This window comes from Chlamydotis macqueenii, chromosome Z (genome assembly GCF_036417535.1).
Source record: "Chlamydotis macqueenii isolate bChlMac1 chromosome Z, bChlMac1.mat, whole genome shotgun sequence".
Lineage (NCBI taxonomy): Eukaryota > Metazoa > Chordata > Aves > Otidiformes > Otididae > Chlamydotis > Chlamydotis macqueenii.
In genome coordinates this window covers 35,869,315-36,101,850 of record NC_141593.1, presented here as the reverse complement: position 1 = coordinate 36,101,850, position 232,536 = coordinate 35,869,315, and the positions used below count along the sequence as shown (strand labels likewise).

At 39.7% G+C, this 232,536-nt stretch overlaps 4 protein-coding genes across 8 annotated transcripts; all 4 read left to right on the top strand.

The window, feature by feature from the left end:
• Nucleotides 1-8,925: 8,925 nt before the first annotated feature.
• Nucleotides 8,926-118,496, top strand: PIP5K1B (phosphatidylinositol-4-phosphate 5-kinase type 1 beta). 2 transcript variants are annotated; one of them, XM_086770991.1, is made up of 15 exons: nucleotides 8,926-9,010; nucleotides 44,792-44,873; nucleotides 45,504-45,572; nucleotides 62,407-62,537; nucleotides 71,557-71,674; nucleotides 73,628-73,780; nucleotides 75,498-75,797; nucleotides 87,810-88,021; nucleotides 90,005-90,088; nucleotides 90,190-90,238; nucleotides 90,796-90,880; nucleotides 93,916-94,071; nucleotides 94,810-94,954; nucleotides 109,192-109,309; nucleotides 117,761-118,496. In XM_086770991.1, the coding sequence occupies exons 3-15, from the start codon at nucleotides 45,504-45,506 to the stop codon at nucleotides 117,761-117,763; spliced, it is 1,623 nt and encodes a 540-aa protein (XP_086627117.1). In that variant the 5' UTR covers nucleotides 8,926-9,010; nucleotides 44,792-44,873; the 3' UTR covers nucleotides 117,764-118,496. The 2 variants fall into 2 exon arrangements, with proteins under 2 accessions (XP_086627117.1, XP_086627118.1); XM_086770992.1 differs by lacking the exon at nucleotides 62,407-62,537 and having other exon boundaries at nucleotides 8,927-9,010.
• A 4,619-nt stretch (nucleotides 118,497-123,115) lies between these two features.
• Nucleotides 123,116-134,892, top strand: FXN (frataxin). Its single transcript, XM_086769871.1, has 5 exons — nucleotides 123,116-123,409; nucleotides 126,595-126,686; nucleotides 128,047-128,167; nucleotides 131,228-131,325; nucleotides 134,589-134,892. The coding sequence occupies exons 1-5, from the start codon at nucleotides 123,281-123,283 to the stop codon at nucleotides 134,740-134,742; spliced, it is 594 nt and encodes a 197-aa protein (XP_086625997.1). The 5' UTR covers nucleotides 123,116-123,280; the 3' UTR covers nucleotides 134,743-134,892.
• A 4,758-nt stretch (nucleotides 134,893-139,650) lies between these two features.
• TJP2 (tight junction protein 2) lies at nucleotides 139,651-213,790 on the top strand. Of its 4 annotated transcripts, none has more exons than XM_086769868.1 (24): nucleotides 139,651-139,720; nucleotides 153,123-153,243; nucleotides 188,931-188,984; nucleotides 192,067-192,191; nucleotides 194,634-194,736; nucleotides 195,412-195,991; nucleotides 197,373-197,476; nucleotides 197,630-197,783; nucleotides 198,819-198,927; nucleotides 199,027-199,166; nucleotides 199,656-199,722; nucleotides 201,813-201,963; nucleotides 202,685-202,793; nucleotides 203,486-203,696; nucleotides 204,953-205,140; nucleotides 206,228-206,323; nucleotides 206,431-206,510; nucleotides 207,586-207,796; nucleotides 208,218-208,318; nucleotides 208,702-208,914; nucleotides 209,273-209,383; nucleotides 210,347-210,685; nucleotides 211,115-211,200; nucleotides 212,861-213,790. In XM_086769868.1, exons 3-24 carry the CDS (start codon nucleotides 188,940-188,942, stop codon nucleotides 213,027-213,029), a joined length of 3,492 nt encoding a protein of 1,163 aa, XP_086625994.1. In that variant the 5' UTR covers nucleotides 139,651-139,720; nucleotides 153,123-153,243; nucleotides 188,931-188,939; the 3' UTR covers nucleotides 213,030-213,790. The 4 variants fall into 4 exon arrangements, with proteins under 4 accessions (XP_086625994.1, XP_086625993.1, XP_086625995.1 ...); XM_086769867.1 differs by lacking the exon at nucleotides 139,651-139,720 and adding an exon at nucleotides 140,547-140,797; XM_086769869.1 differs by lacking the exon at nucleotides 139,651-139,720 and adding an exon at nucleotides 140,741-140,801 and having other exon boundaries at nucleotides 153,127-153,243.
• An 11,374-nt stretch (nucleotides 213,791-225,164) lies between these two features.
• LOC104478818 (interferon epsilon) lies at nucleotides 225,165-225,719 on the top strand. The gene has a single exon (XM_010119294.1). The coding sequence runs from the start codon at nucleotides 225,165-225,167 to the stop codon at nucleotides 225,717-225,719; it is 555 nt and encodes a 184-aa protein (XP_010117596.1).
• The last annotated feature ends 6,817 nt before the right edge of the window (nucleotides 225,720-232,536 follow it).

Genomic DNA, 232,536 nt, shown 5'->3' with positions numbered 1-232,536 from the left:
GGAAAACATCTATTGTTAAACATGCTAACTGCTCTGTCTAATGTTTTTAATTATTTCAAGGTTAAGCAAGCCAAAATTTCTCTACAGCTCTGGGAACACAATCAACAATGCTGAAGAACCTAACCCAAAAGGTTAAATGTTTAGTGTGGATTAACTGTCCCATTTGAATGAACACCAAACCAGAGCAAGATGATGATCTGTAACCCAAACAAAAAAAAAATAATTGTGAGATAATTTTAAATATATATAATACTACAAATTTAGCAACCTTGTGTATGGAAAGCTGCACCTTGTTGAACTTCAGGCCATGATGTTTCAAGTAATAAGCACTACAGGTTCTCTTTGCCTTTGGGAAGAACAGGTGTGCTGCATCATTGCAACTTGACTTCACAACTGTCTGTGCAAGGAAGTTCTCTATTTGCATAAATTCCAGCTTTTATACAGTGCCTGGCACTTAGCAGCAGGAATTTTAGGATAAATTTTGTATGTCTTTTCTTAAGTGGAAGCTGGCAAACTCTTTTTAATAGTAAAAGTAATAAGCACTTTGGCTTCTGATTATTAATCTCAGTTTAAGTGAGAAAGGGAATTACTGACAGGAAGTGTTTCTAAGTGTAACATTCAAAGAAGGGAGTCACTATGAAAAAGTCCCAGGCTAGTTCCTATTTTGCTGTTGGTCACTGCTCCACCCAGAAAGCCAACATGGTTTATGAAGTTTAAGTAGAATAAATAAGCTTGCACACCTTTATCCTACTAGAGAACAGAATACATGTGCTTCATAGAATATCAGGCAAAAGTTGCAGGAATCTACAATACCTAGCTCTGAGAGACTGTATTTCCACAAATCAAAACAAAATCTGAAATACGTGGTAACTATTTAAAAATAGTTTAAAATAGCATGCAAGGAAAAATTGAGGAGAATATAGGAATTAACGGAAAAAAAATATTGAACACTACGGATAGAAAAAAGCATAAAAATAGAAAGAATTGCAAAAACTGAAATATTGATAATAAATATGAAAAAAAACCCCAGTGATGCAAGTTTTTCAAGGTTTTACGTACTTCTTTTGGAGTATTTCTACTGAGACTTAATTCTTCAGCACTCTGTATGTGGCAGTGGGGTTGTGGTTTTATTTCAAAGACTCATCTCCCATTTGCAACAACTACAAAGATTAATCAATTTTCTGTTTCATAAAAGCTGTTACAATTCAAGAGAGAAAGTTCAAAAGTCTATAGGCACATATGATGAGAAGCTCAACATTATTTCAGACTCACTGAACACAGGAAATATATTCACTGTTGTTTATCCAAGCCAATGATACAGCTATGAGACCTGTACTGAGATACCAGCTGGAAATCAAGTGTGATTCTTCCCCTGCCTGTCCACTGTAGGAAACTGACCCGTGTACAAAAGCTTTTGCAAATTCAGGCTTTAGCAATGTAGTAGCAGCTCAGTAGCAAAGTTTGGATTGATCTTGATTGTGCAAGGTTGCTATAATTAATAATATTGGCTATTTGCTCACAATGACAATCATATTCCTTCTGGACAACTATAAATACTGTCTGAAATATTCCTGCAGTCCCATGCATCAGGTTAGAGCCTGTCTCTCTGTAAGAAGCCCACAGCAAGTTAGTGGGGCTGTACAAATAGATGGGAAATCAACCATACAGATGAACACCGAAGGCCATATGTCAGTATGAAGCAGAAGACAGCCCTTTCATTGCTAACAGAAACAAAGTTAGTCACTTTGTTAGGAGACAATTTCTGGAGCAAAATAACCTTGCCCTGATGTATGTATGGACACCTCAATTCTCATTTGGCTGATCCTATACAGGTACATGCAGGAAATGCTGAGTAGAAAGGAGACAACCTTACCAAAAAGACATGAACTACTATAACCAAGCCAGTAGCAAGTAAGAGAGCTCTGTTATTTTAGTTCTGAGTAACCTAAGAAAGTCAGACACCTTGAAGATACATATAAGTGAAAGAAACAGATTTTGTATTCGTTACAGATTTTCTTGAAAATTACTTTTCTCCCACTGGTCTGGTGGCTCTTCTCTCCTGCTGGTATAATTCACATCAAATGAAGACAGCTTTTATTTCAATGCATAAAGAAGAACTCTAATGAAATTTAGAAAGCAAGAGCACTAACAAGAATGTGATCCTATCATATTTTTCCTCTCCCATCTCTACAATAGATGGAGTAGATAGTGGTTCCTTAATAGCAAAGTATTTTTAGGTGAAGGGCATCCAGCTTTGACAGACATGAGACCTATTCCCTATCAGATTTTCCTAGCCTCATCGTCAAATTCATCTTCAATTTTAGGCTACAAACAGATGAATTGTAGTCATGAATGTAATAAATACCTATGAAGGGAAACAAGATTGGAACCTTTCTCCACACTGCCAACCCAAACTATTCTATGATTCTATGATTACAATGCAATAAAAAAACAGCTACTTGTTTTCTTGCTTAAACTTGTTCCTAAGTAACATTTACATACCAATATACAGTGATAACACAGAGAAGCTCAGCAGAAATGTTGATTCAGAAATGACATCATTATCTACAGCAAAACTAGTGGGTTAAAGAAAAAAATCTCTTCTAACATAATCCTATATAGCAGTGTTTGCAGAAGATAGCCCAATCAGAAGTATGAGAAATACTAGCAATTATGTCATGTGCAACTCAGGAACACACAGGCAAAACTTTATCTACAGTTCTTTGATGACCTCTGCATAGAGACAGTGTCTCCTTACCTTTGATAATTTTCTGTTCAAACATCAAGATCTCGATGCAGAGAGCTCACTGAGGGACAGAATACTTGCAAAAACTTTTGAAGCATCATGATAGATGTGTTGTTTCTCTGTTACTAAAGGTTTTCTAGATACCCATTTTCACTGGATGGAGTCACAAGAAGATTCAGATACTACAAAAGAAATTCTCCTGAATATGTTGAACTTTGAAAGTGGAGGAGAAGGAATTCTGAACGTCTTACAAGCTTCTGTTTTGTGTGCTCCTGCTTTTGTTTGTTCTCTGTTACGCTTATTATTTTGTTCTTTCTTTTGTGACTGGAAACAATTACTAAAGCTTTTTAGCATTTTCCACTAATAGAAAACTCACAGTAGTGCATGCTTACTCATCTCAGACTTAGAAGCAGCAGCTTAACTACAGAACATTTGCTTGATTGCTCACATAGCGTAATGCAGAATCTCATGCAGTGTTAGAAAGTCTCAGTCTGCCTAATTATCACCATTTAGAGACAGTGCTGGAAAGACATAGCTTTTGGAGCCCTAGCTGTTTAACTATGTCAGTATCACCCTTTGTCTGGGCGATTAAGTTGCTAATGCAACTCTATTGTATTTGGTACCAGAGTTCCTCCCTTCGGTGTACTTGCATAGCACTGCACTGTGCAGTACAGACAGTCCGTAGGAGCTAGCCTTAGCACAAGAATAGTACATACCACGTTTGCTTTTCTGTATGATGATGTGATACTGTAATAGAAAGAGAAATACATTGGAACTTGGCTTCTGTGCAGTTATGAAGGAATGTGCCTGGAAAAAACAAATGGAGTTGGTCTCCACCTCCACCCAGCAGAGGTTTCTCAGGGTTTAGAGCTCCTGTTTAGCTAGGGAATAAAACAATATTTTCTTAACCTGTTACTAACTCCTCATGACCCACACTTTGAAAACATTTCTGAAATGAGTTCAATAAGACTTGCGTGTAACTGTCTGCACATGTGAAAGCCAGATGCAATCTATTGTTTTGAAATACTGAGATATCACACTGATACACGAGTAATGCACTTCTGAACACTCTCAGAAAACAAATTTTCTCCTCCCCAGTGATATAGACAAGCACAGGTCTACACCCATGTGCACGGCATCTCAAGAGCAGGATTTTATTGGCAAAAATGGCACCAAAACCCACTGAAAATGTACTGCACCTCACGGTTAAATTCCTTGACATGAATTTTGAGTACATTTTTCTCTAAAGATGAGAGATATTGTTAGAAAGGAAAACCATAAAACAGCACTGAAAGACTTAAGAACAAATGGTTCACTATTAAAGGGGGCAGAATCCCAAGCAGGAGAGAAGGCATCTCTCTGCATAGAAGATGGTGCAATGGCATTATCTTTCCCTGAAAGACAAGCTTGCTCTGCCAGACAATGAACAGTGAGTTTTATACTCTGTTGTCAGAGAAACCTGAGGCATGCACTCACACCAGATTGTACTTTGATTCAGTATCTCAAAGAGAAGACATAGCTTTGAGAAGGAGAAAGCTACAAAAGCCAGCAGAAATCTGCAGGCTGCATTTTTGTGTAACTATTGTTTTTGCAGAAGTTAAAGATGCAAACATTTATACTAGTTTGTGTTCAAATGGAATTTTCATTTTCCAGGTTGCTTCAGATATGAAGCAGAATTCACATACTCCAATAATACAGCTTATTGTAAATTAATGAGTGTATCATTAGTGAACATGTAAAATCTACATAAATGCAATCTCACTTTAAATCTGATGCTTCTTTAAAAGCATGAGTTCAAATCATCCGTTTATCTAAAATGACATTTCTACAGTTACTGCAATGTTATTTTAAAAAGCATGAAACTACGAGTCTAGTTAATAAAAACATTCAGACAACATTTACTCTAACATTTTACTAATTTCTTCCCCCCTGAAGATTTTGCACCAGTTTGCATCTATGCTCTTTATGCAGTAAAATCAACCAGAAAATAAAATACTGTTTTAGAATTTCTCCACAACTGTTCTTCTTAGGAATTAGATCAGTTACACGTCCTAACTGGGAAACAGACTCAGTATCATCTAGTTTTTGACAGCTGGGAGAGCTCAAGACTGCTCAGTTTTCAAGTGAATGTGTAGCAAAACTTAATTTAATTAATTAACTGCCAGAACTTTGCATGCTTTCTGTGTGGCATTTTAACTCATCCCGATGCTTCTCCCTCTTTCACTTTTAGAAAAGTTTTTGCAAGCTCGTTTCTCTTACATGCAATTTCCCTTGTGGACCTGGCTTAGATTATGTAATTGTCTTCAAAAGCCAGTAAATATTGGCAACACTCAGACTGGAAGTCCTGTCTACATGTTGTTTCCGCTGTGTATGCATGTTCTGCAGCCCCACAGTTACAAGATCAACCAAAGAAACTCATCTTATCGCAGAACTGTTCACTAACTAGGACAAATGCAAGGATACGTGGGTGGCTAAGAGGACTTACTCAAGGATGAGGAATTCAGAAAGACTGAATTTGTTGGTAAATTTGGCTGGACTGAATAAAGTGATTCAGCTAGGAGACAGTTTCCCGTATTTCATTGGTTCCAGAAAAGCGCACCTGTTCTGTTCAGAATAATGATACCAACGATACAAGGTCTGCAGTTCTGTTCTAAGGAAGGGATCAAGATGACTAATTTGCCAACTTGTAGACAAATGTTGTCTGAATTACCATAGCTCATGTGAGTATCTGTATGAAGAGCTCTCTGGTTTCTAAGTATAGCTAAGTTACTAGTTCTGCTCAGTTATCTCTGTTGTTTGTGGAGCAGCAAAAAAAAAGAAAGGGGGGAAATGAATCAGTTCTTAGATACCAAAGACGTATGCTCTTCTGAAAGCAGTCATCAGAAATCCAGGCAATACCTATTGAAAACTATTGAAAGGAGAAATTGCCCTTGAATACTCTGACAAATGTAAGAGACCAGTAAATTATAATTTCCTCTAACGTTAACCCTTAATAAGCATGTTTGATTTTATTTTAATATATTTCATTTTTTATTATTTTCATACGGTGATCAAAACAGTAGAACTGGAAAACAGTTTGGTTTTTTTAATATAACCTTGCATACTCATGGAACATAAGAGAGGGAAGAAAATTGCCCATTTTAATTAAGAAATAGAAATCTTTGTAGTTCTATAGATTTCTAGGAAAAAAAAAGCCCTTCCAAATTAACATATCACAGAACTGTCCGGAAACAGCATGTTAAGTTTTAACTCCTGTATAAGTCATGATCTAGAGAATGGCTTTTGATGCAAAAGGCTTTGTTACCCATTGCTACTCAGAAGGCTCTAAGTTGCCCTTTGCTGCATTTTTAGATTTCTAGAAATCCTTTATTAGATTTTTTTTTTTCTGAATGCTGCGGAAAGTAGATTTTCCTATGCGTAACTTTCCCTCAAAAATTTGTCCATGGTTAGGACAAACCATGGATAGGAAAACCAAAGCAAATGTACAAATAAGAATACTAATGTGAGCTTAAGATACTATTTGTGCATGGTGCTGGACTCTGTATGCTAAACTTACACAGTTAGTAGCTCAGATCAGCACTGGCTCATGAATTTCAAGACAAAAATAAATTTACTGTGATCATCTGATCTCACTCCTCTGCTAAAGACAACTGGAACTTACGTAAGTATCCTGCAGTGACTGAGCACTCTATGCTGCCATCCTCAGGCAAATGCATTGACAATGTGAAGATACAATAAACATGTTAAAAGTTCTGCATTGGCAAAATGCAACTACTGATCGTTCCAGCACAATTTGTCCTGGACCTGTGCACCACTGCCTCACCCAGCAGCAGAAACTTGTTCTGGGTCATGCACAGCACACAATTACACTTCTCCCCACACAGTCAAGAATGTAAGCTGTTGAGGGAGAAAAAGTAAAAAAACTAATCAGCACAAAGCTAATTCATATAAACTGTCTGAAGGAATCTGAACCAGAAAAGTGAGTTTATACCAGATCATCACTCTGCCACAGTGCTTTTGATCTAGAATTATGAGTCTTAAAACTTACTTTAGTGTATCATCAATACATGTCTTCAGTCATCCATTTATAAAACTAAATAATAGTATTTCTGTCATCTCAGATATTTTGTGGAAAAAATACCTAGGCTGTGAGATGTTTTAATATTTTGAAGCCAGAACATAAACTTCCTCTACATAAACATCACCATCAATCTCATCAAAGAGTGATTATATGAATAATAGCAATGTGTCAGACTACCACTTATGGCTCCAAAATTTTTGCAGTTACCTTTGCTAGCTCATATGATGTAAGCAGCACAAAGTCTTAGCATGGAATCCAGTGCAGGGCAATCTAGCAAAATGATAAGTGCAGAAGATTAGATTGTAAGGAGTAATCTACGACCGCAGCTAGTAGGAATTCTTATCAGGCTAGTTTTCGTGTATCAGTGCAGGATGCTGCTGTCAGACCCCAGGGCACTTAGCTACCACTCTGGCAGTGCAAGGAGAAGAAAATGGTCATTGAGATCCGTAACTTGTCATTTACTGACAGTTTTCTTACATCATATAGCACTGTTACTGAGCGCATGCGTGACTGGAAAAAACATTCAGGTACACGTTTGATTCACCACAATGAAGAAGGAAGAAACTCTCTTCTGCTTTAGAATGCCTTTTGCAGGAAGAGCTGTGAGGTGTTCTGTCTGCTCTTGTTTGTGGGCCTGGGACTTGGTGTTCACCACATATAACCAGTGTCACTACTATCTGCAGTTCTTAAAACTTCCTTTGCAAGAGGTCTGCAAGACTGAACTGTCTTGCCAGTTGAGGTGAAATGTCATGTGAAGCAGTGCACCTTATCTGAAAGGAAATTTTGAGAAGCCTTGACGGTATTAGATTATTCTCCGTCGTCTTCAAAACACTCATATTACCACGAGCTAGCTAATGCTGCAGATTCTGAATACATTAAGAAAGTGTCATCCACTCTAAAGATTCAGAGCTGAGCCAGATGGCACATCTGACTGCGGTGTATATGAGCCACTGTACTACTATTGGTGTGAAAAGCAGAAATTGAAGCACAGGGGGATGAGACCAGAAGCTAGTTTACCAGGGATATCTCTTGCAGCTCTGACGTAGGGAAGTCATCACTTAAGTGGTGTGACTACTGCACATCGATTTGAGTAAACACAAGGTGTAGTTGCTTTCCTATCATTTGTTATAAATAGCATGGCAGATAAAAACCAGAGTGAAGTAAGGACCTTGAACAAAATGTAACAAAATGGAAGTAGCACGTTGAAATGCTATGTAATTTCTTTTCTTTGACACACGCACACATACAATAGTTCCTTCTGCACTTGGGATTTAATGTGCATGAGTCAGCATATCCGATATCGGTAATTGCAGCTATAAATGCATAGCTATTACGCACTCATCTTGTGTAGCTTGGGAGTAGTCTGTTCAACCAGGAATAGAAAGGTCCTGAGCAGATGCTAAGGGTTTGTAACCATTCTCCAGGAGCGAGCAGGCACAGCCACCCGTGCAGCCTTGGTTTGCGCAGCAGGGGTACGGCCTTGCCACTCTGCTCCCTGAGAAGAGCTCAGGCGTCTGGAGAAGAGATGTTCCTGTGAATGCAGCCGTGTTGCAGATGAGGTTCTCCCAACTCCTCATTTTTTTCCAGCAGGAAATCTTTGCACTTTTGTTCTCCTATCTTCCTTTCCACATTCATTCATACAGTCCTGGAGAAAGGAGACGAAAGGCGAAGGAGCGAGCCAGCACGCACCAGATGGTGACCCTTCAGTCCACGCTGCGGCCCTCCTGCCAAAACCAGGCCAACAGGTACGAGCACACGCCGGTGCACTACCGCGGCCTGGCACATCCGAGCAGCCCTCAGCCCTTCCCGACCCTTGGCAACTGTGTCTCCTGGGGGGACCCGAGAGCCTCAACCATCAGCCGCTGCTGGCCCGCCCTGGGCCCCCACGCTGCCCCAAACCAACCTCCTGCGCCCACATCGCCCGCAAACCCAGGGCAAGCGGCAACAAGACAGCGAGCGGAGGCAGCCAGGGCCCCGTGGGGTGGGGGGCGGGCGCCGGGGACGACACGCAGGGCGCGCACCGGGCCGCCCCCGCCGTCTCGGCTCCCGGGGCGGGCGGGAGGAGCCGGCCCGCGGGCGGGGCCTGGGCCGCGGCCCTCCGCGCCGCCCCGCCTCACGCCGCTATACACCGGCGCTGGAGGTGAGAGGCGGCAGTGCTGTCCGGCCGGGGCCGGGGGCGGCAGGTCGGTGGCACCGTTCGGGCCTCGGGGGTCTCGGCGTGGCTCTGGAGGCGGGAGGGACGGGGGGCGCCTGGCTGGAGTCCCTCACAAGCTGGCTGCGGGCATCCGCCGGGCGAGGCGGGTACATCCGTGCGTGCCATGCCTGTGTTTTAGCTCGCCTTGGTTTTTTTTCCTCGCTGTGGCATGGGCGGTCTCCAGCTTTTTTTTTTTTCTGATTTTATTTTTTAGGGCTGTTTCCTTCCCCCTCGCGCCCCCCACCCGAGGGAGGAGGGCTGTGGGGGAAGCCGGGCGGCGCGGGGCTGAGAGCCGGGGTCCGGGGTGGGCGGGGGCTGGTGGGCGCCCCGAGCGGGGCTGGGGCAGGTGCTGGTCCCGGTGCCGGTGCCGGTGCCGGTCCCTACCGGGGAGCCCCGCCTGCATCCCAGGCCCTGCCGGCTGCAGCCTGAGGGACTGGTAGGGAACGCGTCTCATCTCTGGGCTTTTTATGTTTGTTTGGTTTTGGGGGAATTTTTCTGTCAACTTCCACGGACTTCTGAGTCACTTAATTGTGGGACTGTAGCTTTTTAAGGAAAAAAAAAAAAAAAAAACCAACAAAAATAAACAAAGAACCAACCAGCAACCCAGCAGCGTGTGAGGGGTAGGTTCTAGCACGCCTTAGGCGCTGGCTGTTCCAAGATTAAACTGCTGGGACGGAACGAGCTTGTTTGGGGGTGGGGGGCAGCCCATCCCCGGGGGGCCCGTCTGGGCACCGCTCTCTGGGAGAGCTGGGCCGGGCTCAGGCGTTTCTGCCCGAGATGCTGATTTTGCTGAATAGCGTCCGACAGCAGGGAACTCTTTAGCCTTACCTCCTGGTACCGTAAAGTGGCTTTCCTAAAGTTGCAGTGTTTCCAGTATGCTGCTTAGGTGATCAGAAGTTGGGTTCCTCCCCACCCTCCCCCCCGCCCCCCCCCTTTTTTTTTTTTTTTAATGCTGCTGCTTTAAAACGCAGCTCTGGTACGTGCTGTTGCTTTAGGAAAACTTTGTGCGGATGTTATGTTAGCTCTCCCAAAGGAAATGTAAATATGCTTGTTTCATGTTGTTCATGTTGCTGCTAAAACGATATTGCTTAAGATGAAGAAACAGTGGGCTTGTTCCTTCAGTTTCGTTACAGAGTTGTGTATTTATGTAAGTGTTTTGAGATAACATTTGGATAATGTAAGGTAGAGGAGGGCTCAGATCAAAATTAAAACCACAGAAACTCTTCTTAAAATGAACCTAACATAGGGAGCATTGGCAGTTTGGGAATTAGTGAATGTGTATTGTGGCACCTACTGGGGTTTTTATGTCTCAGTATAAATTTATAGGATGTTTATCCCATGGTTTATTATGGTAGACATGCTTTTTAATAACATTCATTGAATAGTTTCTCAAAATTCTTTGATCTTCAAAGCAGAGAATACCTAGTCTGATGAATGCCTGATGTAGTTGTTACTCTGACTCTTCCAAAACCTGAAAAACATAAATCATTCTTTATTTGTCGCATCTCTTCCTCCACCCAGATACTTTCTCCCATCTTTAATGTACTTTTTTGCCTTAAAGCCATCTCAGAATTGATTCATGAAAACCAAAATTGAACACAAGTATTTAAATCTGTTTTCTTTTTAAAGGTCAGTTTCTAGTAATTACTATATTGAGGAAAAGATAAAACATTGTGAAACTGTTCCTGTTCACTCTTTTTATTTTACTGTAGTTCATCTCTTTCCTGGATTCTTCTCCTCTCTCAATTAGAAAAAACAAAATTGTGCTCTAAGTTTAGGAACTGATCCTTAAACCGTTGAAAACAGCAGGGAGTTTCTTTCACTGAGTTCAATTAGTGCTAGTTTAGGGCTGTTTATAATCTTTAGTTATGTATTTAGGTCTTCTTGAAATTGAAACACGTGCCTAAAAATAAGCATATGCTTGCATGGCTTGCTGTGATAGTGTGTGGTTGTGGGATAGTGTTGATTTTTCTTCCAGTTTAGTTTGTTATCTAGCCTGAAGGTAGCTAAGAGATTTCTTTTTTTTTTTACTTTTGACACCAGCAGAATGGGCTAGAAACTATAAAAAGTCCTTGCTCTGTGGCTCACATAATGTGGTCTAGATAATGTTGAAAATGTGCTTACCAATTCCTGCAGCCCCATGTGTACAGTGTGCTCTCTGTGTTTATGGTCTGTGTAACCAAGGCACGGTAAGTGTGTTGGCTGCCTCAGCTGCTGTAGGATAGAAGCTGGCAACAACCTTTCCCTAGAACCTGGGCAGCTGTTTGTAAGGCACTGCCTCCCCTTTTTCCTCCCAGCTCCTGTTTGGCTCCAAGAGGAGATAAGAGCTGGCGCAGCTTCTGTGCAGTTTTCAGCACCCTGCAGGATACGGTGCTCTGCTAACAGTTGCTGAGAGCCTGCCTAAGCATTTGTCTTACACAACGATTGCAGAATGTATGCTTGTTGATGTTGCAGTGTGGCTGCTTTGGTTACTGATGGTTGTTAGATGATACAGTTGATATGTTAGGTATAGTTGAAATTTATATACTGTGGAAGCTAAAAAGCAAACCACTAATCAGGCAAAATAAAATGTGCACTTAGAAACACATAGATGAGCAGTTTGGTGTATGTTGTAATGCTGTAATGTTCAAAACCCCATATTGCTTAGAACTGAATAACAAACTCTGCACAAATTAAATGCAATTACATGTCTTTCTAAATAAAATCTCACTGACAGTGCCAGGCAGTGATTGGGAAGAGGGTCTTCATGCCTTCTCTGCCTTCCAGTGTTAGGTACATCTTCTAGGTGTAATGTGTGTTTGAATCCGTTTTGTACTGTACCTGCTTGTTGTGGACCCACACCACTGATATTTTGAATTTTATTTTCCCTAAATAGATCAAGTGATTTGTCATCACAGATTCCTGCTGTAGTTATGAGGTCATGCATCTTGTCTTATTCTTCATGTTTGTACAGTCCAGAAAGAGCTTTTTCTCCTTCTATGTGAGAAAGAAACTTCAAGTCTTCTCTCAGTGAACTGGAAATCCTGTATTTTACCTTCCCTCTTCATTCTCCAGTTGTGAACTAGAAAACCGTATCAGCCTGTTGTGAGGTACAATATCTACCATTTTACTGTCGTTTCCTCCTTGCTGTAAAAGTAACTGTTTTTTTTTCTTGTGATGAGCGAAGTAGAGGGAAGTTGTAGGTGTTGCAGGTGCCTTGTATATTTTCACCATTGTCCAGATGTGCTTGTGTTTGGTATTTTGAAATATGAAATTTTTAAAAACTGGAAGTAGTAGTAAGCTAGCATCAGTTTCTTCAGTATGTCATGGTTATGATCTGCATCATAGTCGAAAAGTAAGTTGTAAAACTTTGTGTAGTGCTGTGTTACATGCCTAGTCTTAGGATGCTTCTGTCTAGTAAAGCAGGTGCTGGATTGATGGCCTGTTAACTGCTCATTTTTATTGCTAGCTCTTTTAGCTTGAGATTAATGTCTTGTGTGACTGCATGCCACCTGGCCAGGCCCCTGTGTTTGGTACCCTTTGTTTTTTCTGTGATCCTTGTTCCTACAGTATTTCAAATTCTATAGATAGTGATATACCTTTTAAAATGTCTCTTTGAGGCTGGCAAGCACCTGTATTACACACCCTGGAGCTGAGACACAGGGGCTGAGAAATTCTTCCAAGCGCGCATCTGCAGGTTATGGCCCAGTGTTAGTAAGATGATTTTTATCCTCTCTTAGTGGAGACCCATTGACTGTGAATCATAAAACTCATCTATGGAAAAAGTACCAGTGATCTGGAATCAGGTTCTACTTGGCTCACTTTGTCTCTGAATGAACTTATCAAGTTGCAGTTTTCTGGCATGTGAAGATATAAATTGCAAGTCTTGTCTCGGTGTCCTTTGACTAGAGCTGCTGGTTTAGGATCAGAATTATATTAAGTATAATGCACACAAATATAAAGATTGTTTGGTTGCACAAATACTTAAAAAACTGAATACCATTCAACAGCAGAAATATTGCTGTAATTTACAGATGCAGTTATTAGATCTTCTTCACAACTCCAAAACATAGCTGTGCCATGTGAACTGAAGGAAACTGCTAGCATTTAAGTTTATAGCTTGATGAGCAGTGCAGTTTAATGGGATGTTGCCTTCAGCACCAAAGCTGACTTAAAAATACTACAACTTGTTATGGCAGCCTGCCACCTTTTGACTGTGGTTGCACAACTGTTGTTGAAGCTTTGTGATAATATCAAATCACTGAACTGATCTGGGTTAAAAATAAGTTCACAAGAACAAAAGAAATTGGTGTGGAGGGCAGCTATTTTTCAACCGACTGCTTAACTGGTGCAATTTGCTGGTACGACTGTTTGTGGGGTTATGCTGTGGGGGCGTGTAAACAGCAGCGGAGAGGCGGAAGAGCAGTGTAATTAGTAGAGTGAGACCTATTAGCTTTTTTTTTTTTTTTGCTCCTGAGAAAATAGTTTGTGAGATTGCTGTCGGCATTCCTGTAATCTAGTCAAGAGAGAAACTTGTTGCTTGGTTGGACTCGATCTCGAAGGTCTTTCCAACCTAAATGATTCTATGAACTGTTGTTGCCTCCACCACATCCCCAGTCTGCATCATAGTCTAAATCTCACTTTGGGTGGCCACCAGGCCTTTTTCTCTTGTTGCCATCTGCTGTAGCATACCAAAGCCTGTGGGCAGACCTGTGTTAGCAAAGGGAGTGAACGGGCTGGATTCTCCTGGGGCTGTTTTGTACCCAGAACTTCCCGTCCCTCTCTATCTGGGGAAGTAATTTGCTTTTTTCTCCTGCTGAGTTTGTTTTCATGAGAAGTTCTTGGCCTGGGTACCACTGTGAGTCAACTAAATGCCAGAGGATACATCCGTGCTAAGTGTTGGCTTACTTGTAGCAGAGGTATGCCTGTCACTCTCCAGGTCTCAGCATAGCTAGTCGCAGTAGCAGCAGCTGGGGGAGCAGGGAGGTACCAAGGGTGGGAAGCTGATGAGAGCCCCAGGTCTGTACTGGTGCTAGTAGCCTGTGCTGGCCTCTGTTCTGTGTTATTTGCTGCTCTTGCTGACTGGCGTGTGTAGAAAGGTTTCCCAGTGCTGGAATGGCACTCCCATTTAGTTATGTAAGCTCTTGTTGAAGTCTCCTGCCACTAGCCACAAGGCCGTGAGAGCCCGTAAGCATTTCCTCTTGGATTCATTACAAACTGTTGTTTCTTCCCCAAATCTAAGATTGACTTTTTTTTCCAGTTCCTGAAGAGGATTAACTGTAGGAGATAGCATGTCTCAAACTGTGGTTTGCTCATTAGTAATGATTTTTGAGGCAACAGTAGTGTCATAGGCTATGTATCAGGATGGTCTTAATTTTTTTTTAGCTTACTAAAGGTTTCTCTTGGTCTCTGGGGTGATTTGGAGGACAGTTTGTAATCTGTTGGCTTACAAAATTTGGGAAATGTGTTTTCTTTGTTTGCTCTTTTTCCCCTCAGCAAACTCAGTTGTTGGTAAACCACCCTAAGCACTCAAGAGCCAGAGAAATGGGAAGCAGCCAAGTTTTTATTTAGGTAATGTAAAAATCCATTGCAGCCACCACTGCTGCCTATCACCAATTAGAATATTAATGAAAATAATTTCTTTTGGGTCAAGATAGCAGTCTTCATGATTGCATACCTTTTCTAACCCAAACTTTAAAGTTGTAGGATTATTGAAAAGGAGTTCAGAAATTCATAGGCTTATAGCTACAGGTATATATGAAAATCTTCAGAGGATGATTGAACAGAGGATGATTGAAAGATTCTGGGATTCCCTGGGTTCTGCTAAGGTAACTTTCTACCTTGAAACGTTCTGCAGGTGTTCTTCCCCTTTGTACCTAATTAAAGTCTTGGTCTTAATGTGTCATGAGTCAAGGCATTTTGCCTGAGAATAATGCAATGTTTGTGTGAGACCATGCCCAGGTTTACAGTGTGGCAGTTAGGACTACACAGCTTGTTGGTGCTTCCTTCCTACTGGGAAGGTGTGCGTGTGCAGTGGTATGCGGTTGGCTTGTCTGCCGATCATTGATAACAGTAGGACAGTGACTTTTTTAACCTCTGGAAAATAACCAGAATTGTCTCGGGTAACAACACTGGGCTTTATTTTCAGTAGTACTGAGTTAAAAGTTTTGTATTACTTCAGTGTCAAGTTTGACATTCAGAGCTCCAGTAAGGGATGTGTCAGATGTGTCAGAGACTTTTGTCTGTAGTGTGTGTTTCTTGTGTTCCAATGTTTTACAAATTTGAGAAGGCTCGTGTACTGATTTGTTTCAATATACAAATATTTTTGTATGTGTAATTCTAAAAAAAAAAAATACTGCTAAGGCAATAAATAATCCTGTTCAGCCTTTTTTTTTTCTCCAGTGTTTCTGCTGACCACATTAGGAGACGTTTATCTGAGGATGAAGGGGTGAAAAGTTACCTTCTTGTCTGATGGAGAGGTTGCCATGCAGTGTAGTCTTTTGGCTTATGATTCAAGGTGAGAATTACTGCACCTTTAGCCTCTTCATGGTGCAAAGCATAATCAGCAGATCCACACCTGCAGGTGCTGGTTAGGATCGCCTCTGTTTTTCTTTTCCATATGTTTTATGTGAGTCTGCTCAGAGAGTAGAGGGGGTGGTCCTGATTTGTGTGTTGTGGAGATGGCATCTTCTACAGCCCGCCCAGTTCCTGGTCACCAGGCTGCAGAGTGATAAAATGGTATTTGTGCAGACTACTCTGGATAAGTAGTTTGGAAAGAAAAAGGCATGTGTGGCTTACCATGCGTGGAGGATCACACCCTTAAGTCAAACTTGAGTACTCAGATTCTGCCAAAACGAGTGTCTTTGATTTTGAGTCGTGTGGAAGTCACTATGGATAATTGTGTAAGCTATATCACAGTGCATGAAGGCAAGCACACACGAAAGCCTGTGAGGGACTGGTAGTTCAATCCTTTATTCCCCACTCAACCTTAAACATATTTTGAGGAAAATAAGCTTTTGCGTTCAGAGTGGTAGTGGAAGGACTTGGGAGGGAAGAGAGATGTCCTACCAGGTTCGGTCACTTTGTTCAACACAGAAACAAAAGAAGTATTATGAAGAGGTTTTTGGCTAGAAAACAGAAAATGTTTTCATGGGAGTCGACAGCTTCTGGTTTTGTTTTTAATACAAACATGATGATGTAACAAGTCATCTCATTAAATAATGATACTTGCACATTTCACGCTAGCAGGTTTTGTTTACACTGTAAACCTTTTGCCAGCTATTCACAGATCATTCTAGTAGGACACTGAAGTATTGCAAATGGGAACAACATTATTATGTATTTCTGAGTAGCAGTAGAAATCTACATTGTAACCTTACTTTGCTTTGGGGGTTTGCCAGTCTTTATACTAGAAATTGTTTGAAACTACTGGGAATGTGGATGAGTAAGAATCATCATCTTCCATGATAATTTTTTCTCTGGTTGTTAGACTTCTGATGAAATGTGTGTTGGTGATCCCATACAGAGATGTGATGCTGCTGGGACTCCTTTTATCTTCAGTCACCTCAACATGGTGATTCTGAGCATATACAGAAGGCAGTTTGACATCCGATTTCTAGGCAGAAAAACACACATAGAGTATTGTTGCCTGCTGTGCAAATAATGGAATTCAAGTACGAGATATTAAAAGTACCTAAAATTAAACCACAAATACCTATATAATTTTAAGATACCTTTTAAAATTCTGTTATAACTAGATGAAACAATGAATTTAGGAAAAGTTTTAGTGGTACTGATTGTGGGAAGGAAGAGTTTGAGGCCTCTTCTGTAAAATAACTCATAGTAATTCGGAACCACCTCTTAAACGGCAATGTAGATGGCAAATTGCTTTTGTTCCATTTATGTAGGAATATCTGCTAAAACATTCACTGTTAAATTAGCATTTTGTTTGTTTGTTTTAAAATATAGTTTTTCAGAACCAGGACTAAAGAATGAGTAGCTTGTAACTATGAATACTTAGGTTAAGATGGTTTGTGTACTGCTTCACATCTGAAAGGTATTCTTAAGGATGTTTTATTCAAAGTCTTATGCTTCGGCGTTTGAAAAAAGAAACAACAGCAGTAGGAGCGTCCTACTTGTTAGCCCTCAAAACTTTAATTAAGTCTTGGAGTATTGTAAACTGTCATCTTTGCTCAGTCCCAAGCTCTCTGTCTGGAATTATGTAGAACATGGGCAACTAATTTTGACCTGTCTGTGGAGAAATATTTTAATTGTTTTGCATATGTTAAACAGCAGATTCAGTGTACAGTGGTGTTTCCATGCAAAATAGCCAAGAAACATACCAATGCCTAGCTAGACTGGATATTTTGTAAGGCTGTCCCATGCCTTTGTTTAAGGTTTACACGGTTGCTTCTCTTTCTTTAGATTACTGTTGTGCTAGACAACATAACCAAGTTTTGTTGTGTGTTGGTGTATACCTGGGTGTGACTTTAGTCATGTGCTTTGCATACATTTACATTGGATTCTGAAGTGTTAATGCGGACAGACAGACAGACCCCACCTAGGACTGTCTGTGTTATTTGACTAGCTGTTTGTAACAGAGTAGCAAAACCAGAGGTTTTGGGCAGCAACTGAATACAGACTATACAGCCTGCAATTAAGGCAGTATTTCTCTCATTTATGTCTCCTTACCTCAGCAGATGAGGTTGATGTTTTTGTGTGAGCACAGGCCTTCCTGTTGTGTGTAGTTAGCCAAGAATGAGCCTACAAAGCGTCAGGATAAAAGAAGAAACACATTTGGAACCACTCTTCAGAGTTACTGGTTCTCAAATTGAGATTATTGCCTTCGTTATCAGCTGAACTGATCAATTAACTTCCTCTTTGCAAGAGCAATCTAGTAAGTCATTAAACTAATTAGTCAATTTCTAATTATACCCTCACTTTTCTCCTTTTCTGTATAGACTTGGTTGTGAAGGGAAGTGGTCTTAACATGCACTTGTCTCACTCTTCATTTTAAATGATATTGTCCTTGCTGTGAGAAGGCTGATTGTGTTGTAAGATGAATGTACCTTGCAATACCAAGAAGGGAAATTTAGCCCTGTGTTTCAGCAATATTCATTAAAAATATTTTCTTACTATATGAATAGTTAGAAATGTTATTCAGAAAATAAAAAAGAGCCATGGTCTGCTCTGTCTCTGAGGGCTCCAGTTTCTAGATTTAGCTGGGTGTCTTTGGGATCTGAACTCCGTTTTACTAAAGCCCAAATGTGGCATATCTTTCATGTTACTGACCTCTAAGTTTATTTTGACAAGTCATTTCACTGATTGAACCTATCCGACTTCTTTCTGCTTCACATGCTTTATGTCACAGAGGTGACAGGAACTCTACAGGCTGGAAAATGCATCTGAAGATTGACATGTCAAGCTGACTGTCAGGGAGCAGTACCCTCTTTAGTTTCTCCAGAGGAAAAGTTGTGTAAGGATCCCTACAGTAGTTGTGTACTGCAGAACTCGCCCTTGAACCTGCTCAAGAAAGATCACTATAGTTTAAGTGCATTTGTGATCAGACTCTGACTTCCCAGCCCCAAAGCAGTTGCGCATTGTAGGCGTATCCTACCTCATATTTTAGTGCTTGAATTTCTTTACCTGTGATGTAAGAATGATAATATTTTGACAGCTGTTTGACCTTATGTGGAGATAAATCATTAACTAGTAAGTAGCCATGAACATCTGCGCAATTACTACGTACAGTTACCTTTAGCACTTGCTTTGACTCCTCCCAGTTAGTGCGTACATGTTGCAGAGGCTACCTGTCATTCAGAATTGCCCTTTGCATCTCACCACTTGAATTGTGGCTCCAAGTTTGATATGAGGTGACAATCTGCAACCACAGAATGTTGAAAGCTAATCAAGACCTTTTCGTGTGGTCCCACTCTTTGTGTTCCCTTTGTTAGTTTGCTGTGTAGGCTTCTCATCCACAGCCTCTCCCTCTAACACATGTAGGAGCTGAAATGGTGAGAATCCAGGTCTGGATATTATTTGGGTGAGCAAGGGAGACCTCTGCTAGAGGTAGATGTGTCCCCTGATGCAAAGATTGCAATGGGGCTTCTACCTGACCGCAGCTTTTCTGTACTTGCCAACATTTATTTTATGTGGGAAAAGAACCCTCTGGCCCTTACTAGCAGCCTTCCCAATGGCAGTCTTGCCGGTGCCCTAAATCAGCTTGTGGCACAGTGGTCTGGGCAGATGTGCCACAGGACACAGCTGGCAGAGGGGAGACATCAATGCAGTGTTGATGCAGATGACTGGTAGCGAGGATATGTGCATCTGAGGTCCATGTAATATATTACCATAAAGAACTGATGCATGTACATAATCTCTGGCTGGTTTGGGTCTATGTTTAACTTACAAATGAATTGTGAAAGTCATCTGTGTTTGAAGGACTGCCTGACCTCTTTGGTCGTGATGCGGTATTATACAACAGGGTGTAGCTTTGCATATTTCATTCTTCTCACATCAGATTGTGCTTGAGTCATTAAAATTTCTGTTTTAAAAAAAAAAGGCTAATGAACAAACATCTTTTTATGAAACTAAGGCATTTAGTGAAAATTGCAGTAATAAAAGAAAGCATCTATACTAATTGTGTGTTGTAAGCTAAGTCACTTAATTTTATTATTTTAAATACTAACATATATTGCCAGATCATAATCTAACTTTGACTGCACATTTGCCTTTCAAAAGGGAGATATTGCAGACTGATATATTTATTTTTCTTTTCCTTGCTCTGAGGCAGGCTAGCAAAACCCTGGAGTGGTTTATTTCAGAAATATACACTACAGCAAATATGATAAAATCTCTTTTAAACTTTTCTGTCTATGGTATTATTGCAGCTCTTACTTGAGCTGAATCTTACCTACTTATGACTGCATCCTTGTGCCAGGCTGACTTGGTGACCAGAGGGGCCTTGGAAGTCAGTGGGAGACAGTAGTGTCAAGCAGTTTGTAGCTTTTTGCAAAACTCAAGTGGATTTCCCCTTGGTTGGAAGGGGCTCAAGAAAGCTGAAATGTAAAATCGTCACGTTCAGTTTATTGATGGACATGATTTTCAATAGGCCAAATAGACCAGTAATTATCTGGCCTATTCGTATGTTGTTCATACAGATATTATAGAGCTTTGAGTTGAATTTGTGCAGCTAACAAATACAATCTGAAATTCCCTCAGTCTTCTGATCTATTTGCCCATGCAAGCCTAATCTATCCTTTTCATGTCCACTACGTGTCTGATTTAATGTGCAATATCAGGATAGTTTCATTAGCTGTAGCAAATGTGAAAGCACACGAGTACGTTGTCTGTTTGGAATGGTTAAACTGGAGGTTAAAATGCCAGTGGCAATTTCAGCTGCCTTCAGCTGAAGCTAGATGTGTAATAACAGGCTGTGGTAGGAAGTAATTTATGTTTGCTTGGTTTGGTTGGATGGTTTTTTTTTTTGTTTTTTTTTTTTTTGTGTGTCACAGCATGACATTAGTAGAAGAATTTAGTTTTACTTTGCTACACCTGCTAATGATGATAAAGTGCATGATGACAAGTGTGGCTCATAAAAGTAGAGTTAAAAACAAAAGATGCCTTAGGATATTTTTGTTGGCTGCTGTTGAGCAGTGTCCTGATTTTTATGTAGACCTTCAAAGCAGAAGGAAACTTCAGGTCTAATTACAGGGACTGTAAGTTTCTTTCAGGGTTCTAACTTGTTTGTTGAAATGTAAACATTTTTCTCAGTGTTTGCAGCACTGTAATATAGTGCTAAAGCATCACAGATTATATGAAAACTGCTAGAAATCCATGTTTTTAGGAAGTAATTTGAGGGGTTAAGTAAGTAGGCATAGTGAAAAATGAGACTTAATTTTTCCATTTGCAATAATCTTTAGGGGTATTAGTGATGAACCTCTGACTGGAATTTAGTTGCTGCTTGGGTTGAAAGTTTGTTGCAGTAGCAACCACATTAAATACTTTGATATTTGCTTGCTTAATTAGTGTTATTTAGTATTGTTTATCTTATGTTTTTATGCAGAATATGTTTGAAACAGTGGAGGCTATTATATTTAGAGGCAGCAAAGCTGAGACTGAAAAGATTGACAGCAAACAACTTTTTACTTAGGTGTTTTGCTGGTATTTCTGCTAATTGAAACAAGAAGCAACTGTTGACACAGGGAGATGGAGGGTTGGAATATTTCTGTGGGACCTTAGAAATACTCAGTATAAACATGGATTCTGTGAATTTGTTGCTTCCACCTGTTAACTGTAAATAATATCTAGAAAGTGCTTTGCAAACTCTGAGAAATACTATGTAGTGTGAATGATAGTATGGTGGTAATATAATGGAGAGTGGGATTTGCAGGATCATCCCCAAACTTGGAAGGGGGAGAAATAATAACGTATTGGAATATATTCTGCTCTGCCATGCGTGTTTTGTTGACCTACCACATCGTATGCATGTAACTGAGAATCAGTCCTGGCATTCACTGAATAATTAGCAAAGCCGGCAGTGATGTTGGGAAATTACAAGGTCATTCTTGACCCTTCTATCTGTTCACTTACTTACCTTCAAGAGAGTAGGGCTCCCTGCAGTAAAAGCAAACATTTCAGTGAACTAAACCCTCAGAGGGGGAACTATAATTTCAGATGTGTGCAATGGCAATTAAATGTAAAGGGGAAAAAAATAATAGTATTTGTTGCAGTTTTAACTTTGTTGTGCTGATAGCAGCTAACAAAGGCAGGTGACAACAGTAGCAAAAGCCAACTTGCAAGGAATCTTACTCTAGGTAGCTTAGGGATTGTATGTGTGAGATAGAGTAATCTTCACTGTGTTGCATTCTGCTGAGTTAGCACCAAAGATGATTAATAAGGTCGTCTTTAAAAATATGTGTACAGGGGCAAACGGTATCCTTAGGTATCTGGGTTTCACTGGGAAAAGACGTTCCCACTCCTACTCAGCCAGAATTGGGTTGATTTGGATGTAGTCCATGAAACATGGTTGGCACTGCAGCTCCTGTACCTCCTACTGACAAGGATTTTTTTTCTTTTTGTGTTGCAATATGGCCTAAGAATGCCAGTAATCAACAGCAAGTGCAGCTAAACAAGGACTTAAATACAGCACAAAATAATATGTCTGGTTAGTTGCTGTGATAAAGACGCAGATTTGAAAGCCAGAAGTCAGATCTAATACTATATTGCAGTGCCAAACAGTAAAATTGTAAATGTTTTTGAATACAGTGTAAAACTAAGTTAAAACCAATTCCTTTTTATGAAAAGTCACAAACTTCCAACATCAGCTATAGTGTTGGAGAGGCGACGTGTTATTCACTGGTTCGTAATTCGTATTATGCAATGATTTTAATAAATATAGTCAAATATTTTCTTTGATATTCTTTTTATTTCAGCTATTGTTAAGAACTTATCTTCTCATATATAGGAATGTATCTTCATTATGTAGTAAAACAATGTTTCCTAACATTTTAGATAATACTTTTCAGTAAAAATCTGTATGTTTTTAGTATAAAAGAGTTATATGGGAACAAATTACTTCTCCATTTCACAGTTCTGATGTTACGTTCTGTTAAGTATATTTTGCAATTTGTCACTGCATGTTAGCAACAAGTTGTTTGTATTTTATAACCCTTTGTATAATATGTAATATATATATACCTATTATATATACTGCCTACATTATGTATATGAATTGTATATGCATGTATAAAAACATTCTTCAGCTTACTTCTCAAGGGCCTTTCTGGACTTGGGTAGAGTTTACTTTTTGTGTGTTTCCCTTCAGACTCATATAACTACTTATGGTTTAAATATGTGCTTTTACAGAGATGAAAAGCATATGCTCTTTTCCTATGTTTTCAAAAGTCTGCTCTAAATTCTTAAAATTATTTTTTTTTCTAGTAAAATGGAAGTGATGCCAGTTAAGTTTGTAACACTTACGGTATAGTTTTTCCTGTCTTGAATTACGTTGTGGAGGGGGAAAAGGGCTTCTGAGGGGGAAAAGGGCTCTTAAGGAGGTCGTTTTAAGCCACATTTTCTTTGAAAATGTAGGAATGATTAAGGATTCTTTTTCCCTCCCCGTAGTCTTTTTTTTTGACCCTGTAAGAACATGCAGCTTGCATGATTTCATAGTTTCGAAGGTAGAAACTTCATAGGTTGCTTAGGCTATATGTGTCTGTACTGTCATCCACATGGATGACTGTCTCTTGCTAATTGCCCCACTGCTACAAGGAAATCTAGAGGATGCTCTACAAGGTGCATAGGGCCTCCTTGAAGTTGTAGCTCAAGAGAGATTCTTGTAAACAGCTAGCAAATTTGAATTCTTATGTACTTCTTGTGCAACTCAGACACTGCAATTGAAAAATATTGCGAGTCACACTGTTGAAGCGTTATTAGAGCTTTCCTCTGCAAACCAATAAGAATTCTCTTTTGGGATGTTCTTAGCTATCAAGCAAAGTGAGCAAAGCTGTACCCCAGGGGCTTGCAAACACTGAAGTTTAAGCCTTGAGTTGCTTGGCCAAAAGAGTTCATGCCAGGGGAAAAAGAATTAAGATAGAAAGTGTTTCCAGGTCTCTTGCCAGATAAGTGTCAGAAAGCTTAGTGTACCCCTTTATACATTTGAAAATGTGCAGGATTATGCTTCCTGCAACATTTAGTCAGTGGCCAGGAGAATGGCTAGAAATCAAAACCTGTAGGAGTTTGTTTCCTGCTGGCTGATGTTTAGTGAAAAATTGTGTTTCGTAACAGAAAGGGGAAGGCTGAATCTTGTCGGTGAGTTCAGTGTGGTCTCCTTTTTGGATGGTGAAAATTCACAAGGTGCTTACATCCTGCATCAAATCCAGCTTGCTTTACAGTCCACAACTTTTCTGAGTGTTACACTTCTAGTTCATGAATTGAAGTAAAGATACTTGTGAGGGTGAGTGTTGGGGTGTTTTTATGGTCTTCTTGCCTGTCTCTGTCCTTCCAGCAAAGGAGCTGAACAGGTGATATGTTTGCCTGTTGCTTTGCTGGCTGGTCTGCAAATTGTATTGCCAGTTGGAGAAAACTGACAGATTATCCTTGCCACCTGTGAAGTTAGGCAATATGTCAGTTTACTGAAAAACTGAAGCAAACTGTAAGGAAGAGGAGAACAATGACCTAGACTAACAATCTGGTTTATTTTCAGTAAAGCCTGCTTTCATCTCACTTCTCTTGAACCTTCTGCCTCCTCTTCCAATCCCCAGTGCAGACTGACCACAATCAGATATTTATCTGGTAATGTGTAGGATTCTGACAGTGAGCTGTGACCAAGAAAATCGGGGAAAAGGAAGATTCATGTTTCTTCATGGTGGTTTAGGAAGCATGTTCAGTTGCTGAAATCATTGGAATAAGTGCAGTTAAAGCTCCAAAATACACTGTGTTCATACAGGATTGTAAGAAACTGAGCTGCTTTCATCAGTTTAAATACGATTCCTGTGTGCTTATTGCTGGCCTCTCTTGTAAAAAGTGATATGGGTTAGTCCTGTCTGGACCTACAGCATACTGCAGATAACAGCCTCCAGGACTCTTTTTTTTTTTTTTTTTTTTTTTTTTTTTTTTTTTTAGTGGTTCAAAGCCATATTTCTTAGCTCCAGGACTTTCTTTTGAGTCCGTGCTACAGGCAGCTTCAAAACTACTATTTCAACAAAAAGTAATTTTGAAAAGTGTTTTCATGTGAGGTAGCTCCGGTTTTCTTTCTCAAGATGTTTCCTTAAATACTATTAATCAGAGATGAAGTGCCTGTTGTAGGGCTGTGCACTGCTAGTAACTCATGCAAATCATTTGGCAGTTAACAGTTTTAGCAATGCAGTGTCTTAGAGGAGAGAGAGACTCAGATTGAGGATGGTGGATGAGAAGAGCTTTGTTTTTCTAGGCTGTTGCAGGACCACGCTTTTTTTTTCTCTGACTCTTCTGCACTTTCGCAAGATGCATCCATAAGTCGCTTAGCTGCTCTTTATCTAGCAAGGTAATCTTCTGGAGTGATGGACCTACCTACCGCACACCTCTTCGTGTTTTCCATAGTCTCTTGAGAGTTGCATAACATACTTGTTTGGGATGACATATACAGAGATCTCTGTAGCCTGGCTCCTGTCTTAGATGTGAGGTACGTTAGGCTTTCACTGTTTGTGCCCTAAACTGGGGAGAAGAGAGGCACTATATATCTGAGAATAAATGCTACTTTTATTATGTATATGTAAGTATCTAATAAAAGTAACTTTTACAAAGAATAACAAGGTCTGAATTTTGTCAGACTAGAAGACACCGAACTGATATTACTTTATTGTGCTCTTAATAACTGATGAAACAAAACTAAAATGTGCATTTACCAATGAAGTGATGTGTTACAGAGTGAAAAATAACAGAAGCCTGTCGAAAGTTCACAACTTCAAACTTGACATCTTTCTTTCCTTTTAATGGGCATCTTTATGAAATGTAAGTATTCTATTGTTGTTCTAGGCAGCCTATAATTAGCTACTACCTGGTATTGTAACAGTGCTTTTTGTTATAAAGGAAACTCAATAAGTACTTTCTCTTCATATTTAGGGCCAGTTCTCTGAGAACACTTCTAATCCTGTCAGTGCCCCTCTTCTCTTACGCCTTTTTCTGAATGTAAACATTTTTTTGGTGCCATAAGCTTACTGTAACCATTGTTTCTTCCTGACTGGATCAAAAGTTTCGGGTGATTACAGCCCATCCCAACTTCTAAATGAATCTTAAATAAATCCAAATTAATTTTAAGATTACCTTTTTAAGCATGACTGATAACCTATTCCCCAAGATACACAGTTACTTTGATATAACTATATTCAAATAAAATCAGATTAAGTATACATGTTTAGCAAAATGTGTTCTGAAATACAATTGGAGTGTCATGATCTCTCTGGAGACAACAGGGACATAACAGCAACTCCTAAAATTTTAGTTGCTGATGCTTATGCTCCATCAAATGGATGTTAGAAACAAGGATGTCAATGGAACAGTGAAGCAATCTTTAACTACCTATCTCACTTTTTTTGATTGATTTTTAAGTTCATGTTGTAGTTCAGCCCCAATCAGGACCAGACTACGCAGTCTCTCTCTCACTCTCCTCACCCTTCGAGAGAACAGGGAGAGAAAATACAAGGAAAAACGGCTCGAGGTTTGAGATAAGGAGAGGGAGAAAATCCTTAAAGTTACTGTTACAAGCAAAACAGACTGGCCTTGGGGAAAACTATTCATTTATTACTACAAACAGCAGGATAATGAGACAGAAAACAACATAACCTCCCCCCACCCCTCCCTCTTCCCGGGCTTAACATTATCTCTACTACCTTCCCCTCCCGAGCGGCATGCGGGGGAAGAGGGAATGGGGGTCACGGTCAGTTCATCACGCACTGTTTTACACCGCTGCTTCATGGTCGGGGGAAGAACTCCTCACATTCCTCCCCGGCTCCGTTGTGGGGTCCCACCCATATGCCACAGTCCTTCGTGGAACTGCTCTGGCGTGGGTCATCTCTTCCACGGAGTTCAGTCTCTCCAGAACAGCTGCCCCAGCAGGCCCTCCATGGGCCACAGACTCCTTCAGGCATCCACCTCCCCTGGTGTGGGGTCCTTCACGGGCTCCAGGTGGATCTCTGCTCCTCCATGGACCTCCATGGTCTGCAGGGGGACAACCTGCTCCACCATGGTTGTCACCACAGGCTGCAGGGGAATCTTGGCCAGGAGCCGCATTACTCCTCCCCCTCCTTCTTCACTGACCTTGGCGTCTGCAGCCGTTCCTCACAACAGGCTGGTAGATGTCTCTCAGGATCTTTTTTACATCTTATTCACTTCTCATCTCCTCTCCACTTCTTGCAGCCAGGCTAGACTGAGTCCGGCCCAGTCGGCCGCCTGGCAGGAGGCCAGAGGGTAAGGCCTGCAAGGCCTATGAGGCCTGCGCCTCCCCCTATGCACCTCTGCCCCCACTCAGCTGCTTCACATCTTCTCTTCTCTCTTTTTTTTTCCTGTTTTCCCCTTCTTAAATATGTTATCGCAGAGGCGTTATCACGGAACATTCTGCTACCAGTTGGCTTGGCCTTGGCCAGCAGCGGGTCCACCCTAGGCCTGGCCGAGTCCACTGAACAAAGGGGAGCAACTTCTAGCAGTTTCCTTCAGAAGCTATCACCTTAGGCCCCCCCTCACTAAACAAAACCACAACAGTTCATGACTGTTACAAAACTCTTTGAAATGGAAAAACAGATAAATTGCACCCTGTATATACATCAAGACTTTTCCACTTAGAAAAAAATAATACATTAGTATGTGTTAGGTCTTTTACTGGCCATTAGCCCTTAATATAAATAGGCAAATAAGATCTCTTCTGCAGCGTTTACCTGAAACTCTGTAACTTGAAAGGTAGTGTGCTGCTCTCTTTGTTACTGCTCTCATCTATGGTGAGATAAGTGCTGACCCAGCTGAAGATCATGTCTTGAGAATTGATGAGGGAGAAATGGCTATCTGAAAAATCAGAATAGGAGGGTGAAACTGGTATGGCAGTTGTTCTCAAACGTACTGACAGTTAACAAATACATATACAGTGAGGGACAGGGGGAACCGTTTCTGATGCAATTTTTGAATCCATTCCAAGTGTTCAGAAGAGTATGAAGGAGTGAAACCACAATTCTGCTAAAAGGCTTGGTGCAGAACAGGGTGGTTAAATCAGCTGCACTTTGTGAATTCAGTGATTCTGGGTTGTTCAAAATGCATTCTAATTATAAGAGTACAATTTCTTCCAAAGCAAAGTAAAAACAAGCAATAGCGACAATAATGGCACTTTTAAAATACAGCTGATCATTGCAATAATGTGATTTGTATGTAACTTTTGGTTTTTTGTAAGTGAGGAATAAGAAAAGTGGCAGGAGTGTTATTATATGCTTCTGCAAAGGAAATAAGGATGTCAGACTCTGTACTTACATGATTAGACATATCTTTTTGTCCTGTGGTCTCCAGGTTCTTGGCTATCTAACTAAAATACAGACTCTCTTCCCATAAGAGATGGACCTATTCCTTATTTGAAGATGCAGTTGTTGATGGTATAGTATTTGAGAATTTCTCATTAAAGGGAAGTTTTGTGTGCAAGCCTGTCTTTATACTTAAAACTAATAAAAGCATTCAATTAGTTTCCCTTTTGGACAGCTCTAAACTGTGGAATTTCAGGAGGGGATGGTTTCCTATTCGTTATTTCCCTAGTATTGGTTTTACTGTTCCTCTTCTATGTGGATGCTTCTGCAACTATTGCAGTAAAGGTGAGGGGTTTGTTCAGTTGGTACTTCCACTTGTTTTATTTATTTATTTATTTTTTTAAACAGGGTCTGGTTCTGCAAGCAGTTAAGCATCAGAGTAATTTTACTAAGGCCATCATGATGAAGGAAGTAGGGAAGACACACTTCTTTAGAACCGATATTTCTTCTCATATTTTTGAGCCACCTCTTCGAATGCTCAAACTTGTTCCTAATTATTTTATGAATGTTGTTCAGAAAAACCTGAAGGGAGTAGATGTGGACTGTTCATCATTCATTTAGTCAGTCTTGGCATTATCGTTGCATTTTTGCAAATATTAGACCCATGGAAATAATGATGCATGGTCCCCAGTGACAGGAGAAACTATATTGGGAAAAGTGTTCAGTGACAAAGTTGGAGTGTGAGAATGTAGTGGTGAAGCTTGCTTATACAGGATCACACATATTGCAGCATACAGTCAAAATGACGTTGATTTAATGAGCTGCAAAGGCAGGTTTTAGACTCATATCTCAAATTTAACACTGATAAAATGGTGTGTTCTGCGGAAAGCCTACCCAGGATGTATTTATGGACTGTCTTCATGTCCAAAAATATTAACAAATTTCATTTCACACAGTGTTGGGGTGGGGGAAAAATAATGCTGTATTTTTTTCTCTTATTGTCAAATACATGTTTTCCTAGTAAGAATTATATAAGAAGCTGCAAAATGGGAAAACTGAACATATTTCAAGTTATCCTGAGAGCATTAGTGGAGTTTAGTAGTGGAATTTAGAGATTAAGCTAGAAATTGCCCAGCAGGAGTGTGGATCACTTGAAATGACAAGATAGCCCAGATGTTGAATAGGAAGTAGTACTCTGAAAAATCACAATTTAACAATTTCAGTGACCACATGAAGGAACAAACTTGATCAGTGATGTATTTGTAGCTAGGAATTGTGTCATTATGTCCAGGATGAGGCACTGTTAGAAAAATCTAGGCTTCTTCTGTGGGACAAGGGGCAAAGGCCTCATGCACTTCATGTTGAGTGCCGTGCTTCATCTTTAGGGCCTTGCAAAAGACAGTGTGTGACTGAGGTCTGTGCAAAAATGCAAGAGGTGGGCTCCTTCTATGGTTATGAACTGCTGTACTAAAATTCACACATGAATGCTATCTGTTGAATTTGTGGCCATGAGATGTAAATGCAGGTAAGTCACAATAGTCATACCCTGTATTTCTTTCTCAGGGCCTATAGTTAAACTTGTATGTGACTTAGAAGACAAAAAATACTATGCATGCAACCTTTACATTCTCTGTGCTCTTTAATCTTTCATCTATTTTTGCATGGTATAATGACAGTGGAAAATAAATGGTGCATGAGGCCTAGATGTCCATGGCAAAGGCTCTCTGTTATCGAAAAACATGTTACGGAAGTAACTTCACTCATTTGACCCTTTTCTGGCTTATTGTAATTGTGCTTCTCATCCCTGTGATGCTGATTTTGGCCTCTGGTTACAGTGGTGGGAAAGGAGCTGAAATGCATGTCGTTGTTCAGCTTGCAAGAATAGCGTAACAGAGAACTTCTGCAAAATAAGTACAGGTTCACATCTTGCTCCTTTGACTACTTCCCTTAGCTCAAAGGTTCCTTTTGTAACCATCAAATTATCCCACAAAGAGAATATGAAGCAAAAACTCTTCTCTGCATGCAAATATTCTGCTACAGAACATTGTGCACTTAGACTTCCAATTCTATCTGTTTTGCATGGTAAAACACTATTTGGAGGGTCCTCACAAATGTAGGCAGTACTGCAATCTTAATAGCTTGACAAGGTTTTAAAATATGCTTTACCAGCATCAGCTACTAAAGGTCAATACATTTAAAATAACCGTGCAGGAGAGAGTTTCCCAATATTGACACCAAGTACTGCAAAAAATAAAGTAGTGTTTAGTATCTTGCTGAGTTCTTCAGTATGTTTGCTTTTGTAAAGGTTTAATCTGGTTATTAAGTTACAGAACTGAAGCGTTCTCTTCTTTTGATCTGGTTTCCTGGAACTAGAATTCTTTATAAGATTGCTTTTGGTTTAGCCAAAATTATGCTGATGTGTAATAGTTTAGATTGATCCATCTGCAAATATTGCTGTACTTGATGTATTCCTTATAGAGCTACATCAAACTACATTGGCTAAAAGAGCAAGAGAGAGAGGTTGGCTAGTGGTTTTTTTTTTTTGTCTTAATTAAAGAAATTACAGTAGAAAAGGATATAAAGTGGTTGTCTTCAAGCCAGTGATACTCAGCTGCTTACTGAAAGATTAGGAGGCTTGATAGTTAGTAGAGCTGTGAAGAGTTAATAAAGACTCCAGATATTTAGAGAGAGGTAAGTAGGACTGTAATTTTTCTCTGTTTTGGCTATGTAACCAAAACTCCTGTTTAGGAGTTTGGGATCACAGTGTTATGCACTGAGGTGCACAGTTACAGGTAATAAAACTTGGATCTCACACAGGTATACCAGCTGCAGGTTAGTACCAAGTAATAGAGGAAAATACTAAAAATGTGTGTGTATGGGTGTATGTGTGTACATATATATAAAATTTTTCACTTAATGTGAAAGCTAAATTTCTATCTGTGGTTTGTGGTCCACATCATAATAATAATGGTAAATATCTGGAAGTGTTGAAGCCAAGGCAGGCTAATCCTTTCATTTCGCGGTAGCTTGATATAAGCAAATGTGATTTGCTCTAGCAAGCTCCTTGGGTCTGCTGACCCGTAACAGGCTTCTGCACAAGCCCCCTCTGATGGTCCTTTGCAGATAAATCTCTTCAAGCTTTTCTGCAGCACAGGAGCAAGTTGCTATAGTTTCCTCTGCAGCTAAGCTCTCCTGATTGGCTGGTTGATTTGTTTTGATTTGTATCCTTGATCTTGACCATGGATTGAAGCCATTTTATGTAGGCACTAGTCACCTGACAACAGGCAAACAGGGCAGGACTGAATATCTCAAGCCCTTTCTGGGAGGTAAATGTATATATCTGTGCTTCACAGTGAACTGAGCTTTCTGTGGGACAAAATAAGCGTTTTGTCCTGGGGATAAAAATCTAGTTTGTTTTCTTTGCTCTCTTCCCTACGATATAACTTTGCAATATCAACTGTTTATTGACTTTTTTTATTTTTTTTTTCTCTTCCCCGAATGTCTTTTTGACTATCCAAAGTTGCTGGCACTGAGTGCCTGTTTGTAACAGACCAAAGCAGAAAGCCGTTCCCATCCAAGTGTTTCCTATTAACATGTATTTCCCTTCTACTTTGACTCACTTGGTCTTCATCCACAATTGCTTCCTATTCCTCCTTTCCTCCCAGATCAACTGTGTACAATCCCTTGCTGAGTCTCTCCCTCCCTTTCTTGCCTATTTTTCTCTTTTTCCTTTGTTCCCCATCCAAAATTGCTCACTGTGTTCACTGGTATCCTTCCTGTCTGTTCTATGCGTGAAAGTCTTCAAAGTGAAATAAACTGTGCTTTTCAGCTAGTTTTAGTTTTCTTCCTGCTGTGGGGACATAAACACAAAAAAGAAAATGAATGAAGTGGAGGCTAGCCCAGAGAGATGGAGTTTCAATAGCCTTCCTTGGCTGCTTTTTGAGCAAAGAAGGGTGCACACCCTCAGAGATACATGCCATCTGGGTATGAAATATCCCTATAGATTCCTCTTCCATCTGCCCACTCTGGTATATGTGAGCTCTTGGAAGCTGTGTTTGTTATGCAGAATGCCTGTGATACCTTGAACTCAGTGGTATGGAAGGAGATCCTCCCAAACCTGTGCAGAGTCCATTCTGGCTGAGTTTGGGACCTGCCGAGCCCGTTGATGCAAGATGTTGTTCAGAAACAGGTGTATCAATACAAGCAAATTGTTTGGTAGAGCAAGAAATGAAAGGTTATTTAATTAGGAAACCCCATTATTACTTTCATGATTTGGAGAAACTCCTAAGTGAAATGTCTGCCAAGAAGCATTGCAGGACTTCGGCTTTACCCTTGTAAGAGCAGAGTGGTTTGCCATCAGCTGCTGAGTTAAGGCAGTGTGGGTTAAGGCAATTTTCTATAAATACATGTAAACAGTCTTTGTCCATCATAGCCTCACTTAGCATCACCCTAGCAACTCCTTCATCCTGTTAAGCAAAGATGCCGGCTTAGACCTCTATCTCCAAACCAGTGCTTTTTGCTGAAAGCCATTTGCTTTGAAGGCAGCTATGGATAGTGTCCAGTTTTTCTGGCTTTTATGCGCAAGCAGTGTCAATCACTGCTAGTTAACAGTTTTTTAATGTGGTACAGCCCATTCAGTCTGACCTTGTGAGGCATCTTAGTGTCTAGCCTTCCTCTCTGTCACTCTCACATGTGCATACATTAACTTGCACACACACACAAACACACCAGCCAGAGCACCTCAGTAAAGATTTTTAGCTGATCTTCTAATCCGCTTCTTAATCTGATGACTTCTCTTACAAGCATTTGGATAATACAGTGCTCGGCCAGAAAATCACACCACCATTGCCATTTTTGTGACCTTCTGCTGTACCTGCTCCTGCAGCGAAGGGGCAGTCTGCCTGTCCTGTGGCCATCCTTGCTGCTGGAACGATGAGGGAAGGGTAAGGACACAGGGTAGTCTGGCTGACTCTTATTTGTCTCACTATTTTCTTGCCCTTTATTTGGTGGCCCATAGCGATGAGTGCAGGGCTGCAGTTCAGTGCTATTCTAATGGTATCGTATCGTAAGCAAAGCTGAAAACCAGTCCCTTGATTTGGTATAAAGTAAAAGCATAGCTAGCTAGTCCAACATGTTAATGCGTATCCCGTTTCTCTTACCTAGCTAACCGTCAGGCTGCTTACTCCTGGGAACAAGACACAAAACTGAGAGATGCAGGGGGTAGTTAGTGCACACTGTTACCAGCAGCTATTGGAAGGTAATTTTCTATAAATACATTTAAACATATGTGCTGTTCAGCATACTAATTTATGTCAGCTCAGAATAAAAAAATAACCCAATAACTGGTAAAATCATAGGCTGAAAAAGATATTTAATTTGTTTAATCAGACTTTCCAGCTGATTAAACCCAGGTAAAGCATATTAGAAAGTGACGTATCACATTGTATAATTAAATTATAAGAACACTCTGTTCCTCTGAAAGTGTATTGATTTAATTGGTTTTTTTTTTTTTTACTTATGCAAACTATATAGTGTTTGAAACCAGTGATTATATTTTATCTTGTTGGAATTTTATTCTCTTCCTACTTAGTGATTCATAAAACAGTATGCATTAGGCAAAAAGTGAATGTCTTTTTTTTTTCTTTCTTTCTTTCTAAATGCTGAAAGCTGTATTTTTACCTTTTGAAAACCATAGTGCGGGCCATTAACTGACTTACAGATAATACTGTATGCCTCTTCTAACATAGTCATAATGATGCTTCTAACCAGTTATAATGATGCATTGAGAGATGTAGATTGTGTTTCAGAGGGCTTCTGTGTGAAGCAAGAAGATTTTTATACGGGCCTCTCAAGAATTCAGAGACCTCTTTCATTTGTGGGAAAACTTGCACTCATTTTCCTTGGAAGAGCTGACACATTCTTGTCTGTTCTCTTTAAAAGTGTCAGGGTATGTATGGTTCTGCTACAAAGTACTCACCCACTGCTTATTCTAACTGTTGGTGGAGAACTATCTCCTTTTTGTGTTAAATCCCATTCTCATTGTGTTCACGATTTTTTTTTTTTTTTAATTGAAAAGCTATTTTGTGTGCAGATGTATCCTTTGCTTATAGTGATAGCTTAAGGTTTTTAATTTTGCCGTAGTATTTTCAGCTGGTTTATTTAAAAAAAAACCAGCTAGCCATTTGCAGAGAGCTTCCTGGAAAAGAAGACTGTGGTGGTGCTTATATATTGTTTATGAACCTGCATTTTTTAAATACAAAAATATTCATATTGGTACAATTAATGTGGAGTATAAACCACATCTAAAAATAATGGAGTGTTTCAGAAATTGAAAAAGTATTTAGTAACGACTTAATTTTACTTTCTTGCTGCCAAAAATGTTCAGGGACAGGTTATTCAGTTTAGTTTGGCAAGAGAAATACTGTTGGACAACAATTCGCTTATATCATTTGGCTGTAAATAAGGACTTAAAAATGTTTGTATTGCCATTTGAAAATTCTGTGACTAGGTTTCCATACCTTAAAACAGCTGTGTGTATTTCTTCCCAAGAATGACATTTTAAAAAATACTGGCAGTTATTCCGGTGCACTTAGTGGTGCAGTTTTACTTCAGCGTCTGTGGAATGGCCGTCTCAGTTTAATGACGACTAGACAGCAGCTATGATAAATAGCAGCTATTCCCTTACATGCTGAGCAGTTCTTTCCTTACTTGGTTTCAGAATTTGATTTTACTGTATTACTCTTGTTCTTTGAATTACTCTTGTCTGACGTGGCTTCTGAAATTATGTTTTGCTCCCTTGAAGCTTTCTCTGTAGTGTAAAAAGAAACACATTAGAAAGCTCATTTAAACCAAGAAGACTTCAGCTTTTGTTCTTTATAGGGCATTTCTTACAATAGGATAATGGTCTTCCTTTCTGTAGCTTTCCAAGTGATTTGGGAAGGGATTCTGAGGAACTTTTGCTCTATAGGAAATCAGGAGCTCTTAAGCTAGTCAGAAGAATTTTGGTGATGTAGGAGTTGTACTGTGCTGAGAATAGTACAAGAGGTTTTTTTATGAAATAATTTTGAAGAATAAAGTGACCTTTTTGTTAAATTCTAACTAAAATTAAGTTGGAGAGGTCCAAGGAAAACCTCTACTAATTTCAGTTTTAACTTCTCTGAAGGAAAAGAAGGGAGGAGAGGTTAACTAGTCATAGTGGATTTTATTGTTCCATACAGTAACTTAAAGTATCTCTCATCTGAATATAGACATAACTTTTGAATCTGGTGCTTACATCAGTCTTCTACATCCATTCTTGAGTGACCTTGTTTTTCACACAAGCTAGGCACCTGGGGAAAACTACTTACTGTTTAAATACATGTTTGGTAACCTAACCATAGCCATATGTTACTGCAGATATCTCCGCCAGGCTAAAGTTCTGGTGCTGTTGCCCAGCCCACTGGGCACTGCTGCTGACACTTCTTTGCGTCTGCCTCTGTCTTGCTTCCTGGTTTTATCACCAGTGGACTTGAAACTCAGAGGTTACGCAAAACTATGTGAGTGATTGAAACAGCTGAGACAATTGATCTCTCATTCAACATGGGCCAAAGGTCTGACATGTTGCATCACCTTCCTCATCTGCTTCCAAGTTCTTGATTTCAGGGAGTCCACATAAAAGCAGTGCTTGCTGTTGTATGGAGTTCCATTATGATTATTGTTCTTTGGTAGGTTACTTTTTTGTTAGTTCAGTTTCTAGGTGAATTTTCCTGCGGCCTGGGGAGCACTGGTGTCATGATAAAGATGCTAGCAAATGCATGTTTGGAAGATGGGACCATAGCAGCACCAGCTTAGATCAACTCAAATTGCTGCAGATACACAGCCTGAGTGTTACATGATTATACTGTGTAAACTAGGAGGAATCTTGACAGGGTATCCAGACCTTTCCTTTAAGACAGTACAAACTACATTTAAAAGAGTTGTCTAATCTGTCAAAAAATCTCCATTACCTATCACATCCTCCAAGATAGTCTGTTCCACTCTTCAGCTGTCTTTTTGCAGCTGTGTAGAAGTGCCCTCAAATGGAGACAAAAATGAAATTTTGAAGACTTGAATTTTGTAGCTAATTTGGCTGCTGAAAATCTTAACTTAGCTAGCATTCGGTAAAAGCTGTATGTACAAAAGTTACTGCAGGATCCAGGATAAAATAGCTAGAGAATTTGAAGATCATGATAATCCACTCTAGCATTGAGCTCAGTGTTTCCGCAGCTTATCCTTCTGCAAACTTTGTTGTGATTGATTATATCCTAATATGCTAATGGCCTGAGTAATTCCCAGAGGTGTTTCGCTTACAAGTTGCCTGTGGAGAACTGATGAACAAGTTACGCCATCTGTTTTAGCGCATGTGAATTATTTTAACAACAGCTTTTATGTGTGGTTCACTCAACAATCTTTTTTGGAATGTTATTTTAAGGAAATTATTTCTGTTATCTTTCTTCATTACATGCTTCTGTTGCACAGTTATCTTTGCATAGCAATTTTGAGTTGGTGATGAAAATTATAGTATGGCTGACCTTTTGTTGAGGTGGAAAAAGATGGATAAGTAGAGATATCTCAAAATAGACCATTACAACTGTTGTGAAGTTCTTGTGGTTTCATATACATTTCTCGTCATAGTAATTTGTTCTGTGCTGTATGGTCACTCTATGCTTTTTATACTTAGCCTTATCCATTTGACCTATTTGTCTTTTTCCTTTAGAAAACACGTAACGCTTCCACTGACCTCCTTTCCCCCTTGTATGAGACTTCATTCCCCTTGGATCTCACCTACCAATTATGTGAGTGATGCGACTTGCCTTGCTCTCCTTCCAAAAATCATGACCAGTTATGTGATCCCTGTCATTCAATTTTGTGTGTACTGTCAAGGGCAAATGTCAAAGGCAATATTCCCTCTGTGCTTTTTGCTTTCTTAATCAACCATTTGTCCCAACATACTGAAGCGTATTGTTGGACAGCATGCGTTATGGGGTGGTGTTATCTCAAAGTGCAATACCTGGTATGCATTAGTAACATTAGGATCATTGCCGTATCGAAGTTGCTGAAGTAATGGAGCAGAGCTCTGATTCTGAACTCTGCAATGTCTTCTACCTGTGCCCTTCACTGTGATACCACTGTAACATCTATTTTCTTCTATTGCATACAATTGTATGTAGTGTGCAAACATTTCCTTCTTTCACTTGTTTCAAAGAACACCCCCTCTTGACAATTTTTATTCATCTGCAACTCCAGTTGGCTTTATAGAAAGATTGCTAGTCTTCTAAAAGCTACCGTTGTTGGCACATGGAAGCTCAGTTATGAAAATTTAAGTAGGAATTGTGGGAAGTCTTCTTTGGCTATGTACAAATATGCCTTTCTACTTGGTATGCTTTCAGTCTGTTACAAAACAATGAGAAATTAATAAGTCTGTTTCACTTTGTAAAAGGAGGGCCTGTTACCAGTTTCTGCAAAGTACACAATGTGATGTCAATTATGTCAGAGATCAAATGTTTGTTCTTTCTGATGGCTGATCTGGGATCAGTGATTTGGAAAAGTCTCCTCGTTCTTAGTACATGAACACCATCTACTATGCAGTAGAAAGTTTTATTTACTTTTACAGCTGGTGTTTGGAAAGACATAAGGGATCCTTCCGTGCTTCTGGGAAGAACAGAAGACGTGGCGGTTGACAGTAGAGGTTAAGTAGGCTAATGGGCAGTAGAGGAGTAAACGGAGTAAAAATTGGTACTCCTATTACCACTTAAAAAAAAAAATCAAATACTGTGCTATATTCCTGGAAATAGGGAGTCACTGTAGAAATCAAACAGTGTTAGAATCTGAACATTTTACTCAAGTTAGTTGTTGAGAGCCTAAAAGATCTGTCAGGGCACTGAAACTAATTTGTATTATTAAGCTGAGTAAATAAAGGTGGTGCGAACAGCTGACATGACTTAGGCTAAATGGCTAACCGTCTGAGTGGCAGTTTTCTGGTGCTTTTTGCTTGCTGCTGTAGCCTTTGTGCTGTCCTGATGTTATCATGAAGACCATGAGAAGGAGGAGGAGCTCTTTTTTCTGTTTTACTTTAGATGTGAATTTTATCACTTTGCATACGACTTGTGATCTGCATCGCCCTCTTATTTTTGGGGCAAAATAAAAAAAAAGTAATTAGACTTACAGCCTAATTGGGGCTTCAAACTGGACAACATGAGCAGGGTTGTCTTAGGAATAATTCTTTTCTTTTCTTTTTTTTTTTTTTTTTTTTTTGCTGGGCATAACAGGCTATGTAATTTCTTATCTGCCTTTTTTAGCTCGGTGCAGCTGTTCACTCCGAAATTGTTCATCCTAGCATTAATAAGCAAAACCAGCCTCTTCTGGTTTTCACTAATGCAGCAACTATTATCATAAATTTTACCCAGAAGGTTTGATTTTCAATCACTCTTAAAATGTCCACAACCAGTTGAGGGAGTGGGGAGCTTGCCAGGGTAACAGACCTAACCATTCTTTTTTTTTCCTTTATTCTTTTCCCCCCTCTCCTTTACAATTCATATATATTTTTTTCTGCCAGACTTTTTTTTTTTTTTTTTTTTTTTAAGCAGGATAAATTAGTGGCATCTATGATGCAGTAAAAAGTTTTGCTCTGCTTTCACAGTTGATGTCTGGAAAGATGGAAGGATGCTTCAGTGCTTCTGGGAAGAGCAGAAGTCACAGCAGTTGACAGTAGCAGTTAAATAGGCTAACAGGCATTAGAGGAATGAGCTAGATTAAAGACTCGCAGATTGAAGTTCTGAATTAAAAAACTCACGGAGGAAAAAAGGTTTTTCGTGTTTGAAGCCTTTTCAGAATTTCTAATGACTGTATAGTCCATTGCAATATGGAAGCATTTACTTCATTCTCAGGATATATTGTTTTAAAAATATATACTACCTTTTACTCCTTGGATGTTTCAGATATGGGAACATACAGGTATGTTTGATCTTAGATGCCTTCATGATTTCTGCTACAAAGAAGTGAATCCATTCCACAGACTAGTGTCTGCGATATTATTTAGGGAAAAAAAAAAAGAGGAGAAAAAAAATACATAGCTGAACTGTATATGTATTTTCTTATAACTGAGTGGCCACATACAATACCTCAATTTTTACTTCAGAGCTATGTAACTGTCCAGACGCTTATGTACAAAAAACATTCACTGACATTAAAAGACACAAGGTTTTTGGAGAAGGGGTTAACTTGCAATGACTGTTGAGAGAATTGTAGGATGTTTCATGTAGTGCCCCTCTTTTTACTCTGTGCACTACACCAAATTGTGCTTCCTTTCACTTGTTCACATCTGCTTATTGGCACACTGCCTAGGAATGCTCGAAGGTTCTTAAACACCACTCTGCATTCTCTGGTCACCTCAGAATGAAGACAATTAAATAATGAAAATTATAGTCAGTGTTGTTTTAAGGCATTAAGAAAAGCTCCGTAAAGAAGCTATAATGTAATAAAAACAATTTAGGTTGCACTTTTCCTCAGATGTTAGCAATTCAACGGCCTCCTGAGCATTCTGAAAATAGTGATAGTGGAACACAAAAAAACCACTGAGGTCCCATCTTCAGTTCCTTCTCCCAGGGACATCCAGAAATATGCTGGTATTTTTAACTTGATTTCCGATGGAAACAAGATGTATCTATGCAATTTGTATGTATGTTGGAGGATATTTTGTGTGCCCTGAGCCACTTCCTTTGCAAATGATCTTATAAATAATTCTCCTGTTCAAATTCAACTAGAGAGGGAAGAGGAAAGCTATTGTCAGTTTTGGTTGACCTAAATTTGTCAACTAAATTTGACAATGGTCCAGAGTACCAGCAAGTTTCGTGGAAAAATAAACAAGATGAGATGATACCTAATTGGGAAAACTGGTGCTGATGTACGTATCGTATTAGGTGGCAGAGAATCCAGATGGGAGGCAGACTTTATAAATGCATCTTCTGCAAGGTAAGTTTTTTCAATGCGAAAGAAGGTGTGGGTACCAGTCTTGATCATCCCAAAGAAGCAGGGGACTTAATATTGATAGTGCCTTTTGATCCTGGAGTTACTCTCCTGTAGCTCCAAGCATACTGTGAATGGTTTTGGGGCCCTCATGGTGGGAGGGGGGAATCACAAGAGGACAGGAATATGTGATAGATTTCTTCTATTATGGACCATTTTTGATTTAGAAATTTTTCCCCTTCCCTCACCACTGTGTAACAAAGTTTTGCAGTTTCACACTGGAGCTGAAATCTGGCAGTATATATGACTCTGTCTCCCAAATGGTTGCATGGAAGCATGTTACCATGTAGATCTGCAAATCCTTTTAGTGAATTGAAAAACTGACTTGTCAAGCTTCTTTCACAACTGTCACAAGGAAAAGTATAACTGGGCAAATCTTACCAGTGTGAGTGAGTTTTGCAGTGAATAAGGTGGCTGTGATTTTCATAGTTGTAGTAAAAGATGCAGCTTTAAAGTCATAACAGAGGAGTGACAAGGGCTACCATGGAATTTAACTTGATGATTCTTTTTAACGGAATACACTATAAATGCTATTTATAGAATTAGGAATGCCTGGCAACATCTTTACATGTGCTGACACACTACTATCATCAAGAATGCAGTCTTGTGTTGAAAACTTCCAGTTACTTAGGACAGATAAAATGATTATTCTGACCATCTCAATTTTTTGTCTGGTGCTGACTTAATGTCCTTAGTATTAATTCAGTGAGAGATTTTATATGCTTTTCTGAGGAGTCAGCTGCACCATTCTGGGGGATTTGTGTCTTGCTGGAGGAAGAGAACTGTTTAAGGATTAGAAAGTGGCTGTCTCTAATTAATAGATTATCTGAAAAGCATGGAAGTATGAGAACCAAATTTCTGGATTAATTCCAAAATTGTGTACTCCATCCCAATGGAGGAAAAAAAAGTTTCCTGAAAATCCAGGTATGTGTTTCAGACTCTTAAAGATGAAAAATGTGCACCAGTCTATTTTGCTTGTATATTATTAGTCTTAAGTTTAATTACTTCTTATATTCTTTAACTTCTAGTATTCTCCCTGTGCTCACTCGAAAATTTTAAGTGTCATTTTGTTTTGCTTTTTGTTTGTTTTTTACTCCTCGTATTTTAAATGATAGATTATGCCAGGTGGAAAGATAGCAATGGTTTCAAGCTGCGCCAGGGGAGATTCAGGCTGGACATTAGGAAATATTACTTCTTGGAAAGGGTAGTCAGGCACTGGAATGCACTGCCCAGGGAGGTGGTGGAGTCACCGACCATGGGGGTGTTCAAGAAACGTTTGGATGTTGTGTTGAGGGATATGATTTAGCTGAGAAGTATTGGTGATGGTTGGACTGGATGATCTTTTAGGTCTTTTCCAATCTTGATAATAATTCTGTAATTCTGTAAATTTTCTTTCAAATTAAGTTTCTCTTTTTGAATGTGCTAGCCACTGTAGAAGCCTCCCGGCAGTACACTTGTGGAGTGTATTCTCACAAAAGCTAGGAAAGAAAATAAAAAAAAAAAAGTAAATTTTGACTATCAGTCAGGACAAGGTGGCAGTTGTAGTGAGAAGCTACACGGCTTGTATTTGCAATGTGATTCCTAAATAGCATGTCTTGTCAGTGCCTTTAAAAAACATTTAAGAAAATGATCTAAAGATGCTAAGAAATATGTTATTCAAATGAATATTATTTTCTTGGTAATGGAAAGAAGGCAGAACTAATCTTTGGTTAGATGAATTAATACATGAGGCCTGTAGGAACCTAACAACAGCATTTGTCATGGATGTTGGCTTGCACTGAAATTGGTGGCATTTCTAAAGTCCACTTGAAATTGAGCTGAAAGGCCATTCAGTTGTTAGTACTAGTTCCTGTGAGCTGGGCCTAAGCAATTAAGGTTGTGTAAAAACAGGTAGTTACTAATAACCTGGCAAAATGAATGCCTTTTACTGTCAGTAAAAGGTGAAATTCTGCTATATAGGGAAAATGCAATTAAAAATTCAAGAAGAAAAATGAGAAACTGGGTAGGAAGCATACATTTGCTGTCAGTCTCCTCATTTTTCAAAATTCGGGCCGCATGTTGGGCAGGGTGGTGCTGACATAGCGGGCTTCAGGCTAGGCAGAGAAATTAAAAAGGCACCTCTGTTGTTTTAGAGTAAAATGCATATGGCACTTTTTTTCCGAGAATGATGGAAATTGCAGTTTGTGTTAGTTAACAAGTGTACGATTCAACAACTCCAGTGTGAGAAACTGAACAGTGAAACATAATTGTTTGTTTGTTTAAAGGCTGAAGCATGTATTGAGTAGATGTTATTCCTTTAAGTAAGGACAAGCAGATACTCTTGAGTAGAAAGTTGGAATAGAAGGCTGTAGACTTATGTCTCAGGATCTGAACAGGCTGTGCTAAGTTTTTGCTGTGAATAAGACTCATGACCAAAATGTTGACTCTTCAACAGCATTTGGGAAAAATACTCTTTGAATTTCTACTGGAGTTTAATATTTCTCTTTTTTGTTATGAGGTAGGATGTGTGGCATTTAAGAAGCTAAACAGGAGATCTTTATAGGCAAGTGTTTCACCGAATATCTACAATATTTTTGAAACTGAATGTTTTCCTCCTCTACCCCCCTGCCCGCCCCCCAGTCTTACTGTGAGCCTGCCCTTTGTTAGACACATGCAGAGATCCAATGCTTTAGTTATGGTAGTTTCCTGCAGTTGTAATAAATAAATGAATAGCTTTGCCTAGAAGTGGGTCCAAACTGTAACTGTTGTTACCCTTCTTTGCACTCTTAAACCTCAGCAGAAGAGAGAAAGTAGCTCTTGCTGTGCACAATGTAAATGAAGCATGTGAGAAGGGACCCTGTACCATTTCAGTAGCTGCAGAGCAGGGAGAAAATACATGAAGTAATACTTGCTTTGCAAAAAATTATTAGCATGGAATAGAAGATGGTTGTCACAGTGAAGATCTTGAAAGATGTTTAACAGAACCCCAGTTAAATTAGAGCTGTGTGTTCTTGTTTCTCAGAAGATTTGGAACCAAAGTAATTCTATTTTAGATGCCTGTAGAAATGAAATAAACTGGCATCGATAGGAAGAAAAGTTACCTTCTTCATGGTGTATGAGTTTTTGTGTTTGGTAGTTACTGAACTTGGGACCTCATTGTTTTCCAGTCCTTGGCAGTATTGCAGTGGTACATTTTCACACGAATCAAGTGCTCTTGAATAATTTGTCTGACTATGCTGGGAACATACAGGCCTTTCTTCCATGTCTGGCATGAGTGCTTTCTTCAGCTAACCCCTTACTGAAAGAAAGTTCCCATGTTGCGTTTATACTTGGCTTTTGCTGAGTATGTGTGATCGTATTTTAGGGCATTTTGGGAGTAGTAGAACATCTTATTATATTAACAGTCTTGGAGGTGTGTAGAGAGCAATAATTTGGAGAGTTTTGGTGGTTTTACCCAAGGATCAGTTGATTAACCAGTCTTCCTCCTACTGGAGGTTAAAATGACATTTCTTTTCCTACAAAAGCCATTTTAAGAGAAGTTCTTGATGTCTGTGTTTGTGTACTGATAGAGTTATGAGCATGGATTAGTATTAATATGAAATGTGTGAATATGGGTAAGCTAGATAAACTACACTTAGCTTTAAATGCTATCAGAAGTAAATTATTTCCTTTAAGGAGGAGTTTGATGTGTAGGATAATGCTACTGCACATCCAAGTAAAGGAATTATTGATTAAGATACGTTAATTGCATGAAGGCTACAGCGAAGAATGTGGTTAGCTGCAGTAGGAAAATACTACTGTGTGATGTTAGACAAGTTTTTGCTTTTTCCTAAGGAGGCATTTCTCTTTGTTACTTTTTTTTTTTAATCTCAGGTGCAATTAATAGTGTGCTCCTCTGAAGAGGAGGAAAATACTGTTTTGAAGCCTTTTATGGAAAGGTTTCTTAGTGGTGTTATATACACTTTTCAGATTACTGGAAAATTAAGTTCAGCAAATGAGGCCTGGGAATATATTTTTTTAAATCAATTTTTAGTTATGTGCAAGATGCTATTTGTGCTGATAAAAAACAAATTAGGTTGTGTGTTTTTTTTTTTTTTTTTCTTCTGGTGTGGTTGAGAATTTAAATTGAAGAATAGCTTTACTGATGTGGCTTGAAACAGGTGTGGAAAATGGGACGGAGAGCTGATTCCAGAGAGGTATCAAATAATATCTGATTGTGTAATGTTTTCTCATATGTTTGGTCAAACCATTTAAAAAATGAAATAGGTCACCTCCACAAGATTACTAGGAGAAATTACACTGATGGTAACCACCATTATGGAAAACTTATGAAGTTAGTTTGTTATCTATGACTATTCAGTGTGCAGTCCTTCAAACTGTCACTCCTATTGCTAATCTTTTTGTCTTTAGTGGAATTAAAACAGAGGCTATCCCAAGTGAGTGGGGCTTATAAGATTTATTATTTAATTTTTGAAGTCCTCATGGAAGAGAGCGTGTATCACTACTGCTCTACATAAATGTTTTATTGTAGTGTTACTTGTGCCACAGCAGTGAAACAGCTGGGGTAAAGGAAAATTAGACAGCACTGATTTTATCCTCTGTAATACTGCTAGTTTCTAAGTACATTAAATTACTCATTAGTAATAAATTTATTTGAGGTAATTCTTGAAAAGCATTACTCATAGCTGGATTCTTGCTTGCACTGAAGAATAATAGAAAAAAGGAAACCTAAAGCTATTCTGCGAGAGATAAATTTGTGATGGCATACTGGTAACAGATTTTTCTTTTAATAGGTTCTGGAAAACATTAACACCACCAAAGAATGGCTTAATCCTCGCTCTCAGCTCCAGATGACTTGTCCTGTTGTTTGTAAGGGTATGCATACTTCCATTGTGAAAATATTGGAAAAATCTAGAATGATTTTAAAACACATCCTTGTAGCTTTTTGTTTTATTCACTTTAGTAGCCACCCTTAAAGTGTCTGACCCAAGGGATCTTAGTGGTTTATTTTTGATCTAGTATTGCTTGACAGCCACGATAAGGTGCAATATCAAATATCTCCTTGCTCCTTTGAGGGGATACAGCATGTCAGTGCAGCCAAAGGCCTTGAACCTCTGAGATGTGCTACTAAATATCTGGCTCACAAGCTTCGTAGTTCTGCCCATCGTTGTACCTTTCAAGATCATCTCATGCATTCTGCTTGAGAAGCAAGATTTCACTGCATGTCTTCCTGCAAACCCTGCATACCGCTATGGGGAAAAAGAAGTAGAGGGTCATCGTGTAGGATCAGTCATACGCTGAACATACTGCTAGGGCACTGCTGTCCTTCTAGTCTGCCTGGAAAATCCTTCTAGGAATATCCTAGATATGTCATTGATTTTGGTGACTTACTGTCCTCTAGAAGTTTGAATTTAGCAAAAAAGGGATAAAAATTGTATGATATTTTCTGTACACTTACTTTTTTAAAGCAACCACTTTGTTTATAACTTAAGCTTCTGTTGTTAGATGTCGTCTGTTACTGAAAATGGAGATGTAACTGCTGGAAAGCCAAATGAAGAGAAAACATATAAAAAGGTAAACGAGTCTTACAACCTTTTCATTGCATGTTTTTCCCTTCGTATTGGTAATTCAGACCTACTGTAAGGGAAATATGTTTCAGAACTGACTGAATGCAAGAACAAACAAAACATGTTCCATGCATTTTTTTTTTTAAGTACTTTATTCCTGCTGTGAAATCATAAGACATTTCTACCCACTGCAGAGCTGATTGTTTGGAAGCTTGGTCAGTACAGCTTTAAAGTATACACTGTTGCTAGACTGGTGGAAATTCTTTGCTCTTGGGAACAGGTACACCTCTGAACATAAACACAATTATCAAAAATTTAGTACGGTAAGTTCTCAAAGGCTTTGAATGTTTATACAATGTGTCTTGGGTACAAACCTACCTTACCACCTGCTCAATACTTTGCCAAACAGTACACTTTTTGTTTGCTTTGTTTTTTAAAAAAAGAAATGTTGTTTGAAAGGACATATTTAATATCGGAGCATGCATCAACAGGAGCAGCATAAGGCTATTTAGATGTTGTAACAGTAGCTGATACTGATTTTGATTTTGTTGTTCTGTCACTGATTGTCTTGGACTAGCATTGTTTAGGTCCAGCTAGCACTGTTGATAACTATAAGGGGAGATATGTATAGAAAAATGTGCATTTGTATGTACGCCACCAAATTGTTAGCTGCTGGATTGTATCATTTTCTGACAGATTACCTCAGAGAAGTGGTGATTTATTTTTTCTTAATTTCTGTAACCTAGCACAAGAGATCCACATGCTCCTACAGTATATATCACGGGTTTTTCATTTCTGACTGTGGCCTACAGCACTACTGGTAAAGTCAAGAAGAATAATAAGCTGCTATTTCTTTTCTTGTCCCTTTTGTTGGCAGCTACATTTTCAGTATCTGGGTGGCCTTAACATTACAGGTAATTTTCCCAGAAATGAAAGGAAATAATGTTTGAGAATTTTTTTTTTTTCCTTTTTAGACATAGGTTATGTTCAGACTCCCAGCTTATGACTTTAAAATATTGAAGTATAAACTTGTCTTGACATTTAGTATAAGAAAGTAAGAAAAGTTCAGTGTCTGAGGTGGACACTCTTGCAGTTTTAAATAGCTAGACTAGACAAGACAGATCCTGGTAGTCCCACCACAGGTGAGTTCCATTCACCCCCGTCATACTACATACTCTTTTCTGTTCCAGTTCAACTCTAAATTCACACTATTCCAAAGGAAGCCCTGTGAAGAGCTGTTACCATGACATAAATTCTTTTGTGTATTTACTGGAAATACATCTCTGACAAAACCTAGGATTCACAACCACACACATTGTGTCAAACACAGTGACTAGCCTCTCCAAATTCTGCCATTTCCCCTGAACCACCAGTTGTCTGTACGTCTGTCTTAGGCCATGTTAATTCCTTTACTTATACTTAAACCCTCAGTTGTTCTGTGTTCAAGATCCTGTGTTCCATATGCCCCATAGTTTAGTTTTATCACCAAATATTATGATTATGCTCCTGCTTTTTGGGATAATAAAATTTAGTAAATTTTGACCCCGCAATTTATTCATGCAGACCTTCCTAGTAGCATGTCTTTGCCTGATGTTTTTGCTTTAAACAGTGTATCTCTCCTGTTAAGCCAAATTCCTTACAAATCTTACACATTCTCTTAATTCTCACCTTCTTCAGATACTCAGTGTAACATTGTTTCATAATTTTTACAGAAATCCAGACGAATCAAGTGCATATATCTAGAAAGGTGGTTACAGCATGAGCCTGGCAGGACCTGTGTTTGACGGAAGCATTTTATGCCATTTCCCATTTAATTCTGTATTTTTAAGTAGCTTTCACAAGGAGATCTTGCTCTGTTGAAGTCTTGTTTACAGTTAAGACCCACGTATCTTTTATTGCCCACATCACTTTTCTTCACTTTTCTATACAGGTATTGAATTTACATTTCTCCAGTCATGCATTGTTGCACTTGGTTTGTTCAGCTGGAAAATACTTGCAGTTCTGTCCTGTGACTTCCTATGCCACTTCCTCCAGAGATCTGGGCTGAGGAAGAGTTTGTTTCCTCAGCTGGTGCTTTTTCAGATACTTGGGCAGTTCCTGTTCCCATCTACCACCACCCTTGATTGCAGTGGAAACACTGAGGCAAGATACTCACATAGTTCTGAAGTCAGACTGTGCTTGCTAACTCATTCTCATTGCTCAGAGGCTTCACTTCCACTTTTTTTTTTTTTCTTTAGAAACCATGATACAGGTGAAGAAGCTTGTGCTGCTTAGCTTGGAAAAGCAAAGAACAGTACCTTGGCTTGAATTGTGTCAATTCTGATTTTTGCTCTGCTCTGCTTTGACCTCTAATGTATAGCACAAGGGCAGCTGTTAAGATGGGACTGAGTAAGTTTGTGAAGGATTGTATGGCATAGGACTTGTGATACTGGTGTGTATGTTTGACCTGGAATATTCTTACTAGTGGTGTGCTCCCCTGAAAAGGTCTTGTATCCAAAGAAATTGTGTTGTGAGATTTGGGCATGGAGGGTTTCAAGGGAGCAGTAGTATAGCTGGAAGCAGAATGAGTAACTAGCACATAGTTCAGACACACAAACGTTAGAAAAGTTTTGTAATGTCAGGTTTTATGTGGGTAATTCAAGGGATTTCTAGTGATGATTCTGAGAAATAATCATCCTGAAACGTGGTAACAGTTTTAGTCTGAACTCCACCCCAGGCAAAAGATCACCTTTGCAAAGCAGAGAGTTTAGTGAAGGAAGAGTTAATGTCATCTTGCCATCGTTTCCTGCTGTGGGACTCACTGGTTCTACATGTGAACTCGGTAACAGTAACTCTGTCATGAGCTGTGTGTTTTGGTCTTAACTTTACGATCTGCCTTGGGCGCTTTATCTTCTCACAGAACAAAATGCCACTGTGCCTCTTTATCATCTTACAGCAATTGCAAAGGGACTTGCTGATTCAGATCTGCAGTCATTTTGTGGGAAAAAGTACACGATACTAAGATGCATGCTGGAATGTCTACAATGCCCAAAATAAAATGAAATCTCTAGGGATGAGGGATACACTGATACTGCCCTGCTGAAAGGTTACATTTTCCTTGCATGGGGTAGAGGGTGAGGGAGAGCAATCCTCAGTGTGATCTAAACCATAATATAGGTTTTTGTTTTAAAGAACTTTGTATTTTGCTTAATTATTTCTTGTGTCCGTTCATCTTTCATAATACTGTGCAAAGATTATGTCTGTGCAAGGTTAGTGATAAATATATTAAAAAAATGTGTGCAAACAGAAAAAGTGATGCATGGAAAATGCTTGCTTTGTGACATAAAATCCAACGATGAAAAAATTAAATAAATGTCTTGGCTTTAGAGGCATTTTCTTTGTGCCAGATCCAATGAGAATTAAGCCTAACTAATCAATATATATTAAGCAAGATTTTTGCTTGATCTGGAAATGTAAATATTCCTTATTAAGAACTGTGAATTGTCTCATAAGAGAAACCTGGGGGAAAATTAGAGAAAATAGCTGCGAATACTTGATTTTTTAAAAATCAGTCTGTTTTATGCAAATGTAACAAATCAGTACATCTAGGACATAAAGGTGGTTTTTATCTAGTGTAAAGGAAACTGCTTACCTTAGCCAATACAATCTGTCACATTGATATAGAGATGAGTGATGGCTTACTAAAACCCATTTCCATCAGAAAACAAATTGTAACAGCTGTTTGAAGAAAAATTATTTTCTCCTGGGGCATGTAGAAAACCTTCACATTCTTTTCCTCATGGTTGCCTCACCCTTACTTCTGAAGGCTGTGGAGTAGATGATGTAGGTACTGCATTGGGTAGCAGCTGGACTGAACTGGCTCATGTGGACAGGATGTAGAGCTGCAGTTGCACCTAGTGATGTAGGACTCGGTTACTGCAGCAGATGGAGAATCAGTGGGAACTAAAGGCTCCTTAATCCACCCCCTCTCCTGTTGTTTCCTCTTCATTCTGTAATTCTGCCTTTTGCATGCCATTCATACTGTCAGAGAGTGCCCTGCTGAGGGTGACGTTCTTTTCTAGTCCACCTCATCTCTGAGGTATAGTTAAGTGTGATAAATTAGTTTGTAGCTCTATGCTAAAAAAAAAGCATCTGACTCATTCACGGGTGAAAAATGGGCAATCCTCAAAATGTACTTGTCCTTTCTCTGTGTTTAGGCATCCATGTATTTTGGCGTGCTGTAACCCTTTAGCATAGTTTGACCTTTGGAGAATTCCCAAAGGAATTACTTGCCTGCTCATAGTAGGGGGAAAAGGAATCTTTTTTTATAATGGAAAAGTTTATTTCTGACCTCTAGTATCTTTTTTTTTGTGCAGTAACAATATGTTCCAAACAGGTCCTGAATCTATGTAGACTACAAACATCTGTAATGATAACTGTTTTTCATTGGTTTTAACTTCACCTCAGTCAGGTAAAAACAAATTTTCTCCAGGAGAGCATCTCTGACTTCATCCAGGCTAAAGCTTTCCAGAATAATAAGTAATCTATAGGCCTGTCAGTTGCATTTCTAGGACTCTAGATTCTTTCAATATTTTTTTACTGTTCAGCTCAGCTAAAATAGAGGTAGGTAACATCTTTATCTGAATTAATTAAAGCTACATTTCTTCAATTTCCTACAATAGTCAAGTTTTGGCCCACTTCCCTGGCAGAAGAAAATCTGACTTGCCAGCTGCATGAATATAAACATCTTGGAGCTGCAACAAAATGTCTTACATTACTAAAACCTTCTGTGAGGCCTTGCACAAACATTGCTGCAACATCCTTTCAGACTCTGAAGTGCGTAACTAGACCAAGACAGTGGCACAGTTTCTATTATGAATCATGCTTATTCATTCAGCTCTATTTTTTTTTTTGGCTTTTAGTTTTTCTGCCACTGGTATTGGACATAAATGCTCTTCTGCCTTTTCATTGTCTAATATTATTAATCAAACTCCTTGAGAGATGATAGAACTTAATAACTTAATTAATGGAAGAGAAACTTCACAGGTACATATATTCAATGCAGCTATTAAGGCAGAAGATCCAAATAACTTTAAGATCAAAGAAATATTAAATTACGTGAACTGTGGCCGAATCTTTGAAGGTCGGGGATTTTGGTTGGCTGGTTTGATTTCATTTGGGTTTTTTTTTTTTTTTGTTGTTTGTTTGGGTTTGTTTCAGAAAGAGAGCAGCAGAGAGGGGCAGGGGGGAAGAGACACGTTGTGGTGATTAGCTGTGTTTCATGCTTGAAGATCCTGAGCAAAGTTGGAAGGGATCCTGGCAACAAGATGCTGTCAGCAGATTGTGATTCATATCCAAGAGAAGCTACAGTCTTGTCGCTGAAATCTGGAGTATGCGATAGCCTTTTTTTTTTTTTTTTTTCTTCTTCATTTCCTCCTGATATTTTGCAGACTTTGTTCTGAGAAGCTGCTGACACACATGCAGCTTTTGCATTGCGATGTCATCAATCACACAGTAGTTCACAAATCTGCTTCCTGACAAAACAGACTTCAGTAGCATCCTGATGTTTAATACTAGGATGGTGGCAAGAATGGAGCACAGACAAGGGTCTCAAAGCACATTAAGCGTGTAGAAGAAAATAATACCAGAAAACAAAGCAGACATGGACTTGTGGAAGCCTGCTTCTAGATTATCAAAATCTGTATTTGTAATCTGAACACTGCCACACAGAATCATAGAACAGTTTGCGTTGGAAGGGACCTTTGAAGGTCATCTAGCCCAACCCCCATGCAAGGAACAGGGACATCTTCAACATCAGAGCCTTGTCCGACTTGGCATTGAGTGCTTCCAGGGATGGGGCATCTACCATCTCTCTGGGCAACCTGTTACAGTGTTCCACCACTCTTGTTGTAAAGAAACCTTTTTCCTTATATCTAGTCTAAATCTACCTCCTTCTAATTTAAAACTATTTTGCCTTGTCCTTTCACAACAGGTCCTACTGAAGAGTTTCTCCCTGACTTTCTTATAAGCCCCTTTTAGGTACTGGAAGGGCTTCAATTAGGTCTCCCCAGAGCCTCCTCTTCTCCAGGCTGAACAGCCCCAACTCTCTCAGCCTGTCTGCATAGCAGAGGTGCTCCAGCCCTCTGATCATCTTCATGGCCCTCCTCTGGACTCTTTTCAACAGGTCCATGTCCTTCTTCTGTTGGGGACTCCAGAGCTGGATGCAGTACTCCAGGTGGGGTCTTGTGAGAGTGGAGCAGAGTGGGAGAGTCACCTCCCTCGATCTGCTGGCCATGTTTCTCTTGATGCAGCCCAGGATGTGGTTGACTTCCTGGGCTGCAAGCGCATGTTACCAGCTCATGTTGAGCTTCTCATCCACCAGTACCCCCAAGTCCTTCTCCTCAGGGCTGCTTTCAGTCCATTCTCTGCCCAGCCTGAATATTTTTTGGCTCTTCTGCTTAGCATATTACAAGCACTTTATGTAACCTGTTCAAAATTGCGTATCGAAAGTGTGAGTCATTGCCCAGGGGCAAAGGGAATTTGCCTATTTGCCTGGGTAGAGGAAACCAGTTATCTATTATTGGAGCTTGCAAACATGTACAAGCAGCGCTGCCGCATCACTTCTGGCACTGGCTGTTGCCGTACATCTAATGTCTGCGCATAGTGTACTTATTCTTACGCACATTGAAACTTCACTACCGGAGTTTTTGCTGCACTGGGACCTGTATTTTCAATGGCAGATTTTTGAGGACTTTGTATGTCTGCAAAGACACTGAATTAACTGTCTTTAGTGGCTTTGCATGGAACAATGGCTTCTACCAAACTTGCAGGTCTCAAATTCTTTTTCTCAGAGAGATAGAGAGAACCACTAAAGCATTTAAATTCATGGCTACTCCTGAAATTTCCGCATAAGTGCTTTGAAATTGAGGAATAATGAATTGGAAGACATGAAATCTCCTGAATCCATTTTTGGAAAATGAAGGGACATCAGATTTCGCTTGGATCAGAAAATAATTCTAATAGCAGTTGAGCTGGAAGGATCTAACATGTGGATATCTTAACTGTTTCCTGGGAGAGCATCCCAACGAAGCTGTTGAAATTATTCAAAGAATACAGGAAAAATACCTTCACCAACTTTGAACAATAATTATATAAAGAGGGAGAAAAAAAGGATACAATATTATCAGTTGTACTTGTTTAATGATCTAGCATTTATGCTGACATTCAGCATAGTACACCAGAAAAAGATAAGGTCTACTGTTTATATTTTAATAGCACAGCTATTGATATGGATAGTTTAGAAAGCACAGCCAACACTATATAGAGGAGTATGTAGTGCTGCATTAGTTTGTACTGAGACGTCACTCTAGGGTGCAAAGAAAAAGAATGACGAAAGAGCATGGCATAGACCAGTATAATTGCAGCTTTTTGAAAGAAGAGATACACCCTGGATGTTTCTAATATTTGCTGTAGACCTTTATTTTTCTAGGTCTATGGTACCATTTCTAATTGCATCTGCATTGCACAAATAGATATCTGTCTCTCTTTCTGGTGTTTTTGAGTTATAGATTGCCTTATTACAAGAAAAACATCGGGTAGAGTTTTCCTCTGGAGGTCACAGCTGCTTCTTGCAAAGCAGAGTAGCAGCACTAAGATAGTTTTGTCCTGTAGGAAGAAAAAACAACTGACTAATAGCCATTCACCACCTCCAGATCCCACATCCCCGCCCCCAGCAGCAAGATCCAGAGGTAAGGAAGATAAGCAGAAGTCCAGCTTCATTAAATGTGACCTGCAGCAACTGGGCAAACAACTGAGAGAGAAAAACAGTGTGAACTGAGGGAAGAGCGAAGGAGTACTGTGGCTGTAGTGACGCATGGTTGCAAGTTGTGGAGAAACAGTAAAACTAGTTCGGTCAGTGGGATTTTCTAGTAACTCAGTGTCCGTGTTTGTAATTTAATGTAACAGGAAATTGATAGCTCAACTGTGGCAGCTGTAGAGAGCATGCTGAGATGGGGTAGCCACCTCCAGAAGCTTCAGCAGAAGCAGCTGCAAGAAGTGTTGTTTCAATGGGACCGTAAGCACAGCAAGCACTCAGAGATGAGAGCTCTTGTGCAGAAGCAATGGACTAGGCAGTAACCACACATCTTTAACCTAATTGCAACTTCGTAATGTTCAAAGAGAGCTCTTTTTAAATGATGCTTGAAGAAGACATACTGTTTGTCAACAGGCGCTCTCCTCAGATGGTTTGGCTTAATCACTTTTACACGATTTATAGAGGCTTGGTATCTTTTCAAGAGTCTGGAAAAGATGAAGTGTATTTGCATGGGAGTGATTGTGTGTGTGGATTCCTGGTACTTAAGGCAACCAGTATAACTGAAGAACAAATGCTTGCTTGTAGTAGAAGATTCACATCTGACCTAACCTGTGTGACTTGAATAATTTTGACCAAGTTAAGACCCTTTGGATTTCATTTATTTTTTTCCAACTTCACTGAGAATGCTGCCTGCAGGTAGGCAGCTATTCTACACCAATCCAGTTCATGAAGTCCCACCAAGCAGCAGAGTGGGCTGGTGAGGGAGATCAGAGCAGGCTTCTCCACAGACAATAGTAGAAATAAACGAACTAATGGCAGCTGCGCTGTGGGAAGCATGGCTGCAGAGCAGTTTTAATCAGTGGTGGCTTCTGCTCAGATGCCTTTTTCTCCTCATGTCTTACACAGAACTACTATTTCATTAGGCAGATTTTAAAACCTGTTTGAATGACAGTAGTACAGAGAGTAAAAGAAAACAAACATCATCTTGCCTTCCAGTGTGATAATGAAGTGGAGTTGCTGAGGCAGAGTTTTTTGGTAGGTTGGTTTTTTTTTTCATTGCTTTATAGCACCTGCAATAAGGCAGATGTCCTCTGAAAGAATCACTGTCTTTGCCCCAGAAAGTACATAGGCCAAACTTCAGCTGTGATAAAATGAGTTATAAAAGGGGAGAGCAGATAAACAAGGACAAAGTTTACATCCACACAGTCCTAAAGGACATCCCCAGGGTGTCTACTTTTAAAGAAGGCAGAAATGTTAGAGTTACATTTTTCGTGAGCTGCTCGTGGGGAATGCATCAAGACTTGGCAAAGAACAATTGAGAGTTAAAAGAAGAATAGGAAAATAACTTTGTGAATGAAAGTAGAAGGGAACTTCTGTAAAATTCAGTGAAGCCTGCATCCTGCTCAGTTCCTCTCTGCTCCTGATTTGTTAAATTATTTGTTTTCTATTGTTAATAGTCCCATACAGATATGGAGAAAATACAAGAAAACTTGTTTAAAAGAATAAACTTATCTACCATATCTGAAGTCTGTGTACCACATACTCAGAACCAATTCTTTAACCATCAGTAGTTAGTTAGATTTGCCAGCCATTTACAACCTTCACATTCTAATGGAAATACTTATTGAGCAACGTATAATACTTTCAGGAAATATAGTACTTATACTTTTGTCATGCCTGATTTTTTTTTTTTTTAAAGGACAGGCTTTTCTAGTCCTTTCAATAGCCTTGTCCCTAACTCACACAGTTTTTAAATGGCTTCAGTTCTGTTGATTTTTTTTTTGTTGTTTGTTTGTTATCTGAATGTAAACTGCTCTTACATACATTATGTCTGTCTGGTTAACACATTTATTTTATGAAAATAACGGATCTAAATTTTACAGAACTAGCCTGAAAGCAATTATCTGTAGGAAAAGCGGTGTTAAAAATCCTGCTTATTACATTTGTGAGATCATGTGCAAACTTAATACCTGATTTGAAAGGATTAAAAATCTCATTTACTTTCCTACTCTGAAAAAGATTTTTTTAGCCTGAAGTGATTTAAAGCGAGTGTAAGACCCATTTGTAGAAAACAGTAATTCATGAGATGGCATGTATAGTGCTAGAATATTTATCAGTGATGCAGATATTCCATATAACTGTGTTCTGTATTACATTGTTTTCATGCTGTAACCTGTTGTTATGCTTTATGACTCTGCATATAATTTTTCATCTCTACAGGCCTTTTAGCAATGCCATTTGACAAATATAGAGAAAATACATAGTTACTTTTCACAAAAAGGGGCAAAGGTGTGTTTTGTCAGAATGAAGACAATTTAAGCTTTTATATGCAGGGATAAAACTGTGGAGAGGCAGACAGGAGGAAGAATTCGGTTACATTTCAAATGTGATAATATTGTGGACAGCAAGGCAGACTGTCTAAAATAAAAAATGTGAGAATACTAAAGGTGGAATTACCTAAGCATTGTGAGATACAGTAAGTGAATTTTGTAGCTTGAGGTGAAAATAACAAAGTCATTACAATACATCCCTCTATTACTTGCTACTCTATTACTTGGATATAGAGTAATCTAAAGGTGATTGCATTCATTGAATGTGAAGCTGGGTCTAGCAGAGTCTGTCGGGGAGGCTTTTAGTCTGAACAGTTTAGAAATTGTGGGACTTCTCCTGGAACACTTTATCCCCAGTACACTTCTTCCTGAAATGCAGCTCTTTTCATTTTGCTGATATGTTCCCATTTAACAGGCAACTGGTGGTAGCTGGAAGAGAAATGTTCCTACCTGCTTTGAAGTACTGGCACTCTGGGGTCGCAGTACAGGGAATGGGCAATTTCTCAGTTTGCATGATTGCAGGAATTGTGATTTATGTTATACTTAATCATATAGTTCCATGCTTCACTTCTCAGTATCTATGTAAGGTACAGTTTAACCTGAATTTGTGTAAAACTCGTGCTTTCCTCTCCTGAGCTAACTTTTTTCCAAAATCTAAAGCGAGGAGAAACTGTACTTTATTCTGGTTCTGGTTTGGAGAGAAATCCAGGGGTCCTACTACCAAGACAAAGAGTGTGCTGGCCATGTGCCACAAAGGACTGAGCTAGCATACTTTCAGGGTCTGTTGAGATGTGCTCAGGAGGTGATGACCCATTAATTTTGAGGAGGTAGGCTTTTTCTAGTTCAGACTTCGCTTGTCCTCCTGCAGCCAGTAGAAAGAAAAACATAATCTCTATGCAGTTTGTTTTATGCTGTGAGGGTGTGGTGGTTTTTTTTGGTTTTTTTTTTTTAATTCAGCTGGGGGACTGACGTTATTGCTTATGTGAATCAGGGATCTGATCCTGCTGAAATCTTGTATCAGCTCTTTTGTAACTGATTGGCTGAACACAGAGAAACTATTGCTGTCCTAGTGGGAAGAGTATCAATGCATAGGTTTTGAGGGGTGGAGAGGAAAGAACAGGTCTGTCCTTTTCAAGGGCAGCATCAGAGGTGAAGGGTGGTGTAAGTCAGTAGACCTTGGCTGGTGTGAGAGAGTCAAGGTTCTGTGCCATGCAGGTTTATGCTGTTGTATGTTGCCGAAGAGGACAGATCCTGGCCTGACACATTAGGATCCACAGTATCAGAGCCAATAAAAAGTAGTTTCGTCTGAAAATGGCAACAATTTTATGGGTTTCTATTTTCATTGTCAGTACAAAAATAACCAAAGCACCTGTACAGTAGACAGTAGTATGCTGATTAGCAAAAGGAGGGTGGTAAAACTTTTGCTCTGTTATGCCCCTTTAGGGGCATAGCAAAGACAGTTGTTGTCACAGTGTGCACCATTTGCTACAAATCCAGCTGGTTTAATAGTCTAAAATTCATCAGCTGCAGTTGTTTATTCTGCTGATTGTTCTCGTCCTTTCATTTCTTAGAGCTTCAGAAGGTGTTGATAATAGGTTAAATGATCCAGGAGTCACTGTACAGTCACTGTACACTGTCAGCTGTATAGTTATAGCTGATACTTGGACTCAGGGCCACTTTCTGGACCTCTGCATGAGGCTAATAGGAAGAAAAAAAAAATTCAGTCTGTAAAAGAGAGAACTCGTGGCATGGAAGGTTTTACTGAATTTTACTGCTTGCTCTACAGCAAGAGAGTATTTAAGAAGAATTGAAAGAAATAAGGGGCTTAGATTTTAAACTAGATTTTGCTACCATCAGGGGCGTTAAAAGAGGTTCCTGAGTAAGGAAAAATGCATGAGAGAGTTCAGTTTTTCCCTTTGTGTTTGTAGTTTCCAATAAATATATTTTTGTACCAATAAAATGGATGAATCAAGAACACTTCCCCTAAGGCTTGAGGAGCAGCTTTTTTATCTCTTCCTTGGATTCCATTCTTAATCACAAAACAATAATAATAAAGAAGTTAGACCAAGACAAGTATTTATCTTGAGACAAATTCCAAGGTTTGTTTTGTTTTCATTTTAAGGCTTTTGAAAACAAAAACTTGTCATTTGGTAAACAGATATTGGGTGACCAGCTGTCATGGTCCACTCAGGACTCTTACACCAGCCTTTGTTGGGGTTAACTTGTAGCAGTGCTTCACAAACAATTGACTTTGGACCAGCAGTTGCCTTCAGCGGTGCTGTAACTGCTGTCAGTTTGTTTTAAAACAGTTTTTAAGGTGTCCTGAATGATTTAATAATGTTGCATTTCTGTGAAACCCATTGCTGTGATTGCTGCAGAAATAATGGGTGATTACTAAAGGTGCTCTTGAATAAGAGTGGAAATTAAGGAGAAGGTGTCCTTGTAGGTAAGAGCTGCACCATACTAGTGGGTGGCCTTATATTCTGTACTCCAGAGACTGTAGGTGGTCTTTTGAATTTGCAGAAGTCCTACAGAAATGGTTTATGAGCTTGAAAGGTGATCTAGGTGATCTGTTTGTGCCAGGTTACCTATCTTTTTTTTCCTTTTTCCTTTTTTTTTTTTTTTTTGAATGGCTTATCTTCTCTCATTAATAAGGTACAGTCCTGTGCTATCTGTTGCTCTTTCAGACATAGTCCCTTGCTGTGGCAGTGGACAAGATGGGCATCCAGCTATGAAGCAGAAATTCTATTTGTATGTGTATTGGTTTGATCAAAGTTACATAATTACTGCTTTTGTTGGGCATTAATCATTCATGAATAGAGGCCTTTCAAGAAAAGAAAAATGTGAATCTTGTTATGACACAAAGCCAAATCTTTCTAATAGTCAAAGTAACAGTCTAAGAATGGTGGTCTTGTTTGTTCCCATCAAACTGCCTGTTCTGAACTGTTACGCAAGCGCAAGTTCTGCCTGGTGTGCAGTCTAAATTAGGAGTTACATGTCTCTGTCTTTTCTTTTCTAAAAATAAGGAGGCATTCTAGCATATGCTGTACCGAGAACTATAACAAGAGTAGTTGTATGAACCTGAACCCTTTTTTATGGAGTTCACACTCTGGAAATGTTTTTGTTCAAACGCTGAAGTAGTTCTGACTGTGAAACTTCTGGTGTTCTTTGCTTCCCTGATACAGTCTCTTGCTTGTTTGGTGGGTAGGAGGTAAAACCTGAAAACGGACAACAAAATGGTGTCTCCAAATTGATGAAAATACACCATACCAAAGGAAGATGCTCCCTTCCTGAAGCCTTCTTTCCCTGCACAGTGGTTTTCTTTATTTACTTTTTCCATCTTTTCTTAATAATTCCTTTCTTGACTGATTTCTTATTTTGACTCCGTTCTGCCATTTTTTCAATCCATCCAGCAGGGTTGTCTAGTCAGCTTGAGAAAGTTTCAGAGATAGTCTCTAGGTATATCACAATTTAGTGCTGCCCTTTCAAACCTTTCTTTCCCCTGCAAGCCCTGTTCATTGAATTTAAGTCATTTCACTCTATGTATATAGATTTGTATATAGAGATTTTTCCTGCCTCACCACCTTAATTTCTCTCTGGATCCTTCCTGGTTAATGCACCTCTTGCATTGATTGTTAAGCAGAACTTAATAAATACATTCGTATTGAGAATCTGCGTTAAAACAATAAGCCTGCATTGTGATGCGTTGGCATACATGTACAATCACCTGGAATTTGTGATTGTTTTTTTGAGAAGACAATGCATGCTGTTTCAAACTCCTGAAGCAGTTTGAATGTCCAGTTAGATTGGAAATGTCTGTAAGAAGATCGCAGTGGGTGCCTATAGACTCTTTTGTAAAGACAGGCAGGGAAGAAGAGGACGAGGAGTTGTGCCCTAGGTTAAGGAGAACCTTGAATGTGCAGAAGTCAACTACACTGATTGTGGAAGCCCTATCAAATTCCTCTGGGTCAAGATCAGAGGGGTTGTCTCCAAGGGGGATCTTACAGTAGGCAATTGCTACTGATCTGCGAACCAAGATAAGGCCAACAAGGTAATATTTGGGTCAATTAAGAAAGTTTCAGGTCAACAGAACTTGGTTCTTGTGGATGACTTCAATTATGCAAACATTTGTTAGAAGAACAATACAGCAGCTCCTGTATTGTCCATTGAGTTCCTGTAATGTGTTGAGGACTGCTTCCCCATGCAAATGATAGATGTGCCAGCCAGAAATGAGGCACTGCTGGACTTGCTGCTCACAAACCAAGAAAACCTGTTCTATAATATCTCAGTTAGCGATAACCTTGGCTGCAGTGGTCACACTATTGTGAAGTTCGAGATCCTAATGAAGGTTAGTGCTAAGAAAAATGTTTTAGATTTTAGAAGAGCAAACTTCAGCTTGCTCAGAGCTCAGTTGGGAGGGATTCTGGCAGAAGTTTCCATGGATGATCAAGGAGCTAGCGAGCGCTGTGAGTTTTTTCAAGAACGCTCTCCTGGAGGCACAAAAACAGTTCATCCACTTTAAAGGTAAGGGAAGCAGGCGGAGCAATAGACTCCCTTGGCTTAACTCTGAACTTCTGAGTCTGCTCAAAACCAAAATAGAAGCATTCCAGAGACGGAAAAGCAGACGAATACATTGAGAACTACAAGGGCATTGCTAGGGCATGCAGAGATGCAGTTAAAAAAGGAAGAGCTCAGGTCAAATTGAAATCAGCCCTAGATGTAAAAAAAATATGAGAAAAGGTTCTTCGAGTATGTAAACGAGAAACAGAAACAGTAGGAAAATACTGGCATGCTGTTAAACGTGAGAGGTGAATTAGCAACAACATTGAAAAGGCAGAGGTTCTCAACACTTTCTTCACCTCTGTTTTTACAAGCACTGTTGGGCCTCAGGGCTTGGGAGTGAAAATCCAGGTTGATGCAAACACAGACCTGCTGTCAGTGAAGGAAGAATTGATATGTCAGCTATTACAGGAGCTTGACCCCTACAAGTCAATGGTCCTGACAATATCCACTCAAGAGCTGGCTGATGTTGTTGCAAGGCCACTTTCCACAATCTTTGAGAAGTCATGGAGATCAGGGGACATACCAGAAGACTGGAAGAATGCTAACGTCACCTCCATCTACAAGAAAGGCTTAAAGAAGGGTCCGGGAAATTATACACCCATCAGTCTTACTTCAGTCCCTGGGAGAGTTATGGAATGAATCCTCCTGGGGGCTATCACAAGTGAAATGAAGCCTGTGATTGGGAAAAGCCAGCACAGATCCACGAAGGGCAAATCACGCTTGACAAACCTGATCTCCTTCTACGACAAAGTAACCTGCTCCGTTTATGTGGATCAAGCAGTGGACATTATATACCAAGGCTTTTCTCCAAGGCTTTCGATACAGTTTCCCACAGCCTCCTCCTAGATAAACTGATGTGTTACCATCTAGACCAGTGGTGGTCTGTGTGGTCGGTGGGGAACTGGCTGACTGGCCGCACCTGGAGGGTGGTGGTAAGTAGCAAATTTCAAACTGACACTCTGTCACAAGTGAGGTCCCCTAGGGATAGATATTGGGCCCAACACTATTTAATATATTCATAAGTGATCTGGATGATGGGATCAAGTGTACTCTGACGTTTGCTGATGAAACCAAACTGAGTGGGCAAGTGGACACTTTGGAAGGGAGAACCAACCTGCAGGAAGATGTGGATAGGCTGGAAGAGTGGGCTAACAAGAACCTTATGAGGTTCGGTAAAGACAAATGTAAGGTCTTGAACCTGGGAAAACATAATCCAGGAGTGGAGGACAGGCTGCGGTCTACCCAGCTGAGGAGTAGCTCTGTGGAAAGGAACTTGAGGGTCCTGGTGGACAACAAGCTCAATATGAGTGAACAGTTTGCTGCGGCAAAGAAAGCCAACAGGATACTGGGTTGCATCAACAAGGGCATCACCAGCAGAGACAAAGAAGTAATTATCCCACTCAGTGCTTGTGAGGTCATACCTGGGATACTGTGCTCAGTTTTGATCCCTGCTGTGAAAAAAAAAAAAAATCTGGACAGGCTGGAGGGGCTTCAGAAAAGGGCCACAAAGATGGTCGAATCCTGCCATATGAGGAAAAGCTGAGACAACTGGGTTTGTTTAGCTTTGAGAAAAGAAGGGTGGCTACAAAGAAGGTGGAGACTCTCTTTTTACAAGGAGTCATGTGGAAATACAAAAGGTAATGGGTACAAGTTACTCCTGGGGAGATTGTGATTGGAGTCAAGAGGAAAATTTTTCACAATGAGAACAGTCAGCCATTGAAATAATCTCCCCAGGAAAGTGGTGGATTCCCCAACGTTGGACACTTTTAAGATTTAGCTGGACAGGCTGCTGGGCCATCTTGCCTAGACCGTACTTTTGCCAAGAAAGGTTGGACCAACTGATCCTTGAGGTCCCTTCTAACCTAGTATTCTGTGATTTTATAGTAAATTAGAACCTAATGTCTAAGTTATCTGGGCAATTTGCAAAGTCTCAGTCTGTACAATGACATAATTTATTTTTGTAGCTTTTGCTACAACATAGTGTTACTTTAAAATCTTTTAATTGAAAAACAATTGTCTCTGAGGTCTAGGAGTTAAAGATGACATGGCATTGTTGTTATGAAAATAACCAACAAGAGTTTAGCATGTAATGTTACTGAGAAAGAACAGAAATCTATTTTTAGCAACTCATGCTTAAATTCTTACTTTCTATGCAGACTGCATCATCCGCTATTAAAGGTGCTATCCAGCTGGGAATAGGATACACAGTAGGAAACCTTACATCAAAACCAGACAGAGATGTTCTTATGCAAGACTTCTATGTAGTGGAAAGTGTCTTCCTACCGAGGTAAGGACAAATCTATTAAGTTTATTTTCAATAGAATTTCATAATGAAACTCTAACTAGATATTTCAAACAAGGGTTGTTTTCCAGTTCTAATGAAATGGGGTTAGAGTAAGTTTAATGTATGGGAACTTGAAAATTATCCTGTCTTCTTGTTGTCACTGAAAATGACAGTAAGGAGAAAACTGGGAAGATTACACTTCAACTGTAGATTTGAGATATATCACTTATAGAGAAGGAAAGTAATTGTGACACTTGCAATTAAAAGAGCTGTTAATTACAATTGGAAGTGATTTGTGGATATATATGCAATTAAGTATTATGTCCAGCATTCACATTTATTTATTCTAAATTTTTAGAAACTGAACTGAAACTAATACTTGCCATGGTTTTTTTTAAGTTTTGTCAAAATTTATGAAAATTTAAGTCCTGCAGTGTTAAGAGTGATATAAGAATTTATACTACACTGTAAAATTCTAGCCAGGACTTTAGCCTGTGACAAGGCTCAGCTGTTACTAGCTGACTGTGGGTTGTGCACCATTACTACTTTGCCTTTGGCCACCTCAGCTTTTATCACTGCCAAATTGATAGTATAGAATGTGTAGTAATACGGTTATGCTGATGAGAGAAATCAAGGAGGTTCAAAAGCCATGCCACTTTTCGAAGTTGCATCTGCTAGGAATGGATGAAGAATGTTTAGGAAAAATGTATTTTTAAACCAGGATGACTTGCTCTGTTCAGTGTTGTCTGGGCTCTTAGAAGTGCTAGCTACCAGTAATGCCCATCATTTCCATAAAGACATGCTATGTAGGCAGTATTCCTTGAATTTGGGAATGCTTTCTATGAGTTTTTAAAGTTTTGTTCATGTACAGATTGAATGCTACTTCATAAGCTGTTTCTACTAATTTTAGAAAGCATAAAAATTACTGATGTCACTAAAATAAAGTTAAACTAACAATGTAGAAAATAATTGCAGGCACCTTAATGTTTATCTCTCCTCATGTAAGCTTGCTTGATTCAATTCTTGTTTTCCTCTGAGCTGAGATACCCTTTAAGGAGAAGAAGATTTATTTCTTATGTGAAGTGAAGCTTTTTCATTATGTTCTTTAGTTCCTAGTAATTGAGAGTATTCGTATCCTTGTTCTCGTGTTAACTATAAGGTTTGTGCACAGTTTTGTATTCTTACTTTTGTAGGTTAGATAAATACAGAGAAGTTAACTGTGCATTTGTTTCCAATACACTGTAATCACAATTTTGTTAGTTTAAAAAATTCCAAATTAGAGCTGTGAAATTTGCATGTCACGTAACAAAGTTTTTATTGGTCTGAAAAACGGAATGAGAGGGAGTGAGCCATAGTATTTGTGAAATGTGTGACTGGGACAGCGATGCAGGCTCCTGCAGTTTGTTTGACTGTGATACGAGCTTTGTTGTTCATGGAAATTAAATGAGACATACATGCTAAAACTGCTTTATTACATAGCACAGTTTTGGAAAAAAAAAACTCATCTATTTCTTTTTTAACATAAAGGAAGCAGTAAAATAGTATGGTTTGTAGTCCATAGCATTTTGTGTGTCTTCTCTCCTGTGGAACTTATATGCCTATACACTCAGAAATGAGATTTCCACGTTTTGTGTTGGTTTTAAGGGAGAGCTGGGAGAGATCCTTTCTCACTTTAAAAGAAAACAGCAGAAGGAATAGCTTGTTTGCACTAACATAAAATCTATTATTAAAAAGGTGCTTTAGTAGCACGTTTCTGGACAGTTTCCTGTAAATAAATAAATCAATCATATGGGGGAAGTTAGACAAATGAAAGTAATGCCGAGAGCAACATAACTTTTTATTTTTTGCATAGCTATCTGGTAAGCAGTATATAACATAGTGAGTCATATTGATTGTAACAAAGAACCTCCCCATGAAGAGCAGCAGTTGCTGGTAACATTCTGTGTGAAACTAAAAATTAGCTATCTGTAGCAATCCCTTAAAACCATAGCACTTGATTTCTTATGCAAATGCACAGAAATGTCAAATTTAAAATCCTACCTATATCTCAGTGTAACATGCACATTCACTTGTCTGAAATGGTTTCAATCCAAAGTGGTGTTTGTTTTAATAAATTGTAATAATTTAGGATTGCACATAATGATATAGGCTTCTTTCTTGCTAGTTGAGAGTGTTGGGTCATTTTGTCTATCATGATGTCATTATGAGAAATGCTCTTGAGTGATGTCTATAGGTAGCTTCATTACCCTACTCAGATGTAAAAAGCTAAGGTTGCGTGTTCCTTCTGGTAGGGCTGCACTCCCAAGGCATGCCTTGGGTGCTTTTCACTTTTTCCTAGGATGATACATACATGTGAAGGCAGTACTGTTAAAAGTAATTACTTTTAGACTTTTTTTTTTTTCCTTCCCTCCTTTGGATTGGTGTGAGTTGAAAGCAATTAGTTGAAATTACTTATATCAGCAAAATCCTCTACCTGGAAGCAACCCAGAGCAAGCTGAGGTTAAGTAAGCTTTTTGCCAGATGTCTGCAGCTGGAGGAGAACCTGACAGTGCAGCAAGTGTGGTGCTGAAAGCAGGTGCTTATCAAGCAAGGAGCAGCATTTTTCCACTTGCTTTGAGTACACATAATTCAGCTGCAACTTCAAGCAGGCTATTAGCTGAACTTCCCCTTCATTGTGGCCAGTTTACAGCAGCCTACCTCTTCTCAAGCTGTGCTGCTCCACCTTCCTCCCATGTTTTCCCTCTGTCCACCTCACCTCATCTGGGTCTGCCAGCGAGGTGAGAGGACAGCTGTTTTGTAGAGTCACAGGCACAGCTGCTGCTTTGACAGCAACAGGAGGGCTGTTATGGTGGCAGTGATAAAATAGACCTGAGCTTGTAGTAATGCAATGGAACAGGAGTCCGTGTGCCAGTGAGCAAAGCAGTGTTACCTGTGCCCTTTTACTGTTAGGGGAAGATAGTGAAGAGTTGTTCATAAATTTTACCAGTTGCTGAAGATAAATAGTCTCTGTATATCTCTCAGCCCCTGAAGTAAACATCAGCACTGCCTGTACCTCAGCTTCGGTAACCATAGCAAAACAGTTGCAATGGTGTTCAGGATTCATGAAGAAGGGAGAAAAAAAGCCAGGGAAAATAAGTGGTCAGTTCACCTGCCCTGCTTATTGTGGGAGCTACTGATGTAAACCAGGAGTAACTCCATGGATTGCAGGTTATGCCTGGTTCGGAGTCACCTTGTAACTGGGTTAAATTGGTCAGAATTTAGCCCGGATTCATTGAGGTGTTTATTTCAGTGAGTGACTCGGAGTGAAGTACAGGTATCTCTGTACAGTGAGTGTATTTTAATTGCAAAGGTGTTTGCTTTTGTTTGTTCATTTTAGTGGCGGAAGAAGTGGAAAAATGCTTTTGTCTCTTTCTGCTTCACATTGTAGCATTCACTTTGTTGCTTTCTGTTCGGGCTGCCCAGGAGTTTATAACGTGCTGCTTTTGGGAAATAAGTGAGGTATTACCAGGGGCTGCTATAAAGGTGTTAATTGGGAACAGCCGTCCAGATTGAGTTAAGATGGCACTGAGCAAGTGTGCTCCTTGGGCCGAGAAACAAATACAGTCTGCAGTGACCCAGCTGATTGTAAAGATACAGTGTCTGAAGTTTCCACCTGGCTCCCTGAATAGGGTGAAACCACAGAGGGAGCTACTCCAAGTAACCGCTTTTCTGGCTTTTAAACACTGCTTTGGAAATCCAGCAGAGGGGTTGCTCACCTGCTGCTGGCACGGCTGCAGCTGTGGCTAAAGGGCTCGGTGGGAAGCTTGTACATCCTGCCTGCACTCTCTATGCTCTGTCCTGTGACTCAGCTGTGTGGGACATATTCTCCCCCTTCCTGCATTATGCTCTGTGCCCCAGCTTCCTTGGTTGGAACCAGTTCATTTCATGGTGGCACATTTTGTCTCCAAATCAGTCATTTGTGCGATGTGGCTACAGAAATATTTTGGCAGCTGCTTGATTCGCCTGTGGAGCTGGCTCCAAGTGAGGTGGCCACAATTAGAAAGGCTCGTTAATGCGCTAATAAGCCTAGCTGTATCAGGCAGCGGAGGCTGGTTGCTGGTCTCTGGGGCCATGCAGCTGCCTGTGAGTTGGCAATGCAGGCAGCTTGCTAAGCTCTCCCTGCAGACATGTACTAAGTAGGTGCAATTTCTATGGTGAAGCCTGACAAGCCAAAAAGAAGCTGCTCCGCTCTGTTAGCTAACTTTGGCTAGTCAGTCGTATGCAGCTTCAGAAATGCAGAGCATTTGGAGTGAGCAGTATGTTTCAGGCTCTTTTTGTTTTCTTGGATGGAGGCTGCTGCTAAGCACAACTGTGAGTCTGACCTTTTTGCAGCAAGGTGTTAATCAGTCCTGAGCGCTTCTCTTGCTAATACACGTTATTTTTAGGGTCTAGACCCTGCATATTAGGAACACTTGCTATGGTTTCTAATTTAACTAGGAAATCTGTTAGATGCTGTTGACCTGTGTGCACCCTACAGCTAGAGTAATCTGTACAGCAAACTACTTCAATTACAAATTGCTTTCTTGAGATGCTAATGAAAGATTATTCAGGGCTTTCTGGTATTTAATGTCAAAAAGCTTAATATTGTATTATGATAGCATTTGTATGACAGCCAAAATAAGTAGTCAAAAGTACTAAGAAAAGTAAAACCTTGGACATATTTTAGCCAGCCTGGGTTTTACCCTACTTCTAGAGCTGAAGTATACTATTTTATGGTGTATTTTTGAGGAATTATTTAGAAAAATTAGAAAAACTGACACTTGCCCTTGGAAATATTTTATACTAAACCCGTATCATAGGTTACCTGATGGGCTAAGTAGTGTCTTTGTAATTAAAGAACTATAGAATGCTTTGTGGGCTTGGTGTAAATAGTACTCAGATGTTCACACTAGTGCTTAGTAGTTGTGTAACTTATGTCACCGTATTTGTTTCCAGTTGGGCAGTTTCACAGACAGATAAGAAAGTGGTCTGAAGCCTTTGATAAAGCACTGCTGCCCTTCTTTGGTGCTTTAGTTGCAGAGGTGTGCGAGATGACCCAAGTTCTGACATGCTTTTTATGGTTTGTGAGTAGAGTGATAGCACAGATAGGAGGAAGTTGTCTCTGTTTGCAAAACAAGTAGTATTCGAAATGGGGGTGCTGTAGCAACAAAAGCAAAATGATGTTCATTATGAATTACGGGTCTTAGCTACTTCTGTTACTGTCAAATTCTTGGTAAACCTGTGATAACCTGGATACTTGTGTGGTTTTGTAGATGTACTTAAACTATTTTTAAAGTACTCTGAGATTGCTTGCTTTAATGGCATCTCCAGTGGGTTGTGAAAGTCGTATCATTATCATAATAAGAAAATGTGTATTTGGCTGTTACATAGATATGATTGGCTTGACTTGTTCTGAAGATATTTATTATTCATAGTTGTATTTAACATTTACTATTCATAGTTCAGGGCACTGCTTAGGATAGCATGTAGTAACAGAAAGTATTGGAGAACATACAGTGAGAAACAAGGATATTGCCACTGGACTTTATCCCACAGGATGGAAAAAACAAACACACACCTATTTGTACAGGTAGCCATAATACCTACTTTGATCACGGGGGAAACAATTGTTTTCCTGAAATGATATGTAGGAAATGAATACACCAAAGCACTACTTGGTCTGTAAGTACATATTTATTGGATTTATTGGAGTTTTTAGAGTTTAAACACATTTTGATGCATTGTAAAAGAGCAGCTTGATCCACGAACAGTGAAACTGAGATTGCATACCCTTAGTTTCTAATATTGAGAGCACTTAATTTTATATTTTTTATTTTGATTTTAAGATTGAAAGATTAGTTACTTTAAACAAGAGAGAATGGAGGTGTTCCTCCTCTTCACTCTTTTTGCAGTGCATACAGGAAGAATATACATAGGCCCACAACTACAGCGTGACTGTTTTCTTTTGTTAACAGCTACATCAGAGCCTATTAACATTGCTGTGTGATGAAGGCTTGCTACCAGGAGATGCAGCTAGCCTTCTTTGCCCCTTCAGATAGATGTGCTGTCTCCTGAGTACATCCTACCAGGGTGAGGCTGTAGTAAAGCTGCCAAGAAACATATCTGGGTGTAGATTTAAAAAAAAAAAAAAAAATTCTAAAATTTAAATATTAAAGTAAACTTATATAGAAAGCTTAATTCCTTTTTTTTTTTTTTATTCCACCTGCCAATCTTTTGGTTTTGTTTGGTTTTACAGCTAAGGGTATTAAAATACCTCATAAGTTACAATTGCTACTTTATCTTTCCAAAGCCTGTATTATTTGTACAAACTTGAATTCCTCAAGGCTGTCAGAATGAAAGCTGGTATTAAAAGCCTGTATCTTTATTTTCCTTTTTGTCTGGTAGACCTGTGCTCTAAACTTTTTTTTATAGAGTACATTTCTGTTACAGGGGTTGGACTAGATGACCTTTAAAGGTCCCTTCCAACCCAAAGCATTCTATGATTCTGTTATGTCCCAAGGTCCATTTTGCAGATTATCATAGCAAACCTCCTATCTTCATTTCACCTTGGTGAAGTTACTGTATCAGAACATGTAATATTGTTGTAAGGACATGTAATCTATTTATTGCCATGCTTTCATAGAAGAAGCTTTTGAGCTATGGCTGCAGGAAGCAGATTTATAAAGGTATTTATGTACTGAAAGGGAGAGATTTTTAGAAAGTTTAGATGACTAATCTTCCCTGACAATGATGTGATGCTTCAGCAGAGAACACACTGTTCTGTTCTTGTTTGCATCTTACAACAATTAAATATGTTTACAAATACACCCTCAGGTTTCTAGTGTAGCTATATATTACCCCGTGGCCTCCTCATATTGCACAAAAATTAAATGAGATGTATCCAGCTATATAAAACTTAATGTGAGACAAGGCTGGCAGTGTTCTGCGCAGCTGAAAGACCTTATAAGAAAAAGCCTTAGCCAATCTTAACTGTAAAGGAAAACTATCATCTTCAGCTTACTATATTTGTGATTTCCATTTTTCACTATATAATGGAATAATGAAATATGTGTGGATTTGATTTTAATGATTTGATTTTAATAGTTTTTGGAGTTAATTGGGACTAGGCCCTTCACTGGCTGTTAAATGTATAGTTCAGCACTGCAAGAAGCAGCAGTATTCTAATATCTTTGCATGTATCCGTGGTGATCCACAACCATCTTTTTATTTGTGATTTCCAGAGAAAAACCAGGTTGTTTTTTCTCCTCCTTCCATCTCCTGTTCAAGAATCTAAAGTATATGCATTTCTGGAGCCTGAGAAAGCTTGTTCTCCAGCGCATACTGTTTAATTAGCAGCAGTTCCGTTGGGTTTTAGCGATCTGTATGCAGGGGCAGCTAGGTGGGCTGGGGAGACTCCTGTCACTGAATTGCTAGTAATGGAAGGTGACAAGTTCATAGCAAGTATTAATTGTACAGGATCAAGGCTCTTAAATATTTTAATAGTATTTAATTTAGTCTTTACAGGCATGTTGCATAGAGTTTTTTTCCTTTTCATATCTGTGTGAACTTCTAGCTTTTTTCTTTTTTTTTTTTTTTGTATACTTTGGATGTTTTTATTGCCAAGCATAGAGATAGCTGCTGCATTTCTGAATGCTCTAGTTAGATTAAATGAGTAAAGAAGTGCCAGAAGAGCTGAATTCAGCCACTCTGTCAAGTCTTGGATTTTGTACGCATCTAGTTATCAGACTGTTGGGAGACTGACCAGACTTTGTCTTAAAGTTGTTCTTGTTTGTGGTCAAATCATAGCGCAGAACTTTATTCTTCCGCTTAAAAGCCTTACTTCAGTTTTCATCTTAAATGAATCCACAGGCAGGTTTTATGTGGGTTTTTTTTTGGTTTTGTTTGGTTTTTTTTGTTGTTGTTTTGTTTTGTTTTGTTTTTGTTTTTTTTCTTTTGGCAGCATTTTGCTGCTGACCTTTTCCTTTACCTTAAATTATGTAGTATTCATCTCAAGACTCATACAGCATAAAAATATGGTGAGATGGTAAATATAAAACAAGCAAAAGAGCTCAGGAGGTTAAAAATGTTGTGTGTAGTTTGTTGGGTTTTTTTCCCCCTTTAAGAAAAACTGTCTTCCAGGCTGGTCACTCTAGTATTCTTTGTCTATGTCTCATCTAGTTTGAATCTGTGTCTTGCATGTAACTGCATTCCATTTTCCAGAATTCCCTGGAGGGTCTGTACCTTATGTTCCTATTTAACCAACTGAGCATGTAAGCTAGCACTGGTTTAGACTGAGGTGAGGTAAAATACATGACATGACAGGCAGCCAAACAGAAAACCACTTTAAGGTCAGCAAAGCCAGAGTGAATTCCCAGTTTTGGACTGTACTAGCAAGAAAGAAAGAGATACCATGACTGCAGAAGAGACTGGTGCTGAGGATGCCATTCCATAAATAAGACTGAGCCAATCAATATTTGCTGTCACCAAAAAAAAACCACATGTAGACCTCCTTCCTTCCTGCTGCTCCAGCCGCACGGTTCTGCCCTCTGTGTTGTGCTGTCCCTAGTATCAGTCTGACTGCCCTGCCAAGCAATTTAGGTCACCAAGCTAGTGTGAAGTTGTTTTGCTGCGTTGACTTCCAAACTTTTTGCAAGAGCTGATGTGAGGTGGGGTGACCCTTCCTGCATCAGTAAGCTATTAGACTAGGTTACCTTGGAGAGGTATCAGAAGTTGTAGCATTAGTTTAAACCCAATGTTTATGCAAATGGATATGGGTGGTGAAAATTGTCATTTCCGTTAAGCCAGGAGAAAGGAATTTGCTGGAATATTGTCTCTCGCATAGATTTCTATTACACTGGTTAATGGTGATAGGGAGGTTTATCTGCATTTATGACTCTTGTCACAGAAGGCCAATGACTGAGTTAGGCAACTTTATATTAAAGCTAGTTGCAAGAAGGAAGTTGCTAAAAATTGCTCAGTAATAAGTGTTTATTTTTGTTTTCAGTGAAGGGAGCAATCTCACCCCTGCTCATCATTACCCTGACTTCAGATTTAAGACATATGCACCTCTTGCCTTCCGCTATTTCAGAGAACTTTTTGGTATCAAGCCCGATGATTACTTGGTAAGAGCCTGCAGTTTTCCTTTGAGTTACAAATGACTATAATGTGTGCTAGCTTCATAGTGACAGAAGAGGATGCTTTAGTGGTGCTCAAATGGGTAGCAAATTTTGTGTGGGGAGTGGTTTATAACTTGTTAATATTTTCAGTGTTTTATGAAAAATTTAATTCTTCAACTTTGAGATGATTACCATAAAAACCTGTCTTGCTAATTGACTACAGTAACTTGAGTATTACAGCTCATTCAAGTCATGGTTTCTAGAGAAGTTATAATCAGTACTAATGTGACTTCTACCAATTCAGTTCTGGTAAAGTGCTGTTGTGCTATTTCCGTTATTTATTCACTTCATTAAAGAAGTGTTCTTCTGCAAATGTTGCCATTTTGCCTTGAAAAAAAGTGGGTGGCAGGCTAAAAAAGAAGCATGTTAGAATACCTCCTTTGTTCTCTGTATTTTATAGCTTGAAGACTTATTCCTTCTCAGTATTCAACTGTTTATGTGAGAAAAAAGTACTGCATTTGCTGCCGTCATAAAAGCAGGCTTTACTTTGTAGAACCACTTTGTGCAGTGCCAGGGACAAGGATCCACTATTAGTTCTGCTTTTAGAAGGGTGGCATTAAAGCGAAGATCTGGATTGTTTTCTAGATGTTTGCCTCATGTCCCGTTTGTTGCATGCCGGTCCACCTAACAAATCACAGTCCCAGTAAAAATTAGCAGTTTTATTCATCAGAATTTTATTGTTAACTTTTTTGAATGAGTTTTTAGATATTTTTGTTCCATTCTTGATAACTGTGACCAAAAGTATTTGAAAGAGCTTGAATGAATAAAAAAGAAAAATTGATTAAATGGTGCTGAACTTGGTCTATTACTTCACTGACCTCTGTTGTGTTAAAGTGTGTTAAAAGGTTTTTTTTCCTTCTCAGACAGTGAGACTAAAAGCAAAACATAGCTGGTTTTGCTTTTATTTAGATTGAATGTGGTCATCTTGATTTTGATTCTTTAGTACTCTGTATGGATTTTGTATTACTAGCCCTCATGACAATAGTTATATATAAAAACAGGTAATTCCTTTTAATTGTATATGTTAGTAGCAAGGAAGTGCAGAGGAGAAATTACAGCAAGCATATATGAGTTTACACTGTTAGTTGGCAATGACAAAGCCAAAAGATTTACAGTTTCACTTTTTTTAAGGAGGTTGAGCAGTAAAGGCAAAAGCAGGGATTGGGAGAATGAAGAACTGTCTACGGTAGGAGAGGAGTGTCATTTTGCTCCTTAATGTGATTGTAATTATTACTGTCTCCCTGTGGAAGAAAGAGCCGGTCTAAGCATCCAAAATAATGGTCCTCCAAAACCCAGTTTTTCCTACTTACTGATATTTAGTTTTTCTGTTTCAAGCAGTTTTAAATCAGAAAGCTATATTAGCAGCTATGCTGAGATTATTATACTAATGGTTTCAATCCCAGTTTCACAGAAGAGGACTTGCCTATTTGTCTATAGTGAGAAACCTCTACTCCCAGTGTGTTTGTCTGACATCTTCCTTGTACATGTTTCATACATGGCTGTGAAAAGTGAACAGTTGCAGTGAAAATGTCATCTCAAGGCTTCTGACTCAAGAATTTGCAATGCTGACAGTGTAGGGATGGACTCTCTCCAGCTCAACCACTTGCTCCACTCTAGGAAGAGTTCAGCTGGTGCATCGGGATGTGAAGAGATGGTACAGTCAGCTGCTAACTGCTCTTCCACAGTGGTGCAGAGTGGAGTGTAACAACTGCCCTGCCAAATCTCAGACAAATTACTATGATCCAGCTTGCTGTACAGTAGAGGAGTTGCTGAAGTTGAAGCCCAGAGAATAAGTTCTGTGATTTACCTCTGCCTATTTAAACTTGCAGTTCTTTGTATTAAACTTGTGTTTGAGTAATGTGTGCATTGGCAGTGAAAACCAATTTTTTTTTCTTCTAGTACTCCATCTGCAGTGAGCCTTTAATTGAATTATCCAACCCAGGTGCCAGTGGGTCATTATTTTTTGTAACTAGTGATGACGAGTTCATCATCAAAACAGTTCAACACAAAGAGGCTGAGTTTCTTCAGAAGCTCTTGCCAGGTTATTATATGGTAAGTAACTGAAGACTGTATTTTACCTGTATTTTTCCTGTGTTATGTCACACTTCTGAAGATTCAGTTTCATTTGTTGTCTTTTAATCTTTCATTGGCTTTGTCCGTATTTTTCATAATCTTTTGGACTTTTTTTTTTACATGTCTTTCAACTTTGTACCCCACAGACCCATCAGAAAGAATACATATAAATCAAGGATATATTTAAGATAATAATTGCTGTTCTTTTAGCATTCAAGATGAAGCTGAATGTCATCCTCTGGTTTGATACCAAACTTTACTTCTAATAAGCTAGTAACAAAGAAAAGTTTCTAAATTTCTAATTCAACTTTTTTTCTCCATTTTGTGTTTGTCTACCCTCTGCATTTCACTCAGAGTGGACAAAGAAACTAGACCGGTCAGTTTCACTTTTGTTTCTGGACTACTTCTAATTTCAATTTCTTGTGTATTAAAACAATGATGTAAAAAATATTTTTATCCATATAATTTGTTCCAAACTTAATTTTTAAATCCAGCGAGCTTTTTAGGGGTAGTGCTGAGTTGATTGTGTTGTTTTATGTGTGTCAGTCATCAGAAAGGGAAACAATGGATCCAAAGTAAGTAGAACTTAACTCTCCTTTTTAAAAACAAAAACAAAAACAAAAGCCACTCATACATATGAACAGAGGTTCTTCTGAGTAGTATTCAGGATTTCAGAGTATTAGAACTGTGACTGACTTTGCTTTCTTAAGTAAACACTCGAAAAGTTACAGTCTCACCTCTACTAAAAATGAGGAATATTGTAATTATTACACTAAAGTAACATGGCTTCACTGTTAAAAAAAAAAATGCGTTGACAGCATCGAAACGAGCAATGGTAGCAGGTCCTTTTTTTGTCATTGTTTCTAATCATGATAATAAGCTCAGCCTAAGTTTGAGTTATTACAAGTAAATATAAGGCCACTTGGCTGTGTTTCTGGGAACTTCATTCTCCCTGCTACCATATGCAAGGGTTTCCAAAGTGTAAAACTTTAATCACTGTGATTATTCCCATAGTTATATGTTGTGACTTGGTACTTATGTAAGACTTGAAATAGTTTTTCCCCTTCTTCCTTTTTCATACCAAACGCTGAAAGTAGTTGTATTCAGAAGGAGGATTTTCACTCTTGCCTCTCTTATCCCCTCCTAGTTGATTTTTTTGCCTGTTATGGAATTCAGATTATTTCACACTTTTCTGTTTTGATGACCAGTCGTGTTCTGTTATGACCTCACACTCCTGTGGAGACAACCTGGTCATCTGGCACTAACCCTCAATATGAAAAGCCTCATGGAGACAGGTTCTGTTTTTCAGAATCCAAGTCAAGGTGATGGGAGCTACATTTGACCTAGACTCCTTCCAGCATCTTGAATGCCAAGGTTGTTCAGGTCAGAATAAATAAATAAAGTCTTCTGAATGCTTTTAGGTTTGGCCTAGTCTGCTCTTTCATGGCTTGTGAGAAAGAGAAACCTGGCATAAATGCAATTACTGCTCTGCTGTTGGCCTATGTAAGCTCCTGGCAAAAAGGTAGTGTTTATGCTGGCTTTCTGAAATACAGATCCACAAAGAAAATCAACTAGTCAAAGAAACTATACAGAATAGGAAAACATGCATAGTTTTCTTGGTGTTTGTAAACCTACTTACTTAAGCATGGAAGTTTGCTGAAAATAGGCATATTTAACTATATATCTTTTGTTTTAGAATCTGAACCAGAATCCAAGGACTCTTCTACCCAAATTTTATGGGCTATACTGCGTTCAGTCCGGAGGCATTAATATTAGAATTGTTGTAATGAACAATGTTTTGCCACGAGCCTTGAAAATGCATTTCACATATGACCTGAAAGGCTCCACGTACAAACGGAGAGCATCAAGAAAAGAGAGGGAGAAGTCCAACCCTACTTTCAAAGACTTGGATTTCTTGCAAGACACACATGAAGGATTGTATTTTGACTCTGAAACACACAGCGCACTAATGAAAACACTACAGCGGGATTGTCGAGTGAGTAAAAATTATGACTACTTAAACTTCTGTGTTCACGTCTGTTCTAGATGTACCTCAGCAAAACAGAGAGCAGCATGTGGCTCTGCATGTTGTTTAACCTCCATTCCTTTTCCATGCAATTTAGGAAAAGCTATGGATGTCAAAGCACCGATGAAGTCTATATTTTAGTTAAGCTGTTGGGATCTGAGATCATAGAATGCAATATCCTGAGTTGGAAGAGATCCATGAGGGTCATGGAGTCTAACTCCTGACTCCACACAGGGCAATTTATAAGTTAAAACACGTATCTAAGAATGTTGTCCAAATATTCTTGAACACCAACAGGCTTGGAGTCATGACCACTTCCCTGCACTTGTTCCAGTGCTTGACCACACTCTCATTGATGAACTTTTTCCTAATACCCAATATGAACTTCCCTGATGTAGCTTAAGCTATTCCCTTGCATCCTATCACCTGGCATCAGAGATCACCACTCTTTCTGCCCCCCTCATGAGGAAGTTGTAGACACCAATGAGGTCACTCCTCAGTTTTCTCTTCTCTCGGAAGAACAAACCTAATATCCTCTTCTGCTCATCACAAGTCCCTCTAGTCCTTTTACCATCTTTGTTGCCCTGCTTTGTACACATTTTAGTATTTTTTTTTTTATATCCTTCTTATATTATGGAGCCCAAAACTGCACACAGTATTGAAGGTGAGGCCGCAGCAATGCTGACTATAGTGGGACAATCACTTTTTTTCAACCAGTTTGCTATACTGTGTTTAATGCACCCCAGGATATTGTTGGCCATTTTGGCCGCCAGGACATATTGATGGCTCACTGAGCTTACCATCCAGCAGAGCCCCTAGATTCCGTTCTGCAAGGCTGTCCACCTACTTGTCTGTACATTCAGGGTTACACTGATCCCTCTGTGAAAATACACATTAGTATAGGAAAGTAATCCAGTAGAGGTTTTTATATTGTTCTTGCTTTCCATGTACTTGGAGATTTTAATGATTTTTTTCTGAGGCACAATAAATAGCCCTGTGGTACTGTTGTTATCATATGATAAACTTTATGTAGAGCTGCAAACTCAGTACTGCTTCAGTAAGTTAAGGCAACAAGTAAGTTACAAGTTAGCTTTGTAAGTTAACAAGAGCTAGGAAACTGAGTCAAGGAGGCAGGTCTAGCGGCAGCAATCTTAGTTCTGGAGCAAATTAATTTCTTCCTCAGCTGAAAGGTAGTGCTTAATGTCCACATAACATTCTCAAGGCAGGAGAAGGATACCTGCCGTTATCTTTTGCAAGGACCTTGGTGAATGGAATCAGTGGCTCTTGTAGACAGCAAGAATTTGTTGTAAAATGTTTGGGGTTTTCTGTTTTTTTTTTCTTCCTGTAGCAAAGGCAAGAAAATATAAAGTATGAAAAAGGGCAGTTACCTATGTCTCAGAGTTTCACAAGATTCACAGCGGTTGTGGAAAGAAAAGATTGTATTTGTCTGAGAGAAATGCTAGGAGTTTCATAGTAAAACAGCAGAATGGGTAGACTGAACTCATCACATAGAAGAGGCATCCCAAACATCAGAATTTGTTGTTTGTTGCCACCTGTGGCACAAGATGGAAAGCGTTGTTTTTGCACATGAATAGTACTTTTTGTTTAATTATCACAGAAGTCTGCAATGCCTTGTGCTTGGTTTGTAAAGCTGGGTGACCTAATGTTCAGCTGCATATTCAGTGTGAGACGTTTATCTAATGCCACACATTGTTCTTTCTGTAGCCTCTTGCAGTGCACATTTCCTGAGCTCCAGCCATGTGTGAGAATGCAGAATGCATCAGTATGTCACATCTGGGGGTCTGGATGCCCTTTTGTGCATCTCCCAACTTGCTGAAGGTTACTTAGCCAGTTAAAGCCTTGGAGTGTCAGTTGTGCAGAAAATAATAAACAGAATCTAGAAGGGGGGGCTGGACTGAGAAGTAAAAATTAGAATCAACTGTTTAATTATTACATATAAATGTGACTTTCCATTGGTTCTTTGACAGTATGGATAAATTTGTGCTGTCTGCTGTTTGAGCGCTAAACTAAGCATCAGCTTTTTCAGTGTATAGTCTTAGATTAACAGCTCTAAAGATAGTCTGGAGTTCTTAAAGGCCCAACTAAATATTACTAGAAGAAAAGAAGAAAATTATATTTAAATCAGTGTGTATTCATAAATACATATTTATACATTATAGTTAAGTGTGTTTATGTCTATATATATATACACAAAATGTTATGTATATAAAAAAAAGTAAGACTGGCTTTTTTTTTTCTATTTAAATAAGCCTTACTCTCAGTTGTAAAACAAAGGGAGCAGGCATTTGTTATCTTTCACATAGCTGAATTTGCTCAACAAATTATGTTGGAACTGACTACCTGCCTTGTACTACTACCTTTAGAAAGAATAAAAATGCTCTTTCCATTCTGGGAGAAGGACATCGGTTTTGCCGTTGCTTTTTTCAGCCCATATTGTATTTGGATGGCTACTTAGCATGAGCAATAGCTGACCTAGATTTTTAGGGCTTCAAAACTTGTCATCTCTTTTTTGTTTTAATCTAAAGTGAGAAAGTTAGTGTGGGCATTAGAATTAAAAATTCATTTTAAAAAGTAAATTTTGATCTTGCCAATATTTCAAGACTAAGAAATTTTCTTCTGTGTTGTTTAAATTTCAGTTATGTTTTTCATTGTTCATATTTGCAATCAAAATCAGTAGGCAATGTTTCTTTTTTCCTGCTTCTTTAATATAAACGTCTCCAGCTGGTAGCCCTTCTCCTTAACCCCTGTCACTAAGTGCAAAGGTCTGGCAGAACTTGCTGGTGGTGACAAAGAAGGTGGTGGGGACCTGCTGTGATCTGTGTCTTCTGTCACTGTATCATTCACCCCATTCAGCAATGGGCCCACGTTTTTCTTGGTCAGCCTTTTACCATTAATATAGAAGTAAGAGCTCTTCTTTGTGCTGTTGACATCCCTTGCAAGGCTCAACTCTATCTGAGCTTTGCCTTCCGTGGTACTAATCACCATTTCTTCATGCCCAGGCAGGGTTTCTCAATTCCACCTTTGTAGCCTGTGTGTCCTCCCCCATCCTGTGTGCTGCCTTTTCACGTTCAAGCTGTGCTGTGGCTTTCTTACGTAGCTGAGCTGGCCTCCTGATACATCTCCTCAGCTGACAGAGAGCTCCCTCCCCAGGAAAAGGTAGTATCGGGTACCACAGTGGTGGACCACTGCTGGAGATCAGTTCCTGTCTATCATACCTTCCTGCAGCTCTGATGGGGAGATACATGATCTGCCTGGTTAGAGGACGGAGCTGTGGGGCTTGTGGCAATTTGTCTTGGGACAGGTACAGATTGATAGTGTTCTCCAGCTCCTGCATCCCCTGCTTCTTACATTCACACTCAAGGTGACAGGATCTGAAAGCCCTGCTCACATTTCGTTTTGCACTTTTTGCAGCTTAGCTAAACCAAGGACTGTAGCATTACAGGAAGGAACATTACATCTAAAGATGTAATATATCTGAGTTTATCATACATACAATGCACACAATTTAAAATTTGAACTAGCTTTCAATTTCCAGACTATTGCTGAGACTTATTATAGCTATCCCATCCTTGCCAGCAGACACTGTCATACTTACCAGGGTGGGAGGTGGATGGCAGTAGGACAGGGGCGCACAACAGGCAAATGGTACTAAAAATAAATAATTTCACTTGCCTGAATGCCTTTTCTGAAAATCTTTGCTTTAAGCCTTTTTCACTTCAGAGTGCTTTAATTTGTAAAGCCGATGTGCCTACATTTTTTTTGTAATGGTAAATACTGAGAAGGTTGGAAGGTAGTTTCAATAGCTGTGACTTATTTTTAGTAATCACACTATTAGCTAATCTGATCATTGTATAAAATTATGAATTATTAAAGAATAGAGCAGATTCTCCAATTTCCAAATAAAATTAATCTTATAAATATTAACAGAAAGTGTTCTCTCATGAATAAAACCAAGAGTTAGAAGCTTTATGGCACTTAACAAAGTACTAAGTAAAAACGAAGTCAGTAAAGACGTTAAAGACAGATTGAAGTACATTTGGGGATTTCTTTTTTTTTTTTTTTCTTTGTTTTCCTTAAAGGTGCAGAAAATTAAACTCCATATCATACTTAGTTGCTGTTGGGTTCATTATAAAGATCTAATCCTGCAGAAATTGTTTCTTTGTGGAGGAATGTGTATGTGGGGCAAAGGATAAGCTATGGCACTAAATGATGTGTTAGGTACAAGTAACATTATCACAACTTTGTATGAGAAACGCTAGAAGTGTATTTGTAAATCTGTTCCACATGCTTATACGGATAGAGTATGTCCTTGAATGTCAACTAGTTGTACGCTGGAATTTGGAGTATTCTATTAAAAATAGCCTGGTTGAGTTTTTCCCTTTCCATCTGCTGCAGAATCCAACAGAAAATAAAATTGAAAAGGGCTAAAAGAGGGAATACATGTAAATGCAGGTAGCTCTATTAACTGGGCAAATGGAAAAAAAAAAAAGCCAAGTATTGTCCCTCTTGCTCTTTACTTTTTTGTTAATGTCTGCTTAGTAAGATGTTCACCTCTGTGCACTCAGATAATCTCTTTTTGTCAGTTAGTGGTCAATTCCCAGTATTGCTCCCTCCTCTTACATAACACTTTTTGTGTATGTAAATATCAAGGATGAAAAAACTATCTGTGAAAACCAAACAGTATTTGTTTATCCTGAAATTTGGGATAAAATCCCCCAGTGAAATTGCAAAGATGACATGTTGTAAAAATTGAAGTTATGATTTATTCCTTACATATTTAAAAAAAAGGGGGGGAAGTGAGCCAGAGTTTATAAGAGCACTAGTGATCTTCATTTATTACTTAAGGATGACTCTTTTTCTTATTGAAGCATATTTAAGAACTGGCCTGTAACCTCAAAACTAGTTCTTCTCAGTTAATTTGGTGACCTTAGGGATCACCTGTCACATTTAAATCTACGTTAACAAATGTTGTTTTACACAAACAGACAAGGCAACCCACTGTAAAACTAAGGAATTTTGTCTCGCAGTAAGTAGTTTTACTGTCTCAATGGGAAGAGTATTTTTCAAGCTGTCAATTGACATTCTAATGGCCTACATGTAGGCAACGTATCCATGTTTTATTTTTTGCTGGGGATATACCTTCCAAATTCATGACGGGGAAGAAGTTGTTTCTTCTCTTTGTATATGTAGCTATTACTAAGAAGTGTGATTCAAATCATCTTTACTCCTTCCTTCTTCACCTCTTTCCTTAAAACATGTCTTACTGCAGATGAGGAAACGAAAACCGTTCCTGACAGATGAAGATTGACTTGGTGTTGGTCCCACTATGGCAGAACACTTATTTGTGATAGTGTATTTTTGCATTAGAAAATTAGAGTGATTAAATGCCTGACAGGAGTATTGTCAGTATTACTAAGCTGATATCTCCACATTATCTGGAGGTTTTAACTTTGTGAACACCATTTTTTGTCTGATTATGGAGTTCAAGTCATGAGGTTTTTTTTTCTTTCTCATTGCTTAAAATTTTTGAAGACATGAAGGACAAAATGTATTGCTGCTGAGACTTTTAGGTAGAATTAGAAACCAGGTAACAGAATTGAGCTTTTTGTATTATGAGATTTGCCTTCTGATAATTTTAAATGCAAATTAAGCCTATTTATTCCAAAGTTGCCCTTTACCAGAATTACTTTTATTTTGTTTGATGCAATACTGTTATGGTTTCTGTTTTGGTTTTTTTCCTTTTTCAGACATTCAGTAGCAATGGTTGGAAATTATCCTGTTGCTGAAAAAGCAAAAGGCAAAAGTTCATTAGGAGTGCCCTCTACGTTTTTAATAATTTCATGCAAGTGTTGAGGAATGTTCTAAACAAAACCATGTGATTACCCATTTTTTATTTGTAAGTTAACATAGGAACAAGTATTGATACCTGTATTTCAAAATATCTGTTACAGAAGCAATGACAATTAATCCAATTGTGGTCATGCGATTTTTAAGAACAATAAGATAATTTCAAGATATTTTTACTAGTGAGAATTAAATGGCTTTTTAGAGTCTGCATTTTTCCTTTATTATATTAGCAAAGATCAAAAAGGACTTTTCTAAGGAAATCACATTTTTAAAGTGCCATTAATGGCCTGACTAACAAAGAAGCCTGTAAAGACAAGGAAATTCAAAGCTGAAGACAAAAAGGGTCATGTTTGATAAGTTTTGGGTCTGGGTATTATTTTCATCACTGCCGTTTTATCCAGTTGCTGCAAAAGTCTCAAGCTTTATGGCTTTGATGCATATCCATTTTGTGCTGAAGCAGCTGTAACCGACCTTGTATGATCAAATTTATTCAGTGGATTTTTCAAAGCCCTTAGAAGTGGGGGGAGTTTATTGGTTTTCTTGTCTTTTTTTTCTACCTCAAAGAGTCTACACCGATTATTCCTTAACCCAGATAATTTCAGGGGTCTATTCTATAGCATGTGCTTGCAAAGAGTAGTGTTGGCACAACGTGAAGGTGTATTGAACGGCAGCATAGGGCAGAAATAATAGATGGCATGGCATGGAGGCGGAGAATGTTCTGATCTTAGATGAAGGGCCTCTGTCAGAAGTGGTAGTTTGAGAAAATGGCCATGGAATGATACTGCAGATCTCTTGTATCTTTATACATTATCACTCATGTAGTACTGATTGAAATTCCAAATTACTCTTCTACTTTGAAAATCAGGAAGCAGATTGTCATTTTTAGGGGTGTTAGTTAACAGTAGGTTTCAGGAATTCTGTTAAAATGGGAAGTGACTCCACAAACACTTTGGGGGTGTTGGTAATTTATTTTCTTGGGATAGATTTTTTTCTAAACCAGACACATCACTAGGCATTTGACATTTGTGCACTTGTTTCTAAGAGATGCTTATTTTATGAGATAGCCCTTTATTTTTGGGGATTTTTATATGACTCCTTATATTGGAGAGTAATTATCGATTCAATGTAAAATCTGTCTTTTTGTTATATTAGTTCCTATGTCCCTTTTCCAAAATGCTTGTAGGAGAGGAAATGCTATCCTGGTTATCCTTTTAGTTTTTGCATTTCATAAGCTTGTGGAATTATATTTTTTTTTAGTATTGTTTTCCTTGATTCTTTTATGAAAATGACCTACTGACTTTGTTGCATGATTGGCAAGATGAATGCAGATTTATCTGTCAGACAGTACACAGCTTGGGCTGCATCTAAAATAAAAATAAAATTCCATGTCAGAAATACTTGCTTTGCTCTATTAGTCACTGGCTGAGACAGTTGAGCGTAACTATATGTAAGATGATTCACAGACTGCTTTAACATCTGACTAGCTCAAAGAACAGAAAATATTATTCAGAGAGTTATTTTTCCATGTTCCGAAAAGTTGTATTTTGTGATGCCATTTCACTGGGTTTTTTTATGTGGTATGAAAGCAAAAATACTACTTAAGGCTAGAAGGGGAAGAATGACACTTGCCATCTGGAAGTTGTCAGAGCAGCTAAAGCCAACCTTGGAAGCAGTGCTTGGTGACCAAGTGACAATATTGTGTTGACAGAATCTGTGTAGCTACTGAAATAACACACAGACAAATACAAACGAGAGGAACAATTTAATGTCAAGTTAATGAACTGAACATACATTTGTCATTATCAAATACAACACCTAATCATGCTGTGTACTAACAAACAAGAATATTCTTGCTGAAATCTTCCAGTGCCATTTTGCTAGCAAGGTGCATTTCAAAGTGGTTACATAGGTAAAGATTTACTTTCTCTCACTTTGACTACACGAGGGTTTTATTTCTGGGAGTTAATGTTAATTTCTAGTGCTCTCACATGGATTACATCAGGTGTTTTATAGAGCTTTCTCATTTTGCTATGAATATAGCCCTTTGATACTGTGATTTGTTTGAGTGTTTTTAATTAGATTAGGATCTCGTTTTAGTACCTTTGCAGCAAAAACTTGATGCTGCTTCTCAAAAGCAGTTCCATCTAAAATCATCAAAGCTACTTGCAAGCAACCCTCAAAGCAAGAAAAGGCTTATGCCTTTTTGTTTTCTCATAGGATGCTGCATGTTCAGGAATAGCTTGATGTGCTGCATTCTGTAGCTTTTCCGTGGTGAACCAGATTAATTTGTACAACCGCGTGTATGAAATGTTACTTATATATTTAAAAATAATAATGATTTAATATTCTAAATATTAATGATATAACATTAATGATTATACTGACTGAAGTAAAATTTCTGTCTTAATACAGAATGAAGTGTTTGGCACGAGGTAAGTTTTAATTGAATGCTGATGTTTTGAGAGTCTTCCTTGTTATTCTGGTTAATTATTTCTTTCTTATCAGAATTTTCCTTAGAAACAAACGGGGGAGTAAAACATGGTCTGGTCAAAGGATGTGTATCTGCATGAGGAGTGGCTAGTTTGGTTATCAAATTTCTAAGGGGAGGTAATCAGAATTGTGTATCAAACCAGCAGGCAGGCAGAGGGGCAGATCCTATTATGGTATCCTGAAGACACTTCATAGGCTGGATAATCCTGCCTCTGAGTAGGACCATGAATAGAGGGTCTGGGGGGCAAGGGCTGGAGTTCATGTACTATTTGCTGTTTGTAAGAAAATGTTCTGCAGTTGGACTGTGCAGGTGTTTCAATTTCGTAATGAACTGGAATAAAAAATAGCTACTTGTTTTTATGACATCTTTCAGTAATCCTAGAACAAAGTCATAAATAGTCAGAGATTTTTTTTTTACTTCATTGTATAGTACAAGTAGTATGGATTTAAGTGCCAGTGGTGAATTGATGCAGTCAGAAAGATGGATTTTATCACATAAGAGACCTCTGTGAAACAAGCAGCAGCACATTATGCCACAGCCTTCATGAGACTACATCCAATCCTAGACACAGGTTATGTAATTAGTGCAGTTAAATCATACTGTGTCTAATTTAATCTAATTCAAAAGGCGGTAAAGAATAGGTTGAAGGCAGAGCTGTCAGCAGTTATATTTACAACTGTAAAATAAAAGTGCCAATGCTTTTTCCAAGCCTGACTAGCTGCTGTAATCTGGCTTTGCATAAACAGTGCTGCTGACTGTACTACTAAGGTAATTATTTTTATAGATGATGTTGGGGTTTTTTTTGTTTTGTATTTTTTCAGCTTACCCGGAATCTGCTTTCAGTATTTGGCAGCAAACATTGACTGATTACATATTTTTAATGAATATTTTATATAGTAATTTGTTTTTGAGGAAGTCTGAGTAAAGGGTAGTAATAAACACGGAGTAAAGAAAATTCTAGAACTTATTTGGCACCAAGTACAAAGGTACCGCCTTTGTACCTGTTAGCTGTGCTGTTTTTGCAATTTGTGATTATAAAACAGGAGTTTATTAGCCACCAACATTTCCACATAATACATGATAAAATTTTGTTATCTTGTTTTATGGTAATTCAGAATACACTTTTTTGTTGTGTCCTGAAATGCTGTGTGAGTTCTGTCATCAGAGGATGCTGTGGAGTACTGAGGACCATACCTTAGTGTTTTTCTTCTTCCATTTGAACTAACCCACCTTTGTGCAGGATTACTCAGAGTAAGATCAAACCTACTGTGTCTGAGAATCATAGAATCATAGAATGGTTTGGGATGGAATCGACCTTTAAAGGACATCTAGTTCCAACCCCCCTGCCCTGGGCAGGGACACCTTCCACTAGACCAGGTCACTCAAAGCCCCATCCAATCTGCCCTTGAACACTTCCAGGAATGGGGCATCCACAGCTTCTCTGGACAACCTATTCCACCACCCTCATAAGAAAGAATTTCTTCCTTATATCTAATCTAAACCTACCCTCTTCCAGTTTAAAGTCATTGCCACTTGTCCTATTACAACAGACCCCGCTAGAGAATTTCTCCCCATCTTTCTTATAGGCCGCCTTTAGGTACTGGAAGGCCACTGGAGCCTCCTCTTCTCCAGGCTGAACAGCCCCAACTCTCTCAGCCTGTCCTCGTAGGAGAGGTGCTCCAGCCCTCTGATCATCTTTGTGGCCTCCTTTGGAGGCTCCAGAGCTGGACACCGTACTCCATGAGAGTGTTATAAGAGTGGAGTAGAGAGAGAGAATCACCTCCCTCAATGTGCTGACCACGCTTCTTTTGATGCAGCCCAGGATGCAGTTGGCTTTCTGGGCTGCAAGTGCACATTGCAGGCTCATGTTGAGCTTCTCACCCACCAGCACACCCAAGTCCTTCTCCTCAGGGCTACTCTCAATCCATTCTCCACCCAGCCTGTATTTGAGCTTGGGATGGCCCCGACCCATGTGCAGGACCTTGCACTTGACCTTGTTGAACTTCATGAGGTTCTCATAGGCCCAGCTCTCCAGCCTGTCAAGGTCCCTCCCTCCGAGGAGTCTTCTAAACTCTTCCTTTGTGTCTGGAAATCAGAATGAGGCTATGCCTTTCTACGCTTAGGTTACAGTGTGTTATGCTTTGTTTCTTCACTTTAAATACTTACAATGGTGCTGAAATTAAGACACCATGTTCCTCGTGGAAGATAAACGCCAGAGACTGAAAATAATTCAGCTGTATTTTACGTTTGGCTTCTACTTAATATAATGAGTACATAAGAAATACAAATGGAGTAGAACAGAGCTTTCCTACCTCCTTGCCTATATACTTGAACATTGGAGTTAAAATTATCTCTAGCAATATGTTAAATACTAGACTCTCTTTTCCTCCTGATACAATTTCACAGACTGCTGGACATTTCCTAGTGATTGTCAACAAGTCTCGTTTTGGATTTGCAAAATGCGTCTTGGAGTTCACAAGCCATCTCAATGTTTTGTGTAGAAATATTTATACTTTGATAGTCTTTGTCAAAATAACATACCTGTAGTTACTGCTCTTTGTCATCTCTGCAAAATCATGTTTTGTTCTTGTTCACATAAAAAGATGTATGATTGCCTCTTGATTCCGTGCCAAAAATTACAGCATTATCGTAGGGTGTTTTGTGCCAAAAGATATAATGAGTCATTGCTGATCTGCATGAGGTAAAGGAGAGGTGAGTGGCACAGCATATCCGTTCTGGTTGCTACCAGTTTTTCTCCCTCCACTTAGGACTGCTGTTAAAGGTACTTAACACAATTGCTGTCTGCTAACAGTTTGGTTACATTACTAGATGTGATCACAGCTTGTTTTAGCTCACATTTGCATATTGACTTGAACTGTATTTCCTTTTAATGGCAGTATGCCTGACTTCATAATAATGTAACTGACTAGAAAGTTATGACAGTAGATGTGCCTGAAAAAATAAAGGGAACTCGCCTGCTGGCAGAGACAAAAATGGTTGGTAGAGCTGGAAGAGAAAGCTGGTTGATTGAATCATGCTTCAGAAATAAAACTGCCTTCGCAGTTCAGATAGACCCTATTTAACCTAGTAAAGAGAGATGCATGATATTCGTACCCAGATCCCATCAGCTACTAATGATGGGGTGGCAGCAAATGCTTTTTTTGACATTTGAAAGTTCTCCAAGAACACTTTCTCATTTATAAGCAGGAGGTGGAGGGGAGGTAGAGAGTAGTCCAGGAGAAAATGCTCAGTAAAGTCTGGAACATGCGTTAGAGGTGACTTTAAGAATGTCTATGATTTGTAAGTATATGGTGGAACTATTAATTGAGTATTTACTATAAAGGTGCTTACTGGACATATCATCCTTGACAACAAAATAACATCAGGTTACATTTCAGCTATGCATATTTCTTTCCCACTTCTAACAAGAGCATTGAGCTAATTAGATAACTAGCACTTTGGCTTATGTGGGGTAGTAAAATATTTTTGCTTAATTATAATTAAAGCAGAAGAGAAATTTGTGTTTTGAAGGCTTATTTTTACTTAGGTTTTTAAAATGTTGCTGTGTAATTCATATTGTATGTAGTCTTTTTTCATTAAAGCCATTTCTTCTTTGTTGATAGGTTCTAGAAAGTTTTAAGATCATGGATTACAGTCTGCTGCTGGGAATCCACATACTGAACAGTTACATGAAGGAAAAAGAGGGAGAGAGTTCCCAGAGCGCATCAGACGCAAAACGTCCTGGAGGGCAGAAAGTTCTCTATTCCACAGCCATGGAGTCTATACAGGGCCCTGGGAAGTCAGGGGACTCCATCACCACAGAGACAACAAACACGTAAGTGCTATAACCTGCTCTTAAGGTTACTGTTAGGACTTGCGTGTTCTGCTTCTTCAATCTATGCCACTTGGTATTAAGAGGGAAAACATTCAGGAGTACATTGTATTTCCGGAATTGAAAGATTAAGGCTGGACCATCGAGAATTGCTGCAGAGCAGGAGATTAAAACATTGGTTAGTAGATTGATCATCTTTAACTATATGATGAAATTTGGTTAGTTCAGAATGACCTATGTATGAACAAGTGCGTTCATTTATAAAAGAGATGTTAATGAGATAGCTATTACAATAGTTCCAGGTATAATCTAATTTTAACTGGCAGCAGCCTGATGAGCCATAAGCAAAAACTATTTATTAACATCAGAATGGATATTCCTACAGTGGTTATTTTAATCTCAAAATAGTATACTCAATGCACAGAACTGTATCATCAACCACTGAAGTGCAGTCAGATTCTAGATTAAGAACTGCTGCTTTCCTCTTTTTTTTTTTTTTTTGTCTAGCAAAAACTGCAGTAGAAATTTAAGTGCATAGATTATAGTTATTCTGTTATTTCCTTTGAAATACATCCTAGTGTAGTGACAGTGTTACATTCACCATTCTTATTCTTTATAATTGTCCTTCATTATGATGAGAGTTTAATTTCAAATTAAGGATTTACTCTTCTCCTGGTTCTCAGGGGAGCTGTCTACATAAACACAACTGATGATATAGAAACATGTGCTTAAACCTGCAGCAAACCAATGGGAGAAGTAGGATACTTAGCATTTGTAGACAGTTTCCATATATTCAGAGCTCTGTAATATAAATTGGATATAGCTGAATTGCACTCATTGCTCACATTGACATGGAAGATTATGAATGCTCTGCTTCACTGGCAGTTTTAGGGGGTGTTGCTTTTTGGTTTTGTTTTTTAACTAAAAGCCAAAGCTGATATAGGTCATCCAAGAAAGTCCCTGTGGTTATTATATATGGAAACCCACCCTGAGCTCCCACATGACTTGAGCTAATGTAGCGCTGCCCGGATTCCAAGCAGTGTAGTACTGCTGCAGAAAGCCTAGTCTAGCATTTGAGTCCTTCCTTGGCCCCTTGCACTATCTCCTCTCTTGTATTGACATACCTGGTAATGTGGCAAACCTCACTGATGGATGAAAAAAAGCCTAGGTCTTACAAAAAAGACCCCTAGGTCAGTCTTCTGTTGTGGTTCATTATAAAGCCATAGAAGGATGAGGATGAGTCGATATCCAGCAGCAGTAACTGCTGCTTGTACTGGATTGAACTTACAGTCATAGCTTCTAGGAAAAGCAGACAGGATATAGTTTTGTAAACCACTTAACACTTCCGAATGTCTGACCAGACCAGTTAATTGAGCTGGAGTTTAAGGTAACAGGTTTTTCTAGTAATTTAAACTTCATTTTTTCTTTCATGGTTTCCTTCGTGACTACAATAATAAAAATACTTCCCCCCTTCCCTTCCAAAAAAAGAAGGTTGAGTAGATGATAGCCCTGTTTTGTTAGAGAATGGGACTACTGTGCTTTAGTGGCAGAATGGGGAATATCTTCTCAACTACGTCTTTGGTAGCTGTTTCAGGTGTGTATTATTTGTCTCAAACTGTTTAAAAAAGGTTTGGAGGTATTGCATGTGCTACATCTTCAATCTCTTTTTCTTGTGGTTTTGTAGTGGGTCCATCAATGTCAACAGAAGCTGACAAACTGAAAATGGTATTTTAGTTTCTGGTTCTAAAAACAATGGACCATTTTTTCTATGTTGGAGTAGGAAGAGAGGGTCTTGGGAGAGGACCTTGTTCTTTAAGGTCATGCCTGAGTGAATACTCTGAATCAAGTGGAGATCCAGGCAGTCAGGCTTCTCAGTTTGGTACTGTTACTTTTTCTGTTGCTAATCCATAAAGAAATTTTGGAAAAACCCTCCCTTCCTACTTATCTTAAAAGATAATCTAACTATGTTTTTGTTGTTTCTCTCAGAATGGGAGGTATTCCAGCTAAAAGCCATAAAGGAGAAAAGCTGCTTCTATTTATGGGTATCATTGATATTCTCCAGTCTTATAGGTAAGTTGAATTTCAAATTTTTATTGAATAAGCTATTCTGAAATTACTTACAAATGTGGAAATCTTATAAAGCAGTTCTGATTTTGTTTTTATATGCTTAGGTTAATGAAGAAGCTGGAACATTCTTGGAAAGCTCTTGTTTATGATGGGGTAAATAGATGATTATTTTTTTAAAAAACTGCTGATACTAATGGATAGCTAATGGAACTCTGGCCTATGTTAACCAGGAAAGAGCTATCTCTGGTATATTTGTAGTCTACCACCACCACATGGTTTAAGCTGTTACTGAAATCTTTTAGGTCTATTTCCTAATACATGCTCAGATTTTATTTGTTGATCTTTCAAAAAGCAACTAAAATGATCAGCTTGTACTTACAACTTAAACAAGACAAAATGGCCACTTAGCAGGATATTGATGAATCAAATCTGTAACTGAAAAATTTACATAATGTGAAAAAAAGCATTTCAAATGCTAGGAAGATTTTGCAGGATATAGCTATATAATTTATAACTCATAATTTCATAAATAAAATACTTAAAGAAAAGACAAATTAACCTTTAAAAAGGAAAAATTTGTTTTGTTCGCTTGTTTTGAGTACGCTTGAAATGTATGATGTAGCTTACCTGAGGTGTCCAGCTTTTTTCTTGACAATTTACTTGTAATTTACTTATGGAAAATGTGACTGAGATCTTTTTCAATCTTTTAGGACACTGTTTCAGTTCACCGACCAAGTTTTTATGCAGACAGATTTTTAAAGTTTATGAATACAAGAGTTTTCAAGAAAGTTCAAGGTAAGAAAGTTCTCACTTTTATTCTTTTAGATATTTTTGTACTCATTGCTTCGTAACACTCCTCTCTGGGCAATAAAATAATCCTCTCTTCAATATCATGTAGCACTTACATTGCTAGAAGTTGAGTTTCTTCACTGGAGCTAATAGATTGTACTCTAACAGTAATTTATAGAGAATTATTTGCTTTGTATTTTTTGTCACATCAGGAGCATTTGAAGATAAAACAGGTTCCCTTATGTTAGCATTGATACAAGGATAAATTTTGTGATCTAATGATGTGTCCAATCTCATTATTTTTAGGAATACCCCCATTGACTTTAATTTATTTAATTTGCCAAACTAAAGATTGTTTACGTACCACCTCCAGCATGTTTGAAAAGATAGGCATTCCTCCCTTTGATAGGGATTTCTTCTGTACTTTATCAAGGAAAAAAATCAGAAGTTGGATACTAATAAAGTCTTTTGTCTTTGTCACTGTCACGTGTTTCTAGTTTTCCCCTCCATTTCTTCTTCCTTAATCTTTTAATTCATTCTCAAGGGTAAGATACATATCACTATTAGCTGCTTACAAGGTGTGGTGGATTGACCTTGGCTGGATGCCGGGTGCCGACCAAGCCTCTTTTGCTCCCCTCAACTGGACAGCGGGAGAGAAATACGTAACAAAAGGCTCGTGGGTTGAGATGGGAACAAAGAGATCACTCATCAGTTACCAGTCACAGGCAAAACAGACTTGACTCTGGAAAATTAATTTAATTTATTATCAATCAATATATGATATTGATGATATAGCGGCATAAAACAACGCGTGATGAACTGACCGCGACCCCTATTCCTTCCCCCCCGACCCCCGTGCCGCTCGGGAGGGAAGATAGTAGAGATAATGTTAAGCCCGGGAAGAGGGGAGGGATGGGGGGAGGTTATCTTGTTCACTGTCTCATTCTCCTGATAGTTTTAGAAATAAATGAGTATTTTTCCCCAAGTCGAGTCTGTTTTGCCTGTAACGGTAACTTTAATGATTTCTCCCCATCCTTATCTCAAACCTTGAGCCATTTTTCTTATATCATCTCCTCCTATTCTCTCAGAGGGTGGGGGGAGCGAGAGAGAGACTGCGTAGTCTGGTCCCATATTTGATTTGCAGTTGAATGTCAAAATGTGGAATGGACACTTGGCTCAAATACTACAGAAAAGGTATTGACATTGTATCAAACTGATATAAGGTGTTTTGAAAATGCCTTTTTAACCAGTGTTATGCTGGTCTCTTAACGTTGTTAATTATCTGGAGTGAAAAACAAGTCTATATAGATAGAGGCAGAACAAAATACAGATAAAGGATAGAACTGTATGAGATTTGAGTGAAATAAGAAGGACTAAAAATATTAGCACAGATTAACAACTTAAGGTGTTAAATGTTAAATCCTTCAGAAAAGGACAATTAGTATAAAAATAAAAGAATTTGATGTAATATGAGAAAATACGAAGAAAAAAAAAATCGGCTCAAAGGAGAAAGGAGCCTGCTGAAACTTAGGTCTCTTAAACCCTAGAATAATTTTGCCAGAGAACTGGTGGGAGCTTTGTTGCCTGAGACAATACTCAAAGGAACAACTCTGTACTGGTAGAGACTAAGGAGTAGACAACTTGATACTTTTGTCTGTTGGACAAAATAGATGTCTCGTGCAGCCATATACATTTCCTGAACAACTGTGTCTTTTTTTTCAGCTCTTTTTAGTTGTGACTGCTAGATTTATGTCAGCACAAGACACAGCCCATTCTGTATTTGAAAACTACAATGTACAATTAAGGACATAATGCCTAATTTCTCTGTAATCTTAATTTGTCTGTCTCATTTTCCCAGACAATTAACCTGTCTTAATATCCTGCTCTTATTGATCTGCTCTACATACAAGGCTATTAATCTACTTTTATATAGATTAATGGTTCAAATGCATTATCATTCTTTCATAAAATAAAGAATTGAGAGTGTTCCTGCCTTCAAGAACATTGTTTCTAATCTTCAAGTTAGACATTTCAGTTTAAACTTTTAAGCCTTGTTCTGAATGTGTGCTTCTTCCCCTAGTGCAGAACAAGCCACCATAAATAATTAAAACATAATAAGCAGATTCAGCCTTGGGCAGAGGCTAACTCAGCAGCTATATAATATGTTATTTTTTAACAATATCCTGGAGCTATGGATCTGATTATCTTCTTCAGTCTTTAGCCAAGCGGCTTTAATGCTTTTATTTTCAGTTTTGTAGTAGAGCACAGTATGAACTATTGCAGCACATCCGAAGTAACCTTTCAGCCAATGCATGGAAGTCAGCAGCTGGAAGCTGAAAAACACTGGATAAACTGGCTGACATCCTTCTGGAGAAGAACTACAAATGGAGAACCATGGTTCAGTAGTAGTGGCAATGGTCAGATCCTAGAGTTTCATCCAAAATGCCATTTTGAGTAGGCAGGCCTTGGTAAGAATTATAAAGGGGGTGCACATACCTGACAGTACAAGCCATCAGCATTTTGGAAGTGTTAATTTTACCCAAAGATGATGTTTGACATATGTCACTGAAGTGGAAATTCTGCAGTAGCACAGACATCATTATATAGCAGTAGTTTACAGCTCAAGGAAATTATCGTAACCTCTCAGAATACTCAAGTATCTTTTCAGTTTTCCTATCTTCCATTTTTTTTCTGTATCATTCTGTATCTGATTACATGGGTTGTTACTCCATAGGACATTTGTAACTTAATGCTGTCAAAGTTGGTTAACTGACTTGATTTTTTTTTTTTTTTTTTTTTTTGTCTTATGAGCAGTGAGATACCCGAGAAGAAGACAAAAGTACTTCACTCATAGATGAAATAACAATGCTTTTGGGTCTAGTTTTAATATAATATTTTATAAGTAGGTTTGTATCTGGATGTATTCTTTGTCTGTATTCAGAAACTCTAGCTTTATAGATGGCTGGCTTTTCTATATGCTGTTCTGTGTGCTGGGAGATAACATGACATCGTTCAACACCTATGTTCATTTGGTAATGTAGCTTTAAAGTCTTCACCTTCAAAGAAACGGTGCAATTCCATCACAGCCCTAAAGGCAACATCACAAGAAATAGTGTGTGCGGTTAGCCAGGAGTGGAAGGATGAAAAGCATGGCATTCTTGCTGAAGGACAAAGCTACGCCAGCCTTGATGAAGAAGGTAATGTCTTTTAAATCAACAGCCTAAACAGTGTTTTTAAAGGAATTTAGTATAAGCTCTAGAAGCCCTATGACTCCCAATCTGGCTGATATTATTCTCATGGAGAGAGTTGTTAGTCATATTTGGCAGAATGAACCTTCAAGAGCAAGAGGAAGTCAGAATCAAAGTTATAGTGGGATGTTAATCTTCTAGATATCAGGGAGTCCTAAAAAAAATTATCCAGCCCAGGAAGCAGATTAAGGCCAGAGTCAGTGCTATTCTTTTCACTGACTTTTAAATAAACATGTTGCATGAAATGTTTTGAAGCTCAGTTCATTGTTCCCAGAGTCTTTTTGAAGAGATACAGGCTTTGCCCCTTTCAGAACTCAGCCTCACCAGGCTCTAAGGAGAACCAGCCGCCTAATCCCATGTAGAAACTGGGCCCTGGTATTGTGAGACCAGTCCTAGAACTTTGAAGAATTCATCAGATACTCATACCACTGTTTCATATTTGGCCTTCAGGTTACTCTTCTTCAGGTTTTCTACTGAATGGACTGGCTGGTAGGTGACATTCACTCTGTAATGTAAAAGAGTGTGGGTATGGGCACATGAATGTTACAATCTCATCCATTGAAACCTATTAAGAAGCTTCAAGAAACTATTGAGGGCACTATGTGACTCCATACATTTGCATAAAGGTTCTTGGATTTCATTTGAAATGAAATTTGTTAATGTCGTTCTTTATTTTTGTGTATGCAGTACTAGGTTCACACCAGCGGCCAGATCTAGTGCCAAGCACTCCATCTCTGTTTGAAGCAGCTTCCTTGGCAACCACAATTTCTTCCTCTTCCTTGAATGTAGATGAGCATTATCAACGTGATCAACATATGCTTTATTCTAGCAGGTAAATGGTCTATATATGGTAGAGGATTCCCCACCATTTTGCTGAAGATCTGACAGCATGCACAGTGGAAGGGGGCTCTGTGAAAGAAAAAGCAGAAGAAGCAAGTGTCTCTGTAGCTCAGTCTTGAGCCTCTCTAGTGAAGTAGGGGAGCCGTAACCCCATAGGATTTCCTATGTATCAGTTTGTTATGATATGCATTATGCTTGGAGTCACAAAACGGAGAGCATAAACACAGCAAAAATGTTATACTATACTTTACATTTTTGGTCATTTTCCAAAACTTAACTGGGTATTAAAAATTTGCATAGGCCTTAGTCTGTGCTGTAAACCAAACTACATTAAGATCAGGGTAGGAAATACTTGCTGTAATTTGCCTGTAGCCTAAAAGAGGTGCAGAAAACTGTGATGTGCTAGGGAAAGGGACCTACTTTCAAGTTAACCTTTATTCTGAATGTACCGTGCTGAATGATCTGCTCTAAGTTACTTCAAAATGACCATTTTGTGAAGTTAATTTCTATGAAACTTCACCCGTGGGTGTTATTAGAGCCTGTCTAATTTTAACCTAGGAAAGATAAAAACAGAAAAGTCTTAAGAAAAGTTGCGGAGATGCTTGTGAGCTAGCTTCCATGTGATTAGAGTTGTGTTTGAATGTACTTTAGCCATGACTGTCCAATACCATGCTTATGCCACCAAATCTTGCTGGGAGATAGTCTGTGTGCGTGCTTTTACTCTGCTTTGTGCACCTGAAGTGTGCTGTGTGGTGTGGTGTTGCCTGGCTGTGGATCGCTTTACCATGTGTTGTACTGCACAACAGCCATTTCTTTATCTTTTTTTGTTAAGAAGGGTAACTGCTGTGAACTCAAGTATCTTGAATTTTGTTTGGAATAAATTAGAATCCTGGACTGCACAATGCCTATATAAATTTGATAGGTTTATGCATGGGCTGAGATGTAGTTCTTTTCTTTAAACTGCACCTTGTCCAAAAAGATCAAGTTATTTTAAAAGCAATCTTGAGGCACTAGGATTTTACCTCCCATTAAAATTTGACCAACTGTATTTTCATAAGAAGTAAAATGACTTGCAGAGTTACCTGATCAAAGTGATATTTGCAGCTTCCATTTTATTAAGTTGAAATAAATCTCACTGATGTGGCATCTTCCACAGCTCTGATGTTTTGCATAAAAATTTGGAATGTGGTATAGTTTGGGGTTAACAAAGATGACATTTTAATTGCAGAACCATCACAAGTTGTCTCAAAATGCATCTACAAGCTTTAGGACGTACAGTTACCAATGAATACACATTAGTACAAATAAAGGTCCTTCCGTTCAACTTCTGTCAGTCTTTTCCAGTTTTTGACAAAGTTAACTTCAGTATTCCATGATCTTTTACCAAGGTTTGGCTTTGCTAGAGATAAGGTTATGGCGTACTGTTTGTTTGTTTGTTTTTAATTTGCCTTAGGCATCAAATAAAACGACAGAACTACTTTGTATTAGCATCAGTCACCAGAAGAGAACTGCGGAGTTGTCTGGAAAAAGAGTTCAGATTTACTGCAAATAAAACATATCAAATACTCTTTACTCTCCACAAATTAATTGTAGAGAAAATCTATGAGTAAGTCCATGGTACTTTCCTGTAAAGATATTCAAAAATAATTCTAAAATAAATAAGTTTTTTAGCAGATCTACACTTTGATTGTATATTTAGACTTGTTTACTCTCCAGCTGTGATTCAGTCAATGAAGTAGCCTAAAATGTTAGTACATGTTGTCAGCTATGCAATTACCCTGAACATCCTTATCTTACAAAATCAGATTGGAATGGTAGTGTCTGCAGTGCAGGTTTGCCTACTTTCAATTCAGCAGAGAACAATAGGACACATTCTCTAACACAGCAGACCTTGCACCAGCATTCATAGATATGTGGTGCTCTCCATGTCTTGTGTCAAAACAAAAGACCTCGCCTGGTAGCCAGGAGATCTGCCAGGGGGCTGACCAACTAACATCCTTGCTGGTCTAGATGTATCCTCTTCAGCTTGAGCTTGGTGGCAATTTTTTTTCTCCTGACCAAATACTGGTTCATGTCACAATCTTAGTATGTATGATTCTTGAGGATTAGCTTCCCTGTCATAATTAGCGGCTTTCTTTTAGGATTTAAGAAAGCTGCTCAGCGTGCTCAGTATTAAACTAGTTTCCCCAAGATGATTCCGGGCAGTTGCAGTTTTGTATCCACCTCTGCTTTCTGTGTCAGTGCAGGAAGGTCCTTCCTTCTTTGTGGCACTAAATAATATATCTGGCTGAAGTTTTTTCTTATGTTTTTATTGCACATTGGAGGAGCTTCAGTCCTCCCATAAGAAAAGCTGGCAGGGAAATTAAACCACCAAGAACCCCATGCTACAATGATGCACTGAGTTGTGGGTGTCTTCGCTTTTTCTTGCTGGAGTTCTGCTTTTGAGTGTTAGAAAAAGTTGTGATGCAGGACTCATGACTTCGCAAGTTGTCTCTGATTAACTGTCGTAGTTCAGCCCCAACAGGGACCAGACTACGCAGTCTCTCTCTCGCTCCCCCCACACTCCGAGAGAATAGGAGGAGATGATATAAGGAAAAACGGCTCAAGGTTTGAGATAAGGACGGGGAGAAATCCTTAAAGTTACCGTCACGGGCAAAACAGACTTGACCTGGGAAAAACTATTCATTTATTTCTAAAATTAGCAGGAGAATGAGACAGGGAACAAGATAACCTCCCCCCACCCCTCCCTCTTCCCGGGCTTAACATTATCTATACTACCTCCCCTCCCGAGCGGCACGGGGGGCGGGAAAGGGAATGGGGGTCACGGTCAGTTCATCATGCGTTGTTTTACACTGCTGTGTCATCGTCGGGGGAAGAACTCCTCGCATTCCTCCTCTGCTCCAGCGTGGGGTCCCTCCCACGGGCCACAGTCCTTCGTGAAACTGCTCCGGCATGGGTCATCTCTTCCACGGAGTTCAGTCTCTCCGGAACGGCTGCCCCAGCAGGCCCTCCATGGGCCACAGACTCCTTCAGGCATCCACCTGCTCTGGTGTGGGGTCCTCCATGGGCTGCAGGTGGATCTCTGCCCCTCCATGGACCTCCATGGGCTGCAGGGGGACAACCCGCACCACCATGGTCTTCACCACGAGTTGCAGAGGAATCTTGGCCAGGAGCCGCGTTACTCCTCCCCCTCCTTCTTCACTGCCCTTGGCGTCTGCAGCCATTCCTCACAACAGGCTGGCAGACGCCTCTCATGATCTTTTTTACATCTTATTCACATCTCATCTCCTCTCCACTTCTTGCAGCCAGGCTGGGCCGAGTTGGGCCCAGTCGGCTGCCTGGCGAGAGGCCAGAGGGTGAGGCCTGCAAGGCCCATGAGGCTCGCGCCTCCCCCTCTCTGCCCCCTGCTCAGCTGCTTCACATCTTCTCTTCTTTTTTTTTTTTTTTCCTGTTTTCCCCTTCTTAAATACGTTATCGCAGAGGCGTTATCATGGGACATTCTGCTACCAATTGGCTCGGCCTTGGCCAGCAGCGGGTGTGCCCTAGGCCTGGCCGAGTCCACTGAACAAAGGGGAGCAACTTCTAGCAGTTTCCTACAGAAGCTACCACCTTAGGCCCCCCCTCACTAACAAAACCAGAAAGCCTGGAGCGGTCTTTGAAACAAAGCCTGAATGAATGATTTGTTTGCAAATATGATCCTACTTCCAGTCTTTAAATACATAATTGACCTTGACATTCTGCTTCAAGTTATTTAATAGAATTACTGTTTGGCATCTTCTTCGTCAGGCTTTTTCCTCTTTCTTCCTGGCACAAAGGAAAGCATACACAAATTTCCTTGTAAGGAAAGCCCTCTGCTTACAAGGAAATCTCTGGTTTAAGGTAATACAGGGAGATAATCCTGTGTGCATGGCAATAATACGGTATCTGTACAGCTCCATGACTCCTATTAATGCTAATGAGCAGAATGTGCCCTTACCAGTGAGAAAACAGATGCCATTATTTGCCACATTAAAAAGACAGCAGTAATACTTTTGGATGCCTTGAAGCAATGCCATATTTTTAACTTGGTTTTTTTTTTTTTTCTTTTTGGAATTACCATCTGTTTCTGTCAACTATGAATATAATCATTCTCCGGGGAGAGGGAAATGGCATTTTGTATTAGAAGTGAGCTCAGCACCATCTCTTTCAGGGTGCTCAGCACTCGTAGTAGGCAGTGAGGAACTGCTGCCAATGTGGTTAAGCAGAGAGAGGTGACTTGCTGACCTGGAGCCGGCTCCTGAGGCTGTAATCATGTGAGAAGGGTTTATGTAGACCTGGCTTGCTACAGATTAGAACTAGCATAACTAATTAGTAGGTAATGCAGAGCAGCATTTAGGGACTTGTGGTTAAAGCAAAAAAAAAAAGAGAGACTGAGCAGCAGTTGTAAACTGACAATTTATTAGGGGAGTTTTTCCAGACTGCTGGCTGATTGTTTTTCACCAAGTTGTTCCATGGTCCTTGAAAAGTTAGAGGAAACTCGAGGTGTTACCTAGGCAGGGTGTAGAGTAACTGGTGAAAGCAGTGAATGAAGGAGTAGTGAGGAGGGGGAAATGGCTGTATTTTTCAGCACAAAATGAACTTTATCTAAAAAACGGAAGTAAAAAGGAAAAACATGGACAAATGTGACATATGTTACTCAGCAAATGTAGGCTTTCTTGTTTGTCAGAAGACAGCTGTTTTCTGTTCTGTGAAGCTATTTCTCAGTCAAGTGGTTCTGTCATAAGCAATATGAAGTATTCATTTAGTAAGAGAACAGAACTGACAATTTATTGCTTCTATTAAAATTTTCCAAGATTTTCCACTCCTCCTCAAGTAGGCTTATATTTGGCCCAGAGATATTTTAGTACCTAAAAGGTATGTTTTCCTCTAGAATATATATTCAGTTTTGAGTCCAAATACACTTCTTTGAGAGGGTTTATTCGCTTTCTCTTAAGAAATGTAATACTTATATATTATATCAGGGACTATTTGTGTAGCAGAAGTGATAGATTTTTCTTTTCCCCCCTCCAGATAAAGTTTTCCTAATAAGTACTGGTGAATTAAATTAAAGATGACAAATCTGAACATCCTGAGCAGTATGACTGTTGTCTCAGTTGACACAGCTTTTACAATTGGAAAGAGCTGAAGGAGGTTAACCCCTTTATAGGTGCTTCTGGAAATGTTTTAAACAGGAATTTCAAGATACAACAGAATGTCTCTTTCCAATTTCTCATGGCTTCCAGTCACAAACTCAAACAAAACCCCATGATGCATAAAGAGGTACTTCAGCTCTCTGTCTTTAGAGCAGTGCCAAGATACCGTGGGTTATATAAGGAGGATTGCTGAATTCTTCTGATATGTTTGAGGAAAAGAATCTATATTAAATCTAGTTCTTGTTTGTCTTTATGTATTCTGTACCTCCTTTCTGTAAGATGTGTACGTAGTATGGACTTCTCTTTCATCTTCTTTCTGCTTTCCTGTGTATTTTTCAATTGTTTGTTTGCCTTAGCTCTGCATTCCTGGTTTTTTTTTGGTGCAGACCACTTGAAATTTTGAAAGGCTTTGAGAGGTTGTGGGTTTTTTTCTCTTACACAGTCAAAACTTCCTGAAACATCCAAACTTTCAACTGAAATGTCCCATGACTTGACATTCTATTAAATAACCTTTTCAAAGACAGCTTAGAAAATAAAAGTAACATCTTCTGTTTTTTTCAGTGAAAGGGATTTGTAGGGATTAGTTTTCCTGTTGTAAGGAATACTTAATCAGACCCTTTGCCAGTATTTCTATGAATTTCTATGTAAACAACCTTTTGCATGTTAAGTTTAAATGTTCTGTCTGTCCACTCACCACCCTTAGCTTCTGAAGCTTAGCAAATTTGTCTGAATCTTGATTCAAAGAGGATTAAATTCATGCAAGCTTCATGAAAATATGCAGCTAGGTGGAGGAAAAAGATTTGAATGCTCTAATGCTAGGAACAGATGCACTGAGACGCTGGGGGAATTCCCATGGGAAAGAAAGAAAATTTGACTATGATTGAAGCAACATGAAATAGTGGCTTAAAGAAAAACAAGGCTTTCCCAGTTCTGTGATGGAATTACTTTTGTTTCTTTTTTAATTAAGAATTAAGATAAAATAGACTGATTTAGCAATAAGAGGGCAACAGCACAGTTGAGCACTCTCATTGTGCCTGATCATTACTAAATGAGACAAAGTAAGTGTAAAAACGGGGGATTTCGCTTGGCTTTTCTTTCTTCTTCAAATTAAGGATGGGAACTTAGTGCACTGTTGAAATGGTACAAAATTTCCCTTCTACTGAGGTGTTCTTTCTAATACACTGTGTATATAGGGTTTTCATTTGTTTTATGGTATGCCCCCACCCCAATTTGTCATTGCCATACCAGAAGTCTGCCTTAAAACTGGCAATCAATGCAGCTATGATGATGCTGCTGCAGAAATTCAAACTTTCAGTTACCAACTGCTGACAACATGTGTGTTGCTGTTAAGAAATTCATTACGAGAAATTTTTTTTGCTCTTTTATGCAGAAGTTCCATGTACTTGTCTGTTTCAGCACAGTTATTTAATTTGAAAAAAGGCTGTCATTTGTAAATCTCAGTAATGTGCTGGTAGAAGCTGTATTTTGTTGAATCTGAAGTGTGTTGTATGCTTTAAGGTGTCATTCTCTTTTTTTTTCTTCCTGTTATAGGATTACAGCTGTAGTAGTTAATAACATCTAAATAGTAATGCATAATATCTAAAAGTGTTCAGGGGTACTTAAATAAACAATTTATGTTTATTTGCTTATCCATTATGCTCTGTTGGAACAACAATACTGTGACAAAGTTAACAGAGCAAGAGACTTAGCAGAAAAGCAGATTGAAGAATACTGGTTTAAAGACCATAAAACTGAAGAAGCATTGTAGAAGTGTTGTTGAAAAAAAGACTAATATATATTTTATTTAATTGTACAGTTTGATATTTTCTTAATGATAGATGCTGGCATTAGAGGAAAGAAATTCCATCCAAGTGAACAGAATTACCCACTCTCTGGTGGTGTCGGAAATTAATATTTGGGTTTATTGTAGTTGATTTATTAAGTGTTTGTGGAAATAGAAGAGAGTGTCTTTTTTTTGGTATGTAAATGGATGTCCTGGGCAAGCATTTTATATCAAAAGATAAAATTTCAGCCTCTGGCTTCAAATGTGAAGTGTAAAGCAAATCTGGATGATGCACCAGTTTCATTGCAATGGTTTAAGCCTCATATATATACCTACTATAATGATCTCTGTCTTGTGGAGTGTATGGTCTGAAATTTGCTTTTCCTACTAGCTTTTCACTGAAGTCTCGGTTGTAATGTGAGTTACTTTCATAGCCAGAGGAATACTGAGTAATCCTGGAATTCAGTGTAAATGGTTAAGCATTATAAGTCCTTAGTATTAAGTACCAAGGGATCAATGAGGCATCTAGATTTCCTGAACAAGAAATACAGTTCTTTTTCCACTTAAATTTTTCTGAGCCATTTACGCTTAATCTTTTAGTCATTGAGATATTAGAGAATCTTTAATAATGTATGCGTCTCAAAAAAGTTAATGTTGCTTTGGTATAAATCTTATTTGAAGTAGTTTGGTTATAATGCTGTTCTACTGATGTATTATTCAAGCATAGAAAACTACTTTTAATGTATTAAGTATTTTCTTCATGTAGGTATTTACATTCAATATTAAGTACTATATAGCAAGTAAGAATTCAAAATAGACATTAACGCCAGTAAGGCAAGACAGCTGACTGATTCTCAGACGTAAACTGTTGGCTTGCCCACTGATATTCTGAGGCTTGTGTATGAAATAAAGGCTAGAAATTCTAAATGGAAATTATTAGTAACCATGGCAAAACAAGTGACTTCATATTTTGCCATAGTGTATTTGCCCTTACTGAAGATTCTGAATAATTTTCAATAATTTAGCTGTGAAGGCTGTCAAGAAAGCAGCAACAAAGATAATTTTTTTTAGAAGATATAGCAGGAGTATTTCCTTAACAAAAGTCTGTAAGATAAGCAAGTATTTTGTAAAGCAGAGGTTCTGTCCCCGGAGGGGATCAGTGCTGTCCCAAAAGGCAAAGGTCAGTGGCCCTGACAGTGGAAGAAAGACGTAATAAAGACTAAAGGACAAATCCTGTGAATGGAAGTTCCTCAGTCCACTTTGAGCAGGTGATTCAGTGTGGTGTTTTGTTATTAGCCTTGAGTGGCCCTTTATCTGCTCCTGCTACAAACCTATAGGTATATATTGATATGTAAAAGCTACGTAATTTTTTCAGAAAATTAGTCTGTGTGGTTTCATAGATGGTAGCCCCGTGGAAGGAATATTGGCTCAAGAGTGTGTCCTTCACTAGCAAATATACATATATATGACTTTTGAATGGATTTTTTTTTTTAATCTCTTTGTGGTAAATGCAGAATAGCACTATATATCTGAAAGCAGTGAGCCTTGCCATAATTGGCACCAAATTGCAGTACTGTGAAGTGCACAATGCTGCTTCATACTGTGGTTCTCTGTCCTATCTTCCCTTGATACATACTACCGTATTGTAAGCCAGTCAACAGAATTATCATAAACTTAATCAACCTCACTGTAAAGAGTGAGTTATCATTTTCATATTTTCTAACTTGATAGGATCTTTTGCCTCCTTATACTGCCTGGACAGAGTGACACAATTTGACATTGCAGTCTGAACAGCGTTTTGGGTTGGGAGTTTTTTGGTACATTTTAAAAGCAACCCCTTATGTTGCTGTGAGCTTTCCTGGGAGGATCTCTGCCTATATACTGAAGGAGGAATGCCTCCATCTGTGCTTAGTAAATTAATTGGATCTAATCCCATTCAGCTGTTGATGCCCTGTTTGCAGCACTTTTTGTTGTAATTTATTTTAATAGAGCCCTAAAAAGATTGTAAGTGTTGTCCTTCACAGAAAAAAAAAAGAAGTTTTATAATTATTTAAGCAATGTTTTTGGAAACAAATTTGGTGCTGAAAAGTAGAAAGAAAACTTGCACTTTTTTTTTTTACTTCAAACTTAAAATTATTTTTCAGTTAAATACACAGATATATGCATGTGAAACTCCAGTGGTAACAGTAGTTATTTAATACATAAGCAAACGTTTCCTTGACAGAATTTGTCCCTCTGCACACTGCTTTTCATTTTCCATACTCATCCTTGCAAGTCTAATTTAATTACCTTTTTTTTTTTTTCTTATGAGGAGGATCCAGAGGTTCTCAGAACAAACTTCATGTGTAGATCCCTCCAAGGGCTAATACATGTTGATATGTACCTCTTAGTGGATTTGGCTGTTACTACTTGGTATTTTTTAATCTAGACCGAGTTCCTAAGTTATAATTGTGTACACCATCTCTTTCCAACTACATAAATCTGTCAAGTACAAAAATGACAGGTCTTATGATTTTAGTTGGCACCTACAAAGGTGTATAGGTTTGTTGACCGTTGTGAAATCGATGTGCTTATTGTGCTGTTTACTGATTCACGTAAATGGTTTGCCATTAGCACGAGTGCAGTAACACAGGCTCACTGTCAGACTCCTTCGCTTTAAACAGCATTTAAAATTTCAGTCATACTATTTTCTGATGTCTGTAGTTTTGATGTTTGTCAACAGTGTTAGTGAAATAGGGAGGTTTTTTTATCACAGACACATGTGTAACTTATAAACCTGAAATGCAAGGTTGAGTTTTAGAGGTGATATAATATTTCTGCATTGTAAACATTAGACTAATTAATGCGTTTAGTTCAACGGGTCATAAATACCTGTTCTCCCTGTTCATGTTTATACGTATGCAGGCAGATTTTCTGCAACATTTGGTATTGAGTTGTACCTTAGAACAGTAGTTTTACTGCTCATTTAGCCTACAAGGTGTTTTTCTGACTACTTTCTATATGCAGAGATTATAAATATCAAAACTCATGATGCAGTGAGCTGATAATTTTTTCAAAAGCTTATATAAGAGTTTTCAAACACATTGGACATTGCAAATGTGCTGCTATTTAGGGGATAAATATTCTGTGGAATATGCTACAAGAAAGCATATTTGACATCCAAAGATAGACATCAAAGCCTATTTTTATTACAACTTTTCACAATGGGGGAGACAAAGTGGCTCATTCTAATTCGTGGCAGTTGTATTTTGGCACTATCTGAAAGAAGCTGATAATTATATTCCTACAAGAGCTGTCCTTCACACTACAGGAGAAAAAAATATCCCAAACAACTAAAATAAAAATGCATCTCAAACTTCTACTTTGGTCCGTTGTTACTACCTGCCACTGTTTCTGCCATTCTTCAAAGGCTGCACAGTGACTTGGAAAGGAGACGGGAGTTCTACCTGTCCTTCAGGCTGCCTTGCAAGTAGACACATTATGATGAGGCGTATTTATTTTTTCATGAGGAAAACAGAAGTCTTTTATTTCTAGAACTGTCATTTCAGTGTAAATAAAATATGAAGGACAGAAATAGTAATTAAAATTTGGGGAGGTTTGAAGGACACAAGTCTTTTGACTTTTTTTTTTTTACTCATTATTATTGCAATTTTATTTTTTATAATCCTGCCTGGTTATGCTAGTTCCTTGAGAAAGTGTAATTTTTTTCTTTTATTCCTTAGAAACGTGATAGTCTTACATATGTCATCTTTAGAGTAAAATGTGTAAAAGTTATGCTGTTCTACATATCTGCAGAAAATCAGTATAATTTAATTGTTCCTGCTGAAGATCTTGTGCCCAATATCCCATTTTTCATAACTGCAAGTAGCAATACTTCATTATCTTTAAATTTTTGAGCTAATTTGAATGAGGATTTTTTTTTGCATCTTGTGTCCAAGAGAGTATTTTAGAAGGACTTCGGAAAATGAAGGTTTTATTTTATTTTCTACTCAAGAGGAAGAGAACTTGAGCCTAGTTTTTTATTAAATGTGTCGAAGTGTGCTAATTTAGAAGGCCAGAGTATGGCTTTTGTCTTCACTTCAGCATAAGACCAGAATATTTAGTAGTTCTTAAAACAGTACCCACATTAACACTAAGGATGAGACCTTCAAAAAAAACAAAAACAAAAACAAAAGCTTTTTGCTTTTCCCCTTTTTCATAGGAAAATTGGAAATCTTGTTCTTATGTATATCTTCATGTAGTTCATAGTCACTTAGCCAGTTGGGGTGCATGTTCTTCATGCTGTCATTGCAAGGCAATGACAACAAACAAAATAACTGTCGTATTCTGCCATGAAAATTATTTCTAACTAAGCAGCTGGAACTAAGAAGGTGCTATTACATTATTACACATAAGCACTATACTGCAGTTGCAGCAGAGTTCAGCTCCTGGCAAAAGTGGTTGCTTTCATACTGACACCAGTGTGGGCTCCAAAAGCAAATTAAGATGGCAGTGACTTGAAATTTCCACTTTCTCCTTTATATGCATTACAGATTAGCTTCCCAAAGTGGACAGTTCATGTTCTTTGAATAGAGGAAAAACCTCCCGTTATTGCACTTAAAGTATATGAAAGACAGATCTGTCTTCTGAGAGTTTTCTTACTCTCTTTAAATAAACAATTACACAAAGAAAAAAAAAAACCAAACAAAAATCGTTTTAGTAAACAATTCTTCATGTAGGAAATTAGTCTTTCTTACTTGCAGAGTTTATCTCTAATTATTCAATGTGAAAGTCACAGCAGGAGGGGACTGCTATCTACAAGTGAGTTGTGTGTCTTCGTAAGAAAAAAGGTGGACTTGCATCCGTGTTGTTTCATCCTCTTCTTTTATGCATGATTTTGTTCAAGGGATTTCAGTCACTGTTGGTTTTCTGTATGTAAGCCTACTGTATCTTTGTATTTTCTTCTGCTGCTTTTCTCAGTTTTCTTTCTGTTTGTCCATATATATTTAATATAATATTTGCTTCTGTATATTAAATCTCTCTTCTAGGAAGTTTACTACTAAATAACAAAATTGTGACATTTATATGAGCTTCTCTTTGACTTCTCTTAACATGCTGGGTTTGTTTTAACCCTAATTTGCTCCCTGACTTCATACTCTATTTCTGCAACGGGTAGGGAAAAAAAAAAAGAGGCACACTCCAAAGAGGAGATGGCATTGTCTTTGTTACCTATGTTATAGGTAAAACCAGCAGTTTAACAATCCCGAGACTGAGTGCTGAACTCACGTTGCTGCTGTTTGCTATCCACAGCAGGCTGTGAAGCAACATAGATTATAATTTAACAAACTAAGAGGAAAAGAAGCACAGTGCCTTCTAATGGAAAAGTAGAGAATAGAGGAAGCAAAGTAAGCGTCACACTAAGCCAGTGACTTAAACTGAAACAACAGGACTAGGCCTTAAGTCTTCTGATACATGGAGGATATAAAATAAAATGCCACTGGTGTGAATTGCAGAATCCTCACCTCATCCTGAATACAGGCTTGAGAGGTTTTCTGGAAGTGACAGTAGTTAAAAATAACAGCAGTAGAGGTGTCAGTGATGTGGCCTGAAAGGAATAACTATTTGGATTCTTTTTTTTTTTTTTTTTTTTTTTTTTTTGCTTTTAAACCTAACCTGGTGCAGAAATGAAAGCCAGGTATACACCACAGCGTGCCTGACTTGCTTTGCAGTTAGTAATACAGAGCTATTTTCCACAATACTGAGTTTGCATATTTTTATAGCAGTAGTAGCTGCTTACTGCACATTCATCTTGTGTCATATTGTTTTAATATATGGGCCTTTGCACATTCAGAGGCCTAACTGTGCAACAGCAGACCTCAAAATTCTGCAAACAAAAGTGACTCTATCCCCGCTCCCCCACCCTTTTCCCAAGAGTAGTATCTTTCATGCCAGAGCTTATTTTGTGGGAGATGATAAAACATAGTCTAGCCTTTGGCAACAGCCCATTCTTTCCCTTGCTTTCTGCCCTCTCCCCTTCAGTAAAATTGAGGCATTGGCAGAAAATTGATGTGACTGAAATGTTGCTCCATGAACACAAGTAACACGTGTCAGAAAAGTGCTACTAAATCAGCGGGAGCTGAGTCACCCTTGGGACAAAAAAAAAAAAAAAAAAAAATTGTTTTGCTTTTGAAAAGATGCCTAATGCACTATATAATAAAAGGAAAATTGTAATGTGGCAAATTTAATGCTGTGCACTTAATACTAATTCAACATGAAGGTGACTGATAACTCATTCTTTTGTTGAACGTTTGAATTTGTTTTCTACTTTGCATGCTAGCTTTGCCTTTTCTGAAATTATAACCCAACCAAAACATACTTAAACTACAAAGTACTGCAAAGGAAAGGAGAAATTTGTCATTTCTGGACTGATGGCTGTAATTGTGTTTTGATAACCAGTTATAGTGCAGAATTGTTTGCTTTTCACCTTGTGTGTACATAGGTAAGAACTTTTAAAATATGTCTCTGCAAAACTGACAGCTGAGTTCTCAAGGCAGCCTGGAGTCTGTTAGTTTCTGGCAGCTAGAGAGGACAGGTGATAATGGGCACCTAACTCCATTAGAACACCTTTGAGAGTTTCAGCCTGGTGTTTCCAAGTGTGTTCACAAAACAAAACAAGATTCCAGCGTGGATGCTTTTGCAGTTTCATATTCTTTCTGGGTAGCAGAGAACAAAAAATCCTGTCTATGAATGAAATAATACAGGGCACCTGCTCTGTAAACACCACTTCCTTGTAGAGCTGTACTAATTACAGTACACTCTTGCTCTTCTCCCACTTTCCCTTCTGAACTGTTGGCTGCAAGTGATCCCTGCATGAGGAAGTCCAGTGCTACTGTGCCTAATTACCGAATCTTTTTTCCTCTCTTCTGAATTAAGAGATACTGCCAGAATTTACACCATGTGGGAGCAACTTCTTCTGAAGTTAATGAAATTATCCCACATTTACTGTCACATTGCTCCATTATTTACATAAATATTACAGTTCAGGAACAGTGTTACTTCCTGATAAATTTTTAATTAATGCAAAAGTAGACACTGTGGTTTGTGTGCATTAGTCCAATACAGGCTGCTTGTTATCTAGTCATTGTCAACACATCTGTATTTGTCCATTTGCATTCCATCTTTCCAAGTATTTTAAGCTCTTACATTTGAGAGAGAAACATTTTAAGATTTTCAGCTATAAGTGAGCTCTCTGTAAGTTGTATTTTTGGTTGACTGTAGTCTCCCTTCTTTTTGCAGTAAAGGGTTGCCTTCAAGTTCAACAATCACTTTAGAAGACAGCGCCATCTATTTGACTTCAGAACAGAGCACACTGGAAATGGAAAATGATAATGCTTCAGTTTTGGATGTTTACTTAGTAAGTTATCAACCTGTTTCTGGTTGGCTTTTTTTCCACTTTGACTAAAATACGTGCTTAACTTCAAGATTACGAGGTTTATTGAGGTGTTTCTTATATGAGACATATGCTTAAGTAACTTGTCAAACCAGATCTGTCAAGAATCTATGTACCTATTAATTATTGTGGTAATAATGAAGTATGCTGAAATGCCTTTCAGTTTTTACTCTAATAGTAGGGGCTTTTTTTCCTATTATTTGTTTTCCATAGGAGAAAAAAAAAGAAAAAAAGAAAAAAAAAATCTTTCCTCTTCATGGTGAATATTCCACAATGTAGCAATTAAATTTTCTCAGAGAGGAAAGTTCTGTATTTACATAAGTGATTTTGAAGCCAGTGAAGTAGAGCTCAATATGACATTTATTAATGGCTTCCCTTTCTACTCTGAAGGGTTGTCCAGTTGCGGTGGCTGGAATATGATTAAAAATGTATCTTTGCTCTTTTGCTTCCTAGTGAGCAGTTTATTTGGTTGCTGAAAGATAAGCTCAGGTCCACATCTTTGCTTGTCTTCGGATCACCTGTGTTTTAAAAATTCTTTTGATACCTACAGCTCATTACACAGACATAAAGGCAGTAGGCACCCAGCTCCATTTCAAATTGAGTGAAGTTTCTCTTAGGCCATTTTGAAAAGTCTCAGTATAAGTATAGGAAGGAGATATGTTAAGCTTGGCTTTTTTTCCCAAAGGCTTGTTTTCCTAAAGCACAAATTAAACAATTCTGATATGTTCTTAGTAATATTTTCCTTCTATTTTCATAAGTAAGTGTATGTGGCTTTTGTGGCAAGAATTTTACTAGAGAGGAAGTGTCAAAAAGGAAAGTCTGTTCACTCAGTTTCTAATAAATATTTCACACAAGCATGGTTGTTTCCTTTGTAGATAAAAGTTCATAGCATTCTTTATTTTTCTTATCTCTAGAGTTTTCTGATTTTTGTCTTAAGAGATCCAGAATATCATAGAATCATAGAACAGCCCAGGTTGGAAGGGACCTTAAAAGATCATCTGGTCCAACCTTTCAGTTGGGAAACAAAGCATGAATGAGATTATCTAGCTCCCTGTCCTGTCACATCTTGAAAACCTCCAGTGATGGCCACTCTACCACATGCCTGTAGAGGTTGTTCCAGTGATTGATTGATCATGTTGAAAAAAAATTTTCTGGTGTCAAGATGAAACATGTTTGTCACATGTTTGTGTCTGCTCCCAGTGCTGTTTCTCTGTAGGCTGTACCACTGATTTTTTTTTTTTTTTCTTCTTTTTAGCCAGCAATGCTTGAATATATACAGTTCCCACTCAGTAGTCTCTAATTTAATAGTCCAGCACACTTAGGGGAGTTGTTGTCTATCCCCACGGCCACTGAAACAAGACAGCAGCAAGTACCAGTGGCCAGTTAGATGTAGAATTAACTGTGACCTCAAGTAGTCCATTAAATCAACCTCTTCCTGTAGGACTAGTGTTAATTGGGCTTGTTGCTGATACAATGTTGACATTAATTGTCTGTAAAGAGAGACTCACAAATCCTAAAATGTTACAGGAAATGGACAAATGAGTAATCACATGCAGCCTAACCTTGCTAGCAGATTGGCTGACTTAGTGAGTTGTGCTTTAAATTAATGAAGTTGTAGGATCCAGACCTGTGACACCTGCATATTCATAAGCCACAGAGTGGATGGGCACACCTACTAGAGTAGTAGGGAATGCTTCCCAGCCCTTTACAAAGGCAAGCACCCTAAGTCCAACCACCTCAAATGCATATATACCAAAACATTTAGTCTGGGCAGCAAGGAGGAAGAACTGGAACTCTATGCCAGTATGAGAGTTACAATGTGTTAGGAATTGCAGAAACTTGGTGGGAAGACTTATATGACTGGAAGACCACAATGGATGGCTACAAATTCTTTTGGAAAGATAGGAATGTAGGAAGAGGAGGGGGAGTTGCACTTCCTAAAGAAAGGGAAATTTGAGTATATGGATGTAAGCTATGGAGACAACAAAAGTTCTGTTGAATGCTTTTGGATCAAGATTAGATGGTTCATCACCAAGGACACTCTTATATTTAGTATCCATTATTGACCTTCCAACCAAGATGACAAGGCTGACAAAACTTTGGCTGCTCAGGAAAGTATTGGGCCAACAGAACCTGGTCCTCATGGGTGACTTCAATTACCCAGCTATTTGTTGGGAGAATAACACAGCAGTGGACGAGTTGTCCATGAGATTCCTGGAACACATGAGGACTGCTTCCTGCTACAGGTGCTGGACATACCAACTGTGAACAGTGCGTTGTTAGATTTACTGCTCACAAACCAAAAAGATTTACTTGACAGCATGACTACCAATGATAGCCTTGGATACAGCCATCAAAACATTGTGGAGCTTAAGATCCTGCTGAGCACACTGAAAACCAGTAGAAGGATAAAGGCCTTGGATTTTAGAAGAGCCAGCTTCAATATGCTCAGGACCCAGGTGTGAGGGATTCCATGGGAAGCGTACATGGAGGGCAAAGGAGCTTGTGAGTGCTGTGAGTTTTGACTTTTGAGTTTTTAAGCAACAGCCTCCTGGAAGCAAAACAACAGTCCATTGCCTAAAAAGGGAAAGGAGAGAGGCAGAACAAGAGACCATTCTGGCTTAACATGAGCTTTTGAGTGTGCTTTAAAGCAAAAAAGAAGCATACCAGCTATGAAAAGGTGGCCAAATACCCACTGAGGACTACAAGAACCTTGCTAGGGCATGCAGAGAAGCAGACAGGAAGGCTAAGGCTCAGCTAGAACTGAAATTGGCCAGAAATATCAAGAAGGAGAAGAGGTTGTTCATACATGTGAGCAGTTAAGCAGAAACACAGGAAAGACATGTTGCCTCAGCAACCGGATGCTGTGGCGAAGCACATGTTACTTAAGTGGCAAACTTATCTTAATAAATTACTTACCCCCTGCCTTCTTGGTCCTGTCCCACACACTGTATTGATGCCTCCTTAAATATCTTGAGATTGCTGTGGAAGTGAGCTGTAATTTAATCAAATGTACTCCTATGTGTATGCTGAGGTGTTTGTGGAAGAAAGAGGAATAAGATACCGTTTTATGCACTAATCTTTTACTTCTTAATGCCCCCCAATATGCTTCAGCGTTAGCCTCTGATTGAGAAAGTCTGATACTAAAGGATCAGTGATGTGTGTTATCAATTTGATTCACAGCTACTGAGGCAGAAGGCAGTTTTATTTTTATAGGAGAATGACTAAATGCAGGCTAGAAGGCAAAGATGCGTGTTTTCAAAAACACTAGGAACAGGTCAGTCATTTCTAATGTATTTCTCAAAAATAAAGCAAAACGATGTTTGCATTAGTTCATTTAAGCCTCAATTGAAAAGGCTACAAGATTCATTTTGACCTTTTAAAAGCATGAGGAGAAAATGTAGCTTTAAATGGCATTCTCAGATTTTCCTTTAACACATAGTTAATAACCCTTGTCTGTGTTTCTGTTGCAAGGCAAGCTGCTGTTGTCTTACTCACTAGATATTATAATGAAAAATATCTTTACTTGCTTAATTTCAGTCACTCCACTAATCTTTTGATGTCTTTGCCTCCTGCTTTGAAATGCTAAACTTCTAGGACAAATTTTAGTCCTCTGTTAAATTAAGAGCTATGAATTTTTGATCCTATGAATGAAAAAAAAAAAAGACATCGTAGTAAAATTACATTGTGTTAACTTATTATAAAAAACCAGCTTAAAATGGCATTTGGCTGAACAGTGTTGTGTACAAATTCAGACAATCAAGTAAGGTGGAGTTGAGCAGAGATTGTATAAAAAAAAAAAATCATGTTACAGGTAAGAGCACTGTTTTTGGGATGTTACATTAAGGGAACACCATGTAGACTCACACTGTGCAGCTGATGTAAGAAATTTATAATTTACCTAGTAACAGCAAGAATTTTTGTTCCAGGACACAGGTACAGGGACATCTTGAGATTGCAACCGAAGGGCTGGTCTGAGCTCACAGCTCCTCAGTTCTGAGCAAAGACCAGGTTCAGCAAACCAGCATTTTGTGCATCTGCCACTCTGAGCAGCACTGTTAGGAACATCCTTGTGTCCAAGTTTACTTCAAAATTCCATTGGTTTATTTTCTTTTAAATCTTCTAACCCAGATAGTAATTTAAGAAATCTAGCTTTTATGAATAAAATATGACTAACCATGATCTGCACTTAGCAGTATGTATAAGCCAATCTAAATTATTTCCATATATTTCTAGTACCATGCAGTGGGAAACAACTATTGAATATTCTATAAAAATAATTTTAATTTTTAATTAAAGATTAGAGAAAGATAGAAGCAGATATATTAAATAGTTGGAAATTTGAAATGTTTCTCTGCAGAGAATTAAAACATTCAAAGTTTCTTGTTTTTATGAATATGTAATACAATGATAGATCAGATACTTAAAAGGAAAAGATGCTGTCTGAGATAAACAGATGTCCTGTAAGTAAGCCAGTAACAGAGAAGGTGACACTATTCTATTTAGCACTTTGATGTAAAAATACACAAAACAATAGAGTAAAACAATGTTTCCTTCTTTCTCTGGAAATAAACTTAGTCTCTTTAAAACTCCCCTGAAGCCTTATTTATTGGTGTCAGTTCAGGCAGTGTCAGCTGATATATAGCCAGAAAAGCATTAGATGTCAGCAAATGCTGTCGAATACAGAAGTCTACTGTGTTCCAGCCCAATCCTGTAAAAGTTTCTTCAAGAGAGATCAGCAAGTGCAACCGATCCTGAAGACCTTAGTCCAGTACTAGTAAGGACTGGTACCTAAAATGGAGTATCTTGAAAGTTATCATTTCACTTACAAAGTAAGGAATAACTTAGTCACCTTGTTCCTTCTGTTCTGCAGTGAAGTCCCAAATTCTTTGATTGAGTTTTCTGTCCTTGAAAGAGCAACATGTGCAATTATGAACTACTCCACTCTTTTCTTAGCCTACCCCTGAAATGACTCATAAAGGTAGCTGACACATTATTTTGACAAACTACTGTATAAACAAAATCAGAGTAGTAAGGCTTAAGAATTACTTTAATTGGTTCACTACAAGTAGGCTTGATTTCCTTTACACTTGCAGTGGAACAAAACCATGCATACATGCATGTAAATAGCAACAAACTTTGAAGTTTGCTCCCTTGTGATGCTGTACATCTTAAGTCATCTGGTGGTAAATACAGGATTTAAATAAATATATGCCCTGCCTATAGGATTTAATAACGAACTATTTTGCTTGAAGAACACTTCTGAATATTTAACTATAATGAAAGCTACTTAGGCAGTACAGGGATTGTTATGTGGAAGTAAAGCATTGCCTCCTGTTGCTGCAGGAGGGGCTCACAAAATTTGTATGTAATTTAGAAGTCACTACCACTGAGGACATGGTTGAAAATGATTAATAAGGTCTTCAGTAAAATAAAAGTAATGAGCAAGTTCAGCATATTTAGAGTCTGGTTAGTGTAGCTATGATTTGTGTCAGATGAATTGCATAGATAATATTATTACATTTAGAATTACTTATGTTGTGTCCAAATGCCAATTTTATTATAGGATTTTGAAGTCTTAAAACATCACTGAAGATTAATTTTGTATTTCAAAGTTGCTATAGATGCATAGATAAGCAGATTTACAGATATTGGTCTATAAAATACCTGTTTAGAAGCTGTCAAAACTGTCTGCCTCCTCTTACTCTTTAGGGATCTTCCTCATTTCTTCTGTTCTCACTCCTGTAGTTCTGTATTAAAGCCTGTCTCTTTGAGCATTTCCTAGTTCATATTCATACCCTTCCAACGGCCAGGTTACTGTCTAGCTCGTCATCTTCACAGTTGCTTTCTCTTGCAAATAGTTCTATCCCTTCAGCTGTTTTCAGTTTAGCATGCTAAGCTCCCTCATCTAGTATAAACTCTTATTTCAAACAAGAAAATTCCCACCTAGCTCTGATTGAATGAAGAATCCTAGTCAGATACAACTTTGGCTAGGGGATTGTACTTCCACCATAATCCTTGATGAGGTGTTTGGTTTTCATTCCAAAATATTTTGCTTCTTGGTCTTTCATAACATTTGATTCAATTCTAATCATGTTGTAGTTTTCTTCAGGGCGCTGTTGTGGAGCAGTAATAAGTGTGGCTGAAATTAAAGCAGTTCCCAGGCAGGATCCATGTGAAAACAAGCTAATAAGTACACAGTTACACTGTGCTGCATACCTCAAATTTTGGTATGTTGCTCTTTCTGGAGGCTTCAGCTTCTTTGCATCATCATTTCTGCTGAAGGTACTGGTGAAAAGCTTGGTAGATTGAACATTGATTCTGGGACTGTGAGGAGAGAATTCAGACCTCCTGCCTTACAGACATCATATCTTTCCCCTGAGAGCAGAATAATGCTTAAAATGTTATGTGTGCATACTGAAACCAATCAAGTACTCTTTCCTCAAAGGAGAATTCTTTTTAATTAAGGCTGAAGGGGGCAAACCTACTTGTTTTATGCAGTAAAATAACTCTGTTATCTACCTTATCCCTGTATCCATGCATGCATGATCCTAAAAAAAAAAAAAAAAAGAGAGGAAAAAGAGACCCATGTCTCTCGTAGAACTGGTGTGAGGTGAAACAATAACCAAGCACTTGAATATAGTTTGGCAGAAGTGTTCTTCCAGAAGCAGCACTTTGTAGGAAGCAACGTACCAGCAATGTTTCAGTCACCCTTGCATGAAAATCAGATATGGGAATTATGTGCTTGATTAGATTACAAAGGTACCATTTCAAATTACAAGTAATACATTACCTGAGTAAAACAAGTGCTAAAACGCCAGCACATATTGTTACTAAACTGCACATTCGCATGCCCCAAGGCTTTTAATGCACCATATGAGGAAATCAATCATCTCTGAAACAAATCCATGAAAAAGAACTGGAGCACAAAAATGCTCAAATACAGAAAGCCTCAAATAGGCTCAAACTTTGTAAATCCATTACATACTCAGCGTGAGACATCTCGGACAGTGATTACAGGAATGCATCCTGTAGTGTCACTTACTTGTTTTTTATAATTTCAGACCCAGTTGCTACGGCCAAACTCAGCCTCTATCACAAAATATTGTTTCTTATATCTGAAATCAAACTGACCCCAAAAGTTGTGCAGTGATTACAGAGTTGGTTCAAGCATAATGTCCTGCACCTTGAAATAGATGGCAGTAGGTAGACTTTCATTGCTAGGCAGTGGCTATCTAGAGAGAGAGAGAAAAGTCTCTGAGAAATTAGCACTGTGCTTGCTAGCATCAGTGATTATGAACACCCTAACACTGGTGCACGACACAGGAAGTTTAAAGGTTGCCACAGAACAATATTGAAATATCATTCTTCAAGGTTGAATGTCTAGTGCTAGAAGTCATAACTAAAATATTGATTTAAATCTACTGGTTACCTTTTTCTGAGATAAGCTTTAAAAATACCTTTGGAGATTTTTTGCTGTTGTTCACAGTCAAGATTAGATTGCTGTTGAACTGTTTAAAGATTAGTTAAATCTAGAAAAGGAAAGTACAATTTAAAGGTGACTTTAAAAATCTCTTTAATAAATGGGAACTTACGCCTTCATTATATTTTTTTAAAAAAGATTTTAGAGTAAGGTCACTGTAGATGTCTTGGTTTTGGTTTTGTGCCCTGCTTCACGTTGGATACATTAGCTGAGATGCATTCAATTTACTGCAACATTTTCTTCAGCTGTCAGTTTATCCTTAGTTTGAGTCACAGTAATAAGGTGTTCAGCAAAGAACAGTTTCTTTTCAATTCATCTGTGACTCCATAGAGATGCTAAGGAGGGATCAACTATTTGTATTATGTAACTGCTACTTCTGTAGAAGGTACTGTAGAAATCTCTAATTCATTAACATTATTAAGTAATTGTTTTGTAAAAAAAGTGATTGCTATGACTTTGACTGGAACATTAGTTGTGCCTGAAAGTTTTTGAATAGGTATGATTTTTCAACTGGGGAAGGGTATCGTGCAGAAGCTAACATGACTCTTACACATGATGTACGGAGACTGCAGTTTTTCCCCTAGCACTTTTAAGTAACAAAGGCTCCAGTCAACTCTTCAAGGTAATAAAAGCTCTTGTGAACTGCTGAGCACTCTCAGTTTGGTCTGTCTTCTCTGCTGTCCAGAGTGTTCAGCATTTTGCAGCAGCAAATGGTTCCATTTTATGTAACATAAGCGTAGTGCAAAACCATAGGTCTTAGCTGTTGTACAAGAAAAGAAACTTGATGCTTTTGATTTGGGGGCAAGGTAAGAAAAGGATCAAAGCCAAATTATGCAGCAGCCTTCTTAGAGGAAGAAAGATGTTACCTGCTTATAATACTGTAAGAAAACAAACACAACTCTTGACTTGACCTGTAATTTCTGTATTTCCAGTAACAAAGAATACACAAAGAATAAAACTAAGAGAAGTGACCATGATTAATGAAGAGCACTTTCTGCACTCCTGATTTAAGAAGAAGGAATTTGCTAAGCCTAACAGACAAAGAATAGTAATCAACTGAACTTGTTCTAAGAAGTGTCAGGATCTTTGAATCACAGAAATGATCAATGGACTTGGCAAAAATGACATGAAACATTCCATACTCTGCTATCATCTGCTGCTGCTTGCTGAACTGTGAAGAACTGTGCATGCAGGCTGCTTTCTACTATATTGCCAATCACCTTTTTTGGACCTGAAAGCGATATTTTCTTATCGGCTCTCTAGTGGTTTTATTTGCATGCATTCTGTAACTATGCATAAGTAAAATCTGTTGTCTGCTTTACCTATTTAAAAATAAGCACAGTGGTGAATAAAATTATTTTTGACCCTTCAGTTCTAATCACTTAGGTCCATGTGAGTGGAAATGGGAATTGATGTCATGCAAGTGTAAAGGTTAACCTCTGCACATACTATATGAAAATGAGCCTCTAAAGATATTTTCACTGTTGGTGAAAAGGAGAAAAAAATGTTATTTATAACAAAGCCTTATGTTGTGTACATTTATTATCTTTGAAATATTTTTTATTTTAGTTTATTTCTTGTAAAAGAGAAATTATATAATTTATTTAGTAAATACTACTGTAAACTATAGTTTTATTGATGAATAAAATATTTTGTTCTCAAGACTTACCACAGTTGTCAACCTGCTCTTGATCTGTGTAGGACTTACTGTTCTGGTGTCTCCCTACCTTCAACATGGTCTTGAGAGGCATCTCAAGAGATAGGACAATCACTCTATAACAGGACATCTGTCTTTATCTTCTGACAGCTCTATAATGAAGAAGGGAATCTTGAAATTAGGGCAGAAAAGACAAAGGAACATATTCAACAGGCATTGCTTCATAAAAGAATGTCAGGTTTTTCAGTATGGACAATCATCTTAAGACACCTATAGAAACTATTCTAGTTTCCTATGTTTCCCTAGCAGCAGCAAGATAATCCCAAACACCAGTGACCATCAATCTTAGATTTCATTCTTCAATGCGGTGGTATATTTAAAAACTACACAGCTGTCACTTTGAAAGTTTATAGAAGTTATTGGTAATAACATTTATTCCAGGACTAAGTGTAGCAAACCTGCTGGATTGACAAAAACAGAATTTGGCACTTTAATTCCTAGAATTATGTTTTGTACCTCTGAAGAATTTTCCATTTAAGGTTTCGGTGTGGGTTTTTTTCACTTTGATGTAATCCTATAACCCTGACAAGGAGGAGGGTATTGTTCCTTAATTATGCACAGAATAGAGAAATTGAAAGGTGGTTTGTTTTGTTTTGCTTTTTTTAATCTAAGTATGTAGAGCCTCTGGCTTAACAGACCGTATGTCCCATGATTACCTCTTTTCCAGGCTTTAAAATTAGCTTGCTTAATCTCAGCAAGAGAATTCTTCTACAACATTCCTCTTAGAAATGCAAGAGACCAATCTGCATGCCCTGTGAGCACAAACATTTTGTACATCTATGTGAAGTGCCTGCTCCTTCGTGCACAGTGTATAGCATATTTAGTATGTGTCTCTATGCTAAGCAGATATTTTCAATTTAGTCTTATTTGGGGAAAGACATGACATTTCTTAATTTAAGCACCAGATTAACCTTCATAAAGCACACACACATCACTTTTTTTTTTTCCCAATTACCTAGCAGACTGTAGTGTCTGAATCATTTGTCCTTAGGAAGAACCCAGAGGACATACAACTTAACTGCAACAATTCCACCCGAACCCACAATTTCCGTACTAAACAATTCAGAGACTGAGCCATCCTTTGTGTACAACCCCTTTAACACAGTCATTTTTAAATGAAAATGGTCTTGTAATACGTGCAAAATGAAATTGTGATTAGACTATGGAGCCTACTGGAAAAACCTTCTCCAAAGCATGTGCACTTACAAGTTCTTTTTTTGGCTTTTTGGTGTTGTTTTGTTTTGAGGTTTTTTGTGACTACGTGGTTGCACTGAGAGCAAAGAGGGGTTACAGCTAAGCAATGTTAATGATCAGTGATTTAGAACCCATTTTTTTTGCTAACGCATGAAATAGTATAAAGGTTCAAACATCAAAGAGTACTGGAGCTTGTAAGGATGTGTGTGTTTCATGCCTAAGTATTTCATTTCTCTTCACCTTGCATTGGTATTTTGCATTGGTAGCACTTTGATGAAAATGTAAGGACTACTAAACATATCTATAAAGTTGATGAGGCAGTGCATGTCAGGTAAAAACAAAATACATACAGAAGGCATAATCAACCCCCTGCTGTATTAAAGTAATGTATTGGTCTATTTCTCCAGGTCTAAGCAGATGGAACGCGCCACAGGGTGCAAAATTTGAAGAATTAGGACACAGACATGGGCTATCTGTGTGCAGTGGTATCTGAATGCTCTGGCCCTGCAAGCTGCCCAGGAGGGAAAAACACAGGTTGATGCCTGCTTACAGAAAGGTAGGGAGTAACTCTAAATTTGTATATCTGACCCTGTGACTTAATCACATTGCACTCAGAGGGCGAGTTTTGCCTTTGGTGGTAGTGTGTAACAGTTGTCCTCAGTTGAAAAAGAAAAAGAAACAACTTCATGTACTTAGTGGTTTGAAATACTTACACCTATCCCAAGATCTGTTTTCCTGTTGACTTTTCTTATACTTCAGGCAATTTAATCTCATATAACTTAATCAATCCTGTTTTCCCAAACCCTGAACACTAGACAGTGATAAAAGAGTAATCAGTAGTGTACTCCACCTGTTCTTTGTAGAAGCCGCCTGCTGACCCATTTCCAGTGGTGCGCACATTTGCTTGCAAGAAGAAAGATAGCAACTCTTTCCGGACTGGAGGCATAGGGCCTGACCCTGCAGCTATTTTGCATCTGCAACTGCTTCACAGTTACTTTACACTAGCCTAAAAAGATAATGATGCCAAAGTGCTATGGTGTGAACAACGTTAACCTAAGGGACAAGGATGAAAATGAGAAACATTAATAAGTCATTGTTAAAATTGTCAGTCCTTAACTCAGGCCTTTTTTGAAGTTGTGTGAATGATCCTCGATGGTAGCAGTGTCCTGTAAAGTTCCTTAACATGAACATTGTTGACAATTATTTAAAAAAATCACTGTGGAACTACCTGGGTAATACCAGAAAATATCTTCCGACACTTTTTATAGGAACGTAAACAAGCACCATCTTTTACTAGATCACATGTTAAATAAAACAACAGAACTCCGTTCTTTCAGCTGCGTTCCCCTCTCCCCACCACATTATGAAAATGGAATTGTTTGCTTTGCTAATGTGTTCTACAGTCTGATAAAATTTATTTCTCCATACAGGCTTTATCTCAGAATGTAGACCACTATAGCTGAAAAAAACATAAATAGTTTCTCCCAGAAGTTATAAGAATGTAGGTTGGTCTTCAAGGAACTAGAAAGTATCTGCTTGATTTATAAAAACTGCCCTCACAAAAGGCAACAGGAACACAAACCCCTAGAAGGTCGGAGGGATGATACTGGTAACAAAGAAACACACAGGATTCTGCTGGAAAGAGACAAGAGGCTAAGCTAAATCATATGGTTTGGTACAGAGAACTCTTAACTACAACAGATATCAAGGTCTCTGTTGAAATTTGCACAACCGACTTGAATTGTCTGGGCTTTTGCCCCTTGTGTGGTAGAAAATACTTTCAGCTTCAAGAAAAAAAATAATATAAATCTTGGTAAGAAACTTGACAACTTATTCCCTAAAGCATTGCAAGATGCCAGCTGCTTACCTGAGTGAGAGTTTTAGAAACGTAAAAACGTGTCACACAGTAATCATTGGTAAGCTTATTAACACTTGTATACTTTACGTATTTATTATTTTACTTGCAACTGTTGCATCTTGCACTCCAATCCTATGGAAGGATCTGAAAGGAAATTTGTCTATGTTCCTACAGAAAATTATTTTTTAAGAAACTATTAAATCAGAATTATTGCTTATCTGTCATCTCCCTGGTAAGCCTATTTCATTTTTCCAGTTTAAGTAACAATAAAAGATGTCCAGCTGAGACTCCTGACATTCTCACATACCATTAATAATATGGTATCATCAACATTTAAATAAATCAGTAGGAACTTGGCCAGTCACCTACATAAACTCCCTTCTCTTTCTTTGCTGTGCTTTGAAGCACACCATCGGAAGTTCAATCAAACATGTGTCAGGTGTCATAAATGATGCGTTTTGTTTTCCCTTTAGTGGCTCAGGGTAACATTTTACATACAGGATCAGAATACTTGCTGTCACAGAACATACTGTACTAGGATGGTTCCCTGAGTGGGTGCTATATTCTGTAATAATGTACCCTTCCATGGACTCAGGTATTCACGCAGCCAGATAGCTCCTGGACAAACCGGTGAGGGTCATCTCGAGTGCTCCGTATTAGTCGCTCTCTCATCAGTGCAGTTACCTAGAATTAATTAACTGCAGTTATTGGGAATCGGAATCTCAACAGCTTTTTTGAGTGAGCTGCAGCTATTCCGGTTTTGGGATGTGAATCCATTGTCCAACTGGCCTATTGTAAAATTTGAACCCAAGATCCTCACCCTGGTCCTTGTCCCATTGCTCCCTCTCTGTACTGCCAGTGTGTCCTGAAGTTCTTGTCTTAAATTGTCAAGAAAGGGGGAATCCCTTTCCATTGCTACTTAGGTCAGGAAAAGCCGTAGATACTGTACTTTGAAAAAAAAAAATCCCAGAAAAGAGGGCAGGAACTGCAGAACAGCACAACGAGAGGCAGTGGATTCTCAGCCTGCAGCTTAAGAAATGACCGCGATTACAACACCACACTTTCAGAGGGTTTTGCTTTGTAGCTCAGGCAGCTGACGTTAGCACCGGGGGTGCACAGCAACTGCCTGCATGTTGCAATTGCTAGTCCTTGCGAGGAAGAAAAAAAATAGCAACTTTCCTTTGCCCTGCCTGGGCTTCTTTTTTTTTTCTTTTTTTTTTTTTTTTTTTTTTTTTCTGTGTGTGTGTGTTGTTTTTTTTTCCGGTGCCCGTGTCGGGGAAAGGACGCCCGTCCCCTCTGCCGGGGCGGCGGGGAAGGGCCGGCCGGGGCACCGCGTCGGACGCGCTCACACAAGCGAAGAGCCCGGCCGGCGGCCCTCACAAACGCCTCGCCAGCCCCCTGACCGCCCGAGGCCCGGGAAGGGCCCGCCTCGCCGCTGCGCCCCGGCCGGGACGGGGAACTGGCTCCGCCGAGAACGGGGCGGGGAGAGGGGGCCCTTGACAGAGCGGCTGGGCCAGGCGTGCTCGCAGCGGGGGCTGGCCCTGACCGGCCCCGAGGCGGCCCGGCGCGGCGCTCCTTCGCGCAGCGCCGGCGGAGGGCGATAGCGGCCGCGCCGCCTCTCGTTCGCCGCCGCGCCGGGCCGTTGGCTCCTCCCTGACCGCTTCCGCGGCGGGCAGCGGCGGTATGTGGAGGCCGGGGGCTGCCGGCGCGGTGCGCGTAGCGCGGCGGGCAGCGGCGGCGGCGCGGCGGCGGAGCGGAGGCCTTGGGGGCGCCGCGGTGGCGGGGGCAGCCGTCGCCGCCTGCGGCCGAACGGTGAGCGTGAGGCAGGCGGCGAGGTGCGGCCTGCACCGCCAGGAGGGAGGAGGCGGGCGGGGCAGCTGCGGGCGGGCCTTGCGGGGCGAGGGAGGGGAGAGAAGGGCTGCTGGCGGGGTGTTCTCAGCCGGCGGCGGGCCCCTGGCCGGCCCCCGCCAGCCCCGTGGCCGTGGCCCCCGCAGGGCCCCCGCCGGGCCTCCCCGCGGGCCGGCCGGCAGCGGGGCGAGTCCTCCGGTGGCGGGGGCAAGGCCGCTCCGCTCCCCCTGCGAACGGCCCTGGGGCGGGCGGGCCGAGGGCTGTTCGCAGAGGGGGAACGGACCGGTAGCGGCTGCCCCCGCCGCTGTGGGAAAGCCGAGAGGGCGGACGCGTGGGGCCGGTGGCCTCGGCGGTTCCCGGGCCTCGCAAGTGCCGCCGTGCCGCGCTGTAGGAGGGGCAGCAGCGAGGACCCCGGCCGTTTCTCTTCTCCAAAACTATGAGTGTACTTGTTTGCCACCCTTTTCTAGTTGCGGAAGATGCATGCTGGCCCCCCCGTAGCACTGGGTTTGGCACGTGGAGGGGTGATACCAACTGTGCTAGCACCGTGTGGGCAGCCTCCCGTCATAAATGGAGGATGAGCACGCTGATGGACTTACAGCTTCTGAGTCTGGCCACAGCCTGAACACACTTTTGATACAAAGTGTGTTTTAAAGAAATGCTAAAGGGTACAGTCAAAAACATGTAGGCGTGTAGGTGGTATACCACCACCTGTATCATTGTGGTACAAGGAGTTTGCGGTTCTCTGTCCTTTTTGCCTGTGTCACGGCTTTGGACTAACAGACCAGTTCATATGTAATGCCTGTGTAACGACTTCCATGTATTGAATGACTAAATGTAATGACTTTAGATGATACAGAGAGAAATGGTTTTGTGTTTTGCTCTCATGTGTGCTTGAAGAAGGGCTATCATAGTTCCTTTTCAAATGTCACTTACTTTTCAGCTCACTCTTGTTAGTTTTCAAAACCTTGTGCAGGTACACAAAAAGCAATCTTAACATTCATCCAGAAATACATCCCATCATAGCGCAGGGTAAGAAGAAAATTGCAAGCATGCTAGCTTTCTTTCAAGAAAAGAAATATCTTTTATATTAGATCATAGAATCATAGAATGGTTAGAGTTGGAAGGGACCTTCAAAGGTCATCCAGTCCAACCCCTCTGCAAGGAGCAGGGGCATCTCCAACCAGATCAGGTTGCTCAGAGCCCCGTCCAACCTGGCCTTGAACGTTTCCAGGGATGGGGCATCCACCACCTCTCTGGGCAACCTGTGCCAGTGTTCCACAACTCACATTGTAAAAAATTTTTTTCTAATATCCAATCTAAATCTACCCCCCTCTATTTTAAAACCATTACCCCTCGTCCTGTCACAGCAGACCCTACTGAACAGCCTCTCCCCATCTTTCTTGTAGGCCCCTTGAGGTACTGGAAGACCGCTATCAGGTCTCCCTGGAACCTCCTCCAGGCTGAACAGCCCCAACTCTCTCAGCCTGTCCTCATAAGAGAGGTGCTCCCGCCCTTTTATCATCTTTGTGGCCCTCCTCTGGACCTTCTCCAACTGGTCCATGTCCTTCTTGTGTTGGGGGCTCCAGAACTGGACACAGTACTCCAGGTGGGGTCTCACCAGGGCAGAGTAGAGGGGGAGAATCACCTCCCTCGACCTGCTGGCCGTGCTTCTTTTGATGCAGCCCAGGATGCAGTTGGCCTTCTGGGCCACGAGGGCGCATTGCTGGCTCATGTTGAGGTTCTCGTCCACCAGCACTCCCAAGTCCCTCTCCTCAGGGCTACTCTCGATCCATTCTCCACCCAGCCTGTATTTGTGCCTGGGATTGCCATGACCCAGGTGCAGGACCTTGCATTTGGCCTGGTTGAACTTCATCAGATTTGCATGGGCCCACCTCTCCAGCCTGTCAAGGTCCCTCTGGATGGCATCCCTCCCTTCCAGCATGTCAACGGCACCACAGCTTGATGTCGTGGGCAAACTTGCTGAGGGTGCACTCTAGCCCCCTGTCCATGTCACCGACAAAGATGTTGAACAGAGCCAGGCCCAACACGGACCCCTGAGGGACTCCACTTGTGACCGGTCTCCACATGGACATTGAGCCATTGACCACCACTCTCTGAGTGCGGCCATCCAGCCACCTCCTTACCCACGAGTGGTCCATCCATCAAACCCATGTCTCTCTAGTTTAGAGAGAAGGATGTCCCGTGTCAAAAGCTTTGCACAAGTCCGGGTAGATGATATCTGTTGCTCGTCCCTTGTCCACCGATGCCGTCACCCCGTCATAGAAGGCCACCAAATTGGTCAAGCACAATCTGCCCTTGGTGAAGCCATGTTGGCTGTCACCAACCACCTCCTTGCTCTCCATGTGCCTTAGCATGGTTTCCCGGAGAATCTGCTCCATGACCTTGCCAGGCACAGAGGTGAGGCTGACATCATCATATATTTTTATGAGAAGTACTCTTAAGTGCTTCTTACTAGTGCTTTAGACTAGCAGATCAACTTTATTTTTATCCATGTTGATGTATAACTTCCCCTCAAAGGGGCTACCCATTTTGTTCCCTTGAGTTATGTTGCCAGTATGTTGATCCAGCTTTTCTGTAACTTTGATTTGTTTTTTAAAGCTTTTCTTAAACAGAAGAGAAATTAGAAATGAAACAGCTTGTTTTACAGAAGAGATTTGGAATGTGAAGTGCAATGTTAGCTCTTAACTTTTGTAAGTAAGGAGGATCCAGGGCTTCTGTTTATTTCAGTCGAATATATTCATGGTTTCTAACAGAGAGACAGAAGTTGTTGATAATGAAGCATCTGAGTAGTGGATAGTTCTGAAAATCTTGGCCTAAGCCAGTTTTCTGAAGTTGCTCAGTAATTCTGTGGTAGAGCAATAGATAAGAAAACAGTAGTTCTCTCCTATTTTCCTATTCTATGAATTAAATGCACTTTTTCATTAATTTGTATCAGAAGATATATTATAGATTGCCTCAATCATCCAAGGACTAAAGCTGCATAATTCTTTCCATATTAGCTCTGTGATACAGAAACTGAACATTTTAGTTTAGAGGGATGGATTGGTTTTCAAGGATCTATTTATGTGACAAATGTGATTTATAATTCTTTGTGTTTTAACTTTCAATTCCATTTTATTTACACTTAGTTTCAACAGCAGTTACAGTATGCTTCAGAGGTGAAGAGCAAGACTGTTCGGTTCATGAATTTAAGAAATGCAGGAACTCTGAATGACACAAGGTAAACTTTATTTTGAGATTATCATATGAAAATATCGTCTCTGCATTTTAAAATAATTTCTATACATGGTAAGACCATCAAACTAATGTAATGTTGATAGGTAAAGGAAAAGTACTGTTTTAGTGAAAAACATTTTTGGGGAAGTCACTTGGGAAATAATTCATGTACCTAAACATAGGTGTCTAGCACCATTTCACATATGTCAGGGTACATGAAATTTCTGCCTTGCACTGAGATGATGTGACACAGTACCTGTAAAAGACTTCTCCTCTTCTGATGGAGCAGTTGGAGGCCCAGTGATGGATTGTGCAGATGTCTACAGTGGCTCTTAACCTTTAAGTACCTGAGCTGCACCCTGAACCAGTACCCGAATCCTGCCTGATCCTAAGGCCTTCCGTTCTGCATGCCCCTAGGTGTTTCTGTGGTGTCCCTCACATAAGTGGCATGGAGTGCGTTTCAGGAACTAGCTAGCAAGAAACTTTTTTTAAAAAATATGTATATTATCAACTGAAAGATACTAAATCACCGTAGTTCATAGTAACTGTTGTATTGCCATACACATTACCAAAAACTGAAATGGTTTCACTGAATTGTCTGTTGCTGGAGATACCCACCTACAGGCTTGGTTAAAAGTTGACACTGATACGGACAGAAAAACTTACGTGATTTAGTTATGTTTGGTTAATGAAACTGGTCTGGACTTTGTTCTCACAAACTTTTTCTACTTATTTAAATAAGAGGATAACAGAAGCAGTCTTGCAAGTGCTGTAAGCCTTACATAATGGCTACAAGGGTGCTTTGTGACCCTCTGAAGTAGAAGGTAGTTTTATGTGTTACTTCTTAAGCACGCTTTAAATAATGTCTAATTAACTGGACTATGTTGGTGATTCCATTTGAGAAGTCAAATGCTGTACATACCCATGGCATGCGATATTGATGTTTCTAAACTGCTCATAGCTACAGTGAGTTTCTCAGAGTCAAAAGCCATACGCTTCTGAACAGGAGATGCTTGTATCTACTCGTAGAGTTGAAAACTAAGCAGTTCTTGCACAAAGTCCTTTTATGAAAATGCCTTATTTTTGGAGTCTAACTCTGTCCTCTTAGTACACAGGTGTCAGTACATCTAAGGAAAGAACTACATATTCCTCAGTTAGAGATCTCTACTAGCAACATTTCAAAATTCCACTTCCATTTTTAAGGTGGATTGTTACCTACATTACCTTAAGAAAAATGACTGCTTGTTTTATATGATCATTTCATGGTTACTGTTTCCTCTAAGGTCTTGCTGTGTTTTTATTGTAGGGCAAATACTGTCTTCCATATTTTTCCTCCTAATTATGGGTTTGTCTGTCATATGTAGCTCTCTAGATGAGACCACTTATGAAAAACTGGCTGAAGAAACACTGGACTCCTTAGCAGATTTCTTTGAGGACCTGACAGATAAGCCTTTTACCCCAGAAGATTATGATGTCTCTTTAGGGGTATGTTTTTAACATCCTATTACCACTGTGATTATTATTTTTTTTTTCCTTTGAAGGAGAATTCTAAATTACTCACCTCAGTGCCAACACTTAAAATACAATGGGTTTTTACAGTTTTACTGTTAAAATATGCCTATTTATACTGACTGGAGCAACTGTTCTGGTAAAAAGTAACATATGCGGTTGTATAATTTGAAGGACTTAAAATATTTAGCGTATGGAGAAGCACATAATACAGAAGAATAAAAGAGCACAAGAGAAGACAGAAACCTGTTTCTCATTTCACAGTGGTCTATAAATTTTTCTGAACACTTGTAGACTTCTGACATTAGCAGTCACTTCCCTTATGGTGAATACTAGGACAGGCCTAGGTGGCGTAGTGCATGTACATCGTATGTAATTGGTAGAGCAGTTTCTTTGATTGCCCTCAATACCAAGAAGCCGCATTTGTCTTGACCAGGTAGAGTACGTTTGGCCTGACTTTACTGGTGACTCAGCCTGTGGTGAAGATAAGCGACGAGAGGATGCAATGTTTGGATAAGTGGTTGCAAAAGTGAGACCAGAACATACATGAGGAGAAGGCCACTGTCACAGGAGACATTGGGGCTGCTAGCCTGATAATTGAAGCCTTTAATAGGTCACCCACTCAAATTCTTTTGCAGGAGTGACAGACTCAGATTAAATATGCACATTCTATTTGTATAGGGAATTTATTTATATACATATAAATATATATACATATATATACAATTCCTGAAATGGTTTCTGTCTTACAACCCTCTACATGACTTGGAGTAGAATGCAGTTTCTCCCTACATTGCTGTCTGCAACACAGGTCTTTCAAAACTGCATTTTTTTCTGAGGCCACATAACTGCTGCTCCCCCTTAATTTCTTACCACAAGGAGGTTGCTTCCTACTAGCTCCGTCAGTGAAGGTTTTATGCTCAGGGACACCAAAGCAGATGGTTTGGGTTGCACTGTGAAAAAAAAAAACCCTGAAAAACAAAAAAAACAACCAACCAAACAAACAAAAACAAACAACAAAAAAACCCCACCAAACCCTGCAGTTTTCAAACTTGCTCTTGTGTAACTTTGTCGTCATAATGTTCATTCTTTATTTCTTATAGTTAGGATACAAAACAATACATTGTTAGTAGGATTCTGTTGTTGCCCTTAACAAATACTATTTGTTGCTTTAATTATGTATGTAATTAATGTTATAGCTAATTGCTTTTCTGGTAAAAAGAAAAGTATTATTTAACCATTACTGTTCAATGTTTTAGCATATCAGCACCTATTAGCCCAATTTAAAAAGCTTAGGACAAGAATTTGCAAAAATACTATCATTACCTCTTTAATATTCTTAGACCCTTCATTACGTGAAGGTGATGCGTCATCTTATGTTTATATTTTATCTCCAGCCACTGCAGAGGGGATTGTCTTTGGTATTGACTCACTGTGAGGCTCAAAAGGAATTATTCTTACATCCATATTAATTTTTACCAATAGTCCTTTGTTGCATAGACTGTATGATGACATAATAATATATTGTTGTTTCTGTTATGAGCAAAAGGTTAAATAGTCCAAAGTTTACAGAAGTTAATTCCAAACAAACAAGGCTAGTGCTGTGGCAAGCCACAAGGTGGCGAACGTGATAAAGGTCTGGTTACGCCAGGCAATTGTTATGAACTTGATTTTTTCATGCAATTAGTATCTTCGTGTTCAGGGGAGAAAAAATATATCTTTTGAAGAATATTCTCATTACCGGGAGCTAACAAACGTTTATGCAGTAGTGCAAAACACATAGTAGTATTCCTTAAAATATGGTAAAAATACATTGCATTTTAAGTTCTTAAAAACTCAGTTTGTATCTTCTAGTATTTCAACAGTATTGCAAAATGTATGGGAAAATGTTTTAAACACAGCTTTGTAAGTTATTTAATTTGCAATGACAGAGCAACAACACTCTCCAACACCTGACACACAATTTTTTGTTAACTCTTTGGAAACCTATTTACTTACAGGGTTTCTGTAGTGTACAGCATACCATCATGCTGAATATTTAATATGGCACTAAAGAGCACATAGAAGAATAGTGAACCCTTTGTATCTCTGTTTGGGCCTAATCACCCCAGCCTGCTCTTATAGCTTTATCGTGCTATAGGGCACGAAGTATTTGAGAAACTGTAGATTAAATATGACTAACCTATTACCTTAATCATCAAACTGTACTCTGTAGATATACTCTTTTTAATCAGCATAATTCAGATCATCTGTAGGTTAACTCTAGTCCAAGTAGTGTTGTTCTTTTCAAGTTAGGACAGAAATGTTTTTGTCAGAGTTACGTCTGCTTTTTAAATGCACTCGTGAAAATGTCAGAGTAATGTGAATCATGTTGTCAGTAAGAAATGTGAGTAAGGAGAAGATAAATGCTCACTAGGATAATGGTCTAAAGCTGGCATAACTGAAACAAACCAGACCTCATGGAGTTTAGAAGTGGAACATTTCTGAGGTATGATTCAGGATCTAGGCACTTCATCAGAATTATGGGAGAAAGGATTGTGTTTAGCCACTGAGAAACTGTTAGTTACTTAAGAAAAGTTAGGCAAAATTGCATGGCTCAGAAATCTAGCAATGACACATAAAGCTTCTTCACTTTGAACCACACCAGTTTGTCACTATTCACGAATAGAGAAAGTTGTTATTGGATAATGTTTTTGTTGTTGAAAAATGAACTAGCAGTCCCTTCAAGATGACAGGTCAAAGCTCAAGAGTATTATTTAAGTAATGTCATTGTGAATGGTGCAAACACACTAGATAAAACTCTGACCAGAAAGCATAAAGTCTAGATCAGACTCAAAGATATGCAGGTTGTCCTAGGTAATAACACAAGTTTTTGATCCCTAACAATCATTTTTCCAAGCTATTATTGTTTGGGAAATAGTTGGGAATGTGATAAGGACGTGTAAGTTTCTGTTTATCTACTGCAGATGATGTAATTCTTGACAAGTAACAGGATGCAAATTTTTAATTTCTCATTTTGTTTCTTTGGGTTGTAAGAGTGGAGTTCTAACAGTTAAATTAGGTGGAGACATGGGAACATACGTCATCAATAAGCAAACACCAAACCGGCAGATTTGGCTGTCCTCACCCACTAGGTGAGTTATGTGTAAGTTATGTAATGTCTGCAGACTGGGTGGAAATGTACTTCCCCTTTTTTTATAGTATGGTATGGACTATGTAATATCCTTTTCATAAGGAACCCTTTTCCTCAGTATATTCTTAAAACATTATGTAATCTGCATGTTTGATAATAATTTGTTACAGAGGATTCAGGCACGGTGCATTAAATTTACATCTCTAAATTAATCCAGGAAATCTGTAATACAGAATTTTCAGAGCCTATTCCAGTCCAAAGACACTGTCTACAGGAATATAGCCTACTCCTAGAAAAATAAACAGCTATGATTAAAAAAAAAAAAAACACCAAACAGTAAAGCTTCTGTTGGAAAAAGAGTGATGACGATGTTATGATCTAAACCTCTCTTTGTATTTAAACAGGGTGGCTCCTTCCCCTTTAAGCTTGTGGGATTTCCTGCTTTATATGTTTATGTGCTCTGCCACTGGTTGTTTTTGTCAAGCATCTGCACTTTATGGGAGCCTTGGCTAGCTGTTCCCTCTGCCTTCTCTAATGCCGTGTTTTGGTCCATTACAGGTTTTCTGGTTGGTTTCAGCACGGAGGGCAGCAAGATATGCTGGAAGATGTTGTAGCTGTCTCCCCAGAAAAATTTTATTGTCCGCTACTATCCCAGGGAAAGAACTGAGGGAGTTGGTCAGTGTTTGTGGTGAAGGAACCAGCTAGCTAGAAAGCGGAAGCACTCCCAGTAACTATGCAGGCGTACCTCTTTAATGTTGTTCAGGAATAATGTATTGATTGCAAAACCAGGAAATGTTTTGCAGTAGTAGAATTCTGTAGTAGGGTTTGTGTTGGGGCGGGGAATTTAAGATTTTAAGAGAAATAATTTTAAGAGACATAAAATACACCTAAAGAAATTTCTAACTTTGCTTTAGTGTACTTATGTACTGGCTGGTGCACAGCATACTAGGTTAGTAATTTTTTTCTACTAACTCCTTTCCTATGCCAGAATCCTTTTATTAATTAAATAACTTACTTAAGAGGTGCATATCTTGCTAAGGCACAGGCCTAGCAAGCTAACAAACCTCTTTGTTTAGGCAGATGCAGGCTGCGTGTCAGAATTTATTCATTCCATATATTTTGAAACAAGCATAATTTCTGAACCTTCATTCTGCTTAAGATGACTATAAGATTTTTGTGTCACTGACACAAAGGCTTAATCTATTTATGAAAACGAAAATTCAGATAATTCCTACTGTTTGGAGCCAACTCTACTTGAGCTAAGACATAAATGAGCTCCAGAATATGAAATTTATGAAAAAAAATGTTAAACCTTTTTTTTTAATTGCTCCAGTAGTGAAGAAAAATACACAAGGAAAGGCATGAACTTCAAAATTCTCTGATAGTATTTTTCACCATCTGTGGGAAAAGTGTTACACCTACAAACATTAAGTTTTGTGCTTCCTTAACTGGTATAATGTAAACAGTGGTATTTCCTGAAATATGATGCTACATGTTCACTTACTTCCTAACTTCTAAAAAGCAACTCCAGCAAATACTATATGATCTGGAGTGACATACTTCTTAAGTGCAATATACTAGGAAGTGGAACTGAATGATATATTTAGGAAATTTGTACGAAGATGTAGAATTAAGCTTGTGTTTGTAAAACTATACTTTGTTGACAATTTTAAAAAAGGAAGTGAGGGGGTAGGTGCAACCTGCAAGCAGTGTGATTGCAGTAATTTCATGTAGCTCCTTTGACTGAAAAGACTTCTCAACCTTACACAGCATCTCTTAATAATACCTTAATGTGAAATTTTAATTCTTCTCTCTTACTGTTTAAAAATGTATGCAGACTTTCCATGGGAAATATATTTAGTCTATATTTAACTTGGTAGACATTTTATAGAATTCACGATCCTTGCTTTAATTACTAATTTAAATGCAAAAAAAAAAAAAATCACATTTGTACAGCATCTTGGAAAATCAGAGAACTATGGAGGTATTTCACATGCTAACTGTATTACTGATATTTACTATGTAACATTTAAAACTAGCTCTAATAACTTTAGCATTTATTTTCTTTGTTGTTGTTCATTAAATGGCCTATCTTAGCCTGATTTTCATGAATGGCTGCATCCCATTCTGTCATTCACTAGGTGCAGGACATTATAAACATATGTTTGCGCTGCAAAGACAAAGAAGTGAGAAATGCATAGTAAAGTAACTGGAGCACATAATCTGAATTCCAAATAGTTACCACTTCACATACGGCAAGTGAGATTTCAGTGGAAGTGACTTTGATTTGTGTTTGCATTTGTGAGTTTTCGTAGTTTGGTTAGTGGTTGGAAAGTTCTTCATTTGAATATGGCGAGTAATTCAGGATGTTCAAGGTTCAGATCAGTGTTTACGTTTGTAGAGAACCTGCAGATTGTTCTTGAGTGTCTATATAGGATACTCTGTTTTCTAGCAGACCTCATGCATGGATTGTCTGAATTCCAAGGCATTTTGTCCCATGAGTTTAAGTGTAAGACTGATGGCTTGTGTGTTTATCCAGGAAGACCACTGAATTCCTTTCTCTTTTCTTAGTTTCTCTAGCTGACATTAACAGTAGTGAACAGTTTTCAGTTGTTCCTGTTTCTGATGTGGAGAATTGGGTGGATAGAAAGCTCTGGAATGGAACCTGAGCGTTCAGGTTTCTTTCTTGATACTTAATATAGGCCTGAAAAATCAAGCCAACAACTGTATGATAGCACAGAGGGAAACAGCAGTTTAAATGTAAATCTCCCACATTTGCTTTCAGCTGGTAAATTCTTTTGTTGCATCTAAAAAGAAAGTGAGAATAGTGATCTGTGTTCTGCTGTGCTTGGACTGCATGTTCTTGTGCATGTGACTGCTGCAAGAACTAGTCAATAGCATTAATTCAGTGTTGTACAAATATCCCTTGTAATATTTGTGTGCAAGAAAATTAATGTGGGCAAGGGAAGAAGGAGGTAAGGGACGAAACTGGGTAAGTCAGTGCCAAAAGCAAGAAGGGAAGGAGCTTGTGTCCACCGGGAGTGACTGATACATCTTGTCACCTTTCAGATCTATCTGTTGGATGGCTTGTCAGTTCCTGGCAGATCTGGCCTTTTCTGCTCCACTTCCCCACACTGCCCACCAGTGCTTCTCCACACTTTTTCCTTTTCTTGGGCACTCTGTGGGGTACATTATAAATACAGGCTTCCAGCAGCTCCCCATGAATATTCTCTACTTACACAGCATGTGTTTTTTGTTTTCTAGTGGGCCCAAGCGCTATGACTGGACTGGACGGAATTGGGTATATTCTCATGACAGAGTATCCCTTCATGAACTACTATCAAAAGAATTTTCAACAGCATTAAAAACTAAATTGGATTTGTCCTGCTTAATATATTCTGGGAAAGAAGATACTTGATGATACTCCATGGAAGTTTAAAGACTTTAACCATAAGCCAAGCCCTTCTGTGGTTTCTGAAGTACCTGAGCTTAATTCTGTTGTTTTTCTTGACATCACTATGTTGTGCAACAAAAATGAAAATAATATATTTTTCTTTAGTGCTCAGTCTCTGGGTTTCTGTGTCACTGCTTAGATCTGTGTCCATGTAGTACAGGTGGCTGAGGTCTCCCTTCCTGTCACTGCATTTCTTACTTTCTTACTGCAGAATTAATTACTTAATTCTTACTGTCTGTAGTCTTGTTTGGATATAAGTACTGACCCACTTGGTGACTTCTGACCAGCGTGCAAATGCTAAACTTCTTTTGGTGAGACATGCACCCAAAAAAGGAAGTGTCTGTGAATCACATTGACCTAAGTTGCAGTACTGTGAATGCAGTGCATTAAAATTCATGGCTGTTGTGGGTGAATAACGCGTCACAGTCAAATTGAATATGTTACAAATAAAATTACTGTGGCAGGTAGAAACTTTTCATTTTATGTAATACATGTAATAAGAGTTTTTCTCTCAGTATTGTAGAACTTGCTCTTTTCTCTCAATTGAGATTTCTTTCACATTAGGATTTTTTCTGAGCTAAACTTTAAATTACTTGGAGGTCTGTGTGGCTGTAAGCATCATATGGAACTGGAAAGGCTGGTATGTGATGTTTAAGCTGTGCAGCAATATTTCTGCTAACACCTCAATCTGTGGATTTCTCTTTCTGTTCCTTTTTGTTCTGCAAAGAGTAAAATACGTAATTTATTGACTTGTTTTAGTTGAGCAAAATTAAGATCCTCTCATGGTGGCAAAAATTTGCACTAAGTTTGTTCCGCTGCATTTCTTAAGTGCGTTAGATTATCTTTTCTCACCATGATACAACAACGCTCCCCTTAGTACCATGCTGATGCAGAGACTTTTGTCTTTTTGCTTCTTAGAACTGAGTATGGTTCTTACCGTGATGAAGCTGTCTTTTTCAGGCTGTTAAAAAATAAAAATGAAGTAAATTTTATACTCCGGACCTTCAGCCAAACAAAAAGAAAAGAAATTGTGAAGTGGAAGAACACTTGAACACTTGCACTGTTGTATTATTACTACTGGCAGTTTTTAATTGCCTATAAAATGCAAGCACAAGTTGTTGACTAGTTCTTGAGGAAACGGTTACACTGTACTCTTAGAAATTGTTTATCAATGAATGAAAAGATGTTCAGTGCAAACTATTTTTCTTCTTGGTTCCAGCATATTTTCTTGGATGCATGTGGTTAGTCTGGCATGATTCTCTAGCTAGTTAGAATTATTACAGATGTGATTAATTTTGTCATTGCACACCAATAGCTACATAGTATTGTTGCCCAGTATTTGCATTTAAAGTATCAGCATTGTTACCTCCTATTTCCCACCGTTAAGCAGAGAGTAACATTTCACTGGAAGCAGCTCTTGGTTTATTGTGCACGCTGTTTGCATGTTGTTCAATCAAAATTAAAAATAATGACAATTACCTGAAATTTCCACTCTACTGGATGAGGTAAATACAATGACTACCAACTCATATGAGTACAAGAGTAAAAGATGCTTTTTTGTAACAAAGGAAAGATTAAAAAAAAATTAGTTTTGAATTTAGAACAATGAAAATAATTTACAAAATGATAGTATTTATATCAATGTTCTACTAGTTAAAAAAGCTGTATAAACACATTTGTGTAGATGTTAATAACTTGATATTTGAACCAAGGATACTTCCTCCTGGTTCTTCCTTTGCCTGATCACATATAGCTTGTGTAATTATTTTTCTGATTTACTGACCCAAAATTTATTTTCTAAAGTAATTTGCATGCAACATATTCACTAACATGCATCTGATTCGTATTTTGAGGTTCATTCTCTATTCCCTTACATTTTGTGCAAATGTTTATACGAAAATAAAGTTGCACGTAGAATTCTTAATTCATTATCTAAAGGTGTGGATTTCAGGCTGTGATGATAAAGCTAGAGAAGCAGACAAGCGTATCACTTTGAATTTTTTGTGTTTGTAAAACACTTACTGGAAATATTCTGTTCAAAATTTGGCCACTCAGGGTGGATTTCCAAGAGCACTTCAGTTTTGACACTTGACATGCCTTGCCCTTCATCCATAGTGCTACTGGTGTTTATGCAAACAATTTCCTGGTTTTAGGGAGCTGAGTAACAAAGGGATTTAATATAACTGCTGAAGATAAATAGCATCAGCAAGTCAGAATGAGTTGTATCTTGGTGTATGAAATGAATCATAGGTCCTGACTCCTTTTTTGCTCTAATGCTTGCAACAAAGTGTAAGCAAGGGCAGGAACTCCACCAGCCATCATGCTCGTACAGTGGAAGCATAGGACAAGCTCTGATCCTAATGTCAGACTTTGCACGTGGCCCCAAGACAAATAACACCACTTCTTCTACTTCCGTAACTTAGTTGAATAAGTAGATTGCTCCATGGCTGCACACCTGATGTCACGTCAATACCTTCTTGCTTCACCGCTCCCGAAAGAAATAGCTGAAGGAAAATCCTCTGGTAGACACTACGGTCAGTATTGGTAAGAACTGGCATGTTAACTGGCAGCATTTTTCCCATAAGATGGTTGCTCCATCTTCAGTGAAGGAAAACGTACAGAGTACTTTTGAAAGAGTAGTATTAGCATTTGCAGCTGTACTGGATGCTCAGATTCCGCAGAGAAAATGGAGCGTGTTGAGGTTTTGCAGGTATATCAAGAGTTTTCACCAATAGCTAATCACTCCTGCAGGCGATTATTGTATTTTTCTGCTGGCCTAGACTGAAAGTCCTAGCACGTCTAACCTTACTCAAGCTGTTTGTTTCCTGTGTGCCAGTGAGTTCTCTGGAAGTCTGAACTGGTTCACGTGGTTAAGTTAAGCTTACAGCAACTGCTTGCAGTCTCTTGGTCTCGAAGTACTGCATTTGTTTGGCAGGAGTTACGTGCCTAAATGCTTGTCTGGCATTTGTTGGTTCACTTTCCTTTCTACTTGTGATAAATTCTTAAGAAATGTTATCTCCTCCCTGCATGACTGTTCCACGTGGTAAATCATCCAGTCGTGTTTCCTTAAAATTCCCAGTCTTGTAACAGCTTCAGTGAACAGGCTAAAGACCTGTCCTGAAGAAGTGGTAGCCGAATGAGGGAAGGGGGATTCGCAGCGAGGTTTGTGTTTGGTAACTTTCAGCTTCTGGTTAATGGTTGAACTCTGTGACTGTGCTAACCAGCTCTGGAATGCGTGGGAGTCCTAGGAAGGAAGGGGGAGGCTTGCCAAAATACCTGGGAGAGCATTCAAACTAGAAAAGGAGGTATGGGAGGGGCAGAAGCAAAGGCTATCTGGAAGATACTAACTTTGCCCAACGGCTGGTGTCGTTTGCAGGGCAAGGGAAGGCTAGGGGCAAGCTGCGTCGCATTGTGGCACCTCAGGGGATCGTATTTTAAATGTACTGCACACCACTATTTATAATAGTCATCGATCAAACCTGTTCCAGTCCATTTTGCTATTGAGATGGGTTTTTTTAAACTCCTGTTCAAAGATGAAAAAAGTTGTTTGGAGTTACATCCCCCTCTGTCTCAAGTTGCCTTTTATGTAAATTGTGCTGTTTGCAGTCGTAAAACAAAGACAAGATTCATGACCTCTTCCAAAGGAGATAGTGAGCAGAGGCTGTTTTGCTAGGGGTAGAATAAACAGACTTATGAACAAATAAAGTTTTTTAAACAGTTATTCATTACAAACATTTTTGGAGTTCAGGTTAAGGAAAGACAGACAAGTTTACATAAGGAAACAATAGATGTTTAAAACAAGTGGTGTTGCCCCGTGCAATTTGCTGGATTATTTTAAAAATTGTTTGTGTCATGGTAATTATGCTAAGTGATTAGTATTACAATGAGTAATTTTGTAAGCATGGTTAGTTTCCAGATATAGGTTCTTCTGCTAGCCATCAATGTTCTCTACTGTTCTACTAAAAAAAAAAATAAGACTACGTTAAGTATGTCAATAGTATCACTCGTCTTCACAGCACTTTAGAATCATTAACCAAGCATTGTAAGGCCACTATTACAAAAGTAGCTTCAGAAACATGTAGAGAACTAACAGATGAAGTTTTTAAACATTCATTAAGGAAACAGACACCCAGCACAATGTAAACCAAATAATCTGACACATACCTGGAAGTAAGACTAAATTTCCACTCCTGATGCCTTGATTCTGCCTGAATGCAATATTGTATTACGTACTGATCACTGAGCCTGTCTGTAGCTGACAGAAAATGTCAAGTTACTGAATTAGTCCTCTTTTTTTTTTCCCCCCTTGGTTTTGCTGTTTGGCGCTTTTAGATTGCAGTAGTCACTTGAAGACTACTGTATGTACACACATGTTAATTATCAACTACAGCTACAAGCAAGCTTTTCCAATACAACATCTGACTGCATTTTCGTATTCACGGTTAAAAAAATAGGCTCGCTCGGTGCCTCCTTCCAAAGTCCAGCACCTCCATGAAGAACACTGTTTGCCTTCTTTATCTTAATTTCTGTATGAGGCATGCTGTGCAAACATCATCTGCACTTAACGAGGAAGAAACCAGTCTGAATTAGGAATGCTGTGGGAATCTAGAATATTCAGCCTCTGTTGAAAAATCATCTGCCATTTCTTACTGGCAACTAACAACAAACCAGAAAACTTGTAAGTAGATTTTGTTTCACAGGCCTGGTACCAGGGGAGTATAGGGTTTAATTTTAGAGGGGCTTGCATTGGGTTTAACTGCCCGAGAGAGCAGATAAGGAATTCCTGGTGACGTTTAGTGCTTTACAATGCAGAAGAAATACGACTCCAAAGAATCCTGTCGGGGCTGTTCGGCCTTGCCTTTCTCATTTCGGCTGCAGGACAGCGGCGATGCCGGAAAGCCGATACCCGTAGAATGCCAGCCTGAGGTGCAGTTCCCCGTGGGTGAGTTAAGGTTTCGGGAGTGGTATCGGTGCCGCTTGCAGAGCGACGCTGCTGCGCCTTCCGGCCTGGGGCTGGAGCGGCTCTGCCTTCTCGTCTGGAGCGTTTCAGCGGGGAGGGATGAACGCCCGGCTCCGGGGAGCTGCCGGGCAGCACCGGGCAGGCGGACGGAGGTGGCCGTAGCTCCTCCGTGGGAAGGAGGGAAAAAACAGATGCAGAAGAATACGTGGAACACCGCACCGTGGTTTTAAAAGCTGATTCTGAGGTCTTCCAGCTAGAAGTTTAGATGGGCAGTGATCCCAAGTTCCTCACAAAAACGTTGATGCAAAGGGAAAAAAACAGGCAACCGCAGCGCTGGGTGACAGCGCGCCCCGAGGGGCCTCCGCGGGGGCCGCTCCAGGCAACGGCGGGCGGCGAACGTGGGCCGAGGCCCCCGCCCGGCAGACGGGACGGGCTGAGAAAAGGCGGCGGCGGCGGGGGCAGCGGGCGGCCAGGGTGGCCCCGCCGCGGTGACTCAGCGGCGCGGAGTACCGGGCTGCGACCGGTATTTCCTGTTCCCCCGCCCGCCGCCACGCGTGAGAGTGAGTGTGTGTTAGTGTCTGTGGCCGTGGGACGGGGGACAGCCGGGCAAAGTCACCCCTGAACCGGGGAGGCGGGGGAGGGGGCGCGGCGGCGGCACCGGCGGCAGGTGGAGCCGCGCCCACGGAGGGGGCCCCGCTGCCCGCCCCGTCCGGCCGCCGCTGCCCCTCCCCTCCGCTGCCTCCCCACCCCGGGGCGAGGCCGGCACCTGCGGCGGGAGCCCGCCCCGGCGAGGCCGCGCCGTCGCCGCCCGCGTCCCGCAGGAAATCGCGCGACTCGGCGGGAGCGGCCGCAGCGAAGCCGGACTCGGACTCGGACTCAGACTCAGACTCGGCCCCTGCCTCGGCACCGGACCCCCACTCTCGGCCTCGGCGGCGCCGCCGCAGCCCGCTCCGTGGCGGCGGGGCAGGGCTGAGGGCAGGGTAGGGCGCGCAGTCCCCGCGCTGGGCCGCCTCCGGTTGCCGGACGCTACCACCGCCCCGGCGCTGCCTCCGCGAGCAGGCGAGTATCCTGACCAGGGGGGCGGGCTCCACACCCCTCCCCCCCTGCACTCCACGCTCGAGCAGGTGCGGCGGTCCGCCGCCCCCGGGGTCGCGCCGCAGGGAAGAGCTGCGCGACTTCTCCCTCTCCCCGTGTGCTTTGGGGGTCCCCCCTTCCCCTCCTCCCCCTCCTCCCCCCCGTTCTTCGGGCGCGCTTTGCCACCTTTGTCCGGCAGCACTCCCGCCGTGGCCCCTTCGACCCCCCCCCGCCCCGGCCCAGCTCCGCAGCCGCGCACCTGGGGCGGGCGAAGAGCCGGGCTGGGGCCGGGGATCGGCTTTTCCCTAACGGGATTAAGCGGCTCTCGGTGACTTTTTCCGTGCCAAGTACTTTCCGGGCGAGCGCGATACTACGTGGGAAGCGGCAGAGGTGTCACCAATGAATCAGGGGTTTTGTTTACCCTGTTTTTTCCCCCTGAGGAGAGGCGGCCCCTCCCCTGTCCCCCGGCAGGCGCACACCCCCGACGGTGGGGGCTCGGGCTGCCTTTGTTATACACAGAATTCCTGAAATCTTTATGTTGGCACATCGTGAGTGGATTCCAGCCGTGCCTTGGGCTTTGGCTAACTGGGTCAGGGGAAGTTTCAAGTTAACAGGGAACGGTGAAAACAAAGGAACCAGCCTTTGTTCCGGGAGCCGGGTGCGTGGTTGCCCTCTGACAGCGCCTTGGCATCGGCCTGGCTTGCGGTGCTGGAGCCCAGGCCCTTGAGATGTGGGTGGCAGAGCGTCGAGGTCCATCCAGCAGTGGCATGCGCTGGCTTTGTTAGACAGCTCTGCCCTTGCTTTCCCCCTGCTTGAAACCGGTTTCCTCTGAATATTTTTCCAGGATTAAAAAGTACGCGCTGCCTGAACATACTTGTGTAAGAGTCGTGTACTTGTACTTCAGATGGGTTATCTGAAAACCGCGCTGCTTTGTAATAGTTACTCGCGTAAAACCGCTGGAATCTCTGAATAATCTTCTCCCGAGCTTTGGTTTATAAGCCAGTGTTGAACCCAACAGCTGGGACAGTGTTTGAAAGCTGTGCTCCGGCACAGGCCGCCAAAGGTCTGGTTTGTTTTCACCGTTGGATGTAATTCTCAAGGTGGGATGGCTTGAAACAAGTTACAATGACTTGCCTTTTCTTTTGTGCAGCAAAGTTTTACTTCAAAGGTTTAGGACTGTGATTCAGCTGTGGTTCAGAAAAAGAAAAGAAAAACAAACATGCACTGTGACTGATAAAATTGCGTCTCTTGTTTCTGAAGCGTTTGTGGTCTGAGGATCCATCTGTAAGCTCTTCCAAGCCGTGGCCCTTATCAGGATCCATGGGGTTTGCATGGCAGGGATCAGGTACTGGAAAGCACGGGCATTTTGCTCATGTAAATTGATATTTGTTGATAGATTGTCAGGCTGCTTGCAGAGACTTTGAAATGCTTTGCATGTAGTAAGCACGTGTGTGCCGGTTAGACGTGGTCAGTCAGATTTATACTTAGTGTTACCTAGTGCTTACGAGGGATTCATCAGGCTTCTGAGGAAGCTTTCTGCATGTATTTGACTTTTAGGTGCGTTTATTGTTATAATTGCTTCCAGACCGTTATATGCAAACATGTTGTTATGCCCTAAACATTGCATTCACATAGCAATAGTGACTCCTCTTCCCTTTGCAAAAGGAAGTTACTACAGATTGGAGAAACGGCGTCTAACTTTTACTGCGTTCTGCCTTGCCCTGTATCGCGGTATCGGTTAACTGCTGCTGTGCTCAGTGCCACTGCACTGGGTTTTTGTGAGACTAACGATGAGTACTGGGAATTACGCAGTGGTGTTAGCATGATCCCAATACTTTGCATGAACTATAATCTTGACAGAGCTCTTCAGAATGAAGCATGAGAGTAATTAAGTGTCTGATACTTTTTTGATTGCTTAATCCCCTCCCTTTCCTGGTTCAGTGTTTTCTAAGGACAACCAGGAAATCTTTCTTAGTGATTAAAATAATGTTCAGGCACTGGCATGGTTTACAAAATGGGGTGTGTTGTACCTTTATAAAACCTTGATGCTTAAAAGCATCAGAAGGTTCCTGGATCGTAGTAATCCTTAACTGGGGAATGGCCTAATATTCCAGAACAACTTCAAATCTGCATTTAACTTAGAGCGAGATGATAGCATCTATGTGTGTGTTTTAACAGTTATCAACACTGCCTGTCTCCAGAACTTCCTTGTAGGGTAAAGGAAATGTCTTGTTACAGGCCTGTTCTCTTTTACTTGCTGAAATAACAGTATTTACATTCTGAAGGACAGTGTAACTTTTGTCCTGCCTTGGCTGCATTGGTTTGGTCCTGTTGCAGTGACCGTGGAACCCGTCAGTCTGATAACCGGAGGGACAGCGCTGATGTGGTGTAACAGCTACAGTTTGTCGAGGTTAGAGGTTTTCAAGTCTAGTTCATTTTCAAACAGGTACGAAAATACTCACTGCTGGAAAAAAAAAGGAATTTATTAAATCTGACAATTGATCCTTGACATCAGTGGTGTAAGGCCTGTGAATCTTAATCCCAAACTGCAGTGAATTTCTGTGAACTTCAGAACACTTTAGAAAAAATGACACAATTGATTTGCAAAGCAAACATTTATGGTAATAAGAATATAGGGCATAATTTTCAGGCCTGTCTTCTAATATGTGGATCTTGCCATAGTGAAGAGTTTTTGGAAGCGGTGAGTTACGTATGAAGATTGCTGCACCGAAGTGGGTATGACTGGTTTTGCGTGGCCATGCTGACGTAGGCACACGACTGCCTGTCCTCTTTTACAGTTAAAGGTTTGGTTTCAGTCCCATGACCAAGTACTCAGAGTTGTTTCAGAATCCTGTAAATTAAAACCTGTACTCAGGTTTAATTTCTACACACATTTTTCTCCCAGATGCCTGTTCACCCACAGGGTGCTTTTCTCCGTTATCTGAACCTATCCTCTTCCTCAGAAAGAGCAGCACTGTGTTTAGGTCCTTGTGTCCGCTCCCTCGTAAAGTGTGCTTACTTCTTGTCCCCAGAGTTTTTGAAGCCTTCTGTTGCCCTGTAATGGTCTTTTGCCAGTAGCAGGATTATCCTGGTCCCACTCCAGAAAGTAATGTTTTGTGGTTTGTTTTTTTTTTTCTGAATAAGTAAATTGTGATTTAGAACTTGCTGTGGTTTTCTTTTGTTTTTCACCAAACAGATCCTGCATTTAACATTAGAGGGCTGAGGTTATTTTTCACTTAAATATTACATAATTAACACAAGTACTGACTGCAGTATGGGAATTAAAGAGCTTCGTGCCGCAGCAAAGACCACTCCAGGTCATTTCACGACTTAAACTATTAATGTTTGGGTTGTTTTTCAGTTGTGTTGTTACTGTTGTTTTTTGTTGTCTTTTGAATTGGATGATTGCTTTTTGAAAGTGCATGTTGCTAGGGAGTACTGTAGATTTCTCTTTCAAATGAGAATGCAGACTGTGGCAACTCCTTCCTCTCCAGCATTAGATGACCCTTGCAGTTGTGAACATATTTAGGGTATTTATGATCCGAGCCTAGTAATGACAGAGCAAGCTGTGGGCACTCTGGTCTGATTACGCCATCTACCCTCATGTGTATTCATCAGCTGCAGGCTTTGTTTTTAGGAAACATGAGCTACCCCAGTCTTCCTGAATTTAGGTCAGCATTGTCACTGTGTGCCTGAGTGCTGGAATCTCAGATAACCATGGTTCCTAATCTAGGAGGAAAATGAAACTCATTAGTACTGTATTTTCACATGTATAATGTGAAAATTACAGGCAGAAATACTGTGTAGTGCAATAGTAGGGTCAATAAGAAGTGTGCAAGGAAAATTATAAATCCCCTTTTGTTCTGCTTTTTCCCAGTGCCTGCTCCCTTTCCATGCTATTGCATTTACTTCTGTTTTGCACCAGCAATCCAGAACTGCGTTAGAGAAATTTCTTTTTATTTCTTAAAGCTATGCAGATTATCTCAGATATAGGCTATGTACATTTGAATTGTCAGATTTAGGATACCTAGTTAGGTGTGAGTATGTTTTAATTAAGCTAGGCGTGAGTTCAGATATTTTGGACCACTTTGGATTTTTCCTCAGATTGGCTCAATACTACCTCTCCTAAAAGCATTTTATTGTTGTTACTCCGAAACAGACGTTCTGTAACATCAGCCTGCATTGTGTTAACTGAGCCTGAACTCAGCAGTGTTCGGCTTCATCTAAACTGGCATTTCACATACTTGTTCAGGCTAGTTGTTATTTGCTTTACCCTGTTAGTCTCTTTTTTCCTTTTTTTTTTTTTCCTTTTCTTGAGACATGAGAAAAAAAACCCATAAATCTCTCCTGTACATCACTGTTAACAGCAATGCTGTCTGTAGTCCAGCTTGCTCTCTCTCTCCTAACATCTGCTTTATCATCTAGCTCTGCTTAATAGCCCGCAGATTTGACTGCTGGTGTCTCTAGCCTCCTTAGCACAACTTTGTATAAGCTGATTCTGAGAATCTCCAGGAACATATGGACAGTTAGGCAAGGGACGACCTCTAAGGAGGGGCCAAAAGCAACGGCAGTCCATGAAGCTGTGTGAAGAATTTTCTAGGTCCTCCTCTTCTCTTTCTGTGAAACCACTCCCGTCCCTGAGCCCTGGATGTGATCCTTGATGCTCCTTTGCTTCAAGACTATTTCAACAGATCGAGCTTCAAATATGCATTGGCTATTTTTCAGGCTATTTCTTAGCAAACAAAACACATGTATGTGCTGGAAGTTAACAAGTGACTGTCATAGTTATTCTTGTCACCCCAGAAAAAGCATGTAGGAAAAGACCTTTGTTTATTTGCTCTCTTCATGAGAAAATTCTTTGGTCTGTAGGTGTTACAGAGATTTTTCTTGAGAGATGAGAAAGAAAATAATTCTGTCTCTTTCCAAAGATGGAAAATAATTTGTGGCTACGTTGGGCAATGGTTGTCTCCTTTGTAGTTGGATCTGAAGTGACTGGAGATGTGATCATGCTTCTGTCATCAGTTTTTACATGAAGTATGCTCTACATCTAATTAAGCAAGTATGACTCTGTTTTCATCTGTCAAGGATTAGAGCAAAAGGAAGCTTTCGCTTTGATCTCATAAATGTTTCTTAAATGCAAAAAAAAAGCTACTGTCATTCTTTCCCCATTGTCGGAAATATGTCTTGCTTTCCAAACCATCCACTGCAGTTGAGTATACAGTTTTTACAGTGTGAATGAGAATAAGCAAACTTGAGAACTGCTGTTGCAAAAGTCACCAGCCAGGTTGAAATCACTGCCTCAAGACTGAAACTTTTTTTTCACTCTATTTCAGATAAGGAAGCACAGAAAAGAATAGGGGACTTTGGAACAGATAAAGAAAAGCTGACAGTTTTCGTGGAGTTCTCTTTCCTTATTGCTGGTCTAGCTTGGTAAGGCTATGACAAGTGCTCCAAGCCTTTTGGAACATTGCCACAATGCACTATATAAATTTGATAGAACTATGTGTTACTGGATTTTTTTTGTTTTGTAAACTGATTAGTAATTAATGTGAGAGATCCACAGGGAGAAGGTTAGTGGAGAATGCAAATGTAGGGAATAAGGAAAGAATCTTCTTAGCCTAACTGTGAGACCGTTTCTTGCTGTTATCTTTCTGGATATGGCTGAGGAACATGAGTTCCTGAAATTGACACAAATATTTTTCTTAACAGCTGAATTCTTAGGTTATGTTTTTTCACTTGTTTGTTCCCAGTTAGGAAAATTACACTGTGTTCTTTCAATAAAACGTGGTGTTCGTTCTTCCTGAAAAAGTACAAAGCCAGAAGAAGGGTAGTGGGTGATAACTCCCCAACAGGAAACAATGGATGAAGGTATGTTTTAGACCTTTTGTTTGCTCTGCAAAAGCCATCCTTCATTAACAATGGATGTACTAGCAGCTTTGAATTTCTGTTTTCAAATAAAGTTGAAGGAAGTTGATAAACTGTGAGTCAGTCTCACTCCATCTAGATATCCGGAGATTTTATGAACCATTTAACCAAAAGCAGTACTTGGGAGTAGCTTGTGCTTATTGTGTGAGCATGTGTTCTCTGTGTACATGGCTTCTCTGGTGCTCTGTTGTGGAGCACCTATTCTAGTCAGAATTAATTGGCTTTGCCCAAAGAGACAAAAGGTGGACCAGAGCTGCACTAAGTGTTTATCAGATGTTGCATAGGACTCTGACTTTGGAAAGTTCTTGTAAGAACTGTTTGTTAGATCTATAAGGGGAAAATTCAGGGTTAAAAAAGCTTTAAGACAGGGACAGAAAGACATACCAAAACTTCATAGAAGTCGTGGTAGTACTGATGTAGCTGACAAAACTGACTTTGAGAGGAGGCTGGATTTTATCAAAATGTTTCTGCATTTAAGTAAAATTGAATATTGTCACGGACTACTACAGTCAGAAAGTTCTTAAAAACTGGAATGGTCAAAAACCTGCCTGCTTTTATCTTGTCTTTTCCTAGTCGGTACCGCCTTCACAGTAGAGCTGCCAGAGCTATCAGAAGTCAGGATGCATGCAAGCTTAATGACATTAGCTGTGCTTGCAGCCTTCTAGTAGTGCTTCGCTTCCCTAAGCTTCTTAATACTTTATGTACAGATGTTTGAAGTTGTAGTTAAGACCCGTAGAAGTAATTCTTTGCTTAATTTCATTTTGATACTTTTAATATATTAATTGATTTTCTTAATACATCACGAATTTTCAGGCTGCATATTCCTTACATATCAGCATGCAACTAGGTAGGTGATACCTAAATTTTTCCCTCTGACAGTTGTTTGTAGTGGTACTTCTTGAATCTAAAAACTCCTTAGTTTTATTTTGCTCTTCCAAGATCAGTCCTGTGGGTTCCTGTTTAGTAATAACTTCAGAGAGTTCAGTGTGTACATGTGTTAATATAACCTACAAATTTGGCTGAATATTAAACACCAAATACAGGTAACACAGGATTGTAAGTAATATAAGACCTGGCAATGGTTATACAAATCTTGTTAAGAGCTGAGCATTTTACAGTGTAAGTGATGAAAACTTCTGGTTTTCATCTTAGCAGTTTCTATTAAGTAGCATGCTATACAGAGTCCCCCCAGCAGAAATACAGAGATGTCTAAGGAATAACTAAAATGTGCAGTTTACAGAGGAAGTTGTAGCTGAAGTCTTCAGGCTTCCTGGCCCACCTATTCTTTTTACATTTTTATCTATATTACATTTTTATCTATATTACTGCGTAAGTATTTATATACTATATGTAATTATATATAAAACATTCATATCTTAGTATCTAAGTAGCATTACAGCAAAATTTCCTTAGTATTTTTGCACTTAGTTACATCTCTTTTAATACTGCAATGTAGTGCTGCAGCACTTCAAAAGTGTCAGTGTTACTTCAACATGTACATCTGTCTCCACTTTTGCAGTTAGTACCTGAGGTTTTTGCATACACAGTTACTTACCTCACGGCTAGAACAATTTTAATACGGAAAGTGGCTTCTGGCATTGTGTGAGGCACATTTGAATGACCAGTAGATATCATAATGGGAATCTTCAGTTTCATTGATTCCATACAGGTCATGTAAGGAAACATTTCTCCATGCCTTTTCTGGACAGATCAGATAAATCCCTTGAAGCACTTTGAATGCACAGAGCTTTCTGGTGCTGAGAAGAAAAGTTGAAGCAAAAGCTGTTTTTATCTGTCACAGTGTCTAAAACAGTTTCAAGTTTTCTGTGCGAATCTCTCATACTCCCTGGATGGATTTGACAGAGAAGTTACCTAGTGCTCCATTAGTACTTGAAAGATTATAGACAGCAGAGATTTAGCAAAGGATTAGTCAATTGGAGAGTGTGCATTATCCGGCCAGGCTTAGAACCATGATTGTCTCTTCAATCATTTTTATTAGTGTCTTATTCAAAGATTGAATTATGTAACAGTGACGTTTCAGGGGAATCTGGTAGGAGTTTTTCTTTGGTTTCTCTCTCCTGCTAACTCTTCAAGCGTGGGAGAGGGGGAAAAAGCTTTATTTTTGTGCTTCAAACTTGCAGCATGTTTTGAAAAGCAGCAGTTCAGATAAATGAAGAGGCATGGCTTCAGTTGCAGCATCTGCGTTTGGATGATAACTTAGCGTGGTGGAACTCGGGAGAGGCAGGATGCGGTACAAGAAATATATAACTATTTTAGAAGCAGCGATAGGTATTACTCCTCTTAACAAGAGGGAGCTGCTTCCTGAGGGCAGACATGCAAATCTGTGGCAGCATCCAGGGTAAGTGTTAAAAAGCAATCAGTGAGTAGCTGTGGGAAAATCTGTGCTCACCTTGAAAAATGCAGTTTTGAAACTTGTTATCAGAAAAGAGGAGAGTCATTCATAGAACGGGTAATCTTTTTTTGTACCTTCCAAATGATGTATCATCTGCAGCTGTAGTTAAATTTTGTGGTTTCACTGGGGATTTCTATGTACCTCTTGTTCTTGACTAGTAGAAGAAGTAGAAGGTGTTATTTCTAAATCAGGTGTTTGCTGAAGAACAGAAGGGATAAACAGGTGTATACTCATCAGAATGAAAATTAAATGGCTGTTTTGTGTTTATTGCTTACTACTAAGCTGATGCCTGTATGTTTGCATTCCCCCCCCATTTTAAAATGTACATATTTTAGTTTTCTCTCTTAGAGAACTAGCAGCAGCTTCTAAAAGTGGAACAGAAAACCACTTTTCTCTATGTGTGCAACTTTCCTTCTCTGCTAGGAAGCAAGAGTTCATCGTACTTAGGAATAGTGTTTCCCCGAATGAAAATTTTAATTATTAAGACAGCAGTCAATTAAGGCTATTAGTGTTCAAAATGTGACATACTGAGCATCCTGGTTTTGTTAAAAACAATCCAGAGTTTGTTCTTGTACCACACAACTTGAGTATTAGGCTTCATGAAATTATTTCTATTCATAAGCGTTTCCCTCAAAAACTTATGGTGTGTGTGAAAGGGGATTGTTGTTCTCTCCCACCTTGCCCTAGATGAGTAGTGTCAATGGATGGGTGTCCTCAAAGCCCTTCTAGTCTCTCCTGGTTTTGCTATATGTTAGAGTGCTGTCACCTTGTTTCGGACATTGCAGAGGAGTGCAAAATGTGAGAGGCTTTTGTTTAAGAGCGGTTGACATGTTTGTACTGGTTTGGAATAATTCTGTGTAAGCAAGACTTCAAAGAAAAGCTTGGAGTAAAACAGTGACTGTTTGGCTATAACTGAACTCAGATTTATCCTGTAATTTTTCCATAAGAGCACTTCTTCTAATGGTGGTAGCAACAGTAAAAGCCATTAAAATACAGTACACTATTTTTTTTTTTTTAATTGCATCACCAAACCCACAAAAACTAGTCTAGAAAATATGTTGATGCTGACATTTTCCAGCCTCTTACCAACACAAGTATTCTTCAGGTTGTTCCTAAGTTTCTGGTATCATGTTAATGAGTGCACGTAGGTCTTTTTGTTAAAAACATGCCCATTAGAAGAGGTTCTCAGTACAGTGTATTTGCACACAGGACAGTAGAGTGTCCTAGACTGCTGACTTCCTTTGATTGTCTTATGTAAGTTATCTACGTGCAGATCTCTTTGAATTTTGCAGCCGCTCTTTACATGTTGGTAAAATGGTACATGATTGCTGTAAATAGTTTGAGGTCCAGTGTTGAAAAGTAATGATATATTCTTGCAGAATTTCTCTTTGTTTTCAAGTAGGTTTGTTTGGACAGAGTCACAGCTTGGAACAAGCCATCTAAAAATGAAACTTGCTAACTTTGGTATCCATTATTTTTTGTTTTGTGACTGAGACTGTTTGGCTTTCCTCTACTGCTGAGTGTTACTTGATATCAAAGTGCAAAAGACACTACCCTGTTAATATTTGTTTTTATTTCCAGCATACTTAGTTGGGCAGCTCCCTCCTTTCAGGGAGTGGTTTAGTTGATGTGATTGTTAGAGACGCTTGGAATTCCAAACTGGTTAAGATGTATTTGGATTATGTTTGGATTTGTCATTTCAACAGTTTCACAAAAGCAGAGAAGGTGTTGTCATTGGACTGTAATAAAGATCCCTTTTGTGTTTGCATTAAAAGTTGAGGTGAACTAAAGGTTGGTAACCAGCAATTGCAGCAAAGTGAACTGTGAGTTGAAGAAAAAAGCATTCTTTTTGTAGCTGCAGACTGCTTATACTGAACAACAAAAATAAGCAAATCAGTAACTCACTTTGCTAACATCAGCTTAGCACTTAACTTCTAGAGGTACTCTGTCATGTTCATATATAAAAAAAGGTGGTGTAAGAGTGTGTGTGCATATAGAGGGGAATAAAAACAGCCCTATAATAAGACAATTTCCAAAACCCGACTGAATGTAGGATATAGAGGTCCTCATCTGTCATCTTCTCACTGCACAAATTCAGATGCATGCAGAACTCAGGTACTTCCTTTGTTTCTCTTTATCACCTCCTAAAATAAAAAAAAAAAATAGCATTAGAGCGTGATGCCAGCTCCAATGCCATCACTTGAAAGTTGTGAAAATCCTGATTAAAAACCCAGACTAAGGGGCAAAAGAAAGTGGGAAAGGCTAATATGTTATTTTGCCAAGGCATTCACTTACATTTCCATATCAAAGGCATTATAAAGTGTGTTTTTCTACCTGCATTTTTTCCTTGAAATAGTGACATGGCTTCTGTGGCAGTTTGATTTTTATAACATCTGCCATCTTCACACAGAGGCAACATGATGAAAGCAGTGGTAGTTTGGGTTTAGCTTGCTTGTGTCACTTTCCTGCAGCCTCCAGAATAGTATTCCGTGCACAGCCTGGAACAATAAAGCTGATGTTTGTTCATAATGCACAGGATAGCTCCTTGCCTCCCTTCGGTAATCATGGAAATTCATATTAAGCATCTTTTGTTCTGCGACTTCAGAAATCATGCTTTGATCTAAACCAGTAGTTCATTACTTTTAGAAGGATGCTTTTATGCTGGAAGAATCAACAGAGTGTGAAAGGACCTTCTAGTTTCACAGTGTGATGCCTGGCAGGTACTTGCATTTTTAAAAGTTTTTAAGAAGTTAATCTAAGTCCAATTGTGTTTTTAAAACATAGAAGTTTTAAGTTTGTTTTTTTGAACCTGGGACCTCATTATGGTTGTGCTCAGGAAAAAGCAGGTGCCACACACAAGACACATCAAGAAAATGTGGGGTAGACTTGTAGATAACTGGGGAAATTCTGCAGAATTCTTTTATTATCTCTTTCTTAAGGCTCTCCTGCTATCTAGAAATGGCTAATGGAGTATTAATGAGAAGTAAAAAAAAAAAAAACAAAACCCAAATATAGACTTTGGAGAGAGAAAAAATTAAAAATCCAAACCTGTTACAAGTATGGATAAGATATTCTCCTAGGGAAATCTGGCTATCTTCTTTTTTAAAGATGGAACACTTTGGAAAGATGCTCTTTGGGAGGAATTAAGATGCTCGAGATGTGTGATGATTTTGTTTTAAAAACAGAACAAAACCTAACCAACAAACTCTAACCACTGGCTTCTGTTTCTATTTCTGTCAAAATTTTTTCCTTTGTCTTGGTTAAAGCATTCATTTTCTGTTTTCCTACACAGGATAATCAAGGGCTAGGACAAGGGGTGGGGAAGAGGAGGAGCTCTCTGACAGGGGTGCTGAATGGAAGCTAACATACTGCTTGTGCAGAAGAGGGGTAGCTGAGGCCTGTTAAGCAGAGAAAAGACTGGAAAGTGGTACTGGGAATTGCGTCTTTTCTGTCATTTGGCAACTGGAGTTGTTAAATTACCAACTGAAATCGCTGGAGTGCATGTATCTGATTGTTGTTACAGAATTATGCTCAAGATACAATGCTCTTACTAGCTTAATTCTGTACAATCTTGTGCATAATAAGATATCAGACTAGGATTAAATTAAAAGAAAAAGCTGAAATGCCTTGTGGAGAGGAGCAGTGCAACAAAGGGAATATAAGCACGCTTCCTGTCTGTACTCTGTTTAGTTTGCAAAAATGCATTGCTGCCTTGTGTGCAGGCTTACATGGATGCCTGATGAGTGACAGGGCTTGAACTAAAGTTTGCAGTGTTGCTGCAAGTGTAAATATTGCTGATTATCTCCTTTATTGAAGCACTGTTTCCACTTGATTGTCAGGGAAGCTAAAGCATGCCAAACTAACCGGGGAAATGTATTTTATATCCTTTTTATCTCTAGAACTTCAGTGTCTCAGGCCTCACAGTTGCTCCTTTGTGATGATACGTTACTCAAATGAAACCTTGTTTTTCAGGGAGCAAACTACTGCACTGCCATCTCCTTGTGAGTGGGATTGGGAGCACAGTTGTACATCGAGCACAAAGCATCTCACAGCGAGTAGACAGAGACACTCCAAAGTCATCAGTCCTCACAAGGTATGAGTCAAATTGCAACAGTTAGAACTAGCCATTAGTTTAAAGTGATATATTCTTGTAATGTACTATCTATAACGTTCATTCTTTTAGCTATGTTTTAAAAGGGGTTTAAGAAGCTGTACTTAATAGAGTAATATGTTGACATCAGAACTAGTTCTTCTGGATTCCTGAAGCAACTCAGAATGAGCACACACACATTTGCTGAAAGCTTGGTGATGTACAACAGGCCTCCAGAAGAGGAGACTTCTGCAATGAACTCAATATTCTGCTAAAATTATGCAAATAATAATGCACAGGCCTGTACTAGCTCATCTCTTAGCTAAACATTGGTAAAGAATGGATTTAATCTATGGTGATGTCTTCAGCAAATATAAATATTTAGCATGGGTTTGAGGATAAATAAATTACTTTTAAGCACACAGGGTAATATTAATGGGAATTGCTTAGTGATTCAGTAGAGTTCTGGGAAACAGAATAGCCACACATGGGGAGAGTTGTTTTGCTGCATATTTTCTTATAGTACATCATTAAGGTAAATATAATCCTTTTGGCATCGTAACCTTGCTTTTGAAACCTTTTCTCAAGCACTTCCAGAGAGAATATAAAGTGCGTCCTTAGTTTTATGTGTTGATCAAACAGGCTTGGCTTGTTTTTGTAAGTCATTAACAGATGACAGTTTTAACAAAGCAAGGAGTTTTTACGCTGGTGTGTCAGAAAACTATAACTGACTTACCCTTCATTCTGGAGAGATGAATAGCTATTTCTGCTTTAGTAGTTTATTAAAGTTGTTGGTATCAGTTGTCCTATCTTTCTAATTTGTGAAATACTTAAACAAAGCTACTAATCTGTTAGTTTAATCAGTAAAGTGTAGGTAGGCAGGAATGTCCCAGTTAAGGTCTCAAGCAGACTCCAGTATTTTCCTCAAAATAAACTTTCAAGAATATGGTATGGTATGCTAACCTTACACCAGAGAATGTGGATGCTTGCAAGCCCAACTCATAGCAAAAGAAACTTCAGAACCATGTATCCACTAGAGAAAGATGTGTCAGAAGCTGCATCCAGACACCTTGCCTGTGGGGTCCCAGAAGTTATAGAACTGGCAAGTGAATGACTGGAGTGGCTGTGTCCGTCTGCTTTCTCCTTGATGATTGTTCTCACTGTTCTCCCTTGGACTCTCACCAGCTCATTTCAGTCATTCCTAAAGTGCAGCACCAACAAGTCTGCAGAACTGCTTTGTTTCTTAACGAGCTCATCAGCCTGAGGTTTGCCAGTATAAATAGGATGGGGAGAGGCAGAGCTTTGAAGTGTAGTGTTAGTGCTCTAGAGAACTAACTTGGCTGAAGAGCTGCTGTCTGGAGCTTATTTTTTTTTCTGATACAGACATAAATTTAAGAAACAAACAAGACAGTTTTGTGTATGTTACATCTTTTGCATTCTGCATATTCTTTTGCTTGTTCTTAATAATGATGTCCATGAGAACGCAATCTTTGTTTTCTTTACTGTGTTGTTTTAATTAATTTGAGCCATAAGAGTTGATGACTATGATGAAGTTTTTGGTGTTGTAGGACTTGACTTCCAGTGAGGGAAGGCAGATAAATTGCTAAAAGCAGAGGATTGTTTCACAGCCTTCCAAGGAGTAGTCAAGAAGCATGGAGAGGAGAGGAAGGAAATGAGATATAGGCAAAATGAATGTTCAAACACAGTGTGCTCAATGTGATGCCTTCTGCTTAAAATGAACAGGTTGGGAATGGGGAAGAGAATTCCTTTCAAGTGTTGATACGCCCTTTTGTATGGGGTTTGAGGAGAAAAACAGTACGCAGTTGTGTGGTTTGGGTCTGTTTAAGCTGCTTCATTATTTCATTCGTTAGAATAACAGTACTAGCTTTTGTAGCTTCTTAAATTAATAGCAAAGTGCTTTTGCCAGAGAAAGTTACTTCAATTTGCATAGTCCGTAGAGGTAGAGAGGCGTGTTTGTGTTTGGGTAGAGTCACTGTTAAGTCCATATTTCACTGTAGCAATAGGTGACACTGTTTAATTTCCTTGTCTTACATGTCAGTGCAATTTTCAAAGCACTGCAGTGTAGTTTAGAACATTACACAGATGAAAATGTGTTCCAGATAAATAGACTATATTTCTTCATTCTCCCCATTATCATTTTTAATGACTATTATCAAACACTTTTGCATATTCTTACACTGCTTTTTATCTGTCCTGTATTTTCTAATTCGCATAGTCTTTCCAAAGGTATAGCAACAAACAAAACAAGCAGTCTTGTGCTGGTTTTTAGCAGGATAAAAGCTGTGATATGTGAAATCTAGTAGAACTGGCGACTAATATTTTAAAACTATTGAGAAAAATATACTATATGATTGTATTTCCTACTGTTAACATGTCTAGTGCTGTTCTGAGTTGTTCAGCATATAAGTGTTTGGCACAGTAAATTTTTTTTTCCATTCTTGTGAACTTGAAATTTAGTTTATAATTGGCTTAGAACAGTGTTGCTTCTTGCTCTAAATCTTTACCTGTTTTAAATTGTGGTGATTTGAAGCATCTAGGTAAATATGTATGTCAAGGTTTAAAAAAAGAGAATGTCAAAATAGGTGTCCAGAGCCACAGAGGGTTTTATACTGTTGATTACCCCAGAAGAAGCATGTATGAAGTGTGGGATGCTGTTTATGTTGAGCTCTGTGTTTCTTCCGGGGACATCTGTGCTTTCTGAAATAACAGCCTTAGAATTGCTGTTTTGAAACACGGAAAGCGTGCATCGCTGTGCATCCTTACACTAGACTGGAGGTGGCCAACATACAGGACCCTGCAAGCTGCATGCCAAAATCTTTATGCTGCATAATCACAGGTTGTATATTGAAAGTGGAAACAAGGGTCAGGTTAATGAACTTGAGTAGTCACAGTAAACCAAGAATGATAGGCTAATTCAGGTAGAAGGGGACCTCCGGAGGTTTCTAGCCCAACCTCTTGCCCAAAGCAGGATCAGCTGTGAGACTGGAACAAGTTGCTTGAGGCTTTACCCAGTTGGGATTTTAAAACCTTCAAGGACAGAGGTGGCATGACCTCTCTGCGCCCTGGGTCCATGGCTTGGCTGCCCTGACATGGAAAAATTTTCTCCTTATATCCATCTGAACCTCTCTTGTTTGAACTTTTGCCCATCATCTCCTATCCTCCCACCCTGCACCACTGTTAAGAACTTGGCTGCATCTCGTCAGTCTCCTCCCATCAGCACCAACGGGCTGCTCTTAGGTGTCCTGAAGCTATCCTTCCTCCAGGCTAATCAAGCTCAGCTGCTACAGCCTCCTCTTGCAGGGCTGGTGCTTCAGCCCCCACTGTCTTGGTGGCCCACCATTGGATTCACGTCTACACATAGTGGCAAGTGCTAAGATAGTATTTGTGGCTTGGCTTCTCTTCTCCAGTTCGCTCAAGATAGAGATTAAGATTACTATGCCATACATGTGACTTAACCCCTGTGTACAGCTATGTGTTTGAACTGTGTGTATCTCTGAGCAATTTGAGAGTCAGAGGTCAGCTACCTACACATCCTCTAATCCTGAAGGTTGAATCTGTTTAGGCCAAGCTTACTATATAAAGAAGCGGACGTAATTGGATTTTTGAATCATTTAAGTAGGACTGGGCTGACTGATTTGTGTGATTTTGCAGGCTGATGACAAACAGCAGTCTAAAGAGATTGTCTGGAAGGGAAGGGGAAAGGCTGTTTGGTCACATGGTATTTTTAGAAACTTCTACAGTGCCTTTCATCAGAAGATCATAAACACTTGCTTAAAAACAAAAGCAAAACTGACATCTCTGTTCAGACAGTTCAGCACCTGGACTAGCAGCCTACATTCCCACTATCTCTTGCTGAAGTCAGTTCCCGGTTCTTTGAGGAGTTTGCCTGTTTGCCATGCTCTCTAGCAGCACTACTAAGTGTTGAACTCTGACGTTTTTTTAAAAAAAAGAAAAAGAACTGATTGACAGAGGGGCCAGTTAAAAGGTTTGATAGTGGAGAGGAGACGGAGAGAACCAGAATCACAACATGGTAACTAAGCTTGGTTGCTTCAGGCAAGTTGCTGATAGCCTTCCTTGGTTGGCAGGAGTAACTGTGAGAGGCAGCTGCTTGTTTTAAATTTGCATCCTTTAGTGCAGTGTTAGATGGGTGTTCCCTCTGCTGATGCTAGAAGCAGCACAACTGCTTCATTCACAGGACCATTAGATAATTTACAGAATATGTTCTCAGTTTTGCATGACTCAAGCTGCAGCAAGTGATCTCTCTAAATTAATGCTGCACAGGTCATAGGTTCAATCTGATTGTCGGCAAACAAGGTCTGCCTTTATTACTTAACCTGAAAAACGTGGTCACTAGAAGTTACTTGCATGTTTCTCACAGAGTTAATACCAATTAATCTTTCCATGGAAGTTAATTTTAAAATCTCTACACACCTACATAACATTTCCTGAAATCCCCTGCATGTGAGTACTGCTTTGTACAGTTATTTCACATGCAAAATAGCTGGTCCTAAACACTGCAGAGCTGCACATTTACAGCCCAATTCCTATGATTTTGACATGGTGCTGGTACCCAGCCCTTACACTTTATGATGCAGTATCACTTCCAGAACTGACTACAGTTGTGTTTTCACCTCCTGTTTCAAAGGGAGACAATGAGTGAAAAGTGTGTGAACCTATAACTCCAAACACTCTTAAGTGTGCAGAGACCATTTTGCTGGTTCTCCTGCCCCTCTTCTGCTTGCACTGCTGTCCCAGGTCAGTTTTGGCTAGTTTGTAGGTATCCTGTACAGTCACTTGTGATCCAGAATGCAGAGTCTTGTGGTGTTTAAGAGAAGCTGAGTGTTGTAGTTCAGCCCCGATCGGACCAGACTACACAGTCTCTCTCTCACTCCCCCCACACTCCGAGAGAACAGGGAGAGAAAATATAAGGAAAAACGGCTCGAGGTTTGAGATAAGGACAGGGAGAAATCCTTAAAGTTACCGTCACGGGCAAAACAGACTCAACTTGGGGAAAACTATTCATTTATTACTACAAACAGCAGGATAATGAGACAGAGAACAAGATAACCTCCCCCCACCCCTCCCTCTTCCCGAGCTTAACATTATCTCTACTACCTTCCCCTCCCGAGCGGCATAGGGGGGAAGAGGGAATGGGGGTTGCAGTCAGTTCATCATACGTTGTTTTACGCCGCTGCTTCATGGTTGGGGGAAGAACTCCTCACATTCCTCCCCTGCTCCAGCGTGGGGTCCCTCCCACAGGCCACAGTCCTTCGTGGAACTGCTCTGGCGTGGGTCATCTCTTCCACGGGGTGCAGTCCCTCTAGAACAGCTGTCCCAGCGGGCCCTCCACGGGCCACAGCTGCCTTCAGGCATCCACCTCCCCTGGTTCGGGGTCCTTCACGGGCTCCAAGTGGATCTCTGCTCCTCCGTGGACCTCCATGGGCTGCAGGGGGACAACCCGCTCCACCATGGTCGTCACCACAGGCTGCAGGGGAATCTTGGCCAGGAGTCGCATTACTCCTCCCCCTCCTTGTGAACTGACCTTGGCGTCTGCAGCCGTTCCTCACAACAGGCTGGTAGATGTCTCTCAGGATCTTTTTTACATCTTATTCACTTCTCATCTCCTTTCCACTTCTTGCAGCCGGGCTGGACCGAGTCGGGCCCAGTCGGCTGCCTGGCGAGAGGCCAGAGGGTGAGGCCTGCAAGGCCCATGAGGCCTGCGCCTCCCCCTCTGCACCTCTGCCCCCGCTCAGCTTCTTCACATCTTCTCTCCTCTCTTTTTTTTTTTTTTTCTGTTTTCCCGTTCTTAAATACGTTATCGCAGAGGCGTTATCACGGGACATTCTGCTACCAATCGGCTCGGCCTTGGCCAGCAGCAGGTCCGCCCTAGGCCCGGCTGAGTCCACTGAACAAAGGGGAGCAACTTCTAGCAGTTTCCTACAGAAGCTACCACCTTAGGCCCCCCTTACTAACAAAACCACGACACTGAGTCAGGAGGAGAAGTTTCTATCTAATTATACACTTAAAGATGTGCTTCTTTGAGCTACAATTTAGAGGTTTGTTTTGCGTTTTTTCCTTCAGCTCACAAGGGAAGAGTGTGGGGATGCTGTCCTTCACTGGAATAGCTGTTAGGTGAATTGAGTGCTTTGAGTATCTGTTCTCCATTTTCCTGCTACAGGAAGCAGAAACTTGTGGTGCCAGAGGAGTTCCTGCAGCTCTTGTCACTGATTACACTGCTATCTTGTTTCCTGCCATTTTCGGTTTACGTGACATCATCGTCCCCTGGTAAGGCCTACTTATGTGTTCACCTTCGGAGGATAGCTTGGTCAAATGTCACAAAGTACCCAGAAAGGCTTGGAAGTCTGTTCTCTGCTGCTGAATTGCAGGATAAGTAGCTTGTAAATTGTGATTATATTGATAGTTATGCCATCAGTATGGGCATCTGGCCACTTGGCCAAGCTTGAGCGTGAGCACTAGAGGTCACTTGCTGCTCATGTTTTCAGGCTCGCATGGGATGATTTGTCTGTCCATTGTGGCAGAGTGGCTGTTTGGTTTGAGAAAAGAAATAAGAAAGTGGGAAAATATATTTATCCTCTGTGTACTTTTACAGGTGATAAATTTTATGGACAAACATGGGAAATATTTTGATAAGCCCAAATGGATTGTTTTCATAGAATCATAGAACAGTTTGGGTTGGAAGGGACCTTTAAAAGGTCATCTAGTCCAACTCCCTTGCAAGGAGCAGGGATATCTTCAACCAGATCAGGTTGCTCAGAGCCCCATCCAACTGGGGTTGAATGTTTCCAGGGATGGGGCATCCACCACCTCTCTGGGCAACCTGTGCCAGTGTTCCACCACCCTCATAGCAAAAAAAAAATGTCCTTATGTCTAATCTAAATCTACCCTCTTTTAGTTTAAAACCACTACTCTTTGTCCTATCACTACAGGTCCTACTAAAAAGTTTGTCCCCATCTTTCCTATAGTCTCCTTTTAACTACTGAAAGGCTGCAATAAGGTCTTCCCAGAGCCTTCTCTTCTCCAGGCTGAACAGCCCAACTCTCTCGGCCTGTCCTCATAGGAAAGGTGCTCCAGCCCTCTGATCATCTTCGTGGCCCTCCTCTGGACTCACTCCAACAGGTCTATGTCTTTGCTGTGCTGAGGGTTCCAGAGCTGGACGCAGTAACTCCAGGTGGGGTCTCACCACAGTGGAGTAGAGGGGCAGAATCGCCTCCTCTCACCCTGCTGGCCATGCTTCTTTTGATGCAGCCCAGGACGCAGTTGGCCTTCTGGGCCATTGCCTGCTCATGTCCGGCTTTTCATCCATCAGCACCCCCAAGTCCTTCTCCATGGGGCTACCTGTCATCTCCCAGCCTGTGTTGATGCTGGAGGTTGCCCCAGCCCATGTACAGGACCTTGCACTTGGCCTCATGTTGAACCTCATGGGTTCCCTTGGGCCCACTTCCTGAGCTTGTCCAGGTCCCTCTGGAAGGCATCCCGTCCCTCAGGCATTTCAACCGCACAGCTTGGTGTCGTCTGCAAACTTACTGAGGGTGCATTTGATCCCACTGTCTCTATCACTGATGAAGATATTAAATGGTACTGATTGCAACACAGACCCCTGAAGAGCACCACTTGTCACCAGTCTCCATCTCGACATTGAGCTGTTGACCACTACCCTGTGAATGTGACCATCCAACGAATTCCTCATGTACCAAAAAGTCCACCCACTGAATCTGTATGTCTCCAATTTAGAGACAAGGTCCATAATAGGGGGACCATGTCAAAGGCCTTACAGAAGACCAGACAGATTTTCCATCTGTTGTTGCAGGAAACTGAATTGAGACAAACTGGTAGGCCTTTCCAAGGTGATGGTTTTGGATAAGGGATTGAAGACCAGCCTATTTTGCTTGCATAACTGTGGTCAGTTCCTGTATCTGTGTTGGGCCAGCTAAGGGTGTTAACCTTGGTTGCTGCCCTAACAGCTCAGGGAAGTATAGCCTGATAACCTCACTGTTAGTGATAAGCCACTGGCTTTGATAGAGAACGTGCTAAAAGGAGGCTTTAGGCCAACCATGGGTTTTGTCTGGAACAAAAAGTAAGCCTCCTTGGCCTTGGACAGGATAGGCGGACCCTCACATTGCTGCAGGCTGTGTCTAGAGGGGGAATTGAGAGTGCTGGCTCCTCTGCCAGAGCTTGTGTGGAGTGAGACAGCTGCAGGAGGCTGGTGCTCTACTTTTTGCTGCCACAAACTTGATATGTGCGTTAAGAGATTGCAGCTGCAGGGGTCTAGTGGCTTCTCCTTTCCCTGTCCCACCTTATGCCTGACAGCTGCTCTCTTTGACAATTATATTGCCCTATGGGTAAAAACAAAAATTGATCTTGCATCTGAAACTATGTAGTCATCTGCAGCAAAATCCTACTGTATCCTGTCAAAGGTAAATCACCTCATGTTATTTTCATTGTATCTTGTTGTTTCAAGCAAGTAAGTGTTGGACAGTGGCTTTGTCTGCTGGCATGGAGGTGTAATATCCCATGCTGATGTTCCCAGCCAGTGCTAGATCTGTGGAAAGTTGCCTCTAGATTGCAGAGATGTGCAGAAGCGCTCAGTGGTACAGAGAGTGGCAGCCATTTTGCCTTGCCCTGCTGTGTCTCATGGAGAAATTCTTGATGTTGGATGCTGTCACAGAACCCCATGTACATGAGGAGCGTGGCCCCTGTGCTTCATTTTTTCCAATTTTTTTTTTGGTCGTATACCAGACTACTAGTGTTGTAACAAAAGTTGGATGGTATCACTCACTTGTAAAACTGAGAGGAGGGACCAGATGAAAGAAGAGCAAAGTTCATGCTTTGCCGTTTTTCTGCCTTTTCCTCTCCAAATTTGAGGGTAGGCCATACAAAGTAACATGCTGTTTGCATTCTTTTTTTAAAGCATTGGCTTAAGAAAGCTTTTCCTCTACAGTTTGTCCTTATTCTTAATTTCTTCCTTCCAAGAGTTGATTCAGGTATTGACTCATCCATCCAAAATAATATGACTCCAAGAAGATGGTAGCACAGGGAAAGAAATCTGTATTTCTGAATGCAACTGTGGCTGAACTCCTGCCAGTCTTCTCCTGTGTAGTGCTTTTACTGACCAGTCATTTCTGCAAGCTCTTGAGAATACTGTTGCCTCAAAAACACGCTTTTTAAAAATATGTGATTACAACCTCAAAAGCAAGCCATTCAGCCTCTGAATTAACAGCAGCAGTGTTGACTTTGAGACTTACATGGATGGGCTGTTAGGTGATGGGAAGGAAACTTGACCAAAGCTGCGGACTTGAAGAAACCATCAGGTGTGCAGGGGCTTTCAAATCTGCATCCTCCTAAAAAGGCACAAACAGAAAAGGTAGAAGCAGCTGGTGCATTTCTGTTTGACAAAACAGGGCTGTGGATGCTGTCCCAAAACCTCACCCCAGCAATGCTGCCCTGGCTTAGACAGCGGGGCCCATCTCTCCCGTTTACCCAGTGACAGGCGTCAGCTACTGGCCGCTGCCAAGGGCGAGAACACAAGAAATATTTTTGTAAATGGAGAATAACAATTCTTTTCTTCCCAGAGAGAATGAAAATGTTTCTTCGCCTCCCCGGGGCGTTTGCAGGCTTGATTGGCTGGCGGCTGAGGGCCCCGGCAGTACAAAGTCTCTCTGTGGCGGGCTCCTCAGTGCCGGCTTTGTCCCGGGCGGGCTCCGGCCACCCCCGCCGGCCAGCGGCTCCACCGGTTTCCTCCAGCCCTTCCCGGGTGGCCTCGCCGAGGCGGGGGAGAAGCGTGCCCGGGGCTGGCGGGTTTGACCGGTAGCGGCCGGGGGCTGCAGGCGGCAGCGGCCGGCGGGGCGGCAGGGCCGGCGATGTTACTATGGGAGCGACGCAGGGCTCCGCCGGGAGCGAACCACGGCAGTCCGCAGGGGGGGCGGAGCAGGTCGGTAGCCTTCCCCTCGCCCACCGCGCTCCTCCTCCTGCCGGGCTCGCCCGCCGGCACACCCCGACACCCCCCCTCAGGCCGTGGTAGCGTCCCCCCGGGGCCGGCTCCCGCCGCGGGGCGGGGGACGTACGTTAACGGCTCCTTGCAGGTGTTAACGTGTCTTTCAAACCCGCCGAATGTACCCGTGGCCGCTGCGGGACCAGGCCGGGACCAGTCAGGCGGAGAAGCCGCTCCTTGGGAGGACGGGGGGGCGGGGAGGACCCGGTTAGCGCGGGCTTCGAGTTTGCTCGGTTCGTCCCCGCTGCTTCAGGCGGGCCATTGTCACCGCTGGAGCCGAAGGACGGTGGAAATCCCGTGGTTTTTTCTCAGTTAAGTCGGAGCGAGGAGCTTGAGGCCGGCGGGCAGGAGCAAAGGGGCCTTCAGCCCTCGGGTGCGCGGGCTTGCCCTTCTGTGGCGCTGGCCTGTTCCTTACGTCTGGAACGCCCCGGGGGCAAAACTTAGTTTTGTGTTTTAAATGCTGGTTGTGCTCAGGATGCAGGTCAGTGTTTTAACCGAAAATACCCCTGTTTCTGTGGAGAAACAAACTCCTAAATTTGAAAAATAAAATCCTCCCTCTTCTCCTTCTTGGCTTTGTTGTTTGGTTTGGTTTGTTTGGTTTCTTTTAAGACTGTTCAATTCTAATGGGAAAGCGTGTTTTTCTGCACATCTTGCTGAGCTGCAGTAATTAGCGTAGCTATGAAGCATCTAGGAGTAGCAAGCAGCACCTGTCAGGACTGGAGAAGTGGTGTGGTGTGCGTGCCGGCGTGCAGGAAGCTGGGTTTATCTGTAGTCATCTTCCCCACCCTGCTGAAATGTGGATGGAAGCCAAACAGAAGTTTGTTTGCCTCATTTAGCTCATAGTTTGTTTTGTGGCTTATAGAATAACTAATACTGTAAGTATCCTTTTTGTATGTGGAGTCTGTGTGTGTTAGCGTATACCCTGCATTGTACATACTGCAGGTATTTACTGGCCATCAGTGAACTACCAGTTGATACTTTTTAAAAAAATTGTTATGTCTAGAGTGTGTATTTTTAGTTGATGGGGGTTTTTTGTTTGGTTTTTTTGATAGTTTGTTTTCAGTTTGTTGGTGGTTTTTTTTTTTTTTTTTTTTTTGGAATACCAAAGGTTGTTATTTGTTACATTTGTTGGATAACTATCCCACACTTACTCAACCTTTCTTGTTCTGTTATCTTCATAATCTTCAGTACTTGTCTGTTTCATCTCTTCTGAATCCTCCTTGTAAGCTCTTTGACACAGATCCCATTGTATTTGACACTTGTGTTGCTGCAGTATATTTAATAAGTAGGTCTAATTATTTGCGGATGGTTATACATAAATATCCGTGATAATGTGTTGGTGCCTTGCCTTGCAGGGGTCTCTTGAGGATGAGTTTTAAATACACTAACCTGAGCTGGATGGAAACCCCAACTCTACACGTGTGGGGTATAGGAGTTACAGAACTTGTATTTACAGATGTACACTTTAGACATACACTTTACCTGGCTGCTGCTTAAATACTTAATTTAAATAAAATCATTGTGAGTATGGAGTGGTTCCTGAAGTAAGAGACCTCGCAGTGTATTTCAGAAAAGGGTGTACTTGTAGACTGAGCTGTCAATCTCCTCTCGTTTGTCTCAAATAGCAGCGTTTTTGGACCTGCTTTTATCAATATTGGTGGAATTCTTGCCCTTTTAGAGTTAACAATGACACTTCTGTTGGCTGATTTGATCCAAGATTTTGCCCTTTATTGTACTTCCCTGTTTATACCACAGCCTTAATTTTTTTTTCTGTGGAAAAAAATGAATGTTTGAAAAAAATAATGTAGGGCTTGTCAGGTCTCTGCTGAGTGCATGGCATTTCTTCTAACTGTCTGCAGGTCTGCCTTTCATGTAAAGAAACAGGACTTAAATGTTTTGGGTGCAGCTTCTTTTTGTTTCACAGCTGTGAGTCCATGCAGTATGAAAGTAGGCAGTGTTGGCTGTAAATTCAGTGGTAGCTTCTCTGTCAGCAAAAAGGGAGCTTTGGCTGATCTTTTCTCCTGCTTATTGTTTGAGACTGTGAGAAAGCTCATGTTTCTTACGTGTACTGAACTTAAGTAGGAAGAAATTGTCGGTGTGGCTCCTGCAATGGTTGTATTCCTTATATTACAGCTATTAAAGACCACAGTTCTGTTTCTTTTATAAGGACAACAGTTTGTTCATTATTTTGTAGAAAGACAGAAAAGTCAGATACTACAGCTGTGATTTCTAGTTTCCTCTTTATTTTTCTTTGTGACACTAGCAAATGATGTAAAAATTATTACTATAGTTTTAGGAGTTATGTTTTTTACAGCTTATGATTATTAGAAATACAAAACAAAGGAGGATTCAGCTGACATTGGAAATGTTTTTGGAGTCCTTTATGTAAGAAAAAGTGGTAAGTTGCAGTATTTTCTTAAGAAGTTGATGTCATTGATCACTGCAAGAATCTCTTTTTTTTGGATAACCTGAACTGTGTATGATTTATGGGCCAAATAGTATAGTGGAATTCATGTCTGTGTTAAAATTGCAAATGAACTTAAAATAACTTTGTATTTTAAAACTGTATTTGGAATGTATTTCTCACCATCAAAATTAAGAACTTGCCAAGAATTTTGTGTGATCTGTGCTGATAAGACAGACTTAATGCAAATACAACCCTTAAGGTAGAATTATGTTCCTGAACGCATCTTAGCTGGAATGTACAGCGGAAACAAATATATATGTGCAATTACCCTTGATGCTATGTAAGAATAAATCATCTAACTTACTAAATAGCAGGCAAGATGCCTTCATGAACCCTCCAGGCATCGCTATCCAGTTGCTTAAAAATACAATAAAGATGAAAATGTTCCTTCAAGGCCTACAGTGGTAGCAGTTAGCTAAGCAGGCAGATGATTGTCAGCAGCTTTCTGGGTGTTTGTGTCTTGTGCTGTGCCCTATTAAATAGAGAGCAATATCTTTTTACATGCTCTACTGCTGGAGTCTCTAGATCTCATTAGCAATACTGCATTGGTGTTTTGCAACTGAATTTCAGATAAGTTATATTCTCGTTAAAAAAACCCCCACAATCTCAAAAAAAGAAATATCTTGCAAAAAAACAGATGTGATCTAAAGACTTCCTTATGCAGCTGGAAGAAATCATACACCTATCCATTATTTATTTATTTTTTACTTAATAATGTATGTACTCAGCCTGCCATGTCTTTCCCTTGCACATGCTTGCCTGTTCTGTGATGGGAAGGCGTTTTGGATGCTCACCTCTTATGATTCGTAGTCAGTGTGAGTTTTTCAGAGAGAATGCAGGATGTCCAGCCAGGCTCCATAAACAAAGCTATGAGAGGCAAATTGTTGGCCGTTTACTGAACTGAGCAGCTTGCTGCCAGGGTCAGTGCTTGGCACTGATTGCTCTGCTTTCTGGGTTCCAGCACTACAAAAATCTGTATAATGTGGGTTTCTTCTAGTGACCAGGGCCAAGGATTCTTCTGTCCAGTGTTTCAAAGGCTTTTTGAAGAGCTGCAGAACAGGATGAAAAACAATTTACTTCTTTGATTTTGTTGTTTTCCTGAGTAATTTTTTATTCCAGAAGTGAAAGGTAGTCAATGTCTTTGGTTATTCCATTCGTAGGGTCAAGTCAATACATTTTTAAAGCAAATGAAGTGACAGTAACATAGCTGATCAGTAGCATATGTGTACCTGCTCCTTAGATGATGCCATCAGAACTCCTGTTTCTGTGTAGAATTGTACTTGCATTGTTTTGTCTGTGGACTACATAATGGTTACAGGCTGGCTGTAAATTTTTATTTTCCGGCACTTGAAATTTCCTGAAAGTCTTACAGTTTAGCATCAAAGTAGGGATGTTGTTCCTGAGCCAGTGCTTTGCCAGGGACTTCTCTTCAGCTGCTGACGGAGTTGTTAAATACTTGTATGTGCTTTACCTCAGTATGATGTGTTACAGTAGGTCAGGTTGCCAAATCCCTGGGTCAGACTTCTAAAGGTGTAGTGTTGATTGCAGGTGGATGCCTACAGGCATTTCCAATAGCTGCTGTGCATTCAGTTCCCCTTTGGCAATTACGGTTCTGTAGGTATTTGTGTGCAGAGCCTAGTGCATTTAAAAGCTTTAAGGATAAATTAAGATGGAGGAAGAATGTCAGGAGACCTTCAGTCATGCGTCTCAGACACACTTGTGAAGCTATTGGTAAAACGTGAAAAGCCCTGTACCAGAGTACTATTGGTACATCAGTCTTTGCTGTCTCTTTGGTGTATATGAAATCCTTGTAATGTAATCTGATATATGGAAATGCCTTGAGTGTGTTTTGTCATTTGTCATGTGAGGCTTTTTGTTTGACAGGTTGTTATGATGCCTTCTTAATTTTAGTGTTGCTATGGTGTTAAATTATAGAATTTAATTAATTAAATTTCATCCATTAACTTCTCTGCCTGTTAATTTGACTTAATTTTCTTTTTTTTTTCCCCAAGCTTTCTTTTCCTGCTTTACCTTGTAGAAGTTAGTAGATGTGTTTGTAATGTCTTCTGCAGCAATAAGGATGGACTAAAACTCTTGGATCACAGTGATTTGAAAAGAGATTAAATTTTTCTTAGTTTTTGTAAGGCTTGTTTGTCTCTAGGCAGGTACATACCTTCATTTTCTTTCAGATGGGGAAAAAAGCAGAACACTTCATCATGGTTTGCTTCTGTATTGTGTGTCAGAAGGTCTTTGAGGTGTATAATGCTCTTTTATGTGGCTCAGACCAAAAGGAAGAAAACTTTCTGTTCTGAGTTTCAGCTGAGACTGAACTTTCAGTTGCTACCAGAGTGAGCTGTGCTCTGGGTGGTAGCCTAATGGAAGTATTTGTAAACTTTAATGATTCCAAGACGTTTAATTTCGTTTTAGGCACATATGCAAAAGGATTCTCTTGTTTTTCTTTCCCAGTTCTCTTCAAAGCCTCATGTGGTTTATGGATGTGACTGATAGTCACAAAAGGAGGAATAAAATTTCTTATGTCAGTTGGTGATCTTGTCCTGGTCAGCTTGTCCTTTGTGTATTTCAGCTTGCAGTTCAGTAGAGACGACACTATTTCATAGGGATGCGTCAGTTGGGTTTAATTTAGTGGTTGGAGCAAAGCCTGAAGTTCCTTACGCTGACGTTACATGCATGCGAAGTCTTGACTTGGTAGAAAGATTGCATCAAGGGTTCTAGTTTCAAATTGTTCTGCTGGCATGCTCTCAAGTGAAGCAAGAATGGGTGCAGATGAACTCTGATTAGTGCTTTGGGATGAATCAGCCAAGTGAAAGTTACTATCTTGATAGTAAAGAAAAGGAATATTTTCTATGTAAGTTGGGGGATGTTTGATATGTTCTTTATAACAACATGTTTGGCTGTTAGTGAAGTCATGCACTAGTATGTAACTGCACTGTACTTCGCTTCACATCCAACCTTGCAAAAGGTTTGAGGAGAAGGAATGGAAAATACTGAATTTTACCACTCTCATCTGCCCTTCTGTTGTTTTCTTATTAGTGTCATCAGGTACACAGTGAGTTTCAGTGCAATACGACTTTATATTGGATGATAGGGTTTGTTTGTTTGCTTGTTTCCCTCTTCTTCCGAATGTACTGGGAGGAGTATCAGTATAAGACTTATGGACCCAAACCCTTCAAATACAGTTCCCAGATTTACATTTGCATCCATACATCCCACTGCCTAGGTGACGGAAATATTACTGAGCTCCCTTTTGCAATGGATTTTGCTCTCATTGTAGGTATGTGCAAGATATGTTAAAGTTTAGTGGTAAACTTCAGCAGTGCTTTCTGGCATGACTGAGTGGGCTTTTGAGACATCTTGAGAGGAAGAGGAGAGTTGCCAAAGACGTAAGAGGGCTGGAGTATGGTGGCAGAAGGAGGGCGGAGCGATATGACTAGTGTGACTAGAAAACAGCTGTAAAATCCTTTTGAGACCTACAGTATCTGCAAAAGGGGAATCTACTTTAAAACAAGGACAGCAGAGCAGTCAGTTTCAGTGTGCTACCTAGTGAAATTAGTATCTCTGTAAGAGCTGGCTAATAAATCAAGCTGTTTGTTATGGCACGTTTATTATGGCACCTGATTAATACTAAGCATATGACTTCAAGCTCAAAACTGCTTAATTTTATAGAGAGTGGTATATTCTGACTTAGCAGTTTTTAACTTTTCTTTTTTAACAGAAATTTGAATTAGCTTCTTGCTGTTACAGACATTTAAATGCACTTGAAGCTTCTCTTTATCTACTATGTGTGTCAGTGTCCTTCTGTTTGATGTTTATGTTTTGTGACGTTTGTGATACGGCATTGATAGTTCTATATTGTATTGTGTGAATTTTACAGGGTTTTAGTCTTAGATGTGGCCAAATGTATCTTTAAACTTTATCCATTGTGTAGAACTGTATTGAGATTTATTTCCATCAGCCAAGAAAAGAAAGCTAATGTGACCACATGTAATCTTACTGCCACAGGAATGCTCAAACAAAAGCAAAACGCTTCCAAGAGTACAGTGTTGTCATTCTTCTATTAATAGAGTTAGAACAAAGGATACTAGAAACCTTAACAGGGAAAGATCTAGTTTGGTTTGGGACTAAGCTCAGAAGCTAACAATTGTAGCATTGTTTGAATTGTCTTGCATTATGACTGGATGATTAAATTTAAGTAATGACCTGGTTGGCTTGTATCCCAGCAATGAAATTGCCCTTTAAAAACCAGTTAAATTAAGCAGTAGACAGGTATCCAGCTTGTTTTTCTCAGATTTGGGAGCTGTAGTTGATGAATAACAAAGTTTATACAATCACAGAGTACTTAAAAAACATGGAATGGCAGAAATGCAGTTTCTCACCAGTAGCTGCTTGATGCTAGAGTTGGTCACATCTACTGCTTGGTTTGCTATTTGAATATGAGTGCAGGAAGATGAAGCACTCAAAAACAGTAGCAGTAGGTGATTACTCACTGAAGTTGAGTAAAATTGTAATCAGTGCTTTGGACCATGTAATTCATATAGAGCTGTTGGGGTTTTTTTTACAATTTTTATTTTAAGATGCTACAAGAGTAAAAGCTATGCTTGGCTGCAGGGAATAATTGGTTTTCAAATGAGATGCTTAAGGAATGGTGGCTGCACTTGCAATTTTTTTCAGTTAATTTTTTTATTAGTTTGTCTATCGTGATAAAATTGATTATGCACACCTGTTGAGTTTAATTTACCTCCCCATCCAAACCTGATGTTGCAAGTACATCCAAACAACAATTTTTTATGATGCTAAGCAACAAGTGGTCCTGTTGAACTTAGCTTATGCACAAACTGCTCGAGCCCTTTGGTTCTCAGACTTCGTTTGCATGGGCATCTTCAGGAACAGAAGGTACAGAAACTGTGTGACTGGAGAGAAATGCCTTAGGTTTTACAGTTAAAGTGAATGGGAGTGGCTAAGTCAGAGACAGCCTTTAACCTGTTGTTCATTAGGTGAACTGAAAAGTTTAGTGTCCCTTCAATAGCATTACCTTCTTGTAGCGTATACAAAAAAAATTATTGGCACCTTCATCTGTGTGACAAGGTGAAGGTCTGGGAAAACTGTTCAGAAAACAAAACAGCATATAAACTCTCTTCACTTACCTTTGTGTATATGCATATGCTACATACACAAGTATAATTGTTCTGTCAGCCTTTTACCTACATTAATTTTTATCTTCAAGTGAAATTGCTTGGCTTCCAGGTTTTTGTCTCCTGAAGCCTTGCTGTGTTTTTGAAAAAGAGATGGTGGGGAAATCGACTTTATTGCAAGATCTGGCATGTGCCGTGCCCCAAGAGGTGATGATGTGTGGAAAACAGACTCCACAATCTGTAAGATTGTACAGTAGGTATGTTTATTGAGCACTGGGCAGCATGGGGGATTGCTCCTCCAAACGTACGCAATATGTTAAGCAACAGGTACAGTATTTATGCATCATAGACATCCATATTCATAGAATTCCCGTGGATTTGGTTATATATTAATTAGGTTTCTGAGAAATCATTACCATAAGTTTCCTCCCACGACAGGTTATTCCCCGGTCTCTGTGTCCATCTCGTGTCTGTGCTCAGGAGTCGCAGTCTCTCTGGTGGTGGTTCTCTCCTTATCACTATGTTCAGCTGCGTGGATTGAGATCCTTGTCCTGCTTTGTTCTTGCTGCCAGGGTGGTTTCTTGATGACTTATCTTTGCTAGTTCCCAATTTCCTTGGTTATTCCATCCTATCAGTTGGTTCTAAACTTCTTAAGCCCCCTTATCTTGGTTTCAGCCAGTGTGTCTGTACCCTCTCAGGGTGTTCCCATCTAACTTATCTTAGCTCTTGCTAGAGCATCCTGAAACTGTCTTGTTATGTTAAGTTTATGACTCTACTGTTCTTTCTCTCAAGGTTAGTAAATCATTGATCACTATTCATCAGCTTGATTCCTTAGTATTAATCCCTTCTTTCAGTGAGGTTTGTTCTTTTCTTTAGAATCTCTTCAACATCTGTGGGAGAGCAAATTAGTGTTTCCAGGGCTCCTCTACTCGTTTAGCCCAGAACGGTTGGGCTAAAAGGCAGAAGACTTTGAAGAGAGAAATGTTAGTTCACAGTGTGTTATATCTCAAAAGGCAGAAATTGTTTTCCAAAAAAAAAAAAATAATTTAAAACATTTTTGCCTTTTGGAGAGGGGGGTGGAAATTAGATCTGTTTTCTTCTCCAAAATGACAGTTTTGTGTTTCAATTGAAACTGTTCTCTCACGAATTTTGAACAATTGGTTACTTCCTGTTGGGGGAAGCACTGGAACAATTGCAGCATAATTTCACCAGGTTAATGACAGAACTGTTGTTGGGCAAAAGATAGTGGAGGAAATTTGCCTGAAATAGATCTAAGATGTATTTTTATAAATTTTAGGTTTTCAGTAGGTAAGACTTGTGTATATTGCAGCTGTGTTTTGGATAAAATCAGTTTCTTTTTTTTTTTTCTTTCCCTCCCTATCTTGAATGGGCTTTTGTTTCGTTTGTAATGGGATATTGTACTGGTTTTTGAAGATGCATGTGTATGCATCTAAGCTGAGTAGAATTCAGCTATAACAAGTGTAAACTATTCCACTTGTGTCTTTCACCCCATCCTAGAAAAGTTTAGAAGATTGTCTATGTATATTCTTAGTTTGTATAGCATGCAAAGGTTGTAAATTGATGTTGAATTTCGTGTTCTGAATTTGTTACTCTGGTGTGTAAATACTGATTTTTGCCCTTCTCACCATTCCCCACACCTCACCCCCGATAATGGAAATTGAGGACTTGCTCTTGGTGGCATACCGTCAAAGCAGTTCAGATGACTGCTTTTGCATTTATGCTCTTCCAATAGCGACAGAGGGAACAGTCAGTTGTTGAAAAGATAGTTGTTCAATAAGCATCCTGTTTTTTAAAAGGCACCACACACAATTCTGACTCATTTCTGGATACTGAATTGAAATGATTGACTGTTGTTCTTAACAGCAGAGATCGCAAGTACTGTGAAATACAAGTGAATGAATTTGAGGCAATCCAGTGTGTGTGTGTGTGTGTTGCTTGACTTTGGTGCTCTACTGAGAAATTATGCCTTTGTGTCAGCAGAATCCAGGACCTTAAAGGGCCTCATGATACTTCTTGCAAGTGTAAACTTCTTATGTTCAGGTTAAAAGTCGCCTGGAAGAAAAAACTTCACTCCAAAAATGTAACTGTAATTCTCATTTTCGTTGTTAGTGCTAAAATGTAGCATTTCTAACTTTAAGTGCAAAGGTCATGTAGTATTGGTTCAAAGTCTCATTTGGAATTTTTCTGCTACCCATTTCCATGGTGTCTTGGTGTGACTGATGAGTCATATGCATGGTTTATCTTTGCAGTACCAGATGTTTGTCTCTTTTCAGAATATAAAACTGCTTGGGGGATATGTCTATTTCCTTTGTATAAACAGTGCAATTAATGCTTGAAATAATTGCGGTGGAAAGGCACTTAAACTTAATAAACCTGGAATTCGGGGGGGCGGGGAGTCTTTTTGCCTTGTGATGGGATATGTGCTTGAGATTAAAGAAACAAGAGGGAAAAAAAACACCTAAAATGTTGTTTTAACATCACATTTCCTGTCATTTTTAGTCTGAAAGGAAAGTTTTTGAAATAGGATTTTGACCTAATGAGATGTTAGGCCTTTCTCAGCATTTTTTAGACTGAAACAGGTTATACTTATGAAAATCACTCAAATGCCAACCTGTTTGGGAAGTAAATAAATGAAGATACTGTGCAGTATTGAGTCTGGTTCTTCAGAGTAATAATACCATGCTGTGTGCCAAAGCAATAGCTTGAAATTGTGTTTCTAAAGCTCGAAAGCAATGCTGTATGTAACGTCTGTGTATGGGGCAGGGAAGCGGTGTGTGCCCCGGTTGCAGAATCACTGCACCACCTAGTGTCTCTCTGGGTTAGCTCTGAGTCGTACACCTCGAGACTCGGCTTTGAGTTTTCCTGGCTTTCATGGATTGTCTGCAGTGTGCAAAAATAATGTCAAAAACTTGGTGCGTTTCTTCTGGACTATGAGGTTTCTTACTTGTTTTGCTGGTCTACTTTAGACTTCTAAGTGCCCTGCAAATTCAGTGGGAGATGGAAATGCAGCTCCTGGTGCTTGTATGCCTTTTTAATATGCAGCATGAGGGGGACAAAGAAGCAAGCTTTCTTTCTATTCATCTGCGCTACAGAGGTGGATATATTTAATGTGTGTATATACGCATATAAAAATGTTTTTGTTAATATATCTTAATATACCTAAGGGCAGACAGACAAGATACACGACCTGCTCATTGCTATCAGGATATATTAAAGTGTATGCATGAGGGTACTAATCTGTTGTTTTATCAAAGATGGCTTAAAAAGCAGGAGAGAATGTGTTTTCTCATAGTCTTAAGTACCCTTAAAGCCACTCAGGAATTTTAATTTTCCTGTCTTTTCTATTAGAAGTTGCTATGGTTTCCCTGCTCCTGGCTGGATGGCCAGACCTAAAGAGTTGTGGTGACTGGAGTTAAAGCAAGTTGGCAGCCAGCCACAAGTGACATTCCCCAGGACTCAGTATTGGGCCTAGTTCTATTTAATATCTTTATCAGTCATCTGGACAAAGGGACCAAGTGCACCCTTAGTAAATTTGCAGATGACACCAAGTTGAGCGGCAGTATTGATCTGCTTGAGGGCAGGAAGGCCCTGCAGAGGGATCAGAACAGGCTGGATGGGCAAAGGCCAACTGCGTGAGATTCAACAAGGGTAAGTGCCAGGTCCTGCAGCTGGGTCACAACAACCCCACGCAACGCTACGGGCTTGGGCAATAGTGGCTGGAAAGCTGCCCAGCGAACAAGGACTTGGGGGTGATCGTCAAGAGCCACCTCAATATTGATCTGGCAGTGTGCCAGGTGGCCAAGAAGGCCAACAGCATCCTGGGTTGTATCAGAAACAGTGTGGCTAGCAGGACTGGAGAAGTGATCATCCCCCTGTACTTGGCACTGCTGAGGCAGCATCTGAAATACTCTGTTAGGTTTTGGATTCTTCACTAAAAGAAAGACATTGAGGTGCTGGAACATGTCCACAGAAGAGCAACAAAGCTGGTGAAGGGTCTAGAGAATAACTCCTCTGAGGAGTGGCTGAGGGAGGTTGGATGAGGCTCTGAGCAACCTGAAGATGTCGGGGGGGTTGGATTACATGACCTTTGAAGGTCCCTTTCAACCCTAACCATTCTATGATTCTAACTGGAGTTGTTTAGTGTGGAGAAAAGAAGGCTGAGGGGAGACCTTATTGCTCTGTACAACGACCTGAAAGGAGGTTGTTCTGAGTGGGTTTCATTCTCATCTCCCATGTGACAAGCGACAGGATGGGAGGAAATAGCCTCAAGTTGCACCAAGGGAGATTTAGGTTGGACATTAGGAAAAATTTCTTCACCACAAGGATTGCCAGGCATTGGAACAGGCTGCCCAGGGAAGTGATTGAATGACCATCCCTGGAGGTATTTAGAGGACATGTAGATGTGGTGCTTAGAGACATGGTTTAGCGGTGGACTTTGCAGTAACACTGCCAAGTGTCATAGTTGGACTTGATGATCTTAAGGGTCTTTTCTAACCTAAATGATTCTGTGATTCTAGGATTACATATTTAATCTGTCCCTTTAATAAAATCTATCTTTCCAACCCTGGTGCATCTTTAAAGGTGAAGCTTCATCTGATGGCTGAATTGATCTTAGGTGCAGAGTTGTAACATTCCTTCTGCATCATCTCCTGATATTCAGCTATTCCTTGATAAGCCAGTTCAACTCACAGAAATGAGAGTAGAATAATCCAGTAGGAAAGAATGAGCAATCTTTTGGTGCTTTAGGAAGCTGTTTTGGCTTACTTTGAAGAGCCAAACAGCAGAATTCATGGAGTGAGTAAATTAATGGGCTGCATGTAAATGAGCAAGGGGGGGGAGTGGTAATTGTTATCGTCAAAAGGAAGTTGTTTAGTTTGTTTCTTGTGAAACTATACCCAGGCTGTAGGGTGCATCTGTGTTAGGAAAGAGAAACCTGCATTGTCAAAGATGAAAAAGAGTGTTGTTTTTTTGTGAACCTTACAAAGGCTCTCGTTTCTAGAGGCAAGGAAACCTTAATAAGTGTGAGGACAATCAATCATCTAGAAAGCAAGCAAACAAACAAAAAGAAAACCTTGGATTTTTATTAGCTATTTCTAAGGGGAACTGTGACTTGAACTCAGAGTGTTTTAAGAAAATCCCAATTTTACCCTTTCTTCCTTTCAAAGTGCTTATCCTGCTCTCTGGAAGTCTTCAATATAATTGATAAATGTTTGGATTTCAATATATACGAAACACCATTTTCCTAGGCAGTATCTTATTGGCATGGACAGATTAAAATTTCCTGGAAAAACAGTTTGTTTTGTTTTGTTTTTTCTCCTCTAAAAGAGACTACTGTATGCATTATTCAGGTATTTATATGTATAGCCTCCCCAGTTTTATTTAGGTGTTTCTTTAATACAGAGTTGAAACAAATAAAACTATTCAGAGATTCAGTAACCCTGCTGGATGCGTAATGCCACAGTCTCTACTGGCTTATTTTCAGTGTACAGGTTATTTGTTATTCCCTTTGGGGTTTTTTGGAATTGCAGAATAGTTAAATATTTGCAAAATTCAAATCCCATGCCTCTATTTTGATGTGGTTTTTCCTGTACTTGGGCAAATTTCTGCAAAAATTCTTTCAACTGGGGATGCTGTTTCAGCACTACGAACCATTTGAGGAAAGCTCGTGCAGAAACTGCTATTGTGGGCAGATTGCGTGATATCCTTCATTATGTTTAAGCATCGTTTGTCATTGACATGCTCTGAGCTGGATTAAGTGACATATTTTGAATTTAAAAGCACACAACTTGTCAAAGCTCCAGATTACCAGAGATCTGTGTGTAAGCAACTTTTTTCTATCTCTTTTGGCTTATTTTTTAAACAATTTTTATACACTAGAAAATCTGGGGCATTATGCTGTGAATGTTAGGAGCAGAACTACAGTGCAAATGAGACCTAGATGTGTATGTTGATTAATATTCGCAATAGTCTGGTGAACAGTGCTGTTGCCCTTCATCTCCTGAGTTTTACATAAGATAGATTCTAGTTCAGTTTGCAGTCTGGAAGACATTTGGAGTATCATAGTGCAACGAGAGGTAGAAATGAATGCAAGTTCTGCCACTCTGACATTTTCCCCCATCTGTTAGCTGCCTGAAATTCCCACAATAGGAGAAGGCTGACCCCTGTTTTCCTATTACAAGGGCTGTTTTGGTGTGAGACTTCTGTTTGACAGAAATGAAGGAAATCTGTTCTTGCAGAAATCTGTTCTTGCAGGAAAGGTTTTAATGGATAGGATAGTTGACTTGAAGTCAAGAAGCCTGCATTATGCTCCTGGCTCTGCATCTGACAGCTTTGGTACCAACTATTTGTTAAGAAGGAATAGTTTTGCTAACTGGAAGCAAAATTTGTCATGAAGTAGTGCTGATCACAGTGTAAGGTGTTGACCATGGGAGTTGTCATTATGCTGGATTCAGACTGTTCCTGAAAGAAGTAAAATGAAAAAAATTTAATTGTTGTCTAGTAAACAGTTGTCATTTTATGGTTTTAAAAGTTTTCATGCAGCTCAAAAATAAAAGATTGACCTTTGAATGCCTGGAAAAGGCATGTTGTATTTATGCAGCATTTGCCACTGCTGTTGTAGATGGAATTTACAAATCATAGGAAGTATACCTTTAACATGAGATGATTAAGAAAAGTTTTTGACATCGTAACTTCTTTTGCATTAAAAAAAAAGAAAAATCGAGTTTTGTTTCTGTAAAAGGACATTCAGCTTATCAAATCTATGAAGAATAAATGATTAGAAACATTATGCTCAGTTTATATTTTCTTTAAATAGGTCTTTTCAGACAACCCTTATCTTGAGATTACTGCTTCTAAGTGCATTTTGGAAAAAAGTGTTTCTTGCACAACATCTGATAATACATGATGAATGTGTTTGTTACAAGCAAAATACCTTTGCTCTCTTAGCAAGGTATTTGTTCTTCTCAAATAACTTGGGAGAAAGCAAAGTATATATCTAACTGATAATTCTCCATTGGAGGGAAGGGGAAGAAAGGATTGTCTGCACAGCTCCTTTCTACATGATTTTTTTTTCTCCTGTAAAAGCTGTCATTCCAGTGCAGACGTATACTTACTTGTACAGTATGGGACTTTTTTATTTTTATTTTTATTTTCTATAAACTTCCTGGATCCTAGTTATATAACCATCTTGATGTTAATAATCATGTTGATTTTATTTGTGTGTGAAAGTAGAAATGATAATCTTTTAACATGGAGTTGTCCCTTAAGTACATTTCTCCTTCGTGACCCTAGGAGAAAAAAAAAAAAAAAAGACTTTCTGCCTTGTTGAAGAGCAATTGCATGTTACTCCTAGTGGATATCTTTTGCAAACCATTTTTTATGAGTTCTCTTCCTTTAATCTGAGCCATTAATCATTCCAGGAATTTGTTTCTTCAGGACAAACTGTTGCTTTTCTAGGGGTTGCTGTATTGGTGCAGGAGCCTATGCAACAAGCAGGAAATGCTTCTCTAAATGTGAGCATTTATTGGCAGAAAATGAGGTTCCTCTTTTTTGGTGAAATGTTGACTGTATTATAAAAAAAAAAAATTGTTTTTGTCATCCTCCTAGATCCTGATCAAAGTTCTGATGTACCGTATACAGATACTTCATGAAAACACTTCAGTCAGGAGCCTTCTCACTTCAAAGTGGCTTGAGCGTTCTTCCTTACTGCAGGGGAAAGGCCTGGTAAAGGTCCTATTCCTATTCAGTCATTTTTCACTATGATAATTAGGAATACTTGACAGGCTCTTGACATGCAACTTGTGTTATGTGATCATCTTTTCATAGTCATCTTTAATAGCCTAGTAGGCCTCGGCCTGCAGCTGGAAAAGAGAAGATGTGGACCTTCACACCACACACTGATGTACCGATTACTTCTCATTTCACTTAGCCTCCACTGTCTATTGTGAGGATCTCTTGGGTATCCTCCAGAAATTGAAGTGGATTAACTTCTTTGAATGCCTGTAAATCTAGGACCATCCGTTTTACCTGTCATAATTGCCTTTATGCAGGCAGGCAACATGTGATGGCAGTTTCTGAGTCCTCTGATAGTGTATCTGGTCTTTGAGACCGTTATGCTGCCAAATTCTTGATGCAGCTCTGGAGTCACTCCACTTGGTTACTCATATCAGTGGCTAGAAGAGCCTCTGCCGACATCATAGAATCATAGAATGGTTAGGGTTGGAAGGGACCTTCAAAGGTCATCTAGTCCAACCCTCCTGCCAGGAGCAGGGACATCCCTGACTAGGTCAGGTTGCTCAGAGCCTCATCCAGCCTGGCCTTGAACGTTTCCAGAGATGGGGCCTCCACCACCTTTCTGGGCAACATGTTCCAGTGTTCTATAACCCGCATCGTAAAAAATTTTTTCCTAATATCCAATCTAAATCTACCCCCCTCTATTTTAAAACCATTACCTCTCGTCCTATCGCAACAGGCCCTACTAAACAGCCTTTCCCCATCTTTCTTGTAGGCCCCCTTGAGGTACTGGAAGACCGCTATCAGGTCTCCCCGGAGCCTCCTCTTCTGCAGGCTGAACAGCCCCAACTCTCTCAGCCTGTCCTCATAAGAGAGGTGCTCCAGCCCTTTTATCATCTTTGTGGCCCTCCTCTGGACCTTCCCCAACTGGTCCATGTCCTTCTTGTGCTGGGGGCTCCAGAACTGGACACAGTACTCCAGGTGGGGTCTCACCAGGGCAGAGTAGAGGGGGAGAATCACCTCCCTCGACCTGCTGGCCACGCTGTGGTAGTTTAGCCTTGCTCAGGACCAAGCTACACAGTCTCTCGCTCACTGCCCGCACCCTCTGAGGGAACAGGGAGACATAATATAACAAAAAAGGCTGGAGGTTTGAGATAAGGACAGGGAGAGGTCCTTAAAGTTACTGTTACGGGCAAAACAGACTCAACCTGGGGAAAACTATTTGTTTATTATTAAAACCAAAGCAGGATAATGTGGAAGAGAAAAAAACAACTTCCCCCCACCCCTCCCTCTTCCCAGGCTTAAACTTAATGTCAGTTATCTCTACCTCCTTCCCCCTCCCCAACCCCAAGAGGCACAGAGGGGAAGAGAGAATGGGGGTTACGGTCAATTCATCACTTGTCGCTTTCTGCTGCTCCTTCCTCCTTGGAGGAAGAACTCCTCACATTCCTCCCCTGCTCCAGCGTGGGGTCACTCCCACGGGCTACAGTCCTTTGTTAACTGCTCCAGCATGGGTCGTTTTTTCCATGGGGTGCAGTCACTCTGGAACGGCTGCCCCAGCAGGCCCTCCACGGGCCACAGCCTCCTTCAGGCATCCGCCTGCCCTAGCGTGGGGTCCTCCACGGGCTGCAGGTGGATCTCTGCTCCTCCATGGACCTCCATGGGCTGCAGGGGGACAACCTGCTCCACCATGGTCATCACCACAGGCTGCAGGGGAATTCTGGCCAGGAGCGGCATTACTCCTCCCCCTCCTTCTTCACTGACCTTGGCATCTGCAGCCGTTCCTCACAACAGGCAGGCAGACGCCTCTCAGGATCTCTTCACATCTCATCTCCTCTCCACTTCTTGAAGCCAGGCCGGGCCAAGTCGGTTGCCCAGCGGGAGACCAGAGGATGAGGGCCGCAATGCCCAGAAGGGGCTTCCCCCTCTCTACCCCAAACTTCAGCTTCTTCACATCTTCTTATCTTTTTAAAATTATTTTTCCCCTTCTTAATACGTTATTGCAGAGGTGTTACCAGGGAACATTCTGTTACCAGTTGGCTCAGCCTTGGCCAGCAGTGGGTCCATCCTAGGCCTGGCAGAGTCCACTGAACAAAGGGGAAACTTCTAGAAGCTTCTTGCAGAAGCTGCCACAATAACCCTACCCCCACTAAACAAAATCAACACAATTACTTTCAGTTAAACTTTAAGGACTTGATAGTCTTTGGTGTAGGAGTCTGTCTTTAGGAACTACCTGGACTCGACTTTCAAGATTTTTATGCTTAAGACTGGTAGCAGATGAAGGAGGTAGCGGAGTGGGGAAGAGCCTCTTTTTTTTCTGTCACTTGCATAACAGAGCCAACAAGACCATTTCAGGTTTCCCTTCTGTTTACTTACACAGCCTTGTCTAGATTGTGTGAGGAAACACTGTTTTTCTTTGCTGGCTAGAGAAGAAGAGATCAAAATGGACAATGCTAGGTGTGAGACTTCTAGTTAGCTTTTCTGCTGGGGAGATCATGCCGAGGTGAAGAAGCTCTTTCTTCACCTGGGCAAGTAGAAAGGTGCTGCCTCTTGCTGAAAGGCTTTGTTGTGACATTCTGAGGCTGCTCTTTTGAGTTTTTTGAGAGCTCTGCTTTTCTTTTCACAGTCACAGTTTATGGAACAGCTCATCATGCTTAGTTTTTTATTTATTTTTCCCCACATGATTCATAAGCATTTTATGGTCTGCATAGATTCCCACAAGGAACCAGGGTGTGTGTGTCTCATTCGATTTGAGGTTGCTTTCAAAAAGAGTTTAAATTTTAAATGTCTGTGGACGGTAGGTGTCAAATAGGTGTGAAATGTGAAAAGCTTTCACATTTCATATTGCATCTGTAACCTCGTGCTGCGGTGAAGTTAGGCTTTAGTTTCCTTTACCCTTTGTAAAGAGACATGCAGGTAAGGCCAAAACATAGTGTCTGGGACAGTGCTTGTTTGTTAGTTTTAAAAAAAAAAAAAATATTTCCATCTCACTTTAACAAATTGAATACAGGAATTCCTATCCTGGAGAAATTGTTTTCCTCCAAAATGAAATATCCAAATGCAAAAAAAGCCTTCGTATTTCTGTTAACTCATCAGTCTGTTCACAGCTCGTGTTCTGACTATGTGAGAAAATTTACAGCAACATTCCTAGAGTTAGTGAATATTTTTTAAAAAATGTCTTTTTGAGTTCGTTTTAAATTTTGGTAGAGTCAGTCTATTTGTCGTTGTTATCTTCCTTTAGAGAAAAGACAATTCAAAACCAAGGAAGAAGAGTCCTTGCTGTTACAACCACTACAGCTTATAGCCAATATTTCACCATTCTTGTTCTCCATGTTGTCATAGTCTTTTTTTTTTTTTTTTTTCTTTTTTATATTTCTCTGTTTGTAATGCTGTTAAAGCTTTGTCAGGGCAAGGAGGAAGAGAGCAGGAGAGCTAAGACAGGGCTGGAGAGGTCTCAAATACATCCTTACATTTGTTTCTGCTTCCTGCTGGTTTTGTAACAATAAATAAATAAATTTAAAACACAGTTTTGAAAGCTGTGAATGTGAGTCTGTTCAGAGGAATGAGGTTTTTTATTTATAAATGTTGGTGGAGATTCTAAACTAGTTTGACCAAACTCTAATGACAGTCTTAAACGACTTCCATCCACACTTGTACTCTGGAACTGGGAAGCCCCTGTTAAAGGCTGATGTCAGTGTGCTTGTCCCAGACCCCTCCATGCAGCCTGAATGGTGTTTGCCCTTGGCAGCTCAGCGCCGAAGGTGCAAGCCTGTGTTCATCCTAGTTCTGCTGGCTAGTGCAGAGATGGGGTCACAGACAAAACACAGGATGTTGAATTCCATCTTGATTTTAAATGGAAAAATGTAAAAAAAACAACCAAACAAACAAAAAACAAAACAAAAAACCAAAACAAAACAAAAAAAAAACAAACCCCAACCCAGCAGAACCAAACCACTGCACATTTTCCACTGCTGTCTGAATTCTTACTCTTCAGCAGTTAAAGTTGTTCCAGTAGTGAAAAAGTCAATCTACAGATGAAGGTTTTGGTTAGCATTGTGTACTGAACTTGACATGTGTTCCTCTCTGTTCACTGCCTGTGAAACTTACATAAAGTCTAGGGGAAAAGTTCGCTTAAGGCTTAAATTTCACAGCATTCATGCGGCATAGATTGAACTGATAGCTTGACCTATTTTCCAATAAAGTAATTTGTTTGGCTGTATGATTAGCTTATCATTCTTACAAATATCTTCCTAAATGTTGGAGGGCAGAGGGACTCTGTTGTTTGCAGCTATTATAATTCTGTTTCCCTTTCCCTTTTTGCTTGCTGGAGCCAAGTCCACAGTTCTGCAAGTGTTTATATGTAATTTTACATGTGCAATTCAAGGGATTACTCGCATGTGTACAGTCATTTCTGCGTAAGAACTTCCTGGATTCAGCAGTTAATTTGTCAAGACTTGATAGAGGCTGCTAAACCACAGCATTACTCAAGACAATGGAGTCAAGTGGTAGCTTTTTTACTAGAAAATATTATAGTCAGAATATGAATTTTCTAATAATCTGCACTATGTTTCTTAAGCCTTTTTTCTTTAAAGTTTCAAGTAAGTTCCTGGTGGGGTGAACCCGTATATGCTTGGAAGAAGAATACTTGTTAACATATTGATCTGTTTCTGGCACTATTTTTTTTTTTTTTTTTAAAGGTGAGATTAGAGTACTACTTTTTCCTGGGGTCTCTTAAAGTGAAAGTTAGTTAAACTCCTGGTAGATTTCCCTACTGTGGTTTTGATGTGTTTCTGTGTGAAACTGACGGCAGGATTTGTTCGAGTATGTAGGCCACTATTGTATTAGAATTACATAACCATGTTGAGTGGTGGAAACAGATGAAAAGATAGGGATCTGCAGCGTCCCCTCACAGATTATATGCTGCAACAATGAAGACAGCTCAAGCTCTGCAGAGGATGTGGTCACATGCAGTCAAAAAGTTGGGGATTTTAAAAGGGCACGTGAGTTGCTTTTTTGTTGCATCTTGTTCAAGTCTTTTCTTCTCCCCCTCCCCCCCTGCTCTGTATATCTCTCTCCTCTCCAACTCACTTTTCTAGCCAGATAACTGTTGTGGCAGGTCTTCTGGTTTTGTTCTTCCAGCGTGCGTGAAGTTGTCTTCAGGGATCTGCATGTAATTGCATACATCTCTGGTGACTGTCAGTGAGAGTTGCAACAGCTGCCTGTTCGTAGCACACAGACAATTTTAGCACTCTGACTAGTTTCCTGACAAAGATTCTGTTAAGCAGTCTATTTTGAGTGTGTAGAAAGCACCTGTCATTTTGATATATAAGCATTAGGCAGATTTAAGCAAATCCTGACTACAGTGTTCTAATTAGAAATTGACTGACTTTAGTCACGAGTGAATTTAGACTAGCTAATTGCAGTAATTTGCATTTACTGTAGGTTGCCTGCTATCTGTGTGAAACCTGGGTACACTTGCAAAACAGTTACTATTAGTAACTTCAAGTGGGGTTCTTAACTATTTTGCTTGCCTTTCTCTCTCCAGTGCTTTGGTGTGCAATCTTGCAGTGAATTTGCGATCCTATAAAGGATTCACAGGCTGCTCAGGATCCCTTTGTGTTTCCTTACAGATGAAGTATAAAGAAATTGGCAAGGTGATGGAGGCTTTTTGTACCCATCACGTGGAATACAGGAATTTTACAATTGTGGTGGAGACTTCATTCTTAGTTTTGATCAAGTCCTCTGCTGATGATTTGTAACACTTTCAGTCCCTCCCTCCCTCTCAATCTTCTCTTCTCCACTAATCTGTCAGTATGGGTTAGCATTGTGGCAATGGCAAGCAGCAGTACATTTTTATAATGTTAAAGAGATTATTGCTTAGAGATTTGAGGGAGTACAGATGTGTTTTGTGCCTTATGGGTTTCCAAGGTGACCATTCAGTTCTCTGAACTGTGTTACAGAGCCTGCATAGCTTTATCAGTATGGCAGAACTAGTCCTGTTGTCTTGGTAATTATGTTGCATAAAATCAACTTTGCAAGTACATAGTGTACTTTTCTTCACTAATGTAGCGTACCGCAAATGAGAGACAGTTTTGCAAGGAGCAGTTTCTAAAAACATATTACTTTTATAAATACTTAAAAATTTGAAACTGAATTATTTAATTAGCTTTTGTTTAATGTTCAGTAACAGTTTCAAGCTAAAAATAAATCCCCAAAATTTACAGAGAAGGCACCTGAGACAGTCATTGATACCATGAGGAATGTTTTCTAGGCATAGATGAGATGATACCAGGCAACTACAGGCCAGTCAGCCTCACCTCTGTGCCTGGCAAGGTCATGGTGCAAATTCTCCTGGAAACCATGCTAAGGCACATGGAGAGCAAGGAGGTGGTTGGTGACAGCCAACATGGCTTCACCAAGGGCAGATCATGCCTGACCAATTTGGTGGCCTTCTATGACGGGGTGACGGCATCGGTGAACAAGGGACGAGCAACTGACATTATCTACCTGGACTTATGCAAAGCTTTTGACACTGTCCTGCATGACATCCTTCTCTCTAAACTAGAGAGACATGGGTTTGATGGACAGACCACTTGGTGGATAAGGAGTTGGCAGGATGGCCGAACTCAGAGAGTGGTGGTCAACAGCTCGATGTCCATGTGGAGACCAGTCACGAGTGGCATCCCTCAGGGGTCCGTATTGGGCCTGACCCTGTTCAACATCTTTGTCGGTGACATGGACAGGGGGCTAGAGTGCACCCTCAGCAAGTTCACTGATGACACCAAGCTGTGTGGTGCCGTTGGCACGCTGGAAGGGAGGGATGCCATTCAGAGGGACCTTGACAGGCTGGAGAGATATGCCCATGTCAACCTCATGAAGTTCAACCAGGCCAAGTGCAAGGTCCTGCACCTGGGTCATGGCAATCCCAGGCACAAATACAGGCTGGGCGGGGAATGGATTGAGAGCAGCCCTGAGGAGAAGGACTTGGGAGTGCTGGTGGACAAGAACTCAACATAAGCCGGCAATGCACCCTTGCAGCCCAGAAGGCCAACCGCATCCTGGGCTGCATCAAGAGGAGCACGGCCAGCAGGTCGAGGGAGGTGATTCTCCCCCTTTACTCTGCCCTGGTGAGACCCCACCTGGAGTACTGTGTCCAGTTCTGGAGCCCCCAACACAAGAAGGACATGGACCAGTTGGAGAAGGTCCAGAGGAGGGCCACGAAGATGATCAGAGGTCTGGAGCACCTCTCTTATGAGGACAGGCTGAGAGAGTTGGGGCTGTTCAGCCTGGAGAAGAGGAGGTTCCAGGGAGACCTGATAGCGGTCTTCCAGTACCTCAAGGGGGCCTACAAGAAAGATAGGGAAAGGCTGTTCAGTAGGTCCTGTTGTGATAGGACAAGGGGTAATGGTTTTAAAATAGAGGGGGGTAGATTTAGATTGGATAATAGGAAAAAATTTTTTACAATTCGAGTTGTGGAACACTGGCACAGGTTGCCCACAGAGGTGGTGGATGCTCCATCCCTGGAAACGTTCAAGGCCAGGTTGGATGAGGTTCTGAGCAACCTGATCTAGTCAGGGATGTCCTTGCTCCTTGCAGGGGGGTTGGACTAGATGACCTTTGAAGGTCCCTTCCAACCCTAACCATTCTATGATACTGTAGGCTCAACATCTTGCAAGACCTTAATTGTAGTGTCTGTAGGCAGTAGTTTATCTTCCATTCTTATTACTTATTTTTGTGACCAGATACCATAAGACTTATTTGTCAGAGCAAAATAAACTTAACCCTGTTACTTTATGGTGCTTTGATTTACTACACATTGCATCTCTCCAGTTGAGCACAAAGTTTTACTTGTGCCACTGCTCGTGCGAGGCTTGATTTTCTGAAAGGAAAGTCCTGTAAGCTTACCTGTTTCATATCCGTAAATTCATTCCCAATATCTTTACTGTGCTTCCCTTACTCCTTTTTCTGCGGTGGAGTACTGAATAAGCAGTAGTTTCTCAGCCCTTCCTTTAGTAGGTAGTGTTTTGAAAGATCTGATGTTAGAGTTTCTGGAAGAGCAAGGCAACTGTGCTGTTCTTTGTCTCCATGAGTGGTAAGCTCTCGTTGATTGCATCTTACCTGCCTTGCTGTTTTGCCTGCACAGAGCCAGACTCAGTATTCTGGGCTAGGAGGTAGTGTTGTTAAGAACTGCATACAGTGCAAACTGAATTTAAGTGATGTTCTTGTTAAGTGTGTAAATTGTTGAGGATTTTATACAGTTGGGAAGGATGGAAAAAATTTTCCATCTCCCTTCCTTCTACAAAATTTGAACCAACCTGCTTGTCCTTCAAATTTTACCTATCATTCGATACTGTCTTTCATTTCTAAAACTTTATTCAGTTAAGTCAACTAGAATTTAAATGGCACTGTGACCTTTCTTTAGAACAGGCTAGTTTTTTGCAGAGCTTGAAAATATCATACAGAAAAGCAGGACAGTGATGGTGTAGCCAAGGGTCAGTAGCAGGTAAACAGTTTACATATTTTCATACATGTCAGACAAGCAAAGCTACTCACTTCTGTTTACCAGAGCATCACAGCAGCTCAGAAAAAGCACTTAGTCAAGAACGAACTTTTTACTTATGGGAGGTTCTCTGTGTAAGGCAATATATATAGTGAGACAGTTTAATGTCGGATAGTTGAAGGGTTAGACATGTCAGCTGGTTAAATGGGAATATCAGAGAAAATTATTTCACTGTGTGCTTCAACAGAGTAATTCACTGACCCAAGACATACAATCTAAATGAGTAGAAATTTAGGAATACTTGCTCGTATTATTTTTAATATAAGCCATTTTCTCCTCCAAGTATTTTAAATGATTTTTTTTATTAGACCCAAAAGGTTCAAGAAACTGGACAGCATTATTCCTTTTCTGGGAGAACAGTGGAAATTTAACTCTGTTCAGTGTTGTAAAATTCCTAGTAAGAATGCTGAATGTTTTGCATATTCCCTTGGGAACCCTGAGTAGGGTTTACCTGTTAAGTTTGTTTTTCACTACAGTGAATGTGCAGTGGAAAATGTAAACTTAGTTCCTCTTTGAGGTGCTCAGAATCCACTGGAGGAATACTGGGGTTCTTCTTTCAAAGAATCCACTAGGGTTCTTTGCATTTGAGAGCATTCGAGAAACAGTATCCATGGCTTGCTGAACAGTTCTGTACTACCAGAAGACACTTACTCTGGAAATATGGGACGATGCTTTAAAGTACAGGCATACCTTTCTTGTGTTGCTTCTCTGTCTATTGTTTTTTCTCTGTCTATTATTTTGGAGTTTAGTTTTCAGTAATCCATTTAATGCCTTTTAAAAGACCACTAAGTCAAAACTGAGCTTCTGTCTGAATGTCAGTTTTCTGAGCAAACTCTTAGCTTCCCAGGAAAGAAGAACACTTTTAGCAGTGAAACCAAATAAACCCATGACTTGAGTATGTGCCTGCATGTGTTTTTTCTTCTGCAATGGATGCTTTGCATTTTGAAATGTTTACAGTGCATCGAATATCATGGCTGATTTTTCTCCCCGTTTTACAGGGCAGGCACTGAAGGGGCTGACTGTACTATATGATGCATCACAGCTGGGTGATTATTCTGTATTATATTTTAAGCTGTGATGTTGGAAAGATTTCAGGTTATATCATGTAAGATAAACTGATCAGTTCAGGATCGGTTTTAACTGGAAATGTGGGAAAAAGATGTTTCTGAGAAGTGTCACAGAAGTTAATATACTAGTCCTATATAGGGATACATTGTGTTTTCGTGTTAAATTTAATTTTTTTGAGTGGAACCTAAATACTCAGTTGTGTAATTCATAGTGGGTGAGACATTTTGTTAAACCCAAATGAACAAGAAGCAAAAGATCTGAAGGCTAGTTTGTTTCAAAAAACCTTGGTTTCAACTGCTAATCTTATTGCATACTAGACTGGAGAGGTCTTCCTTAAGTATTTTGTGTGTTATTTGAGTTAGGGCTATATAAAGATAGTGTGATCTGAATTAAATGCTTTTACTGAATGAGACTTTTCCAGAAAATCAGAATGAGCTGTTAAATTGGTGAAATGTGAAAGGATTCTACAACCATGGACCTACTAATATTTTTTGTCTTTTAAAAGAAAAATCATCATTAATTGAAGTACATAAATTTCATACTAACTTTCCCTAATTATTAGAATACATGTTATTTTTATACCTGTGTTTTAATGGGGTATTTCACATTTTAATTTAAATGGTTGTATGCTTTGTGTTTTACTGATTGGTTTCTGTGCAACAGGCCCCAGGCATGGAAGAGCTGATATGGGAACAGTACACTGTGACCTTACAAAAGGTGAGCGAGTGCCTGTTTTATTTTTAGTTTTCAAATATTCAAGCACTGTTTTAGTCTAAATATGTTTTACGATAGATACTATTAGCATATCTGAGTCTGGAATAGGATTAATTCATTGTCCAAATCAGATATATTTTTCATTTTCAAGCTTACTTGCTAGTTACTCATACAATACTGTGACTCTTTGATGTTAAGAATAAAGTAAATTAGCAATTTAAGTGCTGTATTTCCTAATGTTTTGTCTTTGTAATGACAGTATAATATACCACATGCCAGACACATAGCTAAATTCATCACTGAATAACCTTAAAAACAAAGCAGATGGTTCTGTCAAGCAGTTGTGGTTAATATCCAGGCTTTAATAATCACTGAACATGATTCCACTGATTTTTATTTTCTTTATGTACTTTAATATCTATCAGTGTAGAATCTAGTTGAAAATTACTATCATCAGAATTTCTAAAATGCATGGACTATAGATGTCACTTTTAACAATTCTTCTAAGAAGAACCAGAGCCACAAAGGTGACCATGGGGCTGGAGCACTCCTCCTATGGAGAGGGGCTGAGAACTGGGGGCTGTTCAGCCTGGACGAGGAGACCTTACGGCAGCCTTTCAGTACTTACTTCTTGTAGGCCCCTTTACAAGAAAGCTGGAGAGGAACTTTTGACAAGGGTGTATAGTGTAAGGGGTAATGGCTTTAAACTGAAAGAGAGTAGATTTAGATAGGTATTAGGAGGAAATTCTTTACTGTGAAGGTGGTGAGGCACTGAAACAGTTTGCCCAGGGAAGTTGTGGATGTCCCATCCCTGGAAGTGTTCAAGGCCAGGTTGGATGGGACTTTGAGCAACTGGTTGAGTGGAAGGTGTTCCTGCCCATAGCAAGGGTGTTGGAACTAGATGATCTTTAAGGTTCCTTCCAAATCAAACCATTATATGATTCTATGAAAAGAGGCAGTGTCTCATTATGTAGAGTCCTTTTTGGTTGAAGAAAGTAGACCTTTTGTTTAAGTTCTCTGATGACTAGGCTGCCACACCATGGTACAGGATGTGTGCTTTGGCAGTGGTTGTGGGGAGTCCTCTCAGTTGTTCTGGTGATCTGGGTTCAGTGAGCAGCGTGTACTATGCTGCTTACGGTTTTTTACATGTTCTGCAATGAACTCCACTTGATGACCCAAGGTAAAATAACTATCTTTCCTAGACAGCTTGTTTTGTGTTCTGACTTGTTGAGAAAGGATTGTTTTCAGGTTGCAGAGGTGGACAAGAGAAACACTGCAGAAGCAGACCTTAGTTGTGGTAATTTCCAAGTCCTCAGATATTGAATATTGTGAAAATGAGCATTACTTCTTTGCCTCGGAGACAGGCTTATACTACTGAAGTGGCAAAGGGCTATTGGACTTGCTGCATCAGCCAGTACCAATTAATTTTACCATTATTTTGAATTCTGCATTGTTTTGGCTTGAAACATCAAACTGCTTCCTGGGGAAAAAAAAAAAACCAAAAAAAAAACCAACCAAAACCAAACAAACAGAAGAAAAAAAAAACACAAAAAAACCCCCCGACTCACATTACTTTTTTCCTCCTCAAAGAAAAAAGCACTTGATATTAGTGGAACATGAGCTGGCACGTGGTGAACTACAAATGCTGAGTGTGAGCTGGGGGAAAGGCTCCAATTTGGTGTATTGCATTGCCACTATGGTAGAACATTTAAAACATTTTGTTTAAATCTGGCATAATTTCTGTTTTGTAGTGATAGGAGGTCTATGTTAAATAGCCAATTTTCCCAGTTTTGGCTGGGATAATTTTCTTTCTAGTAGATGTTATAGTGCTGTGTCTTGGATTTAGTATGAGAGCAATGTTGATAACGCACCGATGTTTTAGTTGTTGCTAAGTAGTGCATATTTTAAGTCAAGGACTTTTCAGCTTCTCATGCCCTGCCAGCAAGAAGGCTGGAGGTGCATAAGAAGCTGGGAGGGGGCACAGCCAAGACAGCTGCCCCAGACTGGCTGAACAGATGTTCCATACCATATGACATCATGCTCGGTGTATAAACTGGGGAGAGCTGGCCAGGGAGCAGCTGCTGCTTGATGACTGGCTGCGCATTGGTCAGCAGGTAATGTATTGTGCATTGCTTATTTTGTGTATTATTATTATTATTATTATTATTATTATTATTATTATTATTATTATTCCCTTTCTTTTTTGTTCTGTTAAACTGTCTTTGAAAACCCGTGAGTTTTACTTTACTTTTTTTTTTTATTTTTTATTTTCTCACCCATCCCACTTGGGGGCAGTTGAGCCAACGGCTGTGTGGTGTTTGGTTGCCTGCCAGATTAAACCACAACACTGATAAAATTAAACCTGTATGTTTAACAAAATGTACCGTTTTGTGCACACCTTCTCGTCTGCAGTTCAGTTATGCTAATAGTTCTCAGGTCTAGTGTTACACACATGCTTTCTTTGCACTCTATTAAAATATTTCACTGGTTTTATGAATGCCATCTTATGGCTCTTATGGATCTGATATATCTGTGATGACAGATTTGACGTAAATTATGTATTTAAAATAGCTGATGGTGAGGGAGGATAATTACAGAGAATTCATAAGTTCACTACTTGCTTTTTGTAATCAGTCATGGTCTTGTTTAGTCTGATCGAGGAGTAAGTAGTTATTACAAACTAGATAGCAGTCATAATGAAGATGAGATCCTGGAAAAGCTGTTCCAGTTTCCCAAGCATCACTAACCAAATAGATTTATTTAGCAATAAACTCGGTACAAATAACCAGTGGGATTACAGAGCAAAATGCAGGCTAATTTAGTGAGTCCTTTGCTTAATTACTGACTATCACAAGGCTGTATACTGAGCTTTTGGAACACGGGAACATGTCATCTTGTTACATGGATTTGTAAACCCATTCCTTTTTAAATCTAGAGGTGTCGTGTGTTTCTGCAACTCCATGCAAGCAACTATCATATTTTAAATAGTATCTCTGCAGAGTGCTATCATAGGAATGTTCATGTTACTCTTCTTTCTCCCTGTGGGATGGAGCTGAGTTTTGCTGTATTTGTTTTTGCTGTAAAGGATTCGAAACGAGGATTTGGGATTGCAGTTTCTGGTGGCAGAGACAACCCTCATTTTGAAAATGGTGAAACATCGATAGTAATTTCGGATGTTCTCCCAGGCGGTCCAGCAGATGGATTACTTCAGTAAGCAGTTTCTTATTTCTCTGTCTGGCATATTTTGAGGGGCATGGCTGTAGACTATGTAGACTTCTGACAGGCTTTGGTAATTTAATCCACTCAAGATTTGGTGCCCTCTTGAAAACCTAGATGTCTGGTTTAAATTAAAAACAAAACCGAAAACTAAGCCCAACCAAACAAACTCCACCTGGAGGTGTTTTTATTTGCTATTTTGTGATAAATGAAATTTCAGTGGTGTTTGAAAATTTTTATAGTTAAGTATGTCCCTGCTCCTTGCAGAGGGGTTGGACTAGATGACCTTTAAAAGTCCCTTCCAAGGCCAACGATTCTATGTTTCAAGATTGCATTTCTTTTAAAGAAACAGTAGAAATACTTACTGTCTTAAACATTCTCCCTTTTCTTCTGCCAGGAAACACATTTAGTGATCAATCGTTAGTTTTCGAGATAATTACTTTAATTGAGCCCAGCCTCCTAAGGTGTCAGGAGCAGTAATGAGGGAAGAAAGAGAAACAAAAAGAAGAAACAAAAGTATTTGGCTAATATTTATTTTATATTTGAAAGAAAAAAATATGTAAATAAGGTGTTTCTATAGTTCTCATGGTAGTACCATCCTTGGTGAGGCAACACCTGTCATGGACAAGTAATTTTAAATCTGTAGGCTGAGATAAACAGTTTCTAGCCCACTGCTGATAAATTTTTCATCCTTTAACCTGGAATACCTGATGAGGACTAGACAATTTGGAAGAATGCCAAAGTTGTGCACTAGTAGTAATTCAAAATGGTAGATTCTGGGCATTTTGCCAAACGTTACTTTTTGGTGAGGTAATGAAAAGTTTGACATGGGAGTAGTTATTGAAGGACTGGAGAAAATAATTATCGTGAATCAGGTAACAAATCATTCTCAACATCAACATACAAAAACTTTGTTTTATAGCAGTGATGCCTGCACAACAGCACTATCATCCATTGCGTTCCATAATTGCCTGTGATTTGGGAATAAAATCATGTCCACAAATTCTGTAAGATCCTAGGGAAATTGATGATGACAAGACAATGCCAAGCAACTTGGGCACATTTGGACAAAACACGTTCTGAAGAAAACTGAATGCAAAGCTGTTCCTCCAACAAACCAAGGAATGTAGAGCTAATCTTCAGAGTGTGTGAGAATTACAATCCTGCAATCCTTTTTAGGGTAGAATGAGCATAAACAGATGGGAGCTCTTGATGTGGTGTTAAAACATTTAGTTTGATACTATCTTTGAATGTATGGGCTTTGAAGAGAGCTATTTTAACTCTCACATAAAGCCCAGATGAAACTGATACTGGAATATACAGTGTGGTGTTCTGGCATACTCATTCAGTAAAAGGTATTGGAAGGGAATTTTAAAAGGCACAAAAATCACTCAGGAGATGGAGAAAGTGACTTACAAAGAGAGGCTTAAAATATGTAATCTTCTTATTTAAAAAGAAGATTGTGATGTGACTTGATTTCAATAAAGATAAAATAATGGGTACTAAAGATTTTTTTTTTTATCTAGCAGAAAATGGCACAGTAACCAGTAATTGGTTGAGCTAATGCTGTGACTGTAGAGTTAGTAACTGAGCAGTCATCAGAATAAACTAATACCAGGAGTGGTAGATTTTATTTCTTCTTTAATGTCCTGCACTTTTTGCGCTGAAATGCCTTTGTGTAAGATATGTTTTTTAATTAATCGTGTTACAGACCTGTCTCCTGGGGGTGACTGAGTTAAGTCTTAATGGTCTATTTGCTATGCAGGAAGTCTGAATAGATGAGTTAGTAATCTCTTTTGGCCTGTGTTTTAGGACAAGGAGGACTTTTTTGTGTGTTTTATAGTTTGGTTGGGTTCCCCCCGCCCCCCCCCCCCCAGTCATTTTTCATCCTAGTAGATGGGACCTAAATACCAGTATTTCAGAAAAGTGTACTAGAGTGGTACTTGTGAAGATTTGTCTGAATACTGCTATGGGTGCAGCAGTCTGAAGATCTCTTGAAATTCTTATGTTGGTGTGAATAAAATCTAGCACTAGATGTGGAATACTAGGAGTTCTGAAAGAGAAAAAAAAAAGAATAGAAGTTTTAATGGTAATCATGAATATCTTTAAAAACCAAAATCTTCTTTGACATTATGGCAATGTACTTAAGCTGGACATAGTACATGTACAAAGATACCACTACCCAAAGTCTAATTTTTAAACATACTGAAAGCTTCTTCTAGTATTCTAATATTGTAGTGTTTGTATAACAAACACAGCTTTTAAGCAAAACTCTCTGTTAAATGAATGAAATCGTAGGTTCCCCCTGGAGAAAAAAAGAAGAAACTTTGTCCTGGTGTTTTTATGCAGACTTCTCTTAAATCCTTTTCTCTTTTTTTTTTTTTTTCCTTTTTTCCTTTTTTTTTTTTTTTTTTTCCCCCCTCCCCACTCTTACAGGGAAAATGACCGTGTGGTCATAGTTAATGGAACCCCAATGGAAAATGTTCCACATTCTTTTGCAGTCCAACAGCTTAGGAAAAGTGGAAAAGTGGCCACCATTGTAAGTAGATTATTAATGTATTCTCTCTATAGTGGTATATACCTGTGTAACCTGTCAAGATTTTTGTTTTCTTCTATGAAATGTACTAAAATTGCATAAAGCAAAGCAAGCCTTTGCCCAATAGCATGTACAAAGTAGAAAAAGCAAAGACATAGTTTCTACAGGTGAAACAAATGGAAATTAAACAACAGTGTCACAAAGTTATCCTGTTGAAAAACTGTAAATAAAATGTATGAAACATGAAAATTATGTGAGCAAGTGTGTCCTGCATGCACAGACTTTGTGTCCCAGAATTTGCTGTCTAGATTTGATTTCATTAGTTGAGAGGGGAGTATACAACTCTCTCTTTTGGGGTCTTGTTACATTTTTTAGAAGTCATATAGAAAAAGAAAAAAAGTATTCATTACTCAGTCTTGTAGAAGTACAGTGTGGTTGTTGGTCTGATTTTAATTTATTTTTTTTTTTTACATTCTCCTACTGTTCTTTATACTCTGAATCAGCAAATATTTCCTCTTCACATCTAAAGAAACTAATTTACTAGTTGTTTATTACACTGGTTTGTTCACTGCCCCCCACCTCACCGTCTACTTGAAATGTGAGGAATATTCATCTGTTGAATTTCACATTCTGACCACTGTTGGGGTTTTTTGTTTGTTTTTTTATTGCACTGAACAGGTAGTGAAAAGACCAAGGAAAGTGCAGGCTGCTGCGCTGAGGAGAAGCCCCTCCCTTGACTATGAGGAGAGAGCTTTAGATGTAATGGATGACCATGCAGAATTTGATGGCAAAAGTGCTCGAAGTGGCTATAGCGACAGAAGCTGGCATAGTGGTAATGGAGGGCGCAGCCAAAGCTGGGGAAACAGCCTGGATCAGAGCTATAGAGATGAACAAGACAGAGGGCGTAACCGAACCAGAGACCGTGATAAAGAATGCAGCTACAGCCGTGATCGAAGTCGTGGTAGGAGTGTTGACAGGAGCTTGGATCGAGACTATAGAAGAGATCGGAGCAGGGGAAGGAGCATCGACAGGGATGGTGGCTATGAACGGGACTACAGAGGAGACTACAGCTCACCTAATTATAGCCATGGATCTCAACCTGATCCCAGATACGGGAGGGAAGTGAGGAGTCGAAGTCGGGACAGGCTTTGTTCCCGAAGCCCTTCGCCGGAAATACGCCATCAACATGAATACCTAGGACCACAGGATCAGAATGGACCAATCAGTGTTCTCTTAACAAAAGGCAGACATAATGAAGGTAGGTATTGTAGGGGAGTAGAGGGATTGACTTTTAATACAGCACCTTGCACTTCACCTTTGAACAAAGAACTGTTCACCCACATAATTTCAAACCACTGCGTCCTTTTTCATTTTCTCTGCGTTGTTCTTCTGGTTCTGGTGGGAAACATGGGTCTGACCATGATTCAGATTACACTTGGCGCATCTCCAAAAGGGTCAACTGCAAAGCTTGAAGAGTAGACTCTGCCTTTAATAGTGCACTTCTTCCCTTCAGTATAATTAAATTAGTTCCAAGGATTGTTTGGTTTGGAATACTTCAGAATGTAGTTAAAGAATACTGAAATAGCAACAGCTGAAATAGGCTTTCCTTGCTGAACGTTGGAGTGTGTAAATGAAAGCCGAAAGCCTGATCTTTCGTGTACTATGAAGTAAAGACTCATGTGCTGTAAAGCACATGTGAGATTAGGTTGTGCATTCTTTTCTGTTCAGGGGTTTTTCTGGGGAGTGTGGTTGTTTGTTTGCGGGAGTTTTATGGGTTGTTTTTTTCTGATCTGCCTTCTTGTGATTTGTAAGAATTTTCTGTTCATGTAAGCTTTGTATGCAGGAGCTAACCTCTCTCTTCATTGACTCTGGCAAGGACTCCTTTCCCTCCTTCCTCTTCCCCTCCCTGTAATGTTTCCACTTGTAAAGATAATGCAGATAAGTATACAAATAAGAGGAAATTTGAGGTGTCTTTGTTAAGTTTTATATGTAGCTAGTAATTCCATAATAATTTCTGCCATTCATATGGATACTTTGCAGACTCGCTTGAGTGTGGTGATTTTTTTAAAAGCAGATAACTGTTTCTTTCCTTTTCTGTTATTCTGGCATGTGTGTGTTTTGAGAGTCTGCCTTTCTTTTTAAGTAGCAAATACACTCATCCAAGTAACTTGGATCAAAGGGGAAAAAAGGCAGGGTGGAAAAAGAAAAAAAAAAATCCTTTGCCTGAAACAACTGAGATACTGGGGTACACACAGGACAGGGTCACCATACAGCAACTGGTAAAAAAACCCAGCTCTTCTATTAGTGCTTTTTCACCCTTTTCTACACCATACAAAATATGATACAGAGAGAAAATCTAGTCCAGCATGTTAGTAAGCACCTCCAGAACAAAGGCATTGTTTTGCTGTTGAAAGTGCAGACTAATCTTTCATCTGCTGTTTGTTCTTAGAGTGGTAACAGCGCAGAAGTGGGAGAGTAAGCCTAAGGTGAAGTGGGTTTACTAGGTCTGCATTTTTTTTTCTTTTTCTTTTATTATGGTGTAATGGGGTGTGCTGCATGTACACTGTGTAGTTTTTTTTTTTTTAAAATGTATCCTCACTCATCTTCTAAGCTGCAGTGGATTATTTTCCTGCTTTCAGAGTATGGTCTCCGTCTTGGAAGTCAGATCTTCATAAAAGAGATGACCCGTACTGGCCTAGCAACCAAAGATGGCAACCTTCACGAAGGGGATATCATTCTCAAGGTCTGTTCTGGTTATACTGCTAGCACTTTAGCAGATGTTTGTTATAGTGGTTACTCATGTATGTCATGTTATAGTCAAGTTCACTGTTAAACTTGAGCACAATATAAACTTATTTGTTTACTTGTAGTGTTATTGTTGCCTTTTTCTGTCCAGATCAATGGTACAGTGACAGAGAACATGTCTTTAGCTGATGCCCGAAAATTAATTGAGAAGTCACGGGGAAAGCTGCAGCTGGTTGTCCTCAGGGACAGAAAGCAGACGCTGCTCAACATTCCTTCACTGAACGACAGTGACTCAGAAATGGATGGTGAGGTTTAATGTGGATAAGAAGTTCTGGACTCTGTGCAGGGACAGAATGAAGCTTAGACTGTTTTTCCTGGTAGAGTGGTACTAGGTTCTTTTAAAAAAGACAAAAGTAACCAAACGCAGACAAACCTAAGTAATAGCCAATTAAACATCAAGGCCACTTCTCTTAAGTGAAAGAAGAATTTTGTAGTAATCATATAATTACATTTTCAGCCAGGGCAGAGATAGAAGAAAAAATGTTGGTCTGTTAAAATCAATCTTACTTCTCAGATTAAGTAAGTCAGTTGCTTTAATAAAAGACTTCACTTTTAAAAACAAGTGGATTGGACTGATCTCTCCTGATGGCATTGGCATTCATTACAGCATTCAACAGGAGAGAAAAAATGTCAGGACAAGAGGAGATTAAGTTGCCTTGGACAACTGGTTTCTATTTCCAGTATCTATTCTGTACAAGGGATCTCTCGTAGTGTATGAGCTGTATCTCTCAACATATTCTTGCTTTGGGAAGAGCTCAGGTTGTTGAGGGGAGCAGGCTGTTACATTATTTAGTGCAAGATATTTGGTTCTCTGATGTCAGAATACTAGGTGCAACTTTTTGGAGGTTTTACTGTGAAAACTGAGATGTGGTTCAAGTCTGAGGGCTACTCTGTTTCTTTTGACCCTGAAAAGCAATGGTGTGAGGGCTGTTAATGTGAAGGTGGTCTTCTGTTTGGGAACCTTGATGAGACCTCAAATAAAAGATTGCTAACACTAGTTAATGAGCCTATGGTATGCTTAAAGTAGTTGTGTGATGTGAGTGTATTTCCTAAAGGCTGTGTGAAAGATTTCTGAAAAATTTTCAGAGGGATATGGAGGTGGAAGCACAAAAAAGCATACAGTGCTTTTTTTAACACTGGCCCAATCCAAGTTAGAACAAGAGTAGACTTAAAGGTTCAGTGTATTTTATGTGTGAAAGCTTTGTAAATAAATGTAGTGATCAGATGTGCAGATAATTTAAATAAATCCTGCATTTCTTGATTTGCTGCTTTCTTTACAGACATTTCTGAAATAGAGTCAAACAGATCATTCTCCCCTCAAGATGACAGGTTACATCATTCTGATCCAGAGTCACATTCATCCAATGAAAAGCTGAAAGAGAAACCAAAGTAAGAAATGGTATTTTCTAGTCTATTTTTCTAATGCTTGTCAAAGACTTTCTTATCTCATTTCACTACACTTTTTTTTTTCCTTTTTCCATCTTTTAGTGCAAAAGATGATGCATCCAGTAGGATGTCCCGGATGGGAGCAATGCCAACACCATTCAAATCAACTGGTGACATTGCTACTCCTGCTGTTGCAGTTGTAGATACAAACAAAGAACTGAAATACCAAGATGACCCAGCAGGTCAGAGTTTGAAGTTTTTGGTTCCTTTTTTTTTTTTTTTTTGTCCCTGGCCACAGAATATCAACTCTCCCAATATTGTGGACATACCTAGTATATTGTTCATGTCAGCCCCATCCTGACACACGCAGAAGAGATCTGTCTTTTCTTTGTGGTGCAGAGGCAGAAGAAACATCTGAGATTATTTGAAGGCAATTGCATATTAGAATTACCAGCTCAAAAAGCTAGTACTCTCCTAGTAGCCCGTTGCCCTAAGCAGCCAAATGAAGCTATTCCTGAAATCTCATCTGGCTTGCCTGAGAGAGTTGTGTATCCTCCCTTGACCTTTTGATTCTTTTTCAAGAATTAAAATGTATAGTCAAAGAGATACTTGACATTTAAATCCGTATTAATCTTTGACATGGAGGAGTTTACTATCTGATAGTTAAAAATTGCTGCCGTTTATAACTTTTTTAATAGTTCAGTAACTTCTATTGGCTTTTTTGCATACAGTCTCTCAGCCAAAACCGGTTACAAGAACGATTCTTAAACCGAGCCCTGAAGATGAAGCAATATATGGGTAAGGAGGCACTGCCATGTTCTTTTGCAGTCAGTGTTCTTCCAGTGACCTGTACCTAGTTCTTGGTTGCATGAGTTTTGGGCTTTTTGACCTTTTGGAGTAATACTCCCTTTATAGCCCAATGCCAAGAATAGATGACACAGCTTCTAGCTGACCATATTTGAGTTAAGTTTTAGAAGTATTTGCCTGGAAGGTATGGACTTGCTTTCTACTTGGAAGGTATAGAACACCCTGTGCTTCTGGGCTTGCACTGGAACATACACAATGGTAATTTTTTGTGGTTTTGTTCTGCACTATTTGGCACTTTTGAGGTAGTATTTGGAGTGTTACATCCATTTTGGGGTTTCCCAGGACAAGAAAGACATTGACACACTGGAGGAGGTCTAAGGGGTCAGTGCCTGACTGAGAAAACTGAGTTTGTTAAGCCTTGAGAAGAGAGGACTGAAGGGACATCTTCTTGCTGTCTACAACAACCTAGTGGGTAGTGGGTGTAAAGAAAACAAAGCTGTATTCTTTTCAGAGGTGTATAGTAGTAGGACAAAGACGAAGGGACGCAACCTGGAACACAGGAAATTCTGACTTGATATAAAGAAGAAAACTTTTTATTATGAGGATGGTTAACCACTGAAGCATTTTTCCCTTGTAGACTGTGGTATTTCCACCACTAGAGATACTCGAAACATAACAGGTCAAGGCCCTGAACAGCCTGCTTTGAGCAGAGTGCCATTCTAACCAGTGCAGTTCTATGGAAATGTATTTTACACCTCTTCTGTTATTTTATATGTACACAAAAGACAATTCTCCGCGTCCCCGCAATATTAAGATACAAAGAGAATGTCCTCTGTTTAATTTGTAAACAAGCTTCTTGCAAGACAAGGCCAAACATATTTGTGTTTCTATACAAGCTGGAAACTTCTGTACGGAAATGTGTATCTTTTCTTCAAGTCCAAGCCTGTGTAGTCTATATTGCTGTTCTAGTCTCTGCTTAGAAATGAAAAAAATATTGCTTCGTAATTGCTTCAATTAAGTTTATTTTTGTAGAATTTCTTTGATAATGTTTATGACTGGTCAAATGGAACCTGATAGCGTTGATTCTTTAACAATTAAGATACTAAAAGTTGCAAACTGTGTTAATAGGAAATCAACTTAATTTTTTTTTTTTGAGAGTTTCCAAGTACAGAAATTGAAGGGAGAGTAACACTGAGATTGTAAGGAGAAGCCTAAAGATAAGATTTTGAAGATATTCTGTAGCTTGGACTATTTTCTCAAATAGATTCTATTCTCAGATCTTTTCTGGACTGGATCCTGCATATGTTGTCATTGATGTGCAAATTAATCAAGTGGTTATTTTGGTGAAGAGGAATTTATAATACAGGCTTAAGGTATTACTGAGAAAGGCTGACAGATAAGTACTGTCCTCTGTGTTGGAAGGTCACACAGGCATACAGCTTTTCTGACAGCAAAAAAGCTGAACCTAGTCCGGTAGCCTCTCCTACTGCAGCTTGGAAGGACTGATTGTTAACATACCAGTAGAGTATACTTGGAAATATTTCTCATTACAAGAAAATTTGAAGACTTCTGCCTAACAAGCATATTGAACTGCTAAGAAAACGGGTATACATTTAGTTAATATGACAGTTCTCAAACATATAGAGGGAAAAAAAAAAAAGAGAGCATGATTACTGATAACTCAGGCTGTTTTCACAAAAGAGAAAAAAACCAGCTGCTCATCTGAGAGAGGATCCAGTAGATAGGGAACTATTTTGGGAGTTCAGGAACAGGGAATTGTTTTCCTGCTCTGTCAAGCCTGTATATACCACTTAGTCACTCTTTGTAGTTCAGTTCACGCTCCTTGCTTCCTTCCCTCAGTGAAGACTTACCTGGGTATATAGTGAAAGAAAGGGGCTAAGAATATTATTAGTATGATTTTGTTGAAAAGGCTGCAGATTTTTTCTCTTGACAACCTGTTATCATCATATGCCTAACAGAACCATCAAATAGTTTGGGTTGGAAGGGACCTTTAAAGGTCACCTAGTCCAACCCTCCTGCAATCTGACCGTAATTCCTATTTCTGCCCATAAATCTTGTAGTCCCAATACGAAAATGGTGAGATTCAAGAAAGGGGACAGCGTGGGTCTACGACTGGCTGGTGGAAATGACGTAGGGATATTTATTGCTGGAATTCAAGAAGGCACCTCAGCTGATCAGGAGGGGCTGCAGGAGGGAGATCAGATTCTTAAGGTATGATTGTAACGATGCAAATAATTTGTGTGGTTTTTTTTTTCTTTGCTTCTTAGTCGAAATATGGAAGAAATTATGATTGTAGGACATAAAATCATTCCTTTGGAAGAGTGTATGTGTGGTGGGGGGATCTTAATTAAATGAATTTTTGAAGGACAATTGTGTATCAAGCTTTAGTTTGTTTAAGATTCAGTGGAAGCAGTAGGTAGAAGAAGTGCTGATCAAGAAAAATGCCCCAAGATGGGAGAATAAATTTTCTGTACAGTGCTTCTTCCTAGTCTTGGAGAGGGAAAAAATTGAGGCCGGCATATTTTTCTTCTTTCATCTTTCTCCAGTTCCCTTGGGTAACAGTGATTTATTTTCCAGTTTCTGAGTTATACTATCTATGCCATTTTATCTTCCTGCATTCTTTTTTTTTTCTTAAAATTTGAATAGGAGACTGATGTAATTTTCTCTCCTGCCTATTGTTTCTTGTAGTAGCCTTGATTTTCAAGGCCTTTTGGACCATTTTAAAGTAAAAGAAACAATCCAGCAATACACATCCAGGACCTTGTTATTTCAGAAAGATTACTGTTAATGACTCAACTTTGTTAAAAAAAAAAAAAAAAAAAAAAAAAAAGAAGTATAATAAGGGAAGAGAATATTTAAGATTTTTTAGATGAAACAAAAATTTTTGGTTATTCCATTTATTGTTGATTTTGGGGTTTTTTTTGGTACATAGGTAAACACTCAAGACTTCAGAGGCATTGTTCGGGAAGATGCTGTTTTGTATCTCTTAGAAATCCCCAAAGGTGAAACAGTGACAATTTTGGCTCAAAGCAAATATGAAGGTAGGTGCTTTGAACAAAATGTGTGTATGTGCATGAAGCTTTTAAGTTCTGTTTCGTTGATGAAACCATAAATAATCTCTTTTGTGCTTATTTTTGGTCGCATTTTAGTTACCCTCCTTTTCAGTAGTTTAGAAGATAGCTGTATACCATACCACGAAGGTCATACAGATGTGCATGTGTGATGTGTTTTTCAGAGTGCTTCTCCATCTCTTTCATTATTAGCAAGTAGCAACTTTTCTTAATCTTAGAGTGGCAATGTACTGCTTGTTCCTTTGCTTTTCTATTTGTAGCAGCTGGCCCAAGATCTCCTTTTAGCATTCCTTTTTTGCTGTGCCTTGGCAGTCTTAAGGGATTCAGTCAGACAGCAGCAAATGGACAGTTCGTCAATAAAACAGTTAAGGAGAAAGCCTCTTGCTTTCCTGTTGGAGACACAGCCTGCTCTGATGTTGAAGTACTATAGCTGGCTTTAGCTTTAGGAAGGTGCAAGTACCTCCTTCCCTCAGAGCTGTAATAGCTGTAACTGTATAAGAATAGAACACTCCTGATAATGTGTGTATAGGGCAATGGATGTGAAGCCTGGTTTGTTGCATCTTTTTGAGTGGAGAGGAAGAATTTCAAAATTATTCTCTAGAATGCCAGCTTAATCTTTCTTTCAAGTGTGAAAAAAATATACAGGGGAATTCATGTTTTAGTCTACAGAGACATCATGGCCTGTGGCAGAGGAGATTCATTCTTCATCAGGAGCCACTTTGAGTGTGAAAAAGAGTCACCACAGAGCTTAGCGTTCACCAGAGGAGAGATCTTTAGAGTAGTTGATACACTGTATGATGGCAAACTGGGAAACTGGCTGGCCGTGAGAATTGGAAATGAACTGGAAAAGGGCCTCATTCCAAATAAGAGCAGGTAAGGTGACATTCTGTCTTCCTGCCCATTGTTAGAAATAATATTTTTTTTTCCAATTTATTTTTGTTTCTGTGTCATGCCTTTCTTCCTTTTTATTTTTTTTCGTTAGAAGAATGAATAAATTGTTTTGTCTTTACTTTCACAATTGTGCCTGTAAAACTGTAGATTTTAGAACCGTAGCATTATGTGATGACAGGATGAGAGAAGATGGTGTTGCCTACATACTAGATCAAGTGTTTGCAACAGACCTAGAACTCCTGTCTCAATAATCAACCAAGCTTTGGCCACTAGCTGCTTCAGTTCCTCTTACAGAAAATGGGTAGAGGGTCCTCTATTTGGTTTTTCTGCCTTTTTTCCCTCCTTCTTCCACCCCACCCTGTCTCCAACCAAATCAAATCAAACCAACCGAAAAAAAGCCAACAAAAAGCTCTTACACCTTAAGAAGATCATGACTGTGTATGCAGGAATACTCTGATGATTAATCTTTCAAAACAACGTCAGTGCTTGAATTTCTTTTGTATATCCTTACAGAAAATGTTTCAATAACTTATTCCAAGGCTAATATTTCTTCGTAGTTGTAGTCCTTATTTTTGTGTGAAATACTGAGTGAACCACAGCAATTTTTTTTGCTTAAATATGCTTTCCTAGCCAAAAATCATGTGAGGTAATAATAAGTGTTCAAATATGCGTGATGACTGAAAGTATTAAAATTCATCCAAAAAAAGGGTATTTTTAGACTGTAGCTTTTCAGTTGTGATTTTAAAATGGAAGAAAAAAGCTCACAATTGCATTGTACAGAAATTCCTGAAATACACTTCTTCCCCTTTCCTGATTAGTAAATTCTGTCCTTCCTGTTAATGGACCTGACCAAACCAGCCTTTGCTGCTATGATGTAGTGACTTAACTTATAAGGCCTAATGGAGAAGAGAATAGTGACTTCAGTTCTGAGCTACATTCTCTAACCATCTCTTTACAGTTGCCTTCTTTTATTTATGCTTTTGTGACTTAATGAGTTTAAGACCTAAGGATTCATTCCTGCCTGGCAATCTCGTAGCTGTGGCCAGTCAGAGCATTTTTCTGACAATGTGTTTGCTCTAAGGCAAAAGAACCTGGACCTCTCTGTTCTTTCCTCCACTCATGGCTGTCTATCTGGCAAATTATGTGTTTTAAAATCAAAATCCATTGTTCTTCAGTGAAAGCATCTTTGCCTTCTTTGACTAGTTCTGTACAAATGAACTCTGTGCTTTCTCTGTCAGAGCTGAGCAGATGGCAAGTGTTCAAAATGCCCAAAAAGATGGTTCAAGTGATAGGGCAGACTTCTGGAGAACACGTGGCCAGCGATCTGGAGTGAAGAAGAATCTGAGGAAGAGTCGTGAAGATCTGACAGCTATTGTATCTGTGAGCACAAAATTCCCAGCTTATGAGCGAGTTCAGTTGCGTGAGGGTAAGTAACACTGCTGTGAGCCAGCTGCCCATTTATTGCTGGCTGGTTTAGCGTCCAAATGTTTAGTCAGCTAAGTGATTTTGAACAATTTGGGTTCAATATTAAATTTGAACAACAGGAAGGGATGACACTTTTCTCAAGAATGCAAATTTCTGGATGCTATTAACTGCTCTAAGAAAAAAGCTTTTTATTTTTTCAAACTGCTGCTGTTCTCCTTTGCCTCCAGATTACTTGTGCCAGTTTCAAGGTTTCAAATGAAAAAAAGGAAGACACAAGCAAGGTTCTTGCTTCCTCAGCTTCCCCTTGCCTAGCTCTGAAAGTACAATACATATGCCTCACATCTATCACAATCTAGCTTGCTCATAAGTATCACTTCAACATTACCTTGAGAGCAGATAAAACCCAAGTATTTTCACCAGGTTGTTGGATGGTAATTGAGGTTGATGTGGTCCATCTCTGTGACTTCGAACTGGTGATATTACTAGTGATGTTGAGCGAGTGAAAATAATTTTCTGAGTATTGACACACGACAGTATTGTGGAACAAATCAAATAGTAACAAGTATTTTAAAGGAGCTCCCAGATGTCCAGATGAAGACTGAGCAATGGAATGACGTTCCCCCATTAGCTTACGAGGACAGTGTTGGCACTTGTTTTGACATGAGCGTAACAGAATTTTGCATTTCTTTGCTTCTTCAGCTGCACTGCAGCTGGTTTAACATTTGTATTTTTATTCCCAAAAAACCCACTGCATCAAGGTTCATGCTGTTTTGCCAGATGGAAAGATTACTGAAGATCTGGTGTATGTTTTCAGAATGTAAAACTCTCTCAATACATCTTCATTAGAAGAAATAATCTATTAAATTAAAACAGTTTATTTTGCTTTCTTAGCTGATAAAAATAGCTTTCTGTATGAGTTATGCTGTTGCACAGACTTCTGAAAAATGAAATTTTTAAAATGCATTTTTTAATATCTTAAACATATTCATAACCTTGCATAGTGATTGAGAATCTTGGCTGTGCCACTTCACTTACATATAAACCCAGTCTTATCAGACTTATCTTTTCTCCAAATATTTTTCTTTCAGCTGGTTTTAAGAGACCTGTGGTGATATTTGGCCCTATTGCAGATGTCGCTATGGAGAAGTTGTCAAATGATTTGCCTCACCTGTACCAGACAGCAAGTAAGTTCTCCTCCTGCCTTCCTTATCATCCTTAACTGAGAGAATGGATAAATTAATAATCACAGCTGCCCAACCACTCTAGATAAGCTGAAATGTTGTCTTTGCAGAGACAGAACCCAGAGATGCAGGTTCAGAGAAGTCAACTGGGGTAGTGCGCTTGAACACTGTGCGGCAAATCATTGAGCAGGTAGAGTATTTCTCTGTGAAAACTGTTTACGCTCAAAGGCAAGTTGTTTGATTTGTTTGTGCCTAAAACTTGCAGAGTCTTCAAAGCTTCGCTGCATCTATTTCTGCAATAAGCAGACTTGGCTTAATTATAGGGCTGTTTTGAAATTGTTCAACAACAATTTTTCTAATTTTTATAGTGGTCCTCCAAGTAGGAAGGTGAGCTTGATATTAGAAGTTAAAATGTCTTCCTTAGTCCATTCTAAATTTGAACATCTTTGTTTTACTCTATGCTTTCTGAATTTGTCGTGGAGGCTTTACTGTCATGCAATGGTCTGCCTGCTCTTGCTGTCATCAGAAACTTAACATTTAAGATTGCTTCAGAGTTACTGCTATTGAACTTGAACGGGAAGTGACTATGATAGCTAAGTGGCATCTACTGAGGCTCCATTGACTCTTTTTATAATACTGTTTAGAGATCAAGTAAATAGGTGGTAATCAAGAAGCCTAAAACACTTAGGCAAAAAGAAAGTGCTCTGCATCTTACAGCCCCGAGCCCAATAAAATCAATGCCAGAGGGGTTAGAGTGTCACACAGAAGTCTATTCAAGAGCTCAGGCCCACTGAAGCACACGTTTGAGAATCCCATTCATCTTTGCACTAGAAGTAGCTAAGAAGGAATATATTAAATGAAAAGTGTGAGATTTGCCTCAGCTAGTAAGTGTAGATAAAAGCTCACAGCACCCGGAATAGTTGTGGTAGTGGAAGCTGTGGTAGGGGCAGGTAGAGAGAAAAGCTACTTAACTTTCACTACTGATTTAATTTTTTTAAAAACTGGAATAAGTGCATTTTACTTAACATGAGAGTTAGTTAACATAAGAATATGGACAGTTAGGCAGATGCTATTCAGAAAAAATGTAGCTGAAAGAAAATGGCTGCCTTCTGTGGCTTCTGAATGTGATGTAGCTGTGGGAAAAAGTCCAACAAGTTGTAGTCTTATTTGGACAGAAATATCCTGATTTTCCTAGGGTACTGTGTTCCAACCATCTCCTTTTGTTCCCCACAAGCAGCACACTGACTGGGCTTTGTTGTTAACAGGATAAACATGCTCTGTTGGATGTGACTCCTAAAGCAGTGGACCTGCTAAATTATACGCAGTGGTTTCCAATTGTGGTCTTCTTTAACCCAGACAGTAAGCAGGGTGTGAAAACCATGAGACAAAGGCTATGTTCCACATCTAACAAGAGCTCAAGAAAACTTTATGAGCAAGCAAACAAACTGAAGAAAACTTGTTCCCACCTCTTTACGGGTAAGGAAGAATGTGTGTCTCACCTGCTTACCAAAAGAGTAGTGGGTGTGACTGTGAGTGCTGAGACATCCACTTACTACTCTGTGTATTAACTCGCGCAAGCTGGAACTGAAAGGGTATGAAGGTATGGTCATGAGCAGTCCCTTCCTTGACTTTTTTTCAGAGTTCCTTGTTCTGCCAAATTCTAATACAAAAGAAATTGTGAATCAGTGTACTGTCATTAGAGGACAGGTGATTTAATAAGCTTGGGGAATGGACAAACAATAAAAGAAAAACTCAGTGCTTCTGTCAGTGATCTAAATGAAATGGCTGTTTTAACATTCTCACATAACTAAACCAAAAAGTGTTAAACAGCAAAATCTGGATAAAGGACCACATTGCATTTGCTGTGTATATATACTTTTTCCTTCAATTTTTACAGCCACCATCAATTTGAATTCAGCCAACGACAGCTGGTATGGTAGTCTGAAAGATACAATTCAGCAGCAGCAAGGAGAAGCAGTGTGGGTATCAGAAGGAAAGGTAAGCAGTCAGTCTGTGCTGTGCTAAGCTATACAGATATCTCATGATATCTCTTGCCAGTAAAAATTGTTCAACATTTTGTTTCCCAATACTGGATAGCTTAGACAAGTAGTCAGTTGATGTCTATCTTGGTAACAAAAAAATTACTTATTACTGTTTGTTCTGTTATACTTCGAAACATTTGTTACTAATGCTGCGACTAGGGGAGAATGGTGAGGAGAGATCAGCTTTTACAGGACTTCCCTTGATTCTGTGTTAGAGTTTCTTTCAGTTCTGCAAAGTCATTCTGAAGGAGTTGTTTGGCATGATGTTGAGACCTAATTAGACTCTAATTCTTAATATATTTAATATTTGTTCCGTAATTCTTACTGACTTTCCTCTAGATGGACAGCATGGAAGATGATGCAGATGATCGTATGTCTTACCTTACTGCAATGGGTGCTGACTATTTGAGTTGTGACAGTCGGCTGATCAGTGACCTAGAGGATACAGATGGAGAAGGAGGTGCATACACTGACAATGAACTTGATGAGCCCTTGGACGAACCAAAGATTTCATCTGTTAGCCGGTCCTCTGAACCTGTGCATCATGAGGAGGTGAGATGACTGGATTTTCAATAAGACTACTTTGGACTTTCTGAAAGCCCTGCATGTACGGCTTAAAAATTAGAGCTGTTTTTTAAACTGCAGCTTTATCTTTCTTCTGGTAGTGTTATAGAGCTACATTATGTAGAGCAAAAATAATAGTAGCTCTGCTTTTCTGCCTAACTTTAGAGGTTTCCCGATGATGCCTCATCACCTTGAACTTTGCAATTACATCTGCAGTAATTTTGGTCAGGTTGCTGACAGCTGTTTGACTCCTGGTTATTATCCCAAAATAGTAAACTTGAGAGAGAGAAAAAATGATTGAATTACTAGATACTGCAGTGATTTTATCTCGTATTTTCTTTCATAGAGTTTAAAAAAAATTAGTCCAGAACCAAGGGCTCAGTTGAGAAAAGCTGGTAGCAGGGAGATCCTTAGAGAACCAAGTCCACCTCCAGCATTCAAGCCTGAACCACCTAAGGTAAACTTGTAGAAACAAATCTGAATACAGTGTTCCTCTTTCTGGAGATCTCTTCAGGGTGGCACATTAACAAGTGCAATAGGAATGCATAGAGACTAGCAAACGTTCTAAGTGTGGAGAGGAGGAATGACTGAAAATATTGCAGGATCAAGCAAAGGATAACAGTTCTCTTTAAATATATGTGAACTCTGTATAGAGTAAGAAAGTAGACTCCTTTGTTGTGTCTGCCAACAAATCAAAAGGTGGTTTTTCAGCTCAGCAAGAACAAATGTAGGCTTATCATCAGGAAGAGCATACCTGGTGGCTGTTACTGTGAAGCACAAAACCAGAATCTACCACCTCTGAAATCAGTCTCCATCATTAGAAATTTATGTTAACAGTCTATTTAAACCTTGTTCAGGAATGATGCAGGGGAAAAAAAAAATAATGTTTGGACATCAAATTCTATTTTAGCAATTTGTGATTTCCCCTGTCCTCAAAGTCCTTTCTTTATGAGGATGGGTGCCCTCACATACTGGATGTATTCAAAATATATTCAAGTGTGCCTTGACAATGGAGATTGGTCGGAGTAGGACATGTGTAAGGAAAATAAAGATGGAACAGAAAACAGGCTTGGGTCCTGTGCACTTCTGAACTCCTGGTAGTGATATTCTACATTCGATAGTACTGACAAATCATTTGGGAGGTCCGTTTTCTCTGTGCTGTACCCTGACACATGTTGCAGTTCTGGTAATCCTTAACAAATAGGACAAACAAGTCTAAATGTGCTGGTCTTCTTCAGGTTGATGTAGATGAATGTATGACCTAAGTGTTGCAGCAGTTCAAATACCTTTCAAGTGTTACTTCGGGTGAAGATTGAAACTGTTAAATACGTAGGCAAAATGATTATTTTCAGATTAAAGCTTTCACTTGAAATTAAAATTTTGAAGTTGCTGATGTAAATTTTGTTTTACATACTTACAGGGAAAGTTACAAAACAGAGATGATCTATATGACTTTCCCAAGAACTATGACTCCAAGTCAAGTAACATTGCTGTCAGTAGTGAGACTTCAACTGTATCAGCTAAAGCAGCACCACCACCTGTTTCTGTGAAACCTGCCTTTGGACGTCCCATCCTGAGAACCTCTCAGCCAGCAGTCCCACCTGCAGAAGAGGAGGAAGAGGCAAAGTTGGAAGAGGAAGGAAGCGAACAAGAAAATACTCCAAAATCTGTATTGAGGAAAGTCAAAATATTTGAGGAGATGGATCATAAGGCAAGGATCCAAAGAATGCAAGAGCTACAAGAGGCCCAGAATGCCAGGGTATGTAGAGATGCTTTCTCCCTCTGCTGTGCTTTCTGGCATATAGAAGAGCCTGCAACCTGAAAATGAAAGTCATGCCGTTGCATTGTGTTGCTTCTGGAGGGAGAACTTTGAGAAACCACGCATACAGACATACCATTGTGTGGATTTGAATGCAAAAAGAGGACATATTTTAAGGTTTCCTATTGTAACTATAGAAAGCTGTCTTCTAATAGTCCTGTTGCTTTTGGCAATCCATTGTTTTCATGTGCACTATGAATTACTACTCTAGCAAAAGATTATATAATTGTAGAAATATGAATAAGATCAGTTACCAATTTGTGCTTTAATTGTTTCAGATGTAACTGTGACCTGCTAGATCTACAGTCTAGGATCCTTAATGGATAGGTGTAAAAAGAACAATTATTTTCTCCTACTTTTCTTTTAAAGCTTGAAATAGCCCAGAAGCACCCGGATATTTATGCTGTCCCTGTCAAAACACAGAAGTCAGAACAGAACTGGCCTCAGCCTATGAGGTAAGGCGTATCTGGTTTGAAGCATTCTGTGTTGGTTGTTTACTTCACCAGCAGAAAGAAAACTGATCTTGCCAGTTTTTGTTCATACAAATAATACTGCCGTGGTATATCGCTTTGTTGTGGTGCCTCAAAGATTACTGTAAAGGTGGGGCAAAACTTCAGGGAACTCTTCTTGTTTTTAAGGATGTTTTTTTTCTGTTAGTTCATTCATAGTACTTGAGTGACCTAGGAAGAAATGCTGTATTCTTATGCAGAAATATTTGCACAGCCAGTTTTTTGCCCCAATCAGTATTTGTCAGAAGCTTTTCTGCATTCATGTCCTTTGATGTCCATTTTTTCTGTGCTAGATACTTGATGACTGTTAGTCTATCCTAATGAATAATTGCTGTTTTAATTACTTAATAACACTTAATTACTTAGATGCTTACTCAGTTACAGATGTATTGTGTGGGTAGGGAAACTGAGGATGAAACTTGCCTGAGGTCACCCATCAAGCTTCATGAAAGTAGAAGTCTTTCCTTAACATTCAGTGAGTTCTGGATGTGGTTGATTATTGTGTCATCTTACCCTACACACTGCACATTTCCGTGACTTGAGTAGTCACTTGTGGAAGAACTAACACACTCTGTGATGGATTTTATTTTCTGCTTTGTTTTTGTTGCCTCTTAGTAATAGCCAATAGAAAAGGGACTTTTTCTAGTGAATCAAATGCTTTGATATCGTAAATGCAAAGACTGAAAGCATGAAGTGACTATTTTCAGGTTTTCTTGATGGGTTCAGAAAAGCATACTTTTTATATAGCCTTGGAAGCTTTTTAGAAGTAGTGAAAAGTAATCTTTAACTACATATGCAGACTGTTTGCTTACATACAGAAATCAGTGCTGTTGCCTTTTTACAGGAATGTTAATGCTTGGCCTAGAGGGAGTGCTTACGCACTGGGGCAGTGTGCAAGGAGGATAACATCTTGTTTTTGTACAGTGTGGGATTGCAAAAATCATGACTTTTCAAACTGAGAAGATGACCTTTCTTGGCAGATTTTATTTTTATGTATCTGCTTAGTGTCACATTAAATGGGTAGCACTACAGTGTATAAAAAGCAAATGTGTGGGTTATTTCTGTGTATTTTTAAGGATAAGAGCCCTAGTGAAAGCCTTGAGTGAGGAGGGAAGGTTATCAATTTAAAAAATGTCACGTAAGAAGTCTTCAGACCTTGAGACAGGAAACTGGGGATGCAAAAGAAGCGGCGGGCATAGAAAGAATCTAGTCCAAAATTACTTGAGGAAAATGTCAGTTAGGGTAACAGCAATGGCTGAAAACCTCTCTGCTCAGGAAATAAAGTGCTGTCAAGCTCCTGGGGACTGGGGCTGTATGTGTGCACACAAGGATAATTAATAATTTTAAATTTGGCATTCTTCCAAGTAGGTTAAGTAGATCAAATCTGAACATCAGGCTCCAGCTTGCTGGAAATAAGATGCCTCTCCAGACAAGGTTTACCATGGCCATGCAATTGTTTATGGGCTAGAAGGGGTTTCATTTGCTCCATGTGCTTTTCTGGGTTATACATGGCCATAAAGCTACTACTGAGTGTATTTCTTTTTCAGCTTTTCTGAATGGAAGTAAACATGATCTCTCTCTCTCTTTCCCTGTCTTGCTGCGTTAGCTCCAGACCTCCAGAACCCCAGAAACCTCCTATTAGACCTTACCTGGAGAACCGCAGCAGTTACGGCAGCGATGCAGAGGAGGAGGAGGAGTACCGTCGTCAGCTATCAGACCACTCTAAGAAGGGGTATTATGGACAGCCATCCAGATACAGAGACACAGAATTGTAGGCTTGCTAGTATGTGCATGTATAATGCTCTTTTGAGATTTCTTCCTTCACAGCCAAAGTGGAGCGAGTAGTTAGTTTTGAAAGCTGTATTTTTATTGGGGGTGGTGTTAGAAGGGTACGCTACTCAACTTAGACATATCTATACGCTGGAACTGGAAGAGTTCATTTTTGGGGATATTATTTTGTTAGCATCTAAGAAAAGAAATCACTATTGCCTGAATGCTGTTGCCTGTTTTCTAAGGACCAAATCCTAAAAGTTTGTGTTAATCCTTGGTATTTTCTTATTTTAACATAAAACCCCCCTTTTTTTTTTTTTTCCATTTATTAATGCTGCCTTTCTTGACTGTTCTGCTGTGTTATGAAAGTATGATGCCAGAGATACACTTCTTAATACAATAGAATTAAATTTGAAAGTGTATTTGAAGAACAGTAAGTGCCTTTAACAAGAAGCATCTTAAACTGTTTGTTTTGACATCTGATACTTGGTGCAAAGCCATAACACACTAAAAGGGGATTGACTGTTTTACCTATCTTTTTTTTTTATCAGTTTCATAGTAACAATTTCCCTTGCATGTTATTTTTCTAAGTTTATAGATGCGTATGCAATATTTCATAAATACTGACTGTACATAGTAAAGGTGCAATTGACTGGGTTGTTGGAAAAGACCAGGACGTGCTTAAACAGAGAAAGTGATGTAGAAATTCAATCATGAATTAAAATTTACACAGACTGCAAATAATAAAGGATATATTCTAGACAAACCTTGTGTATCTTATTTTTCTTTGAACAGTATTAGTCTTTTAGAGTCTCTGACTTTCATGGAGTATACTTGAAACAGTACACTGTTCAGTTCAGAGTCTCATCTCCTGCTGTTCAAGTAATTGAGAAACATTACTGTTTGGTGTTGCTTTCCAGTGTTCTGAATGTAGTTTTAAAATTTGTTGTGATTTAAAAAACAGCTGATGCAGAACTATGGACTTCCTGCAAGAGACTTATCTTTTAGAGTATTAACTTCTGCCTCCTCATTCCTGCTTTTTATCCTTAATTGTGCTATATAGAATAAAAATTCTTGAAAGGACCATAGAGAAATTTATTTTTACTCATGCAACAGAGAACATGGTTAGAATCATAGAATAGTTAGGTTTGGAAGGGACTTTTAAAGGTCATCTAGTCCAACCTCTTTGTAGGGAGCAGGGACATCTCCAACTTGATCAGGTTGCTCAGACCCTCATCCAGTGTGGCCTTCAAAGGGCCAATCTGGCCTGGTTTTCTAATGCTCTCTTAAAACAAAAAAGGTAGACTTTTCTTGTGGAAGCAAAGGAATAGATGCATCTCAGATGGGGAAATTTGTGCTACTCACTATAGGTTAGAATCATTTAGGTTGGAAAAGACCCTTAAGATCATCAAGTCCAACTGTAAACCTAACACTGCCAAGTCTAGCACTAAATCATGTCCCTAAGTGCCACATCTAGACGTCTTTTAAATACCTCCAGGGATGATGACTCTACCATTTCCCTGGGCAGCCTGTTCCAATGCTTGACAACATTTCAGTGAAGAAATTTTTCCTAATATCCAATCTAAACCTCCCCTGGTGCAACTTGAGGCCACTTCCTGTCATCCTATCACTTGTTACCTGGGAAAAGAGACCGACACCCACCTCAGTACAACCTCCTTTCAGGTTGTTTTAGAGAGTGATAGCATCTCCGTCCCCTCAGCTTCCTTTTCTCCAGGCTGAGCAATCCCACTTCCCTCAGATGCTCCTTATAAGACTTGAGCCCTTCACCAGCTTGGTTGCTCTTTGAATGCGTTCCAGCACTGTCATGGATGGGAGTGATGCACTTCACTTGTAACAAAGAAGCAACAATATATTTTATTGACATAAGACAGTGATTTAACAAAGTTTGACAGTTTAATTGTAAATGCAACAGTGATTTAACAAGATTCTGTGGCAAGGTGCACTGGGTTATTTACTGCATAGAGGACAGGGTCAGACAAAACCATCAGGGGGACCCTCCTGTCGAGTCATGAGATTCAGAAAGGACTTCCTTGCTTTCTAAACTTGTTCTCAGAGAGGAGTCTAGATGCAGCTGTATCCAGTCCTAGTCCCAGGCTTGACCAACGGTTTATATCTAAAGGATTATATGTGCACAATCAATCCTTTATATTACTTAGCTAAGATTTCAAAGTTTAGCGTGCTGTTAGTGACTTACCGAGGATCTGTTGTGGCAAGGAATCTCTCAGCCTAGAGGAGTAACCTTGAGAGGTGTCCCTACCCCAAGGGACGATCCCCACGTGCAGCCAGCTGCCGTGCAGGAGAGCTCAAAGGACTCTTGGACTGCTCACTATGGAGTGAGATAATTGACTCATAGTCATATTTGCACTGATTGTAATTTGGATTGAGTTGGACATTAACCACCACTGTTTTTAGGAGGGGTGTGCATTGCCATCCCTTGGCTATTGTGTTATCCGTCTCCCCTGAATCCACTTTGAGTCAGATGTTGACATCACCATTGGGACCAGACACATCTGTCACTGATGGTTATCACTTAAGCAGGATTATGGGGAAAGTGGTCAGGTTGGGAGGGTGGGGTTTGGAGCACGCTGTTACAAACACCTCAGTGTCTTTCTTGTAGTGAGGGTCCCAAAATTGAACACTATTCACAGTGTGACCTCACCAGTGCTGGGTACAGGAGGATGATCGCTTCCCTGCTCCTGCTGGCCACACTGTTCCTGATGCAAGCCAGGATGCTCCTGGCCTTCTTGGCCGCCTGGGCACACTGTCAGGTCTTATTGAGGTGGTTCTTGACCATCATCCCCAGGTCCTTGTTTGCTGGGCAGCTTTCCAGCCACTATTCCCCAAGCCCATAGCGTTGTGTGGGGTTGTTGTGACCCAAGTGCTGAAACCAAGGAGCCTTGTTTAATCTTGTACAATTGGCCTTGGCCCAACTATCCACCTTGTCCACATCCCTCTGCAGAGCCTTCCTACCCTCAAGCAGATCAATGCTCCCTCCCAGCTTGGAGCCATCTGCAGACCTACTGAGGGTGCACTCAGTACCATCATCCAGATCATTGATAAAGACATCAATATAAAAATTGATATAAATACATAGAAATATAAATATATGGAATATAAACTACCAAAATATAGAAATATAATATATACAATATTTATAAAGATATTACTTTCATTAAGCCTTCTTTACATTCCACTGGAGAGAATGTTAGTATTAAAACTTTATCTTCCAGCTCTATGTTTTTAGATGTAAGTTCATCTGTACTTCTGTACCACAGCTCTTTGAAATTATTAAGTACTGCCTGTATTAATTAGAATGCAGTTTATAGTTTGTTTGTGTAATGAAAGCTAAAATAAGTATCAGGGCAATCAGTTCTTCAGTATGATTTTCCCCACCGCAACCCAAAATCCTTGACTCATTCATTTCACGGACAGTTCTTATTTAGTGGGCAATTACTCTGTGGTTGTTTTTTTTTTCTCCTTGGTATTCAGTATTTGGATACTGTACTCTTTATCCCAGTAAACAAATAGTGTTAAAAAGTATATGTTTATTTTCATAATGTCAAAGAAAATCTTCAATGCACTTGAATGTCTCAATTATCTCTGGAAATGTGGAGAGGAGCATTTTTTGAAATACCGTGCTTCCTGACCAGGCTGCTGTGCCTTAATATCTGCTTGCTCCTGAATAGCTCCACAAACATCAGGAAATACACTTCCAGAGCTACTCTGCAGTGTAGGTGACACACAAAACTAAGGCTTAATGTGAAGCTCATCTGTTTACTTTGTTTGGAGTGAATGAAAATAATTTGGGATTGCATCTTTTTTTTTTTCATTCTTTCCCTACAGAGAAGGAGTGGTCCAGAGGGTTCATAGTAGAGCGGTGGGTTGATGAGGGAACAAACCAGAAGCAAAGACTGAGCCATTTCTCCCAACCAGTTCTTGAGTTTGTAGTATGATCAGTAACAATTCTGGTACTGTGGCTTTGTTTTACTCAAAGAAATTTTGAGAGATAGATGTTGATTCCCTCGCTTCAGAAGACTTTTTAAGGTACCATGTAATGCAGAAAAAGTACTGCCTCTTCACAGCCTGACAAAGGAGTTCAAAGGAAGAAATGTTCAACTTTCACTTTCATTGCAGTATCAGGGTGTCTGAAGTCTGGAAGAATGTTTCTGTATTCTGTAGGGTGTCAAAACTCTATGTAATGTTGCTAATGTGTCCTCCTTTCTCTCGGAGTCCCAAGGGAAACTTAAATCTCAGCATCCACAGAGTGGACTTTGGTGTTTGAATGACCAGCTTTCTCTCTTTCTCCATACAACGCTGAAGACAAAATAGGTCCTTTTTTATTGTCCTACTTTTTTGGCTTTTGCACTAGCTAGCAGTTACAATTTGTGACTTATATTCAATAGGGTCAAACTTTTTTTTCATGCCCTATTCTTGTGCTGTTTGACATGCCTAACTTCACTGCTGCTATAAAGAAACAAACAATGGAACCACACTTCTTTAACCAGCACCAAATTTGCTTTGCTACTTTCCCTTGAACATCTTTGTAGGCAGTAATTTTACCAGGTGATTTCAACCTTGTTTAATTCCAGGATATGGAATTTAGTGCAGAAAATGATAGGCCTCGGACTACAAGAGTCTTGTAGTTAAATATTTAAGTTCTGTTTGTTTATTCTTACTATCCTTTTCTGTGCCAAAACCTAACCTAGAAAATCTAAGCCCTTTCAGACTATACATACATGTTTTCAAGGACATTTTTTATCTCGACAGTTGCTCTAAAATATTAGAAAGCCATCAAAATAAAAGGGATAAGAAACGTCAGGTGATGAACTAGAACTTGGTAAATCCTTCAAGGTATGAACCCAGTGACTTCAGAGAAACTTGACTTCCTTTGCTGTAATGCTTGACTCTATCCATCTTTCTACTAGTTAGGTTATCTGATTTCTTACCTTAGTAAATGTTCCTTCATTCTATGTGATTTAACACTTACATTTTTTTGCACTCTGTCATCATTGCTTGCCTGCAAGTACCGCCTGTAGAAAATTGTGTTTTACATCTGAGATAGCTATCATAAAGAGCAGTCAGAAGCAGAAGTATAAACTCTGTGGATGCAGGGATTTTTCATCAAACAAGTCGTTGGGTTGGTATTGGTTTTGGTTTTGAGTGGGGTGGGGGCTGTGCCATGAGTCCAACAATACATACTTGTTCTAGATATAAGTCAGGAGCATTTTATGTGTGGATTGATACTTTTCGTGACTTCAAAAAATGATCATTATATATATATATAAACAATGTAATGATGATCTGAAAGACTGTATGTGTGATCGCCACTAGATCCCAGTAAAACCTCCAAATCTTTCTGGAGCCCTTCAGCATACAACTCATTTGCTTGCGCTAGCCAAACAGATTAAGAAATCATAATTTATCTGAACTCACTACAGCAATGAACTTCCAAAGACCTCTGTTGTCTCAAAGATACTAAAACATGTAGGGAAAAACAGAGCTCCACCTACTTTTCAAAACACTGGAATGTTCATTTAAATTGGATTTTATTTTAATAACTGCTCGTGCTATTTTGCAAACAAAATTAAGATGCTTAAAACTTTCTTGGCCTTCTTGCGTCACTTAAAAAGAGGGATGTGGGGCTTTAGTGTTAAAAAAAACCCGACATTAATCTGATGTGGCACTGTTACAGGGAAACAAAGACTAAGTTTCCCCTATTTCAATTCAGCATGTTTGGAATAACTCATTAAAAACCTGAAATAGCTGGTGCAACCACATGGCCACCTGCAAACACTTAACTTCTGATTACCAGCCAGAGATGAGAGGCCGGTCATGCAAACAGTAGGCTTACACTGCCTTCAAAGCTTCAGATGCTGAGTTAAGAGACATCACAGCAGCTAGTCCTGATTTGTTTTTTAGGTGCAGGGATGGAGCACACCCTCAGCAAGTTTGCCAATGACACCAAGCTGTGTGGTGTGGTCGACACACTGGAGGGAAGGGATACCAACCAGAGGGACCTTGACAGGCTGCAGAGGTGGGCCTGTGCCAACCTCATGAAGTTCATCCAGGCCAAGTGCAAGGTCCTGCACCTGGGTTGGGGCAATCCCAGGCACAAATACAGGCTGGGCAGAGAATGGATTGAGAACAGCCCTGAGGAGAAGGACTTGGGAGTGCTGGTGGACGAGAAGCTCAACATGAGCCAGCAATGCGCCCTTGCAGCCCAGAAGGCCAACCGCATCCCTGGCTGCATCAAGAGGAGCACAGCCAGCAGGTCAAGGGAGGTGATTCTCCTCCTCTACTCTGCTCTGGTGAGACCCCACGTGGAGTACTGTGTCCAGTTCTGGAGCCCCCCAAAAAAGAAGGATGTGGATCAATTGGAGCAGGCCAGGAAGAGGGCCACGAAGATGATCAGAGGGCTGGAGCACCTCTACTATGAAGAAAGGCTGAGAGAGCTGGGGCTGTTCAGCCTGAAGAAGAGAAGGCTCCAGGGAGACCTTATAGTGGTCTTCCAATACCTTAAGGGGGCCTACAGGAAAGATGGGGAGAAACCCTTCTGCAGGGTCTGTTGCAACAGGACAAGGGGTAATGGTTTCAAAATAGAAGGAAGCAGACTCAGATTGGACATTAGGAAGAAATTTTTTACACTGAGGGTGGTGAAACACTGGCATAGGTTGTCCAGAGAGGTGGTTGATGCCCCATTCCTCGAAACATTCAAGGCCAGGCTGGATGAGGCTCTGAGCAACCTGATCTAGTTGATGTCCCTGCTTCTTGCAGGGACCTTTGAAGATCCCTTCCAACCCAAACCATTCTATGATTCTATTTCCTGACAGACACACAGGTGGAACTTTATCCCTTTCAAAAGCTGTATAGTAGCTTCAGATACGTATTCTGATTAATCACATCTGATATGAGTGTTAATTTCATAATATCTAGACTGCATCTCAAGAACTTAAAAAACAATCTTTTACTGTATTTTTTTGGGTGTGTGCATTGCAATAACTGAGGAAAACCATAGGTAACTCACCTTAAGAGGGTACAAGGCTCCTCTAGAAATTGCCTTGAAATCACTGTGGATGCTTATAAAACTTCAAGTTATATGTATTGCAGTAAAATAGCTTGTTCTTTATAAAGCAGATTGCAAGATTATGGTCTGTGCTTTTAAAAGCAATGTTCAAATACTGAAAAGCCTAAAAAGTTATTACTTGACGTGATTACAACTTTTAATTTAGAGGATTATGGGAGCAATTATGTTGTCCTTCATTTCTTGACTGAAGACAATGCCAGCTGAAAACGAAGGTCCTGTATGATATGTCTACAATAGCCAGTAATACACTCCAACAGGAACAGAACCTATCACATGGAACTAAACAGTGAGTGAAACAGCAGATTATGGGGACTTGACGATACTTGTTGTGTTTCAGCATCATTTTAACCACAGATTGTCCCTAGTCTGGTCCCATGAACAGAATGCCTGTTAGCAGTTGTAGCATTATCTTTGCATGATTTGGTTTCACCTGAAAGGAAACCTAGCTCATATATCCAGAGAGGCCCTTTGTTCCTGCACCTCTTGTATTCATTGCATCTCAAGGCGAGACTTCACTAAGAATGGAAGAGGAACCATTACACTCTCACTCCCCCTTTCATCTTTCCTCACCCACTGGTGCCCATTGCTGCCAGCAGGCAATCTCCTGCTACCTCCTGGTTGAAAGAAAACTCTCCTTCTCCTCCTTCTCCCTCACCACATTTCCCATGACCATTGTGCCAAGGGAAGGAGGATGCTGGCAAAAGCCAGGACCATTTTCAGGGGTATATTTATATGCATTTAATTTTTCCTATTTTTATTTTATATGCTCAAGTATTTTTTACAGCCTTTGTCATGGTATTCTCCAAGTCTGCCTTTGTACTGTTCAGATTTCATAAAAATCACTATTTGAAATCAAACCTATCTTTGAAAATGTCTGGCTTTTTGAGATAAACAGAAGCGTTTGATAAGCATTTTTAGCTTGGGCATCTGTGGCTTTTCTCATCATAAAATGAATGTGAGCGATCTTCCATTTTAAGAAGGCAACTGCCACTCAGAATAATAGTCTGATAATTCTTTAGGAATTTACTAATTAAAAAATGAATGCCATGTGTATTCAAGAGATTAAAGTCTGAGCACTCTTTCAGAGCAAAGGCCCATTCAACAAGATAAATCATGTGATATTCCCAGCAAAGCATCCAAAGAATGTGTCTGTGCCCAGGGGTTTCGGCAGTTCACATTACCAGACCTCAGAGCCTCCTTGAGGGCAAAAAGACAGCCCCAGTTTGTGCCGACCTCCAAGTTGTAAACACAAGAAAGTAAATATACTCCCAGATAATTTAGTTCCCTACAAAAAGGATTGCTGTCCCTGCTCCTTTTTAAGCAGGAAAGAAAAAGATCCTGACAATGTTTTTGTAATTAAAGTAACAAACCATTAGTGACATAAATGGAAATAGTATTTTTTTTTACTTCCGTGCTTCTAGAAAGTGGGTGACGATAATACCCCTTTGCTGCTGCTTCATTGAGGGCTGTTCTGTTAAATTTCTTTTCCAGTAAACTGAATTTGAGGCCCTTAGGCATTAATATCTTTATTTCTAAAACTGTACTTCTCGAAAGAATACTTTGCAAAAGCAAGCATGTACTGCACAAATGGTTTCAGTGAATTTCTCAGCATAAGATAAAACAGTTACTTGGATTGGGATAGGTCAACAGGAGGTCCGAGAAATGGCCTGCTGAGATGGGAAGGTCTCATGGCTAAGCTAGATCTTAACTTCTTAACGCAGGCTGCAATAGTGACTGTGAATGGAATTGTAGCACAATGGGTGAATTAACTGTGCTTTAATCATTTAAAACTGAACAAGGTATTTGTCGGAGCGGTTCCAGCTCTAGTGTTACACCTGTACTGTCCCGTTTCTGACCAGTGCAGGGGCACCTTTGGCTGCTCCAGCCCTTGTCCATCACAGCACGAGGCTTGCACCTGGCCAGCCACACCAACTTAGGGTAAGAGCAAAGAATCCAATCTTGCCCGTATTCGAAGTTTTTACTTAAAAAAACTAGTAACAAAGAAATAATTTAGATGTGTAAGGGAGAGGACTGGCAAGTTATAGCTGTGATGGAAAGCGTAATAAAAGAGAAAAACTATTTTCCTTTAACGTGGGCAGTGTCAAGCTAGCTGGGGAGAAAGCTATCTTGTGCAGTGACAAGCTGAACCGATTTGGACTCATTTGTGGCATGTTGACTTGTTAAAATTAGTGTGTTTTGACTGAATTATAGGGGAAAAGAAACTACTATCTAGACAAAATGTTGAAAGGAATGGGTTATTCTGATTTGAGAAAGCTGGTGTAAGGTTATTTGAAGTGATTTAACACGGGGTAGTTATCAGAGCCCAAAAGCACACTATTTTGCAGGAATTTTCTCTTGGCTCCATTTGCCAGCATATACATAGGCTAAACTTAGACTTACCACTTGCCGTGGTGCCTCAGATAAAAGAACCCGTGTCATAGGGGATAGAGAATATTCATTTCATTCCTCTATTGCATTAGAAATAAAATAAAAAACTTCCATTAGGGAAGCAATTCGTGGCATTTTAAAGGTGTTAGAAAGACAAAAAATTGTGCATAAGTTTAGCTCTAGTCTTACATTCCTGTAATGAACACGTACATAGCCAGATGGCCTTTTAAGAGCGGATCTTTCTTGCATGGACTCAAAGATCAAATAAATTTTCTACCATAACGATCTGTGAGATCGTTGGAAACACAGCTCTGCTTTGTAAACTTATTACCTTTTTTGTTCTAGGTTAGAATGGTCTGTGCTTCAACTACAGGCAGAGAAATAAACAGCAGTCTGTGCTGTAGCTTCTTATCACTCAGGTACCTCTTCCAGCCATTACTTTTAATGAACTGTTTGTTCCCGAATTAAGCAATAAAGACACATGACTAGAGGAGACCATGTCCTGAATCATGCAATATTACTGCTATGCTTTGCTCAGTGCAATAATCAAGAAACTGTCTGAGTAGGGAAGAACAATGTGTTATTATTTTAAAAAATAAACAATGAAATAAACAAACAACACAACCACCGAAAAACTGATGGACTAAGTCAAGTGTAACTGTTCTGTGAGGGACTGGGCAACTGATCTGTTAACACAGAAAAGAGAATAAAACATCTGGACCAGCTCTGTCTTTGTAAGAAATCTGGAAGAGGTGGTCTTCTATTTCTCCCCTCTGTAATGTGTGTGACATGCAAGATGGCATCTCCAGCTCTTCACTGAGAAGGAAACATGTAAAAAACTATTTTGCAAGAGGAAAGAGAGAACTTGTGTGTCTGAGAGATACAATGAATGTGGAGAAGTTTACCTGTTTAAATTAGTAGAAGGATTAAGCTCATATAATGATTACAGTTTGGAAAAAAAAATACTTGTGTATAATTTCTGGAAATAGCTGTAGCAATATATAGTATTTTTCCTGAATTAAATACATTTTTATTTATTGTAATATCAATATGATTGTAATATATTACATGTTTACCTTCTATAGCTGTATTTTTTCAAAAGTGATACATCTCCATGGCCACTTCATATCTAACACAGTTTTTCCAAAGTAATAAACATTCCCACTCAGTGAAAATATTTGATCCCATGCTATGCATTGTATATCCTGCTCTGATTGTTCTTATTTTTTAAATTTAATACTGTCATAAGTGATAGGGAATTCATGTTTTTTCCTCACACTGGCAGTACATCCAGTCCAAGGTTGCTTAAGCAATATCAGGGCATCCAAGGTGTTTGCTCATGCGCATGATTGTGCTCAGTTTAATTTATGACTTTTTAAAGCCTCTCAAATACCTATGTGCTGAATACAAAGGAAGCCCTAAAATAGTATCATAAATCTGCTCAGAGCAACTACCAGGCTGGGAATTAAGCCAAACAAATAGCTATGGGTGCAAAAAACAGAACAAAAAATACAGAGCCAGGTCTCAGACTAAAAAACCAGTTTATCCAACCTCTTAATGAAGACATAATCACCTGCAGAGTACTGCCTTTGCAACGACACGTGTTTGCACAGCAGGCTGGGGAGACAGCAAAATGATAGTGTCAGACCAGCTTTCATCGAAATAAAATTAAAGACAGGAGCCAGGTTTCCCAATGTACTGTGATAGTCCTAACATCTTCTATTGTATGTCTAGGGAAATAAAGTGGCTGAATTTTAGAGTAATTTTTTGTCTTCTTTATTCATTCTCTTCCCACTTAATGTCAGAATTCAGACCTATGCTCTACTGGCATTGATATTAATTATTGCTCAGTTACATATATGGGGAGAGAAAAAGAGTATTTCATCCAAGTATGTAATCTGTTCCCATGTGAGTATTTGTATTCGCATGGCATTTAAAGTCTCTAAGTGAGATCAAGGCCTCATTTAACTAGCAATGTACATGCATTAAAATATACATAGATATATTAATACATATACACATTTTTAGTACATGTATATACACACATATTTTAATAATATGACCTCTGCCCTTTGAGTCTAAATGGTCAAGAGAAATAAAGATCAGGAGAAAGAAAACATTTTCCCTGAATGAATGTACGTAGAAAACAGCTTAACTGAATTTTGGAACTATAAACCATGCTAAGAAGACAGAAAGGCAGTAGTATTCAGCAGGTCCTTGGTCCACCATTGAGAGTGTTATTTTATTGCAACATTTTCTTTCACTGCTGAAATATTAACAAACCAAGAATATTGCTGTATATTTTTCTTTAAAATTCTCCTTATACTTTCTGTAGAATTTTTGAGGGAGAGAGAATATAAAATCTATGATATATATAACAATCTAATATCCAGCTGAAATAAAAAGAAAGTGGAAAAAAAAATACAATGAAGTCATAAAGCAGAAAATGAAAGTGGTAAGTGTCAAAAGCATACACAAGGGGGAATACCTTAAAAACCAAAAAATGATGAAAGAAAACTTCTCCTACAGAATAATTGATTTTCAAGGTTTTGAGAAACAGGAGCCTACAAATGACCTTCAAAGCATCCCAGCCTGTCTCTCAGAATTTATACACAGAAAAGGAGGAACACAAGAGCTTATCTTTATCATGAATGCTTTTGGCTTGATACAAATTGGCCTCATAATGTTGTGCACCACCACCATCTCCAGTCTTCAGTGTAATCACCTTCCTTTACAGCAAAGAAAACTGATCAAGAACAGCCTGCAACTTTTGGACAAAATGGGCAAAAAGTTTCCTCAACAATGTCTAAGAGAGAAAATGTCCTTCAAATTTCCGGAGCAGGTTCTAAAGCCCAGGCAGAAAGAGACTGTCAAAGTGGCCATTGAAGAGATCTTCCAACACATCTTCTATATCTTTAGCAAAAATCTGACTCTAGCTGCTTGGGATAGGACAGCTTTAGAACAATTCCAAAATGGACTTTATCAGCAAATGGAGCAATTGGAGGCATGTGTAATCAAGAAGCAGACCCACTACTTTCAGAGTAAAGAAGTCAACAGGCTGAAACTGAAAAAATACTTCCAAAAAATAGACTGTTTTCTTAAAGACAAACATCACAACCTGTGCTCCTGGGAGATCAGCCGTGCAGAAATGAGGAGATGTCTTCAATTGATTGATAAAGTCATAAGGAAGCTTAAAAACTAAGGTACAAAGATTTTGACCTGACGTAACCTAGCTGTAAAAATATTTATATTTATTATTTGTTCTATGATCTATTTTATGGCAGTGTTTTTAGTTCATATTGTTTGTATTTAAATAATTATGTTGCTGAAATTTATTTTTGCAGATGTAACGCATTGTTCAATGTAAGTAAATTTTTCCCTCAGTAAGCAAGCTGACTACACTAGCTATAAATTAATCTATATGACTTTTCAGTAAGGGTTATTCCATAGGATGGGATTGTAATCTTATGACAAATAGTGTCATGCTATGGTGTTTTCAGCTGAGAAAATGTGCTATTACTTTCCATCTCTATTTCTTCTACATATAGAGAATCATATCTTTGCAAATGGACTACACTTCCCTCATCTTACAGGAATCGCTAGATTTGTGCTGATTGAGATTCCATCAAAAATAAAGTAGTATATAATTTATTTAAGCAGTCCTGGCTTACGTTGAGGCCATTCATTGTTAAGTTTGTATGCTCTTTCCCAGTAACGTATTTTTTTTTTAACATTTGAGTCGTTCTAACATTTGCTTTGTTCAAAGAGCTAAAGTAATTCAAGAAGGATTTATCTACAGAAGATATTGTTTGCAATAGCTATGACTTCTGCAGTAACTTCTTAGTTGGATGTTATTACTTTTAGTTGAAGTATCTTTGCCTCCTTTAACTTTTTCCTTCCTTCTGTGTTTCCAATTAACTTTACCTTCTTTAACAAGCCTATTTGAAATAACATCTCTACATAAAAGTACCCTGAAGCCACATCTGCCTGTAGCACATCCTACTTGCTCCTGGATGTGTTCCTTCTGGCTCCTGCTATCTCAAACATCACCACTCAGGGCTGTGTTTTATTGCTGCATGGACTTTCTGCCTCTTTCTCTTTGCTCACAGACTGACTGACAGAAATATACAGCCCTTGGTATTCCAATGAACTTCCCCTCCAAACCACATAGCCTTGAGTAATACTTGCAATATAATAAAATTATTTAAAACAACTTGCAACAAACTGCAAAAATCCACTAATTTCAGGGAGGTCAACCCTGGATTTTACCCTTGGGAAATTGTCCCTGGGTAACTCCACTTCAAATGGCTGTGTTTTCCCATACTTGCTGTCTGTTCGTAAGGGGGAAACAGTTACATCCAGGCTCTGCTACCGGATTAATATTGGTAAACATTTGCTTTAAAATTAATAATTTTTTAAAAAGCTGTTTCCTGTGGCCAAGGCTGATGTACATTTGGCACAGGGTTCTGGGTCTGACATAAAGAAGCAGAGGAGAGAGAGCATGGCTGTGGTTCCCAAGAGAGGATGATGTTAGTCCCAGAGGACTGAAATTGCTAGAGATGATGGGTTTAAGGATCAGGTGAGAAACCACTTTAAAGCTTTTCCTGATCTCCAGCCATTCAGAAGAGCATCTTTCAAGGGGGTGATAATAAAAAGGTACATATAAACAAAAAATTGACTGCTAAGAACAACAGCAACGGTACGCCAGGTCTCAGGAACCAATGACACAGGTCTCTTTTGCAGGGTGTACATTGTCTCCTCTCTACCACTCATGGATGCAAGCTAAAGAAGTGATGAGAGACACGAGTATCAGGTCTGAAGCTGAAATAACAGAAATAAAACCAGCTAACAACTTCACCACGATCCAGAACAACAGAAAAGACCAAAGAAGTGAAGCAAAGTATTAGAGCCATTTTTCTGCCTGGTGACACCCTGCCACAAATGTTACAGCAAAATGTGTATTTCTTGAGCTTTGTAACTAATAGTACTTGAAATGGCCCCATTGCAAGGCTGTTTCAAATCTTATTTCTGCTTCTTATTTGGTTTTTTGCACTTCTTCAAGCCTGTACAATAAAAGGACATTCAGCCTACTTACCTTTCTGGTTCTGATATCCTAGGCAGCTTCCGCAATGCAGTAAACTGTTATTGAAACAGCCTCATTTTTACTGAAACTTGGAAATAGCGTGAAATATTTTCACCTGCTGTCTCATGAAGAATGACATTTTTTATTGCCTCTCTTGCCTGCAGTGGGAATATATTAATTCATGGCCCATTAATTGTTCAGAAACACTCATACTTTCTTTTTAGTTCACAACTATCCTTAAAAATCTCATCACAAATTAAAAATATGTTTTGACACATTTCAGCCAACAGGGTACTTTGCAGTGCAGGAAAAGTAACCAGAATGGGCACTAGAGGGCAAAGCGAGATTATAGACGAGTGTGAGAATTGTAGGTGCATGTACGTGTATTTCGGTATGACAGTGGGCTGCTTACCAACATAGTGCTATGGGGTTCACAGAAGAGGACTGGAAGAAAAATTAACTACTCTTGAAAAGAAGATCTCAAAGATGATGGACAGAAGTTCATAAACTAGCATTTCGTTTCAATTACTTTTTGGCCAACTATGAGGTGGTAGAAATGATTTGTACTGAGACAGTGTCCAGAAGACTGATTTAAAGATCGGGACCCTAGAAGAGATATAGTTGCTAAACAAATAACAAGGGAAAAGAAAATAGCAAACCAATATGTCTTTATTTTATTCTTACTCTTAAAGAAAGGTAAAGAGTCTTTAAGGTAGAGGAAGAAAGCTGAAGAGTCACAAGATCCTCTATCCTTGCAATTTGGAGTAATCTGTATTTTATCACCATCGTGTGACCAGGTTGGCTGTATATTATGCCCCTGGCTAATGGAAACCTTCTGGTATTTCTTCCAGTTAGTATTTTTCTAGAAGTTAAACAAATGCAGCAAAATATAGTTTTTAACATACATTATTTTCAAATGGAAATCAATAAAATGATGAATGTGAAATCTCAAATCCCAGTTGAAAATTTGACACAGATGCAACAAAATATTTACAAGACGGAACTGCTTGTAGGCCAAAAAGTTTCATAAATTTTTCCATAAAACTCATGCACCAGTGCTGTGCATCACAGGTCCCAGTTACACTTGTGGCTGTTCTCATGGCTGGTCTTACAGCACCTTGTTGTATGTGCTGTGCTGCACTTCTTGGGAAACTGCACTATAAGCAATGAGGTTTAATCTATGCAGAGTCTGTTTTCTGGAGTGGATTTAATTTACAGGGCTGTGGTCAAACACCTTGTATCCCACATGAAATTTCAGAATAGCTACAGCCAAACTGAAGAATGCCTATTCCAGACTTCACTCTGGAATAATTATTCACAAGTCAAAGTCAACCACAGCTGTCCAAAGCAGTTCTTCCACAGGTTTGGCCTCTTCTGTCAGCTCTGGCTTAACTTCATTTTTAAATTGGAAAAAAAAAAAAAAAGGCAAACTATAAACAGAGGAAAAACCCAAAGTAAAGGACAAAAGCCTCAAAAGCCTGTAGAAGTAACTCTCCAAATGATGATCCAGGATTAGCCCTTGTTGATAGGACGGTCAGCTGTGAACTCCTTCAGAGCAGACATGTGGAAGTTCCACCAGTGGCTGTGGTGGAGCGGGTGGACTGACACCAGAGTTGAGGGGTTTGGGCTGGTGAGGCCATCAGGCATCAGGAACTGCCCGTGGGAGGGAGCACCTACAGACTGCTGCATCCATGTGTTTCCCACGCTTATACTGACATCAAGGAATCCTGGTAAGGTGCAAGGGCTTTTCCAGTGCTGAGGGTTCCTAGGGGAGCAAACACTGACAGGGAAAGCGAGGACAATATTTCTTCTCAGCCTGCAGACATGCCAGTGCCACAGCCCGTTCTGCAAACCGGGGGGCAGCTGCAGTGCTGCCATGGTGGGGTCTCCCCACTGCCGTAACACAAAACCAAACCCACCTTGCTTCCACACGCAATTTAGGCTCTTCATTAGTTTTGTCCTGGATCAATCAATTTTTCTCTCTGTACAACATTAAGATTTAAATCCCCAGCTCACATGAACTGACAATCCTCTGGTTTAATTTCAGGGGGGGCTGAGAATGAGGCAATGGTAAGTAATGAGTAGATGACCACAGAGAAACTCACGTCCTGCCTCAGTTGTTTCCGCAAGAGGCTGCAAGGTCGATTCATTTTCTGAACCTCCCCCCCGCCCAGTGCTGGCAATTAGGATACTAAAACCACACGTGACCTTCAGCAATGAAGAGTTCAATCTCCTAAGCAAATAACACAATCTGCTTTGGAAAGTGTGGAAGTAAACCCAGTTGACACTCCCCTGTACAAAAATAACTATTAAAACATGGTAATGCATTTGCAAAGTCAAAATCCACATTAAGGAGATTAAATACTGAGATTTGAAATAGTGTCTCTGCACACCAGTTACCACCACGTCTACTCGCTTAACTCTTGTTGCCGGCTGTATTCCTCAAGTTCCTTATCTCGGTAAGCCAGAACCTACGCAACTTCCTCTGGACTTAGCTGGAGTAGTGTCTTATGGTTCATTTTCCCAGAAAGGAAATATCCTGACAGACATATTTATATAAAACAGAATATTTTTTCTTCTACTAAAAAAAAAAGTGCCTGTTTGACTTAAAATGTTTTCTAAAACATTGCTCTCTTTTTAGGTAATTAATATACTTACTCTTTGAGTCTCTTTGGCTTTGAGGCGGACTCAGATCTGGTCTCCACTTTTTGGGAAAAGCTCACATTGGCTATAACAGATCTTTTCTTGGGATTATAATTTTTTAACGGTTAAAAATAAGCTCCTGCTGCTTGTAGGAGAACTCATGCTGTTGTCCTTGGGACAACCATTAAATCCTGTCACAGCTATTCACATGTATTTAAAAAGGATTTGTGCTGAATGTGATTACTGGTCACTAGAAGTATTTTAAGATACTAAATCCTTCATTTTCTCTCTTCTCTTTTTTTCCTTTCTTTTTTTTTTTTTTTTTTTTTTTAAGAAAAATAGGGCACATTTCCCTTTCCTTCACTGTTCCCCATAGCAGGGTAATGGTCACTATTTGTGCGAACCATTAACCTCCTAGAAAATGTCAGAAGCTATTAACACAATTTCCGTTATGAGTGACTTGGTAATGGTTAACACTTAAAAAAAAGGAAAATCTCCCAAGCCATCCAGCAGTAATTCCTCCTTATTATTGTAGTGACATATTTGATGGGCCTGTGGGTCTCATCCAGGGATGAAACTGAGTGCAGTGAACTGGGAGGCATGACTGATTTCAGAACTGGGAATATCTTCGATATTTAGTTAATCCACTCATGGCCTCCCTAGAAAAAAACAGTGAATTTCCCATTCTGCTGAAAAGAAGCTTGTTGGGAATGAGAAGGAAGGAAAAGAACCTCTACTAAAGGATAAAGGATATTTTTTACAAAATGTAAAATGAATTAAGCTATCTACAGCACTCCCTGTAAGAAAATTAATCTGTAAAAAATTGCTACCCTAAAAAAATAGATTATGTTGGCTCTGAACATGCAGATTCAGATTCTTTAGAACAGTAGAAACAGGTAATAATAATTAGCCTAAAAATAAGTAATCCTTTGCATTGTAAAAATAAGTTGCTTCCATGTAGAAATAGTTTTGTGAAAAACAGGATTAAAGTGTACTACAGAAACACAATGGTTTTCATTTTTATCCTATGCTGAAAGCATAGTCAGTAGTTTTCTACTGATTACCTGTTCCTGGGATTGGGGTAATATGTTGTAACCTGGGAGAGCAATGCTTGAAAATAACGAATACCAAACCCCAACATATGACCTTCTCCCTCAAAGGCTCCCAGGAAACAACAAGTAAGGAAGATAAGGCTGTCACATCTGCTCTAAGTCACATTTTGGACAGGATCTGCCAGAAGGCTCTTGTCTAGCTTCCCTCCTCCTTCCTCTTGTTCTGCTCCAGCTGCAAGGCAGTGGCAAGGAAATCATAGGATCATAAAATCATAGAATCTTTGAGGTTGGAAAAGACCTTCAAGATCATCAAGTCCAACCATCAACCATGCCTACTAAACCATGTCCTGAAGTGCCATGTCCACACGTTCCTTGAACACCGCCAGGGATGGTGACTCCATCACTTCCCTGGGCAGCCTGCTCCAGTGCCTGACCAGTCTTTCAGTAAAGAAGTGTTTCCTAATATCCAACCTAAACCTCCCCTGCCACAACTTAAGGCCATTTCCTCTTGTCCTGTCACTAGTTATCTGGGAGAAGAGACCAACACCTGCCTCTCTACAACCCCCTTGTATGTCACCAATCTTCTTTTCCTGAAATATCCCTGCCTGCATTGGACCTGAACCATCCTGAAAGATGGCAAATGCAAAAGGTCACTTAGAGATGGCCAAAGCCAAACAGATTGGTTGGGAAATTTTTTTCCTCCAAAATAATTTCCAAACTTCAACCATTTTGCATCTGATGAAAGGTAAAACTCCTGCTAGCTCTGTATCTGTTTGGTGAACCCCTGTGGCACAACGCTTGCTCACTCAGTACACCTTGCCTCATCCTAAAGCAGGTGTGACTGTTAGATGATGCCAGCAAGTCAGCTCCCGTGAGGTAGGACCTGTTTGCGAGTGAGGGTCTCTGCTGAACTTACAATATCATCAGGGTGTGAGAGGTATGAAGCTGGAGCAGCTGCTGCTTCCTCTTTGGCCCAGTTTGAGAATGCAGGCAAGAACATTGACACTTTTCCCTGTTGCTTGCTTGCAATGTGGAGATGACTTTGCTTTCTCTGCTGCCTCCACGCAGCCTTTCTTTTCTCACTGGTAGTCTTGGACACACAACCCAAATACCAACCAGCGCCCTGCAGATACTCTGCCTGCTAGTGACAAAAAAGAGTGTCCAGTACGGCACCACATCAGTCCCACGGCCCCTAGACCGCCCAGGATTTGCTCTTCTACTTTAACTGAAATCAATAGCAT

Excerpts from the sequence above, each read along its gene's own strand:
- PIP5K1B (XM_086770991.1), top strand. The coding sequence starts at position 45,504 with ATGTCGTCTGTTACTGAAAATGGAGATGTAACTGCTGGAAAGCCAAAT. Across the intron at positions 71,675-73,627 it reads TCAAGCCCGATGATTACTTG|TACTCCATCTGCAGTGAGCC; the intron begins GTAAGAGCCTGC and ends TTTTTCTTCTAG. Across the intron at positions 75,798-87,809 it reads CACTACAGCGGGATTGTCGA|GTTCTAGAAAGTTTTAAGAT; the intron begins GTGAGTAAAAAT and ends CTTTGTTGATAG.
- FXN (XM_086769871.1), top strand. The coding sequence starts at position 123,281 with ATGTGGAGGCCGGGGGCTGCCGGCGCGGTGCGCGTAGCGCGGCGGGCA. Across the intron at positions 128,168-131,227 it reads ATTATGATGTCTCTTTAGGG|AGTGGAGTTCTAACAGTTAA; the intron begins GTATGTTTTTAA and ends TTGGGTTGTAAG. Across the intron at positions 131,326-134,588 it reads TGGCTGTCCTCACCCACTAG|TGGGCCCAAGCGCTATGACT; the intron begins GTGAGTTATGTG and ends TTTGTTTTCTAG.
- TJP2 (XM_086769866.1), top strand. The coding sequence starts at position 163,148 with ATGGGAGCGACGCAGGGCTCCGCCGGGAGCGAACCACGGCAGTCCGCA. Across the intron at positions 199,167-199,655 it reads ATACCAAGATGACCCAGCAG|TCTCTCAGCCAAAACCGGTT; the intron begins GTCAGAGTTTGA and ends TTTTGCATACAG. Across the intron at positions 201,964-202,684 it reads AGGGAGATCAGATTCTTAAG|GTAAACACTCAAGACTTCAG; the intron begins GTATGATTGTAA and ends TTTGGTACATAG.
- LOC104478818 (XM_010119294.1), top strand. The coding sequence starts at position 225,165 with ATGAATGCTTTTGGCTTGATACAAATTGGCCTCATAATGTTGTGCACC.